General features: G+C 39.5%; 1 protein-coding gene across 4 annotated transcripts; it reads left to right on the top strand.

The window, feature by feature from the left end:
- Positions 1 to 41,417: 41,417 nt before the first annotated feature.
- Positions 41,418 to 166,686, top strand: LOC126457716 (arylsulfatase G-like). 4 transcript variants are annotated; one of them, XR_007585513.1, is made up of 11 exons: positions 41,458 to 41,562; positions 74,907 to 75,286; positions 95,803 to 95,990; positions 99,523 to 99,666; positions 101,571 to 101,730; positions 109,972 to 110,159; positions 114,469 to 114,644; positions 146,747 to 146,896; positions 152,045 to 152,099; positions 155,099 to 155,189; positions 165,045 to 165,180. XR_007585513.1 is itself a non-coding variant. In XM_050094252.1 (10 exons), the coding sequence occupies exons 2-10, from the start codon at positions 74,982 to 74,984 to the stop codon at positions 165,320 to 165,322; spliced, it is 1,680 nt and encodes a 559-aa protein (XP_049950209.1). In that variant the 5' UTR covers positions 41,418 to 41,529; positions 74,907 to 74,981; the 3' UTR covers positions 165,323 to 166,686. The 4 variants fall into 4 exon arrangements, 3 of the variants coding, with proteins under 3 accessions (XP_049950209.1, XP_049950208.1, XP_049950210.1); XM_050094252.1 differs by lacking the exon at positions 152,045 to 152,099 and having other exon boundaries at positions 41,418 to 41,529; positions 165,045 to 166,686; XM_050094251.1 differs by lacking the exon at positions 152,045 to 152,099 and having other exon boundaries at positions 41,461 to 41,562; positions 165,045 to 166,686.
- The last annotated feature ends 50,153 nt before the right edge of the window (positions 166,687 to 216,839 follow it).

Raw genomic sequence — 216,839 nt, 5'->3', positions numbered from 1 at the left:
AGATATCATGTCCAAACATAGTAGATGCTATGTCTACATGTATTTACCAACTCCCAGTAGATAGTATGCCTTTTCTCAAAGGACCAGAATGGCACATGTAAATATATATTTGAGATAGACAAAATTAATGATGCAGAACCATCACCAATAAGAACCATAATCATAATAGTTCTTACACATTGGCACTTACATGTATGTGATGTGGAACCGTCACCACAAAAAACAATGTGTGCATATTTTTCTTTGTGCACTTACTTCCCCCCTACAACATGTGATGGTTCTCACAACATTTCAATCTGTACTTTCCCTGTTTGCGTCTTCATGTTATGTTGTGTGTATGATTAAGTGTGTTTGTGTATCCTTATTCTTCAGCTGACTCACGTGAAATAAGTTGAAGGTTATAATGAACCACGGAAATTGAGAAGGACTTCAGAGATAGAAGAATATGCATATGGAAAGAGGGAAAGATAGATAGCTCCTCAACAGAAAAGTAGGAAAGGAAAAAGTAGAGATGATTGCTAAGACCAAAGAAGTGAAAGAAGATAGCTACAAAGACAGGAAACTCTTCCAACAACCCTTCCCCAGGATCCTTCGGACGACAGGAGAGAGTGTGGTACTGGGGTGCAAGACTCACACGTCTCTCCCAGTCGACTCACATATTGTGTGCAGCCGATTTTCTTCTCGGGTCAGATGACTGTGTTGATCTTCACAAACTCTTCTTCTCTGAAGACTCTAGCTGGTTAAGGGAACTTCAAAGTAGACTTCTTTCCTACTCTTGAAATGATTCTGTATGTTCAGAATACTTTTGTTCAACTCTGTTATATTTTCATCTCCACAATAAAACAGCTTCACAAGATTCACACAAGCGTTTAACTCTTGTGAGTAAACCCCATCTTGGACGTTTAGAAACTAACAGATACAATTATAATTTGTTTGGTTTTATAACCACTATAAAACCAGTTCTTGCTTCTCGCAAGTCCAACACCCGAAAGTCAAGTATAAGTGTCTTTAGTTCAATACGTATTTCATTTTTTCACAACCATATAGTTGTTACACCATCAAGGAATAAAGCATGCTTGCTCCTTGTACTGGACGTACAGCTTCTCAGGTGTGTGCTGCAAAAACTTTCCATGCCAATTGACCATCACTATTGCCGTATTCTCCCAATACAAGTCCATCCTACAAACACAGAAACCGGCAGCGAGGTAGACACATCTCCACTCTCTCACCCTCGTACTTAAAATATCGGGTGTTCGAGATGGTGGAAAGCTGAGTGTCTCTAGAATTTACACCAAAATTCTTGAGAAACTACAGAGTGTCAATATGTATAAATAGCAATAGACTTGTTCTTTATGACAAAATTAACTTCATTTCTTAGACAGTTAGTCCACCGATGGTTTAAATACGAAGCAGTAGATTGCAAAATTCTTTTACAAGGCAAGGAACTCTTGGTATATACGTGGTTTATATTACTCATTTCATGAAGATTAAAACATTGCTTCCAGCTTGTCTACCAGACAGCAGAATGACACTACTAGCTAGAGTCTCACTTTGAGCATTGTTCATTGCCAGTGTGCGTCACTGCACAGGTACTGGTGCCTCTACCAGACAGTGGAATGACACGGCTGACTAGAGTCTCACATGGAGCACTGCTCATTGCCACTGTGTAGTGGGTGAAGTTTTTATTTTGTAAATGAATACTGATATTATACACGGTGTTTGGATACTCACGTTAGAAAATTCTAGGACTTGTAGAGGGAAGTGAGTAAATAATATTTTGAATAGGAACCCATGTCCGGAAATACATCGTTTCCATCCTACGATGGTTTCAACTCTGATGTGTAACTTCCTTTCGCTCAAGCTAACTGGTTCTGCACACTTGCTCTTCCTACAAAACAGACTGGGTCTGTTACTGGTAGCTGTGCCACTCAATGTCCGTCAGAAAATGTGGTTTTCTGTATGATGGTGCACCACCTCCTTCTCGCATGCGGTTAGGAGACCTCTCAACAGACGATATGGTGAAAAATGGATAGGCTCAGATAGTCTAACCACATGGCCACCGTGATTGCCAGATTTAACTCCTATGTACTACTTCTTGTGGAGTCATATGCAAAGTTTAATTTAAAAGACTCATGTATAGACAAAGGAAGATATGCTGACATGAGTTCTGGTTGCTGCACTAGAAACTGAAGAGTGACTAGGTGGGATGGAGAGTGTGTACCAGAGCATGCTTCATAGGTACAATGTCTGTAACAATTCTGGTGGTCGCCACATCGAGCCGCTGTTGTAATGCATTACTGTATACGCTGTATATACAGTATGCTGGGTTCTTTTTTGTTTTGGAATAGTTTAAACATATAATGTTTTAAGTGTTAATAAAAACAAATATACTTGGCTGATAAATGGACGCTTTGTCATATTTCCTTTTGAGTTGTTACCTAATAACTCTACTGTATCACACCTAATTCAATTCCTCAAGCCGCAGTAGATGAGTTAAACGTCTGAATTGAAACCATCATAAAATAGAAATGGTAAATTTACAGACATGGGTTCCAGTTCAGATATTATGTACTGACATCCCTCTACAAGTCTTAGAAGTTTGTAATGGGAATTTCTGAACATCCTGTATTTTGGTTGAAAATGGGGAGAAATACTAGGTGACATTCATGACATGCTGGGCATTTTGGAGCATTTTTTGGGGCTGTCAACCATGAAGAGTCACTGAAGCCAAACCATATAGTTTAAAGTCTTCAGTATTACTTGTAAGTAAATTTTTGTTATTCTCTGGCTGATTGTTGCCTCAAAATAATATTTGTTTATTTATTCTTTCCCTGTGGACTCTAGCTGAAGTCTAAAGAAAGACGCTGCAGTTGATCTTGCCATCATAGTTACAGTGGTGGTAAAAACAAGGCTGTGTACCTATAGTTGAGATTATGTAAGATCCCTGACTGTTTCTGTGGACTGGATGCAGCTGCTTTGACACTTTCCTCAACCAGTCACATAATGTGAATTTGTAAATGTCTCTGTGGCAATGCCTCATTGTTGATGGAGCTTTGTAGAAGGCTATTGTTTCATCTGCAGTCATATGCACTTCACAGTTGGAAGCTGGCAACAGTGTTGCTAGCTTTCAGGGATTTTCATATGCTATCTTGACTTAAGTAGTCTCTGGAGAAACTAAGTAGATACTCGGCATGGTGGCTGATGGAAATGATTGTAAAGGCATTTCTCATTTACTCACACTCCTATCAGGCACTGCGCCAAGTGTTAATTTGTTTGTGTTTCATCATACACATATTTCAAATAAATAATCTCCATGTTTGTTAGTTAAGAGGCTGTAAAGCAATTGCTTCTGTAGCTACAATCAATGAGAGGCTGTGCTCAAGCATATTTCTTGTACCAGTGCACTGTCATTGTGACAAGTGCAAGAGCTGATGGAGGTTAGAATAATGTCCTTGCAAGCAACTATTCTAAACAAAATTACTGTGTTCTGTAGCTATAGCTATCATTGTAGAGGGCAAAGATCTAGCTTTCAACAAGTGAGAAAATGGGAAATTACTTATGAACATTCATTACAGAAGCAGATCTCAATAAATGAACTGTGTAATGTATTGTGCATTTGTAACACTAGATGGAAAATCAAACTTAATATATGCAGTGAATAGCTAAATACATTAGGGTGTGCTCAAAAGTAATGCCTATGAATTTTTTATGCTTAAGTTCTTAAAGCTTTTTTAAATAAAACAAACTTTATTAACATGCTACATTTCCATTCTTCAAGTCTGTATTTATTTCTCAACACAGTCACACTGGTGATGAACACATTTCTCCCAATGATAGACCAGTTGAAGAGCTGAAATACAAATTGAATTATATCCACTTTTATTTTTTTCAAGAATGGTGCCATAAATTAGTACCTAAGAACTGTTCATCACCTACTTTCTTTTAGATAAACAGACATATTAACAGAAGTTTATAAGCAAAGTTCAAAGTACTGTACTCCAGATTGTACTTGCTTGCATGAATTAAGTACATAGAATTGAAATTATTATCAACTTGTGGTAACGTCATACATTAAGACTGACACAAGTTGAAACAGTGTGAGCATTAGTGTTTAAGAATCTTGTGTGCTGTTTTTGTACCTTTGTTCTTCAATTGTTCTATGTTGCATTGTGTGGTGGAGTTTACACATGTTCGGTTAATGTGTACTCATTGTGAAAATAAAGTGTACAGCGCATTAACATCCAGTGTACATGCTTTTATTGACGAAGAAATCATAAATTTCCCATAGTGGTGACCCCGAATTGGAAAATTATCTTCTACAAGTGTATTGCTACAAACTGTTCACAGTGTGGCTTCCAGCACCTCCAGGTGGAAACTTCAAAGTTTTCTTAACAAAGTTTTGTGACATGATAGAGAATGTTTTTATGTCACACCTGAACAAGTTAGTAATTATAGGAGATTTCAACATAAATGTATTAGCAGATAAGTTACACACTAGACCATTCAAGAATACTCTGCTTGAATATAATGTAAGATACCTGATAAACACTGCAACAAGGGAGACTGAAACATGGCAGTCTGCAATAGATAACACAATCACTGATATTCATCTTTACGATCTTACACCTTCTGTTATTATAAGTGCTTTGTCAGACCACTATGCAGTAGCACTAAGTGTGCACATGAAAAAGGTTCCTACACACAGTTGCTATTGATATATTTGATTTATTATTGGTCCTGTAGATCATACAATTTGTACAGCAAAGCACATCATGATATAGGACAAGTCATAGGATGAATACAGACCAAAATATAACTCATTTGAATAATATGCTAAGGAATGTGGATTGGAACAGTGTTCTAATGACACTTCATAGTTATGGCAAATTCTGAAGTGAACTATTCTACATTCTTAACCAAGCCTGTCCATTAATAAAAAGAGAATTCAGTCACGTGCTGTAACCTGAAACTGGATATCAAGTTCAGTCACTGAGGCTAGAGAAAAACTAAGATGGTATGAGTATGCTATGTTAAATAACTTGAGCAATAAAAAATTTAAAGAAGAGTTCAAAAAGTATCAGAAATACTATGTAGACATCATAATTTCGGAAAAACAGAAACATTTTGAAAGTGTCATTCAGAGCTCAAATAATATCTCCAAAACATCATGGTCACTATTAAATAGATAAATCTGGAAAACATACAACTGAAAATCACTTGCTGATAAATGGCACAATAGAAACTGATCAGAATAAGATAGCAGATCTATTTAACAATTACTTTGGTTCTGTGTAGACATCATAATTTCGGAAAAACAGAAACATTTTGAAAGTGTCATTCAGAGCTCAAATAATATCTCCAAAACATCATGGTCACTATTAAATAGATAAATCTGGAAAACATACAACTGAAAATCACTTGCTGATAAATGGCACAATAGAAACTGATCAGAATAAGATAGCAGATCTATTTAACAATTACTTTGGTTCTGTCAGCTTAAAAATCATAAATACAAATTCAGAGGAACACCAGTGTCAGAAAGTATATTTTTGATGCCAACAAGTCAAGAAGAAATAATTAAAATAGTGAGTAGCTTAAAGAATGCCCATGCAGCAGGATATGATGGCCTTAGTCTGGACACTCTTAAGAAATGTGTACATAAAATTGCATCAACTTTATCAACTCTCATATGAAAGATGGTCTATTTCAAGATGAGTTGAAAATTGCTTGAGTTGTGCCTATTTTTAAAAAAGGAAACAGGAATCTAGTGGAAAATTTTCGACCCATTTCTGTTCTTCCATCTTTGAGACAGTAATATACATAAGAATCTGGAAATACCTGGTATGCAAAAAAAATGATTTCTAAGGGGCAGTATGGGATTGTCAAGGGGTTGCCCACCATTACAGCAGCATCCAACTTAATCGAAGGTGTCACTCAAGCAATAGATAAAAAAGAACATGTATGTGGCATCTTTCTGGACTTAGAAAAAGCATTTGACTGTGTTGACACGACCATATTGCTGGACAAACTGTGGAACTATGGCATTCAAGGCACAGCCCATAATCCGATGAGGTCCTACTTGACAAATAGGAAGCAGTTTGTGTCTATTAGCACTACAGAGAGAGCATACAAATCAAACACCACTGACATAAATTTTGGTATTCCACAGGGGTCAATATTAGGACCACTTCTTTTTATTATTTATGTTAATGATATTCAGTCCATAACAAACCATGCAAAGCTATCTTATATGCAGATGATACCACGTTAATATGCTGCAATCCAAGCTATTCACAGCTTGAAGTGGAATCCAATACTGCAGCAGGCTTAATTCTGAAGTATTTTAATGAAAACAAACTGAAATTAAACACAAATAAATCTGTCTATATTGAATTTGATCTTGGGAGGCAAAAAACTCATGACAACCAAATCTTAATGGGTGACGAATACATTAAAAAACAATACTCGACCACCTTTTTGTTACATCAGCACTCTGAGGCAAATATAATTTGCACTATTTGAATCCCATCTAAGCTATGGGATAGAGGTATGGGGATCCAGCAGTAAAGGTAATATGAAAAGTGTACTTATCTTACAAAAGAAGGCACTTAGAATTATGGGAAAGAAATGTACCAGGGAGTCCTGAAGAAGTTTGTTTAAAGAATTTAAAATACTAACTGTTCATAACCTGTATGTGCTGAAGATAATCATTATGGCAGAAAACAGTAACAAAACTCTTAATAAAGAAATACACGATCACAACACTAGAGATAGAGAGAGACCCTACTTCGTATCTCATAGAACAACACTTTATGAGAAAAGCCCACACTATGCAGGCATAAAACTACTGAATTGCTTCCATCCTAATATCTCCAAATTGCCCATTACAAAACTAAAAACGAAATTAAAATTATGGCTCCTAAACAATCCTGTATATTCAATAGATGAGTTTTTAGATTTAGTACACTTGTATGATGGAAGATCATCTATCTAAAAATATATGTAACCTCAGATCTTAGACTGTGTCACAAACTGTAAATATTTGAATGTCAGATATGAATACTGTGTCACAAACTGTAGATTCCTTAATCTAAGTATGGCATCATCATCATCATTTAAGACTGATTGTGCCTTTCAGCATTCAGTCTGGAGCATAGCCCCCCTTATAAAATTCCTCCATGATCCCCTATTCAGTGCTAACATTGGTGCCTCTTCTGATGTTAAACCTATTACTTCGAAATCATTCTTAACCGAATCCAGGTACCTTCTCCTTGGTCTGCCCCGACTCCTCCTACCGTCTACTGCTGAACACATGAGTCTCTTGGGTAACCTTGCTTCTCCCACGCGTGTAACATGACCCCACCATCTAAGCCTGTTCGCCCTGACTGCTACATCTATAGAGTTCATTCCCAGTTTTTCTTTGATTTCCTCATCGTGGACACCCTTCTGCCATTGTTCCCATCTACTAGTACCTGCAATCATCCTAGCTACTTTCATATCCGTAACCTCAACCTTGTTGATAAGGTAATCTGAATCCACCCAGCTTTCGCTTCCATACAACAAAGTTGGTCGAAAGATTGAATGGTGCACAGATAACTTAGTCTTGGTACTGACTTCCTTCTTGCAGAAGAGAGTAGATCATAGCTGAGCGCTCACTGCATTAGATTTGCTACACCTCGCTTCCAGTTCTTTCACTATGTTGCCATCCTGTGAGAATATGCATCCTAAGTACTTGAAACCGTCCACCTGTTCTAACTTAGTTCCTCCTATTTGGCACTCAATCCGTTTATATTTCTTTCCCACTGACATTACTTTCATTTTGGAGATGCTAATCTTCATACCATAGTCCTTACATTTCTGATCTAGCTCTGAAATATTACTCTGCAAACTTTCAATCGAATCTGCCATCACAACTAAGTCATCCGCATATGCAAGACTGCTTATTTTGTGTTCACATATCTAAATCTCACCCAGCCACTTCAACATATGATCCATAAATAATATGAACAACAGTGGAGACAGGTTGCAGCCTTGTCTTACCCCTGAAACTACTCTGAACCATGAACTCAGTTTACCGTCAACTCTAACTGCTGCCTGACTATCCATGTAAAGACCTTTAATTGCTTGCAAAAGTTTGCCTCCTATTCCATAATCTCGTAGAACAGACAATAACTTCCTCCTAGGAACTCGGTCATATGCCTTTTCTAGATCTATAAAGCATAGATACAATTCCCTGTTCCACTCATAACACTTCTCCATTATTTGTCGTAAGCTAAAGATCTGGTCCTGACAACCTCTAAGAGGCCTAAACCCACACTGATTTTCATCCAATTGCTTCTCAACTAATACTTGCACTTTCCTTTCAACAATACCTGAGAAGATTTTACCCACAACGCTGATTAAAGAGATACCTCTGTAGTTGTTACAATCTTTTCTGTTTCCATGTTTAAAGATTGGTGTGATTACTGCTTTTGTCCAGTCTGATGGAAGCTGTCCCGACTCCCAGGCCATTTCAATTATCCTGTGTAGCCATTTAAGACCTGACATTCCACTGTATTTGATGAGTTCCGACTTAATTTCATCCACCCCACCTGCTTTATTGCACTGCAATCTATTGGCCATTTTCTCCACCTCCTCAAACATGATCCTATTTCCATCATCATTCCTATCCCATTCTACCTCGAAATCTGAAACATTACTGATCGTATTTTCACCTACCTTGAGCAACTCTTCAAAATATTCCCTCCATCTGCCCAAGGCATCCACAAGATTCACCAGCAGTTTTCCTGACCTGTCCAAAATACTTGTCATTTCCTTCTTACCTCCCTTTCAAAGACTGCTAACTACACTCCAGAATGGTTTTCCTGCAGCTTGACCCAATGTCTCCAACCTGTTTCCAAAGTCTTCCCAAGATTTCTTCTTGGATGCTGCAATTATCTGTTTGGCTTTGTTTCTTTCTACAACATAACTTTCTCTGTCTACCTGAGTTCTAGTATGTAGCCATTTTTATACGCCTTCTTTTTCCTTTTACAGGCTGCCTTGACTGTGTCATTCCACCAAGCTATTTGCTTCCCCCTACTTTTACACACTACTGTTCCAAGACATTCTTTAGCCACTTCTAGTACTGTGTCGCTGTACCTTGTCCATTCCTTTTCCAATGACTGTAATTGACTACATTCAACTAACTGGTACCTTTCTGAGATCGCTGTTATGTACTTGTGCCTGATTTCCTTATCCTGAAGTTTCTCCACTCTTATCCTCCTACATATGGACCTGACCTCCTGCACTTTCGGCCTCGCAATCCCAATTTCACTGCAGATTAAATAATGATCAGTGTCATCAAAGAATCCCCTGAATACAGCCTTCCTGAATTCCTGATCTTTTATTATATAGTCAATGACAAATCTGGTTCCCCTGCTTTCCCATGTATACCGGTAAATGTTCCTATGTTTAAAAAAGGAGTTTGTGATTACTAAGCCCATACTGGCACAGAAATCCAAGAGTTGCTTCCCGTTCCTGTTGGCCTCCATATCCTCTCCAAATTTACCCATAACCTTTTCATACCCTTCTGTTCGATTTCCAATCCTGGTCTTAAAATCACCCATGAGCGGAACACTGTCCTTGTCCTTTACTCTAACAACTACATCACTGAGTGCCTCATAAAAACTATCCATCTTATCTTGATCAGTCCCTTCACAATGCGAATATACTGTCACAATCCTAATTTTCTTGCTAGACACTGTCAAATCTATCCACATCAGTCGTTCGTTTACATACCTTATTGCAACTACGCTGGGTTCCATTTCTTTCCTGATGTAAAGCCCTACACCCCATTGTGCTATTCCTGCTTTGACTCCTGACAAGTAGACCTTGTATTCTCCCACTTCCTCTTCTTTCTCACCCCTTACCCGAATGTCACTAACAGCTAAAACGTCCAGCCCCATCTTACTTGCAGCCTCTGCCAGCTCTACCTTCTTCCCAGAGTAGCCCCATTGATATTAATAGCTCCCCATCTCATTACCATTTGTTTGCCAAGTCGTATTTTAGGAGTCCCTGGTTAATCTAAGTATGGCAATAAACAATTTTTTTATGTATAGTTCATATATGTAATTCTGTTCTCTCAACTAAATTTAGAAACAGTAATATACATAAGAATCTGGAACTTCCTGGTATGCAAAAAAGTGATTTCTAAGGGGCAGTATGGGTTTGTCAAGGGGTTGTCCACCATTACAGCAGCATCCAACTTAATCGAAGGTGTCACTTAAGACAATAATATGTAACCCTAGTAAGTAAGGCTCTGACTTATCCAGAAGACTGGAACAAAAAAAAACTTTTTTTGTAATCAGTTGATGTTGGATCAAAATAAATAAAAAATAAACAATAAACAGCAACCCCACCTCTGTAAAAGAACCGCACCACACTCAACAAGAAATTTCTACTACACACCTACAGCAGCAGCAATCACATGAGCAACAGGAACATTAGGATTCCACTTTCATGCCATTATGTTGGGCATGGAACAATTCACAGTAATTATTGCACAATTGGACTTTATTGTTAGTGAGAAACTAGCAGACATGTTCCATCAACAGTTTTTCACAGTTCGAAGAGAAACAATTTTACAACGTTTTGTGCCGCCACCAGAATCATGGTTGCATAAGATCATTGATAGTGGAGAAATGCCTGCAATTCCCCCTCCCAAGTGCTCCATTCGCTGTGTGTGCTGGCTGGACAGGGTCTACTGTCAGAACAATCTCTCATACTGTTTTGGCTTTGTTGTTTACCTTAGTATGTTCAGGCTATTTTATCAGCCTTCACAGATCTACTTATAGATGAACTTGCATGCAAAGCTGATGCTATTGCTATTGCTTATACTGACGTTAATGTTAGTGTAAATGTTTTTAGCAAACTCCAGTGTAGCCTGTTTATGTTTTGGTGTCAATGTGAATTTCTTCAGTCAGTTCTTGAATCAAGATGTTTCTCATGTTACGGGATTTGTTATATATGTCTGGCAGTTGCTGGCAACTGTAAATCATCAACAAGCTGAGAAGTATAACAGTTTTTGGCCCTATCTTTGTGAAAAAGTAACCCTTTCTATGCCTTAGTCAATTTTATGCTTTGTTCGCATATTCCAGTCTGTCCACATCGTGTGCCCAATCTAAGGAAATTTTTATTCGATAACAGTTTGATAGAGTTCCATTTCCTTTTACATACCAATTTTTTCATCACAAGATAACTATTTTCTGTGTGGCATTGTCACAATCATGGTATATGACAGGACATTCACTGTCACTAATTGTGTCTGTTCCCTATCTGCAGTAAGAGCACATACACACAGAGACAACCCTCTTTATATCGAGTCCCACCCTCTACCATCTGAATCAGTGATGTGTTGTATAATGTACTTCTGGCATCAAATGCAGTACCACTTGACTGCATTTGTCAGTATATTGGATTTTGTACTATTGCACATACACTGTGCACAACTATTCCAACTGATAAAATTAATTATCCTGCAGATACCCATGCCTTTATACTGATTTCCACTACTGTATTCTCAGAGCAGCCAACAATTCACTGATTTTTACATTTGAAAGGGTAAATTTGACTCTGGATTTGTATGATAACTTCCACTGGATCTTTGGTGTGGCAGATGTTAGTGGTGTATCTTGGTTGCTGATTTCTTATATTATATCTCCATAATATCTGATTTAGTGAACCATAAAGCCACACTCTCCTGTTCACTCTATCGTGCCAGGTTGTTTGTTGTGTGATGTTGGTGGGTCATATTACATAAAGATTTCCACTCTGACCTCTGGTTCAGCATCAAGCCATCAGTGTTCACTATTCCATCTGCCTCCGTGCAATTTGCATATGAGTGTGTTACACAAGAAGAATCTGACACACATTTCCCCAGCTGTTGCCAAGTTACAGGAGGATTGTCAGTTAATCACACTAAAGATCTCAGAAATCAAAGCTCTCTACCAGGAGGAACAGTGTGTCATGATGTTGCTACTTGAGGGCAATGCCTCGTTGTGTTGGCATATCTCCAACATTTCCAAACAACTGGACGCAGCCTACATGCCGCTACATGACCTTCACTGCTTGGCCTCTACACAGGACCAGTGTCTCACCATCATCCCTCTCCTCAGGCCAACAGCACAACAGCGGATGATGATCTGGCCTGTGGCTACTACGGAATTTCCAGTGCTTACTGACCCACTCTTGTCTAGGCATAACTACTGCCATTCAACTCAGCATTTCATTCCCACTACCCCTGGCCATCCTGTTGCTATGAAGCCCATACACCTGATTCCAGACAAACTGTGTGTGGCTCAGTCAGAATCTAATAAGATGCTTTTCAATACTTACTTGGATCGATCTCACAGTGCATGGGCTTCCCCACTATCCCTGGTAAAATAAAAATAGAGGAATGGTTCCTGGAATTTTTGCAGTGATTACAGAGAGTTAAACGCTTGTACCATCCCAGATAGATACCCTGTGCCAGACATGATTGATTTGAATAGCAATGTGTCCGATGCATGTGTCTTCAGTGCTGTTGATTGCAGCAAATCTTTTTCTTAGATTCCAATGTTTAAGAAAGACAAACACAAAACTGCCATTACAACACCATTCAGACGTTATGAGCACAACACTGTGTCTTTTGGTTTGTGCAATGCCATGCAAACTTGGCAGCACTTTATGCATGAGGTCTTCCATGGGTTGCTGTTCACTTTTTGCTATATGGAGGATATTTTGATTCTCTTGAAGAGTCATGAGCAACACCGCCAACATTTGTGTCAAGTGTTTGAGAGATTACAGAGCTTTGGTACTATGATTAAAATTGAGAAATGCACATTCGCCATTCAACAAGTCCTATTTCTTGGATACACAGTCTCATGTGCTGGTATTATTCTGCTGCCTGGAAAGGTAAATGACAGTATGCAGCTGCCACCACTGACCACCTTAAGAAATCTCCATTGCAACCTGGGTAAATTATTTATTATGAAGTCATCTGCCTTACTTGGCTGACCTTCTAAAACCTATTTATCTCTTCCTAACAGGCAAAAACATATCGGGCAACCGACATATCCCATGGACTTCTGTGAGTGTAACTGCTTTCAACTCCATGAAGACTATGCTTGCTAACTGCACATTGCTGAGACATTCAGTTGTGGTGTCACCCATTGCTTTAATGGTTGACATAAGTCAGAAGGCTGTCAGTGCTGTTTTGCAGCAATGTTTCCTCTTCCTGGCAATATAGTTCATCCCCTTACTATGGCTAAATGTCTTCCTGGCAATAAGCTTCATCACCTCATTCTGGCTAAATGTCGTCACCCAATTTTTGACATTTTTCACAATGTGTCCCACCTGGTATCAAGGATAGTGCTAAATTAGTGATTGATAAGGTCATCTGGGCCAGGCAGCAAAGGAATTGTTGGTAGTGGGCAAAGTGTTATCACAAATGTTGACCATCAAAAATTGCTCACCATGCTTCTGTTTCTATCTCTTCTTTCCCTCCCCTTCAGGTAGATTTTCATTCATTCACTTGGATTTTGTTGGCCCCTACACCATATTCTCAAAGAGGCCCTGACATGCCATTCTGTTTCTTGGCCTGACACCTTACCTACAGTTCTTCTAGTACTTCGCTCTGCTGTAAAAGAGGATGTCATGTGCTCTTCGGCCCAGCTTGCATATGGAGAGACACTGAGGGACTCAGGTGAAGTTTTTCCCCCCCACCCATCTTTCTGACTTTGAACTCTTCTCACAGAAGTTGCAATGGTATATGCAATTCCTTTTGTTACAGAATCCCCTACATCACAGTACAAAACCTATTTTCTGTTACGATTTAAGTACGTGACCTTTTGTCTGGCTGAGGGAAGGGGCTGACAAGCCTCTGCTCTCCCCATTATATATAGGCCCCTTTAAGTTTTACACCATTTGGATATAACCTCTGTCCTGTATGTAAACGGACATTGAGATACTGTGTCAGTCAACCGACTGAAGCTGTCTTATACAGAGGAGTATTCAGGTTCTACTGTTACCCCTCAGGTGTCACAAGTCGCTCAGTCAGTCATACCTCCTCCTCCTTACCTTCTTACAAACATACCAGTCATTATTTCACAGGGCAATAGCCACCTACCTGTTGATTTCCACTCAGTCTGGGGGGCATATAACATGCAGAGCCTTGATTCAAATAGAAAAAAAATTGTTTTTCTGAGCTCTGCCCTTCAAAACAAAAAATTAGAGGGCTGTTGAGGTAACGTTATACATTAAGACTGACACAAGTCGAAACAGTATGAGGTTTAAAGTTTAAGAATCTTTTGTAAAAGTGTATGGTATCTTTGTACCTTTGCTCTGTGATGGTGAAGTTTGGTTCTGTGTGTGCATTGTGTGGTAGAGTTTATACATGTGTCCAGTTAATGTGTATTAATTGTGAAAATAAAGTTTACAGTGTATTCACATCCATCATACATCCTTTTATTGAAGATGAAAGCATAAATTACCCACAAACATAATAAAAGGAATAATCAATTTCGATTGAAACTGGTGTGTACCCTCCTTCACTGATGACAAGATTTATATTGTGATCGATTCAGTGAAATGAAATAACATATTGAGATAAGACTAAAACAAACCTGATGAACAGTTAACACAAAAACATTTACTCTTATAGTGAGTAGAAAACACACAAATCTACATTTTACATTTTCACTGACACTTCTCGAAATTCACACAGTTGCATTTTTCGCGAGGTGTAGTGTCATCAGGATGTGTCAGACATGCAGTTAATGCTGTGTACAACAGAAGTTTATGGTATGCTTTCCAATTTTCACTGAAAACTCTCTGGACCATGGGTGTAGCTAGGATTTTATTTCTGGGTTAAGGGGGCAGAGGGGCATTCAACAAATGGACACCATAATAAAATGGACTTCTAATATAACACAAAACAGCACTACATGTATAACACTATTTAGAGTCAGCAAAGAACATTTGCATTACAACAAGTGGTATAATTCCAAACAATAATGAGTTAGCGATGCCTGCCTTTATCAGGATTGTAAATTGTTGAAATTTCAAAATGTTCTCACAAAACTATTTTTATACCTAGATCACATTTAAATAGGGAAATTTAAGTATGAGGACTAGCTAGTTTCAGTAGTAATCATCTTCCAATCATGATCATATTAAATGCAGGTTGAACACAATCTGGATGTATCAGTAATAATCATCTTGCAGTGATGTGCATTTGTATAGAAAGCAACATGAGTACAAAATTTGGTGCTAACAGTTATAACAAAACAGAGCCTTGTTGCACACCATACCTGTACGAGATACAGGTTGAAGAAACTGGTCGTACCACGCAGTGCACCAATTTGTATTTATTTCTCTGGTTGAACAAACTCAGGTAAGCTCTGTTTGCATTAATAATGTGAATACATGTTTGTTAAATACAGGGTGTTCAGTAATTCTCATTACAAACTTCTAAGACTTGTAGGAGGGGGGGGGGGGGGGGAGTAGTGAGTGCATAATATTCTGAATAGGAACCCATGTCCAGAACCATACCATTTCTGTTCTACAACAGTTCAACAGTTTCAGTTCAGATGTTTAACTCATTCGCATCTGCTTGAGGAATTAGGCGTGACGCAGTGCAGTTACTACATAGCAGTTTGAAAGCAAAAATCACTTAAGCACTTGTTTGGATTGACACTTACACGTTACATATTTACATTATTGAAAAACAAGAAAAGAACCCAGCATACTGTAGGTACAGAATGGTACCTATTTATCACAACAGCAGCTTGATGTGACGCCCACAATTGTTGTTACAGATATTGTACCGATGAAACATGTGGTACACACTCTCCATCCCACCTGGTGTCTCTTCAATTTGTAATGCAGTGGCCAGAACTCATGCCAATAGATCTTCCTCTGTCTCTACAGAAGTCTGAAAAATTAAACTTTGCACAGAACCTCACAAGAAGTAATCATCAAAGTGAAATCCATGATACACATCATCCAGTCTACCGTATTGCACACTAGGACAACTAACTCTCAGAATTTTCTCTTTCCCTCAGTAGATGTGGACATGTTACACACCTGAATTAAAACCGGAACATTTCCAGACACAGGTTCCTATTCAAAATATTATGTACTCACTGCCCTCTACAAGTCCTATAAGTCTACAGCGGGAATTTCCGAACACCTTGTATATATAGCCTACTCAATTTTTTTCCTTTGTTTGTTCTACGTAACCTGAAGAGAATGCAGATGATGTGTACCAGCAGTGTTCCGCTCAAGGCAGTGTTTGCAGTGTGGGTCACTTCAGCAGATAGATCCAACAGTTGTCAGCGGTGAGAACATTGCTCCACTTGCATCTAATCTCTGTATTCATTGCTGATGAACTGCAAAACAAAAAATATTGTAAAAAAGTTAAAAAAATTACAAAAAATAAATTCTAATACTGACGAAGCTTTTCTTGAGTAACATAGTCAATAGTTATTTACATGAAAATTGTCTTTTTAGAAAAATGTCGCTAGTCTTCACATTGGAAGCTGATACTAAGAATTAACATGAAAAGAAAGTCCACAGAAGATACTGAAGTCATTAAGTGTTGTTAAAAATTATTTTATTATGCAAGTCACAAGTTTGACGAAACTGAATGTTTTATAGTTTTGATTTGAAAGTGTTTATGGAGAACAGTGCTCTGAAACCAGTGATGAGACCAAAAGTGATAAAAACAGAATTTCTTAAAAACTAATCAGTTATAAATAGTCTTTAATTCAAAATCTCTTAAAAGTGCTTGAGGTCAGTTTTGATTAACATAGTACCTAGCTGTCGATTTCAGAACACATAGATTACATGAACTTGGCTGTTGATTTTTAAGGACATTAACTACTCCGGTGCATAGAAAGTGGCACTTGAAGTTAGTTAAACGCATGCTCAGCTTGCATAATCAAGGTTAAACTGCTGAAACGTTATTGCTAACGGTGTCTGATTATTGGAATGCTGTGCAGGGTAGCCAAGAGGTCTGAGGCATCTTGTCACGGTTTGAGCGGCTCCCCCTGTCAGAGGTTCGAGTCCTCCCTTGGGCATGAGTGTGTGTGTTGTCCTTAGTGTAAGTTAAAGTTACATTAATTAGTGTGTAAGCCTAGGGACCACAGAACTTCACCACAAATTTCCAAAGTTATTGGATTCAAGACATTTGCTACAGTGAAGTTATATAACAATGCTCATTTATAAGTTTATTTATTTATTTACTTTTACACTTCATTGTTTTGTGCAACTTTGTGCAGCTTGTGACCTACAACAACAAATTATACACTGCTGTTTAAGCCATTCATTCCCACTAGGCCAGACAAAAAAATCCTGAGCATGAAATTAAATGTAATCCGAAATCATAATACCAATATAAAGCAATATTAAGAAGCAACAGAACTTCATATAAGGCTTCATCCCACTCCGACAAACATGGCCACATTTGTTGGCTGAAGAGTATTCCTCGAAGAAAGGAGCTTATAAAACACTTAATACACCACATAACTGATGGGATACCCCAACCAGTGCAAATAACATTAGTCATTAATTTGCAATTATATGAAGTTTTTTTGCTGAATCTACATTTTAACAAATAATGAGCAAGTTGCTGTAAACATTTGAAAACAGGACATGCTCATGAAGTTTGGATGTCTACACTACAAGAAAGGAATACTGGAGCTGTGTGTCATGCATGCACAAGTGGTACTTGGTGTCATTCACGTGACAGTTCTGAAGATGTGACTGGAACATCGAAACTGGTTGCCTACTAAAACAACATCAGAACAATGGTTGTTAGTACAGTATTACTGCAGTTTTCACATTGCTCCCAGCCTCAGCAACTGTGACAGCCAGTACTATCGCAATTTTCACATTGCTCCCACCCTCAGCAACTGTGACAACCAGTATTATTGCAATTTTCACATTGCTCCCACCCTCAGCAACTGTGACAATTGCTCCCAGCCTCAGCAACTGTGACAATTAACATAGCCTTCGAGTAGCGACAGTGCTACCTGGATTTCCAATGACTCCAGACGAGCTATATTCCTTTGAGGCTCAGTCCACGCATTGGTGCTAATATTGTCACCAACACTGGCTCATAGCTGCCGTATTCCCCTTGTGCTTGTGCACTGTGCCTCACTGACAGTAGCCGCAGTTTGAAAAGATGATAATTTTGAAACAGAGATTACATTACAATTTATTTTAAGATCAAATCTTTTTTTAGCTTTAGCAACATTTCAGGTGGTTTCTGGCGCCCCCCCCCCCCCCCGCCCGCCCCCCCTCCTCTGGCTATGGCCATGCTCTAGAGTAGGTCGTGGATGTGCCTGAGTTTCAGGTAAGTAATACCATTGGATGGACGATTTACTGGAAGCTTTGTGCTGTTATGCATCAGTCTTGTTTGAGAAGGGATGTAAATCCATTAGTGTTGTTACAGTAATATTCTTCATTGGACACAGTGATTTTGTACAAAGTTGCTTGTTTATGTCTGTATACTATAATTCGTTTTGCTAACTGTTTGTTACAACTTCCTGTAATTGTGTGATCCGAACTTCCTGTCACAGATTTGGCAATCTTGTGGGCAGCGCCGGCTTTAGGGTGGGGCGACTCGGGCGGTCGCCCAGGGCGTCGGGGCCCAAGGGGCGCCACGTACTAAACGCATGTAAAAAAAAAAAATTACAATTTACAATCACCCATTTCGCGAAACTAAAATATTATTCAGTCTCATTCAACATACGTCGCTAATCTCACGAACGCGCGATGAATTCGGGGTAGCAGAACAGAAATCATGCTGAATGCAATCTTCGTATTGTCTGCAACCATCCATGTTTGACGCGGGCTAGCACGGGCTCTACCAAAGCGCCTCTCTTATTTGTTTCAAGAACTGCAACAAGGAAGAGCCCATGCAGCCGCACCATCTCTCGTTTACAACAGAAACTACCGGTCGCTCCAAATAAAAGAAAATACAGACTGTGAAATATACATTACATTATGATTTAATTAATACGAATGTATTTATATCGAATATTTGTGACTTAATGACTCATGTACATTAATTAATAGATCATGCAATGCGTGCACTGCATTCATAGAGAATTCTCCCCTAACTTACTGAAATAATACAGCGCCACACAATGTTTGTTAGACTGCATATGTTGGCAGCGCTACGATTTGCACCCGCATGTCAGTAATTGTAAGAGTCGGAGGCAGCGGTCATGTTTTCGTGGCTGAATAATTGTGAGTGAAACGAGTGTCGTGACTGTGTCAACATTTTAATTTTCTGGTAGGTGCGAAAAACATTTTTATCTTTCAGTTCAGGTTTTTTTCTAGTTACGTCTACTGATAGGTGAATTTCTTTATTTGTTATAGATCGAATATTGTGGTCGCGAAATAGAGCAGTGTCCAAGCAATAATTTGTCAAATTATTAAATCATGCCAGAAGAGAAGGAAATGATTAAAAAAAAGCTTTCTGGTTCAGAAAATCGGAAAAGAAAAGCTGAAAAAGAAAAGTTCTTGAAGAAACTAAAAAGCACATGAATATTTATAAGTACCTTAAGGGAAATTCTAAGGCAAATACTTCAGACATTGAATCAAAAGTCCATGTATCAGCAAATATTTCTTCAGACTGTGAACAATTATACACAAAAAATATACAATCACCTATTGAAGGTGATCAAATTGACCAGCGCAGTACATCTTTGCATGAATCCTCTGATATTTCTCCAAGTCAAAATCAACACATGACATCTGTGGTCGATGAAAGTATCAACGTTCTTGCAATAAAAGAATACAATGTTTCTGATGTAGGTATGTGGCCAAAAGTACTTAATGCTAGAGATATAGATCGCATTATAATATGTGGACCCTCACAAGTATGTCTAAATAACTTTCCAAAAGATGAAAATGGGCGTCATTTCTCTTCAACTCATTACACAAGAAAACTATCAAACGAAGAAACTATCAGACGACGGTGGCTAGTTTATTCTGTATCAAACGAGAGTGTCTTTTGCTTTTGTTGTCGACTGTTTGATTTAAAGTCAACTACTAATTTGACTACCACTGTGGGTTTCAGAAATTGGAAACATTTAAGTGAAGCTCTGAAACTGCATGAAAATAGTCCTAACCACAAAAAAGCATTTACTCAATGGACTGAAGCTGAAATCAGATTTAAAGCTGGATTAACTATTGACAAGGAAGAACAAAAGCTAATTTCTAAAGAAAGTTTACGATGGAGCAATGTGCTTCAAAGATTGATGCACATTACTTTGTATTTGGCTGAAAATAATATGGCATTCAGAGGGTTATCAGATAAATTATTTACCCCAAATAATGGAAAATGCTTAGGTCTTGTACAGTTATTGGCAAAGTTTGATCCAATCATGGAAGAGCACGTCAGACTGGCATTGAATGGTGATTTGGCTGACCATTATTGCGGCAAAAATATACAAAATGAATTAATAGAATTCATGGCATCACACGTTATGTCTACAATCGTATCCCGCATAAAGGGTTCAAAGTATTATGCAATTATAGCTGACTGTACTCCAGATATAAGCCACAAAGAACAACTTTCGATAACTTTAAGATGCGCCGACATAACAGAGGATGGCGTAAGTGTAAAAGAACATTTCATCTCATTTCTGCAAATAGATGATACAACCGGTGAAGGCCTCACAGAAAGCATTTTAAAAACATTGAGTGATCTTGACCTTAACATTAATGACTGCAGAGGACAGGGCTACGATAACGGCGTGAACATGAAGGGGAAAAATAAAGGCGTCCAGAACAGAATTAAGAAGTTAAATCCATTAGCTTTTTTTGTGCCATGTGGATGCCATAGTTATAATTTGGTATTGTGTGATGCGGCAAAATCATCAGTAAAATCCGTGACACTGTTCGGAATGTTACAAAAAATGTTTAATCTATTTGCTGGATCGGTAAATAGATGGAAAATTTTGACCGACCATTTGAAGATATACACCCTGAAAAATGTAAGTGACACACGCTGGGAAGCTCGAATTGATAGCATCAAAGCAGTTCGTTATCAATTATGCGAAATGCATGACGCTTTGGTTTCCCTGGCCGATGCTACTGAACAAAGCGATGCTGCGGTGTCACACGAAGCGACAACACTAGGAGGACAATTAAAAGATTTCAGCTTCATTGTTTCTCTTGTGACATGGTATGATGTTCTGTTTCAAATTAACGTTGTGAGTAAAGCAAGTCAGTCACCCACAATCAACTTTGTCGAGTTTATGGGAATCCTTGACAAATGTTGCTCTTATTTGGAAACATATAGACAAACAGGTTTCGAACAAGCTATTGTAACAGCAACTGAACTGTCTTCGGATCTTGATACGCAGCCATTATTTAAACCACAAATGCGATTAAGACGTATTAAACGCAGGCCGGGTGAAGAGGCTGTTGATGATCAAATAACTGACCCAAAAAAGAAGTTTAAAGTAGAGTTTTTCAATGCACTGTTGGACACTGTGCACATATCCATGAAAGAAAGATTTGAACAGATGCAAGAATTTTCTGCGACGTGGAGTTTCTTGTTTGACATTTAAAAAAATCAAAATAAAGAAGAACTAATACAATGCTGTTCTAAATTACAAGAAAAGTTAACTGTCAACATGAAGTCAGATATTGATGGAAATTTGCTGTGCGACGAAATTTTAGGCCTGCAACACTATCTCGAAGACAGCCAGGCAACGCCTATTGAAGCCTTAAACTTCATTAAAAAGCATAATCTTCAAGAGTTATATCCCAACATCTGGATAACATTACGTATTTTGCTAACAATACCAATGACTGTCGCAAGCGGCGAACGCAGCTTTTCCAAACTGAAGTTGATAAAAACATACTTGCGGTCTACAATGTCTCAAAGAAGACTAACCAGTTTGGCCTCACTGTCCATTGAAAATGAAGTTGCAGAAAACCTGGACTTTGCCAATCTGATCAGAGACTTTGCCGACAGAAAAGTGAGAAAAGTAAAATTTTAGTCGTTTATAATTGTTTTTCATTAGGCGTAATATGTTTTGTGTTCAGATAACTGACAGAAAATATAGGTTTATGGCTTACAGTTATATTAAATTCAATAAAAATATGGTACCCAATTCAAAATTAGTGTTTTTTCGTTATACATATTACCTCCCATATATAAAAATCAATTGTTGTGTGTTAGTCTCACCAAAACAAAGAAATGGCTTGACCAGTTTGGATAAATTTTGTTTTGTTTTGTTCGCTTTAGTACAGGGGTGCTTCAGAAAAGAAAAGAAATATTTGGGATATACGAGCCTGTTTACGCGTCTTTTCTTTGTTTGGAACACGCAAAAACAATTTTCTGGAGTTGTTGTAGATGTACAGTGCAGTACTAAGCAATATTTTTAGACAATTTCCCAAAACGTGAATGCCCAAACAATATATCACTGCTATACTGACTGTTACGGCAGCGACAGCAGCATGCTGGACTGACGTCACAGGCTACACAAGACTCACATGGAGCATCTTAGTGGGCTTTCAGATTATTTGGATTTCATTTCCATTTAAAAAAATAAAATACTCAAATTTACGATGGAAAAAACCATGTTATGATCATAAGATGACGCCATTAACCACTTAAGACGATTTCTAGAAAACAGTCAAATACCATGTTGCAAAGCACTGCCATGTTCGCTATTTATACAATAAAGGGCGCCAACTGGACGACTCGCCCGGGGCACCTGGATGGCTAAGGCCGGCCCTGCTTATGGGTATACAGAGTCATCATAGTTTTTCTTGTAGACTCCATGGTAGCAGTAGAGCAAACTATGTTGTGGCGCATTTGTTAGTGCAGGTTGCCTGCATCAGGGGCAGGTATGCACTCAGGGGCAAACCTGTTGTTCTCCTTTGATTGACAGGCACTTAACCAATTGTTCCCCCCCCCCCCCCCCCCCCTACAGGAAACCTCACCACTCGCTTCTACAGGTACACTTTCAGGTCTGAGTTATTGGAATAGCCACTCTCACTCTTATCGATTTGATTGACTACTTAATTAAATTTATCCCCTCCCCCAGAAAATGGTAGGAAGTTCAAATTCTATCAGGACAAGGCAACACAGCACGGCCACCGCCACTAATCCAAGAAAATGGTGGGAAAAAGGGCACTTGGGCTACCTCCACTAACCTAAGTCATCCGACTGCCACCTCTTCCTAGGTATTTGTGGGAAAAGAACTCAGCCTGTGCTGTATAGGATGGACGTAAGTCTTTATTTAAACAATTAGAGGCAGTACCTCCATCTACTGTGTTCACCACAAGGTCTGGAGTCCAACTGACCTAGTACACAGTACTACCACCAGAGGGCGGTGTCGCCCTCCCATGATGTATTGCAAGATGGCGGTCTGGAGGGGGAAATAGGGTGGGAAAAGAACTCAACCTGTTCTGGGTTGCTGGAAAGAGGAAGGAGCGTACTTTATTTATTTTTGGAACAATTTATTTAGGGATGGATTTGACATAGTATATTTATTACACTGATACAAAACACTCTGACGTGCTTCGCGTCACGATACACAGTTTACAGACCTGCAAACAACTCCTAAATAATGCAGTACATTGATGTGCAGACACAAATACAACTTTTAAATTGCTGAAATGATACAGTACACAGCACACAGACACCTAAACACCTCTTAAATTGAAACTTTCTAGCAGATCAAAACTGTGTGCCGGACCGGGACTTGAACTCGGGACCTTTACCTTTTGTGGGCAAGTGCTCTACCAACTGAGCTACCCAAGCACGACTCACGACCCGTCCTCACAGCTTTAATTCCGCCAGTACCTCGTCTCCCACCTTCCAAACTTCACAAAAGCTCTCCTGCATACCTTGCAGAACTAGCACTCCTGGAAGAAAAGATATTGTGGAGACATGGCTTAGCCACATTCTGGGACATCCTAAATTGTCAAAATAATGCATGTATAATGCTCTGCAAACACACTTGCTAATTGTAAACTGTCAAAATAATGCATTGCACGCAAACTACTCGTAAATCACCGAAATATTGCAGTACACTGATGTACAGACACGAAAACAACTCCTAAACGGTCGGAATAATGCATACAATGTATTTAAGAACGGATTTCACATAGTTTATTTAGTACACTGTTACAAAACACTCACCTTAGCGTGCTTGGGGTCTCAGTAAATAATCTACAGACAAGTAGACTACTCGTAAATCACAAAAATAACGCAGTACACTGATGTACAGACATGCAGACAACTTGTAAACTGTCTAAATAATGGATTGCCCAGCACACAGACTCGCAAACTACACATAAACTGTCGAAGTAACGTCTTGCATAGCCTACAGACACGCTCACAATGCTTAAACAGCCGAAAATAATATAGTGCACAAACACTCAGTGCACATAAAAAACACTACCTATCAGGGAACTGTCCCAATGCACATATGCACCAATGCCACCGAATCCGCACACATTCCCCAGGAGTTGGGCTGCATCGGCGACCCCGCAAAATTGACGACAAAGCCGTCAGCTGCCGAGCCATGCACAGGCATCCATTCGGGTCCCACAAGCATGAAGTGGCCGAATCTGTTTCATACTTGACACCTGAGAAATTCCTGTCAAAATACGTATTCACCTAGGCATTGTTGCCAATGGGATGATGCATAGCTGCGGTTAGGGTCCAGTACTGAGAGAGATGTTTGAATAGCAGCTAAAAGGTTCACAATGTTATAGCTTTGCGCATTGATCGTTCCAATTTAAGTTGGAGCTGAACAGAAGTCAGAGAGGGCTGCATTCACCACCTTCTGCAACCCATGTAGAAACAGTGACCTGAGTTACTACAACAGGACTGTGTTTTGACCATTCAATGGAAACGGGAACTGGGAGAAGGATGAGGTTTTTGCTATTGCACTGACGTGAACCCCAAACTACGTACAATTACTACAGATCTGTGTCCCTCAGGGCCACAAGGATGTTTCCACAGGCATTGTCTACCGTACAAATCAGAGAAACGATTCCTCTTTAATGCAGCCTGTATTGTAATTCCTTGTTTACGTTTATGCCATCCTCAGTTACTTCTCCAGCTGCCACACTGCCATCTTCAATGATAGTATTCCTTTGATTTTCAATAGACGCACTCACTTGGTCAGCCATGTTTACATATTAAAGGATGTTACGGTCGTTAAGCGGCGCAAATGAAAGTAGATTTGAAGTCACATTAAATATATCGCTATGCAGTTGACAGTTGCTGAATAATAACTTGTACGATAATATTGACAATACCATAGTTAGAATAAGGGCAAAACTTTGCACCCTGCATAAAAACGTCAGTAAGCAGTAGTAATAATTCGTAGACAGTTAATGTCCACCTATCACAACACAAAAAAGATCCACTACAGTAACTTTTAACATAAGATACGCCATCCTTCTCGTTTGAACATATTATGGGGCTTAAACTAAATGCAAAAAAGACGCAAGTAATCTTAATAGCCCATCAGAAATTAATAAGTTCAGATTTCCGCGAACGGCTACCTCCTATTCTGCTCGACGGTACTCCAATACCATATCAGAAAACAGTGAAGAACTTGGGTGTGACTTTGGATGAGCATCTCAACTGGGCGGAGAATACAGTCGCAGTGTGCCGAAAGACGTCTGCTTGTCTCTATGCTCTCAAAAAGTTTCGGAACATATTTCCACAGGACTTGAAACGCCAGCTCGTGCAAGCACTCGTTCTACCGAACCTCCACTATTGTGATGTGATTCAACAAGGCATGAGTAGTGAAAACAAAAGACGGCTAGAGCTAACCATGAATGCCTGTGTGCGTTACACCTGCAACATTCGCCGATATGATCATGTTAGTGCTTCATACTCCGAGCTAGGGTGGCTGCGGCCGGACAAATTGCGTGACTACCACACTCTATGTCTACTCCACCGACTCCTCATCGCGCAAGCACCCCAGTACCTTGCTTCAGAGATTAAAAACCTGTCATGTCATCATAATCGAAACACGAGGTCACTCTTATTTGGTATCCTAACTGTGCCCACTCACAAAACAAAAACTTTTGCAAACTCCTTCTCAGTTGCCGCTGTCCGCCTCTGGAACAAACTGCCCCTTACCCTGCGCAAAATTCGATCTCCTGCTGCTTTTAAGAAGAAGTTGAAGTATTTCCTACTATCATCCTCACAAAGTTCTCCACAAAATTAATGTACAAGGACAATCCCCTCATCTGTCAAATAGCAAAGCTAGCGTCTCCTATCTTGCTCCTGAGATGCCTTCCTCTTCATCTTTCTCGATTAGCCACGCAATCTTCTTTTCCTTTATATTTCCTTAATTATGTTTCATCATGTCTCTATTCTTCTCCTCCCTTCACCATGAGTCTCCCTCATACTCCCTGCTGCCGGCACTCCTATCTAAAATCTGTCTCTTCAATAATGTCTAATTATAACAGTACTTGTGACCTAAGAATATAAACTCTATATGTATCTATTTTTCCAGGTGTACCTTTCAAATTGTTTATTTCACTTTTTGTACTAGATGTAGTTTAACATGCCTACTAAAACATATGAATGTAAAATAAGTAGAATGCCTGGTTAGATGTAAGAGAGGGCCTGATGGCCCTAATCTTGCCAGGTTAAATAAATAAATAAATAAATAAATATTTTTTGGGGTTAAATTTCCTATAAAGATTTTACTTACTTGTGGTTTCCAATAAACCCGCAATTTCGGTAGACAGATTCCGATCTATATCCCGATTATGATATTTTTATCCTTAGGGTGTCGCAAACTCATTCTCTCTTGGATTAAACATCAGTTTCTCATAGATCATATGTGGGAACTTCAGTCGATTTGACCGAAGAAAACAAACTGATTTGAATTTCACCGATTGTCATACGACGTTTATATGTCTGGGTGATGAGGTCATATACAGTGTGACTGCGTTCATAGTGGCGTACTGATTTGAAATGATCAGTTGTCTTCGACCGATGCTGGTCGTTGGCGGAATTCACCGATATTGGTGCCACTATGACTGCAGTCTAATACAGTAAAAACTCGATTAACAGTCACTCTTTAAACCATCAGTTTCTGTTAACCGTCACTGCTGTAACAGCATAATAATACTGTAATAACAGAATGCTCTAAGGTGCAGTGACGCGTTCGCTTTGTTTATTTACTCTATTTTAGTGGGAAGTGAATGTACCCGTCCGCCGTAGAATGGCACATAAAATATGACCTTCAGTTGACGTGCTAACACATCTCCCCCTTTTCTTGTCCTTGTCTCACTTGTGAGTCAACAATCACCACTGGATCGGTTTCCAGTTATGGCGAGAAGACTGTAATTGTCGCAGTGTATCTAGCGGGCTGTGCCGTGTTACGTGTTTTCCACTTGAATGAGCTTTATTGACTAATATTTTACACAACCGTATTTAGTGCAGGTGTGTGTGGTACAGTGACTTGATAAAATGTCTGAAAAACGTAAACGTGTTGTTTTAGGACTTAATCAAAAACTTGAAAGTATAAAACGCTTAAGAAAGGGCGAAACTGCGACAAGTGTAGCGCTGATTTATTGTACTGGAAGAACAACAGTTAACAATATAAAACGTGATGGTGATAAAATAGAACAACATGTGTCAACAATGCAGTGCATGGATGGAAATGTGTGAACAAGAAAGACAATGAAACCTGCAAAATATGATGAACTGGACACTGCAATGTACTGATGGTTTATACAAGCAAGAAGTCAGTGGATTCCACTTTCAGGGCCTATAATAATGGCCAAGACTGTTGAAATGCACCACAAACTTGATGGTGACTCGTCTTTTAAAGCAAGTATCGGATGTCTCGACAAGTTTAAATTTCGTCATGGCATTCGCCAACTTGATATCAGTGGAGAAAAACTCAGTGTGGATAGCTCTGTAATTGCTGAGTTCCGGGAAAAATTTAAAGAAAAAATGGCTGAACTGAATCTTGTTAGGGAGCAAGTTTACAATTGTGATGAAACTGGGCTTCTTTGGAAGGCTTTACCACAAAAGACATTAGCATCACTCTCTGAAAAAGCTGCTCCAGGTTTCAAAGTACAAAAAGATCGCATCACTGCTGTAGTTTGTGCAAATGCGACTGGCAATCATAGGCTACACCTACTTGTGATTGGGAAATCAAGAAAACCTCGTGCATTCAAGAATTTGAATTTGAATGCTCTCCCTGCACAATACTACGCCCAGAAGAGTGCTTGGATGGATCAATCAATTTTTTCTGAATGGTTTCGCAAACAATTTGTACCTCAAGTTAGAGCACATTTGGCTGAAAAAAGTTGCCACAGAAAGCGCTATTGCTATTAGACAATGCCCCAACGCACCCTACTTGTGAAATGAAAAGTGATGACAGCAACATAGCATGTCTCTTCCTTCCAGCGAACACAACTTCACTTATATAGCCCATGGATCAGGGAATCATCGAAAACATGAAACGTCGTTATAGAAAAATATTTATCGAAAGTTTGCTCTCATCCGATGAATCAACATCTGTAAAGCAGTTTTGGAGGTCTTACAGTATTAAAGATGCCATTTTGAATGTTGCCAGTGCATGGAGTGATTTGTCAGTGTCAAATCTCAAGAATGGCTGGAATAAACTTTGGCTTCAACCTAGAGGTGAAGAATCGGAGGAACTGAGTGTGTGACAGTTGACGAGATGGTCAATTTCTGCAATAGTTTACAAATCAGCACAAATTTGACGTCAGAAGAAGTATCAGAGTGGTTAGAGTGTGACAAAGTGGATGGGGGTTTTCAAATTTTGAGTGATGACGAAATTGTTGCCAGCGTAAGTGCCACCAGAGAAGAAGAAGAAGGGGCTGATGAAGACGAGTGTTCAAACCATGAAGAAAAACAAACTATTAGCCATTCAGAGGCCGAAACAATGCTGTCAAAGTGTATGGAATGGTTTGAAAATCAAGAAGAGGCTAATGCAACGCAGGCACTACTGCTCCGAAAAAACGAAATATTGCCGCGGTGAAAGCACAAACATCAAAAAGACAGAAGAAATTTACTGACTATTTTCAAGGTAGATAAACTATTTCACCTGTAAATTTATAGTACAGTACAGTACTGTACATAACGTATTTTGCAACTTTTGTAGCTACTGTACGGATGTTTTTATCATGTAATAAATAGTTTATTTGCTATTACAATCGTGTTTAATTTGTTTTCGCTCCGAAATATTATTATATTACCGTGAGAGCGATATGTGTCCATACATAAAATAATTGATTGAGGTTATGTTTTGGAGGAATACAGTGTTTCTGTTATCCGTCTATTCGCTCAATAGTCACGACCACGGCCCAAAGATGACGGTTAATCGAGTTTTCACTGTACCTTAACTGATATGATATTGCAAACTGAATAAAGTATTCCGAGTCACTATTTCTCAGCATGAGCTAGTATTTGCACCATGAAATCATGGAGAAAAGACCTAACTTAGTCACTTTTCCTGCTGCCTGAGGTTTCACTACTTTTGTAGTCCTGGTTCTGTTGCTGCCATGTTCACTCAATGAGCTCTTTGTGCACATCAGTGTGAGATCGAAAGAAATGCCTCTCACAGGTAAATTAAAATCCTAATGGTTAACTGCCGAAGTATTGGCAGCAAGGTGCAAAATTTGAAGTGTTCCTGAAAAGTAGTGAAGCTCACATAGCACTAGGTACAGAAAACTGCTTGAAACCTGAAATTGATGGCAGTGAGAATTCTGGGAAAATTCTACATCTACATAGATACTCCATAAGCCACCTTACGGTGCGTGGCGGAGGGTTCCCTGTACAACTACTTGTCATTTCCTTTCCTGTTCCACTCGCCAATAGAGCGAGGGAAAAACGACTGTCTGTCTGCCTCCATATGAGCCCCAATTTCTTGTACCTTGTGTTTGTGGTTCTTACACGCATTGTCTGTTTGCGGCAGAAGAATCGTTCGGCAATCAGCCTCAGATGCCTGTTTTCTAAATTTTCTCAATAGAGTTTCTCGAAAAGAACTTCGCCTTCCCTCCGGGGATTCCCATTTGGGTTCCCGAAGCATCTCCATAACATGTGTTGTTCGAACCTACCAGTAACAAATCTAGCAGCCAGCCTCTGAACTGCATAGAAGTCTTCCTTCAATCTGGTCTGGTACCGATCCCAAACGATCGAGCAGTACTCAAGAACAGACTGCACCAGCATCTTATATTCGGTCTCCTTTATAGGTGAGCTGCTCTTTCCTAAAATTCTTCCAATAAACCAAAGTAGACCATTCGCCTTCTCTAACACAATTCTCACATGCTCATTCCACCTCATATCACTTTGCAGTGTTACGCCCAGATATTTAAATGACTTGACATTGTCGAGCAGGACACTAGTAATACTGTGTACGCCCATTACAGGTTCGATCTTCCTACTCATTTGCATTAACTTACATTTTTTCACATTTAGGGCTAGCTGCCATTCATCACATGAACTGGAAATTTTGTCTAAGTCGTCTTGTGTCTTCACTCAACTTCGACACCTTACTGTACACCACGGCATCATCAGCAAACAACTGTACATTGCTGCGCACCCTGTTCGCTAAATCATTTATGTATATAGAGAACAGCAACAGTCCCATCACACTTCCCCTGGGGCCCACCCGACGAAACCCTTGTCTCCGTCGAGGACAGCATACTGGGTTCTATTACTTAAGAAGTCTTCGAGCCACTCACATATCTGTGAACTTTGTCCATATGCTCGTACATTCGTTAACAGCCTGCAATGGGGCACCGTGTCAAATGCTTTCTGGAAACCTGGAAACATGGAATCTGCTTGTCGCCCTTCATCCATAGCTCTCAGTGTATCATGTGAGGAAAGGGCAAGCCGACATTCGCACGAGGGTTGCTTTCTGAAACCATGGTGACTCGTGGACATTAGCTTCTCAGTCTCAAGAAAGTTTATTATTTTGAACTGAGAATATGTCCAAAGATTCTGCAACAAAACGAAGTTAGGGGCATTGGTCTGTAATTTTGCGGGTCCGTTCGTTTACCCTGCAGTCACCTTCGCTTTTTATCAACCGCTTGGGACTTCATGCTGGGAGAGAGGTTCACGAGAAATGCAAGACAGGTAAGGGGCCAATGCTGTAGAGTACTCTTTGTAAAATCTGACTGGAATGCTATCCGAACTTGGTGATTTACTTGCTTTCAAAACTTTCAGTTGTTTATCTATGCTAGGTATACTTATTACTGTGTCGTCCATAAGGGAGTCTATTTGTTGGTCAAATGACGGTATTTTTGTACGATTCTCCAGTATGAACGATTTCTTGAACGTGAAATTTAAAACTTCGGCTTTTGTTTTGCTATCTCCAACTGCCACACGAGACTAATCAACAAGGGACTGAATAGAAGTCGTAGAACCGCTTAGCGATTTTATGTAAGACCAGAATTTCCTCGGGTTCTTTGTCAGATCTTTAGCTAAGATGTGACGGTGATAGTTGTATGGTTCGCGCATACATCTTTTCACAGATGCACGAATCTCTACTAACCTTCGCTTGACGTCATTTGCGCGTTCACTGTTTAACCGACAGTGCAACAGCCTCTGCTTCCTCAGCATCTACCGAATTTCGTAACTAAACCATGGCGGGTCATTTTCATCCTCTATCGACTCAATACGCACATACGTGTCCAGACCACTATTTACAATCTGCTAAAATCTTGCCCATAATTCTTCTACAACCAACGTACTGGAACTAAGTGATGCAAATTCACTCTCTAAGTGAGATGCTAATAACTGCTTATTTGCTCTATCTAGCACAAACACTCTCCTGGCCTTCTTAAAACATTTATTAACTTTCGTAATCATAGTTGCTGTAATGACATCATGATTGCTAATCCCCGTTTCTATACTGACATTGTCGACAAGGTCTGGCGTATTTGTAGTTACAAGGTCTAAGATATTTCTAATGCGTGTGGGCTGCCAAGTTAGCTGCTCGAGAAAATTTTCAGAAAACGTTTTCAAATGTATTTCGCATGACTGTCTGTCTGTACCCCCCACAATTAATCCATAGACATCCCAGTCTATACTCGGCAGGTTAAAGTCGCCTCCAACTAGTATTGCACGTTATGAGTATTAAGTGCTATTGACTGTAGACTTTTTTGAATGACTCTAGAACTGTCACGGTAGAATCGGATGGCCAGTGAAAACATCCAACAATTAACTTGGCTTCACTTACACCAGTTATAAGCGACTAGATGACTTCACTGTTGCACTCAACTTCGACCTCTACAGAGAGAATATTTTTGTCAACTGCAATGAACACTCTTGCTCCTAAGACCTCTAGTCTGTCTTTCCAATGTATGGTCCATGACTCGCTAAATATCTCAGAGCTTTCCACATCGTGTTTCAGCCAGCTCTCGGGCCCAAGAATAATTTGAGCGCGAGAACGTACCTGGAGGTCAGTAAATTCGGAAACTTTATTAGGAATACTTCGACAGTTTACTTATGAAATTGTGACAGTCGAAGTGTCTTTATTCTGAACGCCGTTTGACTTTCCTTACTGCATATCGACTGACGAGTGTTCATCAGAGGATCTCAAATTACTGCCTAGACTAAAAAACCCTCACGTGCACTCCACAAGTACTCTGCTACTCGAGTAGCTGCTTCCTTTGTGTAGCGCACCCCTGACTTATCAGCGGGAGTCCTACAAACCCCCACATGACAACGCAGATCTAGAAATCTGCAAGACCGTCACAGAGTCGAAGAAGTCTTTGGGTGAGACCCTCCACTCAGCTCCAAAACAAATGACGCCAATCAACTCTGGGAACGATGCTGCAAATTGCGAACTCTGCTTCCACCCCACGCGCGAGGCCAACAGTTTTCATCACCTCTCCCAGCCACCTATATGAACTGGGAATCATCTCGGAACCCATGCGACAGGCGTCATTGCTACTGAAGTAAGTCACAATTTGCAGACGACAGCACCCTATATGCTCCAAAGCCACAGATGGGGCTGCCTCCACATCTTGGACGAGGCCCCCAGGCAGATACAACGAGTGCACATTGGCTTTCTTCACAACCCCGAATGCTATCTGCCTAAGAGGCCTTACAGTTAAACTCCCAATAACTAGAAAACCTCTTCCCAAGAGTGCCTGCTCGGACCTTGCTGAACAAGCGGCACCTGTCCACTCACAGGGTGAATGGGTGAGGCCAGGCACCCAGCCTCCATGTTGGCCCTTCTCCTCGAGCAAAGCGAACGTGTTACTACCCGCCACTCCCCTGCTATGAGGGTGGATCCACCCCGTTGGGTGTATTAGGAGGTGCCTCACAAGCAGAGCCTGTCTGCAAAACAAGTGACACCTGAAGTGTCCAATGCAATGCGGCCGATTCTCCGCCACGGCTACACCCTGAGGCAGTAGCCTGAAGGTGATTGCGGGTAGTCAAAAGCACATTCAGTTGTTCACGAACTGCGGCCAGCACCTCCTGCGTCTACACACGGCATGCAACATGCTTTCCATCCTCGCAAGACTAAATGAAGAAGTGAATTATGAAAGCAGACAATCATAGATATGCAACTTGCTACTCTCCTGATGTTTCACCAATCGATGGTGATGCGTTAATGAGCTACATAGCGGCTATTGCGCTGCAGACTGAATGAATTCACACACTCAAAACGCGAGAGTAAACCTCTTAAACAGAGAAACACACACAAAATTTAATAAATACGCTAAGTGGAAAACACAGAAAAAGTTAAACACTTAACTTGCCGCTCTGTAGACGTATACCATCGAGAGCTGGAGCCTGACTGTCTGCAATTTTAGTGCATATCGAAAGGATAGGCAAATGGGAAATGGGGGTAATGTATTTGTCACAGAAGACAAGAAACTCAAATCCACTGGGATAGATACTGAAGCTACAGATGAGACTGGGCAAGACTCAGTACCAGAGGTGGGCATCAAATGATAGCTGGATCTTCTATCACCCACCAGACTCTTCTCCTGATGTAACCCAAAACTTTGGAGTAAACCTCAGTTCACTTATACATAAGTTCCCCAGTCATACTGTAATCATCGATGGAGACTTCAATCGTCCAACAATTAATTGGAAAAATTATAGTTTTCTTAGTAGTGGGAGTGATAAGACATCCTGTGAAACATTACAAGACAGCTTCTCTGAAAACTACCTAGAACGGATAGTAAGGTTCAAATGGCTCTGAGCACTATGCGACTTAACTTCTGAGGTCATCAGTCGCCTAGAACTTAGAACTGATTAAACCTAACTAACCTAAGGACATCACACACATCCATGTCCGAGGCAGGATTCGAACCTGCGACCGTAGCGGGTGCCCGGCTCCAGACTGTAGCACCTAGAACCGCACGGCCACTCCGGCAGGTGGATAGTAAGGAACCCCACTCACGATGGAAATATATTGGATCTAATGGTGACAAACAGACTTGACCTCCTTGCAAATATCCACAACGAAACTGGTATCAGTGACCTTGACGATGTTGTGGCCACAATGATACCAAAGTACAAAGGACAACTAAAACTAGCAGAAAGATTTGTAAGGTCAATAAACTAGAAAAAATAATCGGTGGTGTCGTATCTCAATGAGGAACTTGAAACTTTCAGTGCAGAGCAGGGGTGTGTAGAGGAAATATGGCTCAAGTTTAAAAGAATAATTGACCATGCACCAATTTTAGAAGAGTTTTAATGAGAGGGACCCTCCGTGGTATACAGTCGCTGTAAAAAAACTTCTAAAGAAACAAAAACTACTGTATTGTTGTTGTTGTGGTCTTCAGTCCAGAGGCTGGTTTGATGCAGCTCTCCATGCTACTCTATCCTGTGCAAGCTTCTTCATCTCCCAGTACCTACTGCAACCTACATCCTTCTGAATCTGTTTAGTGAATTCATCTCTTGGTCTCCCTCTACGATTTTTACCCTCCACGCTGCCCTCCAATACTAAATTGGTGATCCCTTGATGCCTCAGAATATGCCTTACCAACCAGTCCCTTCTTCTAGTCAAGTTGTGCCAAAAAATTCTCTTCTCTCCAATTCTATTCAACACCTCCTCATTAGTTATTTGATCCACTTATCTAATCTACAGCATTCTTCTGTAGCACCACATTTCTCTTCTTGTCTAAACTATTTATCGTCCACGTTTCACTTCCATACATGGCTACACTCCATACAAATACTTTCAGAAACGACATCCTGACACTTAAGTCTATACTCGATGTTAACAAACTTTTCTTCAGAAACACTTTCCTAGCTATTGCCAGTCTAAATTTTATATCCTCTCTACTTCGACCATCATCAGTTATTTTGCTCCCCAAATAGCTACTCATTTACTACTTAAAGCGGTTCATTTCCTAATCTAATTCCCGCCGCATCACCCGATTTAATTCGACTATATTCCATTATCCTCGTTTTGCTTTGCTTGATGTTCATCTTATATCCTCTTTTCAAGACACTATCCATTCCGTTCAACTGCTCTTCCAAGTCCTTTGCTGTCTCTGACAGAATTACACTGTCATCGGCGAACCTCAAAGTTTTTATTTCTTCTCCATGGATTTTAAATCCTACTCTGAATTTTTTCTTTTGTTTCCTTTACTGATTGCTTAATATACAGATTGAATAACATCGGAGATAGGTTACAACCCTGTCCCACTCCCTTCCCAACCACTGCTTCCATTTCATGCCCCTCGACTCATATAACTGCCATGTGGTGTCTGTATAAATTGTAAATAACCTTTCGTTCCCTGTATTTTACTCCTGCCACCTCCAGAATTTGAAAGAGAGTATTCCAGTCAACATTGTCAAAAGCTATCTCTAAGTCTACCAATGCTAGAAACGTAGGTTTGCCTTTCCTTAATCTATTTTCTAAGATAAGTCATAGGGTCAGTGTTTGCCTCACGAGTTCCAACATTTCTACGGAATCCAAACTGATCTTCCCCGAGGTCGGCTTCTACCAGTTTTTTTTATTCTAATGCATAAAAGGTGCAAAACAAGGTGTAGGGCTATAGATAGAGAGATGGTGAATGAAACACGTTTGACTGTCAAGAGAGCAATGCGTGATGACTTCAATCACTAAAGGAGCAGAATATTGTCAAATGATATTTCACAAAATCCTAAGAAATTCTGGTTGTATGTGAAAGCTGTTAGTGGCGCTAAAGAGAATGCCCAGTCCGTAATGAATGAGACAGGAACTGAAACAGAGGGTAGTAAAGCAAAAGCTGAAATGCTTGACTCAGTTTTCAAATGTTCCTTTACAAAGGAAAACACAGGAGGAATGCCCCAATTTAATTCTCTTACCACTGAAAAGATGAATGAAATAAGTATTAGCATCAGTGGTGTTGAGAAACAGCTGAAGTCATTAAAATTGAAGAAAACTCCAGGGCCTGATGGAATCCCTGTCAGACTCTATACAGAATTTGCGGCAGAGATAGCCCCTTTCCTAACTATAAGCTATCGTAGATCACTCAACAAACAACTGTGCCCAGTTCTTGGAAAAAAACACAGGTCATACCCACCTACAAAAAGGGTAGTAGAATTGATCCACAAAACTACCGTCCAATATCCTTGACATTGATTTGTTGTGGAACCTTAGAACATAATCTAAGCTCAAACATAATGAGGTATCTGGGACAGAATGACCTCCTCAGTGCCAATTAGCATGGATTCCAAAACATTAATCATGCAAAACCCAACTTGCACTTTCTCGTATGATATACTGAAAGCTTTGGATCAAGGCAACCTGGTAGATGTGATGTTTCTTGATTCCTGAAAAGCATTTGACTGAGTACCACACCTACACTTATTGTCAAAAGTACATTCATATGGGGTAGCAAGTGAAATTTATAACTGGACAGAGGACTTTTTAATAGGGAGGACGCAGCATGTTATCTTGGATGGAGAGTAATCGTCAGATGTGTAAGTAACTTCAGGTGTGTCCCAGGGAAGTGTGTTGGAACATTTGTAGTCCATGTTGTATATTAATGACTTGCAGGAAACATTAATAGTAAAATCAGGCTTATTGCACATGATGCAGTAATCTATAATGAAATACTATTGAGGGAAGCTGCAAAAATATACCTTCAGATCTTGATAAGATTTCAACATGGTGCAGAGATTGGCAACTTGCTTTAAATGTTCACAAATGTAAAACTGTGCACTTCACAAAACGAAAAAAAACGTAATATGCTATGACTATAATATCAATGAGTCACTGCTGAAATCGGCCAACTCATACAAATACCTGGGTGTAACACTTTGTGCGGATATGAATTGGAATGATCATATATGCTCACTCGTGTGTCAAGTAAGTGGTAGGTTTCGATTTATCGGTAGAATACTTGGGAAACACAATCAGTCTAAAAAGGAGATTTCTTAGAAATCACTCGCAGCATGAATGGCCCACGTTTATTTCATCCATTCCAGAGTGCTACAGAGGTGCTGAAGGAACTGAACTGGAAGAGCCTTGTAGGTAGACGTAAGCTATCCCGAGTAAGTCCACTAACAAAGTTTTAAGAACTGGCTATAAATGATGACTCTAGGAATATACAACAATTCCCTATGTATCGCTCACATAGGAATTGTGAGGATAAGGTTAGAAAAATTTCTGCAAGCAAACCGACATTCAAACAATAACTCTTCCTGTGCTCCATACTTGAACGGAATGGGAAGAAACCTTAATACCTGGTACAACGAGACATACGCTCTGCCGTACACCTCACGGTGGTCTGCAGAGTATAGTTATAGACGCAGATGTAGACATTCACCAGATGGAAGAAGACACACAATTCCAGGGAGGTGTGACACAGCGATACATGTCATGCGATGGAGTCGTAAGTGGTGGTCACAGCAGGGTCTCAGGCATTATGTAGTGGGTTACTGTAGTGACTTGTTGTATGATTACTTACTCACTTCAGTGTAAACGATACTTCAGAGGAAGCAGGCCTACTGCCTGAAGCTTAGGAGAACGTGGGACAAGGAATGTGGTTTTCGAGTTGGTGATAAGTACTAGACAGAGCAATAACATACCATTCTAAAAACGTTGCTCTTCATGTAGCTGTGACAGACTTGAAGAGGGTCGAACGACTTGAACGGTTTAGATCGTCTCACCTCTTCACGGCATTGACATATCAGAAATAATGTCGATCTGATTCTCCCTTTGTGTGTACATCGAAGGTTATCAAATTGTGTGGGCGCTAGCACTGGGGAGGGGGGGTTGCTAATGGCGTACAACGGGGCCGGTACATTCAAAATAAGAACTTTCTTCGTAACAAATAATTACATTTACCTTTTTCTTCGAGCAAAGCGACGCCGTTGATCTCGAATTTCGCCCGATGTATGTGTTACGGCAGACGCGGTCGACTATAATGAAATCACAGTCATAGTTTTAGCATTGTTTTAATTGATCAAGAGAGCTGGCCGACGTTGTCCGTTGGCGGATTTGCCCGTTGTCGGCTGCACTGTGACTGTATCCTTAAGTATTAAGCGCTGTGCAAGCTCAAACTCAGAATGAAGCGGTTCCTGGTTACCGACAGACATGAGGACACTAGTGGTCCTGTCAGCTGGTGGAGAGTAGGGAGAACTCCAAAGGCGAAAACGATACGTATGATGAAAAGTATTTATTGCTAGGCTTCACGGAAACCTCAATCAGCGGTGAAGAACGTCCACAGTGCGTGATTTGTTTAACCGTTTTAGCTGCTGACAGTATGTAGTCTAACAAGTTAAAGAGACACTTTTAAACCAAACATAATGAATGAACGGGAAAACTAAGCATTTTATTGTCTGTCCAGAAGAACTTTGCTAAAACCCTTTTAACCTCTTACCAGATTTCACAGAGTATTGGTAAATACAAGAAACTAAACACAGTTACAGTAATAAATAAACAAATTCTGCTCTTATCACCAACAATTGATATAGTATCAAAAATGTTTGGTGGTTCATTTGCTCCATAGTTGAAAAGTGTTCCAACCTGTTACGACACAGTGCGTAGAAGAAAGTTAGCAATTTCTGGGGATTCAGTCGAGCAGTTCAAAAAATTCAAATGGCTCTGAGCACTATGGGACTTAACATCTATGGTCATCAGTCCCCTAGAACTTAGACCTGCTTAAACCTAACTAACCTAAGGACAGTACACAACACCCAGTCATCACGAGGCAGAGAAAATCCCTGACCCCGCTGGGAATCGAACCCGGGCGCGGGAAGCGAGAACGCTACCGCACGACCACGAGCTGCGGACAGTCGAGCAGTTAATCGATAAATTGCATAACAGGTGCTTAGCACTTCAGGTGGGCGAAGCCACTGATATGGGTAAAGTTACTCTTTTGATTGCTTATGTTCGTTTTGTTGATGAGTTTAGCTTTCGAGAGGATTTGCTTTCCTGTGAACCAATACTGAAAACAGCTACAGGGATATCATGAAATAGGTGCACTGGAGTATACACAGACGAAGCTCGCTCTATGTCTGGAATTCATGGTGGACTGCAGGTGAAAGTTAAAGCTGTAGTAGGTCCTTATTCAGCCTGCACTCACTGCATGCCACATCGGGAGGCTACGGCCGCTAAAGCACTTGGTCCGCACATTGTTGAAGTGCTGCAAACAGTTATGGAAACAGTTAACATTACTAAGGCAAAATCTATAAATTCAAGGCTTTCTAGAGTGCTGTGTGAGGAGATGGGTGCTTAACACACTCAGTTGCTGTTCTTTAGTAATGCTCGATGGCTTGAGAGGGGTAAAGTACTAAGAGAATGTTTAAACTGAGGAGTGAGGTATCCGGTGTCTTAAAGGAGATAACTCACTCTCTGGCAAACTGTTTCAATAACGGATATTTTCGAATAAAAATGGCCTACCTCACTGACATTTTTGCGAAACTAAATATTCTTAACACTTCACTTCAAGGTAATCAGGCAACTGCACTAACTTGGAATCAAAAAGTGAAGGGGTTCATAAAGCAATTTGAGCTGTGGCAAAATCGAATCAAAAGTAGCATGCTATTAATGTTCCCCGCTCTAGTGTCACTGTTAGAGGACACAGATAATCCAGTACTTCCAATGGAGACAAAAGCCTACCTTCATCACCTTGAAACACTAAAACTTCGCTTCGAAAAGCGTTTTAGAGACGATTCTGATAAATTTAACTGGATTAAAAATCCTTTAAAAACGCTCCTGGACTATCATGTCTAAATATAAAAGAGCAAGAACGATTTAGCTGATCTCATTTGTGATACCTCACTGAGGAGTAAATTTAATGACGTGTCTTTGTTGGCGTTTTGGATAGCAAGGCATTCCCAACTCTTTCGAAACAGCCTACGTGTCCGAGTCTGGTTTTTTTTCCGTTTTGGCAGCTATGAAGTCGAATAACGTTCCATAGTTAAATGTAAGCAAAGAACTTCAATGTGACTTTGTAATCTAAATTTTAATGCTCTTGTAGTTCTTGTTTGCTGAATTGTGAACATTGTTCATTTAATATTTTTCGAATAAATGAAAATGTGATACAAATAAACAGTTTTTTTCGTATTTTCGTTATAATAATTCATGTAGTTTTGTTTTCTGTTGCGTAAAATCCTTCTAAATGGAATTTTTCAAAACAGAGAATAAGGCAAAGAAAATATAAAAAAAGACAATTTTTACTAAGAAAATAGGTTGGGGGCGATACTGTTTTTCCTTGTGAAGGACGCCCAGAGGAAAAAAACTTTGAGAATCACTGGTGTACATAATATCAGTAGCAGTTCTATCAATAATTTACTAGTAATGGTACTGAATATGCAGCTACTAAAATGCTTTTTATTCGTCACAGTAAACGTCGTTCATTTCTTGGTTAAAATATGGGATGTGGTGTCTGCATGTAAGTTTCACCAAACCCATCTTCTTCCTCACTGTTGCTGTAAAAAAGAAAAAGTCATCTGGGGGACCATGCACGGGCATCTGGCGTCCAGTAACACCGACCAATGGCACTGCAGTGTAGAAGGAAGATGGGGAAACACTGTTTCCCCCACGACCACCTAATATATATTTCCCTGCTCTCCTCCCTACACCTTGCAAGAATTTTTCATAAGCGCCCATTGGACAGTCCGTGGTACAATCTGCGATTCAGGATTTGTCATTGGTAGTACTGGTGCCTGAGCAACATCTTGTCCTTGTGACTAGGAAAAATATGAAATTGATTGTGAAGTTTTTAAAAGTAGCATACGTTCATTTACATCTCCGTATTATATGAAATCAAGAATTGAAAGCTAAGGTGCCTTAATTAAATTATAGCGTAAAATCTCTGTACACTAATTTGCTATTCGCACACATATTGCATTCTAAGTCTGTAAGTGCTTCGCCAGGAAGCTGTGGTTCAGCACGAATTGAACGTGGGTTTCACTTCATAAGTTGGTGACCCTGTATATTGAGGCGTAGATGTCAAGGCTGCGGCGTGCCAGAGGAGGTTAGAATTGCAATACGAGGTTGTCGTTTCGTCGTGTGCTTCGCTATAAAGATCGTTCCTTTCAAATGAGGATATAAGGTGCACTCATTGTATTAGTTAATAGTAAACATGGTAAATCTTTATTACTCGTGATAAATTCTAGTAATAGTTGTCCGCCAATGAATAGATTAGTTAGCCTACGGCACATCGCAAGTACGTAATTAAAGAATTCGTGTTGTGAGCGGTATTAGTACAAGTTACCCTAAACTAAAGAACGAGACGCTTGCCTATACCCTTCTTACCTACGTGCTTCAAAAGCAACACGAGCAAACTCTGCCACTAGGTTATACAGGCACTTGACGCGGCGCGCATTTTAAATAGGTACCACCACTGCACAGAAAAATATAAGTCCACGGAGTATTTCTTTAACATGTAATTTGTATGCTGTTTATAGCAGATGAGTAACTTCTTTCAAATCATAACATAGTAGTGTGTGTTACACTAAAATCGGAACAAAAATCAGAACAGAGACAAATTTTAAAACGGGGTTTAGTTTGATTCTATAAACGTAGAATGTAGTTTCTACTCATCTGAAGCCTTTTTATTCCAAATCTGTTCGTAAATGGATGGACAGAGTTCGATAGGATTGTCAGCACGCTATACTTCTGAGATTATTTTTCCGGAATTTGTTGATTCTTAACATTCTCAGAATTTTTCGCGTACCGGTATTACCCGACAATCAGAATGAGAATTTAGTTCCCTGTTTTTTAGAATTTGATAAATAGAAACCTGGAAATATATTCGGTGACAGCGTACTTTCATAGGTATCACTTCTTCCAGCTTATAGAGTGTTTTTCTCGCGCAGTAGCTAAAAACGAGATACTATGTTCGCTGCACACCACCGTACTAAGATGGTAGACGGGAAACAGTATTAATATTTGTCTATGCAGAACAGTGATTTATGTGTGTTACATATTTCTTTCTATATCGTTCAGCACAATCACATGGCAGTTTTGTAATGGCAAATTACTGAGTCACAAATGCATCTTCATTATTCTTTTCACTTAAAAAGCCTATTTTAACTCTTCTGTTATCCATCGCGAGTCACAGTCGTGTTTAACTATTTTAGCAGTCTTGCAAAAGTTTTTGGCCCTTGCGTGTGTCTAAAAGAAGTGCATAATGTTAGAGTACCTGTACAAAAGTTGGAGGGAAGGGGGGAAGAGATAGAGTTATGGGAAATAACGTCCGCCACACATCATAAAGTGGCTTGCGGATTAGGTTTTTTAGATGAAGAATGGCGTTCACTTGCGGAAATGCACTTCCCCCACCAAGATCGCTTTTTGCTCTTCAGTTTATAGAATGTAGTTTTCAGCAGCTGAAATTTCGTGACTCATAGACTTTGTTATGTCTTTTTGTGTGATTTTTAATGTCAGTTCCCGGCAAGAGTGAGAAGTCCGCTAGCAGTTTTGGCACGATGGTAACTGTTCAGAATAAGTTTTGCTGTATCCTCATGACTTGCATAATTTATGTTTTCCGATCAGGAACCTCTACTTTACAACCTTTGACCGCAAAACATGACCGTCTAGAGCCATCTGTGCACTGGAGGTAAGAATAAACCTCTTTACTGACGAGAAGAGGTCCCCAGAGGTGCAATCGACTGGTTGAAACTATCTATAGGCCTACGGTGATATAGGTTAAAATCTCCACCTTCTCAAAATAATTAAAAAAAAACGCAATTTTATATGACACTCAATAGTGTTAAAAAAGTCGCGTTTTACAGTCTGGTTGCGTGGTATAATGGATAGGTTAACAGTTTCACATGTAAATTGTGGGCTCCAATCTTTTTTATTTTCAAATCTTTATCGATATGACTTTGATCATAAGTTTTATTCAATTAATTGATGCAAATGTAATTTTCTAATTCCATTCCTTTGTCAATAATTCTAATCATGATACCAGCTTCATCATTTGCTCTCATTTTCCTTCCTAACACTCTTTCTCCACTTGAAATATTTGTACATGTGTTTTTAATTAATTTTATGTATTAATTTCGTTTTTTTCTCGCCATGATTTTTCGTCCACATTATTGCGTTCATTATACCTATTTCTCATTTTACTTGAATTTTGTTTTACTTATAAACCCTTCTTTCATTTAAATTTTCATCTGTGATATTTTGTCCACAGTGCAATAGATATTTAGGTTGTGTTTTAAACGTTAGTGTGACGATTACTATGCAAAAAAATTGCGCATCTGCTAACAAAAATATATTTTTCACACCATTGCACAAATATAAATTGGTTATTTCTTTTGTCTTTTGTTTTTAACTGAGAGGTTGGAATTTTCAAATAATTGAATATTATAACAGAAAAATATAATTAAACTCGTATTTACAAAAATTCCGATTGGAAGAAGAATAATACAAAGAAAAAATGAAACAAATGAAAAAGTTCATACAGTGATTAAAATAATGTGACAAAGGAATAAAAATAAAAAAAATTACTTTTGAATCAATCAGTTGAATAAAAATTACGATCAAAGTCATTTCGATAAAGATTTGAAAATAATAAAAATTCGAGTCCACAAGCCCCTACAAGTGAAACTGTTATGCTATCCGTTATACCACGCAACCAGACTCTAAAACGCAACTTTGTTAACGCTATTGAGTGTCACACAAAATTTCGATTTTTTTCGTCAGTTACTTGCAAATGAGTGCCCACTCGGGCGAATAGCTGCAGTGTGTGATACCTGGGATCTTAACCTACATCACCGTATGGATGATTTCAAAAAGTCAATAGCACCGCTGGGTACCTCTCCTTTTGAGCGCAACTCAGCGGATTGTACTTCCAGTTGTTTATGGGACGCTGCGGCTTGGCACACTGTTCAGTCTATCTCGTACATGCCACAAAGAGTAATTTTAAGCTTTGATAGTGTGTGCACGGCCGTATCGAAGATATGGCAAGGCAAGTGTTGGCTTACAGAAGCCACAGACTGACCCGAAAAAGAAAGAGAAAAAAATTTAAGAAAGAAAAATGCAATCATTTAAGAGTTAACAGGGGATGGTTACGTTATTTCACCTATCTCTCAAGGACCTGTCTTAACCGTACCTCGCCCTCGCCTGACGTCTATAAAAGCACATTGTTGACATATTGCCATTTCTACGCGAGTCAGTCAACAAGTAGTAAAACACATTTTTTTCTGACCGCAGGTTGCTTTTACTCAGGATTCTAGTACACCATATTAAGCCTTCTCTTTTGGCTACAAAACCATATTTTTCAACATAATATCTATTCAATCCAACAGCCTTACGCCATGTTGTTGGGAGGCCCGCATAGTGCCGCTCTACTGGTCGACATTGGAGCTGGCCCCTTGCTGCATCAAAAACCTCCCCGTTATGCATGCACTACTTTCTGCGGAGTGCATTCTTCATTGGACTAAACAGATGGAAAGAGCGAGATCTGGGCTGTATGGTGGATGGGAAATAACGGGCCAATGAAGGTTTGTCAGTTCCTCTCGTCTGTGCAGACTTGTGAGGCCTTGCGTTGTCATGGAGAAGTTCGTTTGCAACTTTTGTGGCGACGAACACACTCAAGTCGTTTCTTCAATTTCCTGAGGGTAGCGCGATACGCTTCCGAGTTGCTCGTTGCACCATGAGGGAGGACATCAAACAGAATAACCCATTGAGAGTCCCAGAAGACCGTCACCATGACTTTACAGGCTGAGCGTGTGGCTTTGAACTTTTTCTTTCGAAGACAGGTGGTGTGGTGCGACTCCATGAATTGCCGTTTTATGTCCAGTTCGAAGTGATGAACCGATGTTTCACGGCTTGCATTGCTGTTAGACGAAAAATTGTCACTCTCAGCCTCGTAACATGCAAGCATTTCTGCAGAGGCAGACCTTTATTGTCTTCTCTTAAGCGACGACGAACCAAGTGAGAACACACTTTTGATTACCCTAACTGTTGGGCAAGTGTGTCATTACTACCAACAGAGATATCCAGTTTAGCAGCAAGGTGTCTGACTGTAGATTAGAGAATAGTTTAGATTAGTACTTGTTCCATAGATAATGAATACGATACTTCGTAATGATGTGGAACGTGTCAGGTTAATAAAAGGTGTCCATACAAGATATTACATTACACAAAATACTACATGACACTTAATATTTATATATATATATATATATATATATATATATATATATATATATATTTTTTTTTTTTTTTTTTTTTTTTTTTTGCAGGCGGCGGGAGGGGGGGGGGGGGGGGGAAATTACCAACGTACTATATCCAAAAATTCATCTACTGAGTAGGAGGAGTAGCATTTAAAAATTCTTTTAATTTCCTTTTAAATGCTATATGGCTATCTGTCAGACTTTTGATGCTATCAGGTAAGTGACTAAAGACTTTTGTGGCAGCATAATTTACCCCCTTCAAAGTTAGAGTTAACCTTGAGTAGTGAAGATCATCGTTTCTCCTAGTGTTGTAGCCATGTACACTGCTATTACTTTTGAATTCATTCGGATTGTTAATAACAAATTTCATAAGTGAATATACAGGGTGTTACAAAAAGGCACGGCCAAACTTTCAGGAAACATTCCTCACACACAAAGAAAGAAAATATGTTATGTGGACATGTGTCCGGAAACGCTTACTTTCCATGTTAGAGCTCATTTTATTACTTCTCTTCAAATCACATTAATCATGGAATGGAAACACACAGCAACAGAACGTACCAGCGTGACTTCAAACACTTTGTTACAGGAAATGTTCAAAATGTCCTCCGTTAGCGAGGATACATGCATCCACCCTCCGTCGCATGGAATCCCTGATGCGCTGATGCAGCCCTGGAAAATGGCGTATTGTATCACAGCCGTCCACAATACGAGCACGAAGAGTCTCTACATTTGGTACCGGGGTTGCGTAGACAAGAGCTTTCAAATGACCCCATAAATTAAAGTCAAGAGGGTTGAGATCAGGAGAGCGTGGAGGCCATGGAATTGGTCCGCCTCTACCAATCCATCGGTCACCGAATCTGTTGTTGAGAAGCGTACGAACACTTCGACTGAAATGTGCAGGTGCTCCATCGTGCATGAACCACATGTTGTGTCGCACTTGTAAAGGCACATGTTCTAGCAGCACAGGTAGAGTATCCCTTATGAAATCATGATAACGTGCACCATTGGGCGTAGGTGGAAGAACATACTGACGAAACTAAAATGAGCTCTAACATGGAAATTAAGCGTTTCCGGACACATGTCCACATAACATCTTTTCTTATTTGTGTGTGAGGAATGTTTCCTGAAAGTTTGGCCGTACCTTTTTGTAACAGCCTGTATATATATTGTGAGGCTACAGTGAAGATCTCTAGCTCTTTAAATAAGTGTCTGCAGGATGATCTTGGATGAGCTCCAACAATTATTCTGATTACGCGCTTTTGTGCAATGAACACGATTTTACCCAATGATGAGTTACCTCAGATTATGATGCCATACGAAAGCAGAGAATGAAAATAGGCGTGGTAAGCTAATTTACTGAGATGTATATCGCCAAAATTTGCAATGACCCTAATAGCATAGGTAGCTGAACTCAAACGTTTCAGCAGATCTTCAGTGTGTTTTTTCCAGTTCAACCCCTCATCAATGCATACACCTAGAAATTTCGAATATTCTACCTGAGCTACCGATTTCTGATCGAAGTCTTTATTTATTAATGGTGTCATTCCATTTACTGTGTGGAACTGTATGTACTGTGTTTTTTTTTAAGTTTAATGAGAGGCCATTTGTAGAGAACCACTTAATGATTTTCTGAAAAACATCGTTTTCAATTTCACCAGTTAATTCTTGTCTATTGAGTGTGATAGCTATACTTGTATCATCGGCAAAAAGTACCAGCTGTGCATCTTCGTGAATATAGAATGACAAGTCATTAATATATATTTAGAACAGCACAGGACTCAAGACCGAACCTTGCGGCACCCCATTTTTGATTGTTCCCAAGTTTGAGAAATCACCAGTTTTTGCATATTATGTGAACTGCTTATTTCAGTTTTCTGCACTCTTCCAGTTAGGTATGATTTAAACCATTTGAGCGCTGTCCCATTCATACCACAGTACTTGAGCTTATCTAGAAGTATTCCATTACTTTTTCAATAATTGTGGATAAGGCAGTCAGAAGAGAGATTGGGCGGTAGTTGTTGACATCAGACGTATCCCCTTTTTTATGCAGTGGTTTAACAATGGAATACTTCAGTCTATCTGGGAAAATACCTTGCTTCAGATAGCTATTACATATGTGGCTAAGAATCTCGCTTATCTCTTGGGAACAAGCTTTTATTATCCTGCTGGAAATGCCATCAATTCCGTGTGAGCTTTTATTCTGTGATCACCTTAAACGAGAGTGTCCGCATGTTTCAACATTGCATGGGTCACAGCTGTGTGCTGCTGTCCGGTACGCAGGAGATAGGACAGATTTGCGCAACCTTTTTGTGATGATAACAAGACTCCTCGCACAATGACTCGCTCTTTTGTGCACTGCCGTACACATTGTGCAAGCGCCAAGAATATCTGCGATGCTCAGGTTTCCCAGCAAAAGAAACTCAATGACAGCTCTCTGCTTGGAACTCTCTTCCATTATAGACGCCAATTTGAAGGGTATGTATAGCGTCGATATGCATTAGAACTTCCTGAAAGTATAAGGGCTGAAGCGGGAGTATTTCACGATACCCCACAACATATTCCGAATTTTTTCAATCAAATCTGCCGAGAAAAAAGTATGTTGCGTTACTTATTGAACGCCCCTCGTACAGTGTCATTTCACCCATACAGCATCGCAAAGAAATGACTGCTACTGAACATATACCTATTGCTAACTTGATTAACGTGGCAAGAATGCACCTGGTTCACACAAATGATGACTACATAGCTCGCTCATGTTCAAAAATGTAGTACTTGTTTATATTTTGTTACAATATTGTAGGATTTCAAGTGGTATCCAAGAGGCAACCGAGAGAAAAGGAATAGGAGAGGATGGGAAAGAATGGCGAGATCGAGAAGTTTTGCAACAGAGATGCGGTGACAGCTGTAGGATCCCACAACAAAAAGAAGAGCATGTCAAAGATAGTCGTGAGGGTCCGAAGCTTCTACAGTGTATGAGAGAAGGCTTCCGATTTTACCCAATTTCTGCTGATGGATGACTGGAACGAGATTCGACATTGGAGGAAGCAAGAAGGAAAGGCGGAAGGTATACAGGGTGTTACAAAAAGGTACGGCCAAACTTTCAGGAAACATTCCTCACACACAAAGAAAGAAAATATGTTATGTGGATATGTGTATGGAAACGCTTACTTTCCATGTTAGAGCTCATTTTATTACTTCTCTTCAAATCACATTAATCATGGAATGGAAACACACAGCAACAGAACGTACCAGCGTGACTTCAAACACTTTGTTACAGGAAATGTTCAAAATGTCCTCCGTTAGCGAGGGTACATGTATCCACCCTCCGTCGCATGGAATCCCTGATGCGCTGATGCAGCCCTGGAGAATGGCATATTGTATCACAGCCGTCCACAATACGAGCACGAAGAGTCTCTACATTTGGTACCGGGGTTGCGTAGACAAGAGCTTTCAGATGCCCCCATAAATGAAAGTCAAGAGGGTTGAGGTCAGGAGAGCGTGGAGGCCATGGAATTGGTCCGCCTCTACCAATCCATCGGTCACCGAATCTGTTGTTGAGAAGCGTACGAGCACTTCGACTGAAATGTGCAGGAGCTCCATCGTGCATGAACCACATGTTGTGTCGTACTTGTAAAGGCACATGTTCTAGCAGTACAGGTAGAGTATCCCTTATGAAATCATGATAACGTGCTCCATTGAGCGTAGGTGGAAGAACATGGGGCCCATTCAAGACATCACCAACAATGCCTGCCCAAACGTTCGTGAGCCCACACATGTTGGTTGTGAAAATTTACAATTTGATCACATTGGAATGAAGCGCCATCCCTAAAGAGAACATTAGCACTGAAATGAGAATTGACACGTTGTTGTATGAACCATTCGCAGAAGTGTACCCGTGGAGGCCAATCAGTTGGTGATAGTGCCTGCGCACGCTGTACTGTAGAGCAATGAGTCGCATGTCAACACAAGCACTGAAGTCAACATTACCTTCCTTCAATTGGGCCAACTGTCGGTGAATCGAGGAAGTACAGTACATACTGACGAAACTAAAATGAGCTCTAACACGGAAATTAAGCGTTTCCGGACACATGTCCACATAACATCTTTTCTTTATTTGTGTGTGAGGAATGTTTCCTGAAAGTTTGGCCGTACCTTTTTGCAACACCCTGTATACAGGGTGGAGAAAAATTGTGTCACGAAATTGTAACACTTGATAGCTGATGCCAGTAGGAACCAAAATTACTAATGTTGTGTAGATCGGCAACGCACAATTTTTAATCTTTGGAAACTTGGCGCCACGCGCTCCGATTGGCCGCGGGATTGCCCTGTTGCGGGATGCTCTGGACAAGAGAATCAGCAAGACCTATTCGATTGCGCTGCCCGTCAACCGACGAACGGCACAGGGCAATTCCACGGTCAATTGAAGCGTGTAGCGCCAAGTGTTCGTAGTTTAAAAATGGTGCGTTGTCGACCAACACAACATCAGTAATTTTAGTTCCTACTGGCAGCAGCTATCCAGGGTTAAAATTTCGTGACACAATTTTTCTCCACCCTGTATAATTTACTAGCCCCTCTCGTCAGAGCTGGCGCCTAGGATTTTCGTGTCCCTGGTTTCTTTGGATAAAGTGAAAAATATTTAACGCAAAAATCATTTTTTTTGAAGTGTTTTTAATATTTAAAGTTTTCCGCGAACTCTTTCATAACCCTGACATAATCTAATGAACGGCTAACTTTTACTCTATTACGAACATAGTTGCTCCGACAAGCCGCTCGTTCCCCTCTGTAGTTCTCAAGCAACTTCTAACGCTTCCAGAAATGCTCAGTGACCGCTCTGCTAGGGCAATAGTAACAGGCAAAGTGCAGAAAATCTGGAAGGCTACAATTATATTTAGAAACATGTTATTAAAATTGCACTTACAGGCAGCATCGAGAATGTGCAGAGGGGGAACTGTTCACACAGAAAATTAGCTGCAAAAATCTTGTTTGACTTAAAAATTTCATCTTTTAAATCATGCTTGTTAACGTCTATGCCGTACAAAGGTGCCATTGTAGATGCAGATTTTAAAACTTCCGTTCAGTTCCCATTTAGTGAGGCATCCGGCCCGGCGGGCTAAGGGCTACTTTTGCCCTGCTTCACCCATTCTCTCGCACCCCACCCCTACTCACACTGCCCCTGCCTCCCCCCCCCTCCCCCCCCCCCCCCCGCCAACTCTGATCCTGCAGTTAGTACCTTTTCTCTGCAGTTTGACTCTCCCATACTAAAAGTTCTAATAGCTTATGGGAATGAAACCAGGTAATGTCTGACAACCTCCAATATTTTTGCATGTGACGATCCAGCATCTTCAAAGCACAAACCAAACAGCATCTTCAAAGCACAAATCAAGAGAGAGACAACTGTCTATGGCAACTGATGGCAGCAATATTTTTCACTAATTCTTCATTTTATTAAACCTATTTACAACATTCTAAAATTTGCTAAATCTGTAGTAGAAAATTACCGAAATTTACTTTTACAGGAGTGGAAGGCACATGTTTGGTAGTTCTACCAGGAGTGTGGGATCACTTCGGTCAGGCTCTCGAGTGCATGCATTTTCACTTAATGGCAAGAAGAGTTGTCAATACAGGATGTTGCCCACCTAATTGGCTTACACCACAGTGACATTACTCACACATTCAACCACTATCGTGAGACGTTGAAAATTGAAAATCTGTCTCGTAATGGTCACTCACAGCCAACAACACCAGCTAATGATAGCTGCCCTTACCACAATTTATGTCTTGTAGGTATCCCGAAGAGAAGACAATGGGGCAGCATATTGCCTTTTTGGAGGCAACTGAAACAGCTGTGTTGACCAAAATACACTCCTGGAAATGGAAAAAAGAACACATTGACACCGGTGTGTCAGACCCACCATACTTGCTCCGGACACTGCGAGAGGGCTGTACAAGCAATGATCACACGCACGGCACAGCGGACACACCAGGAACCGCGGTGTTGGCCGTCGAATGGCGCTAGCTGCGCAGCATTTGTGCACCGCCACCGTCAGTGTCAGCCAGTTTGCCGTGGCATACGGAGCTCCATCGCAGTCTTTAACACTGGTAGCATGCCGCGACAGCGTGGACGTGAACCGTATGTGCAGTTGACGGACTTTGAGCGAGGGCGTATAGTGGGCATGCGGGAGGCCGGGTGGACGTACCGCCGAATTGCTCAACACGTGGGGCGTGAGGTCTCCACAGCACATCGATGTTGTCGCCAGTGGTCGGCGGAAGGTGCACGTGCCCGTCGACCTGGGACCGGACCACAGCGACGCACGGATGCATGCCAAGACCGTAGGATCCCACGCAGTGCCGTAGGGGACCACACCGCCACTTCCCAGCAAATTAGGGACACTGTTGCTCCTGGGGTATCGGCGAGGACCATTCGCAACCGTCTCCATGAAGCTGGGCTACGGTCCCGCACACCGTTAGGCCGTCTTCCGCTCACGCCCCAACATCGTGCAGCCCGCCTCCAGTGGTGTCGCGACAGGCGTGAATGGAGGGACGAATGGAGACATGCAGGTGAGCACCACAATCAGGACTGCATATGACCGAGGCACACAGGGCCAACACCCGGCATCATGGTGTGGGGAGCGATCTCCTACACTGGCCGTACCTGGTGATCGTCGAGGGGACACTGAATAGTGCACGGTACATCCAAACCGTCATCGAACCCATCATTCTACCATTCCTAGATCGGCAAGGGAACTTGCTGTTCCAACAGGACAATGCACGTCCGCATGTATCCCGTGCCACCCAACGTGCTCTAGAAGGTGTAAGTCAACTACCCTGGCCAGCAAGATCTCCGGATCTCTCCCCCATTGAGCATGTTTGGGACTGGATGAAGCGTCGTCTCACGCGGTCTGCACGTCCAGCACGAACGCTGGTCCAACTGAGGCGCCAGGTGGAAATGGCATGGCAAGCCGTTCCACAGGACTACATCCAGCACGTCTACGATCGTCTCCATGGGAGAATAGCAGCCTGCATTGCTGCGAAAGGTGGATATACACTGTACTAGTGCCGACATTGTGCATGCTCTGTTGCCTGTGTCTATGTGCCTGTGGTTCTGTCAGTGTGATCATGTGATGTATCTGACCCCAGGAATGTGTCAATAAAGTTTCCCCTTCCTGGGACAATGAATTCACGGTGTTCTTATTTCAATTTCCAGGAGTGTATTACACAATCTTCTCCACACAATCAGTTTGGACTCTATGCATCAATTGCAAATGACAATACAACCCTCCTCTCTCCCCATCCAGCACCATGGTGCAGAAAGGAGTACTGGGAAGCAGATTGGATGCTGGCCTTCCTACATGACCTACTTGCAATTTTCTAGGGACTCCATTGCCCCCACCTAATGTTGGAGCTCCCAATAACCAGCAAACCCACAGTCTGCACTTGTTCGGACCTTTCAGGGGGAGACACTCCAGTCCCAATACACAAGACTGATATTTTCTCAGCAATGGGGCAGACCTGAAACCTATATTTAAGATGTAAGGGGACAACTGTGTGGCCAGTACTCAAGATTGTCTTCCACTCAGCAGTTTGCGAATTTGCCATTGTTCATCATTCAAACAGAGATCAGTGTGAACCAACCAGGACATTTTTATAAAAGGCCCTAGGACAACAGGGATCCCAAGCAATACTAGAGGCTGTAAGGAAGTGGCTAGAGCTTTTGCTGAAGACTTGTCAGCACCTTCACTATTCTGAGCCACTTATAAAGGATTTTGCTTTGCACATTCCTGGCAAGACAGTTTTCTGCATGATCGACCTTGTTCATATTATTTACCATGTACTCAATGCACTGGGAATATATCCACAACTGCTGTTTGCACTCCATGTGGACACTACGGGTTTTCCGAAACGCCATTTGGACAGTGCAGGGTCTGGTGCTTCATGGAAAATATATCTATATATTTGCCTGCTATGTCGCTGAGCAAGACAGAGCACTACACTACCTACAAGAGCAGTTCATCTATCGAAATTAGCAGTTCCATAGACTATAAGAACACAGCCTAGTGATTAACTCTCAAATTGTGCATCTGAGGCAACTGAAAAAATTCCAGACCACCTTACCAATGCAAAAGTTAACCTACCACCTCAAAGCTCAGTGGAAGCTTTCTCTCAATTTCCACTGTGCACTTGACAGTTTTATATGTACAGTTTGCATGAAATCATGCATTATCAGCAGCATCTCAGAATGAATTTGTAAAAGGACCAGCCAAGCTAGAAGACATGCAGCAGGAAGAAACCATCCTTCTCCATATTCAAAGACTGTGTGATTAGCTCATCCTCTTCCTAATGCACTGCTTGCACTTACAATGGACACATCATAAGCTGCCACTGGAGCTGCATTACAACAATGTGTACAACATGATTGGCAATCTCTGACTTTCGTCAGTAAAAAATTATGAGCATCAAAACAAATTGGCCCACATACTACCTCTCAAATGAGATATTAAGACACATGCTGGAAGATAGACATTTCAGCCTTATCAAGGATCATAAGGAGCTTGTGTTCACTTTCCATCAAAGCTAGCAAAGGTATAACAACACCAGGTGTGTCATTTGGACCTCATCGTGCTGATCACTAAAGATATTCAACATGTTGATGGCAACTGGAATGGATGAACAGACAAACATCCTGCACTGACACAATTGCAAAGCAACTTGACATCATTGCACTTAATGGTGCCCAGGAAGGAAACAATGAACTAAAGACATTTGAAATATTTTCAGGAACACTGCTGTATCTTCAGATACCATACTGAAACATAGCAGTATATTGTGGCATAAAATCATATCACTAATAAACGCAAGTGTTCTTTACAGCTGATTTACAACAGTAAATAATTTCCTCTTTCCATAGCCTCACCTATTCAGAAGCAAGGGTTACTATATGACTTGTGAAAAAAATTATTTGTGTGGCCAAATAATGTATCGAGAGTGATTGTAAGCCATGTATCCACTAGTGAAATGCTTGCCAGCATAACAGTATAACTTGGCACGTTACAGCTCTGATCAGTACATTACTGCACCAAGTCAATTATTTAAGCGGATCCTTATCAATGTCATTGCTTCTTTATTACCATGTTTACTGACAGGAACTAACTATTTCTCTTCTTGCTCCGAAGTGTAACCAATGAAAGATGCAACAGCACTGACTGTTGCCGACATCTTTTTTTGTGAGTGGATTGGATGCTGATGTGGTGTGTTTCACCATGAAATCATTTGGTCAGAATGAGTCTTACATAGATACTCAATAAACTCCACTGGCAGACACTACAAGAAAGGCGTGTGCATTTACTATTGAAATTTCGAGAGAGCACTTTCTGTGAGTAGTCAGACAACATATTATTACTTTCTGCACACATCTCATGAAATGCTCACGACAAGAGAATTCAAGAAATTGAAGCTAATATAGAGGCTTACCAACAGGCATTCTTCCCACATCTCATTTGTGACTGGAATGGGTTTGGGGGTATCAGTTAGTGGCACCAGAAATGCCCTCCGCCACACACCTATAGTTGCCTTGCAGAGTATGATGTAGATGTAGATGTACTGATCAGGGCAAACAGTCTGAGTGATACCTCTTTATAGTACTTCCAACATGGTTTGGCATGAACTGAATTCGAACCTGTACCTACCACCCTCCTGAAAATGATGTTGTTGAACAGCTCCATCACCAAGTAAAAGCCTCAGTCAGATGCCATACAATGAGCAATAAGCTGACAGTCTCCCGATTGTCATACTACATCTCTGAATGAATTTCAGAGAGTACTGAATACAACAGTTACTGAATTAGTATGCGGACAAACACTGTGACACCTTAGATAATTCCTCACCAACCAATGAAAACAGACCATTGAAGTACAATCCTTGCACATCTTCTCTTGCAGATTTGTAAGCTCTGCCCCACTGTAGCAAAAGAGCACAGTATCCATTGACCATATATTTTTTATGACTTGCATTCATCTAAAAAAGTTCTCATCTGACATGGCTGTATTGAAAAATCTCTCCACCCACTGTATGGTGGTCTGTATATAGCTTGGGTAAACTGTGATAGAACAGTGGAAATTGCCATCAGTGTCTCTTCCAACATGATATCCAGCAACAGACTTAAAATGGTATCTATCCCATCTGAGACTCACACCGGATCAGAGACATCAGCCAACACCAAATGCACAATAGACATGACTCTACAAGGACACCTGATGTTCCAACCTTCTACTGCCACCTACTGTGCCTCTGAGTAGACTTCCAGTCACTCTATTTTGGATTTGTTGTGTACATTTAAACCCTAAATATCGTTAACACCAGGAGGAAGGGGCAGGAGGAGGTGGTCATGGGGCGGAAGATACAGATGTATCCAGTGAAATGTAAGCTATATTTTATGTGATGTGTACATTAGTTGATTATATTATTATTCATTTTGTGTCTGGACTTTGGACAAATGATGGAAATGATATTTGTGATTAACTGTTAAACAACATAATTGACTGTAGCACGTTATGTTAAAAAATAGTTCTTTCACACAATAATAATACAAGTACAGGCAGAAATACAGATTTGCTTTAATGACACAAAATATATAAAATTGATGCCAAAATATGATGAATGCATAAAAGAATTAGAGATACTTTTCTTTGTTAATGACTTCTTTGATTTTTCGCCCACCCCTACATGCTATGATGCATAGAACAAATAAATGAAATTACCACTGAATAATATGTCATTACATTTTGTGAAATTTTAAATGAAAAGGCCATATGATCCTTACTATATTCAGTTTAAATTGTAATTGACCTAGTAGCAACTTTAAAATTGAGGCTGCTGTGTTTCATAGAAATTAAAAGTTTGTAATATTCACAGTCCTCATTTGAAATACAAGCAGAATGACACTTTTGAACAGAGAAACTATTGTGGTAATACACTGGTCATGATTTTAGTCATTGGCTGCTGAAGGCTATGGAATGCACTTGTCTCTGTACATCCTGGTAGAAATCAATTTCTAATGCCCCACATTCAAATACCTCCATTTAGGTGTGTGTAGGGGACACGATATCCAGTCATCAAACATTGTCTTGTCTCCTTGGTACTGCAGATCCAACATAGATGGTGTTGACCTTGGAAAGGTAAAGTCTTGTGTACTCTCCAGTACACACTTTGCATCAGTTATAATCCCAAGTTCAAAGGCAGTTAACTCTCAATGTGCTACAATGTTTGTTTCACGCCTGTTTGTAACAGACGACTTGGTTACCTTATTTACCCTTGCATCAATTCACCTCTCGTAGAAATATTCAGGCATCATACACAGCATACCTTTAAATGGGACAACCATTTCCACGACTTCTGGCCACTCAGTCTAATATACATAATTATAGATGAGTTACTTAGTGACTGCAGTTTAGAGAGTGTGTTGAAGTAATTACAAAAGTCACATTTTTTTTAAACTTCTGTGCTATGACTCTCATATAGAGAAAATTTTCATGTGTAACCTTGGTGCATAGCTTATTTCTCATATTTAAGTGTAAGTAGCACCAGTAAGCAGATGTATGTACAAAAGTCATAGCAAGTGAGAAATGATACTGTAAGTCAGCATAGCATGTTAAATTGCTGTCAGTGTCCCTACCTACCATCATAAACAGTGGCACAGCTTTGTTGGCAGTTTTGCAAGAATTTACAGTGGCAAAGCTTTCAACTATGTTTATTATGAAATATAATCATGAAGACGATCTGAAAGAGAAATCTTATTGTTTTATAATTCATGAGATTACAGTTTCTTACATCTGGCTATTCTTAGTGGTTGAATGGCTCACATTTTGTAAATATTAAATCTATCTCAAAGAATAAATTCCTATATGTACCACACACTCATAAAATATGTTAGTGGTACACTGTTAATGTTGTTTTAAGATGGCAGCACTGTTTCTCTTTGGTTTATGTTAATTTCCATTTTTCAGGTGTTTTCTTGTTTTTGTTGCTTATCCTACATATATATTATTGTCTTACACCACTGAGTGTAAACTATCACATATTTCAATAAACTCTGTACAAACAGCCTTACAATAGAGCTTCATTTATTGTGCCTGATTACAGGCTATGGGTCCAGGAGAATAATTATGTTTATCAGAATAGTGGCATTTTTTTGGTAATATCACAAGTAATAGTAAATTTAACATTAATGGCAAAGTGTTGGCATGGCACAGTGGAATGGCCTATGCATCAGTGTTTAAAGTTGTCTGGAGGGGACAATTGGGCAATATGGTAATTTCAAATGGAAGTGATATTCAGAGGAAAAGGTGTTTTAGATATTATTGATGGCATAGCTATTAAACCCACTAAAGCTGAGGAAGAAACATGAATGGAAAAGGACACAAAAGCACAGATCTTACTGTATTGGAGTTAGCGCCACTAACTCATCTACTTTCATGTATGACATCAACTAACATGTGGACTGAACTGAAGATTGTGTACAAGAAAGAGTCCACTGTGAGCGTTCACCTACTTCGGCAAAACCTTTGCTTGCTCCAATTTGGTGATAAGTCAGTTGTTACAGTTATGTTAGAAATGGAAGCAATCAACACTAAATTGAAGCAAATCACAGAAAATTACAATAATCAAAGTGTTGATGTTATTGCCAGAGATATAAACATTTCGACCTGGAAGTCTGTCTCCTTTGGGAAGCAAACACTAAACAAGTTAGCTTCAAGACTGCATATTGAAAAAGAGAGAAACAATCAGTTTGCGATAAGGAGGGCCATTTTGCAGATGATAGCAAAAACAAAGTGAATAGAGAAATGAGAAGCTGCAATTATTGTAAGAAGAGAGGTCATTTGAAGTCAGATTGCAGGTAGTTGAAGTACAAGGGATGTAAAAAGGCTCAGCATATGAATGCATTTATGTGTATGAGTCAAGGAGTTGGTCCAGAAGATTATTGGTTTGGGGATACAGGTGCTAGTGATCATACGTGCTATAAGAGAGAATTGTTTAAGAAACTGAACTATGTGCAAAGCTCAATGAAAGTTACTGCGGATGATGGTAAACTTCTTGATGTGATTGGTTTTAGTACTGTGGCACTGTATGCATGGAATGGGGTTGAGTTTATCAAAACAGTAGTTAGTGGAGTGCTTTTTGTCCTGAACTGAAATTCAATCTGTATTCTGTGGGAACTGTGTTGCACAAAGGTATGTGTTTAGTGTTAAACAAGGAACAATGTGAATTCTTGAACAGAAAAGGGTAAGTTTGTTCATTATCCAAATGTGTAAATAAAATGTATCATATGTGGTTTTCTGTAAATGGAACAGTCAGAATTGTTAATGATTGCTGTGATGTGTGCAGATAAAAAATGCATTGTAGTTGATGATAATGACACTAGTGAGCTTTCATTGGCCAATATTGATTCGCCTCAACATGTTGAAAGCTTAACTATTTGGCATAAAAAATGTTGCCATCAGAGCATTACACATGTGATAGAGCTCTTGTCACATAAGGGAGTGGGCTTCATTGGTGACTTGTTACCTGTGCAGAATGCCATCAGTTCATCAAAAGCTAATGCCCCTCTTGAATTGGTTCCTGCAGACATCTGTGGACCAATGGAGATGAACTTGCTTGAAGAAGTGAAATATTTTTTTTGTTTTTGAAGGATGGCTACTCCAGTTATTGCAAAGTATTGTTTATGAAAGAGAAGGGTGAAATTAAAGGTTGGATCAAGAACTTTATTGCAAAAGATGAGAGAGAAACTGGTTTGAAAATTAAAGTTTGAGGAAATGATAATGGACTGGAGTTTATGAATACTGACTTAGGTACATTTTTGAGTGAAAATGGCGTAATCCATCAAAGAAGCACTGTGTACATGCCAAGGCAAAACGGAAGAGCTAAGAGAGAAATGTGCGTCTTGGTTGAAGATGCTAATTCATTGATTTCAAGAATGCCCAAATGTTTCTGGGCTGAAGCACTTAATGTCGTGGCTTATGTACTAAATTGAACTGGTCCAAGTTTTGTTGAAGGCAAAACTCCTTTGGAAGCCTTTTATGGCAGAGAATTATGTTTATAAGATTTGAAAATATTTGTTGTTCATGTGTCTGTCCTTGTACCCAAAGAAAAGAGATTGAAACTAGACATAAAGAACAAGATGGTTTATTTATGGGTTACGATAATGATGTGAAAGGGTACAGAATATATACACCTTTAAAACAAGCCACAAGGTGCATTGAGATGTGGTTTTCTTGCCACCAGCAGTATCTGAAAGGGAGAGAAAAACTGATGTTCTTGTAACAGAATCAGATACTGGTTGTGTGATGAAGAGAACATAGATAAAATTTCAGAATTGGATTGGCAGAAAGAAGAAATGAGGTTTGAGGTTGTGGAAGAAAATAGAAGTCAGCTTAGAGAAGAACAAGAAATCAATGAAGACAGAGAAAACAGAGAAATTTCGTTTGAGGATGCAGAGGAAAATGTAGATGATGAGGATGAGAAGACATACAATCTGAGACCCAGGATGAATATTCAGGGCCCAAATTACTTAGAGGATTATGAGTTGGGCCTGTTGACTGCATTGAATGATGATGACCCCAGCACCTACTCTGAGGTGAGGCCTTGTAGTGATGCTGAAAATTGTAAAGATGCTACAGCAAGAGAGCTTCAAGCCTTGGAAGAAAACAATACATGGTATTATGTGTGTAAGACAAATGATTGTAATGTTATTGACACAAGTGTGAATTTTTAGGTGAAAAAGAGATGAGAAAGGTCATGTTGTTCCTTATAAAGTTTGTGTTGTAGCTACAGGTCTCCAGCAAAAATTGACTTATTCAGAAATATACAGTCCAGCAAAATTAACTTCAGTGAAATTTTTCCTGGTTTTATTTTATTATTTTTTTAAATGAGAATAACTTTCTCTTTTATCTACTGCATATTTGCAGTGCTTTCCTCTTTGGAAAGATAGTTGGAGACTTCTATGTTAAATTAACTACTGGATGTTGCAGTAACATGAACAACTTGGAACGACTCTGTTTGGTTATAGGACTCACCAAAAAACTGGAATGTTAAATTTTACCCAGTAATAAATGGCTTAGGATTTGTAAGAAGTGATTTTGAGAATTGCTTTTATATAAAGACAGAAAATAGGCATAAAACATACACACTTCCCATAATGAAACTGATAATTTAAATTTTTAGTTAAGTGATAACTATAAAATGAAAGATTTAGTTCAGATTAGGAACTATTTGGGAATGAATATTGTTCAAAATTTAAGGGAGACTACTATTACTATTTGTCGATGTAGCTATCTTGAAAAAGTATTGAAAATTTTTGAATGTAATTCTGTTTGAAATACCATGGGGGAAAATTTTGATCACAGTGTGTCAAAAAGAGAAAAATCTGAAAATGAAGACACCGAGAAAGATGTAGAAAATTAACAGAGTCACTGATGTATGCCATGTTAGCTCCATACCAGATTTTTGTTTAGCAATAAGTATTCTAAGCAGATACCAATTGTGTGCAAACCTGAATTTATGGAATGCTTTAAAATGTATACCATGTTATATTAAGGGAACCCTAAAAATGAGTCTGTTATATGCTAGGTATAAAAAATATACCAGTCGCATAATTGGTTATATTGACTCTGATTTGGCTGCTGGCAGAATAGATAGAAAGTTGTCTTTTCAAAGTTTTGGGTTGTAGTGTTACATGGGCACCTAAGAAGCAACCCACAGTGTCTCTGTCATCAACAGAACCAGAATTTAGAGCCATAAGCATGGCAACTAGCAAAGCCTATTGGCTGTGTGTGTGTGTGTGTATTATTGTCATGCACCACTGAATGTAAACTATTACATATTTCAGTGAACTCTGTACCAACAGACTTATAATACCAACTCTGACTTGCATAATTCAATCAGATAATGTCAAAGGTGAAGTGCATTTGTTGTCCATGAATAATTCATTGTTTTGCGTCAGTAAAAGAAATTGTTAATGCCATCAGTAAAAGCAAGATAACATAGAAAAATTGGCTTCTGATGCAATGGATTGGTTTAAACACTAAAACTTAGCTAAGCTTAAGACACTGGACTAGCAGGACCTGGGTTTGTATCCTCCTATGGCCTTTAATTTTAAGTTTTCCCCAGTTTCTTTAATTTGTATTATAATCTTCCTGGCAGTCAAACCACTGTTGTACTTTATGAAGACAACATGCCAATAACTGCAAGAACCCACAGTTCCACCATAGACTAAAGCATATAAATTAAAGCATAAAGTAAAATTTATTTGTGAGGGAGAAAGTTTTTGCTGAGAAATTTTGTTAAGGCACATTAGCACAAATGAGCAGCAGGCAGATGTTCTGACAAACCACCAGGTACAATAAAAATTGAAAAATTTAGAACCTTGTTACAGCTTACTTGAAGTTAGTATCACCGATAATTAACACTTGAAGGAAGATGTTAGTGGTTAATGCTGTTTTAAGGTGGCAGCACTGTTTCACTTTGGTTTATCTTAACTTCCATTTTTCAAATGTTTTTTTGTTTTTGTTGTTTCCCCTGTGTGTGTGTGTGTGTGTGTGTGTGTGTGTGTGTGTGTGTATTATTGTCATGCACCACTGAATGTAAACTATTACATATTTCAATGAACTCTGTACCAACAGACTTATAATACCACCTCTGACTTGCATAATTCAATCAGATAACATCAAAGGTGAAGTGCATTTGTTGTCCATGAAGAATTCATTGTTTTGTGTCAGTAAAAGAAATTATTAATGCCATCAGTAAAAGCAAAATAACATAGAAAAATTGGCTTCTGATGCAATGAATTGGTTTAAACACTAAAACTTAGCTAAGCTTAAGATACTGGACTAGCATTTAGGAGGACCTGGGTTTGTATCCTCCTATGGCCTTTAATTTTAAGTTTTCCCCGGTTTCTTTAATTGTTCACAGAAATTTTTGGGACTGTTCATTTGAAAAGCTCATGGCCGCGTCCATCTCCAGTCTGCGCCAAATTTCAGCTTGTGCTCCATCGCTTATAACTTTATTGCTATTCAAAAGAAAACAGATGTCAGGTGTGAATTTTACTGAACCATTAGTTTAATAAGTCATGGCTGCAAAATACTGACACAAATATTTACATCAGAATGGAAAAACTGTTATAAAATCACCTCAGGCAATATTGGTTTGGGTCTAAAATGTAGGAACTTGCAAGACAATACTGACCCTACAATTTACCTTAGAAGGTAGACTGCAAGAAGGCAAACCTACATTTACAGCATTTTAACATTAAGAGAACATTGAGACGTTAGACAACATTAACCAAGAGATGAATACACTAAGCAGATTCAGAAGGATGTAGGTTGCAGTAGGTACTGGGAGATGAAGAAGCTTGCACAGGATAGAGTAGCATGGAGAGCTGCATCAAACCAGTCTCAGGACTGAAGACCACAACAACAACAACAACATTAAGAGAAAGCTTTAGACAATGTTGACTGCAGTACACTCTTTGATGTGCTTTCAACAATGTTGACTGCAGTATACACTTTGAAATTTTGAAGATGGTTGGGCTAAAATACAGAAGTGAAAAGTTATCTACAACTTGTGCAGTAGCTAGACTGTAGTTACAGGAGGTAAAGGACATGAAAGGGAAGCAGTAGTTTTGAAAAGAGTGGAACAAGGTTGTAGACTATCATGATATTTTTCAATATGTATAATGAGCAAGCAGTACAGCCAACCAGGAATAAACTTGGAAAGGAAATTAACATTCAGGGAGAGGAATTAAAAATTTTGAGGTATGCTGATAATGTTATATTTCCCTCAGAGACAATGAAGGACTTGGAAGAGCAGTTGAGCTGCATGAATTGGCTTCTTCTCAAATAGAAGATACACACAAGAACACACACAAACACACACACACACTCATTCTCACAGCATAGATACACACTTGACCCCTGTCTCTGGCCAAACTGTGGACAGCAACTGCACATGATGGTAGCAGGAACCTGGCATAAGTGGTGGGCCTAAGGACAAGGAATGGGCAGACAGCAGGAGGGATAACAGAGTAGGGGTGAGCCAACATGTAGTGCTGCTTGTGGTACCATGCAGAGATGTGTTAGGGACAGGGTAGGGCTGCTAGGTGTGTCAGTATATTTGGGGGATGGGCGGGAGAGAAGTACAGAAGGGGAACAAGAATGGTGGGTGCATTGGCAGAATAGATGGTTTTGTAGTGCTGGAGTGGGAGTAGGGAAGGGGGCAGGTAGGTGGAGTGCAGGGACTAGTGAAGGTTGAGGCCGAGGAAGTTATGGGGATGTTGGATGTATTGCAGGGAGATTTCCCACTTCTGCAGTTCAGAAAATCTGGCATTGGTAGGAAGGATGTAGATGACACAGGCTGTGAAGCAGTCATTGAAATGTGGCACATGATGTTGGGCAGTATGTTCAGTAACTGGGTGATCCAGCTGTTTCTTGGTCACAGTTTGTTGGTGGCCATTCATTCGGAGTGATAGCCGGTTATTAGTTGTCATGCCAATGTAGAAAGCAACACACTGGTTGCAGCTCAGTTATTAGATCACATGACTGCTTTCATAGGTGGCCTTGCCTTTGATGGAATAGGAAATGCGTGTGACAGACTGGAGTTAGTGGTGCTGGGAGGATGTACAAGACAGATCTTGTATGTAGATCTGTTACAGGGATATGAACCAGGAGGCAGTAGGGTTGGGAGCAGGGATGGAGTAGGGATGGAAAAGGATATTCCATAGGTTTGGTGGGATGTGGAACGCCATTGTGGGAGAGGTGGGAAGGAAAGTGAATAGATTGCTGCTACAATCAAATGCAACTGCTGTCTGCAGTCTGGCCACAGTGGCCAGAGACAGTGGTCATGTTTGAGTGAATTGTGAGAATGTATGTATGTGTCATTTTAGAAGAAGGCCTTTTGGCCAAAAGCTTAGCTGTACAGCAGTCTTTTCATCACACCTGTCTCCAACTCAACATCTCCTCTATATAGTGAGTAACAATCTATCCTTCTCATAATATTGTTTTTATTCCATCCTGAACTTTCCATTGTCTCAGCATTAACAAATTTAAGACAAGATTAGCTGAAACAAATCTGTTATAATGGAAACTAATTGTAAAATATTCTATGTTAAACTTAAATAATAGTTGTTTGTCATTTTTCAGATGAAAACTCAATTCTTTCTTTGTCTCATGAAATAAACAGCATTTGATTGTTATGTATCTAGATTTTTCCAGTCTAAAAGATATAAAACATTAAAGGTCTCCATATTAGCTCTTAATAGTTTACTCTAGTGTTACTTCAAATCCACCAGACATAGGGCACATATATATGGATATTATTCAGACAGATAGAGAATGAATAATAAAAAAATATTCAAATGTGATAACCAACCATTACTTGTTTTAAAAACACAGTTTTTATATTTGACTTGGCTTTGCCTGTGGATGGAGTTTTAATTCTATAACTGAGACTTTGTTCAAAGATGTGATAAATGTATTTATTTTTCACTCATTATTTCACCTATCTTCCTTTCTTCAAAAAACAAAAAACAAAAAAAGAATCAAACTTATATGATCCACCTATAGTGTGTTTAGCAGTAATTATAATAAACTGCTGCAAAGCAATTTACTATGTAATCCTGAAACTACATATTTCTTTGCATCATGTCGGATGTTGATTCTTCTAATATCCACTTTTTGCAAGATGTCCTTGCCTTTTGTTGATGAAATTGAGTAATTTATTGTTCATAAGTCACAGGCTTTGAACATGCCTTTTACTGTGTTTTTTATTTTTCTAATTTCCAGCATTATAGTCAAATAAAGTTCTCATCTTTTGTGAAACATAACGTAGGACAGAATACTATAAATGTATCCAAACTCTGAGGATATGTGGAACAGTTTACTGTCAAGAAAATTTTTGGATTGTAGAGCGATGGCTTACATGTAGGCCTAACAGTAGCCTCTCCTGTCTGATGGGAAAGTTTGTCATGAAATTCAAACCATTTAATTTCCACAGACAACACTGTCCACTTTTTCAAGACAATAGTAATCCATTGGTGGCTTAAATAGAAGGTTTATAACATGAAACATGTTTGTATAATAAAAGTGGAATTTTCTGGTGGCCTTTTCATGTGGAGTTTTGAAGTTCTTGCCCTCAGTACAGGATTCACACTGGTCTGTAGGGACCTATATAATTCCACTCATCATGAAAGATGTCATACATATATGCACCATGTTTTATCTGTAGTAAAGTTCTGTTCAGTTAAATAATTAGCAAGAATAATATTGTCCAATTTGATTTTCAATTAAGTCCATTTGATTAAAAATTGCACCTTGAATAGAAAAGACACATATCCACATCCTCCAAAAATAAATAAATAAATAAATAAATAAATGTATTAGAAATTTAACTGTTTTCAATTTATTATACTGATACTATTCAACTGGTGCAGAAGACTATCTAGTTTTCAAGTAAAATTGGTAATTTAAATGCCTACATATATTTTTGCTATAAGACACAGTACTATAGTTATTGTGGATCAGTCGACCGATATGACAAGCAAATTAATTGTTTTACATGTTACACAACTGTAGAATATTGTCTGACAAACCAGTTCCTTCCACAGTTTATAAATGCAACACACAATTTGGACCCACCTTTGAGGTTTCATTAGTGTGCCAACACCCAATGCAAACAGGCTGAATATCACTTTATACCATCAAAACTTCAATATAGTTAATGACACAGTTAATTGTTGAGTTTGCCACTACTGGGCCTCAGCTTCTCTGATGTAAACACACACACACACACACACACACACACACACACACACACACACACACACACACACACACACACAAATACAAAGTCATATATGATTTATAATAAGAAAGCTTTTGTCAGTTCATACTCATGCACACAAAACTTTTTCCAGTCAGCTCATAAGACAAATATACACTGTCTCCATACACTGTGAGTTGTTAATGTCAAGAGTTGCATTGATGAAGAAGCCTAGCACTCTGTACAAATGAAATTTACATACAATAACAAAACAAATGTGAGTAATGAGTCAGTATTTACACAGCCAAGTCAGTTTATGATTCAAATTTTAGAATGATAAACACTGAAATAAATTTAACCTAAATTTATCCATGTTTCATGGAATTGACTGAGGTCAGCAACTCTGTTATAAATTTATGAAATAACTTATAAAATAACTTTTACTGCTTCAGTCACTTTTTACTAATGTTTATTAGTACAACACATTTCAGCAGAATGTTGCCATCATCAGGTGCTTTACAGATACACATTAATTGGTCTGAATTGTAATGAGTGTTATTTGCTGGGTGAGCCAGTGAGGTTATATACCAGAATTTAACCATTTTGCTGGAAATTTATTGTCTGGAGCACAGAGCACAATAAGAAACACACCATCAGCACATAACACTTTCATATTCACATGTTTACCTTCCATAGGCTCTTAATACTTTGTCTTTGGAATGTAAACATCTGGATGTAAATGTGTTAAATGGTGATGGTGTTTTACTTACTGAGTTTGTGTGCCAGACTAATAAATTTCTATGAAAAATGGTTAAATTTCAGTGTATAACCTCACTTGCCACCCAGCAAATAATCCTCCTCACATTCCAGATCAATGTGCATGTAACGGTAAAGCACTTAGAGCAGCAGGCAGCTAAAACATGTCGTGCTGATAAATAATAGTAAAACGTGACTGAAGCAGTAAAAATTATTGCGTGAGTTGTAATATGTAAGACTGAAAATGTAAAAGCCAATAACTATGTCCAGCAGAGGAGTACACCTGTAATTTTTGTTCACTTATCTGGCAACTCCTACCATGTTGACTACATCCCAGAGGACTACATTGGTGAGTGGTATAACAGGCAAATGACAAGTGTGGTGGTTCTTATGACATTGGGCACAGTATACTAACCTGATTCCTACAGATTAAGGGCACTGTGAACAGAATCCTCCATATCATCAAGGTCTTAATATGTGAGGTATTATCCCTCTATCAGGCACTAAAAATTGGAAAATCAGTTAAGGAATGTGAACATTTTGTTTTTAAATAAGACAGACAAGAAAATGATAACACTGAGGAAGAAGTTCAGAAGACTGGCATGGATAGGTCAGGAGATAAATCAATGGAATTCAGTCAAGAAGCAAGACGAGTTCCCAGATACATTTGAGCAAACTGCGATTACTCCATATTATGCCAAAGTTATTAAAAATGTATTTAATTTACTTAAATGCAATGATTCTCACTGTCAATATCTCAAGTGAATTACTAAATCCTTGTTCTCCATATATATGTAAAATTTTCAGTTATATGTGCAGTGTACCATGGTCACAGGGAATATTTACACATAGACTAAAATATGTTAATCAGACTTCTCTGCTACCAACCAGTCCCACAAATTATTTACCTTCATCTTGAAGATAGCAGGAAAGACTATATATGCAAGAACTATAACACATGTTGAAGCAGTACTGACCTGGAAGTCTTGTCACTTTTCTTTGTTGTCTGTTCTCCTGTGATTATTTGATTTAGTGACAAGTTGTTAAATAACCAACACAACACCGCTAAAATTAACTTTGAACTTCTAATATTTATTAACACTAATAACATTGCAATGGCCAGCTTGTATTCAAGCACATATCAAAGGTCAGCACATATCAAAGGTCAGCACTTCACCTAAACTAAGACTGTTTTGGCAGAGTGGCAACATACTAACTGTACAATTTTGCTATCAATTTTTGACTGACAAATAGCACGAGGAAGTTTATTACATAGCAAACTCGACACTTTTACTGTTTAACCGCAACTCTGATGGACTTAGGTACTATACTGAGTCATATATTCTGATAGCCTGGCATGGACTGACTCCCTTGTACATAGTACCTGACTGTACAATCTTAACTAAATAAAATGATGTTCTCTAACTGACAGATAGCAACACAGAGATGTTGGCAGTTTAGCTACTGAAAACAAATTCATTACATAATAGTTACACAGTTAGACACAATGAATGCAAACTAATGATTGAGTGCATCATTGTATGACATGCCTACTTATAGGCATGCATGATATTGAAAATCATAATTTGTTATTACATTTTGAATATTAACAAAACTATAGCAAATTTCTTTAAATGTGAGCTGGACACATAGAAAATGACAAAATTATAAGTACTATTTTATGAGAACATTTTCTATTTATGCAGGGATTCCCAAAGCATGCCAAAAAGTTAAGACAAGGAGAAATTTTCCAGACTGAATAGTTAGAAAAATAAAAAGTTCCTTTTATGTAAGTAGACATGTTAGGAATCAGAACAAGCAGGGCTACAAAACTTTGGTACTGAATTTTGGAAATAATCACAAGTTAAGGGTGCAACATTCTGTGCCATAAAATTTTTGAATATGAATAAATTTTAAAATATGAACTTTCTGAAAAATAGGAAGACATTTATTGGGAAGAGGAGAATCAGGGCTTTCAAATGAACTAACTTAATTTAGAAAGAAACAGCTATTAGCAAACTAAAAATTTCACCTTCACATTTATAGATTCACATTTCTCATCTTCATCTCCTCTTCAGGTATTAGGCAGGAATTGCCTGTTATGATACCCATCTCTGTCTCTTCTCCCGTGGCACTTATAATTTCTTGCCTTTAACGGAAGTCTCTCACTCTCCATTCTTTGTAGATGTTTGTTCCATTTTCTTCTTTAATCTCGAATTTTGTCATCCCTAAAGATTTGCATTTCTTCTCTAATATCTTGATTTTTTAGCCTGCCTTCTCTTGTGCAACCTTTAACACCTCTAAGGAATTGCATTTCTTGTTCCTGAATATGGCTTTCTTGCTTCTTGGTAATCACCCATGTCTCACTTCCATAGAGCAGTGTGGGAACTACAACAGTTTTGTAAAATTTAATTTGAGTTTCTTTCCTAGTTTTGTTTTTTAGGTTTCTGTTAATTGTTACACATAAGCGGCTGAATTTACTAAGCTTAATTTCAATATCTCTGCTGTAACGATATGTCATTTCACATCCGAGATAGTTGAAATAGTTTACTTGCTCTAAAATCTTCTGATATATCACTATTTTGGTTCTGATAGGTTCTTTCCCCTTGAAGGCCATTGACTTAGTTTTTTCTTTTGAAATTTCCATATTAAATTTTGCACTTATTTGTTTTAGCAAGTAGATTCCTTTCTGAAGGTCATCTTCCTTATCTGCTAGGGTTACTGCATCACTGGCATATAGTAAATTATTTAAAAGAATGTTCCTGTCTAGGTAGATGCCTTTCATACACCTTGTATGCTGAGTTCAGTAAACTTATTCCTCCATATTTACTGCATAAGCTTTTATCTCTTTTTTTAAAAACTGATATCATTCTAGCTGTTTTCCAGTCTTTGGGAATACTCTTCTACTTCCATCATTTGTTGAAGAGATGTAGCAGTCGTTGGTGTAGCATCCTTCCTACATATTTTAATAATTCAGCATTAATGCCATCTTTTCCTGTTGTTTTTCTGTTTTTAAGTGATGTTAGTGCAGATGTTAATTCGGCAGACTGTATTTCATACAATCCTTTCTCGTCTAGTTGTTCAATTTCAATTTCTTGTGCTGTATGATCATACCACAATTTGCTGTAACGATTTATCCACTGTTCTTCTTCAACACGATCTGTTGGTATCTTCTCTCTTTCTGTTGTGTTTAAGGTTTTTAAAACCTTATATGCCATTTGTTGTCTTCCATGGATATCATGTTTGATATTAGAGGTAAACCTATCCCAATGTTCCTGGTGTGCTTCCCTTACTAAGCATTTAGCATTATTTCTTTTCTCCTTATAGTATTGTTTGTTCTTAATAGTGGGGTTGCTTAAGTATTTTATATATGCATCCTGTTTTTCTTTGACAGCTTCCATTATATCCTCATTCCAAATTTTTAGATCTTTTCTTTTCCGTATTCTTTTCTTTTTATCGAGAGCTTCTCCAGCTACTCTGCATACAGTATTCTTCAGAGTTTGTCATTCTACTTCTATATTGTCTTTAGTTTGAAAGTTTGCTACTTCTTCATTTAATCTTCTTTGGTACAGCTGTCTGTTACTGTCCTCTTCAAGCAAGTATACCTTATAAATGCTTTGATCTTGTTGGTTTGTTATTTGTTTAGTTATTTTCTTCCATTTTGTAAAAAGATCTATTCTGGAGATTAGTAAGAAATGATCTCACCCTATATCTTGTCCTCTATAAACTCTTGTATCCCTTCACATTTATAAACGTTTATAGATGATCACTAAAAATTCTTGAAAGAGAATGTTTCTAGATGAACTAATGATCTTATTGTTACCATTTATTAAGAAACTGCACTGCAAATAACGAAGTTTTGGTAATCTCTGCTCAAATAAGAAATTGAATATTTTGCATAATGTACTTAAGATTTAGAATTGTAGTGAATAGGGCTATCCAGACTTGTTACATCTTGACATCACTCAGAATAAGGTGATTAATAAATTTCAGTTTGCTCTGTGCAGAACAAACCAGTTTTCAATTTAAGAATCAGGCGCTGTACAGTCAACTTTCGACACAGACAATTTGCCTGTTTCACAGGAGAACGAAGATGTGGCGGAGGTTCACTCACGTAAACAACGTCGCATTCGGCCGCAACACTCGCAGCGAAAACAGCAACCACAGAAGCAGGTGTGTTCCGCACTTCCTTCTTGTCCACGTTGTTTCATACAGCATGACAGGGCCACGTGTCCAAAACGTTGGGTCACGTGTAATTCATGTAGGAAAAAAGGCCACATTGCTTCTGTGTGTCAGTCCCCTAAAGTTCCTGTCGACGAGGATGAGGCATTGGACATGGATGTTAACTGTGTGCTTTCTCAAACAAATAAGTTGTTTGTTACTGTTCGTGTTTTGGATAAAGACATTTGCATGCAAGTGGACACTGGCTCTGCAGTAACTCTCATTAATTCTCACACATATTTGGAGTTGGGTTCCCCTCCCTTGTCTCCAGTTACGCGAAATCTGAGAACTTATAATAAACAGAAAATTCCTATCATTGGCCAATTTGATGCTTCCACTGCCTACAAGTCTGTTGTTAGGCCCCTCACGTTTTATGTGGTGGATCATGTGGGCACTGAAAACCTGTTCGGTTATGATGCTTTCCAGTTGTTCGGGTTCTCCATTGATGATGATGTGCACCTCATATCTGAGGATATTCCATATCAACAGCTGGATGGATTGTGTTCTGAATTTTCGTCCGTGTTCTCTGCTGGTCTGGGTCGTGCCAAGAATTTTGAAGCCCACATTACTCTTAAACCTACAGCTCGCCCTAAGTTTTTCCGGGCACCCCCTATTCCTGTGGCATTGCATGCACCTGTCAAGGCTGAGATAGGCAGGTTAACAGCTTCAGGGATTCTCGTTCCTGTTACCTCCTGCGAATGGGCATCGTCAATCATGGTGGTTTCTAAACCAAACGGGAGTCTGTGATTGTGTGGTGATTTTAAAGCCACTGTCAACACTCAGAGCCTCATTGACACTTATCCTGTTCACCGTCCTGAGGAGTTATTTACCAAGCTCACTGGGGGCCAGTTCTTTTCCAAACTTGACTTATCGGAGGTGTATCGTCACAGACAATGGCCCTCAGTTCTCTTCACAGGCCTTCCGTGATTTTTGTACTGGACAAGGGATTCATCATGTTACAGCACCGCCCTTCCATCCGCAATCAAATGGGGAGATCGAGCGCCTTGTCCGCACTTTCAAAAGGCAGATGAAAAAATTCCCTAGTGGTTTTTCCACAGATGACGCTCTGCTGCAATTTCTGAGTTCTTATCACTTCACGCCTCTGGGTGATCGCAGCCCTGCTGAACTCTTGCATGGCCGCCAACCACGCACTCTACTGCACCTGCTTCACCCTGTCAGGCCTTGTGCTGTGTGCCCTAGTGCGGGAAAATACTCAGTGGGCGCTGACATGTGGGCACGAGGGTATGGATCTCGCCCTAAATGGATTCCAGGGGTGGTCAAGGCTCTTCACGGCCGCCGGCATGGTTGTTCGCCATTATGACCAGATGCGCCCACGAGTGGTGGCCATGCCGGTGCCACCGCCCCTTCCTTCGCCTCCGCCAGCCCGAGAAGCCAGTCATGTCACTGCTGCCGATCTACCGATCTACCGTACGTGTTGATGCAGCCGATGTCGCTACCGCTTCCGCGTACGCCGGAACTGGCCCCAGTCGCGACACCGCCTCCTCCAGGACCCATCTCGCTGGAGCACACCCCCAGGTCCACGACGCCTATGGATGCTGCTCCGGAGTCCAGGAGGCACGTTCCACGCAGGAGCTTCCGTCCTGGACATTTTCGACCATACTCTCGTGTCTCTCCGCAGGATCTTCTCGGGGCCTCACAAGAGGCCATGGATGTCTCCGCACTGTCCATGTCTCCCAGGAAGTGAGTTTTTTTTTCAAGGGGGGAAAAGTGTTGTGACAGTGCCATGACATTTAACAGTGCCGCCACGACAGTACGCACAAACGGCGATAGAGGCGCTCCGCAACTCGGCTGAGCGCGGGAGCGCTACCTAGCTACGAACGGCGCTGGCCGCATGTCACGGCATGGCAGTCGAATAAGAGATACTGAGTTGTTATCATGTAACCAGCTATTGTTTCTAAGTGAGTGTGTTTGAATATCCATGCAATTATTGGTGATTAAAGGTTATAACAGATCTTAAATATCTAAGCTCAGAAACTTTTGTGTTACAGATATCAGATTTTGAAAATGAAACTGTCAAAAAGTTGACTTACTTTTCCTTAGTCCCTTAATGTATTATGGTGTCATATTCTGGTGTAACTCATCATCCAGAAGGAAAGTGCTTGTTACAATGAGGTATATGATAAATATAATGTGTGGTGTCCACTCTAAAACATCTTGCAGACTGCTCTTTAAGCAGTTGTGCATATTAAAAACAGACTCACAAAATACTTACTCCAATATGAAATTTGTTTGTCAACAGTGAATTACAGTGTGAAATCAGTGGTAACAGTCATGAATATAATACTAGAAGGAAAACTAATTTACACTATCCTTCTTTCAGCCTTAGCATGTCACAGAAAAGAGTAAAGCATTCAGCCAGAAAATTCTTTGATCACTTACCAAGTGATATAAGGAATTTAATAAATAGCAAAAGTCATTTCAAGTGCAAAGGAAATCTCTTCTGCTTGACAACTTCTTCTTCTCCACAGAATAATTTATGAATGTGCATTTAAATGGTATTAAATCTGTGAGCTCCTTCACAGACGAGGTGACTAATTCTTGCTTGTGAGGCACCGTTGATCTAGAAGGTGGCTGATTTGAATCTTGGCTGCAGAAAATTTTCACCATCAAGTCCAGCAACAAGATTAGAGGTGATAGTCTAGAATTCCTGCTCAACAGCTATTCTGTCAGTGACCTGGGTTCAGATGCAGAATTCTCATAAAGTGAGGGCATGTTACACCACTAACAATGATTTGTCTGCTAAATATGGTGGCCTATATGTTTGTTTCTGAGGAGGCTATGTACTGGCATCAGGCTTCTCCTTACATCTACATCCTCAACAGCAACAACACAAACATCGCACTGCACTACACAGACAGTCATCACAGTTACCTATACGAAATCAGTTACAGTGAAGGAAATTGTTGGGACAGATGCCGAGTGGCATCAAATGAGAGACTTGCACCAGGCTGCGAGCTACGTGAATAACTGAATTTGGGAGACACTTTCCTATGTATTATTTTTAGTTTCAAAATTATATTGTGCTGCCTTTGTAGATCAGGTAGTGTGATTATCATTAGTGAATATTTGCATCCAGCTAGGTAAATACTGAGCTGGTACCCATGCCCCACCTCAGATACACATTATATAAACACTTAGAAAATGTTCTCACACTTGAACACGTGACTTAACTCAAGACACAGGCAGATGAGGTACACTAATTCTGTCGCAGGACAAGTGGTGGGAGCACGAAGGACATCCAACCACTAACTGTTACTAACATGAGCAAGACCCACATAACAAAGCCAATTACATAGAGGATCAGTAAAAGGTGAGGAAGAAAACAAAAATATTGTAGTACTTCTGTGTATGGATGCATATAACTTAAATTTTTTTGTTTGCAATATAAAGATTTGTTATGTTGAAATGGTTAAAATTCCATTTCACAAGATGTTTTTTGCTAAATTATGACAGAAAATGTGGTCAATATTCTGCCTTACATCATGTGATGTTTTTATTGCAGGTTTGTGCAAGTCATAGGAGGCAGGTGTCTGAAATACTAAGAACATATTCTAATGCATTACACACACCAAGAAGAATGCCTACAAATAAATATCAGTGCAAGAGCAATGTGAAGTTAACATCATTCTTTGCTTTGATTGTTAACTTGCACTTCAGTTTTGCGTATACAAAAGATAACTTTATTGTTGAAGGTGACAAAAATTCACCAGTTGTAAATCAATCACAAAATACAATATGTTCCAAAACTGCAATAGGAGATGATCTGAAACCAAATATTGTCCTGATTATGGCGGATGACCTGGGCTGGGGTGACTTTGGCTCATACTGGCCTCACACAGCTTTGACACCAAATGTTGATGCCATTACCAAGGAAGGAATGAGGTAAATAATTAAAAGGTTACATTAAATCCCTTCAACAAGTAAATTTTCTTGAAAGACAACTGTTTCTTTAGTAATTTTAATTTGAGATAATGTTTAATGTGGCTGATAAGTAATTTCTTACTTCAGTCATTATTATACATTTCAAATGAAGGAAGCTCTGGGTAGACACTTAACATGTCTTCTTTACGGTAAGTAGCAATCTATCTTTCCTCCGTTGTTGTTATTATACACTTCAAATGCATATCCCCTTCAAGATTTATGTAATTCACACCTGTAATGTTTAGAAATAAAATATTGATGGCATTGTGAGATCAGATAACTTTTCATTTGCTTTTGGAAATGATATTATACTGCATGTAATATGGCACCCAACTATTATGCAGTGTTTTGCACTTTCCTTGGGATGTTTTCTCATTTTGCCCTTCATTATCTTTGTGCACTGTCAAACTACAGGATGGTCAAAATCAAACTGGCCCAGATAATACTTCATGCATTTTAAGATAGGCAATCCAACCCTGCACAAGTGTCCACTTCTGGTTGTCAGCACGTTTTTTCAGTGTGTCCAAAGAATTAAAATTATTGGAGCTGCTATACCAGTAATGCTACAGTTAGTGAACACCATAGTGTTAACTAATACTCGTGGGCAGGGATTGTCTGGCTGGTACTGATTCCATGGCACATAAATACCATGTAACTAGTGTTTTTTAAGACAATTACAGGGCTGGGTCAGCAATGTTCTACACAAAAATTTTGGCAGAGAAGCCCTCCTTCTGATTGTTTCAAGCATTAATCTAGATGGCAACCCTCAATTATGAAGTTGAGGATCGAACAAGATGCAAGGTTGAGAATGATCCCAGCTCTTGCATGAAGACAGCATTACTCTTTTAGTATTATTACAAGCCCAGCTTGTGTTCAGTGACACATGTCAGTGTGGATGTCAGAAAATTATGTGCAAGAAAGAACAACCTTATGTTGGTGTGACTGTTGTAGAATCCTTTTACTTCCCTGCACTGTATGCAACATGGTCTAGCACTGAATGCTTTTGGTATTATGTTACTTACATCACTGATAGCCAGAAGTAATCAGCCTGACAAAAGCAGAATCCAGTTTCTGATATTCGCAATGTATTTTGCATAGATGAGCCTGTAAAGTAATGAACAAAATGAACTATATAATCTTTGACATTAGAATACACATGTTATGAATTTTATCATAGTTACATACAAAAGAGCAAGTGTGTGTGTGTGTGTGTGTGTGTGTGTGTGTGTGTGTGCGCGCGCGTGTGTGTGTGTGTGTAAAATTGTATGTTAAAATAATAAATGAAATGAAAGAGTGTGTACAAAAAACAATTAAGATTTTATACGTGCTCTCACTTTTTGTTGGTAAAATTGTTAAAGAGTATTTCAAATTGAGAACCGTATGCATTACGACACATTCATACACAATGTTCAACTGATGAACGTATTTCTGTCTGAAGTAATCATATTACATGCAACAGCAATTCACTCTCCCATATCCTCCACAGTTACTAGAATTTTCCTGTAGACCACATTATTGACTCAACCTCAGAAAAAGGAGGGTAATGATATCAGGTTAGGCAGTTGTGCTGGATACCTCTGAATAGGACTGCTGCTTTCCACCCATTGGTTTGAAAATAAGCATTTTAATGCATCTCTTGCTACTGAATAACTATGGGCTGGACATCCGTCATGTTGGAACTACATCATTTGGCTTCTCATGGGCATATTTTTAATAACAGGAGTAAAGTATTTATCACAAAATGAGTGTAAATTTTCCCGTTTAATGTACCATCAATTAAATAAGAGGTAATCATGTGCTGTCTGACTATACCACACCACACATTCACATTCCAGTGTTGTTGGTCAAACATCTGATGAAGCCAATTTTGTTTTCTGTTTGGTACTATGCAAAAAGATACTGAAAATCACTACTATTTCTGTTGTAGTGTAGGGAAATATGGAATGAGTAATATTTATTTTTATGAAAAATACACAGAACCCTTCTTTAGCTGATACAACCTGGCAAGGGCTGGCATGCAGATTAATTGTAGTACCTGGAAGAAATGTCACTTATGCAGAGCTTCATTGCTAGCAATCTTTCATTGTATTTCTGTTCTTGGGTCAAAACTTCCTCTCTCATGGAGTGGGGCGAGGTAAACAGTGTCTACCTGGGAACCATTCTGCATACAGTTCTGCTGCTCTTGATGCACTTTGATGACATTATCTATAAATTAGGAGCATGTTGATCCATTCTTCATTAGTATATGGCATTGGATTCCTGAAAGTAATTAATGCATTACCAGTGATTTGATTATGTGGATGTTTTACAAGCAACACACAGTTAAGGATTTACAGCATCCCTCATAACAAACATGATCTATGTAGTAAGTGATTCAACTGCACTCAGGTAACTATAGATGGTTCAGTGTGTTCAATGTGTTTTTACTCTGTGATTTTTTGTTAGATCTGCAAAGTCATCATGATCTGCTATTCTAGTGTCAGTAAATAGCATAGTTCAGTTAAAAAAATTGATGCCTGCTCCTTGGTTATTAATTAAGTTGCAAGAAAACATTGTTGTTTGTTCCATGATCCCCTGGTTGCTGTTCATGTAGGTGAAAACAGATTACAAATATCATTAGTATATCAAATGTAATTTGAGGTAAAAAAGTTAGGTGCCTCATTGTGTATGATTTATGGCTATAGAGATATACAGGTAAATCTATAATTTTGTAACTGAAACAGTAAAAATGTTCACAATAAAATTCTTTTCCACTAATGGGTCATAGAGCAATATTTTCACAAATCCATCCTCCATGTTAAGTATGAACCTACCTTTTAATTGAAACTTCCTCGCAGATTAAACTATGTGTCAGACCAGGACTCAAACCTGGGAACTTTCCCTTTCGTGGGCAAGGTCTCTGCCAACTGAGTTACCCAAGTGCAACTCACAACCCATTCTCACAGCTTTCTTTCCACCAGTATCCCACCTCCGACCTTCCAGACTTCACAGAAGTTATCAAGAATAACTTGTAGGATTAGCACTTGCAGAAGAAAGAATAGTGCAAAGATGTGACATGCCCACAGCTTGGGGGCTGTTTCCATAATGAAATTTTTCATTCTGCAGCAGTGTGTGCACTGATATGAAAGTTCCTGGCAGATTAAAACCGTGTGTCAGGCCAGGACTCGAACTGGGACTTTTGCCTTTCACAGGCAAGTGCTGTACCAACTGATCTACCAAGCATGACTCATGACCCATCCTTACAGCTTTACTTCTGCCAGTAGCTCATTTACCACCATATAAACTTCATGGACTTTTCCCTGCAAACTTTTTTTAATGTCCAAGAAAGTTGCACATCATTGCATACTGTGCTTCAGAGTGACATAAGTTCATTCTGACTACATTTTATTTAATTACTCATATTTGAGCCCAATACACTGCCATGTCTGTGTATGAAGTTTCAAATGGTGTGGGGTGAGTCTGAAACTTTCTCTATGACAAATATGATACAAGTATCTGAAACAGGAATATCTGAGTATATTTTGATCATCTTATGCAATATCATACAACTCAAATGGTCTACTGGTGCCATAGCAGAACATCGATGACCACACACAAAATGAAACATTGTGTGTAAAATTTGTTGGAGTCAGTGTGGACGGCGAGCTTACAAAATGTCAACACCTAGGTAGGCTTAACAAGTGTCACATTTTGTCATGTTTTATACAAAGACACATTCCTCAGTCTACTTACTTGGAGATATAGTTGCTACCTTACATTGCTTAATTTCATATCACGTAGTCTTAGAGAACTATCTCATGGGGCAATATAGTTAATTCATTCATTTCACTTACTGGTGAACTACAACCAGGAAGAATTCACTGAATTTAATGGTTAATGAATTGAGCTTAATATACATTGGAATGGTACTAAACTGGTGATGTCACTGTAAATCATTGGTGGTGCATGTTGCAATGAAGTTTCCTACTCTGAAATAGTTTTAGTTGGTGGTCAAACTATTCAATAACACACATAACATCATTGATTTAAGTTGAATATCTTTTCACTTTCATTCACATTGAAGCACACTTCAATGATGACCAGATCACAAACTTTCCTTTATACTAATAATGTTATGAAATTTACCATATAGCGGAGATGCTGAGCCGCAGATAGACATAACAAAAAGACTGTCACAAATAAATATTTCAGCCAGTAAGGCCCACACACGCACACACATACACACAAATGCAACTGCTGTCTCAGGCAACTGTAGCCACACTTTCATAATATTGTTACACTCCATCCCAGATTTTCCATTGTTTGAGATTTATATTAATAACTGTTTGACAGTCAGAATATGTTCTGATCATCCCAATTTCTTTCAAATGAATATTAGTACACCAAGTTAGCTACTGCCCATAATAATGTCTATACAGTGACAATGTCACCAATTAAGAGTCCCATACTGAAGTCAGGCAAAAGCTGAACTTCTTTTTACAGTTTGGACTTTTCGTATTATCAAACCTTTGCACTGAAATATGACTCAAGTTATATCTGAGAACTGTTATTTTTGCACATAATTGCTGTCAGAAGGATTCCCAATCACATTCTTTTATCACATAGATGCCACTGAAATAATTACTGGGTACAAACTTTGTCACTGATACACTTACAAAACGCTCCCTGCTTGGCAGCTACACAAGCCAACATAGAGATGTAAGCTAGGTGATAGCTAATTGCAGTGATGTTAATGCAGATACCACCATGCTACCCAAGTGATAGCTAAGTTTGGACTGCTGACTTTTGTGTGGTAGAGCTATATAAAGACAGGAATATGGAATATTAATGAACTCAGTAATTACATTTTCCTTTACACTGAGGTGACAAAAGTCATGGGATAGTGATGTGCATATGTACAAATGGAGGTAGTATCATGTAAACAAGATATAAAAGAACAGTGCATCATTTGTACTCAGGTGGTTGCTGTGAAAAGGTATCGGACGTTGATTATGGCCGCACAATGAGAATTAACACTCGGAATGCGGAATGGTGACAAGAAATAGAGGAATGGGATATTCCATTTTTGGAATTGTTAGGGAATTCAATATTTCAAGATCTGCAGTGTCTAGAGTGAACTGAGAATACCAAATTTCAGGCATTACCTTTCACCATGGATAACACAGTGGCTGACAGCTTTCACTTAATGACTGAGAGCATCAGTGTTTGTGTAAAGTTGTCGTTGCTAACAGCTTGAAATAACTGCAGTAATCAAAGTGAGATGTATGCCAAACATATCCATTAAGGCAGTGAGATGAAATTTGGCGTTAATGGGTCTTTGCTAACAGTGCAATATCACCTGCAGTGCCTCCCCTGGGCTCATGACCATACTGGTTAGACCTTAGATGACTGGAAAACAGTGGTCTGGTCAGATAAGTCCTGATTTCAGTTGGTGAGAGCTCATGGTAGGGTTCAAATGAGGCACATATACAATGAAGCCATGGACCCAAGTTGTCAACAAGGCACTATGCGAGCTGGTGGTGGCTCCATAATGGTGTGGGATGTGTTTACACACAATGGACTGGGTCCTGGTTACATTCAGCTACTTGGAGACTATTTCAAGATATTCATGGACTTCAAGTTCTGAAACAACAATGGAATTTTTATGGATGACAGTGGGCCTTGTCACCACACCACAATTGTTTGCGACTGGCTTGAAGGACTTTTTTACAATTTGAGCAAATGATTTGGCCACTGATATCACCTGACATGAATCAAATTGAAAATTTATGGGACATAATCGAGAGATCAGTTGGTGCACAAAATCCTATACTGGCAACACCTTCACAATTATGGTCGGCCATAGAGGCAGCATGGCTCAATATTTCTGTAGTGGACTTCCAACTACTTGTTGAGTCCATGGCAAGTTGAGTGGCCACTCTATGCTGCCAAAAGGAGGTCTGACCTGACATTAGGATGTATCCCAAGACTTTTGTCACCTAAGTGTATAATAATGTAAATGTCAAATTTATTAGAGTTGTTTCTTGGTTATTCAAGTAGGATTTTGTTTAACTGTATGGTAGTTAATTATGAAAATATAAAAGTCAGCTGTACTGTTTGGTTGACACACTGTGTAACTATGTGGTGGTTTACTGATTTTCGTGTAAACTTCTCAGGTTAGTAATTTCCCTATTTCATTCAGTTTCTTAATTAGTGACTTATTCAGATAATCAGATGTACTATCTGGGTCCAAAAAAATTAGGCTAACAAAAATATGTCAAATCTGGGAAATAAATAAGCTTAAGATAAGGAAAGGGCAACCAGTTGTCTATAGCGGACTACTGTGTGATACACAGAAACTCATAACAGAAAACTTTTCACTCTAGCTTACAGGCTCCTGTCCTTTTTTGTAGTAAAAGTATACATATTCGCACCCAACATCACATGAACACTCAAATGTACTCTCCCCATATGTGGTGAGATTCATTACTGACTACTGATTATTGCGAGCAGTTGCATTGACAGATGGCAGTGAGGAGGGTCTAGGGAAGGACACACAAAAGGAGGAGGGGTAGCAGGATAGTGTGAAGCAGGTCTGTGAACACATGAATCAGTGGCTGCACAACAAGACAAAAGGAGTTCAGACTGTAGAGCTGTGAGGTAGAGAAGAGGAGAGGGAGAGGGCAGAAGGGAGGACAGGAAAGAAAAGAAAGGTGGAAATAAATGGGGAGACAGGGAGGGGAAAGGGACGGAAAAGGGGGGGAGAGGAAGGGGGGACAAGAGGAGGTGTAGACAGAAAAGAGAAGCAAAAAGAGCTGAGGCTGTGGGTAACAGGTTACCAGAAGTTTAGGCTTGGTGGAGTGCGAGAGCGCAGAATATGTTGAAGAGACAATTTCAACATGGATATCTCAGAGAAACTTGTGCTAGAAAATAACCTTGTTAATGCAAAGAGCAAAATTAGAGCTATTGACTGAGCTGGGTCTTTTTGAGGGTAATCGGTTATTACTCCACAAAATTTTCACTATCACCTGGTGTGGGAACAATTTCAATTACAGATTTATCTTTAAAAGAAGTGTTTTTTGGACAACTAACTCCACCATTCGGAGTAGCAGCACTGAAATGATCTAGTGAACTACAAAATTTAATAAGCTACTAGTTAACAGGAATTTCAAAATTTCAAATAAATGAGGTACATCTGTTATCAGTTTAGTAATTTAAAAAATTGTTATTTAAAGGAATACAATCATAATAATAATTCTACCTTGCTACATTTATGATACCCCTGTCTACACCACTGAATTAACAGAAAGTTATTGAAAATAATTAACCAGATATTCCAATACAGAACAACCAGTAGTTCTGCATTTACATTTTGTAATTTCAGTTTTAGAAATGAATGACAAATATGACTACCAAATTTTCATAGAACACAAATTTACGATAGTGCATATGCATATGAATCTGAAGTTGGTCATCACTGTACATTACAAAAATACAGATTTGTAAATGTGCAAAAATGATTTTACATTTTCTTGAGTAAATTCTTTTGATACACATTTTTAAACAATTTTTTTAAGTATTTCAAAAATTTTTGATTGCTATAACACTGTCCATTTTAACTTTGAAATGCATTGTACACAGGACAGATAACACCATTTAACATAGTCTTTAGCTACTGTGAAGCACTGAACATGAAAATTCTCTTTATTATACTTTTTTTATTTACTGCACTGCATAGTTCGGGAAAGAACATTATTCTTATCTTAGCCTGATCTCTGGCATCTATTAGTCCATTTCATTGGCACTGCTACTCTTTCTCTGTGACGAAGTTTCCAACCATGTGATGCTCAAGGCATATACTGCACATTTGCACCTGGTGGTCAAAATAGGACCTACTTTTTTCCCAGTGTAGATCAGTTTATAATGAATTCTACTCTGTAAATGATGAAAGTCTATGTGAATGCAGCTTGCCGCTAACTTGGTGAAATGTTTTGTCTGTATAGAAGTGTATCTGTCGCCTTTATCGCTCTTTCACCCTCACACATAAATCGGTACAATAAAGTCAGGGCTTCGTGTTTTCTTATTAGGCTGATCCGTGAAAAGACAGACAAACAATTATGCTAATGGAGGATTCTGAGTAATTTCTCGAATTTCATTCGCTCTCTCTATCTCTCTCTCTCTCACTCTCTCTCTGTCCTTTATCTGTGTACAGTTTAACTATATTATTTACGTGAAATCAGCCTAGTAGAATCTCTGGTGGAGCCCTTCGTCTTAATATTCAGCGGCTGGCTTGGTAGAAAAGATCTTTACATTTGTTATTATTATTAAGTGCTGCATTCAGTTGGGAAAATCGATCGTTTGAACAATTCGTTCAGTTTACGACAGATCTAAAATATCAGATGTGGACGAAGCCTTTTTGGACGATTTCAAAAAACTCAGAGATTGCAGGCTCTCTTCGTCACAGCTGAAACTTCCCAATTAATTACAGGGCCCAGACAATCATCAATGATTCAGACAGAGAACTCATTCGTCATTCACTCTAGAATAAAATGGTCACAAACCTTATTTCTGAGGAAAATTGTATATTGAATCCATTTTCATACATGTTCCGTTTTCTGTTGGTTCCAAGTCTCATGTAATTTTCTTTTACAGGGTTTTCTTTCTCTTTATATATCACGCTAGCGGCACAAACTTCCTAGCTCGCTTTAGCGCGAAGACGAGTAAATAAATCTCTTTTAGCAATCCGATAATCTTCCAACCGATACTTCCGAAGCTGTTCCTTTTTCCCACTATAATAACCATGGAGCATACATTTCTGTACCTCTGTTGTTCCAAAGAATAAACGTGCTAGAAAAATACCTTGGCGTCGACGAGCTGTCGACGCATATATTACTAGAAAATCTGATCAGATACTTTTCAAACGTAAATACATGTGGATGATTTGGTTGACCGTTATTAATTATTGCGTGGTAGAGGGTAATTTTCCATGGGGAGATTACAATGCCCCTCGCAGCGAGCGAAGTTTGTGAGCTCAATTTTGATTCACCGAACACACTTCGCAAGCTATCTATTAGTGTGGATAACCCAGAAGTGATGCTTGTCAGTCCTCCGACTGAAAAAGAATATTATATTTGAGACAGACGAAGAAAAGAAATGTTGAAAACAGAAGAAATGAAGAGACCGGTACCGCCGCTGTATTGCTTTTATGTGTATCTAGGTGTTATATTTGCTGTGCACAACCAAGGAAGATGATCTTTCATGAACTGATGTCAGGGTCTACCCATTCGGGAACTTTCTTAAGCAGGGAAACCTTGGAAAACCTCTTAAGCCTAGACCCCCAGCCTACGGTACATAGAAGATAGGAAAGCCTGTAGAAGAAAAAAAATATAATTTTGAAATAGATCTCTAAAGGAAAGACCGGGATCAATTTGTATCCCGATTTGGAGAAGAGTGGTTTGTGCCTCTAGCAAAAAAAAACGTTTTACAATAAATAACGTGAATTCTCGTTTTACAATCTTGCTCCTGGTACAATATGTTGCGGTGCTAAACTCCCCCGGGTCTTGCATGTCCCCGACGTCCACATTTGTAGTCGGTCTTCTACGCGGCCCCCTCTGTAGTTGATCTTCTACGCGGCCCACAATGGGAAGAGTAGAAGGAACAGGGATACTCGAATTCACATGCAACATTCATTCCAAAAGAATTAGCAATGACCAAAAGGAAAACTCTTCCTGTAAGAGAACTGATTAGGTTGCACCGTCCAAGATTCTCCTTTTTGAAAGCAAAATCCTTATGGCTTCATGGATCCTTTTTGTTACGACGTACTTAAAGGAATTCAACCATTAACTAATGATGTTGCCAAAAGCATCATCCGATTTACTCCCTTTTGAATACTCCTTCTGACTTTGCCTCCCCCCTTGTGCTTATAAGTCCAAAAGTTCTAACACATTTTCTATCACTGATTTGTTCTTCATAATTTAAAGGATTCATGTAACTTACTATAGATTTTGGATTCAAATCATCGAATAATGGAAAGTGTAGTTCATTTTATACCAAGACATCATCTATATTTCCTTGATGTCATATAATTTAGCTATACTCAAAACTTTTTATTCTAAATACATATATTTCTTCGCTTGAGTGCTGAAATGTAAAAGTTATTAGCATTGAGGAATGCGGATTCGCTTCTTTCAATTACTCTCTGATTCATACGGTGTTCATCCATGCTCATATATGGAAATGGATTTTTCACACAAAATTCCCAAACGAACACGAACCATTAAATTACTACTGAATCTATGAATATTATTTTCTTTAATCATTCATTAATAAATTAAAAACTCTTAACTTCTAATTATAACACCTATTCCTTTTAGAGTTCAACATGAATCAGTTTATCCTCGCGTTTGTTGCGAGTCTCTTACAAAGCATATCTGTATCGTCTATATCGATTTTAACTCTCGCGCCAACGTCAACTGTTTTGCGCGGGAAATTATCTTTGCGGCGTTAACCGTCACTCACGATTCACTACCACAACCCATTCCTTCACACGTTTACACATGTAAGCGTTCACATGAGATTATATATGAATCTTCACTCGAACCTCTTTAGATTATTCAGCGTCATTTGCGGGAAACATTTCATTCTTCTTGAAGGTCAGTTAGATCCTTAATCATTCTTTACGTGCTGTTTAGAATTTTGTGCAGTCCTGATTGCTTGCACACTGATCCCACTATTATATTTTCTGGTAAGGCTTTCCTTTTTCAACAAGTCCAACTCAATTTCTTGTTTATTTACATTTAACCAAATTTTTCCTGTTTTAAAATCTATTCTGCATCCGTATTGATGTAGGCTGTTGACTCCTATAATGCAGTCTACCACCAAATTTTTTACAACAAGGAATGTGCTTAATATTGCTACATTTCCGACTTCTACACTAAGTAGTGACTGCACTTTTACATTAGCCGATCTAGCCCCAACGGCGCCTATTATTCTGCAATTTTGAACTGTAAAAATTGGTACTCGTCTTATATTTCTGATCTTGTTGAATAGAGCCTCCGAAATAACAATTGTGGTTGCAGCTGTGTCTAAAACCGCCACTATCGGTACAGTCTCTAAAATGACTTGCACTTCGGCTACTGCCACCTGTTCCTTATCCTCATCTTGGGGTTCTAAGTCCTCGGTCAATTCATCTGCCAGTAATCGTCCATCATTATACGTTAGCATTGGTACACATATCCTGTTGCCCCTCAACCAATTGTTGACCGCTCCTCCGGGGCACGAGTGGGTCCATACAAGTTAGTTGGATTTTGATTCGCCTGGTGGTTGACATCGTCCGTCACTTCGGTAATTACCGGTTCATTCGCAGATGTCCGTCCCCACTGATGTTGGTTATTTGAGTTTATTCCCCCCGGTTGATTCCACTTTCTATTACCGTTATTGTTCCAGGCTTGCGGTCTGAAATTCCTTTCGTTTCTCCATACGGGATTGCATCTTTTCCCATTCCTGTTGTTCCTTGGATAGCCCCTCGCAAGACTATTGCCGGTATTACTGTTGAGATTTTGAGGGGTTTCTCCACTATTTATCGATCTCTGTGCGTTTACTTGCCTACCATTTGGCGGAGGTTCTATCTCCCTATATTGGAATCTGTTGTTACGGGCTTTCTGGTTGTTCTCTTCTATAATGTCTATATGATCTAATGTCGTGAGGAACGACTCCAGGTCTTTATCGTTGCCGTAAATTAATTGATTCCGTATACTAGTTGGTAGTCTTGCCTTAAGTATGTTTATTATGTCTGGCAAAGACCTGTCCCAATATCTAGTTTTATTTATATATTTTTCAAAATACTTCCTAAGGCTTCCTTTTGAAAAAGAGAATGGCTCTGGGTAGAGCACATCCTGCCTTAGGCGTTCCTGTACCCCTTCTGACCAGAATTTTGCTAAAAACGCTTTCTCAAAATTTTCATAGGTCGAGCAAACAGAAGTCATGTCCGAGGCCCAGATCGCCCCCGAACCTTGTATATACCCAGTCACGAAACTGATCTTCTGCCACTCCGACCAATTTCTGGGTAGTACTCCTCTAAAACTTCGAATAAAAACAATCGGATGGACCCCCCTTTTGTCAGTGTTAAAAATCTGAAATTGCCGATGCTTTAGCATTTTTTCTTCGGCATGGCAAAGGCTTTCGTAATCTCCGTCAGATAAAACTTCACGCGAACAACTAGCTCGTGGCAATTTAATATTCGAGTTACTCACACAAGTCGGTATCGTGTGCGAATGTGCAGTAACTGGCTCTACAGTCGCTGCCAACTTCTGCTGCTGGCCTGTATTCATTTGTTCTGAGCCTTGTTGTGAAACGCGTATCGACTCTGCTATCGTTTGTTTCCAATGCTCGAAATCAGCCCCTAACTGCTGTCGCACTTCCTCAAGTCCTTTCGCAAACAAATTCTCTTCCTGTTTGCCACATAGACTCTGGAATGCTGCTTTAACATTTTGCTCAACGTTTTCACACATTAGCCTTTTGTTTTCTAATGTGATTTCGGATAATTTACCCGTTAATACATTAATTTGGTGGTCTATAACGTCCTGACGTTCTGTCAGATGTTCCACACTTTCCTTTAGGTTCGTCTGCGTACGTGCCAATTCAGGAAGTTGCGCAATTGCACATGACATGGCATCTTGCTTTTGTACTAACTGCGGAACCATTTCCATCTGTTCGCGTACTGTATCTATCTTAATCGCCACATACTCCTTCATTTCTACACGTAGGCGGTGAGTAGATTCCTCACATTGAGCTTTCACCAATTCTATTTGTGCAGTTAATTTTCGTTCCGTCTCTTCGGCCTGATCTTTAAGTTCCTTTGCCTTCGCCTCTATCCGCTGCTCTAATTCGGAAAAACTGTCGTGTAACTGCTGCTTAATCTCAGCTTTCAAATTCTCCTGGCCTTCCGTAACTGAGGCTAACTTCGTATTCAAATCATTTTGCCCCTCAGTAACTGAGGCTAACTTCAAATTCAAATCATTTTGCCCCTCGGTAACTGAGGCTAACTTCACATTAATGTCAATTTTCAGATTTTCTTGCCCTTCAGTAACTGAGGCTAGTTTCGCGTTAATGTCGGTTTTCAAATTTTCCTGCCCTTCAGTAACTGAGGCTAATTTCGCGTTAATGTCGATTTTCATATTATTCATGCCCTCGGTTATCATCTGCATCTGTCTCATGATAATTACTAATGGATCTAATCCATGTTGCATACCTGCTGTTACATCTCCAGCCGTGTCTACAGGGCGTTCTATTGCGCTATCTGTAGCGATCGGTTCTACAACATTTCTTACTCCATCATTATCATCAGTGCTAACAGCTGAAGGCTGTTGCGTGTTGCTCTGCTCTGTTTGACTCATCTTAAACATTGCCCTAGTTAAAACCATATAAATGTTCTACAGTCAAGGTGTATATATCTCCCTTCACACAAGAATACTTCTGTGGCTACTTTCTTATAGTATATCCAGGTAAAGGCAACTAGGGCAGATCAATCAAACTAAATGTAGCATGAACACAATTAGAAAATGTTCCAATCTACGTCTACTTCCTCAATACTAGCAAGCTTTAATAAAAAATTATAGATCTGGCCCTTTTTCTGCGCCCAGCATGCTGCTTTTATTTGTAGATCCGACTAACTTGGCTGCGAGTATTTCTTCTCTTTTCCAAGTTAAGTTGTTTCGTCGTAGTTCACATGAAACAGAAACCAAAATTATTTTAACAACGTCCTGTCACAGATTGGCCATTATAATGAATTCTACTCTGTAAATGATGAAAGTCTATGTGAATGCAGCTTACCGCTAACTTGGTGTAATGTTTTGTCTGTATAGAAGTGTATCTGTCGCCTTTATCGCTCTTTCACCCTCACACATAAATCGGTACAATAAAGTCAGGGCTTCGTGTTTTCTTATTAGGCTGATCTGTGAAAAGACAGACAAACAATTATGCTAATGGAGGATTCTGAGTAATTTCTCGAATTTCATTCGCTCTCTCTCTCTCTCTCTCTCTCTGTCCTTTATCTGTGTACAGTTTAACTATATTATTTACGTGAAATCAGCTCCTCTCTGATGGAGCCCTTTGTCGTAATATTCAGCGGCTGGCTTGGTAGAAAAGATCTTTACATTTGTTATTATTATTAAGCGCTGCATTCAGTTGGGAAAATCGATCGTTTGAACAATTCGTTCAGTTTACGACAGATCTAAAATTTCAGATGTGGACGAAGCCTTTTTGGACGATTTCAAAAAACTCAGAGATTGCAGGCTCTCTTCGTCACAGCTGAAACTTCCCAATTAATTACAGGGCCCAGACAATCATCAATGATTCAGACAGAGAACTCATTCGTCATTCACTCTAGAATAAAATGGTCACAAACCTTATTTCTGAGGAAAATTGTATATTGAATCCATTTTCGTACATGTTCCGTTTTCTGTTGGTTCCAAGTCTCATGTAATTTTCTTTACAGGGTTTTCTTCCTCTTTATATATCACGCTAGCGGCACAAACTTCCTAGCTCGCTTTAGCACGAAGACGAGTAAATAAATCTCTTTTAGCAATCCGATAATCTTCCAACCGATACTTCCGAAGCTGTTCCTTTTTCCCACTATAATAACCATGGAGCATACATTTCTGTACCTCTGTTGTTCCAAAGAATAAACGTGCTAGAAAAATACCTTGGCATCGACGAGCTGTCGGCGCATATATTACTAGAAAATCTGATCAGATACTTTTCAAACGTAAATACATGTGGATGATTTGGTTGACCATTATTAATTATTGCGTGGTAGAGGGTAATTTTCCGTGGGGAGATTACAAGTTCCACATTAAAGCGTTAGAAATTTTGCTGCCATATGTTATTACTGCCCGCAGTGGATCTCTGTGAGTGGCTGCACTTAATTGTAACCACCCAGTTTATACCAGAAATAACAAAATTACTTTACATTAGTAAGTTAAAATATTTTTATGAAACCTGTAAAATGTATGTTCTGTTTAAAACACTTAGAACATATATACTGCAAAATTCTGTATATTAGACTCTCAAATAAATTAAGAGGATGGAAGCTATCCTTAAGGTCCAAATGACCTTTAAACCAAAGTAAATTACTTAACCTTTTCAATTTTTAATTGTTCAAAAACTACAGTATTTATTTCTCTCAGATTTTTGCACATTTATTGTATTTTTCAGCAGATTAATCACTAACAAATTTTTCATAGAAGCTTACTAATTAAGTTCACTATTGCAGAAAGATAAATGGCTAATTTACAGCATAGAGGAGGTAAATGCAACAGTATCCTGAAAATAAAATTTGCAGCCATCTATATTATGTGTCTGAAAGTGTCACGAAGAAGACGAGTTATGGATGTTCAAGCATGAGTGATGCCAATGTGGCACCAGTTTGGCACTTTGTGAAGGATGCTGTCTACCAGTCCCCTGTAAGAGTCCTGCAAAAACTGCAATTTCTCATCAGAGCAGCAACTGCACATGTTAATAAGGACATGATAGCCTGGACATGGGAGGAACTGGAATAATGCTTACCTGCCCTGCACGCTACAAATGGGGTGCAGATTGAACTCTGTTAAAGTGCTACAGAAACTTGAGGTGTCTGTGTGGACATTATGCTGTGAGCTTTACCTTTCTACCTATCCCCATTTATGACATACAGGGCGAGTCACTAACTATTGCCACCTAGAATAACTCTGAAAGTACGATAGTAGCTGAAAAGTTTGTGGGAAAAATGCTACATGGGACAACAGGGGCCATAATATGACATTGGTTTTTTGTTGCTAGGTGAGGTCATGTCAGGGATATGAAGGTCAATTTTGTTTTTTTAAATGGGATGCTATAGTTTGGTACTTATTTTCTGATAGCGGCTATCGAGATGAATCCAATGATGTGTAACAGTAAGGTGTTTGAAGGTCACGAAGGTCAAAAAGGTGGCATGAATGTCCATTTACAGAAGGTGTTTGAAGTGATGACCATTGGTATCAATGCAGTGCTGCAATCTTCTTACCTTGGATTGAGTGGTATTCCTTATCACATTGGCACTTATCAAAGCACATAATCTGACAATTATCTCTCGTATATCGTGCAAATAGTAAACATTCGCCAAATACAGTGTATCCATCTAACGTGCCATTGACATGTAAACACCATTTGACGGTTTTGAAATACAACACTAATAGGAACAGTAAGAGTATTATCATTGAATCAAGTGAATATGAATGATCTATTCCTTTGAAGAACAAGTCGAAATGCTTCTCATTTACGGAGAATGCCAACGAAATTCAGTGAGAGCTAGAGACTTATACACTGAAAGATATCCTCAACGTACTCACCCTAAACATCATACATTTAAATATGTGTATGACAAATTGAGAACAGCTGGATCTTTAACTTATCAGAAACATGTCCATCAAAGAAAAGTTACTAACAAGGAAACAGAAATTGTTAGTTCACGTCAAATCACAAGGGAATCTGGCATGAGCCAGAGTAGTATTGTTCAGGTTCTGCATTGCCATAAATATCATCCTTACCATATCAGTCTCCACCAAGAATTAACTGGTATGAATTGTATGCATCACATTGAATTGTGCCAATGGGCTAAACTTCAGATTCAGAGGGACGACACATTTATTCATTTGATTTTATTTACTGATGAGGCTACATTCATGAACCATGGAAATGTTAATTTTCATAACATGCATTACTGGGCAACTGAAAATCCATTTTTACTGCGGCAAGTTGCACACGAAAAACCATGGTCGGTGAATGTATGGTGCGGGATTTTGGAGGACTGAATCATAGGCCCCTATTTCATCAAAGAGAATCTTAATGGTAAGAAGTACAGCACATATCTGCAAGAAACATAAGGTGTGTTATTGGAAGAAATACCTTTAGGAACAAGTAACAGAATGTGGTGTCAACACAATGGGTGTCCGGCACATTTTTCGCTGATGGCTAGAAATGAGTTGCAGAGACAATTCCCAAATCATTGAATTGGACATGGAGGAGATGTGTCAGGGTCAGCTTGTTTGCCAGACTTGATGCATCTGGATTTTTTTCTTTTGGGGTTCATAAAAGGCATTGTTTATAAAGACATTCCAACTACATCTGAAGATATGCAAGAGAGAATTGTCAGAGCAAGTGCTCTGATAAGTGCCAATGTGATAAGGAATACCACTCAATCCATGATAAGAAGATTGCAGCATTGTATTGATACCAATGGTCATCACTTTGAACACCTTCTGTAAATGGACATCTGTGTCACCTTTGTGACCTTCGTTGACCTTCAAAGACCTTACTGTTACACATCATTGGATTTGTCTCGATAGTTGCTATCAGAAAATAAGTACCAAACTATAGCACCCCCCCCCCCCAAAAAAAAAAAAAAAAAAAAAAAAAAAAAAAAAAAAAAAAAAAAAAAAAAAAAAAAAAAAAAAAGGGTTGAACATTATATCACTGAAGAGACCCCATCTAGCAACAGAAAATCAACATCATATTATGGCTCTTGTTGTCCCATGTAACTTTTGTCCCCCAAACTTCTCAGCTCCTATCATACTTTCAGAGTTATTCTTGGTGGCAGTAGTTAGTGACACACACTGTATAGCTGATGAAAGTTGGAAAGTTCATTTTGGAACATTCTGTCCATAATGTCATTCAATTCTTTTCTTACAAACCTGTCAACTGAAGGAGTGTATCTATAAAAATAAACTAACAGAACAACAGGGTCCCCAGCAGGTTCCTCAGCCTTCACTTTCTACCTAATTTTTTGTTATAGTCACCATTATTAGCTGATTAACTTCACCATTACATGTAAAAAAAGTAAAGTTCTGCATTCTGGCCCTAGATGGGCCATCCAGGACCGACTGACAGTCATGTCATCCTCTGCCAAATGTGACATTGGGTGTAGTGTGGAGGGACATGAGATTAGCACAGCTCTTTCACAGCTGTTGTTGGGTTAATTGACCTTATTATTACATATACCTCATATGTTTTGTCACTTCATTACTGCATCACTACTTCATTAATTAAACATCAAATACATTCCTTGTCCTTCCTACAAAAATTACTCTGAAGAATGACTCTTCATGGTAACAGACAACAATGATATTAAAAAAAGCTTCACTTCCCATGATAGGACAGACAAAATACCAATTAATTACTTCATTTTAAACAACACAGTTATCATTTCTCAAGCCTGAAGGGCTACCCCAAGACAAACATTGTTCTCAATAAACATTACTGTGGAGAAAATTGCTTATTTTATTTCAACTTTCTTTACTGTGGGCTGAAGGGCTGCACAGTGATATTCTTTTACTGAAAAGGCACTTTCCTATACATAGACCACTGAACTTACTAGTTCAGCAATATTCTTACAAATTGATAACAAATGTCACTGAATGTGTTTGAAATAGCTCAACTATGTAATATTAAGCTGAAAAAGATTTGTTATGTTTTCACAAAATATTCATTAATATTGAACCAAAAAATAACAAGGTATTTTTCACTATAATATTGGAACAGTCTATTTCTTAACATATGCAGACATTATTATGTAATCAAGATAAACTATGAATAAAATATTATATAAATAGGACTGGATGGCTTAGAAGCTATAATCATTTAAATTGCTTCAGGCAGGCAAGGAAGGAAAATAGTGAAGTGTAACTTTTGGATCCTAATGAGAGAATCATGTTGGATCAGAGTTAATAACCATAGTTTTGGAACACTGGAAACTGTAGAATGGGTAAAACACTGGTTAGGATAGAAAGACATGTTGGTACAGAATCTTGGATACAAATGAGATGGATATGAATGAACCGGGAAGGGCAGAATGGATTAATGTAGTTGTGGAAAGCTCTACTTGCCACTTAGTGTTTTCACTGAAGAATGGTGAAGTCCCTACTTGATCATTTTATTTACATTCCACAGTGTTTTCAGTTGTATTCACCAGATGAATGGCTCCCAGTTTCAGAAATGGTTTCAGCTCATATTGTTGTACTTTCAGACATGTTACTGAAGATATGTAAGGTTTCGAATCAGTTATATTTTTCAGGCCATGTATTTTATTAGATATAGGATATCTTAGTTCATATTCACTATCATCAGTAGCTCTTATCATTTTAAATGAGCCGTGGTACACATGTAGGAATTTATGTATCTCATCATTCACATTACTGGATTTTTCTTTGGTTTTGACTAAACCAAATCTTCTACTTTATAACTGTGTGGTTTCACCCAACTATCATGACTTCTTTTCTCTTCCTTAGCCTTTATTTTCATCGTCTCATTTGAGACTATAATCTTTTCATCCTTAGATATTTCACTTAAAGCTGTAAACTCTATATCTACCCAAACATTAATTCACTGGGAGAAAATCAGTAGGTTGTTTATTGTATTTTCAAAATTTTGTATGTGATGTGCCCAAACAGTGTGTTTTTTATTACAATGTAAACAACATAGCATTTTAATCTCTTTCATTATATATTCCCTTGGGGAAAGTAACTGGAATTATTTATATGTTTAATTTTATATTTTCCCATATATTGCATCAATCTTTCAGAATGAATTGTGGCCTTTGTCTGATAATAGAGGTTTTGCCACAACTTTATGAAAATACTGTGTTTCTAAGTTTTCTGCAAAGGCTTTTGTGTTGGCCCTTTTTACTGGATAAAGCTTTATATGTACTGAAAAAGTTGCCATTACTATAACAATGTATTTACACAGGCCATTAGAAGTAGTTAACGGTCACAGTATATCTACTACAACTAACACTGTTGGAGCATTGGTTAGAACAGAATGTATTAAACCTTTTGAAAATGCATTAGTGGACTTACGCACTGGGATTTATCACATCCAGCAAATATTTTCTTGAACCTTCTCCACAAATTATTAAATATTACAGTTTTCTGTATTTTTGATAATACTTTATTGATTCCATAATGCTCATAGCTTCCATGCAAATAATTGAGTAATTTCTTCCTGTGTACTTAAGGACTTTCTATTGAATAGAAAAGCCTTTGTGAATAAAGGAAAATTATAAGAATTGTAATACAATTTCATTAACTTCAGGTTTGCATCACCATTCTCTTCACTAAACATGTATTTATAAATTTTTCCTTCAAAGTTTTGGAACCCATATACTATGGCAAGTGCTTCCAATTCACATATGTAATAATGTTTTCTGTGAAAAGGAAAAATAAAATAAAATAAAATAAAACAATATACCTTCATAACTAATAACTCTGGAAGACATAACAAGAAGAGTTTTTAATATGAAATAATACAGACAACCACCATTGATAATAATCTGGGTCAAGGAAGAGCTCTTAATGCTGTTTGCTTTTGTTAAAGTTGACTTGCTCGTGTGGGGCTAAGTGCAATGACCTAGGGTGCATATTTTGAGGAGAAAAATCAACTTTACTTTGCTCTTGATGAACAGATAGATTTTTAATATTTTATTTGTTTAGGCTCACAGATTTTCATGCTAGTGCATCGGTGTGTGCACCATCTCGAAGTGCACTCCTCACTGGTCGACTTGGACTAAGGACTGGAGTTGTGCAAAACTTTGCTAAAGATGCTGTCGGGGGTATTCCTGAGAATGAGACAACGTTGGCAGAAATCTTGAGAGATGCTGGATATAGGACTGCTATGATTGGTATGAATTATTGATCCACAGTTTCACTCTGTTTTTCCTTATTACTCAAGTCATTATCTTTCTTTTATTGTCATGTTTAGCTTACTGCAGTATATTTTATGTTATTAAACACAAATATAATTATTGTTTTAATTATTTTGACATATCATGTTAAAATGTCCTACATTTCCAACTTCGGTAGTTCCAAGTGATTCACTGTTTAACAATATTTTAGAGGCTGCTTGTTATACAGTTAAAAGAAATTTTAAAAGAATCTAAGCATAGCATTCTTCAATAAGCAATGTAATTCAGCATGTTATGTTTCTGTAGATAACTGGTTCATTATATGAATTGTGGAAAATATTAAAACTGGGAATCAAACAAATTATGTCATTGTCAACAGGATATTGAACATCCTTTGGATTAGATCAGATACACTTTTTATTCCTCAGACCCAAAATAAGGAGCTCCTCAAGGGTGCAGAAGATATCTTAATACATAACTGCCTGGATATCTGAGTGCATTTAAGTGCCCAGTTTTGTGATATGGGGAGGTGTGCTGGCCCAATATCATATCTGCCTTGCAGATTAATGATGGGAACCATTGTGCCGTTCAGCCTGGATGCAGTTGTTAAGTGATTTTCCACATCAACGTATGCTACTGGCCATTAAAATTGCTACAGCAAGAATAAATGCAGATGATAAATGGGTATTCATTGGACAAATATATTACACTAGAACTGACATGTAATTACATTTTCATGCAATTTGGATGCATAGATCCTGTAAATCAGTACCCAGAACAACCACCTCTTGCCGTAATAACGGCCTTGATATGCCTGGGCATTGAGTCAAACAGAGCTTGGATGACGTGCACAGGTACAGCTGCCCATGCAGCTTCTACATGATACCACAGTTCATCAAGAGTAGTGACTGGCGTATTGTGACGAGTCAGATGCTCGGCCACCATTTACCAGACATTTTCAATTGGTGAGAGATCTGGAAAATGTGCTGGCCAGGGCAGCAGTCGAACATTTTCTGTGTCCAGAAAAGGCCGGTACAGGACCATCAGTATGCAGTCACGTATTATCCTGCTGGAATGTAGGGTTTCGCAGGGATTGAATGAAGGGTAGAGCCACGGGTCATAACACATCTGAAATATAACGTCCACTGTTCAAAGTGCTGTCAATGTGAATTAGAGGTGACCGAGACCTGTAACCAATGGCACCCCATACCATTACACTGGATGATACACCAGTATGGTGATGATGAATACACGCTTCCAATGTGCGTTCACTGCGATGTCGCTAAACACGGATGTGACCATCATGATGCTGTAAACAGAACCTGGATTCATCAAAAAAAAAAATGACGTTTTGCCATTCGTGCACCCAGGTTCATCGTTGAGTACACCATCGCAGGCGCTCCTGTCTGTGATGCAGCGTCAATGGTAACTGCAGCCATGGTCTCTGAACTGGTAATCCATGCTGCTGCAAACGTCGTTGAACTGTTCGTGCAGATGGTTGTTGATTTGCAAACGTCCCCACTCAGGGATCGATACGTGGCTGTATGATCCATTACAGCCATGCGGATAATATGCCTGTGATCTTGACTGCTAGTGATACAAGGCCATTGGGATCCACCAGAGCATTCTGTATTACCCACCTCAACCCACTGATTCCATATTCTGCCAACAGTCATTGGATCTCGACCAGCGTGAGCAGCAATGTCGTGATACGATAAACCGCAATCGTGATAGACTACAATCCGACATTTATCAAAGTCAGAAATCTGATGGTATGCATTTCTCCTCCTTAAACAAGGCATCACAACAACATTTCACCAGGCAATGCTGGTCAACTACTGTTTACGTATGAGAAATCGGTTGGAAACTTTCCTCATGTCAGTACGTTGTAGGTGTCGCCACTGGCGCCAACCTTGTGTAAATGCTCTGAAAAGCTAATCATTTGCATATCACAGCATCTTCTTCCTATCAGTTAAATTTTGCATGTGTAGCACGTCATTTTCATGGTGTAGCAATTTTAATGGCCAGTAGTGTAGATAAATCCCAGGTTGGTTCTCAAGTCCCATCTCAACAGCATGATGTGCAAACACTTTGGAAAATGATGTGACATTTGACCATGTGGTGTACACTAGATTCAGACAGAAGAAGTACATTGAATTTTGCCTGGAAGGGGGGGGGGGCTGACATTAGCTTTAAGATGCCTTTGAGAGTGGTGACCCCTTTATAATAACAGTCAATGTACAGGAGTTATGGCTGGTCTGTAAGTTGGAGAACTACGGTACCAGTCCCAATCCAACAATGTCTGGAATGGATGGATGGATGTAACACATGTTTACAAAAAGAGAAGATGTCCTAAGGTTTCTTGCGGACTGTTGAAACCTTGTGCTAACTTGATGTGATTACCCATAAGTTATCTTTGTAATAAATCTTTTAATCAAGTCATATTTAGTAATAGAATTATATATGCTGTAGTAATACCCATCTATAAAACCACAGATAAGCAAACTGCTTTTAATTACAGATCTGTGTCACTCCTAGTCTTTTCAAACACATCCAGTCAGGAATTGATTTAAAATGGAGTCAAAACAGATAAACAGATCAAGAAACTTAATTCAGTATGTTTCTCCCCTAGAAGCACCTCTAATCATGCATAGGAATATTGTGTAAAGTAGATATCAGCACATCTTGCAAAAGCCTTTTCAAAAACTTGCAATTATTTCACTCCTTCCCAATAAATTTACTCCTTAATGATTTTTAAACAAGAATGGAAAATCCAGGATGGAATAATGACAGTATTATGAAAAGGATAGACTGTCACTCACCATATAACAGAGATTCTGACTCACAGACAGCCATGACAAAAAAGACTGCTAAACAATAAGCTTTCAGCCAAAATGCCTTCTTCTGAGCTAGACAACATACACAAACACACATTCTTGCAAACTCAACCCACACACACACTTGACCACTGTCTCTGGCTGCCGAGGCCAACCAGAGATGGTGGTCATGTGTGTGTGAGTTGTTTTTGCATGAATGTGTATATGTTGTTGTATATGTTGTCTGATTCAGTAAAAGCCTTCTGGCCAAAAGCTTACTTGTTTAGAAGTCATTTTGTTGTGCCTGTCTGCAGCTCAACATCTCTGCTAAATGGTGAGTAAAATCTATCCCTTTCATAATATTGTTCTTAATTGTTTTTGTTGTAGCAAACATAAGTTTTAGTTGAACTGTGATGTACACAAACACCATAAAAAATATAAAAAGAATTGTCATGTACACTGTACCTCCAGGACTAGGACTTAGAGTGAAGATGTGTACTCTGGTACAAAGTTTTTCTGAAAGAATGATAATCTCAGGTAGTGCAGTAGAGGAAGTGTGTAAAACTCACACAATTTTCACATAAGGTAAGTATTAACCAGTTATTGCCTTTCATTTTTCATTGTGATATGCGATAAGTATAAATGTTTGTGATACACATGTTTGTAAGTAGTCAATAATGTAGCAAAGCTCTTCAGTAAAAAATATTTTCCAGGAAAATGGCATCTGGGTACATCACCTGGTCACCATCCTATAGATAAAGGTTTTCAGGCCTATCTCGGAATTCCATACAGTATTGACATGGGCTGTACTGATCCACCAGGGGCAAATTTACCAGCCTGTCCTCCCTGCCCCCATGGTAAATGAAGTGTTAAGTTTATTGAGTCTATGTTTAAAGTATTAACCATTTATAGTCTAGTATCTTGTGATATGCAATATGTTCCTTCCTCCCTATGTTCCTGCATCCTTCCCCCCCCCCCCCTCCCTCCCTCTCTGTCTGTCTCTCTCTCTCTCTCTCTTTCGCTCTCTCTCTCTCTCTCTCTCTCTCTCTCTCTCTCTCTCTCACACACACACACACACACACACACACACACACACACACACACACCACTGACTGGACTCTAACTGGTGCAATCAATGTTAGCATATGTACTGGGTCTGAAATGTTAAACACTGTGCAACACAATTAAAGGACTGACACTGTATAAACACAGATGTGGTAACCATCAATGATGTATCCGTGGCTCGACAGGCTAAAATGATGGTGAAATATTTGTCTCTGCCTGTGTGAGAGTCATGAAATGTATAAGTGTAAGGGTCATGGACTCTGTGACATATGGAAGTTTGGGTTGGTCCTGGAGATGCACTCGGATGACTGAAGTGGTTAAGGCGACTGCTTGATAAGCAGAAAATCCAGGTTTCAGTCCTGGTCTGACACAAATTTTCATCTGTCACAAACAGATGATATCAATGTCAATTCCATTTCATAATACTCGTATTTACCACACCTGTAATCATTAGAATAGTATATTTTCCTTCAGATATGCATTTATGCATTGTAATGTATAGATACAGACACTGTATAAACACAGACATTGTAACCATCAATTACCTAATTAGTTAGTAGTTAGTTATGTGTTCCATAGATCATCTGAATAATTCTTTTATAAAAAATGATGTCAAATGAGTCAGTTTACAGGATAAATATACTTGTTATGTTAATATTAAGCGACAAATTACTTTTTAGTCTCACTCATATGATTACACTTACAAACTTACTTTTTGTTTTTACTTGCTATCAGTCTTTTTAATACAAAGGTGTTGTCCAGGAGAAATGATTTATGCTAAATTTAAAACTTGCTTTGCCATATGTTTTTATTTTATGTTATTGGGTAAATTAGCGAACATTTAACTTGCTGCATATTGAACTCTTTTCTGAGCCACTGACAGCTGTAACAATGGAAAACAAAGATCATTTTTTCCTCTAGTGTTGTAGATATGGACATCACTTCATTTGTTACTCTCACTAGCAATTATATTAAGAGCAAAAATATTAAATTAATTATTTGAGCAGCTCAATATTATGCTTCTTCCAGTTCAAATTTTTATCAGTATGTGCACCTAAAAATATAGAGTATTTTTCCCTGTTTACTGAGTCCTATTCAAGTGCTACATTAATTGTCAACTTACCTAGATTTGTTTACAAAACTGTTTTCTCATATTTTAGGGTGAGTCCATTTTTAAGGAACCACTTAATAATTTCCTTAAAATATCATTATCAAACTCTTCTATGTCTCCTCTCCAATGGAATAATTGTGACTCTGTTATTGTCTGAAAAAGTACTCATTTTGCTTGATGACTGCCTTCATGATTTCTACCCAGTAACCAAAATATTTTCTCCTTTCAACTTTGTCTGAAGTATTTAGCACAACTTTTTGCATTCTGTCAGTTAAGTATGATTCAAAAGAAATTTGTGTAAAAGCATCAGTGCCATAAGACTCAAGTTTTTTGTAGAGAGTAAGTGATCTATGCAGTCAAATACTTCATATTCCTAGAAAGAAAATGGTACTGGTAGCAGTTGTGTTCCAAATAACTGTTCCTGTAAACCCATTTGGTTATATGTAATTTAATGTATTATCTGCATTAAAAAGGTAAGAGAGAGAGGTATGAACGCATTGTCTCCTTTTATTTATTAATTTGTTTTGACTGATGAAAATCTGTTTCTACTCTTATAAGTAACTTGTTGTTTTATTTTTTACTTAGAAAATATGGTCTTCAACAAGGAGAATGATTGTCACATTTCATGTGATGAAGAATTGGCTCTTCCTTTGTATGTAAATAAAACAATAATACAGCAGCCTGCACAGTTAAGGCATCTCTCAGAAATGTATGCCAAATTTGCAGAAGAATTTATGTCAGAAAGGTAGCACTCTCCAAATCACATTATTTCTTCTGTAAATACTTATTTAATGGTATATATGAATGAGCTATGAGATTACTTGACTTTGAGGCATCACCTTGTATAGATGAACTTCAGACTGTTCTGTTAGATTAATATCTAGACTGTAATTGTAACATTTTGCTGTTACTGTCCCCAGACTATCCATGGCATCTGAATCATCATTATGTGTTTATGAGCATCACTTTAGAGTTCTCACAGTGACTAGGTTCTGGCCAAAGATGATGCTGTAGTATCATCCTGTCAGGTATAACACCATAATTGATCCCTAGGATAAAAACAAGAAAAAATGTTTCAATGAATGTATGTCATACAATGTGCTGATAGTAAGATACAAGCATTGCACTAAAATGAAATATGGTGACGTATTTGTTGCTCATACTGCTATAGTACTCCACATGTTGAATAAAACAAATGTGTCTTGCTATATCAATAACATGTGGTACAGAACAGTTATACATAGGCATGATTAGGCTACTAGCTGACTGTGTGTGAAACATGAGGTGTTATTCAAAACAAAAACAAGGTGATGTGGATTTCATGTATGGTAGTTCAAATAACAATTGGCTATAAGTAGCAAGCATTCTGCACAGAGAGTGACTGTTTTTCAAGACACCTGCAGCAGTTCCACTGGAAGGTAAGCCTCCATCAGTTTGCTGCACTTTATGTGTCATATATGAGTATGATGATGCTCCAGTGCACTTCAGTTTGGATGTGTACCAGTTTCTGGACAAAACTTCCACAAGAAAATGAATCTGACACTGAGGTGCAGTACATTCTAAAGTCAAATATCCTTGCCTTTATCCAGTGAAAACTTGGTTTCATTATTATTTTATGTATTTGTTTCTGAATTTCACTTTAGTACGTATCCTCTGCAGCTGAAGTGGATTCTGAGTTACAGAGCAGTTAACTAGAAACTGAGGTCTTGGAAAGATGCAATGATGAATTATTCAGTAGTCTCAGAACTTTGCAACTACTCCCTTTGTCAGAGAAGTTCCAGGACAAGTCTTTTTAAAATAGAAAACTGCACTTACAGAGTAAAGATCCTAGTAGTCCCCTTGGCTATCTATAGACAGTTTCTAGCATTCCTGCAGGTCTTGGAAGCAAGAAGGGAAATTTTCAACTGTTATGCTTATAAGCTCATTTGTCACAGCCCATTGGACATCTGTGATATCTTGATGAAGCTTTCCTTTCAGTTGCCTTTTCACTTGCTGAAACAAGAAAAAAATCACAAGGTGAATATGGTGGATTTGGGATGGCCATAACAGAATGTCTGGCCAGATACTCAGTAAGAGATAAAGCAGTATGGGGTCTTGCATTGTCATGCAATAAGAACCAGTCCTGAGAATGCCACAAATCAGGGCAGCAATGTTGAATTGCTTGTTGCAAACGTTTGAAGACCTCAGTGTAAAAAGTTTGGTTCAGTGTTTCATATTGAGGAATGTACTCATGGTGAAATAATCCTTTACTGTCAAAAATTTGATCAACATTGTCTTTGATCTCAAATGTTTTCATTTGACTTCTTTTGATGTAGGTGATCGAGGACTCTGACATTCAACACTTTGATGCTTTATTTGAGTGCTGTAGCACTAGCACCAACTTTCATCCCCAGCAATAATCTTTGACAGAAATGTGGGATCATGTCTGGCTCTGTCAAGTAGTTCAGCAGAAATTCTTCATCATTCCTCTTTCTGTTCATATGTTAGTGTGTGAGGGACAAGTTTTGCATTAAGTCTCTATTTCCCTAAATCTTCACATAAAATGTTATGACACACATCATGATTCAAATTAAGTTAATTTGATATTGCATGCACAGTTACATGATGGTCTTCATGCAGCAACTGACTAACATGCTCCACGTTTTCGTTGCTATGTACTGTAGATGGTTGAGCCACTGTGGGATCATATTTTGCTGAAACCCTGCCTTCACAAAACCTTTTGTGCCACTTGTAACATGGATTCTTAAATGTGCCTTTCCTGCATATGCTTACTTAATCATTGTCCACATTTCACTAGGTGTTTCCTCAAAATTACTGCAGAACTTAATGTTCTTTCTTTGCTCACAATCAGCATCTACTGTGTCATGTAACTAATGTGCCAAGAACCCAAACATGTGTTGTTAAGTGTTGCCATGCTACCTAGTGAGTTTGCACAGAAACATGACCAAGGTTATCTCAAGTATACACACATACCAGGTGACATAAAAACAACATTGTTCTTTTTTGGCATTGAAAACTCATAAATAAAAGAACCTATCGTGGAAATTTTCTGGCACATCCTGGTTGTATGTACCTTAGTACCAAGACTTTGTGAAACACATGTACATATGAAATTTTTTGTCCTAGGAAAATGGAGTTCTCAGTTTTTTGTTTAGTTTTTCTCAGTATACATAAGTTAGGTCTGGACCTTGTTCCACAGTCATGGTTGTTTTCAGGATGGTAATTTTAAAATGAGGCAACTACAGTTATGCTTGTGTATAAGAAAGGCTTGATTTGAGTAATGTGCTGCTCCATAGAGCATGGATACTCTGGGCACCCCTCAGCATGCTCTCAGGCAGGCATGGCTAATATAAGCTATGAACCAAGTGATTCTGTTGCAGTACATGCACTATCTGCAAGCACAGACTGCTTGTCCAATTGTGCCTGTGTGCACTCAGTAGCCTATGTTCACTCCTGGCAGCCTAACTGCCCATGTGTCAGCTGTGTGACCACCTGTTCCCATGAGCACCCAGCTGTCTGCTGGCAGGGACATGAACTGGAACAGTGTACTGTAACCATTTTAGAATGCACTGATGCTTTCTACTGATGACTACACTAACAAGAATGAGAAATAGATAGAACTAAAAAAATTGATTAAGAAGCAGTATGGAAGAACCAGACTAAATGCACAGAAATTTTTGCAACAACTATGTGATCTAGAACATCTTCTAGTAAGACTGCCTATTGGGAGAATGTGGAACTATTGTGTAATATGCTGCAGTAAATAATTCTCTTCTGTGCATCACCTCATATAAATGACAACCATGTGGCAGTTACAGGAGCCTGATAGTACATTGATCCATATATGTTCTAAATGAGAAATGAAACAATGGGAAGCCCAAAATGGAATAACAACAATATGAAAAGATAGATTGCTACTCACCACATAGATGAGGCATTGAATCACAGACAGGCACAATGAATAAGGTTGCTAAACATTTATGCTTTAGGAGAATAAGTCCTTCTTCCAAAAGAGGAAACATACACACATTCACACAAGAAGAACTCACTCAAACATGCACACTTGGTTACTGCCTCCAGGTGTTGGGGCCTGACTGCAGACTGTGACTGCAACTGCGACTGCAACTGTGACTGTGTCTGACATGAGCAGCAGTCTGGTGGAGTGTGTGGTGGGGGGTAAGGAGGAGGCATGGGACAGGAATGGTGAGGGATAGCAGGGTAGGGGTGTGGCAAGATGTTGTGTTGCCTGTGGGAGCGTGAAGGGAAGAGGTAGGTATGGAATTGGCTGCTAGACACAGAGATGGGAAGCTGTGCTGGGGGGGGGGGGGCAGGGAGGGGGGAGAGGAGAGAAGTAGTGAAGGAGAATAGACTAGTAGGTGTTGTAGATATAGAAGAGCATTTAGTGCAGAAATGAGACCAATATAGTGGATAGATAAGTGGTGGACAAGAACTACTGAAGGTTGAGGCCATGGGGGTTTTGAGAATGAAGGATGGCACAGGCTGTGAAGCACTCATAGGAGTGATGTGCACTGTGTTGGGGAGCATTTTCAGCAATGGTGTGGTGCAGCTGTTTTTTGGCCACAGTTTGGCAGTGGCCATTCATGTAGAAAGGCAGCTTCTTTGTTGTCATGCCCACACAGAAAGCAGCACAGTAGTTGCAGCTTAGCTTGTAGATCACATTGTTACTTTGAAATGTAGCACTTCCTTTGATGGGATAGGAATGCCTATGACAGGACTGGCATAGGTGGTGGTGGGAGGATGTATGGGGCAGGTCTTGCATTTAGGTCTGTTGCAGAGATGTGAGACATGAGCCAAGAGATTTGGAGCATCTGTGCCATAGGGATGAATAGGGGTATTGTGAATCTTTGAAGGGAAGAAGAATAGTCCAGGGGAGAGTAGGGAGGATAGTGGCACTGTAATGGAAAATGTGATTTTGTTTCTACAGTCTTGGATGGTACTGAGTTATGAGATAAGTGCTCCTTTGTGGAAGATTTTAGGTAGAATATCAAAGCCAAATCCTTGGCATATTTGGAGAGGGACTGGTCGTCAATACAGATGCAACAACCTTGGGTAGTTAGGTCTTATGTAAGGGTCCTTCTGGTATGAAATGGCTGGCAGCTATTGAAATGGGGGTGGTGTTGGTGGTTGCAAGGTTTGGTGCAGACAGAGGTACTGATATAGTCGTCCGCTCATCTTTGGCTAGTAATCAAAATATTCTCAGTCCCATGTTTGAAGCCTGCCACTGCTTAAATTTGAAATAAAAACAATCAGCAGCTGTTTCATACTGGCAATGGCCTTGTCAAAGAGTATGGAGGAGTGGAAGAGTGGAAGAGAGTCAGTGCACTCTCTTGCCCTTGGGGTGGGAAACTGCCCCTAAATGTGGAAGACTCAACAATGATCAATAGCATGAGAATGCAGAAGGCCTTGGAAATCCCTGCATTGAAGACATGTAATGTGTATTCACAGGAGATGTGACCTATAATTGAAAAAGTGTAATGATCATCTCTTCATTGGCAAAAGATTCTGGATTAGTCCTCCATTCAGATCTCTGGGAGGGGACTGCCAAGGGGGAGGTGGCCTTGAAAAGGTCAAATAGCCAATGAAAGGATAACATTCTACAAGTTGAGTCATGGAATGTCAGAAGTCTGAATGTGATGGGGAAGGTAGAAAGTCTGAAAAGGGAAATGCAAAGGCACAGTCTAGGTTTAGTGGGGGTCACTGATGTGAAATGGAAAGAAGACAAGGATATCTGGTTAGATGAGGACTGATTAATACCAACAGCAGCAGAAAAAGTTATAATGGGAGTACAATTTGTTATGAACAGGAAGGTAGGCCAGAGAGAGAGTTACTGTGAACAGTTCAGCGACATGGTTGTTCTTATCAGAATCAACAGCAAGTCAACACCAACAACAATAGTTCAGGTATACATGCTGACACTGCAAGCAGAACGAAGAGACAGAGAAAGTATATGAGGCTATAACAGGAAATTCAGTACATAAAAGGAGATGGAACCTAACAGTCATGGAGGATTGGAATGCGGTTGTATGGGAAGGAGTAGATGAAAGGGTTGTGGGAGGGTATAAGCTTGGTAGTAGAAATGAGAGAAGAGAAAGGCTAATTGAGTTCTGCAGTAAATTTCAGCCAGTAATACCGAATATTCAGATCAGAATTACAAGAGGAGGTGATATGCTTGGAAAAGGCTGGGAGATACGGGAAGATTCCAGTTAGATTACACGGTCACATAGAGATTCCAAAATCATATACTGGATTGTAAGGCATACTCAGGAGCAGATATGGACTCAGACCACAATTTTGTAATGATTAAAAGTAGGCTGAAGTTTAAGAGATTAGTCACAAAATATCAATGAGCAAAGAAGTGGGATACAGAAATACTAAGAAATGAAGAGTTATGTTGGAAGTTCTCTGAGACTATAGATACTGCAATAATGAATAGCTCTGTAGGCAGTTAAAGAGGACAAAAAGGGTAATCATAAATTTTAGAGAGAAAAATGTAGGTAAAAGGTAGGTAACTGCAAGGAAACAATAGGTAGTGGAAGAAATATTTCAAATGATCAATGAAAGACAGAAGTACAAAGGTGTTCCATGAGATTCAAGAATACAGAAACACAAATCACTTAAGAATGAAATAAATAGGAAGTACAGGCAAGCTAAGGTGAAAATGTGCACACACATGTGAAGAAATCGAAAAAGAAATTATGGTCTGAAGGACTGACTTAGCATATAAAAAGTCAAAACAACCTTTTGTGAAATTAAAAGATATGGTGGTTAACACTAAGAGTGCATGTGAATTCCTGTTAAGTGTAGAGCAGAGAGCAGATAGGTAGAAAGAGTACACTGAAGGCCTTTGTGAGGAGGAAGATCTGTCTGATGATGTGGTAGAAGAAGAAATACGAGTCAATATAAAAAAGATATGGAATTTAGTATTAGAATCAGAATTTAAAAGAGCTTTGGAAGAATTAAGATCAAATAAGGCCAAAGGGATAGATAATATTCCATCAGAGTTTCTAAAATTATTGTAGGAAAGTGGAAACAAAATGACTGTTCACATTGGTGTGCAGAATGTATGAGTCTGACTTTCAGAAAAATGTCATCCACACAATTCCAAAAACTGCAAGAGCTGACCAGTCTGAGAATTATCACACAATCAGATTAATAGCTCATGCATCCAGGTTGCTGATATTCAGAAGAATGGAAAATAAAATTGAGGATCTGTTATATGACAAACAGTTTGGTTTTAGAAAAGGCAAAGACACCAGAGAGGTAGTTGTGACATTGTGTTTGATAATGGAAGCAAGACTGAAGAAAAATCAAGACACATTCATAGGATCTGTCGACCTGGAAAAAGTGTTCAATACTGTAAAATGGTGCAAGATGTTCAAAATTCTGAGAAAAATAGGGGTAAGCCATAGGAAAAGATGCATCATATATAATATATACAAGAACCAAGAGGGAACAGTAAGAGTGGGTGGCCAAGAATGAAGTGCTTGAACTGGAAAGGATGTAAGACAGGGATGTAGTTTTTTGCACCTACTGTTCAATTTATTCATCAAAGTAGCAATGACAGAAATAAAAGAAAGATACAAGAGCAGGATTAAAATTCAAACTGAAAGGATATCAATCATAAGGTTCACTGATGACAGTGCTATCCTCAGTGAAGGTGAAGAAGAATTACAGGAAATGTTGAACAGAATGAACATTTTAATAGGTAGAGAACATGGATTCAGAGTAAATCAACGCAAGATGAAAGCAATGAGAAATAGCAGAAATGAGAAGTCAAGGAATTCCGCTATCTAGGCAGCAAAATAACCCATTACAGATAGAGCAAAAAGGAAATAAGCAGACTAGCACTGGCAAAATGGGTATTCCAGGCCAAGAGAAGTCAGCTAGAACCAAACGTAGGCCTCAGTTTGGGGATGAAATATCTGAGAGCACAGCATTGTATGTATGGTAGTGAAACATAGACTGTGTGGAAACCAGAAAGTAGAGAATCAAAGAATATGAGATGTAGTGCTACAGAAGAATGTTGAAGATTAGGTGGACTGATAAGGTAAGGAACGAGTAATTTCTCTGGATAATCGGCGAGGGAAGGAGTATACGAAAAACACTGAGTAGAGGTTAAAAGCTGTAGGGGAAGACAGAGATTAGAAGACATCCAGCAAATAATTGAGGATGTAGGTAGCTTAGATGGTTGCCACAGGAGAGGAATTCACGCTGGGCACATCACGCTAGTCAGAAGACTGATGACTCAAAAAAATTCTGCTTTTCAAACATAAATTAGCTTAGAAACATACATTTGTCTTGTCGTATTCTATATAATTTATAATTTGATCTAGGGTTTAGTGACTAATGGACTTTTAAAATTCACTAGAGAAGGAAGGAAGAACATTGCTTAACGTCCCATCACCAACAAGTACGGGGAATGAAATTAGAGTTTCATATCACAATCATATTGAAATCAGTGTATGTGGTTTACAAGAAAGTATATTTTACACTTTTGTACTGAAGGTATCATACACCTACATCTGACAGACATATTTTTTGGGATCCTAAGATAATTATAAGAGACTAATGGAGTCCATCATAGAAAATGATAGTAAAAATAAAATTGATTTCCTACCTGATTGTTTTCTTTGCCAGTTGAGCAGCTAAGTCAGTAGATTTCAGTTCTAACAAAATTTTCTCCTTTAAATTAACAATAAGCCAAGAAAAATGTAGAAAAGGCAATATGTCTGTAATTGAAATTTATGAGACAAGAAATAAAGCAAAAAAGTGTGTCTCTTGTTAATCATTCAATGCAAGAAATTTTAGACTGTTGGTGCAACTGTGATCCTTTCTTACTTTAAATTTGTAAAATGAGCAGAGTGTATATTTTCATTTATTTAATATCATGTGTATAAATGTTTATTATTTCATGTTTCTCAAGGGAGACCGATGAATGTCCTACATAATCTTTCTCTCATTTCAGGAAGGAGCCTTTCTTCATGTACGTTGCATTGTCACACATACATGTACCATTGGCCCATGGCCCTATATTTGAAAATATTACTGGAAAAGGCATATTTGCTGATACCTTGTTTGAGATGGATTGGCTCATTGGAAAAATTGTGAGAACAGCTATGAGATATAGTAAAAATAACTTGATTTGGATTCTGAGTAAGTCCTCCAACCCAAACAACAAAATGAAATTGTCTTTGAGATTAATTCTTCAGACTCATGGAAAGGTTTCTAGTTTTATGACCAGCAATTTAAGAGAATGCCTATGGGGAGGATTATTGATCCCTATTCTAGCAATAAGCCTGAGTCTGTGGAGAAGCCAAACTCCACATTACAACCAGTTCCCCAGAACAACTCTGCTGACTTTGAGAGACATGTGTAATTGGGAAGAAATGGTGTCTACTTGTGACATGAAAAAATGGAGGGGGGGGGGGGGGGGGTGGAAGTTCAACACTGACTACTGTAAATAACGTAGCCGATAGTTGCACAATTACATTTCACAGTTCTTTACTTTCATTGTTCACAACCCCCCAATATTACACAATTATATGGCCTGTTTGCTATTGGGAAATGTTGATAAGCTTCATTAATAGATTGCAGGCAAACATCAGCATATTGCTACCATAGTTTGTTGTTGAACATCTGTGAGCAGTAAAAACCTAACCACACATTTCACAGTGCTTGCAGAATAATAAGGTATGTGTGACGCTATTACTCAAATAAATTGAACAGACATTGTCATTACTTGATCTAACATGTGGCCTGTTTGTGTCACACATTTTCCACTGTTAAGTTGATGCATTGTTGTTACTTGAAACAGTACATAATTCCCCTCTAAAAATTGGCCATGCACTGACTGTCTCAGGACCAAAAATCAGTCCATTATATATCCTCTCAAAACAGCACTGAAACTATACATTGTTTGATGTTTAAGTTACAGAAATTACAATTAAAACATAGCTCATTCAATTAACTGAATACATAAAAAAAACTTATTTTTAACATTTTCTTCTACCACAAAGGTCTGGCAAAATTATTTGTTTAAATAATGAAATTAACAGATATAGTTATACAAACAATACTTTTGACAAACATGGTAATTATTTTGGAGTTAATTAAGGGCTGACTTTGCTAATATGTTTTCAATTAGAGCCACATAAATACTTTAAGAATCCTTGTAGTTCTTCTTCCAAATGTATTTAATTATTGCAGAATTTATATTTGTTTATGAGTCAACAATAGAATCTAAGTTGCAAAACAATTACTGATTTCACCCTATAACAAAAGGTATTAACTAGGAATGGTGAAAATAAATTAGGAAATCGATTATATGAACAAAACCAAGCACAAAATTAGACCTGGTGCTATAATCCTTAAGACTGAGGGCCAACCTTTCTCATGCATGTTAATGATATTCAGGCAAAAATGAAAATAAAATGAATTTAAGGAAGCAGATGGCAAGGCAAGAGAGGAAGTAAAGAGATCCCAGCTGGCTTCATCATATACTGTGTATGCTTCAAAGCTGGTTTCTCTCCAGCAGCATTCAGGTAGTGTGCAGATTTCACGAATTGCTCATTTGAGTTTGTTGAAGCTCGTATAGTAATTGCAACATTGTCTCTGGAACTGAAGGTGGCCATCATATTTTGAGCTGTATTGTTGATCTGTTGTAGAGCCAGAAAGAATAAAGCTTAATGACTTGTCAATGACAATGTCATTAGAGATACAGCACAAGACTGAGGTGGACAAAGCTGGGTCTGGAAACTGTCTGTGGCTTTTCACTGGTACTACCCCCACTTTTCCCTGGTACTGATTTAGGAAAACCACAAAAATTCTATGTCGTCTTGCTGAACATGCTGCCAAACATGATATCCTTCATTTCAATGACTGCTTCACAGCCTGTGCCATACGGACCCTTCCAACCAACAGCAGCTTGAGAAGATAGAGTCACATAATTATACCTGCAGTTCTGGTACATATTGAGTTTACTGTGCCATAGTACGATAGCTCACCACTGGCATAGTAAAAACAAAATTGCATAATTTATTGTTAAATTGGAGATAGTAGGTGCCATTTTGTTTGGGTTCCTCTAGCAGGATGTTGTGGTAATTTGGCTTGTGGATTTCCTTTTGTACCAAGACTGCAGACATGTATGTGCAAATAAACAAAAAATTAACTACCTGACTTTATTTGTTCAAGATGATAATTCAAAATTTATGACTACCCCTGTTGGCTACTTCTGTAAAATATACCAACAACAAATTATGACTAGTGCTAACTACTCACACTGATAATTACGTCTAGAAGTACTGATAATTACTTATAGATTACTTTATATATGTATATTAGGGAAAATAAAAAACAACTGCTTTGAAAAATGCTTCTGCTTCTTCTCTTACACTACTCAGCTGCTATCTACTACTTCAAACAAACAATGGAAAATCCAGAATGGAATAATGAAAATACTATGAAAAGGATAGATTGCCACTTAGAATATAGGGGAGATGTTGAGTCATGTACAGGCACACCAAAAGACTGCTAAACATGTGGACTTTCAGCCAAAAGGCCTTCTTCTAAAGTGGACAACACAAGTACAACTCATGCTCGCATGACCACTGTCTCTGGTCCAGCCTGCATGTGACTGCATGGTGGGAGACGCAGTCTGTGAGGTGGAGGTAAGGAAGGAGCTGGGTTGGGGAGGGGGAGGGATAGCAGAGCAGGGGTGGTGAGAGTATGCAGAGACCTGATGGGGACAGTGTATGACAGCTTGGTGCAGTTTGGAGGTTGGGGGGGTGGGGGTGGAAAATGGGAGGAGGAGGGGGGGTGGATGGACAGAGAGAGAGAGTGATTCTATTCCACCAGTGCACTCACTAGTGTCTCTCCCTCTTTCCCTCTCTCTCTTCTACTTGTCTTTCTGATTCCTTTCCTCTACTTCTTCCTTTTTCCACTCCCAGCGCCCCCCCCCCCCCCCCCTCGTCTAACTACTTCACGACTACACCTCTGCCCTACTCTGTCCCCACCACATCTTTGCATGCTTCCACAAGTAGCACTTTACCGTCCCCAACTGCATGCCCTGCTATCTCTCTTCCTCCCTGACCCAGCCTCCTCCTTACCTCTACCACTCAGACTGCTTCTTCCATCCTGCACAGTCCGGTCTCAGTGGCCAGAGGCAGTGGTCATGTGTGTGTGAAGTGTGCTTGCATGAATATGTGTGTGTGTGTGTGTGTGTGTGTGTGTGTTTACTAAAGTAAAGGCCTTTTGGTGGAAAGCTCTCATTTTTAGCAGTTTTTAGGCGTGCCTGTTTGTGACTCAGTATCTCCTCTATATGGTGAGCAGCAATCTGTCCCACTCACAATATTGTCATTAATACTTCAAACAAAAACTTTACCTCACACAATACACTACATGCTAGCTATATATTGACAAAATCCAGATTTATTTAATACAAATGTTAGAGAGATGTGGTATTTACATCTCTGAGCCCAAATACTCTGATATATGGCATGGGGAGTTGCTAATGAAGTATTCCTTTACTGTGTTTTTGAATATCTGGGGATTTGAAATTTCTTGCCTGAAAACATGTTATAGACTTCTGCACCAGAGTGTAAAACACCATTATGAACCCCAATTAGGGAAGTAAAACTTATGGAAGAAATTATGTTTACTTCTATTGTGGTTGGCATTTGCAGAGTTCGTACTGCATTCACTGCAAATACAATTAGGGACTATATGTATTGGAATGTAATCTCTAGGTCCCCAAAGAGGTTTATGCAAGGTAGCAAGTTATCAACTTAACGCAATATTTTTGTTGCACCCTTCCATACTATAAAGAGATTTTAGGAGTGCAAAGCAGACAGTACTGGGTCTTTTGGTTATCTCTTCCACATGCTGGTGCCACTCCAATTTATTATCCATGAGGATTGAGCATTTTGATCAATTTATCTGTGTGTTCTCATTATAGCTTGTTATCAAAGTGGACTGCAAGGAATTTTACATACAGTGTTTCATATAGTACATGACTATTAATGTCAGTTTATGACACCAACAGTTTATTGGCACATAAATTACATTATGTAAGTCTTTGTGAGAAAAGTTTCTTGTTGTCAACCAGTTACTGGCCTGTTCAGCTTTCATCATAGCTGTTCTGTTATGGTTGAGTTTAGGGCCATTCAGTTGTGTGCTTGCAGTATCAGCAAACATTACAATCTTTGAATGGCCCTTTAAAGCCTTTAAAAGATTTTTCTTGTAGATCAAAAACAAGAATGCACCCAGTACCAAATCCTGTGGCAATCCACATTTTATGTTTTGCAATTCTGAATTTGAATTTGCTCCTTTGGTGTAATTTGTTCATTACTTGCCTTCTTTTCTCTCAGTGTAAAATGCTTAATTTCACAGAATTGTTGAAACTATTACTTAAGTATTAACAACATTGCTATAAATGAAAACTATAATTTATTTGTTCTCGCTTTAGGTGACAATGGACCATGGGAAGTAAAATGTGACTTATCTGGGTCAAGTGGCCCCTTTGTAGGAGCATGGCAGCGAGATGTGTTGCATGGAGGTGGAGGAGGAAGTGCTGCAAAACAAACTGTTTGGGAAGGTGGTCACAGAGTTCCCAGCTTAGTGCTATGGCCAGGATACATAGAGGTAAGAAAGAACAACATATATTTATCAATAATTTTAAATGTCAAATTAATTGCACAGACTGTTTTGTTTCAGTATCATCATCATCATCATCATCATCATCATCATCAACATTATCATTTAAGACTGATTATGCCTTTCAGCATTCAGTCTGGAGCATAGTCCCCCTTATAAAATTCCTCCATTATCCCCTATTCAGTGCTAACAATGGTGCCTCTTCTGATGTTAAAGCTGATTATTTCAAAATCATTTTTAACCAAACCCAGGTACCTTCTCCTTGGTCTACCCTGACTCCTCCTACCCTCTACTGATGAACCCATGAGTCTCTTGGGTAACCTTGCTTCTCCCATGCATGTAACATGACCCCACCATCTGATTTCCTCATTGTGGACACCCTCCTGCAATTGTTCCCATCTACTAGTACCTGCAATCATACTAGCTACTTTCATATCCGTAACCTCAACCTTATTGATAAGGTAACCCGAATCCACCTGCTTTTGCTCCCAAACAAAGTTGGTCGAAAGATTGAACGGTGCACAGATAACTTAGTCTTGGTACTGACTTCCTTCTTGCAGAAGAGAGTAGATTGTAGCTGAGCACTCACTGCATTAGCTTTGCTACATCTCGCTTCCAGTTCTTTCACTATGTTGCCATCCTGTGAGAATATGCATCCTAAGTACTTGAAGCCGTCCACCTGCTCTAACTTTGTTCCTCCTATTTGGCACTCAATCCATTTATATCTCTTTCCCACTGACATTACTTTCGTTTTGGAGATGCTAATCTTCATACCATAGTCCTTACATTTCTGATCTAGCTCTGAAATATTACTTTGCAAACTTTCAATCGAGTCTGCCATCACAACTAAGTCATCCGCATATGCGAGACTGCTTATTTTGCTTTCACATATCTTAATCTCACCCAGCCAGTCTATTGTTTTCATCATATGATCCATAAATAATATGAACAACAGTGGAGACAGGTTGCAACCTTGTCTTACTCCTGAAACTACTCTGAACCATGATCTCAATTTACTGTAAACTCTAACTGCTGCCAGACTAACTATGTAAAGACCTTTAATTGCTTGCAAAAGTTTGCCTCCTATTCCATAATCTTGTAGAACAGACAATAACTTCCTCCTAGGAACCCTGTCATATGCCTTTTCTAGATCTATAAAGCATAGATACAATTCCCTGTTCCACTCATAACACTTCTCCATTATTTGCTGTAAACTAAAGATCTGGTCCTGACAACCTTTAAGAGGCATAAACCCACAATGATTTTCATACAATTTGTCCTAAACTAATACTCGCACTTTCCTTTCAACAACACCTGAGAAGATTTTACCCACAACACTGATTAAAGAGAGACCTCTGTAATTGTTTCAATCTTTTCTGTTTCCATGTTTAAAGATTGGTGTGATTACTGCTTTCATCCAGTCTGATGGAACCTGTCCCAACTCCCACGCCATTTCAATTATCCTGTGTAGCCATTTAAGACCTGACATCCACTGTATTTGATGAGTTCCGACTTAATTTCATCCACTCCAGCCGCTTTATTGCACTGCAATATATTGACCATTTTCTCCACTTCCTCAAATGTGATCCTAATTCCATCATCATTCCTATCCCATTGTACATCGAAATCTGAAACATTACTGATCGTATTTTCACCTACATTGAGCAACTCTTCAAAATATTCCCTCCATCTGCCCAAGGCATCAACAGGATTAACCAGCAGTTTTCCTGACCTGTCCAAAATACTTGTCATTTCCTTCTTACCTCCCTTTTGCAGACTGCTAATTACACTCCAGAATGGCTTTCCAGCAGCTTGACCCAAAGTCTCCATCCTGTTTCCAAAGTCTTACCAAGATTTCTTCTTGGATGTTGCAATTATTTGATTGGCTTTGTTTCTTTCTTCAAGATAACTTTCTCTGTCTACCTGAGTTCTAGTATGTAGCCATTTTTGATACACCTTCTTTTTCCTTTTACAGGCTGCCTTGACTGTGTCATTCCACCAAGCTGTTTGCTTCATCCTACCTTTACACACTACTGTTCCAAGACATTCTTTAGCCACTTCTAGTACTGTGTCCCTGTACCTTGTCCATTCCTTTTCCAATGGCTGTAATTGACTACATTCAACTAACTGGTACCTTTCTGAGATCACTGTTATGTACTTGTGCCTGATTTCCTTATCCTGAAGTTTCTCCACTCTTATCGTCCTACATATGGACCTGACCTCGTGCACTTTTGGCCTCACATTACCAATTTCACTGCAGATTAAATAGTGATCAGTGTCATCAAAGAATCCCCTGAATACACATTGTATCCCTCACAGCCTTTCTGAATTCCTGATCTGTTATTATATAGTCAGTGACAGATCTGGTTCCCCTGCCTTCCCAAGTATACCGGTGAATGTTCTTATGTTTAAAAAAGGAGTTTGTGATTACTAAGCCCATACTGGCACAGAAATCCAAGAGTTGTTTCCCATTCCTGTTGGCCTCCATATCCTCTCCAAATTTACCCATAACCTTTTCATACCCTTCTGTTCGATTTCCAATCCTGGCATTAAAATCACCCATGAGCAGAACACTGTCCTTGTCCTTTACTCTAACCTATCCATCTTATCTTGGTCTGTCCCTTCACAATGCAAATATACTGACACAATCCTAATTTTCTTGCTAGACACTGTCAAATCCATCCACTTATTGCAACTATGCTGGGTTCCATTTCTTTCCTGATGTAAAGCCCTACACCCCATTGTGCTATTCCTGCTTTGACTCCTGACAGGTTGACCTTGCACTCTCCCACTTCCTCTTCTTTCTCACCCCTTACCCGAATGTCACTAACACCTAAAACGTCCAACCCCATCTTACTTGCAGCCTCTGCCAGCTCTACCTTCTTCCCAGAGTAGCCCCCATTGATATTAATAGCTCCCCATCTCGTTACCATTCGTTTGCCGAGTCGTATCTTAGGAGTCCCTGGTTTGTCAATTAGAGGTGGGACTCCGTCACCTCCAAAGGTCTGAGGCATTTTGCTCTGATTGTTGCCAGCATCATATTTAAAGTACCAGGGAAGCAGGTTGCTAGCCTTACTTGCCCTGAATCCCATTGAGTGTTACCCCTAACGGTTGAGGGACTAACCGGTGGATTTGGTAGTCTTTGCCGTCTGAGCACAAAGGTGACCATGACTCAGAATATGTCCAAGATGCCCACCCTTATTCCAAAGTAACTGGTATCCCGACTGTCAGGACCACTTACTTGGCCACTCATACATTGCCCGTGGTTCATGAACTAGGACATGACAACAGGACAGGACAACAGGAACCCACACCCATTGTCTCAATAAAGTATCTCATATTGTGTTGGATTTTCTACCACATTTTCTGTAGGTATCTATTGATAGTTGTCATTGGGTTGTGTGTGTGACCAATATTGATCTAAGAAATTGGTCAAAGATTTAGGAAATGAAATGACTATGCTCAGACTAAACATGGGATCATCAGTGTACATTCAGTTTTATTGACTGTGGTCTTAATATTTCTGGCTCCCTTTTTTAATATGTTCATGAAATTGTCTGTCAAATTGCCACAAAGAAATTGAGTATTTTCCTGTAAAAGCTTGTAAAAATGCAACTGATTATAAAGAGACCTTCAGCTCAAATTTGCTGAGTGAATATCTTCTAAGAAATCCTATCTGTGTATCACTACACCATACAAATGTAGGACCACTGTTTGAGTTGTGTATTCCTTTCTTTAAATGTTTCTGATTGGTTTCTTAACCCTATCACTGTTGTTAGTGAGTTCATTTTTGGCAGTTTCTATCTGGTCATTCAGTCCCTGATATTTCTTGTGCATTCTTACCATTGTCTTGTAGACTTTCCCGACATTGTCATACTTTCATCATGCCTAAGAACTAACACCCTGAAAAACTCTTTCTTTTCCTTCATCTTCTTTAACATCTATACCTCTTTTTTGTGTTGTCTTCTATTCTTTACCTGGCCTACCTTACCCCTTTCTTCATTTGTACATGTTTCCATCTTTCTATTAATATCACAACTGTATCTTAGCTATAATTAATTGTCATTCACTACCCAACTATTCTTCCTTTTCTGGATTCTCACATGACAATGCACAGGTTGCAGTACTGTCCATGAAGTTCACCTCCTTTTCAATCATGCTATTGTTCAAAAATCCTGAATCCTTTGTTTCATTCCATTGCTCCATTTTGTTGCTTATTCACTAAATATTTCTGGCATTTCCTAATACAATAGCAGGTTCACAGTTAATACCTGTGAAATGGTCATGACCCACATTTCTGTACTTATACTGCACAACACAGTTTATTACAATACATAATATGTAAATATAATGACGACATCCTGAGGAAAGAAAAAAACTTCAGAAGTTCTACAGCAGCAATGCCAAACAATTCTACAGTGTCTGCTTACTGTGTCCCTTAACTATTGTTGGCTACCGTAGTTTGATGTTCTGCAGTCCATCATCTTTAATGGTTTTTTGAACACATCAGAATGACTGAATGGTTCACTATGGTTGTACCATAAGATGGGGTAATATCAGATGGAATTTTAATATTCTTTAAGGTAGCTTCACAACGAATATTAAATTCATACAATAAAAAGTGTGAGATATTTGAGATGACATTGAAGAATCATATGATGGTGAAGTCTTATCATAAGATTCGAGAGGAGTAAGATTTACAGTAAACTTTTTACTTATCTTTTCTCACATATTTGGCTCCAGTTCTTCATGTCCATGGGTCTGATTCTTGAATCTGAAATTCTCACATTTTAGGTGCTAAATAATTATGAAGTATGTCTCTGCAGAATTTTTGTTCTTATGATGATTTATTGCATTAAATTTTACTATATCACACTGTCTTTTGAATTTTCACATTAACAAAGCCAAAATTACATTGCTCATCCAAACTAAAAAAATACATCTGATCACATCAGAGGCATGCTTACTGCTCTCCCACTCTGGTAATAACAATATTCCAAAGGATTTACAGTTTTTCTTGACAAGTGAATTTCTATTGGTTTAGATTATTATTTTATACATGAATCGAGAAATAAACATAATAAACAGTACTAGATCGTGTAATTAATAATAAAAATTTTAAGTGTGCCAAATGTTTTTTAATTTCAAATATTTTGAAAAAAACAATTTTGACTACATGTCAATTGTAACAGTGAAAATAAAGTAACTTTTTGTCATAAACTTTTGATTGAAGTGTAACATATTGTGTATAAAATTACATGAAAATTTTCAGAAAAGCAGCTGAGATAATATTGACGTGACAAAAATTCAAAAAATATTTCTGGTATTGACTGGTGTTTGCCTTCAGTACCATCATCTAGAATCACACAGAAAAGAACACACAGATTTGTTGCACTGATATGGATGCAGAAATCTGAGTCCCCCTCCTTTTGTGTCCACTTCTGTTACGATTCCGGCAAACTAACTGTTTAATTGTTTCCTTCCACTCATGTGTTTATTCCCAAATGTTCAATATGATATGTAACATTTGCTTGATGCCTTCCTGTATGGCTGTTTTCCTGCTCTTGCAGCAGCACTCTTTCCAAGATTTTTAGGGTCATAACTCTACCTCTGAAGAGCTCCAAGCGACCCTCCATAAGTCTGCGGCACTGTCCAGTGTTCCCCCACTGTATGTAGATATTTGTTAATAGTTTACTAGACATTATTCCAAGTGAGTTATGCAGGCAAACTACATTCACATTTCATTCTTAACACTTACATAAGTAAATTATGAGGAAATCATGCTTACCACTATTTTTCTCTTCTAGTACAATTACAAAAGCATTTGTATAAATTATACAATCCGTTGAAAATTGCTGCACTCCACTTCAAAGTGTAACAATCTGTGTTCAAATCTGCTTTACAATACCTAAAGTGTAGACAGCAAAAGACATACATGAAATAAAAGATTGCATTTGGTGATATCAACATAAGTTGAAAAACATACCGTTCCCATTCAAATTTATCCCTGTACCTGATATTTCCTCATCTTACAATACCTTCTTTCCAGAGGACTGCCTGTCCCTTGTTATCATGCCTGTCACTTGCTCTTTGTGCACTGAAGTAGTCTCTTCCTGATCACTTTTAATGTTAATTACATTATTGTTACTGATAATATCTTTACAGAAAAGTCCAATGAACAAAATTTTTATTTACAATCCAATAAGCAGTGGCCTGTCTGGCCATGACATACAGGGTGTTACAAAAAGGTACAGCCAAACTTTCAGGAAACATTCCTCACACACAAATAAAGAAAAGATGTTATGTGGACATGTGTCCGGAAACGCTTAATTTCCATGTTAGAGCTCATTTTAGTTTCGTCAGTATGTACTGTACTTCCTCAATTCACTGCCAGTTGGCCCAATTGAAGGAAGGTAATATTGACTTCAGTGCTTGTGTTGCCATGCGACTCATTGCTCTACAGTACTAGCATCAAGCACAGCAGTACGTAGCATCAACAGGTTAGTGTTCATCACGAATGTGGTTTTGCATTCAGTGCAATGTTTACAAATGCGGAGTTGGCAGATGCCCATTTGATGTATGGATTAGCATGGGGCAATAGCCGTGGCGTGGTACATTTGTATCGAGACAGATTTCCAGAACGATGGTGTCCCGATGGGAAGACGTTCGAAGCAATTGATCGGCGTCTTAGGGAGCACGGAACATTCCAGCCTATTGTTCGTGACTGGGGAAGACCTAAAATGATGAGGACACCTGCAATGGATGAGGCAATTCTCTGTGCAGTTAACGATAACCCTAATGTCAGCGTCAGGGAAGTTGCTGCTGTACAAGGTAATGTTGACCACATCCATGTATGGAGAGTGCTACGGGAGAACCAGCTGTTTCCATACCATGTGAAGCGTGTGCACGCACTATCAGCAGCTGACTGGCCTCCAAGGGTACATTTCTGTGAATGGTTCATCCAACAATGTGTCAATCCTCATTTCAGTGCAAATGTTCTCTTTACGGATGAGACTTCATTCCAATGCGATCAAATTGTAAATTTTCACAATCAACATGTGTGGGCTGATGAGAATCCACATGCAATTATGCAATCACATGATCAACATAGATTTTCTGTGAACGTTTGGGCAGGCATTGTTGGTGATGTCTTGATTGGGCCCCATGTTCTTCCACCTACACTCAATGGAGAATGTTATCATGATTTCATATGGGATACTCTACCTGTGCTGCTAGAACATGTGCCTTTACAAGTGCGACACAACATGTGGTTCGTGCACGATGGAGCTCCTGCACATTTCAGTCGAAGTGTTCGTACGCTTCTCAACAACAGATTCAGTGACCGGTGGATTGGTAGAGGCGGACCAATTCCATGGCCTCCACGCTCTCCTGACCTCAACCCTCTTGACTCTCATTTATGGGGGCATTTGAAAACTCTTGTCTACGCAACACCGGTACCAAATGTAGAGACTCTTTGTGCGCATATTGTGGATGGCTGTGATACAATATGCCATTTTCCAGGCTGCATCAGCGCATCAGGGATTCCATGCGATGGAGGGTGGATGCATGTATCCTCGCTAATGGAGGACATTTTGAACATTCCCTGTAACAAAGTGTTTGAAGTCATGCTGGTATGTTCTGTTGCTGTGTGTTTCCATTCCATGATTAATGTGATTTGAAGAGAAGTAATAAAATGAACTCTAACATGGAAAGTAAGCGTTTCCGGGCGCATGTCCACATAACATATTTTCTTTCTTTGTGTGTGAGGAATGTTTCCTGAAAGTTCGGCCGTACCTTTTTGTAACACCCTGTATGTGTCCTTTTGTTAAATCAGGATACATAATTTACTAAATCTAAGTTCAAGAGAGTAGTCAGTGTGCCAAAAATTGATTATTTTAGGAAGCTCTTCAAAGACATGAATTTGAGTGATGTATACAGTGCTCATGACATGAATGAAGAATACAACACTTTTACTGCTAAAGTCCTAACTGCATTTGAAAGTTGATGAGTGTCAGAACCAGAAATTAAGAGTAGCAGACAGCACCTTTAGGACATTCAGTCCACCTGAACTGCAACCTGCTGCTAAATCTGTGGATTACTTAAATGTTACACAGTATATTTTACATCTTTCTTTTTACATCTATTTGTACTTATTGCTCCAATTGCTTTTCCATTAGCCTAGTACAAGATGCATTCATAGTATTGCAAAACTTTTCAACAAGAATAACTGTCACTGGAAAGATGGGATTTTTAAATTTGGTAGATGCTGTCATAAAATATTTCAGACCAGCCATTACAAATAACTTCAGTAATTTGACTGTGATCCTTACTACACCAGCAGAAGTAATGTCCCCATAAAATAATTAAAAGAAAAAATCTAGTGGTTGTGATAAAATATTAGCACATTTAAATAATGAGTATTCTTCTGAGTTAAGTAACATATTAAGTTATTTGTGCAACCAGTCAATTATCAGTGAAAAATTTCCCAAATGGGTGAAACATGCAGAACTTAAATCTTTGTATAAGAAAGGAGATAAATAAATACCATCAAAGTTCCATCCAGTTTTACTTTTGCCAGCATTCTCAAAAATTTTAGAAAAGGTTATATCTGTTATGGTGTCAGGGTGGTGCAATAGTTATTGACACCATAATATGTCAGGAAGATGTCTCAGAATAATGAGTTAGGTGGCGGGCCATGGGCGAAGCGTCAATGGTGTATGCAGACCCTGGGCAGCAGAGCTTACCTCAGCAAAACACACAGCAGCATGTGGGCACTGGCCAGTGTGAGGATGCAAGGCAGGAAGGCAGCCAAAGTAGAAGTGTACCAGTAGTATCTTGGTGAGCATATGGTTGTGACCCACGGCAGAGTGCAAGTGTGACGGTCAGTTCACAGCTTGCTGAAGGTCAGGTGCAGGACACATCAAGCCATCGACTGTGAATCGAGGACCCCCTTGGCAGTGCCCAGGAGTCTCTTGATAACAGTCTGCAAGAGGTTCCAGCTCAGTTGGTTGGTGCAAGTTCGGGCCCTGGCAGCATTAAGCCTAGGTGCAGCCCATAGATCAGTGGCTAATGGAGGCAGTGATTAGTTGTTGATGAGACTGAATGACACATATCAGGTTGATGGCTGAGGTGAAGTTGTTCTTGGTGCAGACAGCAGCTAAAAACAAGTACTGCTAGGTCCACATAGCTAGTTTTTATGCCAATTTCACCAGCTATGTTTCAAATGGGGTTTGCCTCCAGTCTCATAGGGAGGCACACACAGTGCAGTGTCAGGCCCTGACATGTGGTAACCTCACTCGTTTGAGTGCCAAACTTGTTGTCTTGAATCAGATTGGCTTAGCAGTATTCTGGTCCTGGCAGCCAAATTTTGAAGGCAGCACTCTGGCCTTCCTGATAACAGGTTCTGTAGCCTGCTAGGAGATTCAGTCCACTGAATCATAGGCTGCAACTAAATCTATGGATTACTTAAGCATTACATTGCACATTTTACATTTTCTTTTGAAACCAATTTATAATCATTTCAATTGATTTCCCATTAGCCTAGTCCAATCCACAATGTCCGATGACTGCTATCTTTATGACTTATTACACTCTAGGTGTGACCCACTTGTTGGTATACAGTAAGCAGAGAGTTCAGTAGGATGGGTGGTTTTCCATTGTAAATAGATATGGCCTGCTCAAATGAAAACCAGGATCAAGTTGGTATTCAAAGATAAAATCCCTATCACAAAGATTTTGTCGTGTTATCCAATGCAGTACTGTTGTTTATGTTGAAACGTTTGCTCCCTTTCTTCACTGCAATAAGCTCATTCAGAGAGCATAGTAGGTTGGGATCCAAGGTATTGTCTGGGAAGGTCATGTTCTTAGGAGGTAATATATCCAAATGTTTGTGGAACAAGTACAGTAGTGGATTTGTCAGGTTCAGAACCTTACCCTATGTCATAACTGCTGCAGCTGTAACGAATCTGTTCGAAATTGCAATTGTGGCAAAAATTCTGATATTGAAAGAGATTATTTGATTTAGACAAGAAATCTCAAAAGTTTGTCATTACAGTTGTCTCTCATAGACATCAAGAATGCATGATCGTGGAGGTATCTTTTGATCACTTTAGCCTCCACCACTCAAAGATAACTTTGAGACAAATGCATATGTTTAGTGCTAGAACAGTTTCCAAACATTGCACTTTAGTAATTAGTTCTGCAGTGACACATGTATAGTTCAGTTCATTGTTTATACATATCTTAGTTTGGTGTAACTCGGAGTAATCAGCTTCCTGCTGCTGCTGCTGCTGCTGAAGTAGTCATTGTCCCTGTCCACTTCATCTGCTAACTGGATCAAGTTACGTGAATACCATGAAATAATCCAGGTACCAAGTTGTTTTGTAGTAGTTTATTTATGACAAACTGCACCACTTTTTCTTAGTGGGAGCCCACTCCACATAACAGGCTACATAGTCACAATACTGTATTACAACAATTAGATTATTGCGCAGATGTGCGATACAGTTGTTGCGTCTCAAAACTGTCTCCAACTGAGCACCTCTGAGCCTTGTGCTCGTCCTATTTATACATTTTTAACAATGAAGACAACACAACTACAGTCCAAATTTATAAAATTAACAATTAAAAGTTTAACATTAATATGAGTAACTATCCACAAAACCTTGCTTATTTTATGCTGAAACTGGCATATACAATAAAAAAGATTTCTACATAGGATATACATCATATTTTATAAAATACTGAAAAACAACAATGCTAACCTAATTTTTCTTAATTGTGGCTTCATTACTGAAAGCAAAATATTGCAAACGTATATTTGGCAAACATGACAAATCTGTTGGTAAGTGAGATGCTGACCTGTGGTCTGAAAAGACAACACAGTCTTAGTAAAATGTGGTGCAGTGTGATCTGTACACCATGAGCACCACATATTGCAGAGTCCTCTTGCCGGTGGAAGAAGCCATGCAGCATAAATCTGTGGCCCATGCAAAGGCAAGTGAGGATGACCTCGTCCCACCTGCATGGCTGGAAGGAGGTACTCCATGGCTGCATTGTGGATGTGACAAGATGCAGCTTATTATCTGCCACTTCCAGCTGTTCTTCTTGTCATTGACTCATCTGTACCTGAACAGCAAGGCGAGAGCATGCAAGAGGATGGCATGCTGAGCTAATTGAGGATCACGACGTGTCTCCTTGGCTGCTATATCCACCTTTTCATTCCCTACAGTAACCATATGCCCTGGCACCCAGCGGAGAAACATCCCCCCCCCCCCCACACTCACCAGCTTTCATAGTCAGAGGAGGGCATCCTGGACACACTGGGCTGCTGTATGTGCTGGGCACAAGCACTGCAGGGAGCAAAGGGCTCTCAGGGAATTGGAGCAGATACAGAATTTAGCACTCAAAACACATCTCATCTACTCCAGTGCTTGCAAGATTGTGTCTAACTGCATGTTGAAGACAGTAAAGTCTTGTGGCAGTCAGATCTTGAGGATATACTCAGGGAAAACAACAGAGTGATTGATGGAATCCACCTGTTCATATCTGTGCATATATACAGCTACAGAGTTGTAGTGCTCAATTAAAAAGTCATAAAACAATGTACTAAAAACATACACAGGAGTACAATCTCTCCTGTACAGCACTAAATCTAAAATCACTCTGGGTCTCTGCAATAACCAGAGAACAGGTGATTTTTCAGTTAAAACCCTTGATTCAAGGTTGTACTTGCTCCATGCCAAGTGACTCCAACACTCATTGCATATGTATCCCAAATGGCCTTGTTACTTGTGGAAAATTTGAGGAAAGGCATTCCACAGACAGCCATGCAACTTGGTACACAGATGAATTCAGAGCAGTGAGGAGGCACCATGATGAGCTGTCACCATATGGTGAGTGGCAGTTCCCGACTGTCAGCACATAGACTGGGTATGGGGCACATCCTATAAGCACCTTGGCCAACTGGTGGGTAGGTCAATAATCTTCAGATAAATGAGCCTCACAGATACATATACTGTGCATCTTTAGTCAAGCTATGATCACATGAAAGTCATATAAAACTGGAGCAGACTCACATTGTTCTCTCCACAAGACCTGTGGCTAAGTCATTTTAAGATATTCAGTTCTTTATGAGTTCTGGCTTTCAGGTCTCTAAGGTGTGGTCGCCATGACAATTTGGCGGAAAACATGAGGCCCAGAAACCTCAGTGAGTCTTTGAAATGTAGAATGGTGTCCCTCTTATCCAAGTAAAGTAAATTAAAAGTACAATGAGAATGATTAAAATGAACACACTCACATTTATCTGCGGAAAATTGAAAACCATTATTGCAGCCCAATCCTCTAACTTCTGAACTGTAGGCTGTGACTGATGAATCGCTGTTGCAACACTGGAGGAGGAGCAGAAAACTGCAAAATCACCCACAAATAAGTAGCACTATACAGGACTCCTTATCATAGATATGATACTGTTTATGACTATGGCTAAGAGGTTAACACTTAAAACACTGCCCTGAGGAACACCATTCCCCTGCTCAAAACAATCCAACAGTGTGTCACATACGAGGGACCAAAATAACTACTGAGACAGTAAAGACTGTACACAGATGAGGGAGGTGGCCATGAAAGCCCCACTGATGGAGTTGTGCAAGAATACTGTGTGTTCAGATAGTATCAAACATCTTACTAATGTAAAAGAATATAAAGAGACAATGACGTTTACTCTGGAAAGCCTGCTGAATAGCTGCCTCTTGTGAGGTTAGGTTGTTGACAGTGCACTGAAATCTCTGGAATCCTCACCGAGAATGGCTAAGGAGTTGCCTGGTCTCTAAAATCCTGACCAGATGATGGGTAACCATTCATTCCAGAGTCTTTCCTACATGGTTCATTTAAGTAACACTGTGGTAACTACTGGGACATGTGCAGTCTTTTCATGGTTTGAGGAGAGGCACCAAAATTGCCTCTTTCCACGAGTTGGGAAACTGGCCTGATTGCCATATCAAATTAAAACAATCAAGGAGGATTTCCTGTGACACTCTTGGGAAAAGTCAAAGCATGCAGTACTGGATTTGGTCATGACTGGGTGCAGTATCAGGAGTATCAGACAGTGCAAGTCCAGCTCCCACATGGAGAAAGGTCAGTTGTACAACTCAGAATTGTTGAATATGACATCCAACATGCCCTTCTCTACAGTCACATGATAGCAGTGGAGCACCAGAGCCTGACTGGCTTTGGCAGTAGTTGTTGCAAAATACTCTGCCATTGTCTGAGTGATGCCTCTGGGCATTGTCTGGAGATTCTCCTGTTTCAACACTGCCACTACTGGTAAATGACTGTGTCTGCTGGAAACTCTGCTGATGGCTTCCCTTTCTTCTGTAGAACAAGTAGAACGGTTGATGGAGTCCATAAATGCTTGCTATGACCAGTTCTTACTCTGTTCATGTAATGCTCCATCTAGTAGGTGGATCCACAGTAGGAAGTGGTCACTGGAATGAAGGTCATCAGTTGCTTCCCACTGAGCAGAGTATGCAAGGGCTGGAGAACAGAAGGAGAGGTCGATGGCTGAAGCTGACCCAGTAGTAGCCAAGAAATGAGTGGGACCACCTATTTTGACACCTATTTTGAAGATCCACAGCTCCTGAGACATCATGAGGTCCTTCAAGACTAACCCCAAGAGCAAGTACAGTTCGAGGTCCATAATATTTATGAGCTTTCAACTCACCCACTAGGAGAAATGGGTAGGGGAATTATTCTACAAGATCTGTGAGAATCTTAGTGCACACCACATCCTGTGGAGGTAAGTGTCATATGCAGATAGTGATCTTCTGACCCAAATGAACTGCAATGGCTGCAGCTTGTAGGTCAGCAACCAATAAGAGAACAGAGGAGTGGTGTGTGTTACTGACAAACATAGCAAACCCTCCCTTGGCCATCATTGCAATGGAGGGTATAAATCGGTATTACAGGGGCATCAGGTGCTTTAAAATGTGCTCACTGCAAACACAAGCACAGGGGGAATTCCTGTGTTATGAGCATCAGTTACTCCACATGTGTCCTGAATGCATTAATATTACACTGTAGTATGGGAGCCATTTATCAAGGGGGTTACACTTTTATCCTACATTTCTGCCAGGGTGGGAAGCATGTAGTGGGTGGAGACTCATTTGGGATGAGATCAATGCCCTGACATCAAGGTCCATCGCCTCCAAAGACAAATTGTGAGAAATGTCAGAGAGAGTGATATTATTGACCTTGTCAGACTGCTTACTTCCTGTCCCCATCAGTTGCTGGCTCTTTGCTTTGGATTTTGATTTTTTTTTGTCTGGGAAGGCTTTGAAGTGACAACTGTGGAGCAGATCGTGGCAGTGCTGGACAGTAGACAAGACAGAACCTTTGGAGGGGCAGGGAGCTTTGCAGTGATGGCAACCATGGCATTTTCTGATGCTCCGGGAGGAGGTAGGGGCTTCAAAGTAACTGGAGCAGCACAATTGCATTGAAAAAAAAAAAAGCAGGTAGTAATGCTGCCACTAACAATCTCCATTTGTGTAGCAACAACAGTCTTCTGGAATGACTGTTTAAGAACAGAAGCAAATGGGGTAGCAAACTTGGGGGCCTGCATGGCCCTACAGATCTTCTTGGCCTTACCATATAGAATGTGCTTGTTTTAATTTCCTGTATCTCTCTTTCTTCAGGGAAGAAACTGCAGTCCCTATTTCAGATAGAGTGATCCCCAGAGTAGTTTACACATTTGGGTGAGATGAACAACAGGCTGTGTTGTAGGTAGCCTGATTACATTGGCCACAACTGGATTTTCCCTTGCAACCAAAACTAACGTGCCCAAAGCACTGGCATTAAAAAAGTGCATTGGACTGGGTATGTAAGACTGCAAGCTTAGGTGAAGAAAACCTGCCTCGACATGCTATGGAAGTTTTGTAGTGTTGAAAGTCAATACAAATGAGTTTGATCTCACTAGATCACCATCCACCCTTTTTGTTATTCTTTGCAGATCAACAGTGTCTTCTTGGGTGCATTCAGCTTTCAGTTCTCCTCAGGGAATGTCAACCAGATCCCTGTATGTCACAACACCTTTGATGTAGTTCAACGTGTTGTGCTATTCAGTTTCTGCTGCATACTCCCTGAGGCACTGAGCTTTCTGGAAGTTCTTTGCTTGTCAGGAACCAGGCTGGAGAACCAACAGCAAAAGGTGCCCTCTTTCCTCTTAACTGTTATAGATACATTCTGTGCAGCAGCATATGTTTTTTGCTATTACCATAAGTACTCCAAAAAATCTCTGAGTCAGGAGGACTCCACAAGTCCTCTTGTTGGACTGGGTGCTGATACCCATCAGCAGCCCACCCGTTCCACTGGCGGAGAAGGAGAAAATTTTGAGGGTTCCATCTCAGTTCCACGAGCAGCTAAGGAAATAAAAAAACATCTAGACAGAGCCCTGCATCCCTAGGTCAAACTTATACAATTAAGGAGTGGCAGGTTCCTGAGAGGTTGCCCACTAACCACTCCAACTCAAGAGCCATGCATTCATTGATGTGCAACACACCTAGAGAGTGAGGACTTATTTATAGAGGTTTTTAACATCCTCATGATCTAGGCAGTCAAGCCAAGATCCTCACTCCCTGTGATATACAATGTTTTGCCACTATGCCTTACAGTGGTCATTAAAGTATGCTCAGAAATTACAGTGACAGAGGTGCATACCAGTACCCAGATCTGGAACCCCAGTGCTGCCAAGCTCATAACCAGCAAACAAATGCTGAGCCCCTGAGGGCAAACTCCATTCCCATCATGTGACATTCACTACAAAACGTAACGAAAGAAATTCCCTAGATCACTGCATTAACAAGACATTTGCTACATCCCAAAACCTTTAACCTACCAGAATAAAGCTCATCCACACATAATAACACCTAAATTAACATTGTACCTGTCAAACCACATATGATTATTGATCTATAGTTATATGGCAATGTAACCATCCCCCTGTAAATACGCATTTGACTATTGATCAATAGCCATATGGCAATGTAACCATCCCCATGCTGAGACCTCTGTATAGTCCCAAGCAAAATACATACCCATACATAAAAATGAAACCCCTCATAAAGGAATGCATTTAAATTGCTAAGAAACACTTAATTAATTTGTACAATGTCTATTCTCTACCATGGCATATGACATGAGATACATAAAAAGAAATATGCCTAATAAACCTTTAAAAAATCTCAATACGCTATCACTTCCATGGCCTTAAAGCATAAGGCAATTCACGCATAGTTTTGTGGGTGTGGTCTGTCCTGCCTTCCTCTTACTATCTCTACCCAGTTTTTTGACCGATATGCCACTAATGAATCTCAACCCAAAAAGGATGGATACATCTGACATGTATGACCTTTATACGCATCGGCAGGTGGCGAATTTCTTCCTTTTCATCCTTTGGAGTGTACAAGCTTCTTAACATCACCCATTACCCTACAGAGTACTCTGACAGCTTTCCATGGGACTGTCCCATCCATTTCTGATGTTTGAGTATTGGCTTAGTATTCACTTTCCGTACCCACTTCCATACCTCTTGCAATGTCTTCATGAAATTTTGCACTGGTTCATCATATTTCCCCACTTTATGTTTAATTATCTCAAATAGTGATAGTATTTTCCAGGCCATAAATTACTTCCTGTGGTGGTAGGTCAGTGTCTTCATGGATCTTGGAATTATATGCTGATAATGTATGGCAAAAGAGTACCCCAGTCACTGTGATGGCTATTCACACAGTGGCTTAGCATTTTTCCTATTGCTTCAAGCACAAACTCCATTCTTCCATTTGCCTGTGGTTATAAATGTCTTGTCCTCAACTTAAGAATATCAATAGATGGCACAATAACAATTTTGACATAAAACTGGCTTTCTCAACTGTGTATCCAGAACACCAAACTTTAGTAACCAATTGTTCACCATTGCCTGTGCTACCATGTCAGCTTGCTGATTTGGCATTTCTACCATTCCCACAGAACACAAAAATGATCTATTATGGTCAGACTATAGCAGTGCCCTACTGTTTTGTCAAAAAGGTCCTAACATGAGCATGCCAATCGTTCCAAAAGACATACTTGCTTTCAGTAACCTTTACAGTGGAAGACACTGATACTCAGCTCAGCCTGCTGCACATCTGGTACACAACTTTTAATGCATTGTTCCACATCTTGTCAGCATGTACACCACCAGTAATTTTTGGCTGCTTACTGTCCTACAATTCTACAGCCCCCATGAATGGGTAACATGTGATCATGAGCATGTTGAAACTCTTGTTCTTGCAACCTGAGTGGGACCACAACATGCAAACCAAGTTCTGTTGTCTTGCACAAAACTTTGTCATTCATAATGAACTGGGGCTGCATTGCAAATAGTTTGCGTCCCTAGACAGCAGCTTGTGTTTTTTGCCGTTCTACCAGGGAGTGACCTACACTCTGTCACACATGTACTTTTATACTAAGGCCATGTACACATGTACAATCCTGTGATTTTTTCCAGGTTTATGGATTATACTGAAATTCAGTTCACCTAGCTTAAGTGCCCACTGTGTTAATCTAGTAGATGGATCCTTTATCTCATATAAACATTTCAGTGTCATGTGTTCTACTGTTAGCTTAAACTTCTGATCATATAGACAACAATAGAAATATGTTGTATCATAAATGAGGCTTAACATTTCCTTGTCCACCATAGAGTAGTTCCTTTCTGCCGTATTTTTTTGTATAAGCAGTCACATTTTCCTTCCTCTTTACTTCCTGTCACACAGCCCAGTGCTTAACTACTTTCATTATGTGATAATGTGAACTCTTTTTGTAATTCAGAAAGACCAATATGGGGCAAGTTGATCAACCATTCTTTCAGTTTTGCCTCCACATTCCAGTGCCTAATGGAACTTTATGCCTTTCTTCAGTAAGTGTGTTAGAGTACATTCTATTTCTGCAAACCTCACAACAATTTTCCTATAATAATTCTCTAACCCCAAACAGCTGCAGTTCCTTCGTCATCTGAGGTGTTTGAAAGCTTTGTACGGTATTCACCAATGTAGGATCTGTTCATATCCCAGCATGACTAATTACATGTCCCAAGTAATTCACCTCTTATAGCACATTGTGTATAATGTCTAAAACATCCCTTAATCATCATAAAAGCTTTTCCATATATTTTACAAGAAAAATGACATTGGCCAGATACACCATCCACTGCTTTTGTTTCATTCCTCTCAAAACTTCAGCCACCAAACACAATGAAACATGACTGAGACAATCTTCAATCGAAATGGCTTATGCCAATATTGATAGTGACCACAAGAAACCATAAATGCTGTTTTCATCTGGTCCTCCAGTGCTGCCTCTAGCTGATGATAGCTACTACATAGGTCTGTTGTGAAGAAATACCAACATTTCCCCAAATTGTCTAGAGATTCTATTATATTTGGGACTGGATATGTATCCATAATTGTGTGATTGTTGAGGTACCTATAGCCACAGCAAAACCTATGTTTCTTCTTTCCATCTGAGTTCTTCTTTGGCATAATCACAAGAAATGTACCAGGCTGCTACTTTCCTCAGTAACACTGTCCCAAATTTGCTAGTTAATTGACTCCTCCATCACAGTATGTAGGTGATGAGGTACACAATATGGTTTGTGATAGGGAAGTGATTCACTACCAGTTGAGACTATGTTGCATCACTGGGGTCACTGATTATTATTATTAAATTATGATTTTTCAGCTGTGTAAAATATTTTGAGGTGCCCCCCCAAAGGTGGGATACAACGCATCCCTATATAAGGACATTGTGTTCAAATGGATGCAGTATAAGTCAAAAAGTCAAAATATTTTATGTTATTTTATTTCACTAAAATACATAAATTACACAAAGCTTACTTATATACATAAATTATGGTTTTACACTTGTGAAGAATGATAATCAAAGAAACATTTTTTTTTTTCTATCCAGACATACGTGAAAGTTACATTTTACACAATAAAATTTGGTTTTTCCTGTGCAACTTGAATTCTTGCAACTGTCAAATGTTTTTTTGTCACCAACCACTGGAAGATGACCAATGTTGTCCAAATGAACATCAGCTTCTGGACTAACTTCTGCATTTGCTCGCTTTGAAGCACTTGGAATGGCACTGGATTCTCACTAGTGGGAGCTGGCAGGTGGCTTTTCTATTTTTGTCAGTACTTTGGCCACATTTTCCCTAAAGTGAAGCAAATGAAGGGTTTTATTTTAGGAACACCTAATTCTGATGCATTTTTCTTGTACTCAATCCATGCATTTACACATGCAATATCAACTGCATGAACAAACATGTGAAGTATCTGCTTTTGCGATCTGATGAATGTGTGATAAATTGTGATCAGAAAATCCATCTTGTCAACCCCTCCCATATGTTGATTGTAAACTTGAATAATTTCTGGCCAGTTGATTTCAACATATTTCTTTTCAGTTTTATCCCATCTCTTACACAAATCTTTGTGTCCAATTCCCACAAAATTAGATGCCATTACCACAGGCTTATTGTCATACCATTTTGTTACTGTAACTTCTCCATCTTCTCTTATCAATTCTTCAGCAGAGCCTCTACTACATTTTGTCATATCTTTGTCACTTGAAAATGGTGGGTTCTTGGAGTGTTTTTGGCGCACCGTATGTATTGCTTACATATTCTTATTTCTCAAGTTCTGCAGGAGACTATAATTTGGGAAATAATTATTGAAAATGAGAAGCACATTTGTTTCATTGATTCTTTCTGCTAATTTCACCACTACTGATGTACCAAGACCAAAAATTTTTAACATTGCTGGATCAAGTTCTGTCATTGAGGTTTGATATATTATAAAATCAAACGTTTGACCACTTGTTCCACAGAGTGCAAATATTTTATTCCCCATTGTTTCGGTAGCCCTTTACGTACTGTTTTACATGCAGTAATCCCTTGAAAGGCACCATTTGCTCATTGATACTAAGATGTTCTTCTGTTGGTAAACTCAGCAATCGTTGTCTTATGGAATTGTATATTGGTCTGACTTTCCAAAATCGATCATTTTTATCAGGATAACTTGTCGTGTCAACACAGTAAAAGTTCTGTATCAGTTTTAGGAAATGGTTAACTGACATAGTGTCTGCTATTTGGGAAATACTTAGCTGCGGCTCCCAGTAACATCGAATACTGGAGTATTTCAAGTTTCCCATCAGAATGTGAATTTCTATAAGTGAAGGTATCTCTTTTTCTGTCATAGGAGCAAAATTACCTACACTTGCACCTACTTGTGCAATGCCCGCTAAATGTCCAATAGGCATGGCTGTCGTCCTGTATATTCGGATACAAAGCACGTGAACAGACATCAGACTAACCAATCTGGACATTCAAAGCCACCTTTTGGTCTGTTATGATTAAATGGATATTTTTCTTATTCAACTTTAGGCTGGGTATGCTGTAACAAATTTGTATGCTACAATAACATTCTCACTGCCAATGCATTGTCATTTGGGTGGGACGAGTGTTTCATGATTATCTCAGTGTCACTTATCATGCAGTTAGTGGGATTTGCATCTAGGCTACTCAGCTTACAATATACTGTATGATATAAAATGTCTAACATTACCTCCATCATTGTTCTCTTGTTCAACATTATTGCCAGGATCATCAGATAGATTGTCAGTTTCAGAGGGATTAAGGAGCTCTATAACTTTTCATTCTTCTTCTGTAAGTGGCCTCCGTCTGTCTTGGGGCATTGTGAAATCACCATAAGATGACTAAAAAGACAGTGAAATAATGTCCTAAATCTCTATGCCATTATAACCTTTCAATCACAATGTCCTCATGTGGAGACATGTATAAAGTTATGTCACTTACATTCTGTTCTGAAAGACACCTTCAGTTTTCACCTTCCATGTGACTGCACATTCAGTTTTGTTTTGTGGTACCACAGATTGACAGGAGATATCGACAGTGTTCTCAGATAAACTCTCTGCTTGTGATAATATGAGGACAATAATCACAAATAGTAAAATTTTTGAATGTTAATATACTAAGCATTTATTTAGTAGCCCTATGTCTTTATATGAGGATGCAATGACCGAAAGGAGCATATTTCAATAACAATTCCTCCATTGCTCCTTTCTCCATTCCTTTTAAATGTTTCTCTTTTCCATGTAATTCAGTAACACGAGTGGCATGCAGGGCCTGTCCGTGGATAAGATTACTAAATAATACTTCCCAATATATTTAATACTTGATAAATTATCTTTTTCAGATCAACAGTCAGTTCATGGAACTAGAACTATAAATAAGAATAACCTTTGAAGTCACTTACTTTCGTCCAGTAAGGTGTCCATTACAGGAACACACATTTTGATTCATTCCTGACAGCAATAAATACTAATTACTGACAAAGCATACTTTAAGAGGAGCCTAAAGACTTTGGTGGCCAGCTCCTTCTGCTTTCTTAGTAGAACCGACTGATGTGAACTTATTATAATAATATCAAATCATGTGAGTATTAAGTAAAAATTAACTGCAGTACAGCGGTTGAACACTAGACTCGCATTCGGGAGGACGATGGTTCAATCCTGCATCCAGCCATCCTGATTTGGTTTTCTGTGATTTCCCTAAATAGCTCCAGGCAAATGCCGGGATGGTTCCTTTCAAAGGTCATGGCCAACTTCCTTCCCCATCCTTCCCTAATCTGATGAGACCGATGACCTCGCTGTCTGGTCTCCTTCCCCAAAACAACCCAACCCTTAACCTCTGTACATCTTCAGTACAGTAATGTGATTAATGTAAAGAAGCAGTTAGCCTCCATAGCCAAGGTTACTAACTCTTGCACTGTGGCAGTGCTCAACTTGAAGGTAGGCTGATTCAAATCCTGGTAGTGGATGAAATTTTCACTGCCAATATTTGGCATCAGGGAGAGGAGAACTGGTGGCATAAAGTTCTTATCACTAGTCTTTGCACCAATGTTCTTAATTAAATTTCAAACCTCCCTGCAGTGTCTTGTGAACTGAGCACATATGACACTGTTGATGGTGACACATCTGTTGGATGGTGATGTTAAGCTTGGCAGCTCCCTTGGTGCTATTCCAGAGGAGTGGGCTATATGCTAGCACTGCGTTTCTCTCACTCCCTTCTCTCATCATCATCATCATCATCTTTATCATACAACACAAATCTAATACTACACTACATATTTGCTTCCATTACACTCGCCTGCACTCCACAAACACACGTACAACAGAACTCTTGCACATCAGTAAGGAAAGGGGTTGACATTTGTGGAGAAAAAAAAACCCTGTCTGAGAGGTGACTGAATCCATCCCATGGGATACCTCACCCCACAGTTCCATGCAGTATTTTCTCTCTGATAGTTCATGATTAGAGTAGTCTAACAATTACTATATCCACCTCAATGAACAGTATGTTCACAAGTTTTGTGATAAGCCTTTTATTACCTTTTAAATGAAAACATGTTTAAGACTTTGTGACTAATTCTACATCCTTGAGGATCATTTTACTTGGGATCTCTAGTAGGTACATTAACATATGTCTTTTTATGTAAACATGTATTGTGTATTCTTGTTCCATGACATGTTCTACATCCTTGAGAATCTCATCACTGCACATCTATGCAATGAAAAGTACGTATAATGTAATCAAACTGGAGTGCTTCAACTGGCAGTCATTTCTGCTAAGATGTATTGGGAGGTATGGTGCTCCTTACAAACTCAGCAATCACACTGTCATGTAAATGGACATGATTATGGAGTTGAAGTTGTATGAAATTGTAGATACGTAGATGAGTTATATGTGAAACATATATTGTATTTTTTGCACATTTTTTGTGACTCAAGCAGTAGTCAATTTTTAATATTAGCTTAGTCAAGAACCCCATACAAGAACTATCTTCATTGATAATGGATGCAACAAAAGAAATAGACAATAGTTTCAAATGTTTTATATCTTTGAAATGGTGAATACAATCAGTTCAAGTAGTCTTCTTCTTGCCATACTTTCTCAGGAAGCAGCTCAACAGCAGAGTTACAAAAGACTGACATTTTGAAATATAGATTTCTTTAATCTCTTTACTGCATATTAAGTTCCTCAACTTAGCTCCCACAAATAGAGAACATCTTAATTGGTCTTATTGCTTTTGGCAGTGGATCCCTACCATATTTGATCACTGAACTAATTATGATAGTCTAATATGTTTGGTAGAAATAGTGTCATGCTTCATTACATTATGGTCTCTTCACACCTCCCTCCACCCCCCCAAGAACCATGGACCTTGCCACTGGTGGGGAGGTTCGAGGGCCTCAGCGATTCTGATAGCCATACCGTAGGTTCAACCACATGGAGTGGTATCTGTTGAGAGGCCAGACAAATGTGTGGTTCCTCAAGAGAGGCAGCAGCATTTTCAGTAGCTTCAAGGGCAACAGTCTGGATGAATGACTGATCTGGCCTTGTAACATTAACCAAAACGGCCTTGCTGTGCTGGTACTGCAAACAGCTGAAAGCAAGGGGAAACTACAGCCATAATTTTTCCCGAGGACTTGCAGTTTTACTGTATGGTTAAATGATGGATGGCGTCCTCTTGGGTAAAATATTCTGGTGGTAAGATAGTCCCCCATTCAGATCTCTGGGCGGGGACTACTCAGGAAGATGTTGTTATCAGGAGCAACAAGGTGTTCTATGGATCAGAGTGTGGAATGTCAGATCCCTTAATCGGGTAGGTAGGTTAGAAAATTTAAAAAGGGAAATGTATAAGTTAAAGTCAGATATAGTAGGAATTAGTGAAGTTCACTGGCAGGAGGAACAAGACTTCTGGTCAGGTGAATAAAGGGTTATAAATAGAAAGTAAAATAGGGGTAGGTTTAGTAATTAACAAAAAAAAAAAAATATATATATATATATAGAAGTGCTGGTAAGCTACTGTGAACAGCATAGTGAATGCATTATCGTAGCCAAGATAGACACAAAGCCCATGCCTACCACAGCGGTACAAGTGCGTATGCCAACTAGCTCCACAGACAATGAAGAGACTGAAGAAATGTGTGATGAAATAAAAGAAATTATCCAGATAGTGAAGGGAGACGAAAATTTAATAGTCATGGGGGACTGGAATTTGGTAGTATGAAAAGGAAGAGAAGGAAAAGTTGTAGGTTAATATGGAATGCGGGTAAGGAATGAAAGAGGAAGCCACCTGGTAGAATTTTGCACGGAGCATAACTTAATCATAGCTAACACTTGGTCTAAACATCATGAAAGAAGGTTGTATACATGGAAGAGGTCTGAACACACTGGAAGGCTCCATATAGATTATATAATGGTAAGACAGAGCTTTAGGAACCAGGTTTTAAATTGTAAGACATTTCCAGGGGCACAAGTGGTCTCTGACAACAATGTATTGGTTATGAACTGTGGATTAAAATGAAGAAACTGTGAAAAGGTGGGGATTTAAGGAGTAGGGATCTGGATAAACTGAAAGAACTGGAGGTTGTAGAGAGTTTCAGAGAGAGCATTAGGGAACGATTGACAAGAATGGGGGAAAGAAATACAGTAGAAGAAGAATGGGTAGCTTTGAAAGATGAAATAGTGAAGGCAGCGGAGGATCAAGTAGGTGAAAGGACAAGGGCTAGTAGAAATCCTTGGCTAACAGAGGAGATATTGAACTTAATTGTGAATGCAGGAAATATAAAAATGCAGTAAATGAATTAGGCAAAAAGGAATACGAATGTCTCAAAAATGAGATCAACAGGAAGTGCAAACTGGCTAAGCAGGGATGGCTAGAGGGCAAATGTAAGGATGTAGAGGCATATATCAGTAGGGGTAAGATAGATACTACCTACAGGAAAATTAAAGAGACCTTTGGAGAAAAGATAACCACTTGTACAAACGTCAAGAGCTGAGATGGAAAATCATTTTCAAGCAAAGAAGTAAAAGCAGAAAGTTGGGAGTATACAAAGGGTTTATACAAGGGTGATGTACTTGAGGACGATATTATGGAAATGAAAGAGGACATAGATGAAGATGAAATAGGAGACATGAGACTGCATGATGAATTTGACAGAGCACTGAGAGACATAAGTTGAACAATGCCCTGGGAGTAGACAGCATTCCATTAGAACTACTGATAGTGTTGAGGGAGACAACCCAGACAGAACTCTACCATCTGGTGAGCAAGATGTATGAGACAGGCAAAATACACTCAGACTTCAAGAAGAATATAATAATTCCAATTCCAAAGAAAGCAGGTGTTGACAGGTGTGAAAATTACTGAACTATCAGTTTAATAAGTCACTGCTACAAAATACTGACACGAATTCTTTACAGATGAATGGAAAACTGGTAGAAGCCTACCTCAGGGAGGATCAGTTTGGATTCCTTAGAAGTGTTGGAAAACACAAGGTATTACTGACCCTACGACTTATCTTAGAAGACAAATTGAGGAAAGGCAAACCTACATTTCTAGCTTTTGTAGACTTATAGAAAGCTTTTGACAATGTTGATTGGAATATTCTATTTCAAATTCTGAAGATGGCAGGGGTCAAATACAGGGAGCAAAAGGCTATTTACAATTTGTACAGAAACCAGATGGCAGTTAAAAGAGTCGAGAGGCATGTAAGGGAAGCAGTGATTGGGAAAGGAGTGAGACAGGGTTGTAGCCTATCCCCGATGTTATTCCATCTGTATACTGAACAAGCAGTAAAGGAAACAAAAAAAATCTGGAGTAGGAATTACAATCCATGGAAAGAAACAAAAACTTTGAGGTTTACCGATGACATTGTAATTCTGTCAGAGACAGCAAAGGACCTGGAAGAGCAGTTTAATGGAATGGACAGTGTCTTGAAAGGAGGATATAAGGTGAACATCAACAAAAACAAAATGAGGATAATGGAATGTAGTTGAATTAAATCAAGTGATGCTGAGGAAGGATGTCAAGGAAAGCATTTCTGAAGAAGAGAAATTTATTAGTATTGAGTATAGATTCAAGTGTCAGAAAATCATTTCTGAAAGTATTTGTATGGAGTATAGCCAAGTATGGAAGTGAAACATGGATGATAACTAGTTTATACAAGAAGAGAATAGAAGCTTTCAAACTGTGGTGCTACAGAAAAATGCTGAAGATTGGATGGGTAGATCATGTAACTAATAAGGTGGTACTGAATAGAATTGGGGAGAAGAGGAATTTGTGGCACAACTTGACTAGAAGAAGAGGTCAGTTGGTAGGAGATGTTTTGAGGCATTAAGGAATCATCATGCTAGTGTTGGAGGGCAGCGTGGGGGGTAAAAACCATAGAGGGAGACCAGGAGATGAATATAATAAGCAAATTCAGAAGGATGAATGTTGCAGTAGTTACTTGGAGCTGAAGAAGCTTGCACAGGATAGAGTAGCATGGAGAGCTGCATCAAACCAGTCTCTGGACTTGAAGACCACAACAGCAACAACAATCCTCACATTCCTCTTGGCAAAAAATCTTATATGTGTGTTTTCTATCAACTTCAATAAGTTCTATAATTTTCAATGTGATAGGGTCTGCAGCTGTGATGAATTTGAATTCAAAAAATTCAAGAAGTAACATCAGTTTTGCAATATGTTTTGTTTTGCAAAATAAGTCTCCAAGTTTGATGGGCATGTCAGATTAGCTTTCCTCAACCACTTGACAAATTTACAGCTTCAGCTTGTCATGACCAGTGTTGTCAGTGCAGACTGCACATTGTTTTGAAATTTCCTGACAGATTGAAGCTGTGTGCTGGACTAGCCCATGAGGGGCATGGCAGAAGCACGAGGTATTAGGGTTTCTTCCAGTTCCATTTATGTATTGAACATAGGAAGAATGATTGTTTGAATGCCTCTTTGAATACAATAATTATTCTAATATTATCCTCATAATCCCAATGTGTGCAATACATATGGGTTGTAGTATAGTCCTAGAATCATCATTTAAAGTCAGTTCTTGAAATATTGGTAATAGACTTTCTCAGGATAGTTTATGTCTATTCTCAAGGGTCTTCCAATTCGGTTCCTTCAGTATCTCTGTGACTCTCCCACAGATCAGACAAATGTGTGACCATTCATGCTACCCTTCTCTGTAAACAGTCAGTATCCTCTCTTAGTCCTATTTGGTACAGTTCTTTTCACCATTTTGAAATCTTATCAATATGTGACTGAATATGTATGCATCTTCTTTCAGACAGCACTTTACCATACATAATTGCACCACCTGCAAAAAGTCTGAGGTTACTATTAATACTGTCTGCAAGGTCATTGATATACAAACTGAACAGCAAGGGCCCCAACACACTTGCCAGGGGCACATTTGAAGTTATTTCTACATCTGATGATGACTCTCCATACAAGATAACATGCTGTGTTCTCCCTACCAAAAGGTCTTCAATCTAGCATACATTTTACTTGAATCTCCATGCGATCATAGTTTTGACAATAGGCATAAGCACAGGCATGGTTAAATCAGGTGCTGGTTTCAAAGAAGTGACAAAAAACATCGTAAAATATAATTATGACAAGCAGGACAGTGTTGTAATTTGCACTGGAGCTAAAGACATTTACGAAAACAATGCTATGAAAATTTATAAGCAGCTCTTGAGTGTTTTGCTAGTACTGTCAAATACAGACATTTTACTGGTGAACTTTACCAACAGGCATGATTTACCTGAATGGTCATGTGTGAATAAGGAAATTCACAGAATTAATGTGAAACTTAAAAGTAGTTGTAGGCTATTCAGTAATGTGAAATTAATTGACTCAAGCACACTTGATAAAGAATGTTTTACAAAACATGAGCTTCGCCTTAACAGAAATGGGAAGGCCAGGTTAGGAAACTTAATAAGGGAAAAATAAAATGCATTTCCAAAGTGACAGCCACTGAACTGGGATGGTATAAATCTCCAGTAGCAGAAACACCAGCACAAACAGCAGCAGCACGCAAATGGACCATCCAAAAAACAGTAGCAACAGAGGAACCTACTACTGAACCAACATTAGCAGCAGCAGCAGAACTAACATCAGAAGCGATAGTTACAGCATCAAAAACCAACCAACCAGAATCATTAGCACTCACAGCAACAACAGAAGCAGTAGTTCCAACATCAATAACCAAGCAACCAGAATAACTGGCATTCACTGCAACAGCACACAGTAGCAGCAGTTGTAATAGGAGCAGTCATCACACCAGAAGGAGGCAGCCACCCTTGAGAAGCCAGGATTTTTGCTGGGGCAAAACAGTGAACAACAGCACATAACAGGGAAACAGCTAAATGTTTGCAAGCAGAGGAATCTACAACAAGGTATGAAATCTTGTAACGGTGTAAGAGAAAATGCATCAACAGAGTGTAAAGTCACAGGTCAGTCGGATTGTTCAAATCAGCTAAGAATTATGAGTCTGAACATTCAGTGTTTTAAAAACAAGTGCCTTGAACTTGAGGTAGCAGCAAATAGTGACCATATTGATTGTTCATGTGTTATGGAACATTGGTGCAGGGACACTGAACTAAACAGCATAAACTTAAGCCAATATAAACTTGCCAGTCAGTACTGTAGGCAAAATGCCAAAGGTGGTGATGTATGCATTTATCTAAATCCTAAGCTTAAATTTAAGTTAAGATACGAGGCTAAACCATTAATCATAGAAAAGGATTTTGAAGCAGTAGCCATTCAGTTATATAGTTTAAAGAAGAAAATAATTGTTGCAGCAATTTACAGATCACCATCTGGAGATACTGAAGTCTTTCTTAAGAATTTGGAAGAAATGCTCAACATTTTATCTAATGAGAACTCTACCATAATTCTTTGTGGTGACTTTAATATTAATCTATTGGTCCAGCGTTCACTAAAAAACAAGTTTTTAGACATACTAAAAAGCTTCAACATGTTCCCCCACATATCAGTTCCCACTAGAACAACAGATTCCAGTGAAAGCCTAATAGATAACATCTTCTCAAATGTGGTCACACATGAAGTTGCAGTTACAAATGTGAATATAGGATTATCAGATCACAATGCACTAACCTTTAATCTCACTGCAACTCCCAAGGAGGAGGAAAATAAAAAGGAGTACAAACGATTTTTCTCTACTGAAAATTGTAATCAGTTCAAAAATAATTTAAAAAATGCAGTTTGGTCAGAGGTCTTGGCACAAACAAACACAAATGATGCTTACAATACATTTGTTTCCACTTTTATGACATACTTTGAAATGCGTTTCCCAAAAAAGCTTTTGAGTTATAGATCATCTGGATCCAAAGGGACCTGGATTACACCCGGAATTAAAAAGTCAAGGGAAACCACAAAATTACTAAGTTTAAAGTTAAAAACATGTCATGATCAGCACTTTGTTGAGTATGTGAGGACATACAAAAATACTTACCGCAAAGTAATAGCAAAAGCAAAATTATTAAGTAATGATAGATTAATAAGGCAGGCTAGTAACAAGTCCAGAATGATGTGGAAAATGGTAAAAAAAGAAACTGGGGGTCAAACTAAAGAACAGGAAATCAATCTTAAAAATAATGAAAGTATCCCCATAGAGAAAGATGCCATGGCAAACTATGTAAACAATTATTTTGTAAATATTCCCCTTACTTTATGTAGTACATTTAAGCAACAACCAACAGTGGCGACTCCAATGGTAAATACCAGCATGATGGCAATCCCAACAGATGAGCATGAAGTTCTAAAAGTCATTGTCATTAAATCCTTGAAATCCAAAAATGTCCTCTGGGTTGGATGATGTACCTATATCATTAGCAAACTTGTCCCTTAGTGAAGGGATATTTCCAGATAAACTTAAAATCTCTAAAGTAATACCTCTATACAAAAATGGTGACAGACATAAAACAGAAAATTACCGTCCTATATCTCTCCTCCCAGCCTTCTCCAAAATACTCAAGGAATTAATGAAAATCAGGGTTACAAAATATCTAGAAAAACATAGACTAATAAATAAAAGTCAGCATGGTTTTTGAACAAGGCACAGTACAGAAACAGCCATATTGGACTACGCAACAGAAATAGTAAGAGATTTGGAGTCAAATAAACAGGTTGTTGGAATTAATCTAGATTTATCCAAGGCCTTCAATACTGTGAACCATGTAATAGTACTAGGGAAACTTGAAGCAATAGGCATCAGGGGTACTGTTAAAAAATGGTTTGAATGTTATCTGCAAAACACGTCACAAGTTGTTGAGCTGAGGTCATCCAACAATCTTCACAATTTTAAACTCATATCTGAACCAAAACAAATTGAAATAGGTGTTCCTTGCCGGCCGGTTTGGGCGAGCGGTTCTAGACACTACAGTCTGGAACCGTGCGACCGCTACGGTCACAGGCTCGAATCCTGCCTCGGGCATGGATGTGTGTGATGTCCTTAGGTTAGTTAGGTTTAAGTAGTTCTAAGTTCTAGGGGACTGATGACCTCTGATGTTAAGTCCCATAGTGCTCAGAGCCATTTGAACCAAATAGGTGTCCCACAGGGCAGCATTCTGGGCCCATTGTTATTTCTAATTTATATCAATGATATACAGGCTCCAGACAGCTCAGCCAAAATTCTACTATTTGCAGATGACACGAGTATCCTAATTAGTGATATAAAAGAATCATTGTGTACTACAGCAGAAAAAATGCTCTCATACATACAGTCATGGTTTTATTCAAATAAGCTGACGTTAAAAAAAAAAAAAAAAAAAAAAAAAAAAAAATTATACAGTATGGAAGCAAGTGTCAAGGGAAAAATATGTGCCTTATGCTGGATATCAAACAAATAGAAAAAGTGTGCACCACAAAGTTTCTGGGAATGTGAATTGACCAAGATTTAAACTGGAATGAACACAGTGTATATCTTACTCAGAAACTTAGCTCAGCATGTTTTGCCTTAAGAATAATATCCAAGATATGTAGCAAGGAATGTATTAGAGTGGTGTACTTTAGTTATTTCCAATCAGTGGCAAGCTATGGCATAGGTTTTTGGGGAAAAACCAGGTCAAGACTAAATGACATTTTAATTATGCAAAAAAGAGCTATTCGTATCATGACACACAGTCCAACACAAACTCACTGTAGAACCTCATTCAGACAACTAAAGATACTGACAATACCATCAATATATATTTTTAAATGCCTGGAAATGATCAGTAAAAATAACTGTGATCTCCAAACCAACTCAAGCTACCATGATCACAATACAAGGCATTGTAAAGACTTCCACATTCCCTATGTAGCAAAAACTAGAAGTCAGAATCATGCTAGCCACTTAGGAATAAAGCTTTTAAATACACTTCCATCTCAAATTAAAGAACTGAAAGGCAAACATAATTTCAAGCGTGAAGTAAAAGAATACTTGATGGAAAAATGCTACTACAGTGTAAATGAATACCTGTCTCAGACTGTGGATTGAAACCTGAACTTATTTTTTAAAAAATTTAAACTAATTTAATTATGTTTTCAACTTCATAATTATGGTACTTATGAAAAATCTGTTAAATATCTGTAATATGTTTTGTGTTTAAGGCATAGTTCATGATCTATAATTGTTTATCATGAGCACATACTTTTGTTTTTGTGTAATAAGTTCTTGTACACTGCTTATGTACTATGTGTATGTAATTTGTTTTGTTGTTTGTATATGTTTGTCCATTTATTATGTGTATGTGTTGTTATGTGTTACGTGTAATCAAATGACAAATCCTATATCACATGTGTGATCTGTTGGATGCTAAATAAATAAATAAAATAAATAAACTGAGTCAAATGCTTTTTTGAATTCTTGCACAATTAGCAATAATAACTGTAAATAGCCAGAATGTATCCATATAAACATTGTTTTATTTTTTTAGTTGTCTATAAGTGTTCTATGTTTGTTCTGTTGATGCGTTCCACATCGTAATATTTATCATGAATTTTATTTATGGGAACAAGTAATTATCTATCTGTGCTCATTTTCTCATGTATAATATTAAAGTTTCTTCTATTGTAACTCTACTAAATTATATGGTCAGTACATAGAGCATCATTTCTGTGTTTCAGCCAGGAAGTATGTCCAATGCTTTGGTGTCTGCTCTTGACGTTTTTCCAACTATTGCTGCAGTCTGCAACATCTCACTTCCAACAGACAGATATTTTGATGGTATTGATGTTCAAGGTATCCTAACAGGAGAGTTGGAGAAAGCTCATGAGGTATAGACAATTTTCTTCAACTACAATTTTATAATTTTGTAAAATATTCACTTCAAATATTTACCTAACTCTTACTTCTGTCTGATGGGCAAGGATCAGACTTTGTGTACTTGAGAAACTTGAACAAAAGCTTTTGAGAAACTTGAAAGAAAGCTTATGTTATTCCTGAGGAATTGTGTTGGGTATATTTTGACACACAGTGGATGTAAATGTAGAATCTGGATGCTTGGATCGTGCAGTGACCTGGCAGATACATTTACGTATTCATTCCAGTTGAACATTTTGACTGCACTCATTCTCAGGAAAGACCTCAATCAGAGTGAAGTCAAAGATTTGATACAATTTTGGACAACATAAATGAATAAAAAGCTATTTGATTGTATGTTATAATAACTATGTTGGCCTATTTCACCATTTTGTGTTTCCCAACAAAATATTCTCGGCCAAACTGCTTAACTGTCATTACAACTTAATGCTGTGTGGATGACATAGTACAAAAGTGAAGAAATAATGTGAAATTTTTTCATGTACTCTGAATACCTTGTTAGGGTAGCCACATGTGATAAAAATACATAATCCTTTTTGTAGTTGAAAAACAAGTTCTCTGTTATTTTATTTGTGTATTCTCAACCCACAATGCAATAGTCTGATTTTCAGTTGTGAGCCAGGGTTTTATCTAATTGACTGTAATAAACATTTGATTATCAGCTTACTATTTTATTACTCCTGGGATCATGTATACCACTTGCAAGTGAGAAACAGACATGCTTCCAGTAGTGCTAAATAGCTCTTATGGCAGTAAGTGCTGAACTTCATCTCTTAAGCACCTTATGTAAATACTGTAGTAGTAAAAACAAACAATGGAAACTCCAGGTTGGAGTACCAACAACATAAGAAAAAGATAGATTGCTACTCTCTGTAAGGATGACACTTGGAGTTGCAGAGAGGCACAATGAAAAGACACTTACTCATTAGCTTTTGGCCAAATCCTTCATCAGAAAAGGAAACACACACACACACACACACACACACACACACACACACACACACACACACACACACATTCATTCATTCAAACAAGTGAACAAACCTCATGCACACTTGCCTGCCATCCCTGGCAGCTCAGATCAGGATGCCGGCATTTCAGTCCGTGCTGCTGGAGATGGTGGTCATGTGCGTTTGAGGTTTACTCGCTTCTGTAAATGAACAAATGTGTGCTTCCTTTTCTGATGGAGACCTTGGCTGAAAGGTAATGTGTAAGTGTCTTTTTGTCATGCCTGTCTGCAACTCCACAAGTCGTCTTTACGGTGAATAGCAATCTATCTTTTCCTTATATTGTTAATGTAGTAGTAATAGTGACAACTCACTGAATAGTAGAGGTGTTGAGTAGCTGATAGGCAAACAAACATGATTAAAAAGTTTGCTAGCTTTCAGAGTTACATTGTGCCAGCTGAATTATGAGTGTCATGAAGAGGCTTATACAAAATGTTCAGATGTTAACTTTACATAATGTTCTAACAGCACACTACATTGCTCCAGAAACTTATTCTGTAGAATAGTATTGAATGAAAGACAAAAAGCATCTCAACTGTTCCATTTCCTGGCCAACATAATTTCTGAATGTGAATCCTTTTTGTCTGAAGCAGTACTGTATTTGCATAAGGGACTGTCATTCTAGCTACAGTTGCTCTCATTTAAACAGGCTCTAAGTATCTCTTCTCTTCTGTCATATTTTGAATTCATGTTTTAAATTGCAAAATGTGCAAATTTGTAAGACATAGAAAAATTTATTTATTTATTTGTTTGTTTTGAGTCATCAGTGTTCTGACTGACTTGAGGATGCCTGCCATGAATTTCTCTCCTGTGCCAATCTCTTCAACTCAGAGTATCACTTGCAACCTATGTCTTTCTGTACAGTTTTTTCCCTCTATAGCTCCCTCTAATACCACAGATATTATTCAGTGATGTATTAACAGAAGTCCTATTATCCCATCAATGTTTTCCATACATTCCTTTCCTCTCTGAGTCTGGACAGACCCTCCTCATTCCTTACCTTATTGGCCCACTTAATTTTCAACATTCATCTATACTCCACATTTCAAATGCTTCAATTCACTTCTGTTCCAGTTTTCCCACAGTCCATGTTTCACTGCCATACAATGCTGTGCTCCAAACATATGCTCTCAGAAATTTCTTCCTCAAATTAAGCCCTGTGTTTGATGCTAGCAGCTTTCTACCCACCAGGAATGCCCTTTTCACCAGTACTAGTCTGCTTTTGATGTCCTCCCTGGTCCATCTGTTATGGGTTATTTTGCTGCATAGGTAGCAGAATTTCAACTTCACCTACATTGTGACCATCAATCCTGATGCTAAGTTTCTCATTGTTCTCATTTGTGCTATTCTGATTGCTTTCATATTTCTTAAATTTACTCTCAGTCCATATTCTGCACTAATCTGACTGTTCTTTCCATTCAGCACATCATGTAATTCTCCTTCACTGTCACTGTGGATAGCAATGTCATGAACCTTATCAGTAATATCCTTCCATCTTGAATTTTAATTCCACTCTTGAACCTTTCTTTCATTTCCATTATTGCATTTTTGATGTATAGATTGAACAGTACATTCCTGTCTTAGGTCATTTTTAATCCAAGCTCTTAGTTCTTGGTTTCCACTTGTATTAATCCCTCTTAGCCAGTGTACATTCTGTATATTAGTCACCTCTCCCTATAGCTTATCCCAATTTTTCTCAGAATTTCAAACATCTTCCACCATTTGACATTGTCAAACCCTTTTTCTAGGTCGACAAGTCCTATGAATGTGGCTCGATTTTCTTTCAGCCTTGCTTCCATTATCAACAACAATGTCAGAACTGCCTCTCTGGGGCCTTCACCTTTCCTAAAGCCAAACTGATCATCATCTAATTCATGCTCAATTTTCTGTTCAATTTTTCTGCCTATTACTCTTGTCAGCAAGTTGCATGCATCAGCTGTTAAACTGATGGTGTGATAATTTTTACACTTGTCAGCTATTGCAGTCTTCAGAATAGTTTGTGTGATGCTTTTCTGAGAGTCAAATGGTATATCACCAGTCTCATACATTCTACACACGAATGTGAATATTTGTTTTGTTGTTACTTCCCCCAATGATTTTAGAAATTCTGATGGAATGTTATCTGTCCCTTTTGCCTTTTTTGATTTTAAGTCTTTCAAAGCTTTTTTAAATTCTGACTCTAATACTGCATCTCCTATGTCTTTCCTATTGACTACTGTTTATTCTTCTATCATGTCATCAAACAAGCCCTCCCTCACATAGAGGCATTCAATGTACTCTTTCCCCCTATGTGCTCTTTCTTCTGTATTTAACAGTGGAATTCCCATTGCTCTCTTAATGTTACCACCCTTGCTTTTAATTTCACTGAAGGTTATTTTGACTTCTCTGTATGCAGCATCAGTTCTTGTGACAGTCATTTCTTTTTTGATTTATTGACATTTTTCAATCAGTCATTTCATCTTAGCTTCCCTGGACTTCCTATTTATTTCATTCCTAAGTTGCTTGTTTTTTGTATTCTTGATTTTTGCTGAACATTTTTTTATTTCCTTCATTCTTCAGTCAACTGTTTCTTATGTTACCCAAGGTTACCTCACATGTATCTTCTTTATACCTACAATTTTCTTTTCACCTTCTGTGATTCTCCTTTTTAGAAATGTCCATTCCTCTTCAGTGGAACTGCTTACTGAGCTATTCATTTCAGCAGTGTCTGTAGCATCAGAGAACTTCAAGCATATCTCTTCATTCTTTAGTACTACCTTATCCTACTTTTTTGTGTATTGATTCTTCCTGACTTGTCTCTTAAACTTTAGCTTGTGCTTTGTCACTTCTAAATTGTCTATATCTGCTCTTGGATATACCTTACAATCCAGTATCTGATTTTGGAACCTCTGCCTGACCACAGTGTAATCTAACTGAAATTTTGCTGTATATCCTGACCTTTTCCAAGTATACCTCCTCCTATTGTGATTCTTGAACTGAGTATTCACTATTTCTATCTGAAATTTATTGCAGATCTCAATTAGTATTTCTCATATCTCATTCCTAGTACAAGCCCATACTCTCGTATAACCCTTTCTTCCACTCCTTCCTCTATAACCGCATTCCAGTCTCTCATGACTGTTAGATTCTCATCTCCCTTTATGTACTGAATTACCTGTTCAATATCCTCATATACTTTCCCTATCTCTCCATCTTCTGCTTGTGATGACAGCATGTATACCGGAACTGTTGTTCCTGGTGTTGGTTTGCTGTTGACTCTGATGAGAATAACCATATCACCAAACTGTTCACAGCAAACAGTCTCTGTCATACCTTCCTATTTGTAACAAAACCTATTCTCATTATCACATTTTTTGCTGCTGTTGATATTACCCTATAGTCAACTGACCAGAAATTGTTGTCTTCTTTCCATTTCATGTCACTGACCCCCACTATACCTAGATTCAGCCTTAACAGTTTCCTTTTCAGATTTTCTAGCTTTCCTACCTCATTCAAACTTCTGACACTCCATATCCCAAGTCATAGAATGTTACTCTCTTACAGGTTATTCAGTCTTTTTCTCATGGTTACCTCCCTCTTCCAGAGAACTGAATGCAGGACTAGTCCGGAATCTTTTGCCAAAGATGGTTCTTCAATTACAGGCCACATGTCCTGTGAATATACATTTCCATTGCCTTCTGCATTCTAATGCCACTGATTATTGCTGATTCTTTTGCCTTTACGGACAGTTTCCCACCCAAAGGGCAAGAGAGTGCCCTGAATGTCTGTCTGCACCTCCACCCTCTTTGACAAGGCCAATGGGTGACTTCTTATGCCAGAAGTCTTTGGCTCCCATGGCTGATGATTCTTATTCAAAATTTGAACAGTGGTGGGGTTTGAACTTGAAGCTGTGGATGTTTTGATTATTCTAAATATTTTGTAAAGTGCATAAATGCTGCAGAGTATTTCTAATCATCTTTGCAGCTGCTAAAACAATGCTTATTTATTTCATCATAAGCATTTCATTTTCTTCACTGTGAATTTTGTCAGTGGTATGGAGTCAAACAAATTTGCAATTTTAGTTTGCTTCGTGATAAAAAATGGTTCTGTTTTCAGATTACATATCACAGAGATCCATTCCACCTGTTAGCAAAAGTCAGACTAAAATACAGTAAGTAAAAGTCACACTTCAATATCTTTTGAATTAAAATGTTTTTAAATCTAGAAGTGAACCATAAGTATAAATATGTTTGATTCCAGATCATTGATAATGATTTAAATGAATAAAATGAAATGCTTATAGTAAAAAAAAGTATTCATTTTTTAGTAGTTGCATGAATGTATTTGAAGACCTAAATGAAATAATACAACAGCTATTGGTACTATGACCACATAGATGCAGGATTTATGTAAATGTTGGTCTGGCTTAGATAATAATATGGTGCCAGTTTCTCAATAAATGATTGACTGTATGATGTTATTGGCTGGGATACACCGTGTGGGGTTGTTTGGTCACCCAGTACAAGTATTTTTATTTGATGCCTCTTTGCCAACTCGCACATTGATGATGATAAAATGATGGTGATGATAACACAACACCCAGTCCCTGAGTGAATAAAGTCCCTGGCCAGCTGGAAATGAAACCCAGGAACCCCTGGTCTAGAGTCAGCAATAACCACTAGACCATCAGCTGTGGACAATTTCTTCTTAATGTGTAGGTTAGTGTACTGTTCTCTATAAAAAGGGAAATGTATCTGACAGCAAGAAAGAGTAGTGACCCAGAAACTATCAAACATTATAAAGACTACTGTGTTATACTAAGAAAAGTTATTAAAAAATCCAGAAGTATGTGTATCATGTCTGAAATCAGCAACTCTGATAATAAAATTAAAACAATTTGGAATATTATTAAAAGAGAAACAGGTCAACCAAGAGCACAGGAAGATGGTATTACCATCAAATTGAATGAAAACTTTACGAACAAAAAGTCAGAAGTTGAAAATATTTTTAATAATCATTTTCTAAATGTTGTGGATATAGTAGGATCCAGGTGTTCATTAGAAGATGCTAGGCTGTTAATGGAAGAGGCCATACCTATGCAATTTGATACAATTGAAATCTCACCCACTTCGCCCTCTGAAATTAGGAAAATAATAAACTTCCTTAAAAGCAAAAACTCACATGGAATTGGCATTTCCAGCAAAATACTAAAAGCTTGTTCTCAACAGATAAGTAAGATTCTCAGCCACCTGTGTAATAGCTCTCTGGAACAGGGCATTTTCCCTGATAGACTGAAATATGCTATTGTTATACCTTTGCATAAAAAGGGGGATAGATCTGATGTCAACAATTACCGTCCAATATCCCTTCTAACAGCTTTATCCAAAATTTTTGAGAAAGTAATGTATTCAAGAGTAGCTTCACATATCTGTAAAAATGAAGTACTAACAAAATGTCAGTTTGGTTTCCAGAATGGTTTTTCAACAGAAAATGCCATATATGCTTTCACCAATCAAATTTTGAATGATCTGAATAACTGAACACTACCCATTGGGATTTTTTGTGATCTCTCAAAGGCTTTTGATTGTGTAAATCATGAAATTCTGCTAGACAAGCTCAAGTATTGTGGCATTAGTGGGACAGTGCACAAATGGTTTAATTCGTACCTAACTGGAAGAGTGCAGAAAGTTGAAATAAGTAGTTCTCATAATATGCAAAGATCAGCACATTCCTCAAACGGGGGAACTATCAAGAATGGGGTTCCACAAGGGTCAGTCTTGGGTCCTTTGTTGTTCTTAATATATATTAACGACTTGCCATTCTACATTCATGAAGAGGCAAAGTTAGTTCTCTTTGCTGATGATACAAGTATAGTAATCACACCTGACAAACAAGAATTAACTGATGAAATTCTCAATACCGACTTTCAGAAAATTACTAAGTGGTTCCTTGTAAATGGACTCTCACTGAATTTTGATAAGACACAGTACATACAGTTCCGTACAGTGAATGGTATGATGCCATTAATAAATATAGACCTTAATCAGAAGCATATATCTAAGGTAGAATATTCCAAATTTTTAGGTGTGCCCATTGATGAGAGATTAAATTGGAAGAAACACATCGATGATCTGCTGAAACGTTTGAGTTCAGCTACTTGTGCAATAAGAGTCATTGCAAATTTTGGTGATAAACATCTTAGTAAATTAGCTTACTACACCTATTTTCATTCATTGCTTTCATATGGCATCATATTTTGGGGTAATTCATCACTAAGGAATAAAGTATTTATTGCACAAAAGCGTGTAATCAGAATAATAGTTGGAGTCCACCCAAGATCATCCTGCAGACATTTATTTAAGGATCTAGGGATATTCACAGTAGCTTCTCAGTATAAATACTCTCTTATGAAATTTGTTATTAACAACCAAACCCAATTCAAAAGTAATAGCAGTGTGCATAACTACAATACTAGGAGAAAGGATGGTCTTCACTATTCAAGATTAAATCTAACTTTGGCACAGAAAGGGGTGAATTATACTGGCACTAAAGTCTTTGGTCACTTACCAAATAGTATCAAAAGTCTGACAGATAACAAACAAGTATTTAAGAAGAAATTAAAAGAATTTCTGAATGACAACTCCTTCTACTCCATAGAGGAATTTTTAGATATAAATTAAGAAAAGAAAACAAAAAAATATTAAAAAATAAAAAATAAAAATAAAAAAATAAAAGAAATAAAAAAACACAAAAAAATAAAAAAGTTGTTATATTAACTTAAGTATGTTGTTAAATTAACTTAATTATGTCATGTATTGGAAAATTTGACTCATTCCACAAATATCATATTCATGATCCATGGAACTAGTATTAATCTAATCTAATCTTAACTAGGGAGCATGAATTTTCTAATTTATTTAAAATTTTGATGTGATGATAGTTTTTTCACTGATTTGTACTCAGTTTTGAGGTCAACAGGATAAAGAGAAAAATCTGTATGTGTAAATGAAAGTTTATATTTAAACATCAAAATTAATAATGCCAAGACAAAAGACAAATGATCTACAGTGTTATCAGCTTTTAACTACTAATGAAATAGCTGCTGTGAGTGTAGAATTCCATACCAAAGTATTTAAGCTTTATTAAGAAAACATTACATGCTTATTTCAGGTGTTATTTCACCCCAATAGTGGAGCAGTAGGACCAGAAGGTGAAATTGGGGCAGTAAGAATTCAGGAGTACAAAGTTGTATACTACTCTGGTAAGCTGACAATTATTTAACACTATTTGAGGAATACCTTTGATGCTTTACTAACACCATGAAGGAGTTATATAAATTAGCCACAAACTGGTATTCATAAAAGTATCAATGTAAAATTGGAACTTTAGCAGCTGATGAAAGAATGTGTGACATTGCAGTGCAATTGTGGGGACAGTACTGGCAAGGGGCACATTGATACTAGGGCACAAAGTCTTTGCGAATTTCATTCAGTGTACTCAGTTGGGCAGTAACTATACCTCACAGACAGGCATGTGAGCAATATATGCAGATGTCAGCATTTGAGATAGGACGTGTAGCTGGCTCAAAGAAACTGGTTGGAGTAATCAGTGAATGGCTTGGCAACTGAGTAGGAGTGATATGCCACTATTCAATGAAATTGGCATGAATGGGTGAACCATGGTCAAATACAGCATCAAGAAGGACGCAGTCGACCTAGAGAGATGACAGAATGAGAGGACTGAGCAGTCATCAGAGAGGTACTCAAGAGCCCTGGACTCATCATCATCATCATTGATCTGATGTGCACCTGGTGCTTCACTGACCACAAGAACCATTAATAGGCAATTCACAGAAAGGGGGATGAGATTATGGTGCTCCTTGCACCAACTACCATTGATCTCTGTACAACAGTAAGCCCATTTGCTGTGCTGTCATGCACATTTGGCCCGGAATCTCATCAACAGGAGAAGAATTGTCTTCAGTGATGAGTCCCATGACCAGAAAAGACATGGAGATGCCCTAGACAGTGGTGGAATAACAAACCAGACTGTCACCCGCATGTGGACTGGCAACCAGGAGTGATGACCTGGAGAGCCGTTTCATTTCATGGCACCCCATTGGTTGTCACGCATGGCACCCTTACAGCACAGCTGCCCATTGATGATATTCTACACCCTGTTTTGTTGCCCGTCATGGTAAGCCATCCTGGGCTTACATTTCAGCAAGATAATGTCTGCCTGCACACAGAAAGAGTTTATTCTGCTTGTTTTTGGGCTTGCCAATCACTGCCTTGTCCAGCAATGTTACCAGTCTCTCCCCAATTGAGAACATTTGGAGTATAATAAGCAGCCCCCCCACCCCCCAACCAGTTCCAGATTTTTACGGTCTAATGGGCCAATTGGACAGAATTTGGCGTGCCCTGAGGAGGAAGGGCCAGAGGTGGAGCAGCGTGTTACTGACTTGCTCAATTTGTGAAGCTCGTTTTTTTGGATAAATTATTGAATTTTTCTGAAACTGCAATCATTTATTTATCTGTACATGCACATCATATCTATTTATTTCATCCCATTTGGATAATTCCTTCATGGTGTATCTTTTGGTTTTGTTTTAGAGTGTATTTTAAAATTAATATGTTAATGGAAAGTCCTTGGCAGAATATAAACAATCAAAACAGTAAAGGTGGCAATACATGGAATACTTGAGGTGCTGAGTTACTGATAAGTAGGTAAAAAAACTGTTTCTGGTTTTCGGATAAATTATTATTCAGGTCTATAGAGTACGTATATGCCTGCACAGCTAAGTGACTACTACAATGTGTGAGTACTGCGGCTCAAGCTTGAACCTGTTTACTGCAGTCAAAATATGGCCTCATGCTACAAATGGTCCCCTCCTCACCCGCACACACGCCTCAATTACTGAACTGACAATTCCTCAATGTCTCAGGTTGTGTCCTACCAACCACCTCTTCTTTTAGCTGAGGTGTGACATAAAGTTCATTTATTTTCTTCATTAGTTACATAATCCACCCATCTAATATTCAACATTCTTCTGGAGCACCACATTTCAAAAGTTTCCATTCTCTTCTCATTTGTACTGTTTATTGTCTGTGTTTCACTTTTGTAAAAAGTTACAATGTAGGCAAATACTTTCAGAAAACACTTTCTAGTACTCAGATTTATCTTAGATACCTAGAGTTCATAGTGCCTGCTCCATTCACTGCCACCACCTACCAACATGGGATGAGGTCTGAAGATGGTCAGTAACTGACTGAAACCGGTAAAAAAAAAAAAAAAAAAAAAAAAAAAGACGTTTCTTGTGGCCAAAACTCTTCACGTTCATCTTAAAGGACCAAGAAAAACCACTCTTCTCCATGACAAATGTTCTCAAAAATTACTTTCTTCTGAAATACTTTGCTCGCTTTGCCCAAGTGTGTGATACATCCTTCATACTTGGACCATCATCAAGTATTCTGCTGCCCAAAATAGAAAAACTCATTTACTGCTTGTAATATCTCATATCCTAATCTAATTCCCACATCACCGTCTGATTAAATTTGAGTATGTTCCCTTACCCTTGTTTTATTTGTGTTGGTGTCACTCTTGTTACTTCTTTTCAAGATACCATCCATTATGTTCAACATATCCTCCACATTATTTGCTGTCTCTGTAAAATGTGGCATGTATTTGCAGTCAGAAATAAGTAATGATGTATCTGCTTGTCCTGTCTGGAAGCTCGGCATGAATAAAATAATTCGGTAGAAATTTATTACATTATTTATTCTTTGAGGTAGGTTGCAAATTTGCTGGCTCGATTTATCACCAAAATAAGTATGAGCATACGCAGTCTCAAGTAATAGCCACTCCATATAGAAACATGAATACATTATACTTTGTAAATACTGACATTTTTCTTTTTCTATACTTCAGATTCTCAAGTATCTTTTAAGATCTGAATGGTGACTTTTAGTGAAAGGATCTTTAATAATTAATAATGGAGTATTATGAATTTCAGATAATTAACAGTTTTATTACTATAGTACTGTAAAACTGCCTTTTTACACTTTTCAGTAGAGCGACCCAAAAAAGTGCAAAATTCTGGAAAGTGAATACAGGAAAGCATAGGAAAAACAACAAGCAAAAATAAATAAATTGCTCTTATTGCCATACTCTTTACATTGTTCAAAATATGAAAATAAAACAATTTAAATTTTGTCTATTTAAAAAATCTGAAATAATTAATTGTTTCTGATCTTTCTAATAGCAATTAGCTATACTTGTTTCTCCACTGTATACAAAGCACCAGCCACAAAGAAAATGGCGAAGCGCTGACACATGCAAATGCCCACGCATGTTTCCTTCTTCATTCCGATCATGTCCAGTGGTGTAAATAAAACACAGAAGTAAAAGTCTTTCATATTCATGTTCTAATGTGAGACTTATTATTGAGAATCATTAAAAAATTGTGCTAAATAAAACTTGAAACCCAATACTGATTAAAACACTAAAGTTGATAGTCTTTGTAAACAGAGAACAACAGACACAAAATCTACAGCTTGTAGTCGACAAGGAGGTCACTTGGCTCTAGGACATCCTGGTTGAGAAAGAGGGTGGAAATTGCTGTGATGTTAAGGAGCATATTGAGCAGGAATGTTTACATCTGACATAGATCATACCAACCTAAGACTGCATGCCTAGTATGGATTAGCGTGTTCCACATAGAAGTAACAACAATTTGTGAAAGCCCATTATAGAGACTGCCATGTTCAAATAAGGCTTTTATTTTTATAAATGACTGTGAAATTAAATTAAAGCTGTTGTAATACAATGCAGTGAGAAGAAGGAAGGTTGTCAGATTGTGATTCTCATCAAGGCAGTGACTCAGCACCACCCTTCCAAATACTGTGAACCTATAACACATGTGGCCGTGACCCAACACACTGACACTGGAAATCTTGCTTACTGTGCTAATGTTGCATTACACAATCAATAACTTTGTATGTAGCCTGTGTTTTCTACTTTGTTTCAGGGCTGGCTTTGAGCAGGAATACGATGCACTTTTTGCAGAAATCTGTATAAAAATCAATGTTAACCATTGTGATAATGTCAAAGAAGTAGTAGTAGTAGTAGTAGTAGTAGTAGTAGTAGTAATAGTAGTGGTAGTAGCAGTAGCTTTATTCATCTGTAGATCTCTTTTTACAAGGATATAGAACATGTAAAAGTATTTACAAGTTTAGATCAATTTAAAATAAGCTGATTCGTATACACACACATTTGCGGACTTCTAGTTAGAGACAATCATTAGATTTTTTATAAATAACTTATTAAATAATGTAATGCCACACTGTTCACTCATATCTCACTATCAATCACTGCACACACTATACACACTTTGTTTCATAACACTTCACTCACTACACACACAAACGCACACACACTGGTGGTCTCTGGGCCTTTTTCTGTACTGCTACTTCCCATTTTCTATCCTGAAAAACTGAGTCAGCATCCCTCTATAATGAGAGAGACGTTGAGCTCAGAAAGAGGAAGAGGTGTTAGTATTGTGCTATGTATAGCTTGGGGGTAAGTACTTCTAGAAAGGAAAAAAAGAAGGAAAAAAACATAATGTGAAGGTGTTATGTGGAATGTTGGATGTTTTATAATCATTATTATTATTTATTTGTATAACATTTTTTATCAAACCCCTGCTCTGTTTTATATAAGTAATCCTACAATGCATAAAATGTACTGCATAACAGGTACTTTTTAGCTGTCTTTTCTAATAAGTGTATTTTTGCAATTTATTGTACAGTTTTATTCCTTGGTAGAAAATGCTGTTTTGAGTTTTATGTTTATTTTTGCTTGATAAATGTAAGTTGAGTCTAGCTCGTGTTGCATGGTCATGGACAGAGCTGTTTGTGCAGTAATTACCAATATTATTTTTGATGTGTATAACTGACTGGTAAATGTATTCACATGAAACAGTTAAAATCTCCAGTGTTTTGAACAGATCTTTACAATGAGCTCAACTAGTATTTTTGGTTATTATTCTTATGGCTCTTTTCTGGAGTTTGAAAACTGTGTTCATATTTTGTGCATTTGTTCCCCAAAAAAGAATACCATGGCTAAGAATTGAGTGTACATATGAATAGTATGTAACTAAAAGATACTGCATGTTACACACTGATGGTAGGATTCCAAGGGCATAACATGCTGATTACATTCTATTTGCAAGTACCTTTGTGTGTTCACAACACTTCACCTGAGAATCAATATTCATTCCTGGAAATTTTGCATCTGTTACACAGTTTATAGAGGTGCCATCTACATTTAATTTAACATTGTCATTCTTCCTCTTCAAACTTAAATTCAAGGCATTAGTTTTCTTTATGTTCAATATCATTTTATTGCTTATTGACCAATCATAAACTTCCCTGAGAGTTTCATTTGCTTTCTCGGCAAGGAGTTCTCTTGTTTTCTCAGTGACTGTGATATTTCTGTCATCAGCAAAGAGAATTTTTTCACCATGAAAACTTAAAAAGTGGCAAATGTTGTAACACAGTATTGTTAATGATGGGAAAACATTGTATTGAGGGAATAGGTTCTGTTAAGACTGACAAAAATGAAAGTAAAAAGTGGAAAATGTAAAAATGAGGTTTTTCTGTGTAATGCAAGTATCTTCTCTTCTGACTTTGTTGGTTTGTTTTATTACTACAGTATAATAAAAGTCCCTTCTCTTCTGACTGAATCAGTTAAGGAACAAGAAAAAAATGGCCTTGTAAAATGGCTGTTTATTGGTTTTATAACTTCAGTTAACTGGCAAATAAGACTACAATACAACTACAGTTTGAATTGCTACTTCATATTGCCTCTGGAATACTCTGTAATCACTAACAGAGATCACAAACATCACAAATTATATTATAATATTACAATATGTTACATCTCACAGAATTACAGTGCCAACAGTAACACTTAAAAGCTTTGTTTCTTCTCCTGAAGTTTAATTCCTTTTCCAAAATTCTCTCGATTTCCTTTACTGGTTACTCATTGTACAGACTGAATAACATTGGGATAAGCTACAACCCTGCTCGCACTCTTCTCAACTACTGCCTCCCTTTCATTTCCTTCTATTCCCATGTTTCATCTTCACTCGTGTTCAGCTTCAAGGATCTTCTCAGTGAGACATACCCACGGAAGGTAATTAACACAGAATGGAAGTCAACAGTGGATGCAGCTGAGTAGGCACCTCCGTAGCTGCATGAATGTAAGCAGAAGGGCAGCACCAGCACTGTAGATGGTGCCACACACAGCACAGTGCTCAAGCATCTGCGATAAACATAGTCAAAATTATCACTGCATGTTCAAAGTCAGTAGGTCAGTTGTCACACAAAACAACAAACTCACAATTTCCATGGGAAGAAATGTAGTTTATTGTCTTCAGTTAGCCCTCAGCAAGTCTGTTTCTCTCATTAAATACCACCTCCAGCTAACTAATGTCTCCACACACCAATATGAGGCCTCTTCCTACCAAGTATGTGCGTGTTCACTAAACTGCAACACTTGCCTTGAAAACTGGGAATTGACTACATTATCAGAATTCCACAACTGTATCTGAGAATGCAGTTTTGATTTCTTACAAGCATCCCATAGACAAAAAACATCATTGTGTATCATGAAGAGCCACTAGCTTCTTGTTCCAGAAATGTTGACCACTTTTAGACAACATCTCTGACCCAGAGGACCCATCAATTTGCTTCCTACATCCAGGAGGGCTGCCTGCAAACATGCCAATTTAGCGAGTTACTAAGAGCTCTACAGAACTGTGTTACCATTCAGATCTGATAGCCGATCAGCCTCAGGAGCAGAATGCAGGCTTTTTTTATACTAATAGCATTCCCTGCAAGTCATTTTGTGAGTTTATTTCCAACAGGTGCTGGAAAATATGTGTTCATGAGAAAGTCACTAGGCCATATGGCAGCCAAGCAGGCTGCAACCGCAAACCACATTAGGCAGATTACAGGAGATGAATCCATGTGAACAAAGGTCCCTACCACCAGACGTCAGCTCTTGAGTCCCAAACAGCCAAGAGGGTGACCTCACAGTGCTGCTATAACATTTCCACCTGTGATGAAGAGAAACTGACTTTATATTCAGAATCTGTCTTTGGTGGTAACATGATAAGAGAACTGGGGTAAAATTATACCATTGGTTTAATCTCAATTACTTTCATAAAAGTCAAGAATGATAGTAAAACTGTTCAAGATAAGAAAAAGGATAGTTGCTGGGTCACAGAAAGGCTTTCGTGGTCAGTAAGGCCATGGAACCCGGATTCAGGAGGATGATGGTTCAAACCCGCTCCCGGGCGTCCTGATTTAGGTTTTACATGATTCCCCTAAATAATTTCAGGCAAATGCTGGAATGGTTCCTTTGAAAGGGCATGGCTGATTTCCTTCCCATCCTTCCCTAATCCAAGCATGTGCTCTGTCACTAATGACCTCGTTGTCGACGGAATGTTAAAAACTAGTCTCCTCCTCCTCTCTGGCAGCTGGAGCCAGGCTGCAGAGAGGAGTGTGTGTGTGTGTGTGTGTGTGTGTGTGTGTGTGTGTGTGTGTGTGCATGTTGTCTATTTTTGGCATAGGTGTTGTTGGCCGAAATCTGACTTTGTGACAGTCTTTATGCTGTGCCTCTGCAACTCCGCATGTCTGCTAGCAAATTTCCTTTTCATTATATTGTTACATTCCATCCTAGATTTTCTATTCTTTAATAATACTGTTCACTTTTATTTCCTTTATAATGCTAAATAGCTACAATCCACAGTTAGCATGGAAACAATTCTTTTGGTATTTTACTGACTGTGAAAAGAAATGAAATTTCCATTCAGAATAATTGCATTCAGAAAAGTTATTGGACTTTGTGAAAAATAAATGACTTCAGGTTCTAATGTATGTAATATGCAAATAGTAATTCCACACAAATTGGCTTTTGAAATAATCATGAACCAAATGAAAAGCTTCTGTACTTAATTATCTCACTCGCACCAAATTCCATTTAATTTTCTTTTTATCTAAGATGGAAGAGGTTCATCACATAACATATTCTTAATGTAACAACATATTTTTTTATACTTTAATGGACATTCAGTCTACACAGGTAAATTAGACTCACATTTAATAATACAGCCCAGCGACAATGATCAAAAAAGACCTAACTTCCAACAAGACCTAATCATCTATGAGACTTAATCCCAAGAAAGCTTTTTTACATTGTTCCATTATAATGTAATGGTTTCAAAAACATTAACATCTTTGTTTTTACAACAGGTACTAACAAGGTTCACAAATTGCTGTCTTTCACAGGCGACAAATTTTGTGTGGGAATGAATGAGTGAGAGTGTGTGTATGTGTGTGTGTGTGTGGGGGGGGGGGGGGGGGGAGAGAGAGAGAGAGAGAGAGAGAGAGAGAGGGGTGAGGGGAGGGGAGGGGGTATTAAACTGGAAAAAGTCAGCTTAGGTGAGTGGTTTCTTCATTTTTGCCAGCTGTTACCATCAAGGAAGCAGCAATGTTTGAAATTGATGGTCAACTGCTCTCTTGTAGTATGTGGATTTGTATGTACCTGTTGCCAAAATCCTAATGTTTGGCTCATCTTCAGCTCCCCTTAGTGCCTGTACCCGTTGTGCCATGTTTTGTTGTTTCATCAGGCTGATACCAAGCACAGTAGATTTTAATTAGAGAAACTCTTAAATCCTTCAAATGCCCACAAAATGAGCTGATTTCACTGATTCCACCAAATATATTTTATTATAGCAGTCATATAACACAAACTCATTCATGAACCTAAATTTAAATAACAAATGTGTGGACTGAATGCACTAACCTCAGCAAACATCTGTTGTCATACAGATGAGATAGTTTTTGGGAGAAGAACCTCCCCTTGTCCCCAATACCAGTGCATCCCTCTCATCCTGAAACCTGAGCTACCTGCCCTTCCTATTATCCTTCCCTATCTTCCCTTCTCTCCTTCATGATGCTGTCATTCATTTTGGTTGTGTGGGAATGAATGAGTGAGAGAGTGTGTGTGTGGGGAGGGGGGGGGGGGGGGGGGGAGGTGCCACGTACTCTTCCATCTGTACTGGCAGTATTAAATATATCATCTTCCGATGGTAAGCACCAGCGAGCAATGCTGTCTCATAATTTTATGGGTTTCTTGAGTGAATTTCCTTTTGATAAAAGAACAAGAACTCCTACCATGACCAAATCACTGCAAATTTCAAGTACACGCCATTCATGTACAACACCATAAGTAAAATCATAAAATAAGCACAGATAATTTCAACACTCACCATGTGATGAAGCAAAATCATAAAATAAGCACAGATAATTTCAACACTCACCATGTGATGAAGCAAAATTGTGCAAACTTTAGTCTCAAGGCACATTGTTGCTAGTAGTTTATAGGAATGCCTCATGCTCTGCACTATCTGTGGTAACATGTGAGAAGATAGTATACTTACTGCTATTTGCTATACTGTTGCTATGCTCCAAGTCAACTTAATAATTTGTAATGCTGTCTTGTAGCCATTTAGTTAATTCTGCTGGTTAGTGAGGTGACCATAACTGAGGTAATAATTTAGTGACTGTGCATGTTGAATCAGCATGTGATATTTAATCAGTTTTTAAATATTGCTGATGTGTTTCCATGTGATGGATACTTGGATTGGGTCCACAGCTGTATAATCCATTTTGTAGGGAGGAAGACAATTCATTGAACATTTACAGTTTTTCTTTTAAGTTTACTTGCCAACTGGTTTTCAAAACTTATATTTGTATTGGTTAAAAAAAGATTTATAGGAATGCTTCTAGTTTTGCTGTTACAATGTGCCATTTTGTTCACTTTGTCTCACACATTGAGGAGCTACCATAATTTTTGCATCAGCCTTCATACACATACTGTTTTCTAAAATTTAAACATTGTCAAACTGTTGGTTGTTTGTAGGTGCAGAATTAATTTGCTTATAATCTTTTGCATTGTTTTGATTTTTTCTTGTGGTTATTGTTCAAAATTGCTTCTGTGAAAACTAGTAGCTGACCTTATGCCAACATTTCATTATTCATTTGTACAGGTGGCTCCCCAGAATGTGGTGGCCGCACTGGTCCTTCAGTATCACATATTTCGTCTCCACTTGTGTTTAACCTCAAGAATGACCCTGGTGAGACATACCCACTGAAGGTAACCAGCTCAGAATGGAAGGCAACAGTGCATGCATCTGGGCAAGCACTTGCGTGGCTCCATGAAAATGTGCAGCAGGACAACACCAGCACTGTAGACTACACTAAAGAGCACAGTGCTCGGCCATGTTGTGATAAATACAGTCCAATTTGTCGCTGCCCCTGGGATTAGGCCAGTGTTCTGCTACACAACCTGCCCAGATCATCACTGAACCTTGATCCCATGCTTGAGTCATTTCTCTTCCGGGAAAAAAAAAAAAAAAAAAAAAGTTTTGCCATGGCCACAGGAGTATGCTTTCAGGTGACTGTTGTGTGTGTGTGTGTGTGTGTGTGTGTGTGTGTGTGTGTGTGTGTGTGTGTGTGTGTGTGTGTGAGTGTGTGTGAATATATGTACTTTGACTAGAAAAAAGAGCCAACACTAGTCTAAAGATAGTGTGAATGCTGTTTTCTGTTACATATTTCTGTGCCCCCCACATTGATCCACTGTCAGTTACGTGGTTTCCTTTCCCTTATTTTATACACTTTTCCTGAAACAGTTACATCCACATTGTAAGATACTCACATTAAATCTTGCAGTTAAAATAGGTTTCCATTGAACAAAAGTTTAATTAGCTTACTATTGTCATTAAAAAGAAAGCAACATAAACTGATAACAACACACTCTGTAAGCTGTAAAGTTTAGAAATAATTGAAAATTTCAAACAGTTTTTGTAGCTGTTAGCAACTGACATAATATCATTGTATAACACAAAAGGGAGCTATCTAATGCTGAAATGGAAGCCCAACTAAAATCAGACCTTCTTGGTAACTCCTTTAAAGAAACTTTGTGGCAGATTAAAACTGTGTGCCAGACTGAGATTCAAACTCAGGACCTTTGCCTTTCATGGGTAAGTGCTCTACCAACTGAGCTACCCAAGCACAACTCACGCCCCATCCTCACAACTTTACTTCTGCCAGTTCCTCATCTCCTACCTTCCAAACTTTACAGAAGCTCTCCTGTGAACCTTGCAGAACTAGCCCTCCTGAAAGAAAGGATACTGCGGAGACATGGTATGTGGAGACAATGTATGTGGCCAGCAAGTTGACATACTTTTTACTGAAAAATGTACATAACGGTAAAGTAACTGATTCATTCTACATGGAGGATCTTTAGTACAATACATGGAACTTGCAAATAAGTAAACTAAACAGCACTAGTTGCTGGACCTTGTTTCTTTTTTCCTATCTCTGTCAATGTTGTGAAGTGTGAGTTAGATATCAGTGACTTATGTAAATTAGTAACACATGACTCTTCAAATGTTGAATAATGATAATTGACTCTGATTATATTAAGTCTTTCCTGGAACAGTTAAATTTTTCTATAAATTATTTCATCTATTTTCATTTAAAATGTGTCAAAATGATGTTATCCAGAGCACCATTATAAAGAAATTTAATTACTATTAAATTTTTCATTCCAACAGTGTGATGGAAGGAACTAAAGGTTTCATTTCATACTATGAAAGATTGTAACAAAACTGTAAATTTTTGAGAACATAATATAAGTACTCTGCCAGGCAAGGGGAGACTCCAGTTCTATTTTATAATAAATTTATCCGATTGAGATACCCTGTTCTCTCTGAAACTGCTACATCTTATTGGATGATTGTCAATCTAAATTTTACAGTTAGTAATGGTTTCCTCAGGAAAAAATACAATTAACATGTTTATGTATTCAATATTTTAACAGAAAAAATTTTACAGACACATATTGAAAGTGAACTGGCTGAACTTCATATGGACTCAGTATGATGTTCAGGAAATTTATTTCTGGGTTCATCAATTTATCTGTGGCTGCAGAGCACAGAATATGGAGCATAGTCAGACTAGCCAGTTGAGGTTGCTATGAAGGAAGGCACTGAAAACACTCATGATACAATAAAAGGCAAAAGGAAAAAAGATTTGTGGAATGACAAGGTAACATAGAAAAAATGTTGATGAACGTGTACGTCTCAAATTTTCCAGAGTTAGATGTGTGCAGGTCATGCAACCAGTTTTGTGTTAACTCAGGGAATATGCAATTTTTTCTGGGTTACTCATGCTTCTGAAGTGTCATCACTGTCACATTAGTGCACTGAGTCATTGAGTCAAAATGTTTGTGACAAAGTCCACAACTCCCTAAAAGTGGCACAGGAAATCATTCCCATGATTACCATCAGAATCCTGTCCTCTTTTCCTAAGCATCTCCAGATAAAAATCATAGTTTCTTTCACCAATTTCCATCTTGACAAGTCAAGTTCTCAGTGCCATTTTTCACCAAGGGCTAAAAGTTATAACCTCACCTGAACCCTCCTGACTGGCTTCCTATTTATGTTGTCTTTCATAGTCATGTTTACCACCCTGTTAACCTTTCAACACTAATGAAAATAACTGATTTTATTGGGAGCTCATAGCAGTGCGCACATCAGATCTTATACTGTTTCCTGTTACCTCTGTGCCCTCAAAATCTGCTGTGGCTTCTGTTTAGTGAACACTGAATGGTTGCAGCTGGTATTTAAGTGACTGATCTCTGTACAGTGAGAACAGCAGGGGGTGATGACACTTATTGGCTGTGTATCTGGGGATCTGACAATGACTACAATTTGTCTCCATGGTGCAGAGATGATGGGAATCATTCCCTTGAGAAGGGGATGAGACAAGATGAGTAGCTTCTTCCCTCAGCAGTGCAAAGTGTGTATTATAAATTTGAGAGCGTGATGCAAATTTTATTTCTCTGCCAATTTGCAGATTTATTCCCTTGGTAAACCTGTCAACAGCTCTAATCTCTGCCTCTCCAACATGCACTCAGTTCCCCCTTTCGTGTGACCTCAATACATAGGGATTGTACAAAACTAGGTATGGCACAAAACAGAGCAGATGTGGTTGGCAAAAGTTCTACTGACCGAGGGTAGACAGGTTGTCCCAGCAAAAAACTCAAAATCCTTTTTATCAGAAAATTGTTTGGTTGACCACTTGACAAAAACATCAAGATTCCTGGCATAATGTATTGTTTATGCTGAGTCTAGACCTTGCATCTCCAGTTAATTTTAGACATGCAGTATACAATGGAAACCAGTCACACCAACAACACATTTGACAATCATTCTGCATGTTTTGCATAAATGTAATCATATTTTCACATTTCTTGCCCTAAAATGGAGGTGTGAAATTAACAGCAGGAAAGCTATCAATCACTTTTGACTGCAATAGAGGAAAAGGAAGTGCAGCTTGTGTAATAGAATTATTGGTTGCCAGAATGCTTAAGTCAACTTTGCATCAGATGGTGGCCCTTGTTTAGTTAGCATATGTTTCATCAGTGCCATGTTCTTAATAACAAGGGCTGCTTTCTGATTCAGCAAAGTCAGAAGTCGATCACTACTATTTGCCTGTGTAATAACTTTCATTTGTAGCAAGCAGTCAGCATTTCATCCACTAAAGTTAATGACAAGACCTGTACAGAAAAATTTAAACATAAACGTGCAAGGATATTAAGAGTTCTCCCTTGGACTTAGCATGTGAAAAATGCAACAACATAAAATTATTGCTTTCTTATCAAGTGGCTGCTGCATCTGATACACTCCAATTGGGTAGGTCAGCAGTTCTAAAGCTGTGCCTTAGCAACACTTACTGAGATGATGTCTGTGCCACAAGATGCTATCAGACCAAATGCTGAGAGGAGGACCCTCATGGCTGATATCGAATGTGTAGCTGTGCTGTCTTAGGCAGCAGTGTTTGGCTGAGGTTTTGGCAGCGGCAGGGAATGTGTTCACCCCAGCAGTGTATGAGCAGGTAGCAGTGATGTGCTGCATACCAAGTCAGGACTCTGAGTACTTCTCACTGGTCTCTGCTAGATTTTGTTGCCTAACACAAGGCAAATATTATCATGAAAATTATGGCCTCCTTTTTAGACCAAAAGGGGAGGGATCACACTTGTGACACCAGACTGTATCTGTGCAGTGGTCCTATCCAGGATGAATGGGGATGTGAGTGTCTGACAGGAAATATTTATTGCATGGAAAGAGTCCCTTTGATCAACATCTGATATAGTCTTGATTACAGAATACAAGTGCACATGTCACAGTCAGTATGTCAGACCACTCATTAGTCAAGGTGACCTTAGAAGGATGTAATTTTAGTGACAGAACAAAGTCCAAACAATAAAAAAGAGAGAGTTCACGTCATGCCTAGCTGGAGACTGGAGCCAGAGAGTGGTCCTGTCTTGGACCACTGCAGCAGCATCCTGCAGCCAATACGTAGTGTCTGTCCCAGGCTTGTCATTAACTGTTCAGAAGCAGTGTATAAGAGCTTGTCAATCAGCATATTTTACAGGAACAAACAACCTTTGCTGAAACAGTGATATTATCCAGCAACAGTGTATGTTTGGGCATTATAGATAAATATTTAATTGAGAAAAAAAACATAAATAGCAAAAAAAAAAAAAAAAAAAGAAAAAAATAATAAAAAAAAAAAAAAATAAATAACCCCCTTAGACTGGTTGGGTGACCTTCATAGGTCCAGTCTTCAGAACATTTGTACAGATTAAGTACTGTATGTGGAACTTGGATTCCTAATCACAATTCCAAACATACTTTCTGGGTGTTTCTTCTAAGAGTCATCAAGATCATTTTCTCTGGTATTTTGGCAGATATTTGCAGTTTTGTGTTTTCCATGGCACATAGAATTAACCTAAATATTTACTGCATGACAAGTATTTCATACAGTATTCATTGTCAACGGACGAATGGGGATGTGGGTACCTGAAGGAAGCTATTTTTTAAATGAAAGAGTTCCTTTCTCATTTTCTAAAGTGTAATCTTATATACTTCTTCAATAGAGTGATCCCATATTAGTCTGTGTGACTAATGACATTGAAAACATCCTCTTTTTTCTATGAATTTTGTATATCAGTATGCATATAAAAATATTGCTGTTGCTAATATATATATATATATATATATATATATATATATATATATATATATACATACAAAGATGATGAGACTTACCAAACAAAAGTGCTGGCGGGTCGATAAACACAGAAACAAACACACACACAAAATTCTAGCTTTCGCAACCAACGGTTGCTTCATCAGGAAAGTGGGCAGGAGAGGGAAAGACGAAAGGATGTGGATTTTAAGGGAGAGGGTAAGGAGTCATTCCAATCCCGGGAGCGGAAAGAAAAGACTTACCTTAGGGGGAAAAAGGGGTATACACTCGCACACACACACACACACACACACACACACACACACACACACACACACACACACACACACACATATATATATATATATATATATATATATATATATATATATATATATATATATCCATTTTGGTTGCTGTCACTCTTGAAGCTTTCTCATTCATGTAGAGAAACTTTTTACGTGTCATCTTTACCAAAAGTAGAAACTCATGTGTTGCTGGACACTTTTTAAATTACAATTACTAAAGGGTCATAAACATAACTCAGTTTCTTATGATTAATTTTAATGAATTAAGGTGTAACATGAATCATGTTAAGTCTCAGAGTGGTTTTGCAATCTGAAACTAAAAGGTAAAAAGGAAAACTGTCAGCAACTTGAAGAATGGTTTGAACACCACAGTGCTTTACTGGGAATAATCCTACTGGAGATGGTATGTAATGCCTTGCCTTCCTCTAATTTCTGAGCTGAATTATCTATGCAGTTAAATGGGAAACTACAACTCATCATGGACTCTGAACCACACTGAAAGCATTGAGGTTCTGCTGGAATTCATACACTCCAGCAACAACATGTTTAGCTACAAGGCAGGATACACAGTGTCTGCCTCACCAAGAGAGGCCACAACGTTGGGACCACAGATTTACTTCAAACTTTGTACACCTTCAGTAGGCCATTAAAACAACATAATGTGCAAGTAGTAAGGTGCACTACTCTGGCAATTCTGAGAAAATCGCAAGATAAATTGACACATGTATTAGTAGAAAGTGGGGCACTCTAAACCAAGGGGCACAATGAATCAGGTAGCATAATTTCAGTATAAGGTAGTAAATTATTTTTTATATTATATGTTGTCAGTACTGCTCAACTGACTGCCATTTGTTTTCTGCAGGATCTAGTTCCCGCCATTACTGTTGTACTGGTGATACGTTAGTTTCGTGACAGTGAAGTAATTTTTGGAGATGTAGATAGATTGAATTTTGTTCAATCCTTTGTCACCAAATTTTAGAGAAAGTAAGTCATTCTAACAATATCAATACTGTATTTTAATGATATAGATCTTCAAATATTAACAATGTTCATACATAACCTCACATGAACTTTGTTTGAAATATGTACTGTTGGGACACATTGAACCAAGCTCTCCCGGGGCACAATGAGCCATGGTTCATTGTGCCCCAGGGTGATCCATTGTGCCCCAGGAATCTTTTAATTGTGCAGTACAAGCGCTCTGTACTTTGTTTCCTTAGCATGAGTTAAAACATATGTGCAGGTATTTACGGCTTTTAAATTACAGATGTTCAGCAGTCTTGCCTTATATTATCAGGTGTTCATACTGCAGGAAGACGGACAGAGGTAAAACTGACCACGATGTTATGCAAGAAGCTGGATGGAGGTTTTTAATAAGGGCATGGCAGTTCGCCAAGCAGCTAAATCTCATTCAATACCTTACCCTACTCTTCGATGATATGTTCAAAACATTAAAGATAGTTCCAGTGAAAGATTGACACCAAACTATGACAATTGTAAGGCATTTTCTGTGGAGCAGGAGAAAGAATTAGTGGAGTATTTGTTGCATTCTTCTAAGATATGCTTTGTGTTGACACTAAAACATGCAGGTGCTAAGCAAGTGAGCTGACTTTGAAAAATGGTCTGAAATGTCCTGAAAACTGGGTGGAGGGAATGGATGGTTTAGACTGCTTCCATGGGTTCATGAAACGAAATCCCGGTTGGAGTATCTGAACCCCAGAGGGCTGCAGCTTATCCAGAGTAATGTCCTTTAATTGGTATACTGTTTCGAATTTCTTTAAAAACTTGAAAGACCTTTACCGGAGATACCCTACTTTCGCTGATGGTACAAGGGTTTTCAATCTGGATGAAACCAGTACCTCAACTGTACCAGATGGGTTTCCAAAGGTAGTGGCACAAAAGGGAAGTAAACAGATTTCTCAAGCTACTAGTGGAGAATGTGGTGTCTTCGTGACCACCTGTTGCATAATTAGTGCAGGTGGTACTTTCTTGCCCCCAGAAATGATCTTTCCTCGAGTACATTTTAAACAACATATGATAGGGTGGTTGGGTTGTTTGGAGGAAGAGACGAAACATCGAGGTCATCGGTCCCATCAGATTAGGGAAGAAGGGGGAAGGAAGTCGGCCATGCCCTTTCAGAGGAACCATCCCAGCATTTGCTAGGAGCGATTTAGGGAAATCACGGAAAACCTAAATCAGGATGGCCGGATGTGGGATTGAACCGTCATCCTCCCGAATGCGAATCCAGTGTGCTAACCACTGCGCCACCTTGCTCGGTCATATGATAGATGATGCACTAACAGGCACCTTAGTGTTGGCAAAAAAGACTGGCTGGATGAATAGCGAACTTTTTGTGGATGTCGTGAAACACTTCATCCACAAATCCAGTAGTAGCAAAGACAATACTGTGCTTCTAATTTCAGACAATCATGAAAGCCATCTGTCAATTGAGGTAATAGATGTAGCAAAAGCCGGAGGGGGGGGGGGGGCGGGTTATGCTAACTATAACCCCCACATACCTCAAACAAACTGCAGCCTCTAGATGTAGGAGTGTTCTCTTCATTCAAGGGAACTTACTACTCAGCATTAAATTCAAAACTCGTACACAGGAAGGGCACTGCTCTCACTATTTGTGATGTAGCTGCATGTGTCAAAATTGCTCATGACATCAATGACACCCAGTAATATATGTTCGGCTTTCAAGAAATGTGGAATATTTCCATTTGATGAAGACATCTTCACTGACGAAGACTTTATGGTCAGCGAAGTAACAGACAGGGTCGTGGAGGCAAAGAGAACAACTTCAGATGTTAATTCTCTCCATCACATCAAGGATGCACAATCAGCAGGACAAGCCTCAGTCGATGTCAGCCAGTCACAAGATCTGCAGCAAGCAGGACCATCTGCAGTGCTCAACACCCAAACAGCTTTTCCTAATGGAGTTTCTCCTGAAATAATTCGAGGAAATCCAAGAGCAGAGAACAGAAAGAAGAGCAATAAACGTAAGAGAGGATGAAGTTTAATTGCAACTGATGCACTGGAGTAAGATTTGTTGCAAGCCACAAAACATCCCAATAAAAAGATCAACCGGAAGCTTTATGAGCAGGAATCAGATGACGACATTAATGAGGCACATTATGAAGAGAGCCGTAGACACTGGCGAGCAGATTGATGCCGTATTCTTGGACTTCAGGAAGGCATTTGATACGGTTCCGCACTTACGTTTAGTGAAAAAAATACGAGCTTACGGAATATCGGACCTGGTTTGTGATTGGATTCAGGATTTCCTAGAAGAAAGAACACAACATGTCATTCTTAACGGTTCAAAATCTGCAGATGTAGAGGTAATTTCGGGAGTACCGCAGGGAAGCGTGATAGGACCTTTATTGTTTACAATATACATAAATTACTTAGTTGACAACATCGGTAGCTCCGTGAGGCTATTTGCAGATGACACGGTTGTCTACAAGAAAGTAGCAACATCAGAAGACTCGTACGTACTCCAGGAGGACCTGCAGAGGATTAATGCATGGTGCGACAGCTGGCAGCTTTCCCTAAACGTAGATAAATGTAATATAATGCGCATACATAGGGGCAGAAATCCATTCCAGTACGATTATGCCATAGGTGGTAAATCATTGGAAGCGGTAACGACCGTAAAATACTTAGGAGTTACTATCCGGAGCGATCTGAAGTGGAATGATCACATAAAACAAATAGTGGGAAAAGCAGGCGCCAGGTTGAGATTCATAGGAAGAATTCTAAGAAAATGTGACTCATCGACGAAAGAAGTAGCTTACAAAACGCTTGTTCGTCCGATTCTTGAGTATTGCTCATCAGTATGGGACCCTTACCAGGTTGGATTAATAGAAGAGATAGACATGATCCAGCGAAAAGCAGCGCGATTCGTCATGGGGACATTTAGTCAGCGCGAGAGCGTTACGGAGATGCTGAACAAGCTCCAGTGGCGGACACTTCAAGAAAGGCGTTACGCAATACGGAGAGGTTTATTATCGAAATTACGAGAGAGCACATTCCGGGAAGAGATGGGCAACATATTACTACCGCCCACATATATCTCGCGTAATGATCACAACGAAAAGATCCGAGAAATTAGAGCAAATACGGAGACTTACAAGCAGTCGTTCTTCCCACGCACAATTCGTGAATGGAACAGGGAAGGGGGGATCAGATAGTGGTACAATAAGTACCCTCCGCCACACACCGTAAGGTGGCTCGCGGAGTATAGATGTAGATGTAGATGTAGAGCGATGCAATGTGGATGTGTCAGGTGAAACTGAGTACAACTTTGAAGTCTTGGACAAATTACCAGAAACAGATGATTTCGTTTTGATCAAATTTGAACTGAAAAACAAAACACCAGTTTACTATTTGGGGAAGATTTTGAAACTGAAGGATGACGTAGTAGACTATCAGGTATCATTTTTGAGAAACAGTGAAAAAATGGGAGGGGCGTTTTATTTTCCTTGGGTAAAGGATGAAGCTTTTGTTCCAGTTAGCAACATACTTGCGTGCTCCCACGACCTGCTACTGATGGTATGACAAAGAGACAAAAATCATATTTCAAATTTGGAATCAGCTTCCAGTCCATTGATGTTCGGTAATTCCAAAATAAGTTACATGATTGTGTGCCTACAGATTTAATTGTATGATTCACACGTGGAATATATGTAAACATTATGTTTAAATTATATTCACACTTACTTTGTATGACAAATAAGTTCTTTCAATGAATCTTTGAGGTTCATTGTATCCAGAATGAGATTTTCACTCTGCAGCGGAGTGTGCGCTGATATGAAACTTCCTGGCAGATTAAAGCTGTGTGCCGAACCGAGATTCGAACTCGCGACCTTTGCCTTTCGCGGGCAAGTGCTCTACTATCTGAGGTACCCACGCACGATTGACGCCCCTTCTACACAACTTTGCTTCTGCCAGTACCTCGTCTCCTACCTTCCAAACTTACAGAAGCTCTCCTGCTCTTTTGGCTCATTGTACCCCACATGTGGGGCACAATGAACCATTTGCCAAATTTTCTTCAAAGGTATGACGCTAAAAAAAAATTAATGACAGTGCAATAATATAAGGTCATTTGATACTTGAATGATTAAACTGTAACATCTGTAAATCACAACTCTGTAATAAAATTATTGAGTGAGTAACACGGAGAAATATTTTTTATGGTTCAATTTGCCCCATTCTCCCCTACGTAACTGATGTATCTGTGCGTAGGTATTAAACATGGTCAGGTATGGCGCTTTAGACGTCATGCTGTTCGGACGTGGGATCCTCCCGGTCCGCCGTAGCGTTTGCAAGCCGCGACTATTAATCGTTAGTTTGTGTTGTGTCAACGTTGTGCGTCTATTCATCGTACACTTGGTTAGAGTTTTGTTTCGTTCCGTGTTCTGTCCGCTTTTTTTGTCGTCATACCTCCAGAATGTTTCCGAGGAAATTCACACTGTGTTTTGGGTTTGAGAAGCCTACAGGGAACGTCCAACCAAGTTCGTTAGAGTTGCACGATATCGCTGAAGTTATTGGTATAACGTCAGATCAAGTTCACACTGCATATTATGACACAGAAATCTGCTGTTTCTTCGTGAAACTGTATAATCAAGTGATAATCGAAAGGATTCTGCTTAAACAAGGGAGCGGGTTGGGGGTGGGGGACGCGGCCTTCCGTCACCGTGACGCCTAAGTGAGTAGCGTTCTCATTTACAAAGCTGGTATTGAGTATAATAACGTGCGTGTGTTTAGCCTGCCACCTGAAGTTGAGAATTGTTATCTAAAGAGGTTTTAACAAAGGATGGGGAAGTGAAATATATCCGCAATGAACGGTCTTCGAGCCACCATCGGTTACAGTGTTTTAGCGGCATCAGTTCCGTGGAAATGCATACCAGGCAGAATATCCCCTCTCATCTCTTTGTTTGTGGGTACAGGCGCACGTAACTTACAGTGGACAAATAGGTACCTGTTTCATTTGTAACGAAAGTGCACAGGTTCAAACGAATTGTCCAAAATGGGTGTTCGTTTAAAAAAATACGTTAGAACAACGTGGAAAGTTGAGTTTAGCCGATCTTGTGAAACAAAACAGAATACTTGATACAGAACGGCCTAGTACTAGTGACGAGTTACCACAGGAAACAAATTTCCCAGCAGCAGAGTTTCCACCATTAGGTACCAAGCCGGCAGCAGCAACGTCTATCCCCTCAATTGAATCGCAACCGTTTAACAACGAGAGGCGTCGAACATGTGAAGAAAACAGCACAGACGACGAGACACCAGAACTGGGAAAAGTTGTGCGTCATGAACGTCCGAAGACAGTGCCTGAAACGATTGTTTCTCAGAAAACAATAGCAGCAGTAGAGGTAGGACCTGCTGACGTCACACCGAACGACAGGCAGGCAGTTCTTGTATCACAACAACCTCCGGCAATGTTGACGCCGCGCCGACCGCATCCTTTCACGTCATGAAACCAAGCACAACCACAAGAAATCACATCTCTTACTAAGGACAACAAGACAGGCAATGGTGGTCAACCACTGACGAGAGCCCAACCCCAGTCCAAATAAAACAAGGGGCGGGGCCTGGTGTCATCATACAAGCAGGTACCAACAGTGAAAGTGTAATCAGATAGCCTCAAGCGGCACTACCGTCTACCCGCTACCGGGATGTATCTGATCAGCGAACGGCGCAGAACCAGAGTCCAACCTAACGTCAATGGGATGCGTAAGAAAATCACGCACCATAACTCGAAAGACGACACGTCTGATGGTCACGAAAAAGACATCCATTATGCGAACATAATGTATTTGGAATGAGAAAAAGATTGTTTAGTCAGTTCTGAGGGATTGCACTGTGCTCATCACTCAGGCGTATAAAATAGTCTCCCTGAATACGAGGTGGAATCCAAAATTTTCAGGACTGATACTGCCAAGTGGAAAGTAGTAGTAGTAGATCTTTGCACCGCTAGGTGACGAGAGCTGCATGCCTGATGAGTCAATGTGCGGAGTGGCATTCAGCTGGGAGGACGTGTTGCGTGTCCACAGTGATTTCCGTAATACTCTGTGTTTGGTGTGTGGAGATCTTACGTTGGATCTGTGAACAGAATAGCGCGTGTGTATCAAATTCTGTGTGAACCTCGGGAAAAGTGCTACGGAGACCCTTGAAATGATTCAAATGTTTGGGGGACAAAGCAACAATTGTCCCAGTGGAAGAGCCCGGGCTCTCCAAGACCCAAAGAAAGCGAGACAGGTAAAGAGCAAAATGATCATCATTTTCTTTGATATCAAGGGAATTGTGCGCAAAGAATTCGTCCCACCCAACCTAACAGTGAATTGAAATGGTTCAAATGGCTCTGAGCACTATGGGACTTAACTTCTGCGGTCATCAGTCCCCTAGAACTTAGAACTACTTAAACCTAACTAACCTGAGGGCATCACACACATCCATGCCCGAGGCAGGATTCGAACCTGTGACCGGAGCGGTCGCGCGGTTCCAGACTGTAGCGCCTAGAACCGCTCGGCCACCCCAGTCGGCAACAGTGAAGTCTGCATACTACTGTGAAGTTTTGCGACAGCTCCGTGAGAACGTGCGGCGACGACAGCCCGAACTGTGGCGTCAAGGGAACTAGTTGCTGCATCACGACAACACGTTCTGTCACATGTCCTTGCTTATCAGGACCTTTTTGGCAGAAAACAACATGGCGGCTGTACCCTACCCACCGTACTCGCCAGATTTGGCACCTTGCGACTTCGCGCTGCGCACAAAACTGAAACTCAAGTTGAAAGGCCGTCGGTTAGACAGTCTAGAGAGGATTCAAGAAGAATCGCTGGGTGTGATAAACACCCTCAAAGAACAGGACTTCCAGAAAACGTTTGACTGGAGGCAGAAGCGCTGGGACCAGTGTGTAAGTGCGGATGGGAACTACTTCGAGGGTGATGGTGACCATTAGTTCGAAGGTAAGGTTTTCAACAGATGGCAGCACCAGTCTCGAAAATTTTGGATAGCACCTCGTATAAATAAATTAAATCTGCATTAAAAGTAGCATCACTCCAACAATTTATTTATGAATTTGAAGCAGATATTGTTTTTTTGCAGGAAGTTACTATTTCAAATCTATCTGTAACTGGTTTCAAAATAATAGATCACATGGCTCCAGAAGGCAGCACAGGTACCGCTATTTTATGGCGGGAGGGCATTCCAGTAACCGAGATTGAGTTTTAGATTCTGGTCGAGAGATCAGCTGTAAGGTCTATGATGTAACACTGATTAACTTACACGTACTGTCAGGCAACAGCAGCAGGTCACAAAGCTCCAGTATTTATAAAGAAGAAGTTATTTATATGTTATGGGGAAGTCCTTTCAACCTTTCAATGGAGGGAGGTTTTAACTGTGTGTTACACAAAAAAGATCAGTCCCCTAATATTAACTATTGTAAAGAGTTACATGAGCTGGTTCGAAAATTAAAGTTGAAACACACGTGGGAATTTAAGTACCCCACCTTCGGAACACCAACAAAAGCAAAACGAGGATAATGGAATGTAGTCGAATTAGGTCGGGTGATGCTGAGGGAATTAGATTAGGAAATGAGACACTTAAAGTAGTAAAGGGGTTTTGCTATTTGGGAAGCAAAATAACTGATGATGGTAGAAGTAGAGAGGATATGAAATGTAGACTGGCAATGGCAAGAAAACCGTTTCTGAAGAAGAGAAATTTGTTAACATCCAGAATCGATTTAAATGTCAGGAAGTCATTTCTGAAAGTATTTGTATGGAGTGTAGCCATGTATGGAAGTGAAACATGGATGATAAATAGTTTGGACAAGAAGAGAATAGAAGCTTTCGAAATGTGGTGCTACAGAGGAATGCTGAAGATTAGGTGGGTAGGTCACGTAACTAATGAGGAGGTATTGAATAGGATTGGCGAGAAGAGAAGTTTGTGGCACAACTTGACTAGAAGAAGGGATCGGTTGGTAGGACATGTTCTGAGGCATCAAGGGGTCACCAATTTAGTATCGGAGGGCAGCGTGGAGGGTAAAAATCGTAGAGGGAGACCAAGAGATGAATACACTAAGCAGATTCAGAAGGATGTAGGTTGAAGTAGGTACTGGGAGATGAAGAAGCTTGCACAGGATAGAGTAGCATGGAGAGCTGCATCAAACCAGTCTCAGGACTGAAGACCACAACAACAACAGCACCTTGGGAAATACACGTTTCTCACCTCAACCTCTTGCAGCTGGTGTTATTTCGGCATGTTTTTCCGATCATTGTACCCCTTTCGTAAGTGTCAACTTAAGCAAACAGCCTACAAAACTGTACAGATCCCAGTGGATGTTAAATATTTCGCATCTGGGAGACGGCAAATTAGTGGCTGTATCAGCACCATATGGAGTACCTGCTTACGCTCCATCAATAATTATTCGTCTAAAGCAGTCTGGTGGACTCATTTAGCGAAACAGAAACTGAGGAAAAGTTTAATCTGTTATAGATCTCGCACGGAAAAGGACACCAAGAAAACCTTTGAATTGTATTACACTGTACTGCAAGAATTGTACGATAAATCCAGCGCGATAGGCAACAACATTCCTGACGTTAAACGCATCAAGGCCAAACTTCAGAGCTTGAAACGGTAGCAAATGGAAGGTCTGAAGATAAAGTCAAAACCTAAATCTGTTGTACACGAGGAGAGGACATCTATGTGTCATTTAATTCGACACCAATCACGCCGGCGATGTTTTGGAAACGGACAATGTGATATTACTCTTCAGTCAAACGGAGGTTGTTCAACAAATACAACACCATTTCGAACAAATGTACTTCCTTGAGGAGACCGATGATGCTTGTCTCTATGAGGTGATGCACACTTTTGATAGAGAGGTTACTCGTGCCGATAATGTGGAATTTTTATCGGATTTTACTTCAGAAGATGTTTTGTAGTTTGCCACCAAGTCGCCATCTAACAAATCGCCTGAGCCTGACGGTCAGCCCAAGGGATTTTATCTGAAGTTTTGGAATGTCATTGGCGGTATTTTTACTGAGATTATCAATGAGATAATGAGGCAGTCCTGTTCCTATGGATCTCAAGTTAGGTAGAATTGTTTTAGTACCGAAGTGAACAAGTCACAAGACGGTAGACAACTTCCGCCCAGCAACGCTAATGAACTTTGATTACAAAACGATTACTAGAGCAATAATAGCACAATGACGCCCTTCCTTCAAAAAAATAGAGAAAACTCACAAATCCTGCCTTTCACAGGGGTCCACCATGACTCCAGTCGCAGAATACCGGGACGTAATTTCAGTAGCTGTCGTGAGTAATATGAAATGTGCCTAAGTTTTTCTTGATTTCTGCGAAGCTTTGACCGTGTTAATCATCAGTACCTAGGTCAGATAATGGCACAAACAGGATTTGACCAACGGGTACTCACCGTAATCTAGAATATGATCAGTGGAATCAATGTCAGAATCACCATCAACGGACGGCTAAAAAAAGGCCATCAGAGTCCACACAGGCGTGCCACAAGGCAGTCCGCTTTCGATGTCGCTTTTTGTGTTGTCACTGGAGCCACTGCTCAGGAGGCGACGTGCAGATCTAACTAGATTGACTATCTTAGGTGCGAACTTCACTGTCCGAGCCTATGCATATCATGCTGCGGTTCTCTTACGTCGTGAACCCGATGTCGCTGTACTGAACACTGGGACTGGCATCTACAGCAAAGCCTCGGGAGCTAAACTGAACGACGTTAAATGCGAACCTCTGATCATCAGAGGCTTCGACACTGTCATTGTACAGCGGGCAACGGTTGTGGCAAATCATACAACATTAGGGGTCATCATAGATCAATGCCCCTTAAAAATGGCAGAAAAAAATTGGAAGCATATAAAGAATACAGTACAGCTGGCGTTCGACAGATCTCTTCCAGAAAATCAGGATTTTGGACACTTATATACTATGCAAAGAATATTAAGAGGCTCAGGTGTCCCCTATCCCAAAATGAAAGCCAAAAAGATTATGAAGCTGCCCAAATGTGTGCCAAGGTCATATCTTAAAGCTTCATTATGATACCCTCGTGAAGTCATGAAAGACAGGAGGTTTGGAACTAACTGATGTCAGTAGGAAGGCGACAGCACTGTACGTCCAAAGAACCACCATGATCATTATGATCATTAACAACAACACAGACAGTATCACGTCCAAACTGTTCCACGTTGTCCGCCCCCCCCCCCCCCCCCCTCAGGATGAAACCACCAGTTGACATAAATGGCATGAATTACAAGTTGAAGCATATATATATATATATATTAGTGCATTTTGCCTCGAAACGAGCTACTTTGGAGATACTGTTTTACGGACAACTATTGATTTCTCAGTAGCAGAAGACAGGTAGTCCGAATCCAACTGAACTGAAACACCCAAACGTCATACAGAAGAGGGCGTGGCAAAATATAATGTTGAAAATTCATTTGTCGGAAGTGCTTTCCACTTGATACAGAGTTATAAACAATGTCATTCCAACTAACGAGAAACTAAACTGTATAGGGCTAAGTGATACTGACAAACGCTGTAAATGCGGTCTTGTCGACACACTGCGACACAGATTTACTTGCTGTGGACAACTAATGAACTGATGTTGGGTCCGGAAGACATGAGTGCTCCTCGCAAGAGGCACTGTATACAGTTTTACCACAGACTCAAAATACTACCCGAAAACAGAAAAGCAAGACTATAATGTGGATGCTTGGCCATTACTTTAACTACATCATAAACAGAAATGGAGATGCCAACATGTAGCCTATACTTTTCAAGATTTCATGGAAACATGATAATGGCACAGGAAACAATTCCCCAACGTCAGAAAGGACTTTGACAATATGTTACCAGTATTATTTGAGAAGAAATGAATTGAATAATTCATAGACGAAAATAGTCTAGTCTGTGTCCATTCATTTGGATATGTAACAGAAATACTACGCAATTCTGTCTGTTACTTCTCGTTTAATTATTATTGACATTTTGTTATTTTAACAAGAGAGAAACGTGGAAAATGAAATAACAAGATGAGAGTCACTTCGTCGCCAGGAACCACTGAAGGAGGCATGTGTTCGTTTAGTACATAAATAGAAAGATTTTTGTTTCCAGTTGCAAGCACTTTCAGCTCCAACTAATTCATTTATACCAAGAAGCAAGAGCATACTTTTCAGTTAAAAGAAAAAAAAAAGTGGTTAACGTTCAAACTGCGTAAGATGAACATGTATGAGGCGACTGTTCGACTCCTGCTCAAACTTAATTTTTAATCTATATTTTTTCATCAATGGTCATATTATTTAATTTATATGACATTTGAGAGGTAATATAATTTTAAAAAACCATCTGTTTTTAGTGACATTTTAGTGAATTTCTTGTTATTTGACTACTTACCATTTTAATTAAATTTAATCATTAGGACAAACATATTTATCGCTATTGACAAGCAAATGAAGAAACGCATAGAGTTTTCCTGAAATGTATGCCTATCGTGATTTGCGAAATCCCTTATACATGCAGTCAGGTGTGTTACGCGGACCTACTTTGGACCTCGGCTCTTCGAGCTGCAAACACAGACAGGCCCTATTTGGCAGTTAACTTGCGTAGCGGTGAGACGACGCTAACGTAGCAAGAACGAATAGCTTAAACGCAAATTTTCTGAATACCACAGAATTTACACTTGTAATACAAAAATGAAGGTTTTAGCGGATATCGAACCGTTGCCTTACACACGTCTGTCTTACGAATCTCTCTCTCTCTTTTTTTTTTTTTTTTTCGTTGTTGATCGTTGCGTTTGGTCGTTGCGGACGTCACATGACATCCGTTCAAGTTCGTTTTGGTGTTCGTTCCACTCAGTTTTTTTATTACAGAGGCCAACCAGCCCTCTGACCGAACACGCTGAGCTACGGTGCCGGCTGATCTCGAATGCTAACCACTTGACCACCGTGAACTCTGGTATCTGACACCAACGCACAGATACAACAGTTACATAATAGACGCGTAAAACTTCTCTTGCGATTTTCTCCGAATTGCCAGAGTAATGCACCTTACTACTTCCATATTATGTTTTTCTAATGGCCTACTAAAGATATAAGAAGTTTGAAGTAAATCCGTGATCCTAACGTCGTGACCTCCCCTTGTCAGTTCGTCACGAGCGTCTTTCGGCTGCAATTCAGACGGAAATACTTCGTAGCGGTGCATGTCTGCCACAGCAGGTAATATCGGATAAAAGTGCACGGCGATAAACGTACGAAATACGTCATTTATGCCCCTGTACGGTCTTTCGGAGGCCAAAATTCAATCAACTCCTTTTTACACTGTCGCGTCACCCTTGGAGAATACTACACGTTTCACACGGTCAACGAGACAGACATTGAAGTGTGTCATGTATGTGGAAACTTAGAACAAGTGCAAGTAATTTCAAATCATTTGTCTCCTCCTCCAGCTTCCTGCCTACCTGGAGGCGCTTGATGTTATCTCTCATACTCCTGGTGAATACTTGTCCTCCTGTGTTCCTCTACTTCTCCACTGCATAGCTTCTTTCTTTCTGTCATAACTGCTACCACTGTAGGTATCACTATTGGTTTTCCACTTACCCCATTCATTTCTGACAAAAGGAACGCTGTGCAGGCGTTAAGTTTCAAAATTTCTGTGAACAAAGGTAGTTTTCGCAGCTCTTCATTTTACTTGCGAGCATTTCGGAAAGAAAAATGACACTAGATCTAATCCTTATGGCGAAAGAAATTTTTATAGTTGCAGTTGTGTATAACTGGAGGACCGGTGGAAGTATACTTTTAATAGATGCCAGACTGTTCTAATGTCTTGTGGATTTAATTCGAAATTTTTGCGGTGTATGACTACTTTTAAGACGACTGCTCTGAGCTTTTGCACTTCATTTCTGTGTCGTTCTCAAAGACTCATGTCTCATTGCAGTGATGTCACTGTCTAAAAAACCTGTCTCTCTTTGCAGTCGCTCCACAAGTTCTGTCGCGATCTCCAAATGGCTGCATTTCTCGTCATCACTCAGCACTTTTGGAACCAATTTGGCATACACTTTACGCATGCTTAAAACACCAGTAACGATGTTAACCCACTAGCCACCGACAACTCATGCATTTGTCGGCATTCAGCAGCGCACGTACGCAGTTAACATTATTGGGTGTTGAACCTGTTGACGGCTGTCCAGATGGGCTTCATCAGTAACCTCTTCCCGGCTCTATTTAAGTTGTTATAGCTACCTGGAAACTAGCACGTAAGACATGACAGACTCCCCATAGGCCTTTTGAATAATTTTGTAAGTTTCAGCCAGAAGTTTTTTGAGTTTTGAACAAAACTTACTGAATAGCGTTGCTCTACAAGTTGACTACATCTTGCGCGACGACGCAAGTACTGAACAAGGGTTTACGCAAACAACAATGCTGACGATTCCACAGCTCGGAGCGGGCTGCACAGAAAGCAGCGCTGGAAAGCTAATACCCCCCCCCCCCCCCCTCTTTCCCCTCCCACCATTCCCTACCACCGGCGTAGAGCTCGGGCCAATAGGAGCGTCAGGAAACAACCGACTGCACTATCTTTTGATGTGTTTCCCAGTAATAACTACATATACTACGCGTCTGATAAGTCACTCCCAATTTTTAAACAGTTATAATATCTTTGTTTATGAAACAATTTAATTAGAACTACTTTTGGTAGAAACAGCTCTCCTTGAGGATGTGTTTAGTATCACATTAAACCTCCACGCAAGATCCAGAATTCTCTAAGCATTTTTTTTAAAACGAGCTCGTACGAGCGACACTGCTGCTTGAAACAAGTTAATCCATGTCCTGTGGTTTTATCTTATAAACCTTCTCCTTAGACCACCCTAGGAAAAAGAATGGTAAGGCCTTAAATCAGGGCTGTGGTTAGGCCATTCATTTGTGGTTAGGCCATTCATGTGCACCTCGTCTGCCAATCCAACAATATGGGGAATGAACATGCAACCATTCACACAGACATAATTTGCAAAACGTGCAGGTGCTTCGTTCTGCATGAAATGAAACTGTGGGTTGTTGCAGTGTGATATTACTACTCATATATGATATTGCAGCATTTCCGGGTATTTTTTGCCATTCATTTATGTTCTGCAGAAGGAAAGGACCAACAACTTCGGATGATGTGATACTACACTATACTGTCGCCATCGGACACCCATGTGTTTTTTCTACACATTTGTGTGGATTTTCGGCTGGCTAGTAATGGCAGTTATGCCTGGTTAAAAAATCCTCCAATGCGGAAAATTGCATCATCAGTCCACAGAATATAATCAAAAAGTTCAGGCCAGTCATCATTCCAACGCAAGAAAATTTCTCCAAACCCATTCTTCTGTTACAGTCATCAGGAAACAATTGCTGCACGTAGTGTGACTTCCATGGCGTAAAAGTAAGATATTTTATAAGAATCGTTGCAACTACTAAATGTGAAAGACCCCTTCCACGAGATCCTTGACGGAGTGATTTCTTAGCGCTCCCTGTGAACATTCCACGAACTCTGCCAACGTCCTCTGGTGTCCTCGAAGTTGATGGTCTTCCGGATCTTCTTGCAGAGGCGATACTGTCTGTTGTTAGTAATTTGGAATGACAATTTTGAACTGTTTCTGCACCCAGCATTGCACTGATCCCTCGTTCAGCCCTCCACCATCTTTGTACTCGCACCACAGATCCCCAGACCTCATGATGAGCTGCTACTTTGGCCCGTCCTTTCACAGTCAACGCAAGTGGCATTTTATAGCTGAAACAAAAGAAAACATGATGTTACACACAACCTCAAGAAGTGATGTTTCTAACAGAAGAAGTTCTAAGAAAATTGATTCATAAATAAAGATGCTGTAGAATAAATGATAATATAAATAGTAAAGCAGTATAGTACATACTGAAGCATGCAAAGATAGAAACTTCTCACAGGATTACTCACACAAATTCAGGGAATATATCTTAGATTAGTTTATAAAATCATTTTCTTGTTCTTCAAGATATTCATTTACTGAGCAGCAGCATTTAGCAATTAAAAATTCTCTAATCTCTGACTTAAAATTTACATCAGCCTTTAAGTCATTAACGAGTCGAGGCAATGCACTGTAGAGCTTAATATCCAAACAGCTTTTATACTTCTGAGTTCGTGCTCTTTTTATTTCTTGTATGTGCAGCTCGTTCCTGTTCCTTGTGTTATAGTTGTGACAGTCAGCATTTGTGTGGGGATTACTTAGATTTGCTTTGGTTAAGAGTACACATTTAAACATATAGAGTGATGGCCGAGTAAGTATTTCTAATTTCTTGAAAAGAAGTCTGCAATAAGATTGTGTAGTACTGTGGGTAATTATTCGAACAGCCCATTTTGTAAGATAAAAATCTCTGAAATTAGATTTTGAACTGGTCCAGAATGCTATTCCATACGAGGCAACGGAATGAAAGTGCAAACATTTGCGATAATCTAAATGCAAATCAGGCCGAGTTGTGCCTATGTACAAGGAATCTTACATCGTGTTTCCAATTCATAGCTTCATTCATACGCATTCCCAACAATTTTGCAAACTACGCTGTCTCTATCAATCTGTCATCAAGATCTAAATTAATGTCTTCATCCTGAATCATTTCACCAAACTGTATGAACATTGTTTTCTTTGAATTCAGTGTTAGTTTTTTTGCACTGAACCAAGTCTCAGTAATTTTATAAGTTTCTGACTGATGAACTTTTTAAAAAGTGCTTCTATTTTAACTAAAAAACAACAGACTTTAGGACTTTTTGCATATAGTCTTTTTCCTTATTCTGAAACGAGGAGCCCGCTCTCAGTGTTTGTAGAAGTTTTTCTGGTACTCCGTTCATACAGCTACGCCAGCGACTAATCATATACAGTTAGTCGCAAGTGAGGGGTGAGAAATTATCATTTCCTCTAACATCTGGGAGTGTGCCCATTGCAGGGGATCCTGTCGTGTCGCCATTTTTATTCACTCAGTAAAAAGTTTTATCTTGCCTATTTTGGCATTTATAAAGCCCCTTACGAAACCCCGTACAGTTTTCGTACAATAAACTTTCCTTACAGACCAGTTTCTGTTTCCTAAAGCACACCCCATTCGTAAACGTGCCTTTCTCGCTCAGAAGAGAAGCATACACCAGATGGGTTACCGATACTTATCGTTTGCACGACTATGATACATACAGGACTGAGTCATGAGAAAGTATTTCCGGATCGTTGTGTGTCTGGCAGTCAGTTCGGGACGGACCAGCAGTGCAGTCGGGACGCAGCAGCAGTGAAGTCGGGGGGACGGAGCGCCGGTGAGGCGCCGACAGCCAGTGCTCGCCGACCGCTGGCGACTCACATGAACTGTCTGACGGAGGGAGATTGGAGCGGGTCGGCCGTTAGTTGATTGTTCGCTTGGTTGTCTCATCGGCCGACGTATATTTGGTCCTTTCACTGTTTCCGGGCCTGAGCAGTTGGTCGGTTGGCTCGGAGCAGCGAGGAATTCTCCGCGGGACGTAGTTTGGCCGGGGCCGCTGGAGGTCTCTACGCGGTGTCGAAGAGTGTACTACAAGGTCCGTGGCTCACTGATCCTGGACACGAAAGTTGAGTTTTGATTTAATCTACCAGCAAGTCAAGACTGTTCACATTGTGTCGTTTGGAGTTCGTTGTCGGCTGTTGAGCTATTCCTGCGAGCAACAACGTGGTTTTCAGGTTGGAAAATTCTAGCCACCCTCCAGTGGAGTTTCACTGTATTTGGTTATTTGAATTGAAGTGCAGCAGCTGAATCTTCTGCCTTGTTGCCGTTAACGTTCTGGTTACCTGACCTGGCCGTTGATGTAAATTTCGGGCAGTGTAGTTTCCTCATTGTGTTGTTGCTGTCCAGCAAGGTGTGTAGTTTGACAGTTCCATGTATGATTGGTTGTGGGCACCAATATCTTCTACGTTATTCTGTTGAACTCCCTGTTGTGCCCTGGTCGGGTGAAGTGGAAGATATCTTGTCGGTGGGTCCATTGACTGTCGCTCGACCGGTTGGGTTGTCGTCGGAGCATAACTGGTTGGCCCGACTGCCTGTCTCACCTAAGTGAGCATTACTGTTTGAATTCCAGGCCGACCCTCGAGCATCTGAGTGCCCTGGGTGTACTGCCCATTTTTATTTTGTTCTTGTTGTTTGTACTTGTATGGCTTCTAGCCGATTTTTTTAAAAGTAAAGTTGTTTTGCCCTTAAAGCGTAAGATTCTTTAGTCCTTCAGCCTAATTTAAAGAACTGTTTCAAGTAAGACCTTTGGCATTCTAAAGGTTTTAATATTGTTGAATTTTAAGTGTAGGGCCTTCAGCTGATTTTGAGTTTGAGTTGTTTTGCTTTTAAGACCTTCAGCCTAGTTTAAAGAACTGTTTCACGTAAGACCTTTGGCATTTTAGTATTGTTTTCATGTTGTTGAATTTTAAGTGTTGGGCCTTCAGCCGATTTTGAATTCAAATTGTTTGCTCAGAAAATCTCAGATTCTTTGGGCTTTCAGCCTAAATAAAGAACTGTTGTAAGATAAGGTTTGCCTTTAAATTTCTGATTATGCTTGAATTTTAAGTTATTGGCCTTCAGCCGTTTTTAAATTAAAGTGGCTTTCAGCCAGTAATTAAGTCGCAAAGATTAAAGCTGTGTGTTAAAAATTTTTTTTTGGAGCTCTTATAAGTTTTGATCAAATAATAAAGTTGTATATTCGAGTGTAACTCAGAGCCCTTTATTTTGGACCCTATCCACAATTTAAACTGTCTGTCCTGTCCTGCGGGTTAGCAGGGCGTCTCAGAAACATTGTGAATTAATGTTTTGTTTAATTGTGTACATTTCCTCACGAAAGGTGTGGCATTTTCACTATACTCATCCGTACTGTTTTTGCTGTACATGTAACAACACTGTAGTGTACTGGTGTAACCACTGTAGTACAGCCGCGCGGGGTAGCCACGTAGTCTCAGGCACCATGCCACGGTTCGCGCTGCTGCCCCCGTCAGAGGTTCGAGTCCTGCCTCGGGCATGGGTGTGTTTATGTTGTCCTCACGGTAAGTTCGCTCCCATAGGAAAAAAAAGTTGAAATGTGTCTGAAATCTTATGGGACTTAACTGTTAAGGTCATCAGTCCCTAAGCTTACACACTACTTAACCTAAATTATCCTAAGGACAAAAAACCACACGCCCATGCCCGAGGGAGGACTCGAACCTCCGCCGGGACTAGGCGCACAGTCCGTGACTGCAGCGCCTTAGACTGCTTGGCTAATCCCGCGTGGCGGTCCCATTGAACCTTACCACAAATTTCCAACGTGTAGAACTGCAGGCCTCCTCAACCCCACCATGCACATGTGAAGTGCGCATTGAAATGGTCAGTAAAGACTTTGGTTGTCGCTTTGGTTGTGTTCGCATCTGAGTGCTGGTGAAGAAGAACAGCTGACTGACGTCTGACACTCGTGAATTTTAAACATCTGTATGTCGGATACGGTTAAGAAAAGGGCACATGTTCATCTGAAGTTCTTTGTTCAGAATCACCAATACTATCACCCCTCAAAGCATGTATAATTCCTCCTGTCTCACCCTCTGTTTAGATGTGAAAAATTCAATTCTAAAGCGTTGCTGAGAAATCGATTCAAAGTTTTGCAAGGCTGTTTGTTGATCACCAAACGAAAGCGCAGGCCGTGGAGCAGCGGTATTAGCGCAGCCGGCTTCCGAGATTCGTCATTAATTTTAATTTTATTTTACTGTTGTATAGTTTATTATCTATTTGTAATCTTCTACCATATGATGAGTCTTCAGTCGCCTTTGAATGTCCTGTTAACGAAGGAACGAGCAGAAGGAATAGGTTCCCAGGTGTCGTAAAGCGATATGAAATGGAACTGGCACTTAAGGACGGTAGCAGGGAAGGAGAACGATGGACTTCTTCTCGTTATTGGGAGAACTTACGAAAGTGTGGTTCATCTGTAAAGGAAACCGCGTGTTGAACATGAGAGCGAAACCATTCTTGGAGTACTGCTTGAGTGTTTGGGATCCCTACCAAGTCAAATTAAAGGAAGACATCAAAGCAATTCGAAGGCGGGCTGCTACTCGTAGATTTGTTACCGGTTGGTTCGAACAACATGTAAGTGTTACGGATATGCTTCTGGAACTCAAATGGGAACCCCTAGAGGGAAGGCGACGTTCTTTTCACGGAACTCTACTGAGAAAAGTTAGAGAACCGCCGTTTAAAGCTGACTGCAGATCGATTCTGCTGCTGGCAACATACATTTCGCGTAAGGATCACGAAGATAATATACGAAAAGTTAGGGCTCCTACGGAGGCATTGTCGTTTCTCCCTCGCTCTACTTGCGAGTAAAACGGGGTAGGAAATGACTATTAATGGTACGGGATACCCTCCGCTGCACACCGTACGGTAGCTTGCGGAGTGTATATGTAGATGTAGATGTTGATATGCGAATGTTGTACAAATATGGAGATAATTAGGAATTTTTAAACAGAATACTGGGGGCATAAGATCGGTGCGACTGTTGAGTAAGAAATTATCGAACAAGCGTCATTTAATCAAATAGAGAACTGGATGAAATAGAATGATACAATCATTTGGTAATGCTGTGCGGTAACAGCTGGTGCCGAAAGACAATTGAGAAAGCCAAGAAAAGATCGTCGCACTCAAGCGGAGCTTACCACCGTCTTCAAGGTTAAAAAAAACAAAAAACAAATCTCTCTCTCTCTCTCTCTCTCTCTCTCTCTCTCTCTCTCTCACACACACACACACATACACACAGACACACACACACAAAATAGTGAATAGTGCGTATGGCATTATTGACCTTGGAACACTGTTTCAAGACAAAGAGTCGGGAATTTCAGTGATCGAGATTAATGTGCAGGTTGTCTGACACCTCATTGCGATCATACGAGTATAAAGTAATAAGAACAGGTATAAAAATCCGACGCACAAATAAACATTTGAAAATTAACACTTAAAATTTCACGTTATACCTGGCTTCCTACGCCAGGATTATAACAGACAGAAACAATGTAAACAGTTGTGGGGAAAGGACCATGATAAAATTTTCAGCCTTTCTTCAATAAGATAATTGTTTCTGTGGTGGGGTGGGGGGGTGGGGGTGGGGGGGGGGGCAGGGGTCGAGGTTTGCTAGCCTCCCTCTCGCTCTCCCTTGTTGCGCACACATATGAGTGCAGCGATACAACTGTTTGGTGGAAAATTAGGGAAAAAACCGATCGATTACGAGGCCTCGCGCTCTGAGCTTGTGAACTTAATGATGTATATAGATAGTTCATCGATGGGTTTTGGTGAGTGAGATTTCTAATATTAAAATATGTGACCTAAATCTATGTATCTTTTCACTGCATTTAGTTAGAAGCTTAAATTTATTACACCACCAAGGGAGCATAGAGCTTAGTATTTCACTTACATTTCAACTTCTCCTGAAAAGAAGGGCATAACAAATGGACAGACAGACTGGAAACAAAGTGATCCTACTAGGTTGGTGCATAGATTCGTAGCGTCTTTTTTTATATTGGTTTTCCGGTTGAATGAGTTTGTTTATAGCTTGTCATTTTTATTTGTAGTTCATTATTGCTATTTGAGTTTATATATTGTCATTTTTGTCATTTGGAGATAGTGAGTGGAGCCGTGGACGCTAGAAAATGGAGTGCCAAGTGGAGAAATCGGAATATGCCCGACACATTCTTCTGTTTGAGTTCAGTAGAGGGGTGACAGCAGGGGAGGCAGCCAGAAACATTTGCGCTATGCATGAGAGTAAGCCATTGGACAGAACACGGCAAGAAAATGGTTTTCTCGTTTTAAGGAGGATCGTTTTGACATTAGTGACTCTCTATGTTCAGGAAGACCTTCGACGTCTGATGAAGATCGTTTAGCACATTAATCCACAATGGTCCAGGTCACTGAACTCGAGAACTGTAAATGTGATGACTGATCATTCCACTATCGTGCGACTTTGCGTGTAGTGGGGGAGGTTCAAAAATCGGTTGTGTGTGTGTACGGATGCTCTAAGGCAAAATCACAAAAATCTGCAGGTGGCAGTGTGTGCATCTCTGCTTGCTCGTCATCAATTGGCTCGTGAACAGCACCGAACATTGCTGTCTTGTATCGTTATTGGTGATGAGAAATGGTATCTTTATGCTAACATATGGAAAAGAAAGTGATGCTTAAGCCCAAACAAAGTAGCAACTCCTCATACAAAGACTTGCATGCATCCATGATAGATAATGTTAATGCATCTGGTGGAACAGCGATGGTGTGCTGTACTATGAATTGCTTCGCCGAGGTGCAACTGTCACTGCTGACTTTTATTGTCAACTAATGAGACGTCTTGCTGACACAATCCAAGAATAACGGTCAGGAATACTGCGTGAAGTGATGCTACTCCACGATAAAGTCCGCCTGCGTTCTGCTAGACCAGTGTTTCCCAAGTTGAGGGGTAATTACCGTATGAGAGGTGAAATGAGGTATTCTGAGGAGCACAAAAACAAAGGGGTTCAATTGTGTTTCGGCCATGCAACTTCATTATTTTTGGAAGATATTTACTATTATCACTTTTTCGTAAGACTGTAATGCGGATTACGTAAGTTCCCAGTAAGTACATTTTTTCCAGTGTGTTGTTTCATTAACGTGCGACAAAGTGTGGTGGAGGTTACAGTTTGCGAAACAATAGCATGAAAATCTTACTCACACTCGCTTTGTACCATGCATCTATGACAGTAAAACTGAGACATAATCACTGAGGTGACGAGTCATGTGATAGCGATATGCACATATACAGGGTGTTGCAAAAAGGTACGGCCAAACTTTCAGGAAACATTCCTCAGACACAAATAAAGAAAAGATGTTACGTGGACATGTGTCCGGAAACGCTTAATTTCCATGTTAGAGCTAATTTTTAGTTTCGTTCTTCCACCTACGCTCAATGGAGCACGTTGTCATGATTTCATACGGGATACTTTACCTGTGCTGCTAGAACATGTCCCATTACAAGTACGACACAACACGTTGTTCGTGCACGATGGAGCTCTTGCACACTTCAGTCGAAGTGTTCGTACGCTTCTCGACAACAGATTCGGTGACCGATGGATTGGTAGAGGCGGACCAATTCCATAGCCTCCACGCTCTCCTGACCTCAACCCTCTTGACTTTCATTTATGGGGGCATTTGAAAGCTCTTGTCTATGCAACCACGGTACCAAATGTAGAGACTCTTCGTGCTCGTATTGTGGACGGCTGTGATACAATACGCCATTCTCCAGGGCTGCATCAGCGCATCAGGGATTCCATGCGACGGAGGGTGGATGCATGTATCCTCGCTAACGGAGGACATTTTGAACATTTCCTGTAACGAAGTGTTTGAAGTCACGCTGGTACGTTCTGTTGTTTTGTGTTTTTTGCATTCCATGATTAATGTGATTTGAAGAGAAGTAATAAAATGAGCTCTAACATGGAATGTAAGCGTTTCCGGACACATGTCCACATAACATATTTTCTTTCTTTGTGTGTGAGGAATGTTTCCTGAAAGTTTGGCCATACCTTTTTGTAACACCCTCTAGAGATGACGGTAGTATCCCGTACACAGGGTATAAAAAGACAGTGTATTTGCATTGGCAGAGCCGTCATTTGTACTCAAGTGATTCATGTGAAAAGGTTTCCGACGCTATTATGGTCAGACAACGGGTATTAACAGACTTCGAACGCGGGGCATTCCATTTCTGCAAGTGTTAGAGAATTCAATATTCCGAGATCTACAGTGTCAAGAGTGTGCCGAGAATACCAAATTCCAGGTATTACCTTTCACCACGGACAAAATAGTGGCCGATGGCCTTCACTTAACGACCGAAATAGCGGCGTTTGTGTAGAATTGTTAGAATTGTCAGTGCTAACAACAAGCATCACTGCAAGAAATAACCGCAGAAATCAATGTGGAAAATTCGACAAACGTATCCGTTAGGACCGTGGGGCGAATTTTGTTGTTAATGGGCTATGGCAGCAGACGACTGATGCGTTACCCTTTGCTAACGGCGCTACATTGCCTGCAGCACCTCTCCTGGGCTCGTGGCTACATCGATTGGACCCTAGACGCCTGGAAAACCGTGGCCAGATCAGATGAGTCCCAATTTCAGTTGCTAAGAGCTGATGGTAGGGTTCGAGTATGGCGCAGACCCTCGAAGCCATGGACCCAAGTTGTCAACAAGGCACTGTGCAAGTTGGTGGTGGCTCCATAATCGGTTTGTCTGTGTTTACGTGGGATGGACTGGGTAACCAGGTCAAGCTGAATTGATCATTGACTGGAAATGGTTATGTTCGGCTACTTGAGGCCATTTTCAACCATGCGTGGACTTCCCATTCACAAACAACAATGGAATTTTTATGGATGATAATGCACCTTGTCACTGGGCCACGGTTGTCGTGTCTGATTTGAAGAACATTCTGGACAATGATTTGGCCACCCAGATCGCCCGACATGAATCCCATTGAACACTTACGGGGCATAATCGAGAGGTCAGTTCGTGCACAAAATGCTCCAGTGGCAACACTTTTCCGAATTGTGGGCGGCTATAGAGGCAGCTTCGCTCAGTATTCTTGCAGAGGACTTCCATCGACTTGTTGAGTTAATGTCACATCGAGTTGTTACACTACATCGGTCAAAAGGAGATCCGACCCTTTATTAGGGGGTATCTCACGACTTTTGTCACCTCAGCGTTTGTCACATATGCTTAAATATCCCTTGAAAATGCTTTATCCGATCTGTGCTTTGTGACTCTAGAATACCAGAACTAGTCTGTTTATTCAATTAACAACAACAAAGAAACTGACAGAACGACACAACGGTAACTGTGTAATGGCTACAAGACTGCTGCACCGCCTAATCTAGGTTATTATTATTATTATTACTTGCAGTGTTCAGACACAAAGCAGTGGCAGCCTGAAGTCTTCCAATTTATGTCAATTCAGAAGTAAGCAGTCCAGTAATCAAGTAGGTTACAGACAGTAAATGTAGAGTGCGCATTTTAACTTGGTTGATGGGACTGTAGGATGTGAGTGAAGAAAGTATGGTTAGGAAAAGGAATGGTGGAGAGGAAACATGTTTTCTACTAACTGTCTTCCCTCAGCGCAAATAACTAACTTTCTGTCCTAAGAAAGAGTTACAAGTAGCATTCACGATCCTCCGAGAACTTTTTCATGAGACCATAAGAAAAGGTTGTAGAAATAAGCATACCAACAGTGTCATTGACTCATTAGTTCGTGATTTATTAAAATACGTACAAAAACCAAGCATCATTTATCTTTCATCTTAAAAATAAAAGTATGTAAAGTATATTCCTCTTCATCTTAACGTTTAGTTAGGCACTAATGCTGACAAAGAACACTATACAGTGGCCGAGCGGTTCTAGGCGCTACAGTCTGGAACCTCGGGCATGGACGTGTGTGATGTCCTTCGGTTAATTAGGTTTAAGTAGTTCTAAGTTCTAGGGGACTGATGACCTCAGAAGTTAAGTCCCATTGTGCTCAGAGCCATTTGAACCATTTGAACACTATACAGGAGCTGGGTTGGAAAGTCATTCCGCACCCACCTTTTTCACCTGATCTTGCGCCCTCAGATTTTCACCTTTTTCGCTCTCTATCGACCAACTTGTGGGAAAACAATACGAACTTAAGCATCAATCAATATCGTTTTTATCGACTGAGGTACGGCACCCTAATGACGAGAGTCCAACGCGGTAAAAACAGAATTCTGATATTCGTGCTCAGCTGGTTGCGTTAACGGCGCTACTCAACAAGTAGTGCTCCCGTATAGTAGTTAACGGGCTTGTAAAACTTCGAGCGATTTTTTGGAAACGCTTGAAAAGCGCATCGTACTAAAAATGCATTTGTTACGTTGTACGCACTACATTTATGGGATAGATGAGCTAAACAGTTGACTCGTCGGGTGTATGCTTCCCTTGACGGACCTCTTCCTCTGAGGACGCGTACGAACGCTCCTTCTCGAGACGCTGACGAATGTCTGGCGGCCTCTTTGCCCTTAGGCAGCCGTTCCGTGAATCTCCAGCCCCAGACCACGGCCGGGCCAGCTGCATCGGCCTTCCAAATACGACGGCGCGTCCCATTACAATACAATGAGTCCCGGCATGGCCGCTCTTTACGGTAGCGGATTTTAATTAAGAACACCCTCCCGCATGCCTCATCTTGTTTTCTTAGGATTCCTCTCGATGGACGTGGCTGACGCATCTGCGACGTATGGGGAGACATCACCGTACGTCGAAGCCACTTAGTCCCTCCAGCCTTTCGTATGTCAGGCATGAAGCCTTGTCGTTGTCTTTTATGGGAAAGAGGTAGCCAGACGCCTCGTCTTCTCTGTTTTCATATCGGTCGTTGGCGTTGTAGTGTAAGTCCAAGAAGATTATGAATCGAACTTTCTCCCGCAAATCATAGCGGAACTATATTTAGTCGGAGTACTTTCACACTGTGCATCATGTTATAAATTGGAGAACTGTTGATATGAAGAGTCAGCTTTGAGGCAGTCGACGAAGGATTTTCATACTACCACTGTCATTTAGTTAATCAAATATCAGCATCTCCGGTCTATTTCACGTCTCTGTATTAAAAGAAGATGCAATTATACACTATCTGACCAAAAGTATCACGACAGTTACTAGTGAATATTACTATAGCATGCCTCTTAGACGGCTTGAACTCTACTGCGGATACTTTCAGTGATGTGTCTGAATGTCGATGGAGGAATGGCGGCTTATTCTTCCTGAAGATTTGAAGCAGGAGAAGGTAGTGCCTGAAACGCAAGAATCTGGAGCGAAGTCGAAATTCTAATTCATCCCCGAGGTGTTACGTTGGATTCAGCTCTGGGCTCTGGGCAGACCAGGCCATTTCAGAAATGATATTGTCCAAAAACCATTGCCTCATAAATGCTGATTTAGCACAGGGTGCAAATCGTGCTGTTCATCAGAGGCAACTGCGTCATCAGGAGTGCCCCAGGGATGTGTGACAGGACCGCTATTATTTTTTATATACATAAATTAACTGGCGGGCAGGGTGGACAGCAATCTGCAGTTGTTTGCTGATGATGCTGTGAAGTTGAGTGGCTGTAGGAGGATACAAGATGGCTTAGACAAAATTTCTAGGTGGTGTTATGAATGACAGTAGCTCAGAATGTAAAAAAAAAAGTCGTTTAGTGCTGATGGGTAAGAAAAACAAACCATTTTTTTTTTTTTTTTTTTTTTTTTTTTTTTTTTTTTTTTTTTGAAATCTGTGCTTAGATCCTTTGGGACCAAACTGCTGAGGTCATCGGTCCCTAAGTTTACACACTACTTAATCTAACTTAAACTAACTTACGCTAAGGACAACACCACACACATGCCCAAGGGAGGACTCGAACCTCCGACGGGAGCAGGCTGTTGTGGCCGAGAGGTTCTAGGCTCATCAGTCCGGAACCACGCTGCTGCTACGGTCGCAGGTTCGAATCCTGCCTCGGGCATGGATGTGTGTGTTGTCCTTAGGTTAGTTAGGTTTAAGTAGTTCTAAGTTCTAGGGGACTGATGTCATCAGATGTTAAATCCCATAGTGCTCAGAGCCATTTGAACCTCCGACGGGGGGAAGGGGTGCGCGCGAACAGTGGCAAGGCGCCTCAGACAGCTCGGCTACCCAGCGCGGCAAACAAATCCATAATGTTCGGATAAAGCATTCGGAGTGTCCTTGACACAGTTATGTCGTTTAAATATCTGGACGCAATGTTAGAAAGCGGTATGAAATGGAACGAGCATGGGAGGATTGTGGCAGGGTGGCGAGTGGTCGACTCCAGTTTATTGGGAGAATTTTGGAAAAGTGTGGTTCATCTGTAAAGGAGACCGCATATAGGACCTGGGGGTATACAACCTATTCTTGAGTACTGCTCGAGTGTTTGGGATCAGCACCAAGTCGAATTATAGGAAGACATCGAAGCTATTCGGAGGCAGGGTGCTAGATTTGTTACCAGTAGGTTCGAACGATAAGCAAATATTACGGAGGTGTTTCGCGGACTCAAATAGGATCCTTGGAGGGAAGGCGACGTTCTTTTGGAGGATCACTACAGAGAAAATTTAGATAATCGGCATTTGAAGCTGACTACAGAACGATTTTGCTGCCGCCAAGCCGCGCGGAGTGGCCGCGCGATTTGAGGCGCCATGTCAGGGATTGCTCGGTCCCTCCCGCCGGTGGTTCGAGTCCTCCCTCGAGCATCGGTATGTGTGTTGCTCTTAGTATAAGTTAGTTTAAGTATTGTGTAAGTCTAGAGACCGATGACCTCAGCAGTTTGGTCCCTTAGGAATTCACACAAAAATTGCCGCCAACGCATTTCGCGTAAGAACCTCAAAGATAAGACACAATAAATTAAGACTCTTGCGGAGGCAAATAGACGGTCGTTTTTCCCTCGCTCAATTTGCGAGTGGGATAGGAAAGCAAGTGACTATTAGTGGTACTCGTAGACGATACAAACTATCATCGTCTACGAATCATTACTCTATTGTATACAGTATGCAGTGCTCTAAAATGCGTTTATATCTTTCCGCATTTAGAGTTCTCATAATCGAAGTAAGGGGACTACATCCTAACCACGAAACAAGTCTCCACACTGCAACACCACCTCCTCCATACTTAGCTACCGACACTACACATGATGGCAGGTAGCGTTGTCCAGGCTCGCCATATCCAAACGCTTCCAATGGATTGCCATTCGTCATTCCAAACCACTCGTTTACAGTCATACACTATATGATCAAAAGTATCCGCACACCTGGCTGAAAATGACTTACAAGTTCGTGGCGCCCTCCATCGGTAATTCTGGAATTCAGTATGATGTTGGCCCAACCTTAGCCTTGATGACAGCTTCCACTCTCGCAGGCATACGTTTAATCAGGTGCTGGAAGGTTTCTTGGGGAATGGAAGCCCATTCTTCATGGAGCGCTGCACTGAGGTATCCACGTCGGTCGATGAGGACTGGCACGAAGTCGGCGTTCCAAGACATCACGTAAGTGTACTGTAGGATTCAAGTCAGGAAACTGTGCAAGCCAGCCCATAACAGGGTTGTTATTATCGTGTAACCACTCGGCCAGAGGCCGTGAGTTATAAACAAGTGCTCGATCGTGCTGAAAGATGCAATCGCCATCCCCGAATTGCTCTTCAACAGTGGGAAGCGAGAAGGTGCTTAAAACATCAATATAGGCCTATGTTGTGATAGCGTTACGCAAAACAACAAGGGGTCGAATCCCCCTCCATGAAAAACACGACCACACTCTCTCCCAATTTTACTGTTGGCATTACACACGCTGGCAGATTACATTCACCGGGCATTCACCACATCCACACCCTGCCATCGGATCGCCACATTGTGTACCGTTATTCGTGACTCCACACAACGTTGTCCCACTGTTCAATTGCCCAATGTTTACGCTCTTTCCATCAAGCAAGGTGTCGTTTGACATTTACCGGCGTGATGTGTGGCTTATTAGCAGCCCCCCCCCCCCCCCCCCCGACCATTAAATCCTTCTCACCTCCCGCCTGACTGTCATAGTACTTGCAGTGAATCCTGATGCGGTGTGGAATTCCTGCGTGATGTTCTGGACAGATGTCTACCTATTACACATTATGATCCTCTTCAACTATTTGCGGTCTCTGTCAGTCAACAGACGAGGTAGGCTTGTAAGCTTTTGTGCTGTACATGTCCCTCCACATTCCCATTTCACTATCACATCGGAAACAGTGGACCTAGGGATGTTTAGGAGTGTGGAATTCTCGCGTATAGACGTATGACACAGGTAACACCCAATCACCCGACCGCGTTCTAAGCCCGTGAGTTCCGCGGAGCGCCCCATTCTGCTCTCTCACGATGTTTGATGACTACTGAGGTCGCTGATATGGAGTATCTGGCAGTAGGTGGCAGCACAATGCACGTAATGAAAAAAGTATGTATTTGAGGGGGGGGGGGGGAGGTGAGGGGGGGGTGTTCTGATATTTTTGATCACGTAGTGTACATCGTCCAGTGGCGTAGCTCTTTACACAAAATCAAGCTTCGCTTGGCTTCAGCTACATAAATATGTGGCTTATGAGGAGCTGCTCGACCAGGACTGGTGCTGGCACTTTGGAAGTCAAGAGTGATTCCTTTCGCTGATTTCATGCTAACTTTTACAACCACGTTTCGCAATGCTCGACAGTGCCTGTCAGTTGATACACGGTAGTCTGGTCTTGGTTCAGCTTCGCGTTTCCACTATATAATCACTACCAGCTTGGGCAAGTTTAGAAGGGTTGAAAGGTCCTTGACTGATTGTTTCTCAGGTGACATCGAATGACTACTCCACGTTCAAAATCACTGAGCTCTCCTGGCTGATCCAATCTGCTGTTACATCTTCTCTATGGGAACAACACAATGCTCTTTTTATACTGGCTGGTCCACGTCTCGAGAGATATAGTGGTCAATGCCGCATTACGTAGTGGTGTCCGTATACTTTTGTTCAGATAGTGCATATTGCTTAACGTCTAAGAAAAGACAGAGACGACGCGGTAATGAAAGGTGTGCAGCAGCACCATGGATGTGAGTAGCTGAAGACCCCCATTTGTCCATTTATTGTTACACCCCGATATCTGTTTGATTTACTGATTCCAGTTATCGGTCGTCGATATTGTAGTTGTAATATTCTACGTTTTGCATTTTTTGAAATCCACAATTTCTTATTTCTGAGTATTTAAAGCAAGTTGGCTCTATTTTCATCATTCTGAAGTAATACCAAGACCTCTGTGCAACTTGAACATGTTCTGATTTTGGTGTTGTATCTGTAGGTGTGGTGAGGTCAGCAGTACACAGTATTTTCTGTGATGTTAAGAAAAGTTCCAGAAAATAATTCAATTCTCCTAAGGCATAATTTATCATTTCAATTGAAAATGTATTCTTATTAGGACTGATTGTCGAGCTTGGTAACTGCACAAAAGTATTAATTATGCATGTTGTATATTGACTGGATGGTCATTCGCAGACATAGGAAACATAGAAAACGGTCCTCTCCCATTGTTCTGGCAGAAAAGTTCAGTAGTATAAAAGGTGAAGAAAATGGGCATTTGAAACACAAGAAATTCATTTTGATTAGTTTATAAGTTTGTAAATGCTTAGTATCATAATGCAATGGTTTTATTTTGTTATTTATGTTTAAATGTTACCTACGTGTTTTATTTGCTTCTCAGATTAATGGTGACAAAAATAAACAATTTATTTTCATAATTCAAAAGTATTTTAACAGCGGTTCATAATAAGTTTTAAACATCTCACAGTAATTTATAATACATCCATCACCAACATAGCTCCTTTTTTATACTCACAGAGAGAAATTTGATATTTGTTTCTCTTACATTGTGGAACCCCCAGTATGTGAAGAGCTATCCAGTCGCAGAAAACTTAAATGTGAGCTAGGTAGGCATTGAAGATCTCAGTTAACAATTTTAATATGCACAATTGTGATGGATAATGCGATTCGAGAAGCCCTAACTATAGATCCCAAAGTGGAGATTTACACAAAGTTTATTCTGATTTGAATCAATCTTTCAATAAAACACAATAATTTATTTCAGAATGAGATTTTCACTCTGCAGCGGAGTGTGCGCTGATATGAAACTTCGGTGCAGATTAAAGCTGTATGGCGGACCGAGACAAGAACTGGGGACCTTTGCCTTTCGCGGGTAAGTGCGCTACCACCCAAGCACGACTCACGACCCGTCTGCATACCTTCAGTTCTGCCAATACCTCGTCTCCTGCCTTCCAAACTTCGCAGAAGCTCTTCTGCGAACCTTGCAGAACTAGCACTCCTGAAAGAAAGGAGGCACTAGCCCGCGAAAGGCAAAGGTCCCGAGTTCGACTCTCGGTCTGGCACACAGTTTTAATCTGCCAGGAAGTTTCATATCTTCGCACACTCTGCTGCAGAGTGAAAATCTCATTCTGGAAACATCCCCCAGGCCGTTACTAAGCCTTGTCCCCGCAATATTCTTTCTTGCAGGAGTGCTAGTTCTGCATAGTTCGCAGAAGTTACCTTGTCTGTACTGGAGGAAGACAATATTCCACAGACTATCAGTTACAATAGAGGGTTCTTGTATTGTTGTTTCATACGCAGTTTGAGACATTGTTTTATTGCTGTAACACAAACAAGCAGTGCATGACTGCAGCTATGTACACCGCCATATATATTGTTTTTCTACCATGACTCTGAGGTCTGTGTCAGGTGCTACACCAACATTAACATGTTTCGATCTATCAGCTCTCACAGAAAGCTGGACATCTCATGGTGTAAACACAACACACAAGACGGTTGAAATAAAAGATAGAGGCGGTGTCAATCGCTGTGGTGGAGGAATGGAATGGTTTCCATACATCCAAGTGAGAATGTAAGTACCCTCATTCATCCATTTTTAATCATAGTTTCTTCAATTTTAGGCATTTTCCACCAATTTTAGTAATTTTACAAAGTTTTCCATAATTTCAACACATTTTACTCTATAACTCGAGTTACAAACCACCACTTTCGGTGATTTGTCACGTCAACAAAACGTCTCATCACGTCGATCTCGTGATGCTGTAGGCTAGCGACATTCAGCATGGTTATCAATTTCTGTATCTTTGCTAAACCAAACCCTCCATTACTTTGTGAGTGTTATGTTCATGTGGAAATATTGCAAAACGCTGTTACATTGCCTAAATCACGTGACACAAATACTGTTCCTTGGTGTGGGAAAAAGCCATCAATAGATAGGAGGTGCAAAAACTACTTTTCTTAGCCGAAACGTTTTATAAATTCGATAGTATTTTATTATGGTTGCCTATCTCAACCTATGTGGATAGGAGTCAGAAAATATTCTCCCATTTGCAGGATAAAGTCTGAGATTGAAAAATCTCACCAACACCCTTGATGATTATCACCCCAACAAATGGATCACATCCACTGCAGCTGTCTGCCTATATCACGAGACACAAATACTACCCTCTATTTCGAACCGGGCAGCTCCATTCAACCTATCAGCTAAAGATGCTGAGAAAAACTATAGATGGTCTCTCTAGGAATCTTGTAACTGTTCCTTTGTCTTTACCCAACCATCCCTGCAACGTTGTCTCCAATTAAATTTGGGACTGACCAGAAGTAGGAGAGCACTATACCAAAAGCATCTGATATCTGTTGAAGGAACAGAACTAGCAGCTAGATTTTTGGGGTAATAATCATCAAGGGTGATGGTGAGATCTTTCAATCTCAGCCTTAATTGTACAGTTGCAATAATACTTAGTGACTCCTATCCACATTATGGGGAACCATAATAAAATTTTACTGGACTTATGAAGTGTTCTGGTTAAAGAATGTAGTTTTTGTACCTGCTCTCTATTGATGGCAGAAAGACAGATTATCCCCAAGAGTTCATCATAAATCAATCTCAGGGGGTGATAAATCACTTAGCAGAAAAGTAGGTTAAGGGGATGGGGAGGATGTTTGGCAGAAGGACTTATTACCCCCAGAGTGTCATAAATCAACCCCAGAGGGTCAAAAACCAATTAGCAGAACAATAGGTTAAGGCAGGGAAGGGGAAGGGTGTTTGACAGATGGACTTATTATCCATATGGGATCATAAATCAACCTCAGAGGATCATAAATCAATTAGTGTAACAGTAGGTTTACAGGAGGATGTGGGGTGGTTTAATTTATCAATTTAATTAATTAGCATAGCAATTTGTTTTCAAAAGTGCACCAGAACGAACTTTGTCCCAACACTGATTGCTCCACTTGAAATTTAGTTAAGATTTTTTTCTTGAAACTTGGGAGGAAATTTATATGAATTTTGTATGTTGAGCTGGCCAGTGTGGCTGAGGGGTTCTAGGCGCTACAGTCTGGAACCGCGCGACCACTACGGTCGCGGGTTACAATCCTGCCTCGGGCATGGATGTGTGTGATGTCCTTGGGTTAGTTAGGTTTAAGTAGTTCTAAGTACTAGGGAACTGATGACCTCAGTAGTTAAGTCCCATAGTGTTCAGACCCTTTTAAATGACGAGGAAATGGGTTTGATGTAGTGGGTCAACTTGCACTCATATGCACTACGATACATCCAGAGTGAAAAATTCATCACATGCATTATACCTCCTAAACTGTTCGAGATACTGAAATGAGATTTTGACAAATTATAGCATGAAAATAGTTGAATTTTTGCCATATACTTAAATAAACAACTTAATAAAATAAATAACTTAATAAAAGAAAATTTCGGGTCTATGGCAACATAGCAGTAATTATAGTTTCACTTCAATTTTATTTCAATGTCAAGCTGTAATTTTCTTTAGAAGTCATTCACAGATAGTGAAAAGAGAATTTGGTAGTATAAAGTACACATGGAATTTCTTCATTTATTTTACTGAAAACTGACACAGTGATGTTTTTCATAAGCTGTTGACTTTTCTGGTTGCCAAGTACATGTTTAAAAAGACACTTTTTCGGGATTCCATCTCAATAGCTACGGCACAGTATATTAGTAAGATAAGCTTGTGCAAATTAACCATATTCTGACAAAAGAAGCAAAACTGAATCTGTTAAGAAGAGAAATGTAGACTGTACTCATAATTTTATGCTTATTTAAAGGAAAATAGATTGACAATTCAGATCAATATAAATCGCCAAGTGGTTAGCTCGCGAGAATCCGAAATAAAAGGACATGGGTTCGTGCACGGTTGGATGCAAAAAAAAATTTTAATTCTGTCAGAGACAGCAAAGGACTTGGAAGAGCAGTTGAACGGAATGAACAGTGTCTTGAAAGGATTATATAAGATGAACATGAACAAAAGCAAAACGAGGATATAGGAATGTAGTTGAATTAAGTTGGGTGATGCTAAGGGAATTAGGAAATGAGTAAAGTAGTAAAGGAGTTTTGCTATTTGGGGAGCAAAATAACTGATGATGGTCGAAGTAGAGAGGATATAAAATGTAGACTGGCAATGGCAGGGAAAGCGTTTCTGAAGAAGAGAAATTTGTTAACATCGAGAATCGATTTAAATGTCAGGAAGTCGTTTCTGAAAGTATTTGTATGGAGTGTATGGAAGTGAAACATGGACGATAAATAGTTCAGACAAGAAGAGAATAGAAGCTTTAGAAATGTGGTGCTACAGAAGAATGCTGAAGATTAGATGGGTAGATCACATAACTAATGAGGAGGTATTGAATAGAATTGGGGAGTGGAGGAGTTTATGGCACAACTTGACTAGAAGAAGGGATCGGTTGGTAGGGCATGTTCTGAGACATCGAGGGATCACCAACTTAGCATTGGAGGGCAGCGTGGAGGTTAAAAATCGTAGAGGGAGACCAAGAGATGAATACACTACGCAGATTCAGAAGGATGTGGGCTGCAGTAGGTACTGGGAGATGAAGAAGCTTGCACAGGATAAAGTAGCATGCAGAGGTGCATCAAACCAGTCTCAGTTCTGAAGACCACAACAACAACAACAAATCGCCAATAGTACTGGGGCAGAGCCAATTCAAGAGAACTTTTGATATATAACTAATCAAGAATTAACTGACTAATTAATTAAATTGATCAGTTAATCCTCCACACTCTCCGACCACTCAGGGACATGTCCAGCCCTACACACTCCTCCCAGGAAATCCCCAGCCCTCCTCAACCCTTCTCCCTCGCATATACCCTCCCCTCCCCTTCTTACTTACTACTCTCCCCTCCATCGCCCCTCCACCATGTGGGAATTGGCAGGAAATTTCAGTCTGTGCTGTGCTGTTGGTGTGAAAGGAAATATCTTTATTTAAACATTTTTGAGATGTGTAGGTGTTATTCTGTTGGAAGGATTTTCCAGTACTGCTGAAAAATTGTGGGAAAAGTTCAGGACCTTGTTGGGTCAAACAACAGCTACATGGCCTAATTACACCGCTACAGGCCATCAAAGTAGGTCAGTTAAGAAAACATATACAAAGCTAAAGTGATCCAATATACATTGCACAAAAACAGTACAGTAAGAAACCCCACCAACAGACCATATAAAGATCCAACACACAGTGCAAAATTCGAGAAAAACATTACACCAACACAGCTAAAAACCTCGCCTAAACACCACCTACAGATCATAAAAATCATATAATCATTTGTATGGACAGCTACAGATCCAAAAATATTGCAAGTATCGTGAGATACAGTACACCAACACTCCTAAATTTCACCTACAGATCATAAACAATCACCATGTGTACTGCAAATGGAATCTATACATCGCAAAAATTTGTCGTCTACACATTCTGAGAGAGGAGCATTAAATGTACTCGCATTCACATGACTGTTGAATGTATGCGAGAGCATGTGCAGTTGGTGGCTGGCGCACTGTCAGCGCTCACAGGAGCACATCTACTTGCTGCTGCAGCTCAAAGCAATCTGTGCAGTAAGGGAAATGACAAGCGGCGGCTGTTGGAACTAGTGCACATTGTGGCTGACTGCACGCTCCCCTCCATCTTGCAGCATCCATGTTACTACTAAGGCCTCTTGCAGGCAGGTGACGGGCAACAGTGGGTCACCTTTGTTCTCATGGCTTACAGGGAAATACACAGGCATATTTGTTCGTGTGGCCCGCGCTGAGCGCCTGCCTCTGGAGTGGGCGCTGGTGATTCCAAGGTGCCTCTGTCGGCAGCTTGTAGTGGGTTGTAATGCCTCAGTGGACCTGCACCAGTGGTGGCTCGCTTAGTTGTTGACTGGTAACTCTGGGGCATCTGTGGAACACCTGCACACTAACCTCATGATCTGGGGAGAAACATTGCATCTAAAAGATTACAAATGAAGTGCTTTTGGTCTTCTCACAAAGACCAACAATTGTATCTCCCAGAACGAAACTGGTGGCCTCTGGCTTTTAGATACCTAACTTCACACAGAGATGACCTGCAAGTTGTTAAGTCACGAAACATTCTGTCTGTTAGCGCCTTGCATCTGTAGCGGTTCCTATTTCCACTTTGAGGGTGGTTCAGAGACATTCCTCAGCTTATCCAGTGTCCTGTTCTTTCGAGCACGACTGAGCACTTAGATGTTACAGGAAGAAATACCAGGATGTCTCGCCGGTAACGAATGAAGTACTTCCGGGAAGAGCAGGTGCAATCTCAAGTGCCGCCAGCCAGCTGAAACACTGATAAAGAATGAAGCACTTCCTTTGTTCCCACCTGCAAATTGAATCATTCTGAGATGTGTTTTTGAGATACGATGGAAAGGCTGACACTGTGAACAATAACAAAATACTTGTCTGCTGACCTCTCCATTACAAAAGTTTATGAGCCTGTAGACTTGTATTTTCTTCAGAATACCTTCCAGTAGAATGAGGGTGGGTCAAAGGCATTCCTCAGCTTGTCCAGTGTTCTATTCTTCTTGGAACACCTGGGTGCTTAAATGTCACTGGGGAAATGCCAGTATGTTGAACAATATGCTTCCTGTCCTCCCACCTGCAAACCATTAAGCATATTTCCCAGAACGACCGGAAAGGCTGAAGGATGCTCTTCCCTCATTAACAATAGCAAAATACCTGTCCACGCACCTTCCCATCCCAAATGTGTATGAGCCCACAGACCTGGGATTCCCTCAGAATACCATCCTATAAAAGTGTTCCTATTTGTCCTCGCCAATTTTCTCACCAACCTCCAGAACTGCGAAATCTCCAGCAATCCCCACCCATCTCACCTGCTGTTCCTACCTGTCACGTTCTCTTGCTCCCCCTGCCCGCACCTGAAAATTGGTGGGAAAAGCTCAGTCTGTGCTGAGTTGTTGGTGACAAAGCAGTTCTATGTGCACAATGTATCCAATTGGTGAGATGTTGGTGTCAGACAGAGAGGATTTTAATACTGTATTACCTGTAAGCAAGCACCCAAGGACTGCATCCACAGCTTTCTACGTGATAAATGTAAAGAAATGACAATGGAGGAGCATAAAAAACCCTTTTCGGCAGATAATGGTGATGTAGTGGGATGGCTTGAAGATGCATTTCGCAGCTGATGCAGATGGTTGCTTGTGCTCGAACTGTTGATCTTGTTTGAAATGGCTAATCAGTCTGTCTCTTTCGCCATGCATGAAGCGATTGCCACCAGTTTAGCAAGTAATTGAAACTATTCTCAGGTGCTACATTGTGTGGAATGCATCACGCCAATAGCTGTAGTGTGCTAAACTAATAACAGTTCTCCCTGCCTGTTCCAGAGCCCTACACTGACCGATCCCTGTGTGAGATCACACCATGTGATCTTGTAACACTAGAGATATAAGGCGAGTGTGGTAGCTCATTGGTCTCAGATGCAGTCAGTGGAAGGACCATGACCATGACCTATATCAACAGCAGCCAAGATTGTCGAGTGCCTCCCAGCAAAATAGGAAGAAGCAGAAGAGGAACTACTCCTTACTCAATAATGGTACTTCCATGTTTCTTTCGTCTAAGTCTGCAGTTGCTATTATTGTCATGTTTAAGAGCTGTTCTTCTTTGTTCAGCAGCACAACTACAACCTACAGTGGCGACAACCTCCAGCTTGTCGAGATCTGCAGTGGTGACCTCAAGCTTAGAACAGGGCAAGGAGCTTCTATTGTCTGTGCCACTCATCTATGTGTGTGACAAAGACACACAACAGCAGCAGCGAAAGTAAAGCAAAGGTATACCCTACCACAAGTCGCAAAAGTGCACACAAAGCTTTCAGTTTCCCTAGCCACAACAATCTGAGCAGCATTGGCAGTGCACCAGGGGTCTCAAAGTGTGGATGTAGTGGATGAGAAGATACCAACTGCACCCAGTACGCTATTACTACTTTCACATATAATTTAACTGTTAGTGGGTCAAAGCATCTGAATAGAGGCATTGAAGCAGAAGGTGACTGGCATTGAAAGATTGAGATTGTTATGAAGGGTGTTAAAGTCAGAATGGGAGGAGGTATGTCATGCAATGCCTTACATCATGCTCAGATGTCTCCCCTGGACATTTAGTGTGCTGGTGTGATGATATCTGTCACAGCAATGCACAATGACACAGCACTCAGGATAAAATCTGGGTACCTTTCCACTTATTTACAGCACTATAATGTTATGAACTTATTTGGACTAGGGATGGTGCTATCTCTTGTGTCAGACAGACTAAACAGCTGACTACCATGTATTCAAGCTGTATACAATGACATTGTGCATTATTTTCATCTGTACAGTATACATGAGAATGATTTAGAATAGAGCCTCAGTTCATGTATCCATGCAATATCAAAACCAGCTGCTACTGCTACAGTAGGTATGAAGTCTACCGATGCTAAAATTGCAGATGGAGGAGTTCTGTGATGCTTATATGAGTCTGAGGGCAATACAAGCAAAATTTAGTGCATACAAGAAACAGTTATTCAGGAAGTACTGTGATGACCAAAAAAGAACCAGAGGATTTAGCTTTGAAATTTTTTAAAGAACCTAATTGCATCACAATGGACAGAAATGTATCTATAATTTATCTGTGTCTAAGAGAATGGGATAGATGAATTCGTTTCCACACATATTTGTTGTTGTTATTTACAAAAAACTTATTCCCATAGCATTGTCCAACACACATGACATTAGTTTTGAACACGAGTTCAGAGAAGGAGAGGAATAAGAAAGGAGTGCAGTTCAAGATAGAATACAACAGTGTAGCATTCTTGTGTATTGATCCAGACTTGAGATACTGGGACAATTTACATGTTGTCAGAATCCAAGTTCTGTAACATTGGCACTGTACAGGAAAATGTACTGTAATAGTTCATATGACAACATAGTCGAAGAGCAGTTAAGATATATCCACCGTAGGCAATCTCTTCATAACGATCCATATTGCAGAATGCAAGTCCCACAGTCTCACCACAACTGAACGCTTAAAGTTACATGTCAAAGGCACATATTCTTCCTCTGATTGCTCCATATGCAAGTTAAATATAAAAAGGAACTGACTAGCACTAATGAAAGATATTCTCCACAGTGTGTTGTATGCAGGCTTACTACCCATCGAGAATGTATTGAAGTACATGGTGTCCGAAAAGTTTTCCCTGATTACATAAATTGATAACTCAGGCTAGAAGTAAGATACAAATATGAAACTGGTGTCTAATTGTTTACAAACTATCAAAGTTGTTTTCACACGTCAGTAAACTTCCACATGAGCACCATTGGTAGCACGTAGCACATCTAGGCGATATTCAATTTCCGTCCACACATTAGCCAACATCACTGGAGGGATCGATTCAACGACTGTGGTTATCCGTTGCTGCAGGGTTTCAAGGTCTGGTACACGTGTTCGGTAGACCTCGTCCTTGACATAACCCCATAAAAAGAAGCCTAATGCGGTTATGTCAGAAGAGCGTGGAGGCCAAACCGCTGGCCCATCATGTTGGCTAATGTGTGGACGGAAATTGAATATCGCCTAGATGTGCTACGTACTACCAAGGGTGCTCATGTGGAAGTTTACTGATGAGTGAAAAAAAAAAACTTCGATAGTTGTAAACAATTAGACCAGTTTCATATTTGTATCTTACTTCTAGCTTGAGTTATCAATTTATGTAATCAGGGAAAGACATTTCGGACACCCTGTATGACAACATCAAAGTCTTTAACACTGGACACAATAAACGCCAGAAACTACGCGTCACAGCTCTCATATCTGATGAATTGTACTGTTGTTTGTACAGGAAAATGTACTATAGTAGTTCATACAGATGGGTGGGTCACTTTGGATTAGTTGGTATATACCATACTAGCATTTGTAGTATTAGTTTCAATAGATTCAAACAATAGGTATGTTAAGCCACTCTTTGATGATATTGTCAGGCACGTATTGGAACAGGAAGTTCATGATGAAGAGGGGAGTGCTCTAATGTCTGTGCACAGCTGTGTGTATGTGTGCTGTACCTAAGTCTGTCAGTATTACTCCTAAAAACAGAAATTCCGAAAAAGCAGGGTTTACAGATGGCATTCCTAAGTCTATTAATTCTCCAATTGGATTGTGTTAAATACGTGCTGAATTTAAGCAAATAAACAACAGTTATTTTGAAAATATTGGAGATTGATGAACAGAGCTGATGTAGACAAAGAGAATGACAACGTTATTTTTAACGATAATGTGCAAGAGGCTTATCTCGTTTTGGGTGAGGTGAAATTTAGTAGTTCAGCTGCTACAATGGCAGACAGTTATCGCTTCTCTAGTGTGCTATTCACATGTGACATTCCATTCACTTAGATGCTGCATGCTGTTTCATCCTCTACATCCACACCTGAATTGCTACCCCTGAAAGGTCTAAGAGTTATACTTTCTGGTATGGCTTCTCAAAGTTTCTTCCAGTATATGAACATCATCAAACATCTTCGTATCACATTCCTACAGAAGGCCGAAGAGTCTGTGACACAGTCACAGTAACTGTTTGAACTAATCTCAGGAACTACTGTTGCGATTTTGGTACCATTTCCACTAATAGGCAGACTGTCTATGAAGAACGTTTGCGTACATGATATACAAATATTTTGTGAAAATTGGTTGAAGTACGATAATTCTAAGGTCTCCAGCTGCTGCGAAAACGATGCCATTGCCATTTAGCAGTGAATGGCAGAACTTGGAATTGCGGTAGCTCACGCAATGACCTGTACGAATGTAATGTGGCAGGGAGTGCTTCATACCAGTGTTGCACGGCGGGTGATACTTCATACCAGCGTTAGTGGCAGAACTTGTTTTGAAGCAACGTTGCATGCGATGTGCCTGCTAACATGTTGTGTGGTGGAGGGTGCTCTGTACCAGTTGTGCATGGCAGAGGATGCGTTGCGTGACAGAGGGTGCTTCCTACTGATGTTGTGTGGCAGAGTATTCTTCACACCACTGTTGTGTGGCAGAGGTGCGTCCTACTGATGATGTGAGGTAGAGGGTGCTTTATACCAATGTTTCATGGCAGAGTGTGCTTCATACTGATGTTACTTACGAAAGGTTGCTTCCTAGCGTTGTTACATTGGAGAGCATGCTTCGTACCAATGGTGCATGGCAGTGGGCTTTTCTTAGCAATTTTAAGGGGCAGATGCTGCTCCGTACCAGTGTTATGTGGCTGAGAGTGCTTCGTACCAACATTGCATGATAGAGAGACCACCATAACATGTTGTGTGGTAGAGGGGACTCTGCAGCGACTATGCATGGCAGAGGTTACGTTACGTGACACAGGGTGCTTCATGCCAATACAAGGGGTGGCTCCTGCATAGCTTTACAGATCAATACTACCCCCAGAAATAATTTTGTTTAGTTGTGTTCGAGCTTTATATACAAGTTCACTAGTAGCACTCCATTTATCTCTTTTAAATTGCCCTGGCTCTGGCTTTGTAAGCGCCGAATGCAACGGAGTGGGACGGAAAAGTGCTGATAGCGCCTTGGGGTTGCAATGCGCCTGCAAACGCGGGCTATGGTGTCTCATGAGGGTGCGGGGTGCGGAGGCAATGCTTGGAAAAACTGTTGTCGTATACGCACCTTATGTGCATGAACACCTCATCCAAGCCAACCTGACAATCACTGAAATGGGGGCAAAACTCTTCCAAAGAGAACCGGAACTGTCAGCTCTTTGAACAGTGGGGGATTCTTGCGCTCTTTTCGAAGTTCACGTGTAGTTGCGAGTGAAGTAACTGTTTACTGCGCGTTGTATTCGTTATTTCAGCGTGTGCGATAGTGGATTTAGAGGCTCAAGTAACAAGTGAATACTCGAAATAACGAATTAGGGCCGGCCGCTGTGACAGAGCGGTTCTAGGTGCTTGAGTCCGGAACCGCGCTGCTGCTACGGTTGCAGGTTCGAATCCTGCCTCGGGAATGGATGTGTGTGATGTCCTTAGGTTATTTACGTTTAAGTAGTTCTAAGTGTAGGGGACTGATGACCTCAGATGTTAAGTCTCATAGTGCTTAGAGTGCAAAGAGTCACTGAAAAAAAATACGAAGGAAACAAGAATGCAGTTCCTGCACAAGTGATCATCACCACATAAAAATGCAGAGATACAGTCGAACGGCGTTAACATCGGTGCTGCTGAAAAAGGTTAGTAAGACAGGGCAAATTCTTTTGCATACATAGCGTAGCAGTTCCTCTTTATTTATTTTATTGTGGAGATTAATACCTTATTCTGCGTAAACATTTTTGGTGTTGTTACGAGTAGGTGCTGCAGTGACGTGAGCGATTGATCTGTTGATATCAGGCCTTACATAAAACACAATAAGTGCACTATTTCTCACTTGTTTATCAATGCATTATTGGTCTGCAAAATGCATCATCATCTTTTTGGGTCACGAGCCGCCACTACTTCATACCACTGCTATTCTGGCAGAGAGTGCATCCTACTGATGTGTGCTAGAGAGTGGAGGGTGGTCCGTACTAGTGTTACATGACAGAGGGTGCTTTTACCAGTATTTCACGGCAGAGAGTGCTTTGTACAGATGTGTTTGGATGTGATTGCTACATACCAGTGTTTCGACGCGGAGGGTACTTTGTACCAGTGTTACATAGTACAATTGTTGCAAGCCAAAGGGCGTTTCGTACCGTTGTCACAAGGCTGAGGGTGCTTCATCCCAAATTTGAGTGGCAAAGGGCACTTCATACCAATGTTACATGATAGAGTATGGTTGGTACCATTGTTGCAAACAGTGTTTTCTGCCATTGCTATCTTGTGGAGGGTGCTCCTTACTAATGTTACTGTCCGCAGCTCGTGGTCGTGCGGTAGCGTTCTCGCTTCCCGCGCCCGGGTTCTTTTCCCGGCGGGGTCAGGGATTTTCTCTGCCTCGTGATGACTGGGTGTTACGTGGTGTCCTTAGGTTAGTTAGGTTTAAGTAGTTCTAAGTTCTAGGGGACTGATGACTATAGATGTTTAGTCCCATAGTGCTCAGAGCCATTTGAACCAACTAATGTTACTTATCAAAGGGTTTCCTGTGCCGATGTCACGTTGCAGAGAGTGCTCTGTACCAAAGTTGCCTGGCCGACAGTGTTTGGTACCTATGTTGCGTGCCAGAGAGCGCTTCAGACTGCACGGTGGAGGGTGCTGTGTACCGACTTTACGTGGCAGAGATTACGTTGCATGGCGGAAGGTGTTTCATATCGACGTTGAGTGGTAGTGTGTGCTTCAAACAGTTTTATATGTTCATGTAATATATATATATATATATATATATATATATATATATATATATATATATATATATATAAAATTCGTTTGAATACCGCCCTTCGGTTGTGCTATTACGGTACCAATCGAAGCGATAGGTGTTACAGGTGCCAGCCAGCCCGTCTATGTGCAGCAGTCCAGCCAGCATCGGTCCTCGCCAGCAGCCAGCAGCGGTTTCTGCCAGCAGCCAGCGTCCAGCAGCCAGCAGGGGTTCCTGCAAGCAGCCTGCAGCCAGCGTCCGGCGGCCAGCCGCGGTTCCTGCCAGCAGCCAGCATCCAGCAGCGGTTCCTGCCAGGAGCCAGCGTCCACACTTCGATGTGTTTGGTGCGCTAAAACATCTTAAAGGGAAGTGCTTCGACTTGGACTATGAACTGAAGGACACAGTACAGAACTGGCTCCTGTTGCAGCCACTGGACTTCTGGGAACAGGGAATCCTTCGGTTCATGAAACTATGGGATAGTTGTGCTCCGACATCTGGTGATTACTTGTGACTAAAGGCTTCAATTATACTCGCAGTGTTGTTTCGTTCCACCACTCACATGTTGTGCACCTGAGTCTGTCTATTCGTCCTAAGCAAATCACATTTCAAAATCAGTTTCAGATTCGTATGCAAATATAGGTTTAATAGAACATTTGTTAAAGGCGTGAGAAAGTGGTTGTCTGGTTACTCGTCTATGTGGAAACCGATTCGTCATCCAGATTGCTGAGATCACATACCTGCAATAAAACCAAGACAGGGTAGAATGATGATACTAGGAATCGTATTTTTTATTTACAGTTATGCATTCACAATTTGCTTGGCGAAAGCTCCGTCTTCCGAGAGGTTTTCACTAGTGTTAACGAGTATGGAAAAATTTATTTATAGTCATTGTCTCCATGTCGTCAAATCTGAAAGTACGAGGAACAGCTATACTTCTCTGTAACAATGATGTGGTCTGACTCTCCTGCAGGCTGGGATATACAACAAATTTGGCCTTCCTAATACCTAAAGGACATGCTCCGCAGAGTCGACTTAAGACGTTACTTATTAAATCATATAATGTATTTCTGCAGTTTGTCTGCTGGAAAGTAATACGAACTTACAAGTTGGTCCACTTAATCATGATTTCCCTTCCACTCTTTACTTCCAAAAATTAGAATAGATATTGACACTATGGATAAAAAAAATTCGCGTAATGTGGTTGGTTGGTTCATGATGTTTTCGATTTGTGTGTCAATTGCTGCTCTAAAGCTACAACAGGCAGCATTATACCTGGATGTGTGTCACACCTGGTCTTTCTTTTTCTCAGTCATTCGGTGGGCCGGATGTATTCCAATCTCTGTCTTCCTCTACAGTTTTTATCCTCTACAGCTCCATCTAGTACTATTGAAGTATTCCCTGACGTCTTAACAGATGTCCTACTACCCTGTCCCTTCTTCTTGTCAGTGTTTTCCATATATTCCTCTCATCAGTTCTACGGAGAACCTCCTCATTCCTTACCTTATCAGTCTACCTAATTTTCAACATTCTTCTGTAGCACCACATCTAAAGTGCTTCCATTCACTTCTGTTCTGGTTTTCTCACAGACAACGTCTCACTGGCATACAATACTGTGCTCCAAACGTGCATTCTCAGAAATTTCTCACACAAATTAAGGCTGTGTTTGATAGTAGTACACTACTCTTGGTCAGGAACGCCTGTGGTGTCCCGTGTTTGAAAATTATTTTCGTTTTTTGGCAATTAAATGCTTTCATGGTTTTCTTTGAATAAATCCAAGAATTGTTTGGAAATTAGCTTGTAAAATATTGAATGGGTTTTGAGCCAGTACCTTCGTTTGCGACATATATTACAGGAAAGTTCTTAGACACATTTACTTTAATAATCATGAAAGGAGACTGCATCTAATTATTGTGAGTGAGAGGCGTAAATGTCGTTAAAAGCGATGACCAAGAAAAAAACAATCTCGAGACAATAAGCGTCCGTAACTAAGTCTACGTAAAGTACCTATGTTCACACTACAAAATTAACTGCCGCTGTAAATGACCATCATTATAAATTTTTTCACTGTAATGGTTTAATAGTACATAGTTCCACTGCTTCCCTTTATAGCATGACTTGAAATTACGTCTTTGTTGGTTCGAATCCAGGCCAGCTGAAAAATCATTTATTGTACACCTATTTATTTCGATGTTTATAAAGTCTC

This window comes from Schistocerca serialis, chromosome 2 (assembly GCF_023864345.2).
Source record: "Schistocerca serialis cubense isolate TAMUIC-IGC-003099 chromosome 2, iqSchSeri2.2, whole genome shotgun sequence".
NCBI lineage: Eukaryota > Metazoa > Arthropoda > Insecta > Orthoptera > Acrididae > Schistocerca > Schistocerca serialis.
This window is presented reverse-complemented; position numbering and strand designations above follow the sequence as displayed.

What these genes read in the sequence shown, in the direction of transcription:
- LOC126457716 (XM_050094251.1), top strand. An exon ending in ATATAGGACTGCTATGATTG is followed by an intron (nt 95,991 to 99,522) that starts GTATGAATTATT and finishes AATATTTTCCAG; the next exon opens with GAAAATGGCATCTGGGTACA. An exon ending in TAACTTGATTTGGATTCTGA is followed by an intron (nt 110,160 to 114,468) that starts GTAAGTCCTCCA and finishes TTCTCGCTTTAG; the next exon opens with GTGACAATGGACCATGGGAA.